This window comes from Eleginops maclovinus, chromosome 5 (genome assembly GCF_036324505.1).
Source record: "Eleginops maclovinus isolate JMC-PN-2008 ecotype Puerto Natales chromosome 5, JC_Emac_rtc_rv5, whole genome shotgun sequence".
NCBI lineage: Eukaryota > Metazoa > Chordata > Actinopteri > Perciformes > Eleginopidae > Eleginops > Eleginops maclovinus.
The window spans coordinates 16,709,826-16,953,618 of record NC_086353.1 but is presented as its reverse complement, the minus strand read 5'-3'; the positions used below and the strand labels follow the sequence as shown (position 1 = coordinate 16,953,618).

The 243,793-nt window shown below is 39.9% G+C and overlaps 9 protein-coding genes and 3 long non-coding RNA genes across 20 annotated transcripts; 6 read left to right on the top strand and 6 right to left on the bottom strand.

Moving 5' to 3' along the window:
- The first annotated feature begins 3,929 nt into the window (after nt 1-3,929).
- On the top strand, nt 3,930-8,933 carry dusp5 (dual specificity phosphatase 5). The gene is made up of 4 exons (XM_063884059.1): nt 3,930-4,397; nt 5,067-5,206; nt 5,848-6,067; nt 8,149-8,933. The coding sequence occupies exons 1-4, from the start codon at nt 4,034-4,036 to the stop codon at nt 8,553-8,555; spliced, it is 1,131 nt and encodes a 376-aa protein (XP_063740129.1). The 5' UTR covers nt 3,930-4,033; the 3' UTR covers nt 8,556-8,933.
- A 1,407-nt stretch (nt 8,934-10,340) lies between these two features.
- Nucleotides 10,341-38,153, top strand: smc3 (structural maintenance of chromosomes 3). The gene is made up of 29 exons (XM_063884019.1): nt 10,341-10,518; nt 11,157-11,232; nt 11,408-11,446; nt 11,555-11,622; nt 11,871-11,942; nt 12,524-12,603; nt 12,700-12,778; nt 13,047-13,164; nt 13,643-13,818; nt 14,121-14,201; nt 14,725-14,889; nt 17,169-17,290; nt 18,039-18,252; nt 19,373-19,476; nt 20,462-20,561; nt 21,576-21,736; nt 21,946-22,087; nt 22,358-22,508; nt 23,029-23,181; nt 24,970-25,121; nt 25,300-25,458; nt 26,273-26,380; nt 28,804-28,912; nt 29,769-30,016; nt 31,710-31,922; nt 32,735-32,926; nt 33,213-33,390; nt 36,328-36,434; nt 36,786-38,153. The coding sequence occupies exons 1-29, from the start codon at nt 10,504-10,506 to the stop codon at nt 36,855-36,857; spliced, it is 3,654 nt and encodes a 1,217-aa protein (XP_063740089.1). The 5' UTR covers nt 10,341-10,503; the 3' UTR covers nt 36,858-38,153.
- Nucleotides 38,154-39,969: 1,816 nt separating this feature from the next.
- On the bottom strand, nt 39,970-43,358 carry LOC134864307 (uncharacterized). Its single transcript, XR_010165818.1, has 2 exons — nt 43,150-43,358; nt 39,970-42,394 (listed from the first exon to the last, which is right to left on the bottom strand). It is a non-coding gene; the product is annotated as an uncharacterized LOC134864307 (long non-coding RNA).
- A 7,237-nt stretch (nt 43,359-50,595) lies between these two features.
- rbm20 (RNA binding motif protein 20) lies at nt 50,596-90,931 on the top strand. 3 transcript variants are annotated; one of them, XM_063883975.1, is made up of 14 exons: nt 50,596-50,780; nt 73,992-75,021; nt 75,518-75,582; nt 75,903-76,012; nt 76,937-77,037; nt 83,164-83,292; nt 84,415-84,546; nt 84,637-84,716; nt 84,878-85,595; nt 85,687-85,773; nt 85,905-86,466; nt 87,076-87,141; nt 88,477-88,598; nt 89,978-90,931. In XM_063883975.1, the coding sequence occupies exons 1-14, from the start codon at nt 50,659-50,661 to the stop codon at nt 90,044-90,046; spliced, it is 3,393 nt and encodes a 1,130-aa protein (XP_063740045.1). In that variant the 5' UTR covers nt 50,596-50,658; the 3' UTR covers nt 90,047-90,931. The 3 variants fall into 3 exon arrangements, with proteins under 3 accessions (XP_063740045.1, XP_063740044.1, XP_063740046.1); XM_063883974.1 differs by having other exon boundaries at nt 84,875-85,595; XM_063883976.1 differs by lacking the exon at nt 50,596-50,780 and adding an exon at nt 68,340-68,512 and having other exon boundaries at nt 84,875-85,595.
- A 537-nt stretch (nt 90,932-91,468) lies between these two features.
- Nucleotides 91,469-98,801, top strand: pdcd4b (programmed cell death 4b). 2 transcript variants are annotated; one of them, XM_063883980.1, is made up of 11 exons: nt 91,469-91,562; nt 92,052-92,144; nt 92,486-92,800; nt 94,051-94,259; nt 94,400-94,621; nt 96,046-96,143; nt 96,569-96,683; nt 97,352-97,459; nt 97,597-97,707; nt 97,818-97,957; nt 98,071-98,801. In XM_063883980.1, the coding sequence occupies exons 2-11, from the start codon at nt 92,102-92,104 to the stop codon at nt 98,129-98,131; spliced, it is 1,422 nt and encodes a 473-aa protein (XP_063740050.1). In that variant the 5' UTR covers nt 91,469-91,562; nt 92,052-92,101; the 3' UTR covers nt 98,132-98,801. The 2 variants fall into 2 exon arrangements, with proteins under 2 accessions (XP_063740050.1, XP_063740051.1); XM_063883981.1 differs by having other exon boundaries at nt 91,545-91,713.
- Nucleotides 98,704-102,957, bottom strand: LOC134864755 (uncharacterized). The gene is made up of 4 exons (XR_010165869.1): nt 102,659-102,957; nt 100,818-100,923; nt 100,074-100,138; nt 98,704-99,442 (listed from the first exon to the last, which is right to left on the bottom strand). It is a non-coding gene; the product is annotated as an uncharacterized LOC134864755 (long non-coding RNA).
- On the top strand, nt 102,309-116,961 carry shoc2 (SHOC2 leucine rich repeat scaffold protein). Of its 2 annotated transcripts, none has more exons than XM_063883977.1 (9): nt 102,309-102,402; nt 106,219-107,288; nt 107,759-107,896; nt 108,000-108,130; nt 108,469-108,657; nt 110,181-110,303; nt 110,711-110,848; nt 111,316-111,433; nt 112,381-116,961. In XM_063883977.1, exons 2-9 carry the CDS (start codon nt 106,586-106,588, stop codon nt 112,587-112,589), a joined length of 1,749 nt encoding a protein of 582 aa, XP_063740047.1. In that variant the 5' UTR covers nt 102,309-102,402; nt 106,219-106,585; the 3' UTR covers nt 112,590-116,961. The 2 variants fall into 2 exon arrangements, with proteins under 2 accessions (XP_063740047.1, XP_063740049.1); XM_063883979.1 differs by having other exon boundaries at nt 102,363-102,535.
- An 8,161-nt stretch (nt 116,962-125,122) lies between these two features.
- Nucleotides 125,123-127,534, top strand: adra2a (adrenoceptor alpha 2A). Of its 2 annotated transcripts, none has more exons than XM_063882749.1 (2): nt 125,123-125,443; nt 125,608-127,534. In XM_063882749.1, the coding sequence occupies exon 2, from the start codon at nt 125,808-125,810 to the stop codon at nt 127,065-127,067; it is 1,260 nt and encodes a 419-aa protein (XP_063738819.1). In that variant the 5' UTR covers nt 125,123-125,443; nt 125,608-125,807; the 3' UTR covers nt 127,068-127,534. The 2 variants fall into 2 exon arrangements, with proteins under 2 accessions (XP_063738819.1, XP_063738818.1); XM_063882748.1 differs by having other exon boundaries at nt 125,605-127,534.
- Nucleotides 127,535-184,193: 56,659 nt separating this feature from the next.
- LOC134865156 (uncharacterized) lies at nt 184,194-185,727 on the bottom strand. Its single transcript, XR_010165904.1, has 2 exons — nt 185,287-185,727; nt 184,194-184,755 (listed from the first exon to the last, which is right to left on the bottom strand). It is a non-coding gene; the product is annotated as an uncharacterized LOC134865156 (long non-coding RNA).
- A 5,147-nt stretch (nt 185,728-190,874) lies between these two features.
- Nucleotides 190,875-220,053, bottom strand: pnpla6 (patatin-like phospholipase domain containing 6). Of its 3 annotated transcripts, XM_063884601.1 has the most exons (38): nt 219,580-220,053; nt 215,055-215,143; nt 213,255-213,332; nt 212,752-212,805; nt 212,475-212,562; nt 212,284-212,366; nt 212,031-212,122; nt 211,775-211,915; nt 211,004-211,163; nt 210,803-210,883; nt 210,206-210,334; nt 209,944-210,024; nt 209,545-209,674; nt 209,332-209,412; nt 208,515-208,615; nt 207,939-208,118; nt 207,146-207,223; nt 206,431-206,636; nt 205,902-206,033; nt 205,673-205,796; nt 205,009-205,122; nt 204,856-204,931; nt 204,608-204,757; nt 204,400-204,463; nt 204,101-204,269; nt 203,785-203,967; nt 203,575-203,693; nt 203,221-203,377; nt 202,880-202,996; nt 202,649-202,718; nt 199,211-199,327; nt 196,851-196,967; nt 194,871-195,019; nt 194,022-194,174; nt 193,732-193,848; nt 193,563-193,650; nt 193,103-193,248; nt 190,875-192,639 (listed from the first exon to the last, which is right to left on the bottom strand). In XM_063884601.1, exons 2-38 carry the CDS (start codon nt 215,100-215,102, stop codon nt 192,565-192,567), a joined length of 4,248 nt encoding a protein of 1,415 aa, XP_063740671.1. In that variant the 5' UTR covers nt 215,103-215,143; nt 219,580-220,053; the 3' UTR covers nt 190,875-192,564. The 3 variants fall into 3 exon arrangements, with proteins under 3 accessions (XP_063740671.1, XP_063740673.1, XP_063740672.1); XM_063884603.1 differs by lacking the exon at nt 196,851-196,967; XM_063884602.1 differs by lacking the exon at nt 199,211-199,327.
- Nucleotides 220,054-220,297: 244 nt separating this feature from the next.
- Nucleotides 220,298-223,819, bottom strand: atp5pd (ATP synthase peripheral stalk subunit d). Its single transcript, XM_063884605.1, has 6 exons — nt 223,719-223,819; nt 222,474-222,604; nt 221,362-221,458; nt 220,978-221,049; nt 220,594-220,656; nt 220,298-220,481 (listed from the first exon to the last, which is right to left on the bottom strand). Exons 2-6 carry the CDS (start codon nt 222,593-222,595, stop codon nt 220,350-220,352), a joined length of 486 nt encoding a protein of 161 aa, XP_063740675.1. The 5' UTR covers nt 222,596-222,604; nt 223,719-223,819; the 3' UTR covers nt 220,298-220,349.
- A 1,739-nt stretch (nt 223,820-225,558) lies between these two features.
- Nucleotides 225,559-227,700, bottom strand: LOC134864996 (homeobox protein MSH-C-like). 2 transcript variants are annotated; one of them, XM_063884375.1, is made up of 2 exons: nt 227,220-227,700; nt 225,559-226,685 (listed from the first exon to the last, which is right to left on the bottom strand). In XM_063884375.1, exons 1-2 carry the CDS (start codon nt 227,648-227,650, stop codon nt 226,277-226,279), a joined length of 840 nt encoding a protein of 279 aa, XP_063740445.1. In that variant the 5' UTR covers nt 227,651-227,700; the 3' UTR covers nt 225,559-226,276. The 2 variants fall into 2 exon arrangements, with proteins under 2 accessions (XP_063740445.1, XP_063740444.1); XM_063884374.1 differs by having other exon boundaries at nt 225,559-226,689; nt 227,224-227,700.
- Between the last annotated feature and the right edge of the window lie 16,093 nt (nt 227,701-243,793).

The following is a 243,793-nucleotide window of genomic DNA, read 5'->3' as shown; positions in this document are numbered from 1 at the left end:
AACCTATTATGTGGACAAGTAATGCAAACGAGAAATCACTTTGCTGTTTTGAATCAGCCATGGCTCCTTCTTTAATATCAAGGTAAAATAATCCACATACAGTTTAATACTTTCAACAGAAACGAGACCAAATGTCACTAGGAAAATTTTCCTTGAAATCAAACAACTGCATATTACAGGGAAGTTTGAAAGCAGGGAATAGAACATTTAAAAGTATAAAATAAAAGTTATCCCTCAGAATAAAATACAGTAGTTATTTCTATAGCCACCATTTTGGGTCAGTGAATGAGACGGCGAGACATAAGTTAAACAGTATATGAGGCATTAAAGCTGACTTTTCCACTTGCAGGAGCCACAATAGACCCTGGAAAAAGTGCAAGCAAAGCACATGAGGTTGTGTTTATGTGAATATTTGACACAGTTCATGGGCAGGTTATTGGAAAACAAGCACTGACGAAACAAAAACTGAACTGCATAACTTCACCGTAATTAAAACACATTTACATCTCAAAGTGTATTTTTTTCTTGTGTTCTTCCTCCTCTGTGTGTTTTCTCACAGCCTCCGTCCAGCCGGCAGTTGTTGTTTTTCCCTCGAGGTGTAAGAACATCGCCTTATTTCACGTTAATGAGAACAGTAGTGCGGTGGAAACAACTGGCCGAGATATTTCTATTAAATCAGTATGTGAGATAACTTTTATAATGTGGAATTATTATACATTACATACATCCCCACTGAATGTGGTTACAAATAAATTGTATTCTACAAACAGAGAAGTTGGCTAGTTAATAAATGGTTATCATCAAATCAGAGATATTGTTACATGATTTAATAAGGTTAGACAAGTGTTGTCTTCTGTACACCGGTGAACCCTAAAAATAAAGACTCCTCCCAGATCAAATGTTTGTTGAAGGGGTGTGAATTTTATTCTGTTAGTAATTGTTATGTAATGTTAAAAATGTATGTATCCTTAATCCTTGTCTCAAATGTTTGTCTTTTTTGATGATGCAAATGCCAAATTCAGACCATTATTGAAAGAGATCGCTATTGATCATTTTTGCTATTGTTTGGAATAAAAGCAGCTGGAAATTTTTTTACTTGATTTGACAAATGTCTTTTTTTTCTTCGAAACCCAAAAGATACTCTATTTATAAGTATGCAAATATTCACATAGATATTTGTTTAATTTTGGTCCAAACGTGTTTTTCTGTCAATCTTCTCAAAAACAATCGATTTTTTTGTATTTATTCTATATTCTTGTTTGTTTTTAATATTTTATCTTGTAACTATACATATTTAATGTAATTTATTCAGCATTGGTTGACAAGAATTGGACAGGTACATGACATTGCAATTCCCATACTTTTAAATATTAATCAATTTTACCTTGAACCAGGGATAAAAGAAATCAACTACCCTGTTTTACTTGTAAACCTATGACATCACCACATAGATGACACACCTAATATACTGCGTTAGACACACACACGGCTGACACAACAGTCCTTATAGCCGACCAGCTGACTGCAGGGCTTTGCGAAAGCAAGATTAGAAATTGCCTGCCTGCTTCCTAAATATAATAGCAATACTACAGAGCCACTGATGTACTGAGGCAATCCTGTTAGCGATGTGGTTGGGCTCCAAACATGTCATTGATGAGTGAGTGAAGGAATAAAGGAAAGAGACCAGAGGAGGGACGAAGAGGGAGGGTACACAACTTGTTTATATTGCTTATTTGGGCCTATACTGTTGTTATTTACAGCTGACACTAACACACCGCATAATGAAATGAAGGCTTGGAAACGGATGGTGGGCCTCCCCGCTCATCAGCCATGATGTCACAGGCCCAGATTAGACCGGACCATATGGCACACTGCCTGCTGTCCCTCTAATCCTCAGCCGCCATCCAGCCATCCAGGCATCCCGCCACCCAACATGCCCATTCATCCAACAGTGCATCCATCTCTCTGTCTGTCAGTCCGTCTGTCTTCCTATCTGTCTATTTATCTGTCTATCGATCTATTTACAATGAGAAAGATTGAATTTAATTAGATGTATTACGGCAACAAATTATACATCATTGTATTAGGTTAGTTGAAAGCAACAATATTAAGTTGAATCTAATTACTTGCTATTAACTAATCTAATACAATGATGTGGTATTTGCTCACATAATACATTTAAGTACAGTCAATGTTTCAGTTTTTTCAGTGTATCTATCTAATTATTCATCTATCTACATAAATACATACAACAGAACAGAAACAGTCCTCTTGCCAGTATTGAATGATACTCTGTCATGTTATTTGTTAGGTTTGTTTGTGTTTTTCTTTCTGTCTATTTGTCTCATTCCTGCATTGTCCCATGCCTCTCTCTCCCTTTCTCTTTGTTTTGCTCATAGTCCCACGCATTCATGTAGCAGCAGACACAACATGATGTAACACATATTTGTTGGATTGCTTTCACCAAAGAGGCTTTCAGTACCTCTTTTTTACACTATGTATGTGGTACATTTTAAGCATGGCTTGGCCTATAAACCTTGAGCTTTTGTAACACTCAGGAAAGATTTCAACACATACAGGATGCAATGAAAAATGTAGAAATGAACATTCAAAGTAACAAGTTAGAGGCTACTTTAGTAACTAGCCATTGTCATTTGAAAACATTAAAGCAATAGTTCAGCATTATGGAAAATGTGCTTAAAAGTTTCCTCTTTTGGGTTGCAATCTCCTCCGAGTATGACATACAGTGAGATCATAAATGTTTTCTGTTTTAAAAAGTGCTGAAGTTACATATTCAAATACAGCACAAACAGAACCCAAACACAGTACCATGCTTCGTGTTAAGTTTGAGTGTACGCCATGAGAGTGCATGCAGTGTGACCTTTAAACCTGTTAATTCAATTGGAGAATTAGGCTTACATGCTGGGGGATATAAGGCAGGTTCCCTGGGCTATACATGGGACTAAGCGGATGTTAGATGTTTGTTTTTGTCAGCTACTGAGCTCTGCTTAAAAGCCCCCACATGACTGAGTACTGCATAGAAGACTATTCACAAGAAGCTGTAACAAAATAAATCACTGTTAGGGTTTTACTGTACATTGATTGTGCTACTCACTAATGAGTTTATATGTGAGTATAAGTCATGCAATTAAATCACTGTACATGCTATCTTTGACAGACCAATTGAGAGTCATGGGTCCTATCTGTAATTTCCTGCATTATCACTTTAATATTATGTATGTAATATGTCATATGAAAAACATTCAAAATGTGTTACCTTTGAGTTATGGGATGTTGGTTGGACTAAACAAGAGACTAAATATATACCGGGGACTTTGTTATAATCTTTTGGCATTGAAAACAAAAAATAATTCAAACAATGGTTTGTGTTGTCAGAATCAGTATACCTTTATTAATCCCACAGAGTTTATTTTTCAATGTCTTGATTAATCTAAATAGCTCTATTATTTGCAGAATTGAAAAGAGGCAGAAATTCCACTGAATCCCACCTAGATCATTTCACTTTATAGAGAATTTATATAAACAGAATTATTAAACTAAAAAAATGTGATTTTTTTTCCTATTGATATCTAAGGCTGTGGTGTTTGATAGCATCCCATGCAGACATTATATCCTTTCTACAGTCAGGGTGAAGTCATAGAGTAAAGTCTGGTATTGTTTGTTATTCTCATGCTTGTAGTGGACGGACCAGTTTGACGGGTTCTGGTAGGGCCCACACAGTGAGTATTGAATCAAACACACTGCGGTAGTAGGGTTTTGTTTACCAGGACCGGGGGTGGAGCCACAGTCGAGTCATAGATGTGGGCGTTTTCTCTTTCAGTGCGAGAACGACTCACCGGTGTCCATATATGGTTCGTGACGTCACTAGCCGGAGGTCCCGTTCACATAAAACCGATCGGCAGGAATCCCTTTGGAGGACATATAAGCAAGGACGCGCACGGGAACCATCGCTCAACCGTCTCATCCAGTTTAATTCTTTAGGCAATAATAATAACAAATCATCTGTGTCAAAATGAAAGTCACCAGCATAGACTGCCGGCGTCTGAGGAAAATAATCAGGAAGGAGTGCGCGAGCTGCCTTATTGTGGATTGTCGACCCTATCTTTCCTTCGCGAGCTCCAACATCGAGGGCTCCGTCAATGTCAATCTCAACTCAGTGGTGGTCCGGAGGTCCCGAGGAGGGCCGGTGCCTCTGCAGTTTGTCATCCCGGATGAGAGGTCCCTTCTCCGGCTCCGGGAGGGGAACATATCGGCCATCATAGCTCTGGATGACCGGACGTCCCACTGGCAGAAACTGAAGAAGGACAGTGTAGCACAAATAGTAATAAACACTCTGTCGCATCTGGCCAGCGGGGCAAACATCTGTTTCCTGAAAGGTGAGAGCTTTGTGATAATGAAACTTGTTTTAATCCAGAAAAGAGAGTTTAGTTTGGCTGTTTCAAGAATATATTTTAAATTGTAAGATAGCAGGCAAGGTGATTTACATCTGAAATGTTTGACAATTTCGCTATTTCAAATATGTCCTTGCTATGTCCAAGCTCATTGGTCCCCCTGATAACCATATGTCTTTTACATTTAATTCTACTTTACCTCATAATCCAGATATAAACCCAAATCATATTTTTTATCATTTTCCCTCTCGCCTGTGTTGAGAGCAGTCCACATTTATATTTCACTTCTTGGAGAGATACATGTCCTGTTTGCGTCAACAGAGCGGATGAGTCGTTTGATAATAAAAAAGAAATACAATGAAATCGCAGTTAAACAACACCACTGGGCTTTGGATAATGTGTTGAAAGAAATACATTTCCGTCTGTAACCTCTGCGTCCTCAGGATGTGGCCCCCTTACAGGATTACCGGTTTTACAACTGTAATTAATTGGGCGCTTTTAATCAGGTTATACGTTATAATCTGCTGCTTAGAAGTGTTTTGTAAGATCTGCCATTTCACAAGATGTGTATTTTTCTGTGTTGGGGAAGTGGAGGCAGATATATTCTTATCTTATCCATTATTAAATTATGTGTTCATGTTTTTTTTTTCTCAGGAGGTTATGAGAACTTCCACTCTCAATACCCTGAACTTTGCACTGAGGTGAAAACCATCGACCAGAGCGGAACTGAAACCGAGAAAAGAGTCAGCAACCACAGCGAAAAGCTTTCTCACCACAAACCAGATTACGATCAGGTATGGAAACACCCTACAATTCATTACCGCACTCTCTCACAAATGCCAGTTTGTATTTATAACCTTATCAAAAAAAAGCACACACATCCAAGCCCTGCTGACATCAGAGAGAATTATATGTGGCATCATTTTGATATTCTCTGACCTTCACTGCTCCCTGGCTATCTCATATTTGGCTAAACATGGCAGAGCCTATTCACTGATGCCCAGCTGACATCAAAATACCCCATACAGGAAAACACTCTTTTATCTCTGACCTTCCTTCTATCTCCTCCACTGCCCAAATAGAAAGCATGAGGCAGCTTCACATCTCATAGAACACTCTATTGAGTCTGGTTGACATATTGTGGGTTATTTAAACATAACAGGAGAAATCCATCATGCAGATGTACGCATCTGTGTGCATTTTGTCTGCAGTTGAACACAATGTTCTTCCCTGCAGATTAACAGGATGGCAGGTGTTTGTATGTTGTGGCTCGGAGTCTTTTTTCTCAGGGGTGGATTATGGGATAGCTTAAAGCATAGGCATCAGTATCTGGGGTCCAGTGTTGTGTCTTGTTTAGGTGGCCGTGAATCAGACTGTGTTGTGTATTCTAGTCCTTATCGACATGAATTAACATCTCTTTTTCTCTCCCTCTCAGGGTAAACCTGTAGAGATCCTGCCTTTCCTCTACCTCGGTAGTGCCTACCATGCCTCCAGACAGGACTATCTCAGCGACCTTCACATCACGGCCTTGCTCAATGTGTCACGCAGGGACATGCAGCCGGCCAAGGGCCACTACGACTACAAGTGGATCCCAGTGGAGGACAATCACATGGCCGACATCAGCTCCCACTTCCAGGAGGCCATAGAGTTTATTGGTGAGTTCAAGGGAATAAACATTTTGCCAGCATGGCTCTCCTTTTATCTATCCAAATGGTTTGGTTTAGTTAAAATAGAAAAGAAAACGCATGCACACAAAATACACAAACAAATAGGCTACATTTACAGAAGTACATCTTGGTTCTGTCCCTCAATCTAGTTTAGGGAAATGAATAAACTCCCCACAAACTTCTCTATTTCAAATGCAACATCACCTTAAGGAATCTCCTATACATAGGTGATTGAGATGTGTCTTCAAATAAACTATTTTGTCATTGCCTCTTGCCTGAGTTCATTCACAAATAGAGAGCTGATAAGAAATCCTGTAATCAGTTTAACTTTATCGCCTTCCTTCAATCCCCCACTAACACATCCAGCCTGCCTTCATTGAGGATTTGCTCAATTCCCCCGTCCCCCTCTGAACTCACTCCCTTGTCTTTACTTGAAAAAGACACTCCCATGCCGTCATCGCCTCCCAGGCCTTAATCTCTGTGGCTTTGCTCTGCCGGGTGTGGCCAGTCAGTGTGACAACTGTGTGAGCTGTCCGTGTTTAGTAATGCCCGGGTGGAGGAGGCTGACTGACATTCACACACAGTTGTTTGTGATGGTTATATGAAGCATAAAAGCCAGCTGACTGAGACATAATGAGATTGTGTAGTTGTGGGTTGCTTGCAGGTGTCAATATTATCGGACCCAATGACAGCAGGGAAGTGAATGTGTAACAGAGGAACATGAGATGCTAGATAATAGCAGCAGCAGCAAAAGATGCACATATTGTGCTTTTGGCTATTTATAGCGAGGCATAACCAAGGACAGCACCCACGAGCAGAATGGCTGACCGGTATTGGGTGTCTAATGTTGTTATTGTGCATTTGGGGATGCAGCCTTCACTTAGAATGTCTTTGTGTAAGCCTGTTTATTTTTACATAATGCTGAACATTTTTCAGGTTCAGCCTACTTTCAGAGAGGGCAACCAAACTTTATTAACCATGCCAAGTGATTATGGTGTACGAATAATCATCGGGCTGCTGCTGGGACTCGAGCGAAAATCAATCACCAATCACAATCTCTGCGGACATGCATGTTGACAGCTGTATAGTCAGGGAGGCTATGATAAATTGTATTGACCCACTGCTGCTGTCACGCTCTCCACCATCCTGCACTACAGATGGAAAGATCATGATTAATTTATGCGGTTTAGGTAGATCAGAGCTGTCAGAAATCATCCTTCTCCCTGCTGTGTCTATCAGAGCCAGACAGAAGTGGCCCTCAATGTTTCTATTTCTATGCAGAGGGAGATGTGTTGTGTCTGAAGTGCCTTTTTGTAACTATGTTATGGCACATCTTCCAGATAAATCAGGCAGAGTGAGAGACATGTAGGTGTTTGCAGCTGCTCTAGGAATTAACCAAATCTCGCAATGTGTCGTGAGTGGCACTCATGACAGAAAGTAGGTTTTTATGTGGGCATCAGAACATTCAGATAAGTGTGTAGGAGTGCTGAAACTCTAAACTAGAGCACACAGTGAGCTCTGCAGCAGCACCCAGCACCCCCACAGCAGTGTAGGAGAGAGAAAGTCTCATGTACTGCTGCTCCCTATGACTCAGAAAAGCCTCACAAGTGTCTCTGCATCCCCAATTGAAGCATTTCTGCGTCCCTAAATAGATTGATGTTGATGTTACTGTTTGCCCATTATATCTTGCTGTTTGTATGCGGCAAGAGAGAGAGAAACTAGATGAATTTACAGAAAATGGTTTATAAGTGGGAGTAAAAAGTAGGCACTAAATACCCTAACTGGGTTATTCTCATTTGTTATTATTAATTGTTTAACACGCCCTTTTGATTCATTTGAACCTCTCCACCACATTACTTGACTTTAAACATCCATTACAGACACAAACCAAACTGAATAATAAAACATGACACAAAACCATGGCCATTATTTTTTAAATGAACTTAATATAATGCAACTGTTGATTCTGTACAACAATTTTACCTATGATCACAGAAAGAAAGAACAATTGTCCATTCAACCAACCACAGGTTATTAACCTTGTCTTCCTCTCCTTCTTCTCCTTGCAGATCACGTGAAGCAATCAGGGGGAAAGGTTCTAGTCCATTGCGAAGCAGGCATCTCCCGCTCACCTACCATCTGCATGGCCTACATCATGAGGACGCAGCAGTTGCGGTTGGATGCTGCCTTCGATATTATCAAGCAGCGCCGGGCAGTCATCTCACCCAACTTCAGTTTCATGGGTCAGCTGCTGCAGTTTGAATCAGAGGTCCTCTCAACAGCCCCTGCTCATGCCACCACACCTGAACCTGCCACACCCTGCGCCCCGGAGTCCGCCTCCTTTTTTGCCAACGACTTCAACACCACCTTCAACACCAAAAACTTTGAGCCATCTGTGTTCACCCTCCCTACCTCTTGCCTGCAGTCCCCGGTCCACCACCAGTTCAATCTGAGCCCAATAACTGCACTGCCTTAAAATGAACCATGACTGCTTGTAGTCTTACTTGAAAAAATAACAATTGATTCTCTCTGTGTGCCTCGTGTTGAAGCCAGCAGAGCAGATAGACAAAAACAGAAGCGTCAAGGTAATAGTATTCGGTTCATGGATCTAATGGTAAAAAAACTATGGGCTACAGAACTTGTTTACCTGTCCTCTGTACTTCTATGATGAAAGAACACAGCACAGTGATGAACTGCAATATACATGCCTTAGGTTGATATTGTGATTTATGCCTATTCACAATTACAGTCAGGCATTGAAACCTAATTTATTTGAAAAAATTGTCTGTCGGATTTTTTTCAATAATGTGGCTGTTAATATGTGTTTAATAAATGTTTTCACCATGAAAAATAAGTTGTTGTCACGTTGTTATTCAAGTATTATGTTTGTAGTAGTAGATTCATATCAGAGAGGTCAAATAGGGTCACAGGTGAACTCTTTTCAAGTTATTTACTGGGTTTCTTTTCCCTCAAACAACATCACAGAGGGAAAAATCATTTGTTTGTATGAGCATTATTATCCTTATTCTGGTTATGATGTTGTTCAGGGTATAATGTTTACATGGAACATAATAAAAGTAGTTTATCATATCCCTGATTTAAGAAGTACGCATTTTTTCTGATCCCCTTTGTGTTGTGGTTTCTCACCATCTCAGTCACTTCACAAGTATAAATATTATGTATGCCACAAGTGGTGTAAGAAGTAATCAGAAACTTTATCTAAGTTTAGGTAGCAATATCACACTCCTGCATTCATCCGTTAATGTGAAAGCATGTGCTTAATTGAATTGCTTTATATAATTCAATATTTTCATCTGAGAAATAGTGGTGTAGAAGTAAGCTATAAAGTTGCATACAATTGAAAAGTAAAGGAAGTATCACATTTGTAGTGAGCTACAGTAGGCTAATTTAGTTCCATGCACATCCGAACATGCCACATTGTGCCGGTTTCTGTCTGAGCTAGCATATGCACGTTTCTGAAAGCTGGATAGGTTTACATTCACAAGATAACAGGGATATTACAACAATCATAAGCAGGATACTGGTGTGCTCACAACGCACTCAATAATCCTTTTGGTTAATTACATTTGGGGATTAGTGGTTTATACCGATAGGACAGGCCCACATTGGCAGCAGAAGAGGCAACAGTGACACCTGCAGTGACTGAGATGGCCTTATATATATATTTCAATTAGCAGTCATTGCTTAAATTCATAGTTCTTGTTAGACTACACGCATATGTTAGGCTATGTCAGGTTAGTGTGAAAGAGTGAACTTAGGCAACGAAAACTTCTGCAACAACGAAAAAAACAGCGACAAGTAGGGATTTGTTGTCGATGTTCCCATATGAAACAGATTGAGGTTATACTTTCTGAAGAAACAATAAAATATTAGGATTGGGGGAAATCGGTAAACAGTTTAAAATATATATATTATATCAATCGATAATACAGGTTTCAATGACTGCATCTTGTACTTTATCATCGACTCTTTTCTGTGTTTGGCGCCTAGAAAACAGACAGCTTGACTGTACCAAAGGAAAAAACAGGTAGTAAAGTTAACAGCAGGCGTTTTCATCTTGTTGTTCAAACACAAACACATAGGACCAAACATGGACAATACACATAATATACATAATTTAATTTTCAGTTGTCGAAGTATGTCTAACGTATGACACCGCCACTCGTTCTTATATATTACTTTTATTGCTACAACCCTGTTTTCACATAATGGTATGAACCATCCTATCCCGCCCCCGCCGCCATTTTCCATGTTATTCTCTTCGCCAGTGTTTAACCAATTTTGAATGCATCAATTTCTAATAATTTGTTAGATTTGGGTTATTAACTTCCCGGCTTCTCCAGCTACGTGCGGAGGGATCTTATCTCCGTAATAAGCCAAGGGGCCGCCTTGTTCAGACAGCCATGTACATCAAACAGGTAAGATAACGACACCAGACTTCTGCGTGTTGTCGACTTTCACCATCCATACGTAATTCCAACCAACGGTTGTTCTTGGGAAACCGAGGTTTTGCACACACTTTAACGTCAATATGATTGCATGGCTATGAAGCTATGCTTGCTTATGCTATCAACTGCAAAGTGGATTAATGTTTAGTTGAATTGCCCGTCCCACTTTCCGGGATGCTAAGCTAACGCTACATGCTAACCGGTGCGTTAGCGGATTTTTCGCTTCACTATAATCTTTGTACGACACAATAATGCTATCTTATTATTTATATGCAAATGTCTGCTTTGATTATATCGTGGCTGTCAAATGTATGGGTAATATTGTTAGCAAGCTAATCAACCCGTCAAAATCCTTGAATGAAAACTGACCCATACAGTAGCCGTCAGACTAGGCCCTGCAAATCATGTTGCCCCGCTTACTGTGATGCTCCGCTGAGCACTTCAGTTACACATGTGGAGTCTGACTAATTTCGGAACTACCAAGCCGTAATAGTGTTGCTTTTAGGAGTAGTTCATGCCTTACACCTAAAGTCATGTCACAATCTTTGTGTAGCTACAGTGTGGGTGGTTAACGTTCTGCTCACGGTGTTCTCTGGGTTCTTGTGCAGGTCATCATCCAGGGGTTCCGAAGTTACAGGGACCAGACTGTGGTGGATCCTTTCAGCCCAAAACACAATGTCATCGGTGAGTATTTGCACAACTTTACTTTTCAAGTAATGTTGTTGTACTATACCTTGTTTTCTCAAAAAATACGATTGTGGTGTACTCTGAATGAAGGCATATTTGGTGTGCCAAGTCTCATGTTGGTAGCTGTGTACATTATGTCACTACTCATCTTATGTTGTTTGTCCGTTTACAGTGGGAAGAAATGGATCAGGAAAAAGTAACTTTTTCTATGGTATGTATTTCTTCATTATTTTTTTGACTATTACAACAGTCAAACATTATTCTATTCTGTGTAGTTGTTTTTGTTGTCTAAATCTTTGGCTTTGGTCTGCTTTCTTAGCCATCCAGTTTGTGCTCAGTGATGAGTTCAGCCACCTGCGACCTGAACAGCGCCTGGCCCTGCTCCACGTAAGTTTGGAATCTGTCAGAAACTCCTGGGACCCTGTGGTTGTTTACAAAATGCTTGTTAGCCATACTTACGCTGACAAAAGCTTGTGGAACTTTCTAATGACTGGAGGATTACAAAACATTCTGATGGGATTAGTTGCATTTTTGTTGAAATAATAAGTTTTGTTGGAGAACATGGAAAACATTTGAACATACAAGGCTTATGATTAACATTGAATCATTATGTTTTTCCTCCTCTTTCACTGTAGGAGGGAACTGGTCCTCGTGTCATTTCGGCTTTTGTGGAGATTATATTTGACAACTCTGACAACCGGCTTCCGGTAGGAATTGCAAACATGTTATACTGATCCTATTACTGTAGTCCTAGACAAACCAATTTATTCTTTCCAAGCTGATAAACTTGAAGCCTTTCAGTAAGCCTCTCAACAAATACCCGTCCTCTCTGTGTATGTGATAAATAATTGGTTGTTTTTCAAAGTTGAAGCTAAAGCAACAGGTGTACTGGTTTGTTGGCATGGTGTCGGGATTGACCAAATGTGCATACCATAAGAGAGGGGAACTTAAACCTATTAAAACCTGCATTTGTACCAATAATACAATTTATTGACATCTCCTTTAAGCAACATCTTTAGTCCAGGCTCCTAGTGGAAGTAATTCATCATCACTATAATATGTTGTTGAGTTCATACTGAGCTGTTCCTCAATTGTTGATGATTGCTGTGTCCAGTGATTGTTGTCCCAGTGCCTCCAGTACACACAGTGCTTATTATTCTGACGATGAATGCCGGATGTTTGCACTTCTCTAGAAATCCAAAGCCTGGCAATACTGTTACATAAACGGCCAGATCTGCGGGTGTGTGTGATTGTCCTCTTCAACTGTGATAACTGTGTCTCCCTTCAGATCGACAAAGAGGAAGTCTCCCTCCGCCGTGTCATTGGCGCGAAGAAGGACCAGTACTTCTTAGACAAGAAGATGGTGACGTAAGTATTGCAGGGGATGGACGGTTAATTTTTTCACAGGAAATAACAACTTTACGAATACATGTATAATCACTTGTTTGATTGTTATTGTTGCAGTAAGAACGACGTCATGAACCTTCTGGAGAGTGCCGGCTTCTCTCGCAGCAACCCCTACTACATCGTCAAGCAGGGAAAGGTGAGGAGTGGGCAGACGAAAACTCGCACAAGACTAAAGTTTATTTTTCGCTGTTGTATAATGCAGAGCAGTATTTAAGCTGGGCCGTAAGGAAAGAGTGCTGTGATAAACTGAATAGCTCGGCCTGTTCAAAATCAGCCTATTTAAGGATTAGTTTACAAAAGGACAAATATATGAAGAATTAAAAGATTCCATGCAAGAAAGTCTTGGCCCTACATTTCACAGAAGTGTGTTTCATCTCACGCATCATTGCAATGTTTTAATACAGATCAACCAAATGGCCACAGCTCCGGACTCCCAGCGTCTGAAGCTGCTGAGAGAGGTGGCGGGAACACGCGTGTATGATGAGCGCAAAGAGGAGAGTATTTCTCTCATGAAGGAGACAGGTACATTTCTTTAACAGCATTGTCTCATAGATTGCCATTGTTACTGTTCCAGCTATTGGTAGTCAATACCTGTACCAGAGAAATGACACTATTTTAGATCCACATTTTTAAAAAAACATCACGATAGGGTTAAAATGTACCTTGGCACAGTGCCAATTTTGAGTAAATAGAGCTTGAACATGTCATATAATCGATCAATGATTGATCTTTACTGGATGCTAACAGCTAACTTTGACTAGCTCTTCTCCTACAAGCTTTTGTAGCATTGTTAAAAACAGAATACAGTAGATCATGTTTTTACTGCATCCTTGTGGATTTTAATTCTACAGGATGCTTTAGTCTAGAGCCCCACGGTATTGTAGAAAATCGTTTTAAGAATTTCTTGAATCATGGAACCTAAATAACCAAAATAAAACCCAGTCCCACTTACTAGTGATTTACCTGTTTTTTCAAAAGAACTATCTCATGTGTTCTTCAGAGGGGAAGCGAGAGAAGATCAATGAGCTATTGAAGTACATCGAGGAGCGTCTGCACACCCTGGAGGATGAGAAGGAGGAGCTGGCTCAGTATCAGAAGTGGGACAAGATGAGAAGAGCCCTGGAGTACACCATCTACAACCAGGAGCTCAACGAGACTCGCGCCAAGCTGGATGAGGTAACCAACTCAAGAGAACCAAATAACACTTTGTTGTATTTAACAGCTGTTTTGGTGCTATGGAGGGAAATGATCACTGCCCATTCTTCGGAATATGACATGTACACAAAATTATACAGAATATGAATCTTACCCTTGTTATAACCTTTTTGATGGCAGATATAAAGCTATTTGAAAGTTAACAAGTACATAAACATCCATGTTTAACCACAAATTAAATAAAGAATTGACTCTGTGCCCCAATTAAATTGAGTTGTGTCCACTGTTGTGTAAAGCTTCTATATGTCTTTTTTTCTCCCAAGCTTTCCAGCAAGAGAGAGACCTGTGGAGACAAATCCAGACAGCTGCGCGATGCTCAGCAAGATGCCCGGGACAAAGTAGAGGTAAGGAGTTTCACTGTGGAAGTATTAATATCTGGGCTTAACAGGGATTGAAATAGATTTGGTTACTCTCATCACAGCATTATCTCTGAAAGAGGATTCACAAAATCTAGTGACATCCCCAAAATCACATGGTGAAATTGAGGATATTAAACATCCATAAAATCATGATTTATTCAAAACTTTATTTGATATTCTAAGAAGATTAGGATTGTCCTGATTATCTACCAGCTCACTATGCAACGCATGTTTTGTAACTAATGGAAAAAATAAAACATTTATATCTGTAATCTAGTGTATGTGGTATGTCCTATTGTAAGCAGAATGCCTGCCACCAAATAACTGAATGTTAAATTGTGTATCATAAAACTTTTATAGGACTTATGTATCCAAATCTCCTTTAGTATGTGGTCTTACTAAAAAATTGTGTCGTAAATAAATCACTTAAGATAAAGTAAGTGTTTTTTAATTCTGCTTTTGAATTGAATCTCACAGCCTTTTTTTCCCTCTGGCTCCCTTTCTGTAGGAAACGGAGCGTGTCGTGCGAGAGCTGAAGTCCAAGATCTCTGCCATGAAGGAGGAGCGAGAGCAGCTCGGGGCCGAGCGCCAGGAGCAGATCAAGCAGAGGACCAAGCTCGAGCTGAAGACCAAGGACCTGCAGGACGAGCTGGCAGGCAACAGCGAACAGAGGGTACGGAAGCCTCCCATCTGCGTCACTCTGCCCACGTGACACTGCACCAGCAATACCAAACCCCACCCCTTCCCCTGCACCATCATCATTTTACAACCCCTTAATCATCGTAGTGGGTAGAAAAAAGTTGGAAAGAGCAGCGCTGCACTCACAAATATAATTATTTTATAATAGAACAGTTTGTTTTTAATGTTTAATTGAAAAAAAGTTAGCTGATCAGATCCCAAAAGACACCTAAAAAAGAAAGTCCCAATTGGAGAATGCCAAAAAAAGAGGCTTCACTTTATGAATGATTTATTACCAAACTGTTCCTGGTGAATTTCCTTTCGTCGCCAGTTCATCAGCTAATCATAAATCATGTATGTAGTTGACGGTTTTAGTGCTGAATCTTTGAAAAGAACGTTTGCCGGTCTAATAGAGGGGAAAATTGAGAACCGAAACAGAGGAAGCTCCAGCCTGTGCACGGACTGTTTGCCATCGGCTCCACTTTACATCATCCCTGGCAGGAGGCTGTGTGTACAGAGCTGGCATGAATCTCTCTCTCTCTCTCTCTGTGTGTGTGTGTGTGTGTGTGTGTGTGTGTGTGTGTGTGTGTGTGTGTGTGTGTGTGTGTGTGTGTGTGTGTGTGTGTGTGTGTGTGTGTGTGTGTGTGTGTGTGTGTGTGTGTGTGTGTGTGTGTGTGTGTGTCAGAGAGAGGATAATCATGCATAACGGCTTTATTGGCGCTCTGTGTGTGACCCATGATGAGTCCCGGGAAGCATGCGGGCTGCTGGCTGGACGAAGCCCACCTGGCTACGGCTGGCAGTGCAGCAGCCAAAACCTACTGGAGCCAAATGCAGAGCAGGGGAAGCAGAACTGCGTCACTACATGTGTCTGAGGCGCCGTTATGGGAAAGTAGAGGTTTCGTACCTGTGAGATGAAAACCCCCCCCCCCCGTCACTGCCCATTGTCAAATAATTATCAGGGAGATGCAGGTGAAGCTAAGAACCATAGTTGATCATTCGTTTAAAGATGGATTTTCTTTTAAAATCATTATTGCTACCCCTCTCTCATTTTACTCTACCTCTTATTATTTTTGGATGTTGCTTGTGTCCAAATTAGGTTGTAATTAAATGGGACTTTTGAAGCTATTTTCATTCCTCATTTTATCTCTGCTATAAATGTAATGCATGTCAATAACACCAAATCTACACACTGGATTAGGGCTGTAGCGATACACTAATCTCACGATACGATATATATGACGATATTCAGCCAACGATACGATTCGATACGATTCGATACACTTACATCATTTTCTGAAAGATTTTAAAGGGACAGTGTGATTTTGGTGACATCTTTGGTGAGTGTTCCATTGACTTGGATTGAATTAATTCAACTGAAAACTGAAAGCATCAATTACACAATATATGGCTCTGACTAGACAGAGAGTCTACAGCTTGCAAATGCTGGACAAAATGAATCAAAATATGTGGTGAGAAAATTTGTTTCATTTATTAAAACAGTGCAAACTGTAGCTTACAAGCCTTTGAAACATAAGTACATAAAGTGCAGTATCACAATGGACAATTAAAAGGTGCAGCAGGTGGCCGCAGCTTCTTGAGTTCCTCAGTTAGCATTACCTTGTCCGGGTGGTGACGTTGTAGGTGGGTTCGTAGGTTAGTGGTATTTCCAGAGTATTTCACGTTTGTGTGACACAGCTTGCAAACCGCAATAGTTTTATCTAATTTGTCACTTTCCTTCTTCTTTTTAAACCCGAAGTGCTCCCACACATCTGCTTTTAAGCGCGGAGGTGCTGGGTTAATGTCCGCCGCCATTCTCCTGAACGGCTTCGCACTCACCGCGAGAAGAAGACACACTAGATCTGTGTATCTAGAAATGCTCTACAGCGACACTAGCGGCTGGCTGACGTAATGGGCAGCGAGCAGAGTGCCAGGCGGAACACGGGGGATTTGAATGGGACTTAATGTATCGATACTCGCGGCTGAAATATCGATACTTTCTCGGGAAACAAAATATCGATATATATCGCAGGATCGATTAAATTGCACAGCCCTACACTGGATACACACCTTTGACCCAATATGAACATTACGTGAGCAGCATGTGATGTTCTTTCAAATGTTTTGTATTTATTTTTTAACGAAATATGTGCAGAACCTTTTTTTGTGCAGAAACGGATTGATACAGTGGCAGGAGAAAATGTAGTGTATAGATAAAATATGAAAATAAATACATCCGCTTTTTTTCTTTTTTAAATGACGTTCCTGCTCTTTTAGAAACGCCTGCTGAAGGAACGTCAGAAGCTGCTGGAGAAAATCGAGGAGAAGCAAAAAGAGCTGCAGGAGACTGAACCCAAATTCAACATGGTTAAGGAGAAAGAGGAGCGGGGCATATCCAGGTAGGGATGACTCACTCTCAGCCACGGCTCCTCCGGCGGCTACTGGTCAGGCATCACGCCATGAGTCAGTCACTCTCGAAAACATTTGAATATCAAGAGATCGAAAGGCACATGATATGTAAACTCTCCTGCAAAGTAGTTTGATGCAAATGTGCGACGAACATTTGTTATCCAGTGTGGGTGTGACGAGAAGAAAATCAATTAACATAATATTTTTGATCGAGTCCTTTCAATATCGCTATTGCAACAATATTGTAGGGTAGACTTAATTCTTTCACAAACTATTTTAACTATGATCATTTGGAATAATCATAAGCAATGGTGATTTTATTAATTTAGCAAGGTAAGGCAAATGATAGATAGAACTTCTAGAACAGTCCGGTAAATTCAGAAAATGACTCAACTTGACTCTTATGCAGCCTTTAAAACCTGAAAAAAAACGTTCCATATTACGAATCTAAAATCAGAGGCATTTTCTCGTGTATCACAATATTGATATAATCGATCCAACACACCTTTTTATATGTGGTCAATTATATTCAGCACATTTCATTCAGCAGTCCCTGTGTTACATGGCTGTGAATTAGTGAATGAGAAGGCACACGTGTGGATAAATGAGGAATTTTAAATCTATAACTGTTCGAAGAGGTTGTTGACTTTGATCTGCATGCACAGTTTGTTAGGACATGAATAGATGGCTCCTGTGTGAACTTTTGTGAACTGTTTTACTATCTTTGCCCCCCTGCAGACTGGCCCAGGCTACCCAGGAGAGGACAGACCTGTACGCCAAGCAGGGCCGAGGCAGCCAGTTCACCTCCAAGGAGGAGAGGGACAAGTGGATCAAGAAGGAGCTGAAGTCTCTGGACCAGGCCATAAACGACAAAAAGAGGCAGATCGCAGCCATCCACAAAGACCTGGAGGACACGGAGACCAACAAGGAGAAGAACCTCGAGCAGTACACTGTATGTTCATTCATTCTCAAGACAATTACAAAGACATACCCTGTTCATTTCTTCATACGCCTCCACGACAGCTGTGGCAGTACATTTTCATTCCCACGCACCGTTCTTTAAAGGCAATATCTCAAGAATCCTCTGAGAATTTCACACATCAAAAGTCACTGTCCCAACAAAACACATTTTTAACTACAGTATTCATTTGCCAATTAAGATCATTTTACACAATTGTAACACTAAAATAATGGAGAGAGAACATTTTAATCTACATGTAAACTGCATCTGGTAGGCTGCCCATCAGGTTGCTGTTATGGTTCTTAATTTGAAGTGAAAATGCAGGAACGAGTCCTAAAACCCGGGTCGGTCATTGGGATTTCTCTGTAGGATTTTGTAAAATAGCTCGAAATAAGGTCTGTGGCTGACACAAATTTAAGAGACGGATCACAATATCTTCTACAACATTAAATGCATCAGCAGTGACCCCCCCCCCCCCAGCTGGTGATTATTGAAGAGTTTACGTGTCTGAAAAGTGGCTGAATAGGACTACAGAAGTTGTCGAGGACGTTGTACGTCATAACGGCCAAACAGCGTAAACCCTAAACTCTTTTTGTCGTCTTTATAAAACGATATCAGACTGCTTATTGAAACAGCCATGACTTGTAGTTAAATTCAGTGTGGCTAAAAGGAAAAGCTCTGTTTAAAATATGCAAGCGCGCGAAAGTCAGTTGAAAGGATCTTAAGTTGGCGTTAAAGTTGTGCGACCCTGCTGTACTCGTCTGTAGTTCGTTTATAGCATAACGTTAGCATTTTGCTTCTGCCGATTAGATTTATGATTTGAAAATGATAACAGTAGGGTGGACGTGGGGATTATCCGGCTGAACAAAACGTGCATTTATCAAACCGGTTCGTTTCCACAGATCTTATTTTGTACAATATTCCAAAATCCTATGGAGAAATCCCATTGCTTTTTTTGTCGAGGGAACCCATGCGCAGCTTACTTCTGGGCCGGCCTCCAAAAACACGTCATCCCTGCGCCGCTCCATCACATTGTCTCCTGTAGAATCCTTTTTTAATGCTACTTATTGATTGTTAACTCTCTGAACAACTTTCATCTTTTTCTCTTTAGAAACTCGATCAAGATCTTAATGAGGTGAAGACCCGCGTTGAGGAACTGGACAAAAAATATTATGAGGTGAAGAACAGGAAGGATGAGCTGCAGAGCGAAAGAAAGTAAGAACTTTACCCCCGTCTCTCTGTTGGACCTCACATCTTGGAATGCATTTTAAAGCTCGAACTTGTCTTGTCCTCACGCTTTTTAAAATATATTTTGGGTGCTGTTACACAAGGTATAGCATCACTTGGTGTTAATGTGTCTTTGAATGAGTCATTCCTGCGTCTTAAGCTGAGAGTTTGAATTATTCAGCCTTCTTTTTGAGCCAATGTGCGGTTTCTGCCAACCTTTAGCTACACAGCAGAGTATTGTCTGCTGTGAATGTCATCAAGCTCTCTCTGTGAAGTTAAACAATGTGGTTTATTTATAAAACAGTGAGGATGATATGTCAGGCTGCGAGACACCTTTCTGCTTTAAAAAAGTCTTCAAGGCTGGATGAATTGTGTTGTTGGTTAGAAGTGAATATTTGCTCCAGACAGCTGCTTCCTGAAACACGACAAACTGAGTGTCTCCATTGAAGCCTCCGACTATTCATTTAGACGACACTCTCAAAACAAATTGTGTCTTTTAATTTAAGCTAAAAAACATATGTTAGGAGTTTTTTTTCTATTTAAAATCCAATAAACAAATAACAGGTGCTCAACAGCTGGACTAAATGAAACAGATTTCATGAATATGTTTGTGTCCCATTCTGAATTCGCCCTCCAGTTCGCTGTGATCCATTGTGTAGGTGTGCTGGTGAAAAGGCAGCATAATGACCGCTTTGATATCACAGCTGCAAGCATCATCTAAAAATATCAACAAATGACAAAAGCATTACTGCAATAAAAACAAGAGGGAAAGGTTTTGGCATTTTTATTGTTTTCAATCATTTGAAATGTGATTATTTAGCTAGAATGAGGCACCGTATATTTAACCTTATACTGCGTACATACATCTACATTTTAAAGTGACTGCCTTTCTGTCTGTTGGTACCATGGCTGCATTCAGTTTTTCGGTCTTGTGACATAAGCGTAACAGTGTGTGACTTCTGTGTCCGTCCAGCTACCTGTGGCGCGAGGAGAACGCAGAGCAGCAGGCCCTGGCCGCCAAACGAGAAGACCTGGAGAAGAAGCAGCAGCTCCTCCGAGCGGCCACCGGCAAGGTACCGTGTCTCTGTACAAGACTGCATGATTATTGATTTGCTTAAGCCGCCGACGGGGCTCCTAATGCTTCCTCCCTTCCAAAAGTGAAAGATTTCTCTGCTGTGTGAGACAGAGAAGTGGCGAATACTTATCAGAGGATTCACATTTAAGACAAATAGAGCCATATGACAGCGCACACACAGGCAATGTCTGTCAGATGCCTGCCGCTCACATTTTTAAACCTTCATACATTCACTAACTAGCCAGAGTACTGCAGCAGAGGAAACGGGGAAATACAAATAAATCAAACCCCAAGTGAGAAAGTGCCCCCCTTTCCATATGAGCCCACCTGAACACAGTGAAGGACTCACTTTGTGACTCAGCCAGTTGTCAGGACAGGTTTTATCAAGTGGAATCATTCATCGGCCCCGCCAATGGCCCCTTATCATAGCCTGCTAAATCTACACATGACTCACTCCTCGCTGCCGCATCCAGTAACCGCTGGTCGTTTCCTCTGGGCAGATGCATCAATCAAATATCACTTCAAATAATGTCTGCAGAGATGAAAGGAGGCTGTTTGTAGCTTCATGGACAAATGTCCTGCCTTCATTTTGCTTTCATCGGCCCGGCTGACTCATCCTCTCCGAGCAGAACGGACTCTCTCCATTGTTGTTTTTTTCACCTGTTATGTTTACGCTGTAGAGTTAATGATGAAGCACAATATCAGGAAAGTACAGAGATCTCTTTCTGTTTTCAGCATTGGCATATTTGAATCTTCCCAGCATGCAGCTCAGGTTTTATATGTTCCTCTGGGCACGGTGTGTATCTGTTTTAAAAAGTGACACATTTTATTCTTTAGAAAAAGCGATCATGGCTGCTTTGGAGAATCAACAGTTTTAATGAGAACATTGAAAATAGGAATTCATGTTTTATCTTGTGTTAATTGTAACATTAATATTTATTTAATATTTGTGTACGTTAGTCTTGAGGTTATTACAAAATTCATTTTCCCTCTTTCTCTTGCGGTCCTCCAGGCTATTCTGAACGGCAGCGACAGCATCAGCAAAGTCCTTGAGCATTTCCGTCGCAAGGGTATCAACCAGCATGTCATCAATGGTTACCATGGCATCGTCATGAATAACTTTGAGTGTGAGCCTGCCTTTTACACCTGTGTCGAGGTGACTGCTGGAACCAGGTGAGTCAGGTTATGTACATTTGAATGGCTTGCTTACTGTGTTATTATCAATAAAACACGTCCCCATCAACAAGGTGTCGCATAATACCCTCTGTTTGTGTATATTTTGTACATTGAATTCTTCTGCAGATATTTGTTGATTGTTTGCAATGACGCAGCCTTGATTTTTAATCTCCGATGGCCTGTCTACATGCTCTCTTGTTTTCCAGGCTGTTCTATCACATTGTGGAGACTGACGAGGTCAGCACCAAAATACTGATGGAGTTCAACAAAATGAACCTGCCTGGAGAAGTCACCTTCCTGCCCCTGACCAAGCTGGATGTCAGGGACACGGCCTACCCAGAGACCAACGTAAGAACACATTTAAGTGACATCTGGTCCTGTAGGCAGTAGATATGGACCCTGACAGCTTATAATTATAATTAAACAATCAAGGAAAGAGAAACAGCAGTCATTAAGCCAACTTAAGGTGAAACAAATATGGATTTATTCTTTGTCCACTTTGGGATAAAAGGCCATGATGAGCTAGCTTGTTTTCCAAAATTACCCCAAACAATATTCCACTTGTTACAATTGGAAACAGTTTTTATTTGATGACTTTGTGTGTTTCTGCCCCTTAAGGATGCTATTCCCATGATCAGCAAGCTGCGCTACAGCAACACCTTCGACAAGGCCTTCAAGCACGTGTTCGGGAAGACTCTGATCTGCCGCAGCATGGAAGTCTCAACCCAGCTGGCCCGAGCCTTCACCATGGACTGTATTACTCTGGAGGGTAAGCTGACATGCAGCACACAGTGATTCAAGTATATGAAGTAAGACGGTAGCAACACAAAAAAATGTCTGCAACAAACAGGAAAACTATTTATTTTGTGATATAGGTCAGTATTAGCATTATTTGGTAGGTTTTTCACTTTATCACTTTGGGATTTTGTAACTTAGAGCCCTGAATTATTATTTATATGGACAGCATCAGTAATATGTCAGAGAACATAGCTAATACTTGTGTTTGTACTCCGTAATGAGCCAATCCTATGGTGGTAAACCTCCTCTCCAAAAGCCCTGTGTGCAAATGTATCCTGTAGAACAAGTCTGAGCTGTTATTTGGACTATCAAACCTCCAGATTAAATTGATACTGTATATATTACACCTGCAGTTTAAAAATACCCATAATAGACATGTGCTTTGCCTCTGGTGCACTGAGTATTCAGTTTTCTAGGGACTATACGTCGTTGTATTTTCAGTTACTGTAGACCATCTCTTATTTGTTGTACATTGTGTTCCGACCTTCCAGGTGACCAGGTGAGCCACCGCGGAGCTCTGACAGGAGGTTACTACGACACCAGGAAGTCTCGCCTGGAGCTGCAGAAAGACATGAGGAAGGCGGAGGAGGAGCTGGGGGAGCTGGAGGCCAAGCTCAATGAGAACCTGCGCAGGAACATCGAACATATCCTTTGAATTATAGCTCATCGTTACATCATTAATGCCCACAGGAAGATCAGACCGTAATGTGTGTACGTTTATTTTAAGGACAGCTTTAGCTTGGTGCTGTGACAAACCGTAGGCACTGGTGGTATTGGCATTCTGCACTCGGCCTTGGAGCAATGGAGGAGGAAGCATCGTAGTCGTGAACAGTCAATATATAACAAGTGTGTTGGAAAAAGATATATCGGTCTTAAAAAAGCCAGCCTTCACACAGTCATCTTCTGATGATAAAGATCTGTTTTAATATATATATATATGCACCTCTTCATCCTAAAGGAGCCTTTTAAGAGCTATTTTGAAAGAAATACAACACCCCTGAATTAGTGCGCGGCTCTATTTTTAAATGTTGATTTAATCTATCCAGGTTGTGGAGCAACTTCTGCTAGCAGGAGCCTGGTGCCGTGCGAGGGTCTGAGCAGGTCAACAGGGATTAGTGCATGTTGGGACATATCGGCCAGAGCCATGACTCACTTCTGGGCGGCGGATAAAAAGCAAAAACGGGCGCATCGGGGGGTATTTAGGTCTGCATGTATGCTATGTTTATGGATATGGTCACTTCCCCCCGGTGTGATAATGTGTGTGTTTGCGCACCTGTGTAGATTCTCACCCGCAGACAGCCCTGCGTACGTGTTAAGGTGCGCACCTGCTGATTGCGTGTGTGTGAGTAGGCAGGGGATGACTGAGCCTATGGCATGGCGCTAAGCCTTCACTCCTGCAGCGGTGAGTCAGAGACAGATCCATTATTTAAAGGCCACCTGTTGTTCAAATCCCCACCTCTGCTCTGTCGATACGCATAAGAGTACGCTGATGCACATCACCAATCACTTTTAAAGTTGATCTTTCGTTGTTCCTTCAGCCCCACATTGCTGTGGAAGTACGCAGCCAGTGCTCTGGGCTCGTATCAAATTGATTATGTGAGCTGGACCTGATTTATATTTTATTCATGAGAGTTCATCCCAGTGATTCATGCCTTTTTTTTATAAATACGTAAATGACTTCAGGTCGATCAGTGACCTGATTTCAGCTGTTCCCATTCATAGACATGATCGGATGACCTTAAAGCATCCATTACCTTTCATCTTCTCCAGGCGACTCTTCTTAACTCGGAGGATTGATTGGCCTCAGTGTTTATTGAGTCCTGTTAAACCTAAAAGGCCCATAATGTAGTCCCAGTGATCAATAAGCCTGTCTGTTCATTAGAATAATTAAGTGACATCCTTAATCCTCTGCCTTGACATCACCGATCACAGTCTCCCCTCTGAAGGTACATTGAGTTATCGGAGCACTCTGAGTTGCACTGAAAGCCCTACAAGCCAGCTGCCCTGTTACCATATATTTTCTTTTCCAAAAGGCCCTTTGTTTTATTTTTTATTTTTGTTCATAATGCATTATTCCTGAGGGAAGGACAATATGATGTTAGAGCAGTGCAAGTGTTTGAAAAGATAATTGTAAAAACTCTGCTTTTAAGGGTTTTTCCCTATCATGTTGTCGGGAAGAGTGTAGAGTCTCTTCAGACTGATTTGTGATATTGGGCAGATATAATTGATTCTACTCACAAGTCTGGGCTTTGCAACACAAGCCATTAAAGCAGCTGTGGTGTGTAGACATCGGGTCACATAAGGTTGGAAAAACAACTATAAGAAGAATAAAGACGTTTGAGTCAACTTGAGTTTCCTCATTGAGTGACTACTGAGAGAAAATGCTAGTTTGGTTAAACATTGGCTTATACTTCCTTAATCGCTGCCTTCACGTATCAACAATGAGATCGACCAGCTGATGAACCAGATGCAGCAGATCGAGACCCAGCAGAGGAAGTTTAAGGCGTCCAGAGACAGTATCCTGTCCGAGATGAAGATGCTGAAGGAGAAGAGGCAGCAGTCAGAGAAGACCTTCATGCCCAAGGTGATCACATACTGAAGTTGTTACGATATTATAGTTTAAACTTGCATAAAAGCCCAGAGTTAAATCTGATTAAAAACTATTCATTCTATTGCATCAACTGTGAATACGGTTCAGCCTGCTCCCAGCCCACAGTCTTTCTGTGCCCTCCACTGATGTCCGACTCTTACTTCCTCTTCAGCAACGCAGCCTGCAGAGTCTGGAGGCCAGCCTCCACGCCATGGAGTCCACTAGGGAGTCACTGAAGGCCGAGCTGGGCACAGACCTGCTCTCTCAGCTCAGCCTGGAGGACCAGAGGCGCGTCGATGACCTCAACGACGAGATCCGCCAGCTTCAGCAGGTCAGCAGCAACACACGACAGACACGTGTGATCATGGGGCTGTTGTGCGCAGGACATTTGTGAATAGCTGCAAGTTACATGGATTTCTGTGTCTGGTTTCGTCTTTGTAATGTGGAAATTTAAGAAATATTGTGAAGCAGACTGGAGAAAAGAAAATAGGCTTCTCATTTATAAATTGATTTTATTAGTAATATTATTATAAGAGACTTGGCGATCATTTGGATCAGAAACCTTCAGAACAGCACAAAAGAAGATGCACACACATCTCCCCCTCTATGTGGTACAGAGAGACCGCCGACAGGTAGGTGTTCCTCAGTCCTCTCCCTCTCCGCCTCCTGCCAGCGTGTTCACATGACCTGAGTGAGGTGAAAGCAGCAATCTGTGTGTGGGAGGGTCCTGTGATCCAGCCCCCCCCCCTCACTATCTTACTGCCAGCTGCTCTCAGCTCTCACCTTTCGTTGCGCAAGAACCTCGCCCCCGCAGCACGGAGCCTTCCATGTTGGCTTCTACAGTAATCGCTGATTTACTCTGTCGGGCATATTGTTGGTGAAGCATTACCGGAGACCAGAGGGGTCCAAACTAAAGCCTGTTGTCTATTTTTAATGTGTGGGCCTATTTGGAATATGGCCCACACATTACACGTGTGCTTGTGTTATATTGTCCTTCTGAAATATATGTGTAATATATCACAGTAGTATTCATGTGTTAATAAGCCCAGTCAAATAAATTCAGTCAATTAAACATCTTGTTTGTCTGCACTTGGCGAAGAGTAACCCTTTTGTATTGTGTGTGTTGTCCCATCTCCCCCCCACAGGACAACAGACAGTTGTTGAACGAGAGGATTAAGCTGGAGGGCATAATGACCAGAGTGGAAACGTATCTCAACGAGAACTTACGGAAGCGCCTTGACCAAGTGGAGCAGGTACGCTGTCTCTTTAACTCTGCCCTAAACACGTCTCAGGCTGGCTCTGCATGCAGGGTCTTTATTCTACAGCGTATAGAAAGATTCATGTATAACCGCAGTTGTGTTACTTTGTTATTCCTTGAATAAAAATACATTATTTCTTGCATAACCAGCAAGATCGAGGTTTGTGTTTTCAGCTGTTAGCTGTTTATTTATTCCACACATGGCAGATATTTTAAAACGAAACATGTACACTTTACAAAATAAAACATGTACACTTAACACACATTTTATAGCACATGGTGGAAAGGAGCAGGGAGAAGAACATCTCTTTTTACTTGCTCCTGCTTAAAAACAAATGACTAAAAAATGAAATAACCATAAAAGCAATATTGTGTCAGTCACAGTTGCTTACAAATGCATACAGAAACACAAAACCAGAATACAATCAAAAATCTACTTCATATGGTCTGATTTACCATTTTCTTAAACTTAAAAATGTTAATACAGCCCTTTCTAAATCATTCGTCAAACAAAACCACCTTTTTACACCAACTACAGAGACACACATCTGCTTTAGAGTAGTACTGATGCTTAAAATGTTCTCCTGTGTTACTCATCCTCTGAGATTAAAACAAATTAGTTTTGTACAGTGGGGCAAAAAAGTATTTAGTCAGCCACCAATTGTGCAAGTTCTCCCATTTAAAAAGATGAGAGAGGCCTGTAATTTTTATCATAGGTATACCTCAACTATGAGAGACAGAATGAGAAAAAAAAATCCAGGAAATCACATTGTAGGATTTTTAATGAATTAATTATAAATTCCTCGGTAAAATAAGTATTTGGTCACCTACAAACAAGCAAGATTTCTGGCTCTCACAGACCTGTAACTTCTTCTTTAAGAGGCTCCTCTGCCCTCCACTCGTTACCTGTATTAATGGCACCTTTTTGAACTCGTTATCAGTATAAAAGACACCTGTCCACAACCTCAAACAGTCATACTCCAAACTCCACTATGGCCAAGACCAAAGAGCTGTCAAAGGAGACCAGAGACAAAATTGTAGACCTGCACCAGGCTGGGAAAACTGAATCTGCAATAGGTAAGCAGCTTGGTGTGAAGAAATCAACTGTGGGAGCAATTATTAGAAAATGGAAGACATACAAGACCACTGCTAATCTCCCTCGATCTGGGGCTCCACGCAAGATCTCACCCCGTGGGGTCAAAATGATCACAAGAACGGTGAGCAAAAATCCCAGAACCACACGGGGGGACCTAGTGAATGACCTGCAGAGAGCTGGGACCAAAGTAACAGAGGCTACCATCAGTAACACACTACGCCGCCAGGGACTTAAATCCTGCAGTTCCACACGTGTCCCCCTGCTTAAGCCAGTACATGTCCAGGCCCGTCTGAAGTTTGCTAGAGGGCATTTGGATGATCCAGAAGAGGATTGGGAGAATGTCATATGGTCAGATGAAACCAAAATAGAACTTTTTGGTAAAAACTCAACTCGTCGTGTTTGGAGGAGAAAGAATGCAGAGTTGCATCCAAAGAACACCATACCTACTGTGAAGCATGGGGGTGGAAAAATCATGCTTTGGGGCTGTTTTTCTGCAAAGGGACCAGGACGACTGATCCGTGGAAAGGAAAGAATGAATGGGGCCATGTATCGTGAGATTTTGAGTGAAAACCTCCTTCCATCAGCAAGGGCACTGAAGATGAAGCGTGGCTGGGTCTTTCAGCATGACAATGATCCCAAACACACCGCCAGGGCAACGAAGGAGTGGCTTCGTAAGAAGCATTTCAAGGTCCTGGAGTGGCCTAGCCAGTGTCCAGATCTCAACCCCATAGAAAATCTTTGGAGGGAGTTGAAAGTCCGTGTTGCACACCGACAGCCCCAAAACATCACTGCTTTAGAGGAGATCTGCATGGAGGAATGGGCCAAAATACCAGCAACAGTGTGTGGAAACCTTGTGAAGACTTACAGAAAACGTTTGACCTCTGTCATTGCCAACAAAGGGTATATAACAAAGTATTGAGATGAACTTTTGTTACTGACCAAATACTTATTTTCCACAATCATTTGAAATAAATTCATTAAAAATCCTACAATGTGATTTTCTGGATTTATTTTTCTCATTCTGTCTCTCATAGTTGAGGTATACCTATGATAAAAATTACAGGCCTCTCTCATCTTTTTAAATGGGAGTACTTGCACAATTGGTGACTGACTAAATACTTTTTTGCCCCACTGTATATTTTCTGGTAGTATTGTTGTTTTTGCTTTATGCATAACTAAAGCTGTCTGTAATTCTATAAGGTCTTTACATTGTATTCAGGTAATGTAAATGAAGAGTGCTGGATTTAAGGCTGTAGTTGTTACAGGTCACGAGAGAGGTGATTGAATTTGAATGACCCTCTTTTTGATGTGCATTGGCACAGGAGCTGAACGAGCTGCGAGAGACTGAGGGAGGCACCGTGCTCACAGCCACCACCTCTGAGCTGGACGGCATCAACAAACGTGTCAAAGAGACTCTGTCACGATCAGAAGGTGAGCACCAGAGATACAGCACGGGGAGCGCGAGCAGAGCCTTGCATTTCAAGCCAGCTTGTAACAAAAAGCTGAACCATCTAAAACCCTTTCCCCTCAGGATGACATTTACAATAATACCTGACTAAAGGCGAGTAAAAATATCTGGACAGAATAATTGATGTAAGCAGCGTTTTTAATGGAGTACTCGTCATTACTTGATAGCCATATGGAAGAGGGTATTTTTATAAGCTACCAAGGTGCTCTATTGAGCCCGAAATAGGCTGTCAATGGGGAGTTTAAATTGAGAAATTCAACGCTATCTTCAATAGGATGCCACCACCAGCAGATGGTGAGGTTTGCTGTGATGTGATGGACGCGTATTGTGGATAAAAAGCTGCTCCAGAGACAGCCTGGCTGATGAATAACTGCTGTGACTCAGATGAGGTTGATGGAAGGCAGTAATCCTGAAAAGAATTAATTTGCATGGATTCATATTTAAGCATTGTCAATAACCAATTAAATACATATTCACAGCACGACCTCTTCTTAAGTAGGCTTTATTTTTGAAGCCTTTGTTCCTAGCTGTCAGTTTTCCATTCATGATTCAGTTCTCTTTTGTCTCTTTTAAGAAAGTTAGCATCCACATTAGTAGGTTTTTGATAAACAATATAAAGTTGAATTGAGTTATTTTGGCTGCTGAATTAAACATGAAACTCTGACTTTATTGTTCCTTTACAGTCTGCTTTGTTAAAGTTCCTTTCAGATAACTTGATAAAACAAAACAAAGCCTGTGACTGAGCCAGGGACTTGGCTCCTGTTTCTGCTCTGATGCCTCACTTCTATTGCACCGCCTCATCCAACGTCTCTTCCCCAGATCTGGATACTTTGGTTGACAAGATCGAGATTGAGATCAAGGACCACATAAAGAGCATGGAGCGCTGGAAGAACATCGAGAAGGACCAGAACGACGCCATCAACCACGACACCAAGGAGCTGGAGAAGATGACCAACAGGCAGGGCATGCTGCTCAAGAAGAAAGAGGAGTGCATGAAGAAGATCCGAGAGCTCGGCTCGCTGCCTCAGGAGGCCTTCGAGAAGTACCAGACCCTCACACTCAAGCAGGTACACACGCACGCACGCGCGCACACGCACACACACTTTGTGTCTTTTAAGTTCTATTTATCAACAGCATTCAGATCTGTGCTGCTGGAGTGTTATTGTGTAATGTGGATCTATAAGCTGTGACATACGCAGTCTTGTTCTGTGCAAAAATACCTCCCACAGTTAATCTAGAGATGATGAGGCAGGCTAAGATGGACAAATCAGGTGGATATGTTAAGTTAAAGTAAAGAAATCTGACAAATGTATCTGTAAATCACCAGGAGTCGTTCAAATGGATTCACAGATGGCTGACAAGCCTAAATAAACCCAACAGGTGCAGACTATGAAAATCTTTAAAAAAACCTAAAAATAATTTGACACTAATGTAATAAAATGTATAAGCAAAGTATTTAAATTGTCTGCCTTCATGCTGTTTTACTACTGTAACAAAACCATTTGTTCTGTTTAAACATCAATAACGTTTACATCAGAAGGTTAACTTTTAAGAACGTCAACACTCCTGGCTCAATGTTACAGTCTGTTTGAAACACAGTTCAACACATCAAAGAAAGTGCTTTGTACACTTTATGCTGCTACGAAAGAAAACTATTAGAGAGCCAGACGTTTCGAAAGCCAGTCCCACGCTGTTAGACTGCTCATCCACACTGAAGACATAATAATGGCAACACTAACAATAAACATGAAGACCTACTGAAGGTCAGCTTTCTTAATACCTGCAACAAGCCTGAGTGTGCACAACACACACACACACACACACACACACACACACACACACACACACACACACACACACACACACACACACACACACACACACACACACACACACACACACACTCCCACTCCCACTCCCACTCAGCAGTGACTCAGATATTAGTTAGTGTTCTGTCTTTGATTTATTTTCAGCCAGCTGCCTCTGGGAGACAGAGCTGAGAGGAATTGGCTGCATCTTGTGTGTGTGTGTGTGTGAGACCTCCCCTCGTTGACAATGCTGAAAATAGCCTCACACTTTCTCATGAACACTCCGTATAATGAATCGCTCTTCACAGGACTCTGCTCCAAGGAAAGATGGTGCTTTTGATTGCACAAGTGGACGAGGGGGCCAAGTAATAATGGCACTCGCTCGCGTTCCTTCAGTCATTAGTGGTTCAGACGGATGAGTTTATAGTTGGAGAGTTTGTAAAGTGTGTGTCACTCTGGATCCAGGCTAAGCTGGCTCCTAATCAGGTCATGTCATCTAGAGATATGAAAAGAATCTGGCAGCATGCTTTGGAATGCTGGACTGAGAAATGGATTTGAATTTATATCCCTGTTAAAGTCAACTCATGGTTTTCAATGCAGGCTCCTGTGCATACGACACAGTCTTTAACTTTGCAAGAAGTTCCAGAGCTGATGATACACAGGTTGAGAGCAGACTTGTGTTTGCATGTTTTGGGCTGGAAAAATCTCCCATTTAATGAAATCATTTTGTACAAGACGTTCAGGCAGTGCAAAAACAAAAACAGTCAAAATGATCATTCATGAAAAGAATTATGATTCCAAGTATTTTTAAACATGCATTACATTTCTCAGAACATATGTCTGAACTGTGTAAAATGAAAACATTTCGAATCCTTCAAGGCTATGGAAACAAGTGCGGTTTTCACCTGTTGGGTATTGATGATTCATCTTTTCTTCCTTTCCTCCCCAACAGTTGTTCCGTAAACTGGAGCAGTGCAACACAGAGCTGAAGAAGTACAGCCACGTCAACAAGAAAGCTCTGGATCAGTTTGTGAACTTCTCTGAGCAGAAGGAAAAGCTCATCAAGCGCCAGGACGAGTTGGAGCGCGGCCACAAATCCATCATGGAGCTCATGAACGTCCTGGAGCTGCGCAAGTACGAGGCCATCCAGCTCACCTTCAAACAGGTACGGCGCTGTTCCCAGGTTGCATGTTTTCTAATCCGCTTGGTTGTAGCTGACATTGGCCCTATGACATAATATACCAAAGTCAAAGCAATCCAGTGTATTTATAATATATGGCCCTTGAAGTCACACTTTGTCAAAGGCTCTTACCAGACGATGATGAAGACTGTTCAAGCAACTTGAACTCACAATTTCTCTGCAGCACAGCGATCAAAAACACGTATGGCTTCACAACCAAAATGAACTCTTCTTTTATACCAGCTGAGGCAATCACTGGGACAATCAGCTGGCTCGTTTATCTGCATGTGTGGATCACAATTAATTAACATATATATTTAATATTTTACACACCGTTCAATGATTAAATTATAATTCAACATTTTGGTTTCTATAAGACCAATGTTTCATAATTTGTGGCTCTCAGTTTCGGTCTCCTATATAGATGCAGAGATTTAAAATGCAGTGTCGTATAACAGTGATACAGGCACAACTAAAACGGTTATTTTTAGACTTTTTAGATATGCATAGTATATAAAGACTATAAATACTGTATTGTGTTGACAGGCCATAAGCCTTTCGGAGATGGATTGAGATTTCAAATGGAAAAACTGAGAATTTGAGCTGTTACAGTACTGAATGAAAGCATGACAATAAAGCACAGTACAATTCCAACAGGAAAGCAGTTCAAATGAAATGTGTTGTTACTTCAGATCAGATATTCTATCTAATACATAAGTTCACAGTCCAACAGCTTACTCTCTGATGTGGCTAATACTCCCTTTGTTCCTCTTCTTGCCACGCTTTCTCTCCCTCAGGTGTCGAAGAACTTCAGTGAGGTTTTCCAGAAGCTGGTGCCCGGAGGCAAAGCTACACTGGTGATGAAGAAGGGTGATGCTGAAGGCAGCCAGTCTCAGGACGAGGGTGAGGGCGGGGGAGACAGTGAGAGGGGCTCCGGCTCCCAGAGCAGCGTTCCTTCAGTGGACCAGTTCACCGGAGTCGGCATCAGGGTAAAAGAGACGATTCTCTTATTCATGTTTTACACAAAATGTTTTTGCTTTTTTAAGAAAATTGATGAATATCAAAGACTTTTTATCACGATAACTCTTAAAATAGCCACATCTTTTCACTATAATTTCAACTGTATCATTTTCAAATCTCCCATAACCCCGCAGAAGTGTTCCGTTATCTGTCGGCTCATGTGTCTTATCAGAGAATTGTAATAATAAGGATTAAATGAAACGACCAAGTGTCTGCTTTTTCACGTCTGGGTCTAAAACCCCCTCTCTGTTGCAGGTGTCGTTCACAGGGAAGCAGGGGGAGATGAGAGAGATGCAGCAGCTGTCTGGAGGTCAGAAGTCTCTTGTGGCTCTGGCCCTGATCTTTGCCATCCAGAAGTGCGACCCCGCTCCATTCTACCTGTTCGATGAGATCGACCAGGCCCTCGACGCCCAGCACAGGAAGGCTGTCTCAGGTAACGCGGAAGTAAACATACAGCCGCGGTAAAAGTTAAGAGACCACTTCAGCATTATCATTTTCTTCTTACTTTTTTCTATAAACTACTGACAATGTTTCTATGTTGGAATTCAACATACACTGGAATAGCTGCCATACATGTAGAGAAAAAGATTAAAGAAAAATGTGCAGTGGTCTCTTAATTTTTTCTGGAGCTGTGAGGGAATTAAGTAAATCTCATACATATACAGTGGGGCAAAAAAGTATTGAGTCAGCCACCAATTGTGCAAGTTCTCCCATTTAAAAAGATGAGAGAGGCCTGTAATTTTTATCATAGGTACACTTCAACTATGAGAGACAGAATGAGAAAAGAAAATCCAGAAAATCACATTGTAGGATTTTTAAAGAATTTATTTTCAAATGATTGTGGAAAATAAGTATTTGGTCAATAACAAAAGTTCATCTCAATACTTTGTTATATACCCTTTGTTGGCGAATGACAGAGGTCAAACGTTTTCTGTAAGTCTTCACAAGGTTTTCACACACTGTTGCTGGTATTTTGGCCCATTCCTCCATGCAGATCTCCTCTAAAGCAGTGATGTTTTGGGGCTGTCGCTGGGCAACACAGGACTTTCAACTCCCTCCAAAGATTTTCTATGGGGTTGAGATCTGGAGACTGGCTAGGCCACTCCAGGACCTTGAAATGCTTCTTACGAAGCCACTCCTTCGTTGCCCTGGCGGTGTGTTTGGGATCATTGTCATGCTGAAAGACCAAGCCACGCTTCATCTTCAGTGCCCTTGCTGATGGAAGGAGGTTTTCACTCAAAATCTCACGATACATGGCCCCATTCATTCTTTCCTTTACACGGATCAGTCGTCCTGGTCCCTTTGCAGAAAAACAGCCCCAAAGCATGATGTTTCCACCCCCATGCTTCAGAGTAGGTATGGTGTTCTTTGGATGCAACTCTGCATTCTTTCTCCTCCAAACACGACGAGTTGAGTTTTTACCAAAAAGTTCTATTTTGGTTTCATCTGACCATATGACATTCTCCCAATCCTCTTCTGGATCATCCAAATGCCCTCTAGCAAACTTCAGACGGGCCTGGACATGTACTGGCTTAAGCAGGGGGACACGTCTGGAACTGCAGGATTTAAGTCCCTGGCGGCGTAGTGTGTTACTGATGGTAGCCTCTGTTACTTTGGTCCCAGCTCTCTGCAGGTCATTCACTAGGTCCCCCCGTGTGGTCTGGCATTTTTGCTCACCGTTCTTGTGATCATTTTGACCCCACGGGGTGAGATCTTGCGTGGAGCCCCAGATCGAGGGAGATTAGCAGTGGTCTTGTATGTCTTCCATTTTCTAATAATTGCTCCCACAGTTGATTTCTTCACACCAAGCTGCTTACCTATTGCAGATTCAGTTTTCCCAGCCTGGTGCAGGTCTACAATTTTGTCTCTGGTCTCCTTTGACAGCTCTTTGGTCTTGGCCATAGTGGAGTTTGGAGTATGACTGTTTGAGGTTGTGGACAGGTGTCTTTTATACTGATAACGAGTTCAAAAAGGTGCCATTAATACAGGTAACGAGTGGAGGACAGAGGAGCCTCTTAAAGTTACAGGTCTGTGAGAGCCAGAAATCTTGCTTGTTTGTAGGTGACCAAATACTTATTTTACAGAGGAATTTACCAATTAATTCATTAAAAATCAGACAATGTGATTTTCTGGATTGTTTCCCCCATTCTGTCTCTCATAGTTGAAGTGTACCTATGATGAAATTACAGGCCTCTCTCATCTTTTTAAATGGGAGAACTTGCACAATTGGTGGCTGACTAAATACTTTTTTGCCCCACTGTATTTAATCCCGTCAAACCTCTGGCCCGGTGTTGTAAACCGGTGCTGAAGCTGTCACGACCAGCTGAAACATTGGAGCTTAAAGACTGGTTGGCCTCTGAAGTATATCTTGCCGCGATGTTTGTGAAGATGATGAAGAAGTCTCCGGAGACACCAGCTTGTATATAACAAGGTTTATTACAACAGCATAGTATCATACACCAACACGGGCAATACGAGGTTCCCAGAGCCAATTGTGGAAGTCCCCCCGAACAGTCTTTGTGCATACAGTTTATAGGAGAAATGTATGTGCGCGTCCAAAGTGTGTGTGCTCACCTGGAGGTAATCAGTAACACTGTATGCCTCACTAAGTGACATGTGTCTGACTGTCCGTTCATCTTGGCCCCCTAACGTACTTCGGAGGTTATTATACAACATCCGACTGCCCACCATATGGCCCCTGAACGACGTCTTCGCTGCACTCTCCATGACCTCAGAGAGTAACTAGCTGTATTATGAACCGATTTAACTAACTGTATGTATGAACAGATTGAATACACCACACCTCCTCTATAAATATTTTGTTTTGAGAACAAATTGTTCCGCCTTAGCTGCACATGAAAAGAAATGTTCAAATGCATTGAACATGCTAACTCGTATTCGTAGGTATCAAACTGAAGAATCCATCAGCACTCCTGTACTGTACTGAAATGCTCCTTATTGTTATACCAGATTTTAGTTTACCAGTGGGAAAAATGCTACCATAGTCCCCAGCATAATTGACGTTTGCACTGGTTTTGACCCTGTAGGTTAAATAAATCCTTGTGCATTTCTGTCCACTGTTTCAAATTCACACCTAACAGTAACTTCTATTCATCCTGACACTCTCACACACAGGCCCACAGGAAAATCTGTCTTAATACATTCGTTGTCATAGTGTCAGACACATGATCGATTTGAAATGCATGGGTTCAGTTTATGTTGAATAGGTTACCTATTCTCGATTTTAAAAGAACGTTTTCACTGATGTTCATAACAGATTATCATTGTTTCCCATTCTTTGTGAGAGAGCCTGAGCAAATATAAGAGAGTCCTCATCCCTCTTTTCTCTTTGTTTGTCCCTCTGTTGCAGACATGATCGTGGAGCTGGCCGGCCACGCCCAGTTCATCACCACCACCTTCAGGCCCGAGTTGCTCGAGTCTGCTGACAAGTTCTACGGAGTCAAATTCAGAAACAAGGTGAGTCAAGAAAAAAAATGTAGGTTTTTTTAGTGTTATCTGAAGTGGTTATAACATATGTAAAGACTGCAGTGCTATATTATATGTTTTTATTTTTTAACCAAATAAAGTCAGTCACTGAACTTACACTTTATTTAGATACAGATTTTACAATGCATCCAAGGGATATTTCTTGTAAATTTAGGTGAGGTTAGATTTACAATTCCCCTGTAAGCAAGGGTGGTTAACTGCTCAGCTGCCTTGGTGAATAGAAAAATGTCCTCTTGAATTTCTGTTATAAAAACATGAAATATCACAGCTGAGGGGAGGCAAAGGTTGGTCATTAACTGTGTGTGCACGCATGTGTTTTAGGTGAGTCACATCGATGTGATCACAGCGGAGCAGGCCAAAGACTTTGTGGAGGATGACACCACCCATGGTTAAAAGCCCTCAACTCTTCATCCTCTTCCTCCTACTCCTCTTCCTCTACAGTGCACTGTGTAGCTTGAAGCCTTCCAGGACAGAAATATGTTGCTCGATACACCAGCCTGTTTTTGGCTTTCTGTTAAGGATAGACAATGAACATCCACCAAGACTGCAATATGATTGGACATGTTTTGATAACATTCAGAAAATCCCATTTTCTTTTCTTTCTAGGCTGATAAAACCAAACATTGGAAAAAAAATGTGATTTCATTGCAAACAAAAAATAGCATGCAGGGGCCATTTGTTTTGTCACATTCCCTACATTGCTATGCCTCTCGTAAAACAACCACCCTCTATCTGAAAACTGACACAACTTTAGGTGTTTAACACTGAAGAATTTTGGCTAAAGAGGTCTGGAAGAAAATGGTCTGGCAAAAAAGTCTTAGCCGAGTTTTGGTAATCTGTTATTTGAATTGCGAAGTGCAAGAGATGCTGTTAAATGTCTTCAGGACCTTTTTAGACCGCAAATCATCTTCTGTACAGTTCTTTTTTTATATGACTTGGATGACGATTGTTAAAAGCTCAGTGGAGATGGGAGGGTCTCAGGCTGATCTAGATTTCTGTTTTTGTTGTCACCCTTGTAAAACTTGTTTTTGTTCACGCAGAGGTTTCTGTAACTTTACTCTTTATACTCCTGAAACAATGCTAACCTTTATCTGTCATAACCAGCCACATGGCTTAAAATGTTTAAAGGTTGTGGTTCCTTTTTATGGTTGTTTCTGTAATGTGTTATTTCCTGTTTTTAGGTCATTTAAGTATATGAATGGTTTAAATCCAAACCACAGATATCCAATGTAGAATTTAACGCAGCTCCACATTCAACAATTCAGAAGCAGAAGATATTCAGAGGTGGTTCCATTTCTATTCACTTCAGTAGAGGTTGTGCTTTTCTGGAATACCAAGTTGTAATTTATCATTTCATTTACTGGATGAATTGTTCGGGATTAAACTCCTCATATGTTGCACCTAGTTTCAAATCTACTTTTTAAGTTGTTTATGTTCATTTACATGTAACGAGAAAACCTACAAAAATAATAAAATATTTCAAAAATAAAACAATGTCATGCTTAATAAGGCCACTAGATGGCGCTGCGCCACTGATAGCTGACCTGAAATGTATGATGCATTGTTCAAGAGGATTTCACAGAATCGGTTGTTTTAATATTAATGTAACATGGTGTTGCAGATAGTAAGTTTTATCAGCAGATTACCAAATTCCAAATACGAAACCTTTTTGTCGTACATTAAATCTTTCCTGGACACAATCAAACTAAAACCTTATTTTTTGTTGTGGTTGTTTTCTTTTTATCCTTCCTACCTACCTTCCCCCCTCCCTACCTAACTATCTTCTAAATAACTTACAGTTTGAACAATTATTGCTCGCTCAAATTCTACGGTCCTTTGACACACCCTAGTGGTGTAATTTAGAGAGGGACATGGGTTATTTTTTAAAACCTAATAACTTGGTAAACAAAGCAGAAAACTGCCAACAATGCTTAAGGAGAGCTTTAATTTCACGTTTGAAAGATACTTTATTGACATGCTCCATACAGCATGTGTATCGAGTTTTTTATTTGTTCTTTTGTTGAGATAAACTACTGACAAAATACTGGTTGCTAGTGGCCATCACCCATCCATCCATCATAATGTTCAATCTTCATCTCCACTATACTCATTACAATCTGCCGCCTTCATCTTTTCCGTTCTTTTGGGAACCAGTAGGCCTATGAGCAGTTCTCACTGGTAAGGGTTGTGGTAACAGATGCTTTCAAGAAACGAATGAGATTTAGTTGAACATTTTAGAACAAGTATAGACTAAATTCACATTCCCTTTCTTATCTGATCATGTTAGTGGGATTGTCAAATTTAAAAAAATACTTAAACGCTGACTGATGCTGACTCTTTTCGCCCATAAACGATTTCCTCCACCATCTAATCCACCCCTTCCTGCTTGGCATTCCATATCCCCAAAACCAATAAACAACATGTTTTATCAACCATCCACTTGCCCCTCTGGTATCAGGATGTCGGGTACAGTTATGAACAGGTGACGCTAGGTTCAATATTCAAGGTCCTTATCATAAAAACATGCATAAAGCTGTCGTGGTTTTTACAACCAACAAGTTAATTTGTTGTCTAACAGGTGTGTATTAACTGCTTTGGAAAGTGGGAGGAGGAGGAGGAGGGAGTCCATGAACAGCCTGTCTCTGTCCTTGCACTTCATGGTGGTCCATCTGCCTGCTGGCCTTACGAGCTGACTGACTATCTCTCTGCTGCTCCAAAGTCATCTCCATGTCCGTCTGTTTTATCTGCGTGTCAAACTATAAGTCTGTGTGTCATCTGTCAGCTTTTCTCACTGCCTATCGCAGACATGGAATTCTGGTCTGAGTAAAATTCGCAATATAAACACTTTACTGTCCCAAAGCCTGAGCTGGTTCCGGAAAGGTGATGACAGATGACTTGCAGGCTGCCAGGCAAAGGATCACTGATGGGTTGTAGTTTTATAGGCATCTCTGTGGAAAAATGATCTCCCTTAATTGAATCATGTCATTCACAAAGTTAACACTAACCATAAGGAATGAAGTTACCCCAACTGCAAGTTTCAAATAAAGGGATGCTATTGCTTAGCAATAGTTTTTACTGATATGTTTATGCTAACCCTGACAAATCTCTCTTCTATTCAGTCAACCTAACCAACCCAACCGAAGAAGCAAATCAAACGCATTCATAATTGTACTGGCCCCCACTTCTAAACCCCTAGTGTTGAAGCAGGTGTGATCCCATAGCATTTTTGATGATAGCATCATAGCTATGATCGTCTTATTTATTTAGGTTAAATTGGTATTCACTACACTTTAAACTATGTTTACATTAGCTAGTGCTATGTTGTAACCAGTGGTGTAGTCTACTATTTTGTAGAGGGCATACTGTAATAATTGTACTCATCCATCCTAGAGCGACGCATTGCGGAGCGACACCTGTCTCGAAGCAACACCTCATGAACACCCTCACACTCACTAATGCATAGAGTATGCATCTTGAGACTGGTTATGTGTTATCAACATGTCAATGTATTCTAAGCATTTTTATGTGTCTTTAACTGCCAGTGACATTAACAATAAAAAAATAAAAGAATGAACAATGATGGAAAAAGCCCACCTATCTTCTAGGGTTGAACAATTAATCAACATTTTTATCAAAATCTCAATATGGCCTACTGCAATTTTCAAGTAATATACAATCAATATGGTCAAGCTACAGATGTCCTGAACCACACATCATATTCTACACTTAAAAAAACATCTTGGTTTCGCATAGATCTGCATAAATATCACACAATAATCATTTTAAACATATTTTTCAATGCATTAGATATTTATTCAAACTTGTTCAGCCCTATCATCTTCCATAAATCATTGTCAAACTATGTACTGTATCAGCTTAAATGAACAAGCAAACATCCTTGAAGTGCTACAAGACAAATTAGCTTCAAACAAGAAACAAATTAACAAATAAGCTTCACCTCAATAAACGAGGGTTGAAAAAGCACTCAACATGTCCATACTGGGTTCACTGTGTTAGTCCACAAGCCCTGAGAAAAGGATGGAACACTTCTAGACATAGTCTGGTAGTCTACAGAGCTTTCCAGATATGTTTGTACTCTGGCATCTGAGGTGTGCATTGCCTCCTGGCTTGCGTGGCAGAGCGATGGCTTCTCAGCCATGTTCAGACGTACTTCCTTGGCTCAAAAAGTGTTACAGGGGGCCCATTGATGCTGATCATCATCAAATTACTTACATTTGACAACAACAGTGTCGATCTCTTGTCTGTGCATATATTGTTCATGAGACTGAAGCCCCTTTCACACTCAGCAGTGCTGCCAGGGATGGTCTTCATGAATTGTATGAGTGGCTTTAAGCTTTCAGACTCACTGTCTGGGTGCTCAAGGAAATCTCTCATACCATTAACTGCTTGCTCTTCACCAAGATTGTTTCTTCTTGTTTCACTTGTGCCTCACCATGCCGTATGCCAGGGGTTGATGGCCAGTTGCCTGTATCCAGAACACTGAGATCATGAAGCATTTCACCATCAAATGAGAGGCGCTTCTCCAAGTTGTTGATCAGACTTTGTAGGAATTGTTTTGCATTGATTGGTGTGAGCTTTGCATTTGACTCCAAGGGGACAGATCCTAAATGTCCCAAAGCTTGTGCAGTCAGTGCCTCCTCTAATTTCTCTCCTTGGGTATCTTTGAATGATGCCAGCACTCTGATGGTGCGCTTTATAAGATGGTCTGCTCTCAAGAGTGTGACAGAATGGGCCTGGAGTTGCTGAGACAGGTTTGCAAGTTCAGACAGTGCATCAAACATGAGTCCGAGGTCACACAGGAATTCCTTGCTTTGCCTTCGCCGTACCAGGCCTCTATAAGTTTGTCTCTCTTTGCTGCTTCTTGTTGGTCGCCTGCAGCATTTTCAAAGTGTCTCTTGTGTGCTTCATATGATATCCACACAGCCTTTACAGAACGGAAACTGCTGGCCACCCATCGCATACTTAAAACTCTGCCAATTTTCAGGACTTGCGAGCCCACTTCTTGTGCTGCTTCCAGAAGCTCTCGTGAATTTTTATTGGACTGACTGTAGAGATTGTGGATCTTCTCTAGGAACAATTTGAAGTAGTTGACTGCCTGAACCTCATCCACAGCATCAGATACAACCAGTTCCAAACGGTGGTTCATGCAGTGCCATGTGAAGAGGTTAGGGTACCTTGCTGTCAGCCTGGTTGCCACACCAGAGTTCTTGCCTAACATGACACTGAATCAGAAACAAATGAGACCCAGTTCTTTTGAAGCCACTCTTCAGTGAAGCCTGCAGTGTCCAAACAGTTCAGCAAAGCTTCTTCTATATCCTTTGCCCTTTGGCTCTGCAGCTCAACCAGCTCCAGGAACAAAACTCCAGGAGTAGCTCCATCCACTGAGGCTTTCAAGTTGACAATCATTGCAGATTTGTGGCTAATAGATGTAGCCTCGTCAATGAGAACAGACAACTTGCTTGAAGACGTCCCAATACTGTGAACAATTTTTTCTGCATCTCTTTTGCTATGTGTTCTACAATTTTTGTGGAACTGTACCTTGAGCGCCCATGTTGGCTCCATTTTTTTCCTGAAGCTCAATGAGACTATCATGGTCAGTAAAAGGTCGGTTCATCTTCGCAAGATAGTATGCTGTTCTGAATACAGAATCTGTCTCGGCAAACACAGTCTCTGACACAGCTCTCACCAAATTTCCAACTAAATCCTGTCCACCCTTCTCCGTGAGCTCCTGGGCTATGTTTGTGCTCTGGACGTCTCATGTCATCTAATCTTGTTTCTCAAAAAGGCCAGAGATGTTGATCTGCTTGAATCTGAGGACTGGATCTTAAAGTGCACCCACTCCTCAGACATAGACACTCGTTGTTCTGTGAGGACACTGGTTCATTTTGTAGTGCTGCAAAGAGCACAACCTGGAAATAAACAAAACCATGACTAATTAGCATAAGAAACGTTTTTACCAATAACATCTGCAGAAAAGAGCCAATATTTAGTCAAAAGTATTTACTAAACTGCTTACAATATTTACATAGTGGCTAACAAATGCATGAAAAGCAGATAAAAGGAGAAAAATGTTCTTAAATTCCCTAGCCTGACTTTTAATCCACAAGGCTGGCCAGGAGCTCTCATCTGTGTCATCATCTGAAACAAGGAGGTAATATAAACATTGTGTTCTGTTTATGACTGCACACACACACACACACACACACACACACACACACACACACACACACACACACACACACACACACACACACACACACACACACAGGGTAGGGTCGCCGGTTCAAGTCCCCGAACAGACTTGAAAAAAATATGGAAAGTGGACTGCTACTTGGAGAGGTCCCAGGTCACCTCCTAGGCCCTGCTGTGGTGCCCTTGAGCAAGGCACCGGACACCTCCAATCCCCCCTCCCCATTGCTCCCGGGCGCTGCACAATAGCTGCCCACTGCTCCTAGTACTAGGATGGGTTAAATGCAGAGGACCAATTTCACTGTGTGTATGTGACTAATAAAGAGGGTTTCATCCTCCGATTCTATCTATCTACACGCGCAGTATCTCCTTCCCTTTCTCTTCCATTGATCCACCACACTAACGTTGATCAACTTAGCTAGTTCTAATCAACTATTACAGTTACGTTAATGATAACCATGCTAATTTCCCTTACCGGGTAACTTTGCGGTAGCACCGGGCTCGTTCGCTGTCACCTTTAGGACAGCCGCTGCTGGCTCTTCTTCTGTAGTGGTAGTAGGGGAAAACTTCGGAAAACATTGAAATATTGTCGTCTGTTTTCGTTTCATGTTTGCTTCCTGTTTAGCGCTCCGCGAACTTGAATGGTGGACGGATCAAATCCTGAACACGTTAGAGAAACGTGGGGTTTGTCAGAACCGAGAAAAGTGTGTTGCTGTTGCTTAGCAACAGTCTACAGGCGACGGAAGCCCCAGACGTCCAAAAGTATTAACACAGAAGGGGCGAAAGCGTGCAGTCACAAAATGATGTTGTCATCATCGCTCATTTTTAAGAGGGTATACGGAAATCACTGGCATTTTCCAGTGGGTATACGGTTTATACCAGCGTATCACGTAGACTACACCACTGGTTGTAACTCACTTGTAGCTAACGTAAACCGTTTTACTGCAGCTAACTTGCTGAGGCTAATGTTAAACTAAGAGAAATTGGTCTGTTGACTGCAACTTAGCTAATAAACAAGTTTAATTGAAAAACTTAATGGTAAGTTTAAAAAAAATGATTTCCAAGTGTTTCAGTGACTTCAGCTCATGCCCAGCAAAGGAATCTGGAGACGAAATTAAATAAAAGGCCTGGGTAAGTTGTAGTTTGCTAAACTTCTTTTCACTCAGAAACTTAGTAGAGTTCGGTTTGTGTGTGTTGCATTTTTTCCTCATTGCTAAAAGCTAACCGGTAAGCTTGCAAAACGTGGTATTAAACTAGTGAAGGCCTACTGTAAGTCCTCAGTACTGCACCGTAGTTATATTCAGGAAAACCACATGTGTTAACAATTAAGCTGGCTCTCATCTAGTCAAGTGTCCCTAATAATTGATTTTATATTTAACCTGCACTTTTGATTATACAATAGCAAGTTCAATGTTGTTTAATCAAAATAACTTGTTACTGTTGCAACCTAACTAGTTTATTCTGACATGAGTGAATAGAAGAGGAAAGAAAACATGCTTTATTAATCCCCAACGGGTAAATTACTTTTATCACTCACTTACACACGCAGGTTGATATGAGCACATGCAGAAACAGAACCACAGGCAGGATAGGAGAGGTTGGGTGAAGAGACTGCCAGTTAGCCCTTGCCCAGATCAGTTGGGTTTCAAGGTTTCAAGGTTTCAAGGTTTCAATGTCTTGCTCAAGGGCACCTCGGCAGTGACCCAGGAGGTGAACTGGCACCTCTCAAGGTACCAGTCCACGTGCTGTATTTTTTTGGGTGTGATTGGGACATGAACCAGCAACCTTTCAGTTACCAGGCCAAGTCCCTACAGACTGAACCACTGCCGCCAAACAGTTAAGTAGTTAAAATGTAAAATGAGTTTATTGTATCAACCAAACTGTTGGCCATCATTTCCGTCGTGTTGCATTTAACCGATTGGAGGTGGCTTTTGTGGCATTAAGTTTGTTACACAACAAACTACTGGAGTCTTTTTTTATCAATTAATATTTACCTGTCCTTTTGTCTTATTGTTTGTAAGCTACCATGGTAAATATAATGAGGTTTGTTTGGTGAATTAGCTATAGCAGGTCTGGCAACACAAGCCTATATTCAGAGCTGCACTGGCTATCTGGCAGGCCAGACTTTTTCTGGTGGGCTGAGTGTTTCTTTTTTTTCCTTTTTGCAAAATAAATTGAATAAAATAAAACACAAGGGAGGTGCAGAGGTATTAAGGGGTAAAAAATAGACAGGCCCATACGCTTTTTAAAACGTACTATGTTCCTAAATCATCTGTGGCTGAAGATGGTGATAGCGGGCTAAGTGAGTAGGATGTGTAGAGGGAGGAATATGTTGGTGAGGGGGATTAAAACTTGCAGCAAAAGAACAGTGAAAGTTGGATCTGCAGGATAGAAAGGAGGACTCTACAATTGTTCTGAAAAAAAAAAACACCTGTTAAAATTGACCACAGTGCTGCTATTATCGGTTGGTTATGTGTGTATCTTCTCCTTGGGTTTGCGTACAACTTACTGCTGACCCTCCCCTGGCCTGTGAGAGAATGTTCTCAACGCTCAAATGTATCAAAAGGTGAGTTCACAGTTTATTTAACATGATGTTTTTCTAAAAGATGCTGATCATCTTATCAGATCGTTTGTCTCTCTCAATGTCCAGTATTGTCCTAGCTAGTAGTCTAAGTTAGCTAGGTAGCCTAACTAGCTATACCAGAGGGTTACGGTCTAGGAAAATATTGAGATATTCATTTGACCCATCCAAAATGATGTAGGTTAGCTAGTTAGCCACATTAGCCATATGGGCCTGTAACTCTCTACTAGAGACTTAAGCCAGACTTTTGACCCATCCAAGATTCATCTGGCCATTCTGTCTAAATACTCAAGGAGTTTAAAATTAGTTTTACACTTTTAAGATGTTATTCATATAGGTGGGGTTTAAATTAATGATGATTATAAGACTCCAGGGGTCCTTTCAAAGTATTGTTTATTTAGCTGACAGGCAGACAGACATTTACTCCTGTTGGTCTGCCGTTGAGCTGTTGGAGCCCTGCTGGAGGCCCTGCTGGAGGCCCTGGCTCAGACTCCCAGGAACCAAAGGTCATCAGCCAATCTGGCTCCTAAATTCACTACATGACCCAAGCTGGAGGCACACAGCCTTAAGTGTGAGATGATAGCTTAGTGTTGTTTTAATAGCTTCTTCTCTAACACAAGTTTTCAACTTTCTGTGATATAATCTGTATTTCAATAAAACAAGGGTCGTCTTTGAAAAAAAACTCAAATACTTAAGATTTAGTTTTACATTTTTATTATTTTCTTGTACTGAGCAGTACTTGTTGTCAGGTTTTTGGACTTCAATTCCCAGGTTGTCACAAGCAATATGTGCGGTATTTGTCATGAAAACGTTTTTAGATTTGTAATAAGAATTTATTTTATTCAGCTTGATTCATATGCAGTTCAAGTAGTGTCTTGACATTCTTTTCATTTTTGACAGGAACATCGTCTGAGTAAAAAGTCTTTACTATTGCCCATCAAAGAGCTGTTGTGGCAATCTTAGGGTAAGTGTGAAGTTGTAAATTCACAGTTTAGAAGAAACTATTTAATCTTTTTACAAGACTTGCCACTTAGTTATTTGCCAGTTATTGTAGGGGCTATTCAAGTCTATAAAATGTGAACGTGTTAACAAACTTTTTTGTTATCTCAGCTGTTTAAAGCTTCTCAGGTTTTGGACTCAATGCAATGCACACAGGATCTGATCAGGCTCCTATTGTGGTGTGTGTGTCATTCAGGTCCATAAAACAGTTTATAAACTTGCTTCTATTTCTGGCTTGCTTTTTTGACTGCTCCGTAAAACCAGTCACATTATTGGAAGATAGCGATTCTGCATGCGGTGCTGTGGCTGTGTGTCACTGTGTTATTTTAGTTCAACAATAAAAAATGCAACTGCTGTCAAAGGAATTTACTGGCTGTTGTTGTCTGTGATTTCTGTTGCATCTGTTTAAAGCTGGTTTTATGAGGTCATATGTTCTTTGGATCCTTGGCCGAATGCTGATAGCTTGTCATAACTTCTCTGCAATCTGGGTTAGCTACAAGGACACCAATGTCTGGACTGCAAATAAAAAAGTTATTCTTTGGTGTGATTCTAATATACTGCTTTGAATGTGGGTTGTGCCTTCGTCTCCCTGGCCATTCAGGTGTATGCTGATGTTTTGGATTGACAGATCTGTTAGTTGGTCAATTAGCCCTCTCATGATAGAATTGGAGCTATGTTTAAAGTCAAGGAGCTTTAGGATATAAACTCCTGCATAGAAATCTGGATGCCCTGTAATAAGAGTATGAAACTGAACAGTTTCTTTGCATGGGCTTAATAGTGACTTTTAGTTTTCTATGATTGTGTATACTTCCTGGGATAAAGTTTATATTCATTATTTTTAACCGCTTCAACATAAAAGTGGTTCGACTCTATTGTTTGTTTAAGTTCAAGGTGCTAGCTGCTGCGCCCATTAGTGTGCACATAATGAAAGAGGCCTGCTGATATAGATACCTTCTTCTCATGCAATGACCAAAACCACATTTGACCTTCAGCGTGTGTGTGTGTAAGTGTCACATTAGTTTGTAAATTAATTTGTGAGCTTTGGTTTGTCGCATACTACAGCCTGCTCACTGCTCAACATAAAGGTCTCTCTCTAATGAGGCTAAAGGTAGAATATTAGAATGGATTTAATTAACAGACTAAGCCTGCTTAATGGCTTCACACATGTCAGCTTAAAGCCACTGCAAAATAAACATTCCCCTCTTCATGGGAATGCTCAGCTCCAGAGTGGCATTCCCAGCTGCACCCAGAGCAATCTTTTAGAAAACTGATCGCCTGGAAAGGGAGTTGTTCTTACTTAGCACAGTCTTACTTTGGCATTTGGCAAATAGTATGAATTGCCATGGTTGTCTTTGTTTTACTGAAATATTGTGTCATAAAATATAATGGTGATACTGATACAGGAGAGGTAGTGGTGCCATTACGTTTTTCATCCAACAAGATTAGCACGAGGGACAAACCATTTCCCTGTTCCCATTATCCCCGTAAAACTTGAGACACTCTAAATAGTTCCTAATTGATTGCATGCATGGTAAGATATACTGTACTGCTTTCAACACATATCAATCTGGGCACACACTGTAAGCTTAAGCACACAAACACACACAAATATACAAAGTTCTGGCATCATACCAATACAGTTTAAAGTAAATGAGTTTTCAAAATATATACAAAAAATGTTTCTTTCATACAAATATTTATATTACTTTAGGCGGACAACGTAGCTCCTGATATAGAACTGTACAGTTTTAGAGCTTCTCAGTGCTACAGAGGATGTTTATAGTATAAGGCTTAAACATTTGCATATTTACAGACAAATATTGAGTAAAAAAGCACAATGGTAGTCAAGGAATAACCAGTTGTTTGAACGACTAGCTTCAGGTAAACCATTTTGCAACTGAAAGCTGTATCAGTGAGAGCCTGCTCCTCTGAGTGGTGATAAGTTGTTACTCGAACTTCCACACTTTGTCAGTGGTTAGTTCTTTGCAAGGCCTCTTGCTGACACTCTCAATCATTAAAAATGACTTTTCGTCACTTGACTTTTCAACCACAGCTGGCCACGCTGAATAAGACGGATCACTTCTCAGTTCACATGACTGGGCTAATGTTAGCCAGCATGGGTGAATTATGGGAAATGTGGTTTGATGGCAGACTTTTAGAGTGGTGAGAAGGCCTTTTCCATATGCTGATTGACTACAAATACCATAATGGTTAGAACTAGACAACATTTTTTCCATGGACTGCCAACAGTCACATCCATGCACAGACTCAGTCAAGTGCAATATTTAGGTTTGAACATACTGTGATATTGTTTGAAGGGGTGATAAGCGGAAGTAGTTTCTTCTGTCTGTATGTAGATATTTGTTTTCAAATAACCTTTTTTCATTCCATAAATTGCAGTGGCTACAGCAAGGTCTCTCATATGCTATGAAGAGGATGCTGATGTAAGAGTAGGGAACTGCGAAACATTTCTTTAAGAACATTTGTGGAAGTATTTGTTGTATTGTGGCTGTGTAGTTTGATGGTTTTCAAAGATTGCAGGAGATCCACTGGACAAACGGTGTCATTGTAATTTACTTCTGTTTCTGCCATGCTCAACACTGAGTCATTCAGACATGCACCATTATAGAAACCACTACCGCTACAGTGGTATCTGCTTTCTCACAGGGCCAAAAATAAGCTGGGGGATTGTTATCTAGAGTTGTCACATGAGTATATGCATGCGGTTGCAAACACGCAACGCGTAGCGATAGTTTCTTGTTGCTTTCAGCAAGGAATCTGTCTTATGTTTTAAATGTTGCCAATTTTAAAGGAGACAATAAGACGATGTAGATCATGCCTGATCTATTGGTTGGTTAGATAACGTTTTTTAAGCATGATTTTCAGTCGACTTTTCTTTATAGAGGTTAGTGATTAAATAAAGTACACAGTGACATAAAAAACTGAATTCACTTATGTTCAACCAGAATGTCTTGCCTCATTTAATCAAATTTGAATGCTCGACTGTTTGTAATATTGGTGTTTTTTAGCTGTGAGTTAGCTAGCGCCACTTTTTGTAGAGAAAGCGTTTTTGTGAAGGCTCAGAAAGGTCTCAGAATTACATTTTTTAAATGTTATTCCTTTATTGCCACACTGTATATCAATGAATTGTATTCATAGTCGTATGATAAGTCCAAATGCCTGATTAAACAGTTAGAATGCTTAAGTAAGGTCACTCTTTACATGGTCCACATTTTAGCCTTTTTTACAACTCATTCTTTGATTTGAAAACTGGATGTTTGTAATCTGCCTATCTTTGTTATTTTTATTTAGCATTTTATTTGGTAACCTTTAGAAGTTGTAACATTTTGTCCTAAATGAACAATCATGGAAACACAGTTATGGTTTGTCTAATTAAACATAACAAATGCGATTCTGGAATGGATCCTTTGGAAACAGTATATGTTTTGAATGTCAAAATCACTCACCTTGCAGAATGACAAATTATTAGAAATTTCTACCTGGCAACACCAAGCTAGACCCTAGTTCTTGCTTTTGAGGTGTGGAATATCCTTCAAGGATTACTAATATGCTCTAACTCAGTACTTTTCTTCCCTGATGGTGATTTATTACCACGCACGCCCCACCTTTTGGCTCACAGATGTGAAACCCCAGACTGCCAGGCCATTGCAAAATGTGAATAATCTGACGCTGTGTTCCAGGGGCTGGAGAACGGACTGCTCCGATGATTCAGCAGCTAAATTGATCACGACACCTACTGAGTGACTGATTGCATTCCCAGAACCCCAGTGAATCCCTTCATTGGCCAGAATATGTGAGGTAGTGTGTGTCTGTGGGTGTGTGTTTGGGTATGACTGTGGAGGTGATAATCAGTTGTGGCAGGGGGGGACTTTCTTTTCCCTGTTGTTGTGCCGCGTGAAGCTGTCCCGGGCAGGGACTCCCATTTGGTCCCTTTCTACTCACCCCCCTTCTGCCGTCCCCTGAGCCCACCTCTTCTCTTTTTCCCTCTTAAACTTCAATCAGTCAACCTCCTGTTTCCCTAGGAAGAGGCTTTGAACTGGTTTCCCCATCTTTTGACACTGGAGAGAAGAGGGGAAGTGCAGAAGCGTCCTGTAATTGTAGATTGGGTAGTTTTCTAGGGAAAGAGAGTTGGAGAGAAGACGCTAAAGGGCGCTTTGCTGCCTTTGCAGCTGTCGATCAGGAGTAGCTGAGTGGTGCTGAAGCTCGGCAGCCGCTCTTTCCCTTCCTGCTGGGCTTTCTGTCATCTGACCATGCAAGTAAGGGGAGAGAAAAACAGAGCTGGCACAGAAGGTTGACCCATTAGGATTTGCTGTCTTAACTGTGGGGGTTATTTTTGAGGGGGGCTGTTAAGGCTGCAGGTGGTGCTAGGGAGTTTGTTTTGCCATGCATCAAGCTTGGGATCGGACAAGTATCTCTGAGAGGGTCGAGAGAGACCATACAAAAATGCTGGGAAAAGGACAAAGTGGTGGATATCCCCCTGGGACAACCAGTGAACTCTTGCAGAGGTAAGAGAAAGTTAGATCCACCCTAAAAATCACAAGGTGTGTACAGTCAAAGCACATGTCTGGTGCTCAATGTATGACAGATGTACATGTATTTGTTCCACAGGGATTTGGGTGATGGCATTCATGAATACACATTAACTTCCAATGCTTTTGCAAGGGATGGGAATTATTGCTGAAAATATATTTGATATGTGCTTGAATGTCCACTTGCATGAAATCTCACGCGGTGTTAAACGGTGTTAATTTAAATATCAATTCAACTTTATTCTGCAGTATCCCTCAAAACTTTGTCCTTTTAAGTTAGTATTTAAGTGAATTTGAATTATCAATTGTCAATTGTAAAGACTGGCCCTTAGACCGCCACTCTAAAGGTGACACAAATATCATGGTAATTTGCAACTGACAAAAGTTGCACAACTGATCAGATAAGTTGTCCTTTTTTCTTAGTTCCTAAACATTTTGACCAGAAAATGTTAAAACGATGATATCTGCCATCAAATCAATCTTTGGTCATCTTTTTTTCCAAAGAGAGATACATTTGGGACGTGGTGCAAAGTTACATTTTATTTGACAATTCACAAAAATTACATGCATCATCTTAATCAAGGAGAATATAATACAATTACTTTGTGAATTAAACAAGCTACAATAATTCAAAAAATGGTTCAACAATCACATGAGAATATAAATGTGTTTGACGTATTCTAATATAATATACCTAACTACTACATGCTGCTATGTTATCTTTCTTAAACATCTGTATCTTTTTTCCACAGGGAAATAGTACTTATTCAAAATACAGAAATGAACATTCAATCTGTAAAACTATGTTAAACACAAGCAACTTTTAGGTGAATATTGTGATCAATTGAAATCAGTTTTTCTCAGTTAAATCAAAAGAATATGCTCTTTTTTTTACTGAAAGGCAAAACCTACAAAGAACCTCCAAACTCATTTATCATTTACTCAAAAATACCACATCTTCTCTAGAAGATCTGTAGATTTTGTCGTAATTATAAAAAAGATGTTAATTGCAAAATTATGATCTAACATCTGAAACACAAAGGCATCTGGTAAAGTCTTTTAAGTCCAGCCTCTAGCCGTGAAAACATGTCCAGGCCGTTCATTCAGTCTCGCAGCTTTTCTCTATAAAGCTGTATCTCAGCACTGCGTTAGTTCAAGTGGCTTACACATCTTGCAGCTAAATCGCAATCCAACAAAAAAGGTTCTGAGCAGTATTGTGTATTATAGGAAAGACTTGCCTCCTTGAGCAGACATTAATGGAGGCAAACAGGCTATTTGTCTCAAAGATTGAACACCAGATTTTCACCATCAAAGACTGTAGTCCTTTGCAGCCGTACTGTCGAGTGAAATGTATTCTGGATTCTTCTTTATGCTACTGTAAACTGGCTTTAGTGGTTATGGGAGGGAATAAGAGCCAAGTATAGTTGTGTATTTTGTGTGAAAGTGTTCTTGTGGCAACATTTAATTATATTACTTGCTAAGCGACCAAGTAAAAGGTGACAGTGGTCCGAACAAGGAGTTTTCATTCTGCAGCTTAATTTAGATAAACCAATTAAGGATATACAGCAACACATGATATTCAGCAAGGTTCTCTAAGGTTTTGTCTGAGAAATATTCACAATAACAGTTCCGTTAATACAAAGCTGCTCAAAGCCATATTCAGGTAACATGTTTATGCAATTATAATTTAAATCGGTCAGTTTCCATTTCATTTTAGTTGCTGTTATTGCAAATAATACAGTTACACTCAAACGTAATGATTGACTTGACATTGCAAATACACTGAACTTACAATCTAGGCAGTTAAGTGAAATAAAGTCATTCTGTTTTTAAGATTGCAATACTTGTTAGTGAGGAAAAAGGATTACAATATTATTAATTTCAAAATGAATAGATTACAATTGCAGCTAGGCTTCATAAAAGAAAGCACAACATTTAATAATCATCCTAAAATATTATAACAATTATAAAAGAGACAAACAATATAATACTAAGCCACATTTAGATATAACTAAATTCATATTATCAGTCAAATGGTATATGCCCATAGTAAATAGTTGCATGAAACATAAAAAAAGAGTCCAATAACATTTGTGTTGAGACAAGCTTTCTCTTTTATTTACACACTCCCCCTTTTTAATAATGTATTTCAGTTTTATTACATCCTCTCCTAGTATCCCCTTTTTACTGCAACAGGGACCTTGTTTGATTTTCTGTTTAAAATCAGAGTTGCATAGTTTCCATCTCAACACCTCGGGCTCTTTTTAGTGATCTTGTTCCAGGATAATGTGTGGTCTACATGTTTTTACAAGTAAATTATATAAAAACCTGTCACTCTCCGAACAGGCCAACAAATATTACAACCAATCTGACTTTTTGTAAGCGAATACAATTTGTATTCATTTAATAATAGGTGAACTAAAAGCTCCAAAAGGCTAGAATTGAAGTCTGGTTTTTCCTTTGGATTTGATGATTAATCTTTGATTGATAGTTGAACAGATTTGGGGTCAAAGAGATTGTCTGGTCATTTTCACATTAGCACTTATCCGTTCCCTGTTTTTCCTATTTCACTTTCCTCGTCTTACCGCTATTTCACACCTGCCAGCTCTATATCACTCTGGCAACATGTCACAGGAGGCAAAGGCGTCAACGCAACTTTTACCTTGTGTTGCAATCTGTAAAGCTCTTCATTTGAACACTGACGTGTGAAAATGCCACAGGAAAGGTAAATCTCTTGCATTCAGATTTTTGGTCATTCATTCTGTTTCATTGGGGGTCACACTTTGTGTTTATGGGGTAGAGTTTTTTCTCGAGCTGTTGAACAGCAAAAAGCCTCACCACGTTTCATGGCGCAACCTAAGGGCAACAAATGCTATTTTATTGCCCTTTTGAGACAAAGGAGCCTTTTGCTGTAAAGCACCATAAACCACATCTTTTTGATGTTTATTTGCTCTTTATTGTGTCAAAAAGTAGTTAATTCTCTTCAGTCCTTTGTCTTATGAATGAATAATAGTCTTACTATAAAATGAATAGGTGATTTTTCAAACATTGTTTCCATCACCTAGCATTACCTTTATCCTTTTTAAAATCTAAATTCTTTGACAATATTTGTTAGTTGAATTTGTTGCTATCATTTATGAAGATTTTTTGCTTTTGACAATAGGTGTGATAGAACGTGTTTTATTTATTTTATGTTCAGTAACTGATCTGTGATCTGTCCATCTGTCCATGTATCGCTGTGTGTTTTACTTGGTATGTGGTTAAGTATTTCAAAATATTAGATCAAATCTCCAAACGTAACCTAACGTGACTGAGGAAGTCACTCCCATCCCACAGCAGGTCATTAACAATAGGTTATGTGATGAGCTTTCCTCCACCTAATGCCGCTCTGCCCTAAAGCTTGCCTGGACTTAGATGTTGAGATTGATTTGTGAGCCGGCTTCACTGCTCTGTGACTTTGGCTCTCCTTTGAAATCCATTGAATTTGTTTAAGCAAAACAAATGCAGTGAGTCTTTTTATTTTTTTACTTAAAGTTGGATACAAGTTTTTTTCCTTTTAATTCTGAAAGTCATTACTGGTTTACAGTTTACCCATACGGGCTAGCCGGTTTTTACGAAAAGGAAAGGCAGTGTATAAACAATTTTGCATGTGTCTATTGCCTCCTAAATAAAAAGTATTTTAAGAGATGTAATCTTTAGCAGCAGCTCTTTTCATTAGTTAACTATAGTAGTAGCAGGTTAGTTATGGCCTGGTGTTACTTTTAGGTAAGAAGAGTTATCTCTCCTTTTGCTTGTATATTCATTGTGTCACCTCCTCTAGACTTACTACTCTCTCCTCCCACACAACCACCTTAACCATGTTTTCATTGCTGTGTTGACACGTAGTAGCAACTGTTGCTAATCTTGATGTTAAATGGCTGACAGTTGTTCGGCACCAGGGATGTGCCTCTGTGGCCTCATTGTAACCAGGGGCAGGTCTGTCCTTTTTTGTACTGACAGCAATCAAGTCTAGGTGCATCCCGTGGTAACATTTTAAAAGAAATATTCAGCCTAAATCACAACAATGTACCGTGGATAAACAATATCCCATTCCCTTCAATTTCTTATCTTATTTTTCCAGATTCAATTATAGTGGCAGGTGCATGAACCTCTCTGTATAAAGTTGGATGTTACATGTTGCAAACTCTTTTTGTAGTGAAAGTTGCCAGCACCATTTCTAAAATGTTCCAGGTGACGTCATGCTCGCATTTTAATATGGGTGACTCTGTACATTCATGGGTAGATCAACTTAAGTCACATACAAACGTAGAACAATACCCAACGAAACATGTCTATTAATGTATACATCAATTAAAAGTTTGACGCTTTTTGGCTACCATTTTACTGCTATATCAGACATATATTATATATACATATGTTAAACTTGTGATGATTTATTAACTTCAGCAAATATCCACCATTAATGTAGATTTTTTGTCTCCGGTTTCAACCTGCAGCATACAGTATTATTATGTACCAGTGGAAAGGGGTTTACAGGCGTTGAGTTGGTAGACTTAGCAGACTTAACTATCTGGAACAATGGGAGTTGACAGAGATAAAGCGGCTTAAATGTGTTTATACACCGTACAACATTAAAATAAAGCAATGAGATAAGAGTGTTGTCAAATATTTCCATCCGTATATATGTACCAATGAGATTTGCACATCATTTGGAAAGGCTTGAGTGGGATACACCACTTAATCCAAAATCATAATAGTTTCAGGGATTTGATCTGTGGCCACCATAAATGAAGCTGTAATGTAACTCAAGTGGCATAGTAGTCTTCTGATATTGTGCCGTAAACATGTAGCTTGTACAATATTAATACAATATGAAGCTTTGGTGTAATGTGTCTAATGTCTATCACAAAAACCAATTATGTGTTTTTAAGAGAGATTACTACAATATTCTTCATGTTGCAGTTTTTCACACGGCTCCAAACGCTTCTTTCTGTAGTTCTGTTTCAGAGTTTCCTCACATCGCAGTGAAATCATTTGTCAGTGCAGCTGTGACATTTTGGGGAATGTGAATATACTGTAAACATATTGTGTCTGTAATATCTCTACTTTTAGAATAAAAATGTATAGTTATAGCTAAAGGGGTCGTTGAGTTACTTTTATGACATTTCAACTCTGGAAAATCACGTAGGGGTTGACCTCAGCTCAAGCTACAGAAGACAATCAATCAGGTCCTTGGGGATCAGCGCTTCATCACTATCTTCCTAGTTCTTAAAGCTTTATGTGAGCTGGCAGTCTAAAGTTCTCTGCGCAACCACAATCTAAATTTAAAGGGTTGTTCATATGAAACTAATGAAGTGCACTGCCCCTTGGTAAATATTAGGAAGGCTGGTCATAAATTAGAAAAACAACATTTAAAAAAACAATCATTAGATGTTAAATTCATATGTTTTATATGTTTATCTCTGTGTATGGATAAGGACTTTGTTTTTGAAAGACTAAGGTCCGATAAGATAGGATCTTATAAATGGCGAACAATATTATTACACAATCCAGTTATATTATGTTTTATTTTTGTTTTATTTTGAACATTTCATACAAAGGCTTCTTCGTTTTGTGTCAGTGTTTTCCTCTCTCTGACTTATGGCAATTATTCCAATTGCTATTTGATTTTTTGAACTTCTTACTTTTAAAAAGCAGGACAAGACTGTTTAGCATGAAGGCTCTGTCAAATGAACAGCTTTTGCTCGGGTTTCTACTGAGATGTGTATATCTTTATTCATTAATGTTTTGATGTTATTTGAGTTTCTTTACAGATATTAATGAAATCCAGATATATATATATATATAGCCCAACTGTATATACTGTATAAACTGAACAGTTGGGCTTTATATATAGATTTCATAATTTTATGTTAACCTGTCAGAGATATATCTTTATATTAAATAAGTCCTGTATCCTAACCATCCAACTGGAAAGGGTAAATCTGTTAGTGAGACTTGAACAATTAAAACAAATGTAGGAGAATAAACAAGCTTTCTCTCAAATGTCGTCTTCAGTTTTTCACCATGTGCAGATTACAAAATGTCACATCACTTGGGCCCTCTCAAAAGCCTTTTGAGAGAGAATGTTTAGGAAGCATGTTGCCCTCCAGGTTTACCAACAGAAGAGTAAGGGCATCACAGTGACACATAAACCCACCCCCTGTTTAAAGTCTCTCGCAGCCGCTCTGCTCTGTTAGGCCGGCACCAACAGCTGAGGCCGGGGAGATTGTAGCAGGTGTGCTCACCCCAAAGGCATTTTGCTTTGGTCCACACGGTGACAGGACCAGAAAACAGGAAATCAAATGTACAGTACCTCCACCAGACAAAGGTGCAACACACTAACACACATACACCCAAGAGAAATGTGCGCTGATCTGGTCGGTCCCCCTTTCGTCTGTCCTTCACCCCAGGAATATTTTTTGTGTGTAATATATGAAGTTGTTAACACTAATGCCTAATACTTCATGCTGTATATTTGAAAACATTCCGTATAACCTCTGCATTGGCTCAGAGGGGACAAAGAGCCCAGTATTGTGGCATCTGTAAAGCATATAACCTTTAACTTGAACACAATAACCTGTGTGTTTGTGTTTGCTACATGTGTGTGTGTACTACTTCATGTCTGAGGGCAACACTCTGTAAACTTATCTGCCACAAACTATCAAAACTGTTCTATGACTATGTGGTGTAACTCTTTCTAAATACAACCCCTTCTCATCTTGGAAAACACAGGGCTCAGAAATGTATGACTGGAATGTATGCAGGCATAGGAATATACGGATATAAGACACAACAATATACAGTCCGTCATAAATTAAGTATTTTAAATGAAACAGGTACATAGATCAAAAGAGAGCTAGTGATATATTAAATTAGAGCTGAAATTGTATCACTGTCAAGTGGCCATCATCCCTTTAGCAGGGCTGGCTATGTTTAGGTCCATAATAGCATAGATGCCAGGCTCATCCTCTCGGCCATGAAAGGGAGGGAAAACCATGCAGGCAAGGAAGCAAGGCGGGCGTTATAATTGTGTCCTAAAGTTATTCATAATCACCACATAAATGATCACTTAGTGAAATATGATTCATGGGGTGTCAGTACTTTAAACCGGCTTTTAATCATCTTCCCATGGGCGGGGTGGGGGAGTCAACAGCTTGAGGTTTAAGCGCTATCAAATTTTTGATAATTTGTCAAGCCTACTTCAAACTTTGTCAATATGTTTTATTCCTTGATGGTGTGATGCACGGTGCCCTAAAAAACTTGGACACACTTCAGTGACAAGGCTATGTGCCTCGTTCTCACTCTGAATTTTTAAGCAGTTGATCGACAACTAGCAGTACCACGAGGGGGGCTGTTCTTTTGCCTTAAGAGACGTTGGTCTGTTTCTGGTAAGCTGGCATTTAGGGGTATATATGGTCCAAGGGTGAAGGTGATTAAACATTGGTATTTGACCCACGTAGTAAAATCTGGCCGCAAGGTCAACAGTTTTATCCCTTGCAATTTGGCAACTTCTTAAAAAGAAATTTTGGCAAATTCATGTTGGTCACCATGCCATATTCTCATCTGAGCACTGCCACACGTAAATCTATCTACTATTAAATCACTGTAATAGATAAACTGTGAAGTATATAAAAGGTTTTGTTGTGTAATATAAGATCTTTTTGACGTGGGTCAATGTCAGCCATCCAAATTTGTTATTTTCAACAACGTTATACAGCCTATGGACTTGATGAGTTCAGGGCCAGTAGACTTCAGCAGAACCAGAAGTTCAGGACGCTTCACTTGAGTTTGGTTGACAGCTGCTGGAGGTAGATTTTCCATCAGCACACACATTGGCTTGTAAAGTTTGCAGTACATAGATTATATTTTAAGGTAGTGTGCCGCTGAGCATTACATATAGGTGTGCAGGATCATTACAGTGGTATATCATGATAGTGGTGCTAGACCATGTGTGATTATTCCATCAGCATTGCTAAATGTACTTGTTTGTTATTTGGGTAGTAAAGTGACATGTGCAGGTTCTAAAACAAGCTTTCACGTGTTTCGTTGTGCATGTCTCACAGATCCAGATTTATGGGTCTGGGTTCAGCAGTTTCACACAAGGAAGTAACGATGCTTTTCCGTCAAAGGATTGCCATTACCATCTTCAGTCTTACTCAATGGAATTAACCGCCTTTCTGATTTCACCAAACTATTAAACTCTATCTAGAAGAGTTTCATATACATTGAGCAAATAATGTCTTATCATCAATGTTCACACTTCTCCACACTCATGTATATGTGTTGCAGTGAGTGGCAGTTTGAAGAGGTCTGGTGATTTGTGGTTGTATTAGGATTCAGTTGGGCATGTAATATGGTTGCTCATGTTGCTTTTCAAACTGTTCCTATTTGTTGTCCCCCTGCTGAGGTAAAATGGAAAGCTGGGATGGGGCAGTAGATTGTAAAGACTGCTTTCTGTCTGACACATGCAAAGGTAGGTTGTCATGGGGGCACCAGGTGGGGAGTGTGTAAATCATGGACATGCCATGTCCCCAACACACCCTACAACCCTCCCTACTTTCATTTATCAGCAGACTGGAATACTGTGAAGGAGGGTCTTGTAGTGAGTTAGAGGTTGATATATTACTATACAATTCCAACATTTGATATGGTATATGCCAGTGTTAATGGACAGAAATAGGCTGATATGGATAACAGGACAATGTGTAGAGTTATTGCCCGTTGAGACCAGCATCCCTTGTTCTGACACAATAAAGGTTGATAGTCGATAAATAACAAATGCCTGAATTATTGTTCTTTGGTTATTTACATTCAGTTCAGTCAGAAAAAAATACATTGATATTAATGTTGTCTTATATTGTTTTCATTTTATGGAATCGCTCAAGCCCTTTACATTAGGAATAACGTTATGATATTTCATGTTGAAATGCTGGCTTGCAGTTTTCATTCAGATTAGGTGAGAAGTGCAAGACTCGTAGCTATATTTTAGCCCCCAATTTTAAGATAATCAAGCAGGACAATGACCAGAAAAACGCAAATAAGACCACAAAATACATTCAAGATTGAGAACATCTGCATTTAATTTACTAACTTACTCATTTAGGGATGTGTCTTCACCAGTCACGTTATTATTTCACACAACTGCTGGCTCGAATGCTGACGGTCAGGAGTGTGCATAAGTGATTGAATTCAAATCATGCACGTTAAACAGCTGCAAGCAAGGCCCTTTTTCAGACCTCCCTCGGTAAATTGGTTTAATGTTGATTATTTTGTGTTCAGTGTTTTTCTGTTGATGAAGTGAGAGCAGAGTTCTATGTTAACATTTGTATGTCCGGCTTCCTGTACAGAATACAACTTCTGCGTTAAAGGGACACTGCCGCTACAGTAACACATTTACCCAACCACTCATTTCACTCTTTAGCTGCAGATTTGACACCAGTGGGATCCCAAAGAACTTTGGAACCGATTTATATTCATGGATTACATTTAAATGGACTGAGCACGACAGCAATAGGAAGAGGGACTCTCGTGAGACCACATTGCCACTAGTAAGAGCCACTCAATCTTTCACCAAGACCGCTTTGTATATTTCTTTCTGTAATCAAACACCATGGCACCATGGCAAGATGTATTTGCCATTACAGAAAATGAATTGATGGCACTTCTTAATGAATGCTTCCCAAACAAATATACATTCACAATGCATCTGTTTACCAGTAATTTCAACAAAAAAATCTTTGTATGAATGCAGATTACCTAGGCAACAGATTTTGTTTCAGTTTGTGGTCCACAAAGTACTGACCCATCATGTTCGAGCAGGTTTTGGTTTGAATTCATGTAAAATGTGTGTGCAGACAACAAAAGAGGCACAAAGCGTTTTTACTGTTTCTGGAATCACAGCGACAGACAGACTTAACATAACACAAAACCATTTACTTAGGACATCTATTATCATTTTATGAATGTAATAGAAAGGTTGAGACCAAAGTAAATCAGAATTTTTGGAGTTAAGATTATAATTATCAGCCACGACAGCAATGCTGGTATTGATTTCACATTCTGAGTCTGTGTTATAATGGCAAAATGTGCTCCTGGAGCGGGAGATACAACAGAAGCTGTTTTAAGTACTCCTTACCTGGTTGTAATCTGTCTGTGGACATTGTCATTGTAATGGAGTCACAACCATGCATGATTTCAGTTGTCAAAAAGAAGTCCAAAGTCAAGGATGGGAATAGGAATGGAAAAAGGGCCACTGGCCCCTTAATTTTACACTACTGGCCCAATTTAGAGCTGCAACTGGTTTGATCTCAATGGAAGATAGTCCCTAGTTAAATTGCTTAAGAGCTTTAATAGCTATGTTCTTAGAGTTCATTGATCATGTGGATTAATGGCACATGATAGTGATTCAAAGCAGAGTAATCCAATTTGTATCATTACAATTGACTCATCACTGTTTTGTAACTCTGTCTCCTTCATTTTTTTTATAACCATTTCTCTCTACTTTGACTTTTTGACCAAATGCATGCATATTTGTGTACTCATACTCACCCACACTGGGTTAGAAGAAAACATAGAGGTGTGAGCACACTTATTCTTGGATCCAAACAATGTCAGAAAAGATTGCAGTGTATTTGCATATTTCCACATAATTACTTTGCGGTTGGTTTGAGATTTTGGTGGAAGCTATAGTTTATAGCTTACTTGAGGCAGGCATATTGGACTGAGTACACCCTCTGAAATCTTTACCAAACAAGTATATAATAACAAACTATTATATATAACACATTAGTTGGTGTCACACTAGTTTATTAGCAGTTGCCCTGCCTACATAACAAGATCAACAGCTAACATGCTTTGTTTTAACATGATCACGTTTTGTGTATGCATATGGGTCTACAATGAATAGGAGTTCAATGACGTTCCTCCTATATATCCTAAAGACACTTTCGCATTCATAAACTCCCCATTTCCAAAATTAAAAGTGCTTAGTCCGTGATCAAGATCTATTTCTGGCCTCTATCATCTGCACTACTAATATGCTATAAGGAAGTGTCATATAGGGATGAACAGATGCACCTGTTGAAGAAAAAAATATTGCAAAGATTTTTTTAAACAAAAATCTTTAAAGGGTGATTGAACAGGCAACAACAGAAAATGATAGAGCAATGCTTTCATCCCTGGCAGTTTGACCAACAGATTAGAAATTAGTCATACTAATAGGCCTCCTAAAATACCCGGTGTGATGACGGAAGTGGCCTGGAAGGTCTCCGTTTGTCAGCACAAGGTCAAAAACAAGACCAAATAATTTCCCAAGTGATCAATTGCACCTCAGGGAGTCTGGCGAGCACATGTGATGGCTTCTGACTTCCCTCATAGCTGTTATTAAGTAATTGGCTATAATTATACCGCCCATATGGATATGATCTCTCCCTCACACCTTTCTCTGAGTAACATAAGCAGTTTTGTAAAACTGGTAAAGGCACAGTGTACACGGCACAGAACATTTACAAACTGTTTATGTGAAGGTCTAGAACAGCTCTGATACAGCAGAAAATGGCTCATCAATAAGAAAATTGAAGATCATAAACTTTCTTTCTTCCTGCAAGATGTGTGATATTTCCTCCTCGCAGATAGTAAACTTAAGATCAACTAAAAAGATCTGACACAGCTTTCTAAATAAATAGTGTAAAATGAATCAAATCCTACCATGTCATTTTTCTTCAGATCTGACACGCATACCCCTAACCCTGGCAGCTCTGGCAGTTTCCTCAGTCGAGTTTCTCCGGGGAAAATAATTGTTTTTGTTTTCAATTTGTAGTTTGGAATTATCAGTGTATGAAAGTTGAGCTAGTTTGTAAAACCTTAACCCTGTAATCATAAAATAAAACTAAATGAGCAGTGTCATTTTATTGTTACTTTCTTATGAATGTGTTTTATTTCAATGACCACACTACGCAGAGAAATCTCTTGTTCGTCATTTCTCAGGGTGTAGCTAAACCCATTCTGTCCACCAGCTTTCAAGCGGATTTCCCACTTACACTGAGGTTTGGCTGGATGACTTTCTCTTTTTCCACCTGCGTGATTTCGGAGGTTCTGCAGAGCATCTGTTGTAAATGTTCCTGAGTTTATTCCCTTCCATTGTTTGGGTAATTTACACTAATGGATATTTGAGCAGCCTGTGATGCCGGCAGCTTCCTGGGTTGAGACATGTTGAGCCATATGGCTGCAGTGCCCTCCCTGTCACTGTCAGACCTGCACTGTGTCCAACATGTGTGTTAGTGCGATTGGCTGTTTCCCCCCAAATCTTTCACCCATCTGTTGTCTTCACTATGCTAAGGGGATAGCATAAAACTGTATTTCAGGACTTCAATACACAGTAGACAACCATACTAATCCATTTTTATTGTTAATTTAAAAGGACTAAAATATACTCAACACATTTTGGGTGAAATCCATCCATAGTGACAGTCTTCACCATTTATGGAAACTTAACAACTAAAATGCAATTAAAATATAAAACCAATTCAACCTATTTTACAATAAAAGCATTAGAAATGTATTATTTACATTAATAGTCATTTCAATATTGAATAATAGTCACCTAAATGGCCATTCTTTCTTTTACTTTGTCTTCATCGAGACCGGTTTGCATTTGACTAATATTACCGAGGAACACGCATAACATTTTTAGAAATGTCATTTTCAACTTGTACTTTTCAACACAAAAGGGCTGACTCTATTCGTTGAACCTTAGTTCCCCAAATAATACCATGCAAGTAGAACACGATATTCTCAGATGTATAAAAAGGTAAACTATACGTTTAGTTTGATAACTGATTTAGGGCAGGAAACACAAAGGTTAGTCTAAATTGTGGTTAAGGGAAATTCATTGCGTTACCTTTTTAAATGATGGGAGGCAAGAAGGAAGTCATACTGCTATTGGCTGGAAAGTCAGTTAGAGGAATAACACAATTTAGTTTGATTGGTAAGAGAAGGCAGTGACAGATGGCAAAATGCACTGCTTGCTTTGGACGGAGATGTGTGAAAGTGAGGTAAGAACATGGAGATAGGGGGATATGAAAGGAAGGAAGGGAAGAAGAACTGTACGAGGGGTTTTGGAAATCATTGCAACGTCACCCTGTACCCCAATATAGCTCCGATGTTGCTGACCACTGCTGGGGAAGACTCCTGCTAGGGGCTCCTACTATACCCTGCAGCTGCTCGCAAATATAACAAATTAGCATAATTTAGACTGAGGATGGAATTGTTTTTATTAATATGCCTTTTACTACAGGATTTCCTAAACAAAATTATAGGCTTTTATTGTGTCACTTGAATGCACAACAGCCAGTGATGGAAAATAAATGTATGTAGGCAATGCTATAAATAACTATTTAAGAGCAGCAAGAAAAATGGCTGGTCCGGCTCAGTTGTCAAAGCTGACAAAATCCCTCCCCCATTCCCAATATTACTTCACCTCTGGGTGTGATGCTTCCTGTGCTTGAATCCTTACCTGGCAAATATTCCTCCAATCCAACTTGAATATTAACTTGCTTGAGAAATTTTCATTTTTAGATGATTTACAGGTAGGCGCACAATTTTTCCTGAAATTCTCCCCTTTATAACGTTACCTCCGTTTGTTTATGACTAGATGATAAAGGGACTGTTCTTTTCCCAGCTTCTGCCTACTGTGATGAGTTGTTAGAAGTCCTGAGTGCAGTCTTTCTCTTCCGGCCTGTGGGGACGCCATCCTTCATTGTGCTGGCAGCATTCTTGACAAGCCAGATGGTTCTCTGATGTCACCCTGTCCAAAGTAAAAAAAAAAGTTTGGCGACTTAGTCACCTGGCCCCCAGCTCTCAGCACCCAGTTTGACACTCAATGTCAGCAGATCCCAGGTAACTGGAGAGCTTTTCTTAGCTTTTATCAGCACACTCATCTTTAAATTGACCACAGAACACCTGATAGGCTGGAATAGACAAGCAAGTGTTGATCGTCTATCAGAAAAACGGGTGTTGGAATTTATGGGTGACATATGAAGGCTATGATGATTTGCCTTAGAAAGTCCATGCTGAGCACATTTTCGATCAGGCAAAAAACCAAACATGTTTTGTGTTGTTGTAAAAGACTCTTCTTCACTCCGGTTTGATTTAATCTTGTTTAAAATACAGCTTCCTGCCATATTCATAACAGGTGTCCCTCTAAAGTCCTCACGTGGGCACTGTGTCAGCAGAGCTTTAAAGACTAATTGCAGATTTCCTGCTAGGGTACGTATTTTTTTGGAATGCTTTTAAAGTTTCACAGTTGGGCGGCAGCTGTCAAGTCAGAAGGTTTCTTTGACCTGTATGTTTCTCTTTGACCCCAATATCCCGTGTTACGCTGTCCTAATGGTTGAAACAAGATCACCTACAGCTACCATATGTAAGCGAGAGACTAATGGAGTAATATATTTTTCTACAGCTTAGCGTCTTTGGGTTGAATTTCAAGTATCTTGGTCTGATCTGTGTTAGTGTGTGAGTCGATACATGACTTAATGTGAGGCATGTAAATGTATAGGTTTATTTGACAGTGATAGGCCAAGGCCGGCATTCTAGTTGCCTCACAAACTTGAAATATCATACAAAACCTGTGACTGATCCCTGTCATAAATCTGACCATTTTACAGGCCTCATCAGAGAAACATAAGATGAATCAAATTGATGCCTTAATGTTGATGCACCAGCGTAATGATGGTCATGAGGGGCCAGACCGTATCTCCCTAAGATACTTCACCCATTGCTAGAGTGCCATAAATCAGGATCCTCCCATTTGCAACTGTGCCAAATGTGGAGCAAGCTGACCCTGCTTCCTCACCCGTACCCGCCCCATGAAACCATCCCTCAGAGCATGATGTGTCGACTATGCAGGCACAGCTACGTGTCTGATTTGTTGAAAAGTTAAATTAAGGATCTGGAATGTCAGTAACTGTTTTGCCATAATTGGGAAGAGCTAGAGTTGCATGGTGTCTTCTTGATTTGTGTCTTGAGTCACATATTCTGAAGTTCATGTGAAATTGTATGCATGTTTCTGTCTTACATTTGTCTATCCATGTGTTGTATGCAACGAGCACTCTGTCCTTATATAAGGTTAAGCCAACTATTTATAAGGAAATGCCTAAAGTAACACAACATTATAAGTCACAATATGTAGATCCCAGTATAAAAAATGTAACCATAGTGACTCCCATTCTTACAGGCTGGATAGGAACTGTCCAATCAAAATAAGCAAAGTGCCCTCCTATGGCAGGCAGTACATTTCTGTCAGACCTGTCAGGGCCAGTAATGGCAATGTTGCACCACCTAGTGGGCCATGGAATAAGTGTTTTGTCAAACACCTTTGCAGCGTGGTTGTCTCCCTTGCCATGATTGTTACCCTACCACACAGTGGCAGGATACAGCATATTTGCTAAACAGCAGGTGAATCAACCCATAAATGTACTTAAATTAAGTTAAAGAATTCTACAGTTAATAGAGTGAAATCAAAAAGGAGTTTAGGTAAAAACATGATTTTTCTGTGTCTAAGATATCTTGCTTTTAAATGAATTATTCTTAATTCATTTAAAACATAAACTCTTACACCCAGCAGCTTACAAAAAAGAGGATGGTTTTGTAATGTCAAGACAATACATTTTAACTCCAAAACTTTAGAAACATGTAATAACATCAACTAAATACATACAATATAACAAAACAATGTGATTACTATTTCTTTGTATCGTGCCGTTACACTGCAATATGTATTGGATTATTGAATTAGTCCTTGTCAGTCCATCTGCTGATACATTTGAAACCACATGTACAAAATAACATTGGCCTCCTTCTCCGTGCTTGAATTAGTTCACTGCAATAAAAGGCAACATTTTTGGTGATGTTCCTGGTGATTATCGTTTAGCAAGTATGGTATTGGCACAGGATGAAAACCATATTGTCCTCTCTTTGCCGACTGGGTGTGATGTTAACAGATGGACTGTAAATCTGTCAGAGTGAGATAAATGCTTGTGTGCTTAGGTAAAGCGCTCAGTTACAGCTGCTAACATCTACAAATGGAGCTATTCGGAAGCAAGCAAAAATACAAATAATTTATTCTGTAGATAAAATGTTGGTTAATGCACATTTTCCCGTACTTTCTTCTTCTTGGGGATAATTTTCTGTTTCAGAATATGAACTACTTTTTATATGCAATAGAAACTGTGACCACTGTGTTATTGGGAATACGGTTGTTTCGCCACAGGGATTACATGCAATGAAAACCAACATAGTGAAAAGGATAATGAAAAGGAAAGTATATTTTTTTATTGCCATCTTTAAGTGAGGGATGATTCAACCTAGAAGCCAAATCCTACCATACAGAAGGCAGATAATTAAAATGTATTGGCATCATATCCTGTTGTCCATAAAAAAAGAGGACATTCTTTCAGTGAAATAAAAAATGTTTCCATTCAATGTGCTTTATTAATTTACACACGGCACTAAGGGACCTTCAGAACACAAAAATACACATTTCTTCCTCATTACATGTGTGTTCACAAAAAATATTATTATTTCAAAATACCCTTTTTGTAACTAAATAATGTCTGGTATTTGGTATTTATGTGAATAACATTTGTTAAATGTTTAAAAGGACAGTTGTATACAGTTAACATTTCTTGATATTATGAATTACATTTGAAATGTTGGTGAAACACATTGTACAATCCCCACTTCATAATAGAAGTTAAAATTCACTCATTCATAATCCTCTACATTATGTGTTTTTATTTGCTGTTATAAAGCAGTGTGCATATTTGTGTTTGATAATAACAATATTTATACAGTGCTATATGAAGAGTACAATAAATAATACATATGTTCATAATGCATCGTAGGGCGTCATAGAACGTGTAGCCGAAGCACAGAAACATCACATGTTAACTGGAAACTTGAAAAGTTGACTTAAGATATTTTAACTAAAACCTCAGTAAGTAAAATAGATTCAAACTCAACTATTTTTTGACCAGGAACAAGCCCCTAAAAATAATTTTACCTCACAAACTTATTGTGCTATTGGAAGGATATTTCTGAGTGATTTTTAAATAATGTTGAATTTTCTGGCTTTCAGAAGAACAATGAGATTTTTTAAACATGTGTTAAGATGGATGTGGTAATGTTGGTCAGTGGTAATTTTGCTACATATTTGCTGGTTTTTATACTGCCTTGAACCTGACCGGTGACTCTACATTAAACTTTATGTGGGGCCAAACCGCTTCAGGATTGCACAGCATTACCCTAAGGCCTCGTCTGTAAATACCTTCCTGTGTTGTTCTACCCCCGTCCTCACACACACATGCTGACCACTTGTGACTTTTCATCACATGAGTCTCCTCTGTCTGTCCAGTGGTCAGAAATACAGGGGAACAAAGTCCCACACGTAGGGGGAACAAAGTCCCACATGTAGGGGGAACAAAGTCCCACACGTAGGGTGAACATCGCTAGCAGTGATCTTATACTGATGTACATGTGCTAGCATTAGTTGTCCTGTTAGAGGGTAGACACATACGTCATACTCAGCTCCTGGGCAGAGGTCAGGCAAAAGCAGTGCAGAGTTTAGAGTCAGATGTGTAGGGGGGACCTCGGCTGCCTGTCTTTTCAAGGTTGGTGTGTTTCTGCAATACCTCTAGGTGTGCTTTTCAGCATACGCCTGTTGTAACTCAGTGTATGCCTTTGTAAGTCTCGTCAGCTGTGCTGTGTTGGAGGGTCTGCATAGAGGCAGGCTTTATATCCGACTGTGGAGCTGCAGTGTGTTTGGACGTGGTGGAATATTTGTTTGGATGTTTTGATAGAGGGCTATTCTGTAGCAGGACTCGAATCCTACTTCTAATTTGTTACTTCCTACAATGAGGCTCTGAGGACTGATTGGGCCCATGTGGCATTTTGTTATGACTGTGGAGCTTTGTGAAAGTGCGTGTTCATGCGGGGCAGATGGTTATTTTACTTTGTCAAAACAATGTGGCTTGGAATAAGACTTATTTAAAAAAAACATTATCAATCAGTGTGTTTTGGTGTTGATTTCAGCAGTTTATTATTTGGACTAAGTCTTTATTAAATCCCACATTTTTATTCTCTTCTCCCAACCGAATGATGCAGCAGTAAGCCATGTCTGTATGAATTGCCAATTGTTTCCAGTAGATGTTCACTTAATATTGTAACCTTCAGTTGTGTGGAGTCTTTAGTCTTGATATAACATGTTGCATAATAAGAAGGAAATGTTTTCACTAGTAGTATTGTTTGTTTTAATTAGGACATTAATTAAGAAGTAAAACAAATATTCTAAGGCAATTCTTTTGTCAGGCTTTTACCTCGGATTTGGTGTTGTAGAAAAACTGCTTCCAGGGCGCAGAATGGAGTTAAAAGTAATTAGAAATATTGTTTCTCTATGATATTTTAATTATTTGGAGGAATTGAAGGTTAAGCTGTAATTGCCTTTGTGTAAATTAATCAGTAGGCCTACACTGAACAGTTGAGTTCCAATGCAGATGCTGACACATTGTCATAGTAATGTAAAAATGTACAATTCCCAATTTTCTTATAGTAAATACTTGGTCAAAGAAAGAAGTTTGGGCATGCAGATTTAGAAACAACAGAAGTCGCATTGCTGATCTTTAATGGGTAAAATAAAATTGGACTGATCATAAAGAACATAAAATGTCACTACGCTCAAATGGGCAAAGTGCATTCTTGTTTGGAACTAAGATAGATTTATCTATAAAAAATATAACTTGACCTATAGAATTGTTATTTCAAAACCTCAGAAGCTGCTGGTTTATACATTGTTAGCTGTAATCTGAACCCTACAAATGACTCAAATTCTACCACTCCCTATTTTAAAGTGAATAGTGCACATTTTACTATCAATTGGTAATGCAACTTTAATTCTTTTTTACTCTCTGTAGAAGAAAACTAAAATACCCTGAGGTATGTACATCTAAGTGCAGGACACTTTTAATGACCACATGAAGCTATTCTTAAAATAAGCTAATAAACTCTGCTGTGACATGACTTTGACTGTTTGACTGTTTTAGCTTAAGAAATCCACAGTAAAAGTAAAACATGAAAAACACACTGGTATGAAACATCTCAGCTAAAACTACGATCTGAATTTTCTTATCTCACACATCATATAACATAATTACCAATTTTTCTTTGTGGAAAACCTACACACTCATATATAATACAATGTTAACTCTCTGGCACAACTTACAGTTTTGTTGAATTTGATATATTCCGCAACATTAAAAATAAAATAAAACGTGTTCAATATTATTGAAAGTAAACTGTCTGGGTTGCTCTTTAAATCACACTTCTGTTATTACGTTTTTCAAAAGCCACTTTTTATTTTAAATATATGGTAAAAAAAAGTAGATGATGCCTAAATGACATGTGATTTCTTTGCTCTCTGTTCAAATGTAGACACCAAATGACACTCCTTGTTTTTGGTTTTACCAATTACATAATCGCTTGAGTTTATCAATTTGCCATTATTTGTAATTATGTTCTTTCAAAGAGTTCAATTCCACTGCAGTTATAGAACGTATGTGTCCAGGTTTTGTGGACATTTGCTAAATAAGATTTAAGACAGTTTCACTAATTCACTCCAGAATTTCATTAGCAGGCTTCTGTCGCCATCCACCTTGACACATCTAGTGTCTATCTTCATCACAAGATTGGTCTGAAGTGTTTAGTACACTGTGCCAGTAGCCCAAGAGTCCTTATTAGTCTATTAAGGACACTGTGTGTCAGGAAGGCAAAGGACATTTCCTGTATTTATAGCTCTGAGTCATAAGCTAGAATGGTGTAAGTGTATCTGTCCATCAGCGTGCTTACTCACTTAAGAGTGTGTACATTCAGCCGTGAAACTTGGAATTGTCAATTGTCCAAAGTGAGTCAATAATCTTCATTACACTTGTAACTTGTTAGAATGTGGGATGCAATTTTAATGTGTTTTATTGTATGTTAACCTAAACCTTGCAAAAGCACCTACATTATGCAATCCCTTTATCTTATTGAACATTACTTTGACTAAAGTTGTTCAAAAATGTTTACTAATACAACTTTTATTGTAATATTGCCCAAAAAGTTCAGCAAAGGCTCAAGAGGAAGAAGTGCAAACCTAGCAACACTGATGGTAAAGAACTCCAACATCAGTACTTTAAAGTGCTTTTTAAAGTATGTTCAGCTTTCAGCTTTTAGATCTGTTTTTAGTGTCAATTTAAGTGAATAAAGTTGTGTGGAATTTGTTGGACAATAGTACATGACATTTATAAAATGGTTTTAAAACGTTTTTTTAGATAAATAATAAGAGTGTAAGATTTGATATGAATACAGCATCTTCATTAACTTTATTTAAAATTGAAGGGCTGTCCGTCTTTTCAAAGTAAAATAACTTGTATGTAAGCTTTAAGTGTTGAGCAGCCTGACTTCGAGTCTCTTTTATACAGAAGTTGATAGAATAAATAAAACAGTAGTAAGCCATAAAAGAAAGTATGCATTTAAGTGGTTCAAGTATGCTAAAGGAAAATGTGTATTATTGTAAAGAAACCATTTTGATGTCGAGCTGCTGATATTGTATCCTTTATCAGTTGATTTTGGTTCATTTGCTTTTATTGAGGTTTTAGAATTGCTTTGATATCCCTTAATTGCCAGCCCTTATATCACATTGTAAAGTTGAGTTATATGGATCAACTGCAATCGCACAACCTGGAAAACATATGAATAAATATAACATGTTAATATTATGTCTGTTATTATGTCTGCAAGGCAATTTAGGCGTTACAATTTTTCAGCTGTCTAAACATTCCTTCGTCAAGTTTTTATATTCAATCTCAAGGGTGGGATTTTGGGGCCATATTTCTACAGCATCAGAGTTTATGGATCTGTATAGCTTAGAGTATAAGTCATGGTTGTAATAGGATGAGTTTATGATGTGGCAATGTAATCGCATGACCGCATCCCAACTACATAAGCCAGGAGGAACACAGACCTGGAGGTGATAATCCTCAACAAGATTCAGTTGCATAATTTCATGTTAAAATGTCCCTTGAACTTTTTTATACTTATAAGCCATTTTGCTGCATGTGCAGTACAACCTTTAAATAAAAATCTGTGTAAACATTATAACAAACACCATAATTCAGTCCATCGAGCTCCCTGCATGCACAACTTCACGGCTGACGTTTGGTAGAAGGAGTTTCTAGATAGAGCCGTGTCAAGTGCTTTACATAGATAATGTGATGAATAGATAAGTAGACTAAGTTTAGACAGCATTCACTAGAAAGGGACAGGCCAGTCAAACAGGGTCACAGCACCAGTGGGTGATGTGGTTTCAGTGGATTTATTAGCACTTTGTGTTGTAGTACGGCGCCTGGGCAGCTATCCTTCTGATATTTTTTAATGAATTGAACTTATATTTGATCTACAAGAATTGGTTTGGTTTCATCATTTTGCAATGTTGTTACATACCTGGATGAATAAATGAAGATGTCTTTGACTTTATGGGTAGACTTCCAGAGTGAAAGCAGCAATAACTGTTGCAGAATAAAAGCCCACTAGCTTATGTTTGTATTGCAATTGACAGAAAGTTAACTTTTGTTTAAGCTTTATTTAACATTATGAAACAATTGAGATCAAATCTCTTTTTAAATGGTCATGCAGACATTACTCACATACATACAATATTCCTTCCTACAAAACCAGACAAAAAGACAAGAGAAAATACAATAACCTCTGCCACCCGTTGTTTAAAACCTGCCCGAGAGATAGGGGAGCGTATTTTCAGACTATCCTGCAGGTAGTTGATCTAAGATGTCTAATGTCAACTTATCTCTATTGTCTGAGGGAGCAGCTTTAAAATTAGTTGTGTTTTTTGGAGTTCACTAAACTAGATTTTTAACCTAGACAGTCATATCTGTGAAACCATGAGACAGACTGGGTTTGGAAGTCAGTTTTGTAAACTTAAACACCGTCCCAGGTTCTCATGCCTGCATATATTACCAAGTTGCCATTAATGGCCTTCTTACTGTCAGCATGTAACCCTCACAACGTCAACAGAGGTTAACATACTGTTGCTTGTTGCGTACATACATAGGAATTATTACACTTTTAAATCTTCTCGGCACATTGCAAGTATTATTAATGAACATTTGCTCTCCTAACCAGCTGAAATAACCATCTTTCATAGGTACTGTTTTCAGCCGTACAACCAAAGAAAAATACATTTGCTAGTTATGAACCAACACATTGTAAGGTTAGAAAACAGCAACCAGCTGTGTAATACCTCTTGGCACTGTTCATTTCCTTTGGTTTGTCCTAAACCCAGGAACACTGACAGCCATCTGATGGTTGTTCCCAACTGCCGGTCCATCTGCTGGTTGATCTCCTGTAAGAGTTGCCTTGTTAGCAGATGGTGGCTGTGAGGAACATAATTGTGAATTTGGGGAACAGGAACTTTCTGACAGCTAATGTGAGCAAGAATAGGGAAGCAGTTTACTGAGAAAATGTCTTCAGTGATATATTTTATTCTGTAGTTTAGTGATAAATTACAAATTACGAGTCAATGATGGTGTTAAAATTGTGTAATGATTTCAAACGGCGTGGACTTAGCTGAAAGCTGAAAGCGAAACAATCATTTTATTATTATCTTTTGCAGTTTGATGTTGCCTTTACATGATAAGCAACATCAAGTATGGGGGATAGCTTTGTGGGGAAGGCAGCTATAGGGTTTTCTTCGATGGTTACCTGCTGCCTCGTGTTTCTGGCGGCCTTTCAAAGAACAGTTATAAAATGACTTGTATTTCATTGTTGGCCCCAAATACCTCAGTCCCACCCTGCTGACATTGTATTTCAATTCTCCAGTTTACATTCTTTGGATTCATGAAACTAGCTTGGTATATCAAACTTGTTTTCCACACTTCTTAATTAAAATTAAGAATGAACAGAAGCCAAATGGTTTGATTGACAATTCAAGAGCATGTTTGTGCTCAAAGACATGAACTAAGTGGGCAGAATTTTCAACTGTTTTCTGACGTTGTAACAAATTGAGTGAATTGTGATGTTTTTTTGTTTTTTTTCTCAAAGCGTCAACGCACTGCCCGTGGACAGCGGCGAAAAGAAGAGTTTCCATGTAGGGGCCGGTGGTGTGCATTCGGGACCTCACCAGCAAAACCAGCAGCTTCTCCTGACACCAGCTAGCCTCCAGCTTGCTCAGCTCCAGGCTCAGCTTACCCTCCATCGCCTGAAACTGGCTCAGGGAGGAAATTCAGCCGCTGCAGCTACTGTTCTCAATCAGGTCCTTTCCAATGTCGCCATGTCCCAACCCCTGTTCAATCAGCTACGGACATCAAGTATGGTTGGAAACCCTCAGGGTGGCTTTCCCACAGGGGTGCTAGGTTTCTCCTCTTCAAATTCAGGCTTGGGAGCCTTGGTGGGCGGGGGATTCAACCAAAATCCAGGTAATGTGAGACTGAACCATCCCGGTGGAGGGGGAACAGTGGGCCAACAAGGTGCGGAGTATGGTAAAACGTCAGGTTCAACCTACCCTTCTGATACTGACCGACGTTGTCAGTATAACTTAGGTGGGGTGACATCCACAGCATCAGCCACTGCTGGTGATGGACAATACTCAGTGATCAACTCCCAGGCAAAAAACATGAACAATGTTGGATTTCAGAGAGATTTCTATGGGCATGATATGCTGGGGCAACAAACTGGGTTTGGTGTTAATGAGCAGAAGGTGAATGTTTATAACTCTAAGGATCAATGGAAGGGTCCGGCTAACTTGAGTCACACTGGAAAGGTGGATATGGTATCTAACACTGCCAACATGTGGACAGCAGCTGGGCAGCCAATTCGGTCCAGAACGGAACTGTATAACCCAGAGGAACCCACCCCTGACCCCAAGTTCAATCACATTAGTGGGGTTTCCTCCTTTTCTGCAAGTGGCACACAGGGATTTGGGGGGTACCAACCCATGCATGGAAGTGATGAAACCCTATCGTCAGGTACCAGGACACTTCAGCCTTACCAAGTCAATGATTACCATGCCGTCACACCCACTCAACTGCCACACCAGTGTAGCATCTGCGACAAGAAGGTCTACAACCTCAAGGTGAGTAGACCAATCAATAGACATGTTAATGCTTGGGTGAAAAAGTATGAGGAGTTGGTTGTTTTATAAACATAACTGTAGCTGCAAGTATGTTTTCGAGCTCACACTTTCCTTTAAAATAGACAATGGTAAATGTCCTTTGGAGGAAACTGGCATTTCAGCCTTAATCTAATACCACAGCTAAATGTTTGATTAGAAGGGCAGCTAGTAAATAAGTAAATCCAAGATGTTGTCTCTATAATTACAATACAACACAGCTTTATTTGTAAAGCACTTTAAAAACTCCAGACCAAAGTGCTGTGCAGAGAAATAAATTAACAAATAAATTCCAAAAAACGTAATTGCTTAGCCATGAGCTTATACAACAGGTACGTAAGAGACACCATTATAGGGCAAGCAGCGGGCTTCCAGTGTGTCCAAGTGGTCTGAGACTGTGTGTGTGTGTGTGTGTGTGTGTGTGTGTGTGTGTGTGTGTGTGTATTGGTGTGTTTTTTAGGACTGGGACCAGCACGTGAAGGGAAAACTACACCTACAGAACCAAACCTTGTACGCAAGTGAAAGGTGCGTTTTTGGTTGTTGGTGCAAAATGTTGCTTTTAGTCCTGACTGGGAACATAATAATGTTGACAAAGCAAGTGTCTTCACATAGCTTCCCGTTTTTTTTTAATGATTTTGAAACAGTAATAAGTGTTTTTCTTTTCCCCCCTTGCTTTTATTTAAATGTGTTTGTTTTAGCAAGTGTTAGGAAATGATTCTATCTTGCTTTTCCTTGATCTATATGTAGCAGTCTTAATCTTTCTATGAATATGAGCTCTGTCACAAGATATGAGTGCGCAAGGCAGGGGAGAGGCAGCTAAAATCAGCCTTCTCTGATTGTTGCAGCTCCGCAGTGGTATCAGCTGGAGCTGTTCACTACTCTGTTGGTAGGCCTTCTGATGGCGGTCTGAACAACGGAGGGACGAACTCCATGGTTTACTCCTCTGCAAGTCAAGGTAGGATATAATATTCGTCACCACATGTTTCTCTTTTTGCTAACAGTGTTTCTCATCGCGAAAACACGTGAATGATGGTGGTCAGGGAGTATTTCTAGAGTTACGTGAGGCGGCATGTTTTTATTACTTGACACGGTGTATTTTGGTACAATGATGTATGCTCTGAAGTATCCAAAATATTGTACACCACAACACTAAACCAAATCGTTATGCACTTGAGGGTTACTGCCTTTTGGTTAACATATTACAGTAAAAGCTGATGACTCATGTGTAGAGCATATTGAACACCTGTTCTCTTCCATATTGATAAAATCTGTCAACCCTATAGCCCCCTCGATTCCCTTATGTATAATTACTTTAACAAACTACCTATAGTTGGCTGCAAACAGCTTGAAGGAACACCTAATGTTTTGGGAAGCCTTTAGTAGGAGTTTGTCTCTTCACTCAGAACCTATAGTTACTGGTACACATGTAACCTAATGTTGATTCTGATTTCTGTTAAGAATTTAGTGTTTGGAAATATTGCTGAACAAAAGCTGTAAACATGAAGAACAATTTGTTTCTTCTTTTAAACTACCCATCATACTTCTTTACATATCCAGCAGCATGGGCCATATCATTAAAATGACAGTAAATTCAATTAGGTTTAGGGTTAAATGCAAGTCTTACATACAGTAAAGAAATATTCAAAGACAGTTGTTAGCTACGAGGCACGTTTTGAGTCCTGTTATTCCAACCTAGTGCTTGGTAGTTCCTTAATAGTACAAATAGAACAAATTCAAAGCAACCGTGTCTAATAAGGATTTCAAATGATACACTTTGTGGGTAATATTTATTAAATAGAGCTTTGAAGTCAACAAATGTAACTTCATCCAGCACTTGGTCGACTGATGCAGACCATTTTGAATTTAATGGTTTCAACAGATGTATCCGGTGGAGCTAATGCATCATACTTGCCCGCTGCAGCCATGAAGACTTATCCCACGTCAGACACAGGATTTTCCTCGCATCAGCCAGAGTCAAAGGTCAGACAAATGTATGTTTTTTTGCAGAATTGTTAGAGTTTGCCCTAGACATATAAATCACATTTTTTGACAGTGAAGAAAGTGCTAGTGATAAGAAACAGCTGTAATCCTTGAACATGAATCCAGCCATACCCAATTATATCATGTTTCAACATGAATCCAGCCATACCCAATTATATCATGTTTCATGGAAATGTTCAAAATGATTAATGATTAATATTTCATTTAAAATGAATGACGAAGTTTATAACACATCGGGGGATGGAGGGTTGGTGTAGTGCAGAGTAAGACGATATGTTACTATGTCTTCATATCAGAGTGCATCAAATTCTGCACTTGTTTCTCCATTTCCTCCATATATTTTGAAATACTTGAAATGGTGTATAAGGTGTGATGATAGGAACCTCAAGGTTTTGGCTTAATGAATGGACCCAGATCCGCTTGTTGACAGCTGCTGGGGCCCAACAGAAGGCTTTGTCTGGGCTTGACAACTCTATATTAAAATGGTGGCTGGAAACTACGCTTGGAAATTGAATGTGAACTTAATGATTATCAAGCCCATGATACATATGTGAAATAAAAGCTTACTATAGAGGAAGATGTGGTATCGCCTCAACTTTACTTTGGATTAAATTAAATATCAGTATTTCTTAGAGTTTATATGCCAGCACTCCCCTCAGTTTTCCTGCCCAAAAGTCTTGGATCTCGACTTCAGTTGAAAACCAGCAGCTGTTCATAAGCAACCAACACAAAGGCAGGTCTCTTGGAAAGCACAGTGCAGATAATGAGCGAGGTAATGAGCTCCGGCAGCGGGGATTTGTTTTATATTTAACATAGATACATAGTTTATACAATGAATGTTTTTTTATGAACTTCTTGAAAATATATAGCAATCCCTTACAGTCATTCGAGTTTTTATAAACTCACAGTATGAACAATGTTTACAATTTCAATGTTGTAAACTACATAGAATATTGTACATACATATTACATGCATTTATATATATGACATAAGAAACTAAAATAAAAAGATAGTAGTTTATAGTACCAACATATAATTATAGTAAAGAGAATTATTAAAATGCACAGGGCTAGTTAAGAAAGAGAAAGAGTTTAAGATCTGAGAATAAAGAGTTGCATGTTATTAAACAACCTCGCTTCCACTGTAAAACCAGATCTTCCGTTCCCACAAACATGCATGAGTTTTTTTTTTCTTCCAATCAGCCATTTGTTCTTCTCCTCATCGTCAGGGGAGCCAATTTAGAAGGAGCCTAAAATCAGTAATGTGAAAGTCATATGACTCAAAGGTTGGTTAATGACAAAGGGTTTTTATTGTATGGGGGAAATATTTGAAGGCTGTGCTACATGAGCTAATGTTGGTTGCTATAAACACACACCTGTCGAAGCAGAACAGGTGGGGATTTACTGGCTTTAAAGCCCTGTGGTGAACACAAAGCACAAATGCACACACACAACCACATGCAGTTTTAATATGTCAAGTTTTTTCCAAGGCTTAATGCGTGTATTTTGGGATATTTAATTGAAAACTTAAAACATACTTTTCATTGAAAATGATAAATCGGTTGTCTGTAATGAAAATATAGATACTTCCAGAATCCACATCTGTATGGAGAAGCTCGCCCATACAAACATACCACATGCACAACGGCCGACGACCGGAGTTTCCAGCAGCCCACCTTGAAATAACACAGTAGCTTCACGTGATAAGGGAACTCAAGCTGAGATAAACAAGGGATTAAGCTAACTGCTGTGAGGAGCACAGACCTTAAGACCCATGGGTCACACCCCAAGGCAGCGGTGTAACATTTCAGACTGGTGAGAGACCAGTAAAGCGATCCGAGGCATTGGCGTGTGAGCAGCCTGCACAGGAACGTGGGGCGAAACTGTGAAACCAGACTGACTATCTCCCTGGATCCTCCAACATGGATCTTACTTTGTACAAATAAACACACGTCTTTAGTAGAGATTCCAGCTAATGTCAGTCAACACGCTGTCAGTGTTCGAGTAAAGCACTGCATTGAGATATGGTTGTTATCCTTTACACCATTTGGCTGTAGTTCCGTATGACATGGTGTTGAGAGCTTTACCTTTATTGACTGTAGTGTGTAGTAGATTTCTGCAGAAATACAAAAAAGTAACATTTCATGGATTTTTACAAGGAGAACTAAAATGTAAAATTTAAGTATGTGAGGAAGCCAACATGTTAAATGTTAAATGAACAACATATATTTCACTCAATGTTAAAGTACAAACAGACAACTTTCAGACTCAGTCCACAGTTATCACAATTGCACTTAAAAGGAATAATGTTGATGAATTAAGAGTAAGGTCCCGACAGTGGATGTGACTACTGTGTAAAGCAAGAAACACCTTAACAATCCATCTTCATTGATAAAGATAGTTAAACACTCGTGGTATTATTTAGAAGTATGCAGGGAACCAAACTAAGTGCTTATTGTGTCATTATTTACCAACTTTTTCATTGTGCAATCAACATTCACTTTATTTTCACTTTTAAGAAAAAGTAAATGTTGGGCCACTTTAACTTAAAATTCAAGCTCGATTAAAATGTCTTTACATTGGCCTCAGTGTGACAGACTGTGTTTTTCTTATTTATTTATTTCTGTAGCTGTTTTTAGATGTTTTAAATTATAACCAGTTTTATATGTGTGATTTTTTTGATAAGGCGTTTCAACCAAAAATGTTTATTGAAAAAAGTCTGCACTGCAATATAAATCATTTATAGTGACCCCTGCAGAGTGTGTAGGGCCTCCTTGCGGGTAGGCAGTTTGGCCTCTGTTAACAGAAACCGCTTCCGTTTAACACCTCAGCCGACCTTGACTATGTTCAAACAGTCTGAGCTTTCAGACACAGACGACATTTTACAGGTCCAACATAAGTGAGTGCCGTCAGGAGCCTCTTATTGTCTCTAATATTCAGAAGTCATAAACAGCCTATTTCTGGATGTGTTTATTGAGCCCAACCTGCACTGACCTTTGTGTGTTCTTGGTCGTGGCACAGAGCACTAATGGAATTATCACTCTCCTCATCTGAAGCTTGCTTGCCAGAAGCTATTAATTTATGGCTCAGTAATTCAATTATCTGGCTCATGCAGATCACGTTTTGATCGGGTTGTAATGTGGTTGAATAGCAATATGGCTTTCCACGATTTATGTAAAAAAAAAAAAAAATGAACCTCCCAAAACCCTGACTATCATATGTGTAAGTCTTGTGAAATTGGCCAAAAGTATTTTTTATTTATTAGCTTTTTTTATTTTAAAACATGTTAAAGTTTTATATATATATATAAGAATATATTCAATCTGTTGTCACCATTTTTTTTACATTTCCATTTTGCTGTATCTACAAAGCCGATATAAAGAGAGATAACATTAAAGGAAAGAATAGAAATGTAAATAAATTACAACATACATTTGAGTTTTTTAAGTGTATTAAAAAAAGTTGTTTATATTGACAAAGAAATGGGGGAAATGGAGGGTGTTTCCCATACGTAAGCGTGTGAATGTGCAGGCCACTGCCGCTAGATACACCTCAATTATGAAGTTGAGACACTGGAATAGTTCATAAAGTGTGGGGAAATCAACTTCTTGGATCAGCACAGTAATTACTGCACTCCATATTTAAAGAAATAATTATGTCTGGATTCAAGGAGAACCTGGAAACGTGTTAAATAAATTGTATGTTGAAGGGGTCTGGTTTAAGCCACTTAGCAATAGCAATATTTGCAAAAGATATTTCCTTATATTACACCCAGGAGTGCCACCTTAGTGTCCTTTGTGAAATTTTGGCAAACCACTTCATTAAGGCCCTCAAACTCTTCATCCCAAAACGTTCTTAGTTAATGTAAGTTCACATCCAAAACAAATGGGCATTTTTGCGTACTTGTGCCCAAAGTAACCTTTTAAATACAAGTCTGAGTCGTCAGTTATCAGGTTTCTCTGACATGAAATATAGACTATTTATAGACTATATGTGATCAGCGCTTCATGTATGTTTTGAATACTGACACACTGATTATGTTTCAACATGCGTAGTAAAGTGACTTTGAGGTTGTAGAGGTTTCTCCTCCCCTTTTTACATTCAACACTTTACAGCTATTGGATCCAGTGTGAAGTTTATGTTGGTGTTGAGTTTTCCCTGAACAAATTCCCTGTAAAAACAGACACTCTGGTTGCTGGTCCAGGGTGGAATTAGGACCCCACTCTGTCCCACACATGGAACTGTCCATCAGGTCTGTGAGCTGGAGAAGCAGGAAGCAGAGGAGGAGGAGGGGCACTGCAAAACTTGCAGTTGCAGCACAATGGTTGCAGAAATAAGACTCCAAGACATGACAGGCTGAATTTACATCCTCTTATAGCTATGATGTTAGAGGAACACAAAGTGTCAAGCGGTATGCACAACGGCTAGTTAGATGATAATTAAAAATAGATATTTTATATCAGCAGGTGGTACTTGTCTTTGCATTTCTAATGTTAACAACGTTGTAGGTAAATTATTTTAGCGAAACTAATAGGGGAGTTAAAACAAATACTAGTAGGTTGCCTACAATGCATGATGGAGCTCAGTCTTCTCTACAACATCCACAGTCCCTACCATTTAGGTCTCTACATTATATATTACCTTTATAACTTTTAACGTACATAAATTGAAAAACGATTCAGTTTTGCCCTGCAACGTGAGCAGGGTAAAGGGATTGTTAAATAATAAACAATCTAAATGTGAAGGAAAGTAAGATTATAAAATGTTAACATTTTCGGCCTTAAAATATAGTTTAAGAGTAACTAAAGTAAGGCATAAATAGTGATATAACGTAAATATATCCAATTGGGTCTTTATCCGTTTCACCATAAATTGTTTGTCTCTCTGCAGCGTGTGTTTCCACGAAGAAAAATGTAATTTAGTGCTCATTTAGTCACTCTCCTTTTAGTTAAAACAGCTATGAGGGTCGCTATAGTTGGCAGCTATGAGGGATTTGTATCAAATGTGTGAAATGTCTGGGGCCTGTCAGCTGACAAGTCTCTAAATCCAAACAAGTAGACTTCCATTATCGCCACTGCACTACTGCCAAGGAACTATTAATAGATGGAATGAGATGGGTTGCATCAAGGAGGGAAAATGACATGACATACTGTGTGATAGTATTACATTGATGTTAGACAGATTGGTTTCTCACCGTCTGATAATTCTGATGTGCTACAAATTTTTAAAAAACCACATATACAATTTTACGTGTGTGTTTTTCTTATCCGTAAAGTATTAGCCTTAATAAGAAGTGGATGTAGTCACTGGGAAGTCACCCATTGGTTTGTGGGCCTCTGTTTTGAAGCCTCCAGTTTGAGATGGCTGTTGTCATATTGTTTTGTTTTTTCTGAGCCAGAAGTCACCATATTTGGAGGAAAGGGTGAGGGCCGGAAGGGGCAGGTAATGGACATTAGCATCCACCTTTCACTCATTACATTACACTGTATTTAGCTCATACTTTCAAATACATGCCCAAAAAATGCAATAGTGTTTGACCATATTGAGGCCAGTATAGCAAACAGACATGTTTTCTTGAGGGGTACCTGCGTCCCACTCGGTAAAAGAGCAGGGACTGGCCAGTATGTATGAGAGAATTTAGGTAGGTTAAGGACCTGTCTGGCTGCTGTATGCTGGATTAGCTGCGGGGGTCAAATGGCACTTGCCTGTAGACCAGCCAGGAGGGAGTTGCAGTAATCAAAGCGTGACGTGACAAGAGCCTGGACCAGGACCTGTGTTGCCTTCTGGGTTAGTAGGAGATGTATCCTCCTGATGTTGTAGAGAGAGTATCTGCAGGAGCGGGTTGTAGCAGCGATGTTAGCGTGTGTCACACCCAGATTCTTTGCAGTGTGAGCCGGGGAAACAACAGAAATGCTGATGTTGGTAGTCTGGTTGTGGAAGGTAAAATCCTTCCCTGGAATGAAAAGCAGTTCTGTCTTGTTCAGCTTTAAATGGTGTGCAGTTATTTTCAGATGTTCAATAATTTGTTTTTTCAAAGATCAGTGTGATATTTATTGTACCTGGTTGTAAATGTTGAATTAATAGCAGCCATTTCTACCCATAAAGGCCACAGTAGGGCGGGTGGTTCACATCTGCAACCTCCCTGAAGGCAGCTGCACTGAGAATGATGTCATCCACCTGGGAATACCCTTTGGTAAAGTCACCAACTACATCCTCATGCGCTCCACCCACCAGGTACAAGAACATTAATATTCATTGGTCATTTGTTATTCTTATAAACCAATAAATAATTGTAGGTTTTCCAAATTATTTTTGTCCACATAATCCTGTCCTAAGAATTTTCTTTTTTTCATTTCCCTCTCACGGCCTCAACATAAAGCTCCGGAAAAAAATAAGAGACCACTCCACAGTTTTCTTAAATCTTTATGTCTACATGTATGGCAGCCATTCCAGTGTCTGTTGAACTCCAACACAGAGAAATGTTGTCAGTAGTTTATAGAATACATTACAAAATAATAATAATAATAACAATAATAATTTAACTCAAAGACATACCTATAAATAGTAAAACCGAAGAAACTGATAATGCTGAAGTGGTCTCTTATTTTTTTCCGGAGCTGTATTTCTCTTCTGACAAGTTAAAAACTTAGATTATGCTGCAAAAAAAAAATATTGGAAAGAAATGTGTCAATAAACAAATTATCAATGTGCATTTTTATGATTAGCAACAGTTTTTTCTGCTGCAGCTGTTTTGTGATATCATAGATTCTTACTGGATTTTTAACTACCAGTACATGACAGCTCACTCAGATTGCTGCCACGTCATTAATATCACCCCTATCATATTTAAACCTTTCACACTAAAATTGTGGTATTGGTTACAGGCACTTAAGCAACTGTTCTGGTGATTTATTATAGTGTGGAAATGTGATAACTTGTGACGATGGTTTTTAAACATTACCTTGAATCCAGTCTGACATCCAAGATATTAACTATGTTTGTACAAGGGGAAACTACACTGCCTGGCCAAAACAAAGGGTCACGCATTCTAATATTCGTTGGACCGCCTTTAGCTTTGATTACGGCACGCATTCGCTGTGGCATTTTCATCTTGGAACATGCCCATGCCATCAGGGAAGAATCCATTGATGGAATAACCTGATCATTATCAGTATATTCAGGTAGTCAGCTGACCTCATTCTTTGGGCACATAACGTTGCTGAACCTAGAACAGACCAACTGCACCAACCCCAGATCATAGCACTGCCCCCACAGGCTTGTGACCTTTTTTTTGACCTGTATATAACTGAAGGAAGGGGATTCTTTTTTGACAGCAATTTTCTGTTCTCCCCTCAGGCTTTTCTTGAGATGGCGTATGTTGAAGCCGCTCAGGCCATGGTTCAATACTACCAACTTACTCCAGCTACGATTAACAATCAAAAACTTCTCATACGAATGAGTAAGAGGTACAAGGAGCTGCAACTCAAGGTAAGACTAAATAACAAAGTAAACAGCAAGTGAAAGGCTGCGTAAGCCAAATAATAATTTGTAAACATTAGGCTTTTCTTTTCTGTTTAGAAACCAGGTAAAGATGTTCAATCAATCATCCACGACATCACCTCTCACCGGGGAAGGGATGACGTGAAGGAACATGAACAGTAAGGCCACTTCTTTCTACTCTTAATTTTGAATACTTTGAATACTATGATAATGTAAGATTAGTCAGTGTATGTATACATATATAAACAGCTATATAAAGCTATGCAAAATGCAGATTATGGGGATTTCTCCATGTAATCTTTCCATCATCTCCTAGCAGCTACATGCCAGAGAGAGCGCGTTCCCGCAGCCCCATCAGCCGCTCCCTCAGCCCTCATTCCCACAGCCCAAGTTTTACATCATGCAGCTCAGCCCACAGCCCCCAGGGCGCATCATGTAGGGGTCCGGAGAGAGGCAGTAATGACCTGGGCCCTCGTCAGGGTTCCTGGGATCGGTCATCACACTTGAGAAGGGGTGAGGACGACAGGGAGAGGGACGAGCCATGGAGAAATGGGGGCAGCGTGGATGACGATCGGGCTTGTGGACGAGCAGCCGATCGCCGGAAGGTTTACCAGAAACGCTCGGATCATATCAGCTCGAGATCTGCAGATGAGCGAGGAGGGGGAGGAGGAGGAGGAGGTGGAGGTGAAGGGATCAGGGGCAACAGAGACTGGCAACTGCGAGGCAGCCCTCAAGGCATGTCTTTCAACTCATACAGGAACATGGAGGATGACTTCTACATGAAGGAACAAATGTACAAGTCAGACAAGCCGCCTAGACCGCCATACCAGAGGCACGACACAAAGCCCAAGAGGAGGGATGGAGGCGACTACCATAATAGATTGAGGCATTCTGAGTTTGAGATAACTGAGGAGCCACTTCGCAGAACACTAGAGGACAAGAGGCAGGGTTCACCAGACAGGGGCAGGGGCAAAAAGACAAGCAGGAAGCACACTAATGCAGACAAACACGATAAAGAAAATGCTACTGAAAATACTGTGAGTAACTTTTAGAATTCATATCAGTGTTGTATGTAAAACTGCTTCCCATTGCAAATCCTTCTAACTTCTTAATCATTTCTTTTTCCAGGAACGCCAGTCAAAAGAGAAATCTGTTTCACCTCAGCCAATTGATATGCCAAAAGAGAAGATAGAATGTAAGAAAGAAAGAGACACTGTAAGTGAGCCTTAGGATTTATGATTTGATTTATTTCACATTCAAACTCATCCATGCCGCTATTTGAAGGTGAATACTACTTAAGTTGGAATAGAAGTATTAAAAACTCTTTTCTTGATCCATTTTCTAAGGTGAAGGAGTGGGAAAGTGGAGATGACACTGATGGAGATTGCTGGTATCCTAAGAACATGGAGGAACTGGTCACTGTAGATGAAGTGGGGGACGAAGAAGATTCCATAGTTGAGCCCGACCTTCCCGAGCTGGAAGAGTTTGTATCCCGCCCCCAAGAGCCTGTAGGTGAAGAAGCAGCCGAGGAGTGTGTATCACCCCCTATCTCCTCCTTGTTGGAGGTGCAGGAAAAATCTAGCAGGGATATTGGAGACCCAGAAGAAACATCTGTAAACGAATGTAAGCCAGGGAATGTTGTAACTGCAAGCGGTCCTGAGGAGCAGATGTTCATTGCAGCGACTCCTGAGCCACCAGCCACTGACCTCAGTGAGTTCCCCAGTGAGGAGTTCAAGGCTGCCCTGGAGGAGACGTGTTTAGAGGACAAAGTGACCCGCAGTGGGCCTTCAGAGCGGCTAATGGATAACCACATTTACGTATCAGACGATGGCAAAAACGTGGAAGTAGGACAGGTCCCAGAAACAATCAATAATGGAGTTCATCACAAGGATCGCATTCATAAAAAAGGTACTTTTCAGAAAGGAGAAGCCAAATGTTTACATCAGAACAGAGTGAGATGCAGTGATCAGTTTTAGGCATCCTACGGGATTAGAGTTCATCTAAATAGGAGAGAGTTAGTCAAATAATTAATCAATCTTCCACATAAACTGTTTTGCCCAACTATTAACCATTTAAGTATCATCTCTAGTTCACAAACTAGTCTGCGGTTATTATCACAGCTATAGAATATATACATTTCCAACAGGAGTTATGTGTTTTCTTTTATTTCCAAAGGAAATAGTTTAGGTCAACAGAGGCTCAACCAAACAATACTGTACAGAAGAACGGGTCATCATTAATAAAAAGCACTTGTCGCTATAAAAGCATAAGCTGTATGATAAGATAAAAATATAGCACTGTGATGGAAAAAAAGGATTATAACGTAAGGGATGTGAGAAAATAGATTTTTTTTTTTATCAGGAAAATTGGATTTGTGAGTCCCATACTGCGTTGCGTAACCTAGAGGTTAAACATGGTGCTGTATACTGTGATCTCTCTCTGATCAAGCCCCCAAAAAGCACAATTTGTGATGTTTTGTGCCTCCTGCCATTCTCATAATTAATATGCCTTTTCCAGAGATTGAGGCCCTCTCGCCGTCTCGTGAGCAAGACAAAGCTGTCAGTGAACAAAGCATCCCTTTGGGTAAGCACAAGTTTTAAAACCCCTTTGCTTTGAGCTTGAATGATTTAAAATACACTGAAAATGAGAACAATATGCACTTGATTGGAAATCCTTGGGGACTTTATTTAATCTGTCAGAAATATCAAGTTTAAGGTCTCAGATTTCTATCCCTAGGTCTATATTTACTCATTGTCACAGAGACAAGTACATTGAGTCTTTTGGTTTAAGTCCTAAAGATAAAGTCTTATCATGTCGGCCACTAATAAGTGCACTGACAACCTGTTGCATTAACACTATAATTGACTGGAATTGCTTGGACACTTGCTGACCTATTTCCGTGAGCAGTTTGTGAAATACACCCCTGAGAGATGAGTATTTATATTATCATTAGGGCTAGAATGACTCGGCCAGCGTTGGGCCTGCTGCATGGAGACTTACATAAACCGTGGAGCCAAGTATCAGCAGTAGACTGCAGTGCAAACTCACGAACACGGCTGTTTCTGTTTGTGTGTGAAGAGACTGTGTCTATGGACAGCACGCCTGAGACACATTTTACAAATATGATTCATCCGGTTGCCATTTTGTTTTAGTTTTTCTTACTGTCACAGTCAGATAGGTGTTGTTCAAATAGACCTTGGTGCTCGAACAGTGATTTTTTCGAAGCGTAAAAATTACATGCTTTATATAACATTATAGTTTGACCGAAATATTAAGTGTTAAGTAAGAGATTTATATCCTTTCTTTTTTTGACGATAAACAATCAAATTAGTCTTTTCTCTTTGTTCAAGGTTTCCATGATCCTTCAAAAGTTTTAAATTAAATTGTCTAAAAAAGTCATCGAAAGGTCTAATATTGTTTCTCGAGTACGATTTTATTCGTTTATAGTTTTGTTAACTAAAAATAATGAAGTTGGTCATCCCATTTTATTTTTCTTGCTATGATTATGATTATTATTAGTAGAGTATTTACTTAAACACATCCGTGAAGCGCATTTTTTATGCTAGGCAAGCTGTTCATAAGATTTATTAAACTAGATTTAGACTTAGATTGCGGTTGTATTTTACTTTTGTATTATTTAAACATGTTAATAAATTCAAGTACTTGAATAATTCTAGGATACATTTTCTGTCAAAGGTGACTATTTTCCATTTTACTTCTGCCAGTATACAACATACAAATTTGTATGAAATGTCAATCTCCATGATCTTAAAAAGGTTTTTAAAAGTTCAAAAATGTAACTTTACCCGCATAATCCCTGTATGTTGCCGTTGCAAAGCACTATTTTAATATATCATTTAAATTTCAAAACACTGATGCAGTCAGACGAAGCTTATAGTTGTGATTGCTGTCCAACAGGAGTGGAGTTCATCGTGCCGAGGACCGGCTTCTACTGTAAACTCTGTGAAATGTTCTATAACAGTGAGGAGACGGCCAAGAGTACACACTGCCGCAGCACCGTGCACTACAGGAACCTACAGGTACACACTGCACTCAGATGATGAATAAAATGTCCATGAATTATACGAGCAAGCATATTGTGTTTATGTAGATATGTTGTATATTTTCTGTGCATATGCTGTCACACCTTTTATACCAGCAAGAGTTAGTGTCAGCAGAAATGAAAGTATGTATGCCCACACTGTACTGGGGCACTGCTGGTGTGGTCCAGAGTCAGTGTGGTCTAGTAGCAAAATTCACAAGATTGCAAAAGATTACACCACCTGTTGTTGAGTTGCTGAGTTATTACTTCACATACATGCAGCATATGCACATGTTACATTATTTGCTTTTCTTTTCTTTCTTACAATCGTCCCATTTTGGGGATAAATCTTACTTAAATCAAATATGTTTTTTTTTTTTTAAAACTCCAGTGCAAAAGACAATGAATATACAAAGCAACTGATAATGTAAGTTTTGATAATTGATTGACTCTTTAAATCAACAAAAAAAATCAGTTACATTTTATAAACCAAAACATTAATTGATAATATAATTACCGGATTAATCCAAAAGAAAATGCTTAAATGCATTAGGATGGGCACACAAAATAGAACATACACATAACGAACATACACATTGCATGTAAACTTGAAACTGTATTAAGTTTCTGATTACTCAGCACTGAGCCTTCTTGCATTTCTCGTCCCAGCGGCACAGCTGAGGCAAGCCGGAGAAGCAGGGATTCAAACCTTTGATGGATTACATTCCTAGAGGAAAAAAATGTTTTAACCAGTTGTGCTGTCCGTCAAAACTCTCCATTTGTGTTCTGCTATTAAATAGTTTTACATGATTTTTTAGAGTATGATTATTGTTTTACTTTACTCATGTAAAGACTTCTTAAACTTCTTAATTAACTGTACATTCTTGTATACATTATTATTACTTAAGTTTAAACCCCAGCACATCATAAAGAACAACTTTTCACCAAAATATTTAACTGCTGTAAAAAATTTTAAAAAGAATGAGAACAAATAAAGACCGCCACCGATAAATCGAGGCTCCTGTTCTCAGATATTTGAGTCAAGTTTTATTAACTGGTAACTGCTGATTTTTTATTGGTAACTTAATTTTAAAGATTCAAATGTGTTACTACATTGTTGTGTTGTGTGTTGTTATTAAAATACAACATGCTGGTGTCCAATAAGATCGCCTGGTTTGTCAAACTACAAAGCTGATATTTAGCAAGACGCTGATTTTCATATTTCATCCCTGTGGAGCTGCAGCAATTCATCATTATAGGTGTCTTTGTCTTGGATGTACTTTGGGGAAAACATTAACATAGTGTTAGCAGAATGTTTTATGTACTGTATATTTATTTGGGATTGTAATCTTTTTCTTTTTCTCCTCTGTTTCACAGAAGTACCTGTCCCAGCTGGCAGAGGACGGTCTGTCGGGCTTACTTTCTGAACCCGCCGCTGCACAGTGACGTCTCACAGTGGAAGGATTTGTGTATGTGTGTTGCAGAGCAAATGGGACACATGGAAGTTAGAGGAAGTGGACAATTGCAATGGTTTTGATATTTTGGGAGAAGGAATGTCTAAATATGTTCGATGGCACTGACGAACCCAGCCCCAAATGGGCTCTCAAATTTGTACATACCTGATGTGTAAAGTAAAGTGAGGTTACAATATTTAATCTGATTTTATTTTGGTTATTCATTTTCTTACAACTTATTTTATTCGATTGTGTGTGATAAAATGTTTTTATTGTTATTGATGGACATTTTCAGTCCATTTTCTGAGTTTGAATTGTAGCTACAATTATACATTTACATCTGTAAAATGACTTGAAATATGTGGCAAGAAATGTTTCTCAGTTTACTCAGTTTAAAACTCTAAGACTGATTCTCAGGTTTGTTGTATTTGTTGAATAGATTTCAATGTATAGCTTAGAAAACAACATTACATTTTTATTTATATAAGAGTCTTTGTGCCAGTTTGTGCTCCACATAGTGTAAAGGTAAGAATAGGTAAACCATTTGGATTAATAATGTTGCAAAATATATATCATAGTATATTTATTTTCGTGACGTTTTATATTGAATTCAATTCAAGAGACAATCCCAGTCATATTTGCCAAAATATGTAAATGCCTTTATATCGTACACCTTAAGCTGGACCATGCGTTTAATTAGAGTCAATCATGCAATGTTTACCGTGACTTGTTCAGAGAGGGATATCATGCCAAACTGTTTTTTGTATACTGTGAATACTGATCCTATGACATCAGTGATAGAGTTGTTTTCGTTGACAAACTTTTCATATGATTTTTGATGCAAAAAACGTGAATAAATGGTGTGGAATATAACATATTGTGTGTGCGTTGTGGCATAATATTAAGGGAAAGTGTTGTAAAAGAGCGCCTCCAGGTGGTGAGGCAGAAAATAACCATCTGAGGGCTCAAACTAAGTGTGTACATCTAAAGAAATTTAGTTTAAATATATTCTTAATTGTCTGGAAATTAAACATCATCCCTGATTGTTTTTAAATTGTCATTCATTCAGTCTTATACTCAATTATAATATTGTTATTATTCCGTATGAAGTAGTTTGAATTAGTCAACCACACTAAATGTCTAGTTCTGCTTTGGTTCAACCTCTTCCAGTGTTAATTATTAATAGCGTCCTAAAAACTCATCCTTATCAATATCATACTCGCCATCATTATAAAACACTGTAAACTTTGCAGTTGATGTAATATCCCAAAATAGAAAGAGCTGTTCTGCAGCAACACATCTAGAGGGCAGCACATTTCAAACCACAGCCAAAATGCGAGAAGAAAATTCCGTGTTGCATTTTCATTGGTTGTTTGTTTAAAAGCCCACACATCTCCAGCCAATCAGAAGAGCAAAACACAGCCCTCCGTGCGTGCGTTGCTGGGTAGATAAAACAAAAACAACAGGAAAGACTCGTTTCAGAGTTTGAGGCTTGGAAGCAACAGACGGTCAGGGATTTTGATTTGTTGTGAAATATTTGATCGAAATATCAAAGGAGATTTAAATGCATACTTTATGTCAGTGTCTTGGAGGATATAGGTGTTTTTGTTTGTCGCTGTCGCAAAAAGATGTTCAGCAGCCAGCTAAAGGACAGTTGCCGTTAGTGAAATATTATCTTTTACTGTCGATGCAACAACAACGGATATATGTCGAGTCAGCGATATATACCAACATGAAATAGACTCTTAACTGCAGATTAGCATATAGTGTTTGAGTAGTTATAGTTGTATGTGTGCAGTTAGATACTCGTCAGTCTTTTGACGCAGCTCTTTATCATGACAGGGAACATTGAAGCTAGCGCAACGCTAGCCATTGTTTGTCAACAGTGACTTTGAATGAAAGGGGGAGGGGAGGCTGATGCTTTGCAACATGCCTTGGCATGTTATTGATATCTATTTTCTACATATAACAATTATGTGTATTGTTATACATTGCAGGTATAATTTGCACGTGATTCTTCTGCAAAATCCCGTTTCTATTGTAAAATATGGCAACTGACTGCGAGGCCTGGCTCAACGCAAACCCCATTGGTGAGTGTGACGACGATTTAAATGCCTCATCCGTTGTGTCTGAATTGGGGCAATGGGGCTTTTTCGTGCGGAAGTGGTTTTGGTGCATATTTTTTTTATTATTTTGGCGTATATTGCATTTTGCTCTTCATCCTAAATATCGTGGGTGACAGCAGAGAGAAGTTGACTACAGTAAATAAGTGTTACTTTAAGCGTCTTTGCATGAGTTTATTGTTTATGCACATGACTACTAGGAAAGGGTTATCAGCTTTAGTATCCTTGATTAGTTATGCATGTAAATTCCACTTTCTCATAGTTTATTAACATGAACTTTTCCCCTTGTGTTCTTTGAAATCCAACAGAGGCAGACGACCTGAGTGACTCTTTTATATCTGGAGAAGAAGACAATGCAGGATTGGTTGTCAACAAGAACATCAAAAATGAGATCAATGGCAACTGGCTGTCCTCGTCGAGCAACAGCATCCATGAAGCGCGTCTCAAGGCGAAGGCCAAGCGGAGACTGAGGAAGAACTCCTCCAGGGACTCAGGCCGGGGGGACTCTCTCAGTGATAATGGGGACGTTATCCGGGGAACCTCGGTTGCCCCCACCAGCCCCAAGAGCAAGCTGCTGGACAGGAAGTCCCGCCTGGGCAAGGGCAGAGGTCTGCCAAAGAAAGGTATGTATGAAATTGTGATATGATGCTAAATAGATCCAATGTCTCAATTTCTGTTTTTTCAAAGAATAACCTCTTGCGGGTCATTTACACAAGCTAGTAAAAGTTAACAAAAGACCCTTTGGTGTTTCAGTGCTACATCGGTGGGGGGGGGGGCTTCATCACCATCTCACCTACTTGTTATCACCTGTTGGCATGCATCTATGAGCGATAAAAACGTTAGGATGTACTCAAATGGCTTAGTGGGTTTTAAAAGGTCACACCTATTTAAAAGTTCCCCTTTTTTACCAGCTGCTCTGCATTACTTGTGTACATTTCTATTAAAGGGTAAATAGTAACCTTTGTTTTTAGTGTACCTGAAGCTTCCTTTATTATTATTATTAGTTATGTCATGTGTATAAAACCCTTTGGACTGCCATGATTGCATACAGAGACAGCTGGCTTGTATTTAAAGAGTGTATTATAAAGTGACATAGGCACGGTTTGTGGCCCACTGTGTTTCCTGTGTATGAGATGTGTTGACTGTCTTTGTGCACAGGCTTGTAATGGGGCACCCTACTGGTTAAAGTGTTTACCTACTTACCTTACTTACTTTGTTTATCCAATATATTAATCAAACCAAAGGTGGCTTCTCTAAACTGCCTTACCTTTGACTATACTTTAGAATAACGCTTACACATGACAATGTAAATGCACCATTTAGACTATCTTCTGATAGTCCAGCTGTCTCTCTCTGTGGATCACTTCTCTGTCATTAGGCTGCAGGACAGTTTAGTCTATTTGTTGTTTTTCTGATGTGCAGGGAAACTTGAGCAAATGTAGATTCTCTTGGCATGATGTGTGTTGGTTTTTCTGGTTACATAAGAAAACTGTAACGCCAGTGGAGTCCTGTTGTTGCAGTCCATGAGCAGATTTTTTTGGCGAGAGCAAAATGGTATCTGCCATGTCTTAGTGCAGAAGTAGAGCTGTTTCGCACAAGCAGTGTGGGCTGCACTAAATATAGTGGCATGTCATATGCCACATTTCGAACAAATAGAGTCATGCTTCTGGTATATCTTGAACTGTCTTCAATCTGTTTGTGCTGACCTAAGGCTCAGCACATTTGTTTGCATAACACATAAAAAAGACGTCTCCTCCCCAGATATAGGGATTATTTCACAACAGGGTTGGTCCTTGAGTGAAAAAAAAGTAGAATAGTTTTGAATTTTTGTACGCATACAGATATGTCATGTCTAACGTTTCTTTGTCCACAGGAGGGGCTGGAGGGAAAGGTGTTTGGGGCCGGTCTGGGGAAGTTTATGGACTGGAGGTGGTCGATCAGAGAGACCCCAACTATGACGAAGCTCAGGAAAACTGTGTTTATGAGACTGTGGTTCCCCCGCTGGAAGAGAAGGACTTCCAGAAGACGGTCACCCCTATAGTGCAAGAGTACTTCGAACATGGAGACACAAATGAAGTAGCGGTAAGTGTGCAGAAAACCACATGTGAGAGAAATCGTGCTGATTGAGTGTGCAAAAACAGTCCTCTAACAGAAACAACAATTGACAGACATTCACACCACCTTAAAGCCAATGCACAGCTAAGGTCTGTCTCCCCTTCCAGGAGCTGCTTGCCGGACTGAACCTGGGTACCACGCGGAGCGAGGTGCCTTCGCTGGCCGTGTCTCTGGCCCTGGAGGCCAAGGCCAGCCACCGGGAGCTCACCTCCACGCTGCTGGCTGACCTGTACGGTTCGGTGCTGTCTCACAGCGACATGGAAAACTCCTTCGACAAACTGCTCCAACAGCTGCCCGATCTGGTGCTGGATACTCCCGGAGCCCCACAGGTGAGCCTTCTGAGGGGTTAAGAGAAAAGTGTTTCTACACATGTAGCTCAATAAGCCATTTATTAAATGTGTGTTGCACTACCTTTTTTAAATTGTTGTGAATTCAGGATGTGTATTAACTTAAAAATCCAAACTATAAAAAAAGAGCTGTGAGAGGATTTAGATTTGATTCTCTAAATGACATGCAAATGACAACCAAAAACACAGGGGTATTGTGCAAAAGAGGCTCGAATAGGTCCGTCCCTTTTGCCGTAAACACACAAGACGCGTCAGACCTGTTATCTGAAAGTGTGTTTTCTGTTGGAGGTGGCATGGTTGTGTTTCAGCAGTCTGTGGTGGAGCGGAGGGGGAACAACGCTGTGGGTTTATGTGTCTCTGTGTTTGAAAACACTGTTGTGTGTGTGTGTGTGTGTGTGTGTGTGTGTGTATTTGAGCTCTTTCCTTTTCAGCCTGCACAGACATGAGATCTCTGTCCATTGTCTGTCTGCACTCGCAAAGTGCAAGCTCAGCATAGGACGGCAAAGGGTTATTGCCCCCCCCCCACACCTACCCCTCCTGTCACCGTCTCATTGGGGCTCACATGTCATATCTGTCCCACTCTCCCCCTCTTCTGTGGGTTTAAAGGGGCATTATGTATCTGCCCTGCCCCCAACCTCCTTCCCTTCACCCCTTTTACTCTCTCTTTCTCGGTTTCACACACTCACACTCCTCTCTCTCTCCTCATGTGCCTGCCAGTCTGGCCACAGCCACGGGTCAAAGGAGACTGAGCTGCCTCTTGTTTGAAGGGGAACAATGATCAGTGATGAGCGCAGCCTTAGTGCTGGCCAGAAGAGCAAAGCCAGCTCTTTCCTTTCCCCTAAATCATGCACCCGACTACTGTAAACAAATATCACGTGTGACTGCCAGTCATCGAGCATGGCATTGTTTTGGTTGGACCTGTAGTTCTTAAAAATGAAAGTATTTTGGGATTGTGGCCTAATAATGAGTAACAACATTGTTTTTTTTAAGGAAGTTTTTATGAATAAAATGTTATGTTTTCTAATGCAACAAACCTATTTACTGTGGCGGGATGACATATTTCCTTAAAGTAAGAAAATACAACTTAGAAGTTCCAAAATTCAATGGAAGTACAAATAAAATAGTGAACCTTTCAGACTGTGTCTTTCTGAACAAAATGTTCACACCTCAATTTATTTTTGAACACTTCCCGTACAAGAGTCAGTCATTCGTGAACACAATTTCCTCTACTTTTATCTACAGTCTTTATGTCGCCTTTTGCCTTACTTGCATTAAAGGGACATGCTTTAAGAGGAGTGGACAGAATAAGAGGTCTTTTATAAAATATAAAATAGCCTTTTTCAACATGTTGCCTTGAAATGTGTTTTGGTTTGTTAATATTCTTCCCTTGTGTGTTAATCACCCAGTTGGTGGGCCAATTCATTGCACGCGCTGTGAGCGACAACATACTGTCCAAGAGTTACATCGAGGGCTACAAAGGCAGAGTTGACTGTCAATACACGAGGTATGTGGTTATTAGTGCCGAAATTTACATTTTATCATGAAAATCCTGCAAGATTATATCAGGGTTTCAAATGTTAGGAAGTAATATTATAGTGGATTATTAAAGATAAAAGGGTATTTAGTCAAAAGTATCATAGAGATGAATGAAAAAGTCATATCATTAAATGTGTGGAAGAATCTGAACCTGAGGTAAATGTTAATCAACACAAGCATACATGTGTCAAAGGAAACAAATCATGTGAGATCTAGGTCACACCCAAAGTGTTTTTCAGAAATACAACAATGTGATCTGGTAAAGCTGTTTGTATATTAGTTGAGAACAGTGTGATCATGAGCAGATTGGAGATGTGGGACAGTAAAGAATGAAAGACAATGTTGCAGTGTGATAACTCTTACGAAACAACCCTTTTTTTTTCTTTCTTGCAGAGCGTCACTCGACCGGGCAGCAGTGCTGCTGAAAATGAGTAGGGGGGGCCTACGCATAGACAACCAGTGGGGGGCCGGCGGGGGCCAGAGACCTGTCATACAGCTTATGAAAGAGGTACATTAAAAAAGCAAAGACACAGATGATGGACCTTGACTGTATGACTAATAATAATAATAATAATTGTGTGTGTGAAAGTAAATATTTTCTGTTATAACGCTGTAAATGGTTCGGTAACTTCACCACAGTTAATATCTGGTTTGTGACCAGGTAGAAATGGCATACAGGGGAAAATGCTAACTCTTTATTTATTCCAAAGAACTCTTAATTGAACCATTTTTTTGCAAACATTTCAGCCCTCACTTGAGTACATGGTCTTTTTTTCCCACATGCTCATAAAAGACAGGATAATACATTGACATTTGAAACCCTCTTGATGCACCTGTCAGGATCCCTTTCTGTTGAGAAAGGTATACCGAAGAATATTAGGTGTGATATCCTCTTCATGAACATCTATTCTTCCAAGAAAGCCCTCACATCTTCAAGTCTAACAATTCCTTACAGTAACGGCTTCCTCTGCTCTGTCCCGTCTATATTTAACAATCCGGACTCCAAACGTAGGAATGTTCATTAAATTCATTTTTGAGTTTTAACAATTTGTTTTAACAGTGACTTGCATGCATATCATCTGTACTGTCCTGGTTTTCATTCTCACTCTGTTGCTACTTAAACTCCTCAATTTCCCCACAGGGATTAATAAAGGTTCATCTTATCTTATCTGTCAGGTGAACCTGCTGCTGAAGGAGTACATCCTGTCCGGGGACATTAAGGAGGCTGAGCGGTGCCTGAGGGATCTGGAGGTCCCACATTTCCACCATCAGTTTGTCTATGAGGTAAACACTGCATTACTTTGAGACAGAACAGTCCACACTCAGTCTTTCCTTATAGCATCACATATCAGGTTCAGTTTGGATATTAGCCAATGTTTTGAGTACTAATGCATGGCTGTGGACACTTTTATTTTTCCCAGGCGATAGTGTTGGTGTTGGAGTCCAAAGGAGAGAAAACTTTGAGAATGGTTCTGCAGCTTCTCAAGTCTCTCTCTGCTTCCTCCGTCATCACCGTGGACCAAATGAGAAGGGTAAGGTGCCTCCTGGTGTCGGAACGATGCACTGCACCATGTAGCAGCTCATGGTTTGATATCCTTGGAAGATACTTTTTTTTAATTTAGTTTCTTTTTTCCTGTCATAGGGCTTTGAAAGAGTTTATATGGACATTGCTGAAATCAACATTGATGTCCCTCGTGCCTACTACATCCTGGAGCAGTTTGTCGATAAGAGCTTCATTATGGGAATCATTGATGTCAAGTTAAGAGATCTTTGTCCCTGTCGGTAAGTGCAGCCTATTGGTTTTTCTCAGATACACCCTTAACACTTTTTTCCTCTTTAAAATAAAAAGTATTATTATGTATTAATAATTGTTGATTCTTTTTGTCTTTTTTCAGAGGTCGGAAGAGATTTGTCAGCGAGGGAGATGGTGGTGTTGTCAAACTCGAAAGTTACTGAGGAGCCATTTCTATGTGCCGGATGTCCTGAACCGAAGAGGATGAAGCTACTTTTTTTACTTGCATATTTTCCAAAATAGTTGGGTTTGAATTTTTCCCCTTCTAACAGTCAAAAGAATGTACATTTCTCAAATTGAGGCTGGGTGTTTAAAAAAAACTGCACTTTTGATGCACCCTGAAGTAGAGCACTTTCTTCAAGGTGTTTCAATATAAACATTTACATAAGCTAACCCTTAAAGTGCCACACCTCGCAGTGTCAGTCATTCCATGTTGTTTTGTACAGTATTTTCTTAAGTTCACTGCCACTCCTTTTGTGTTTTGTAGAAAGCAGTGTTTGTACGAAGATGACTGGTTTGTGTCAAAAGCTTTATAAAAAGGGGATGAAAAAAAGAAAGAAAGGGGAGCACGTTGGTTAGATTAAATACTGTCTCCCTAACTAGCTGCTGTTTCTATGCTGTGTTGGCTTTTCTTTTTTCTTTTACCCTTTCAATTACACAAAGATTATTTTAGTTGAAGGCATCAAGACACGAGTACATTTCAAAAACGAATACCAGTTGAATAAATTCACAAAAATGTGTTTTAGAGTGTTTATTTTTATACCTAGGGAATACTGGTGAGTGAAATGTACCACGTATTGTTCCATTTTTGTTCATTAAATCAATATTCAACAACCCAAGGCTGTATTTGTAATTGACACAATATTAACATGTATCACATCTTTATTCTTTGATCTGACAAATAAACTGCTCTGCTCTACATTCACTCAATAAGGAAGCTGTTAACTGATGTTCTCTGGTTATGCATTAATGCCAAATCACAGATGCAGTAATATACATGGAAAAATGGTATGAAGCGCACAGGTCTTAATTTTCAACCACGCTGGCTACGATAGATGTAATCTCAACAATGACATGCAGTAGATCAACAATAAAACATTTAGACTTCCCGAAGTGTGAAGGAGGTTTAAGCTCAGGTGGCTTCTCCCTTCTAAGCTTATGTACTCTGTGAAGCCAAACCACTAACTTCTTGACATTGACTGTTCTTACAAAAACATGTTCTACCCGTGTGTAAAAATCTGGGTTTGTGCCATCCATCTGAAGGACCATCCTGCCAGTTTGACCATTCATGTTGTTATGAAACCTCCAATCAGGCGTCTACTGAAACTGCTCCTTCATTGCCAGTTCCTGCAGCTTGACGGCCTTTTGAGCCTCCATCTGCATCTTCTCCAGTTTCTCCAGTGTGACTGATTTGAGTGGGAGCAGCTTTGGCTTACACAAAACCATGGTAGGCACATCTTCCATGGAAAGTTGCCCTGCGGATTTTGCCAAAACAGAAAACAACATAAATACTCAACAGCTACTTTGGCTTGAATGCAAAAACATTAAGACTTGGCTTGATTGTAGCTATTTTTCATAGAAGTCCCTCACAGAGAAGCAGTGAAAAAATGTATCTACAGACATTAAATAAAGTAATGCAACTGTGATAGCATCACTGGCAAACAGGAGCCCTTAGTATTTTAAAAGGAGGACCACGTGTTATATCTGTAGGTGCTCAGTTGTGAATCATTACATAATTGTTTGCTGATGTTTTAAACTATGTTTATACTGATGGACAGTTTTAAATCACTCCCATTAAATTATCTGGAAACTTAACAGTCTGCCCATAAATGACTTGTGTAAGAAAAGAATGCACTTTTATCGCCATAAACTATTTCATTATCCATCTACGATATTGCCCCTGATTATATACGTTTTTGTACAGCACCAAATGTCAATGGTGTTGAGCTGTAAGAGTGACTGTAAAGAGCGGTCACAGAGCACCCACTGACTCATTTTGCAAGCTTTTGCACATTTCTAAACAGTTCACATGTTGTATTGAGTTTCACAAACAGCCTTTTGTTTGGAAGTACTGCTGTCCAAATAGCTAACTGCTGTGGTACCCACCTTGTTTAGGCAGAACTTCTCTGAATATTGACTTGACTTCTGGCATTGTGTCTTCTTGGGGCTTGCTGAAAGGTAAACATTTTAGTTTGTTAAATGTAACCACTTTTATCTGACATACTGACACTGTCCATTATGAAACCAAGGTTTTCTGACAGTGAACTTAATATCTGCTAATGCAAGCAGCTCTGGTTAAAAAAGAGCTGAAAATAGTTTTAAATGTGACATGGGATCATCAGGATATCTGTTGATGTTGCTGCTGGTATTCTTTAGTTGTTTTTAGTGACAAGTTACCTAGTTTAATATCAGTATATGCCAAAAGAGTAACATCAGTAAGACAATGCAACAAAGGAAAACTCAGACCAAGATAACCCTAGAACATCCTGTAGGAAATAATAATCATTTAACATATAACAAATACAACAAAATATGTATTATCTGTGTAATATTTTACTTGCAATACTATTATCTGGCTGCAATCTCATTACAGTTTCCTTCGACTAATTTAGAGATTTCGAGTTAAAATCGGACAACGTAGTGCATAGCATAACAGCCGATAGTTAGCTCAAAACTATAGCTAGCTTTAGCACGTACTATCACAACATATGCCCAGCAATAGTAGCGGTATCTGTCTTTTATCAAACTAACAGTCAAATATAACTCTTACAGTTGACAATACACCTATTTATATTTATTGTGTCATTTGCGAACACGTTTAAATCATAACAAAATGGAAAAAAAACCCACCTTTAGCAACAGGAAGAGATTACGGTGGTTGTCAAGCCAACGCTTGCGTGAGAATCACGTGACGTTCTTCTCTTTTTGTTTATCAGGCACAGTACTGCACTGACACCTGCAGGCAGGACAGCGGAACTCTCAGTCAGGACGATCTCTGTTTCCCAATGTTTAATACACAGTTTTGCATAATTGTTGCAGTAATATGTACCATGACGTGAATGTAGTTAGACATTAACAGCTTTATTTCAGTTTATGCTACTTTATTATTCTATTCCACTGTTTTATAGACGAGAACATGTACTGTCTACTCATTTAGATTTAGTTCACCGTGGCGGAAAATTGAATTTATTTAATAAATGTGCTAAATGTTATTTTACTTGGATGTTTCTGTTTTATTGTACATATTGTGAACATTTTAACACTAGGATGTGGGTTTCATATTCTTGAAAGAGGAACGTCTCTGTGATTATCTTAAATATTAGCTTAAGGTTTGCATAAGTGCACATAGTTTGGAAGCCAACCGAGCTGCAGTATTAATTTATCCAAGTGATAAAGAATATTGAAACTTCCAGTTGACACTCACGGTGAATTTAATATTTTTGTGTGAAATATGAAATATTCTGGATGCGACAGTTCCACTTTCAAATGAGAAATATTATAAGAATATTTGCTGGATTTTTCGATTATTTGGGGAAATCATAGCAAACTCAAATTATGGTTCAAAAGCATTATTCTATATGTGTTGTCTTTCATATAGTGGTGGAAGAAGTATTTGAATCAGTTAAATGTATCACCACACTGCAGAAATACTCTGTTACAAATAAAAGTCCTGCATTTAAACTTTTACTTAAAGAAAAAGAGTAAAGGAATCAAAATATTCTTAAATATATAAATTGTATGCAGGTCAGGGCGGCCATATTTCTGGATAATATTTATGATATTCTTGGATGACAATAACTAATGGTTGATATCTTTAATGTTCTGTCTGATCAATGTGGAGAACATTCTAATTGTTTGGTATATATTTAATGTTTCGCACAATTTACACCAAAGCAAATTCCTTGTATGTGTAAACTTACTAGTTAATAAAAACAATTCTGATTCTGGTATTGCTTTACAAACTGCTGCTTAGGGGAACATTAAAGCCTCTTTGATACAATATTGTCATAATTCATTGAATAAATATTTTGTAGTGGAGTCAAATGAACATTGGCATCTGAGAATTAGTGGAGTAAAAGTATAAAGTAACAGAATACAGAAATACTCTAATAAATGTATGTACTCTTACATTCAACCACTGTCTGTAGGGAATGTTTAAACACCATTGATATTGTAGGGGTTTCGTAACGAAATATAAGTCTCCTTTTTATTATTTAATACAAAACAGAAAACAAGGTATTTGACTTGCGTAGCATTTTTATGTAAATTAAGCCAATGTTTATCTAGGAATATTTGATTGTATTTCAAAGTCTCGTGATAACATTGGTTAGGCGTGCGAATGACGCAGTTTGGTGGCAGGGGAGGGAGGGGAGCGGAGCAGCAGTGTAGGAAAAGAGGAGGAAGCAGCAAGGATGGCGGAGTCACACCTCTGAAGGTAAAACAGTTATATTATCACATTAACAGTGGTCGTTTTAGCCACACAGCATGGTTTCGCATCACCCCGGGGATAACACCCTCTCCGGTCTCTCGCTGCGGCGTGTTTATGGTTTAAGTGTCATTTTGAGCTGGTGAGTACGAACGCACTCTTTTGTTCAGCTACGGAATGGCCGCTGTTTTTCAGAGTGTTTTCTTTTTTTCCTCGGCTAATATTCAACAAAGGCTTTATATACTGTGTTACAGTTAGTTTTTACCTTGTGTTTCTTAAATGGCCGCTCTCAAGAAATATCCCCTGCCTCCACCGGCTGTTCTCTTTGGGTGTCTGCTGCCCGCTCAGTTGGCCGCAGTAGAGCTTTCCCTCTCGGTCAGACTCACGGCGGACGGGTCGGTCCGACAGCCGCTATGCTCGGGCCTACACACAGCTAGCTCTGCTTGTATAAAAGCTATCCGCCGGATGTTAATTAATTTGTCAGGCAAGTCCCTGACCCCTTTGTAACATGTAATTCGCATAGCAATAGGTCTTGGTATTATAATGTTACATTTGCCGTTACTTTTCCTCATTTGACTCTGAATATCGCTCGCTAAAACGCTGCTAGATGCTGGGCTAACTTGCTCGCTAGCTGACGTTAGCACGTTAGCGTTTGGGCATAACTGACGTTTGCTTTGCTGTTGACGTTTAGCTTAGCTCCTTTTATTTCCTGCCTTGTTGTCACTCGTTTTAGTCGGGTAAGCTACAATTTTTTCCTCTTTTTAACGATTGTTCGAGGAATAATTGTATTTTAGATTTTATCTCTCAGTTACTTTCAACATTAGTTTGGGTAACATTAGATATTTTAGCCTACGTGAACTGGCTAACTACTATCAACGTTAGTTAGCTAACATTCGTTTATGTTGGGTTAAGGTTTAGCATGACTACTGTTCACGTCACACCAATGATCAGTGCCAAAACACATAGAGGGCTTATCGTAAATATCCATATTATGAACATTAATTAATCTCGAAGGGTGATTTCCTGATCTGTACCGTTTTTGTCAGTAATCTGTTTGCCAGGATTTGTCATTGGCACACGTACGTTAGCCATCAGGCTAGCGTCCTGTGGAGTCCTGTGTATTAGCAGTAGCTGATATCTGCCACCTCACCTAGTTTGCTATTTCTTCCTCATATTGCACAAATAACCATGTCACTGACAGCCAAGGTTATTAATGGTTTTTTAAAATTATTATTTTGCTTCGGTAGTAGCACACTGTCAACATGAACAAAGGAGCTGAGTTTTGAATCCAAATCTGTGGTAAATGTTGTTGTATCACAGCACTTCATTCATTCTATCAGTTTGATTGCATTCGCTGCATTGGTGCTTTTGTTATTTAATCTTAAGGCATTAAAAGGAGCAAACAAAAGCATGAGAACAGCAAACTGTTATGCCAAGGCCTAAATGCACTAGCACTGTCAGATCCTAATGGAAACTTCATGAGTCTCTATGTGGTTTGCAAGTGCCATGAAATGTGTAGTGGCACTTTATGGTGGTGTTGTGTGTTTGCTGATGCACATGCATTAGCTTTTATCCAAAGCTGTGCATAAGTTGGACCTAATATTTATATCTACTGAATGAGTGATATTGAACAAATGGGAACCCTATAATGCTTGCAGGTTTGGTTCGTGAGAAATTGCTATGTTAAATTTACATTATCCAATGCTTTTGGCCAACATATGCCACAAGGGAATCTTTAATTAAGTCCCCCCATATCTGGACACTAGACAGTTGTGAAGGCTAGGAAAGATTGGACATTTTTATAAAGCATCCACTGATAGTTGCATTTAAAAAATAAATAAAAAAAACTTGACTTATTGCTCAGACTGTAAGCCAGTCATTACATGCATGTACATTTAGTGAACATTACCATAAACCGTCAAGCGGGAAACAGCCAAACACAACATCAGGAATCCCCCCTTCTTTTAAACAGCTATTGCTATCAGTATTAAACCACTGTGTTTTGCAGAAACTCATGCATGCACTTGAAAACGCTATCCATGAGTATGCCTGCATTGGTTTCTTTTATATATGTTTTGTTATGACCAACACCTGACCCGAGTCATAAATATCAATACAAATAGTAAGAGATAACTAGGACATGAATTTGCTCTATAGGATGTCCAACTTTTTCTCTGGGCTTGTTTGGTCTTATATTTGGTGCAAACAGAAAAACATAAAGTCTGTAGATACAGAGATAAATCTAAACACAATCACAAGTTTGCATGCGGTTTGTTATACACCGACCAGGGAGTACAACCATAAAAGGAAGTTGCTTGCACAGTTTGACTGAGCTGTCTCTTGCAGTTGTGCTGGCCTGGTTATTCTCATTTAATTGTAATACTTATTTCGTACACATCTATGCCTATAACAGTCAGTGTTTCATGCTTACCCTTCTGTTCACGAGGGTCTAAAAGAGCAGCAGATACTTTTCCTATGTACAGAACAGACTGTCAAACATTCTATCATGTTAGGGGGGCTGCTATTGACCCAGTATTTCTTTTACCCAAAAGGTCATATGACCTGTTGTTGTGGAGACTTTATGCTTTGAAGGCCACTTCTAAAGATTTCTCTGGCAGTCCTAACCTTTTCACTTAGCTATGATCCTGATCCAAAACTGCCTTTCTTTTTGACTGTGGCTTTGCTTTTGCTAGTGCAGGACACACAGTCACAGAGTAGCAACAGAAACGGAGACATCCCGCCAGAGACATAATGGCTCAGTTTGTCATGCAAAGATACAACAAGTAGAGAATTTGGTCTGGATGTCTTTTTAAATGTAAATATTCAGTGTGATTGTTATGTTTCATGCCATGTAGTGGATGGCCGAATGCATGTTTAGGTGGGGCTGTAGGCATACAGTAATGTCAACACCCTCTCGGCCATGTTTGTTTAGCAGGAGTAAGTTGGTGTGAGGTTATGCTCAGTACCTTCAACAGATTTGTTTGGAGTGGCACATCATGGTCCTGACAACCAACCAACCAAACCTGTTGAAGTCTTGCTGTTTTTTGTCTCATGAATAAGGAAGCATATTGTGAGGGTATTATAACCTCTTTTTATTGTACTTGCAGGTCTCTTTTCACATGAAGCAGCTTACATTGCACCATAAGTTCAAACAATGGTTTATTGACATTGTTATATCTTCTTTTTTTTTATAGCAGTTACATTTGTTGAGCAAAGAGTGTCAGTGTGGATTTGTTGTGGCAGGAAGGCGTGGACACGTTGAGTTCAGACTTTCTTTCCAGCATGAAAAAGTTCTAAACTTACAGCAGTTCTTCAGATGTGTGGTTAACCTGCAAAATGTTGCAGAAAAATGAGCGAATGAGGAAATTGCCAAGGGTTTTTGTCCACTGCATGCATTGCTTGCTTTCGTGCTTGTGTTCGAACGAGTGCCCATTTTTCTTAACTGAACAAAGTGTGGACTTTTTGACTATTCCACCAAATTTTGGGGGGATTTATTCAGATCCTGCAGACGAGGTTCTAAGACTCTGTGATGATGACTGTAAAGAAGTGACTTAATTCACCAAATATTTCAAGCAGTGTTGCATATATTCACTACAGATGCTGGATGAATGACAGAGATACAGGTGATATATTTCAGACAATATGCATAACATTTAGTAAAACAATCAATTATCTACAGCAAGTTATTATTATTATTTGAGAGAACCTTATACAGGCAGTTTATTGCATTTTTTCCCAATTCCCCCTCACTTTACAGCAGAAGCATACTCTGATCTGAAAGTGTGAAAATGATCTTACATTTTCTTTTTTCTTTTTCCCTAACAGCAAACCTTCGAAGGATTAAAAAAAACCTTGATGACCTTTGCAGCCCGAAATAACTTGTATCCAAGGTCCTGGGATTGTATGCAGTTCAAACACTTAAGCATGTGGCCCATGGGTGCCACAGTCCTGCTACTTCAAAGGATCTCTTCTCCCATGGAGTTTTAACAAAAGGAACAAAGTTTCAAAAGTATCCAAAAAACCCTTTGGATCACCAGGCACTTGTTTCAAGGATAATCATAAATGTGTGGACCTGTACAGGGATGTTTTCTTTAAAAGCCTACTTGACTGTATGTGTCCCTTTTTTCCCGAATAAGTAACTGACAAAAGAGACTCCCATGAGCAACTCTGCAGGAGGCCCGATAACGTCGACATGAGTAGTACTTTAGGCAAAGAAAAAGATTCGAAAGAAAAGGACCCCAAAGGTGGTCAAGCCGGAAAAGAAAGGGAAAAAGAGGCCAAGGCTCTAGCCGGCTTAGTCAAAGATGGTGGTAAAGAAACGAAGACCAAAGGGAAAGATGCCAAAGATGGAAAGAAGGACACCAGCAGCTCGACACCGGGTGTTGCCTTCTCGGTTGACAATACGATTAAGCGGCCAAACCCGGCACCAGGTACGCGCAAGAAGTCCAGCAATGCCGAGGTGATCAAAGAGCTCAACAAGTGCCGGGAGGAGACCGCAACGAGACTGGACCTATCCAAACGGTCCATTCACATGCTGCCCACCTCCATTAAGGAGTTGACGCAGCTGTCTGAACTCTACTTATACAGCAACAAGCTGCAGAGCCTGCCGGCTGAGGTGGGTTGCCTGTCAAGTCTGATCACTCTGGCCCTGAGCGAAAACTCCCTGACCAGTTTGCCTGACTCCCTGGACTCCCTTAAGAAGCTACGAATGCTCGACCTCCGGCACAACAAGCTGAGAGAGATACCGGCTGTTGTCTACCGACTAACATCCCTGACCACGCTGTACCTGCGCTTCAACCGCATCACAACCGTGGAGAAGGACATCCGAAACCTTTCCAAGCTCACTATGCTCAGCATTCGGGAGAACAAGATTAAACAGCTGCCGGCAGAGATAGGTGAGCAACCTCGCTCTGTAAAAACAGGGGTTAAAATCCCCAAATCAAGAAAACACCATTTTAGTCTAGTGGTCATGAGAAATCAAATAACGGTAATTGGAAGCCATTGGGTTTATCGCATTAAGCTAGTTAATCCCAACCAAATTATATGTGCTCATAGAATATTTGTCAAGTATTGTATTTTTGAATACAAGAATCTTATACTATGCTGGACTTTGGCTCCCTGCATAAAAACATATGTTACTATTAAAAATCACATGTATAACTGAATGTTGAAGCAGTGAATCCAGCGTCCCATTGTATTTCATGTGCTATATTAAACATGCTAGGTACTTGAGCTATGGACCATTGTCATCTCACCTTTTAAAGGAATGAGAAAGATAGATTTCCTCAGAGCAGCAGAGTGGGTAACAGTAAATGCTTTCATCTTGACTAAAGTTGATCCCAATTGTGTGTGCATCTTTCTGCAGGGGAGCTATGCAATCTCATAACTCTGGATGTGGCACATAACCAGTTAGAACACCTACCGAAGGAGATCGGGAATTGCACACAGATAACCAACCTCGACCTGCAGCACAATGAGCTCTTGGACCTACCAGAGACTATAGGTAGATGAAGTACAGTATATCTTATATATTAGAACTCAAGAGCAAAGGTATTGTCTGTGGCTCCAACTAGATACATGCTGTAATGTTTCTTTTGTCGTTGTAGGCAACCTGGCAAGCATAAATCGCTTAGGGCTGCGATACAATAGATTGTCAGCGATCCCCAGATCATTAGCCCAATGCCGAGAGCTGGAGGAGCTAAACCTGGAGAACAACAACATCTCTGTGTTGCCTGAGGTAGGTGGATCCAAATACACAATGCTGATTGAATAAAACTAACTTCGTAACAAATGATCATTTTAATTATCACTTGCAGTCTTCATTTATATTATACTAACATCAAATATTTCCTGCAATTCTTGCAAAAACAAAGGATCAAACAACAAATAAATGTGAATGCCTCGAGCCCTCTGTACCTGTGCTCTGAAATGAAGTCTAAAACTCCGGCTGTTTACATTCGTTAGCCTCTTTGTTTCCTGTGTGTGAGCGAGCTCCTCCAAAGCATGCCAGGGAAAGAGCGTAGCCTACATTGATAGAGTCTGTCCTGATGGTTTGTCATGTCTGTGTTTGGCTAGGGCCTTCTTTCAAGTTTGGTCAACCTGACCAGTCTAACACTGGCGAGGAACTGCTTCCAGTCCTACCCTGTGGGGGGGCCATCCCAGTTCTCCACCATCTACTCCCTCAACATGGAGCACAACCGCATCAACAAAATCCCCTTTGGCATCTTCTCCAGGGCCAAAGTGCTGAGCAAGCTTAACATGAAGGTATGTTTGTTTGTATACATGTTTGCCTGGGAAGTTATTGGGAAAAGGTCTGAAGTCATTTTTAAATGTGTCGAAAAAGGATTGAATGATCCACATAGTTTTGTCAGCTTTGAACCTTTGTTTTTTGCTTATGTCTGGTGTGACCGGGGCATCGCAGACGTTTTTGATTAAAGGTCTCGTAATATGCTAAATTTGAACAATATATTGTAGGGCAATATCTATACAAAACATGTCTGTGAAGTGTTTTGCTCAAAATACCAAACAGATCACCCATTGTAGCATGCCTCATCCCCCTCTTTCAGCCCTGTTCCTGAGGTGCTGATTCTGTTACTGTCACTTTAAATTTGAGCTGACCTGAAGCTGGCCACGCCCCTTTGGAGCGTCACGCATGAGAGGTTTCTAATGGAGAAACTCAGCTAAATGCTGCCGTGATTAAACACCATGTTATGTTCCAAACCACATCAAGCTTTATTTCTGAGACACTTCTCAGTGATTCCCACTAGAACAGGGACATATGTATTATATATACAACAACTCTAAGTCCCTCCTGCAGACATCCTGCTGAATACACAGACACACAGAGGTGCTGCAGAGGGCAAATGTATATGGGGGACGATAGGTTGGGACGTGTCAAGTGGGTGGGACGTTGCCAGGAGTTCAATGTAAAGCCAGCGCACATTTCAGTTATGACGTCATAACCGAAGCAAATCTGGATCAGCTCGTTTCTCCCCTCGATGTGGGTAAGGAGGAAAAGAGAGAGGGTTGTGTTTTCTGACACATTGTGAGTATCCTTACACACCGGGGACATCAAAGACATCAAAAAGTGCATTTTGCATAACGGGGGACCTTTAATAGACCTTTTTCACCTCAGGTATTTTACTTTTCTAAATGGGAAAGACAAGTGATTTTAATAACATTAAAGATGGCTGTGTTCTATTCAAGTTCCATCAAGCCTCGACAGTGAGGCAGTCTGCCAGAAACCCTGAAACCGTATTAGCTAATATCAGCTATGTGTTTTTTATGTTGATACCTCTGTATTTCCTGCAGTAACCTGTCAAAATAGTTTCTGTAAAAAACCAAGTTGTACTGTGAGAATGAACTGGATCTTCTACCTGGGTGATACTGTGTTAAAACTTTAAGTAACTCTATAATGTACAAGGTTTTAAATCTTAACAAATCATCTATAAACGTGTAGGTCTTCAGCACTATGAAGTGTTGACTTTGCTAAATTTATAATAAAGCTGAGCCCTCACTGTAAAAGTGGGTATGAATATTTTCTAAAACTGAACAAGGTTTAATGATTTAATTGTTTTAAAGGATTTTAGTTGTGTGTACATTTTTATAGCGCCTATTGTAGAAGGTTCAGCAATATATACATCAATATTATTACATATACATTGTTAAATCCCAGTTTTGCCACTATAATACAACACCTTTAGATAGAGCTGCATCAAAGACAATCCAGTTTGCTCATAGTGTTGTTCTGATCTAAGGCTAATAAAGGTATGCCATAATCTTTTCAGGACAACCAGTTGACATCGCTGCCGCTGGACTTTGGCACATGGACGAGCATGGTCGAGCTTAACCTGGCCACCAATCAGCTGACAAAGATCCCAGAGGACGTCTGTGGTTTAGTCTCTCTGGAGGTGAGTCTTGCATTTACAGTCACAATTTAGCTTGCGCAATACCAAGTGAGTTTATCGAAGACGTACAAAGAGTTTATTTTGTGATTAAAGTGTTGGAGCCAATATGTCCAGACATTACAGCCCTTATCTCATGAGTAAATCCTTGAGGCATTTAGCCTTGTTTGACAAATATGGATAATAAGAGGGCCAAAGGGCTTTACTAAGCAACCCTTACTCATGGCATTACATGTTGGGTTTGGTTAAAAGTTACAGCACAAACCTCCCGACCTAAGTACAGGCTGGAGATGGTTTAGTTATTAACAAGAATATTCTTCTTCATGTGTTGCTTGACATGTTCTGACTGAAACGGTAAAGCAATCTCTCCTGTTTCTTTTTGGATATAAACTTGTTGTTGTTTTTGGTCCCAGGTGTTAATATTGTCCAATAATCTTCTCAAGAAGTTACCACATGGTATTGGGAATTTGAGAAAGCTACGGGAGCTCGACTTGGAGGAAAACAAGTTGGAATGTCTACCTAATGAAATTGCTTATCTTAAAGATTTACAGGTAAGTTTTCCCAGAATGCAGTTCTCTCCACTGTAACTGAAGCTCTTTATTGGTGTTTGCAGATTGTTGTTGTATATGTTTGTTTCTGTTGCTATGGGAACATTTTGTAAGGCTCATTTTCAAGTTAATTAAAACAATTCTGAATTTGGCTGTGGTAATAAAACCCACTGCAGCAGATGGCGATGCATTCCTATAATGTGGTTCTTTATTTGCTTTAAAAAATATGGCTAATTAAAACCGGGAACTAATGAGAACCTGAATAAGTAGCAAAAACACTTTTGGTAATTACGCGGGTCAAACAATACTCAACCTTTGGTTATTGGGTTGAAATATCAAACTGAGGAAAACCCATAACAATAAATGTAAACACTTACAGTCATTGGCGATGAGTCAGACAGCCGACAATAACGTTGGATAGTCATCAAATGTGATGCACATTCTAAAGTCTGCTCTTTCCCCCTCATAAGAAATTGGTGTTGACAAATAATCAGCTGACCACGTTACCCAGAGGCATCGGCCACCTCACCAACCTAACTCACCTGGGTTTGGGGGAGAACCTGCTGCAACACCTCCCAGAGGAGATAGGTAAGTACATTAGAAAAAAACATTAGCTGAGTATTCTTCGCTGACGATGCCAAACTTGTATTTCTCTTGGTGAAGGATCATTTATTTTGCCAAGTTCTTAAAATGTAACTTCAGAAATGAGTTGTATCGTAATTTGTTTCCTTGATAAAAGCTAAACTTAACCAATCGGATTTGAGAGCTTAACAGTATGGCCCACCTTTGACCCTCCCTGTGTGTGATTGGGTGGTGACCGCTGGGGTTAACCGTTTAGCCAGAGATTAAAACGTGTGGAGAAAGCAGCAGAAGGGGGGGGGGTGTATTTTTAGAGGTTTCAGACCCGATGCCAAAGTAAAGAAGAAATACACCTGAATACATTTCTAGTGACAGTATAAAGTGTTTGAACATCATCTCTAATACTTTATCTTTCAAAAACAAACTCCACTGCACTAATGCACTGAAGAAACAGATGCTCTAATAGAATAAATGATGTGTTTATTTCAGAAGACACATTTGTGCATATTTTTGTTCCAATTCTACAGCCCTGTGAAGCATTAGGATGTATTCCTGTTTCATATGTGTTATATCCTACTCTAGAGGCCCTTAAAACTCTAAAGCTCATGTATACCATCACTGAACCACAGAATCATTTGGTCAACAGTCATTTTAGGACTCTTTTTGTCCCCAAAATTGCTACTTTATCGCATTGCTTCGAGGCTGTTGCTCTCAGACCCTCTTCCCTTGATGATAATAATAATAATAATAATAATAATAATAATAACAATACTACATGTTATTTATATATAGTGCTTTACAAACAAGTAAAGAAAAAAGGTGGAATGGGGTGAGGGGTTAGAGGAGTTTAGGAGTTGAAGGCAAGAGTGAAAAGGTGAGTTTTCAGGTCTTTTTGGAGTGATGTCACTGAGGCCGCTTCAGTTCGTGCCTCCTCTAACGGTAGCGTCTGTCCTCAGGTACACTGGAGAACCTGGAGGAGCTGTACCTCAACGACAACCCCAACCTGCGCAGCCTCCCCTTCGAGCTGGCCCTCTGCAGCAAGCTGTCCATCATGAGCATCGAGAACTGTCCCCTCAGCCACCTGCCGCCCCAGATTGTCGCGGGGGGCCCCTCCTTCATCATCCAGTTCCTCAAGATGCAGGGACCGTACCGTGCCATGGTCTGAGCCCAAAGCAGCTCACTCCCAGTCCTACTTAACTCCATCCCCTCCACTCGCTCTGCACCCTCTGCCCGCCCCCATTACGTGTATCATACACTGTAAAGAAAACAGACTTGCCACAATCAGTGTCGGGGGCAAACACACGGAGGAAGAGGGAGAACAAGATGATGCTTCTTTCACCATCCTCGGGCAGAAACGGGGCGACTCGTTGGAGACTTGACTTCTGTTCATCACGGTCATTTCCGGACCCCGGCCGCCCCTGCTCATGTTTCATTCCGTATCATACAAGAGGAAGATGTTCCATCTCTTTGCCAAAACTGAAGATATATAAAGTTATATATATTGAGTAACTGTGAGCTAAGTGGCAAGTCTTTTAACCATATAAACCGTGCTCCCATTGCCAATGTATTTACAGTAATTACAAGCATCTGTTATGTGAGCAAGGATACAATTGTATGCAAAAACAAACAAAAAAAGTCTTTGGAACTTCACATTTACTGCTGCTGCTGTAATTTTAACGTTGTCATCTTGTTATATTTTCTTTTGGTATCCACTTTTTTTTACATCACCTTCGCTCAAGATAACTTATGTTAACGGCTTCTTGACCACAGAGAACAAAGGTCTAACGATGGCATGTTTATAATATCTTTTTGTATTTTTTTTACCTGTTTTAGTTTATTTTCAAAAACTGTGCCTATGTTTAGAGTGATCCAGTGGTTCATTTCTAAACACCATTGTCCATGAGAATACAAAGATATAAATTATTTAAATAATTCATTTTTTATTACTGCTGTTTTTAAGTTAGTTTTACTTTTGCTGTTGCATCAATCTGTTCAAGCAAGTGGTATCATTTGTAAAATAGGGTAATTGGAGATCTTTTTAACAAATAACAGCAGCAGTTGTTAAAGCTAGAAACTTATACATATGAGAAATGCCAATCATGAATGCTTGAAAAAAAAAAAGAAGCAAGATGGACTTTCTCCCGTGCGGGTGGTGCTGCGACCCCCGTCAATATTGCTTTTATGTGACAAAAAGGTATTTGGAAAAAAGTCAAACCTACACAGGTGATGGGATAAACGATGAGATGTTTTTATACATGTATACAAATCCTGGTTGTTGCCTTGAGTGCAATTTTAGTTCTGTTTACTGGTTTGATATTATCTTCAGTGTTGGGCTGCATAGCTGTCATTCAATTGTTCATTGACCAACATATCAAGCATTTTTAAAAAGACGTTATCTTGGTCTCTTGCGCTGTGGTGAGTGTATCAGAGCTTCAAAAAAGGTTTGATAATAAATCATTGACAGGTAACACTTCCTTCTGTTAATATCCTTAATTTCTCAGTATTGTTTTGCTTTTGACAGGGGGGCATACAAATCTTAATTACATGATGGAAAATGTTCCCTTGATTTAGATTCCTTATGTAATTATATTTTCTTCTTAAATATCTTCTTTTGTCCCACACTGTCCCAGCAATGCTGCTGCTCTTATGCACTTTTTTAAAAAGACATTGGCATCCTCTATAAAAAAACAAACACAGTAGCCTCTCATTGGTTATTTTGAATGGGGGCATTTTGTTTCATAAAGTATTTTATCTGTTTGAATAACGGTTTATCATGTAAATTTGTATCAATTGAACATACATGTTGGGCTCAGAATATACTAGTCATTTTTTGGGGGGGGAAGTTTTATCCTGTCAATCTTAAAAGGGTCTGGATGAGATGTTTTAAGGTTCGTATATCCTGCTTTCTCCATTGCAAGTGAAATGGCTTACTGCAGTTCAGATCAGCGTTGTTTATTTGAAATCAATTTGCATTGAGTGTTTTCTTTTTTCTAAATGATGAAATGTGTATTTAGTTAGTATTATTTCAAGTGACTGTACATTAAAAATCCCAACAAAAGGTAATCAAACCAAACTTTTATTTCTTTATGAAGACGTGTTGCATCCCAGCTCTATATTCAATCATGATTCTGTTTTGTATTGAAACGTGTGGGTCTACTTTTTTGCAGCAGCTTGGTGTGTTTTATTGGGCTGTGGCTCGTCTCCTCTCGGGGTGTGGAGTGATGTGCCGCTGCTTCTGATTTACCAGCAGAACCTGTTGCTGCTTTTCGTGGACTGAAACATATGCTGTACAACAGAGGGAGGGGGGGGGGGGGGTCCACTCCCAATACTGATACAGACTTCACTCGAAAACCTGACGAGGGACAAATCCACTGACCGTTTTGATTTGGTGTCAGGACCGGTGGTTTTTCTCACAGATCAAATCGTTCGAAAACAATGATGATACGACACAACAAGGTGCATATATGAGCTATACGCAGTTACAGTACAAGACTGTCGGAAAAAGACAACAAAACAAATTGTAAAAAGGGCTTTCTGTGTTCACGCTCAACAACACACCGGAGGCATTGCATTCCTGGGTTTTCTATAAAAGCTTTGGAAGTTATTTTTTTGTGTATTTACTTTTAGCTGTAAACAATTGTGTGAAAAATGCCTTCAACGAGTACTCAAAAGTGAGACGTGCATTAGGTATGCAGCGAGAGTGCTGTGACCCATTTTTACATTCGGTCTCTGTGGTTTTTGCGTTTATCATGTGCCATTTTGCAAGCTTGAGGATGACTGTGTATGAAGATGCAGAGGATGATGGGAGGTGGGACACAAACTGAACTAGGCTAATGGACCGGAGAGAAATTTTCAGATCCTGGAATGTAGTTTAAATGTGCTGTGGAGGAGACGGAGATCACCGGCGAGCACGTTCAGTTTCAGTTGTGACTTCTTGGATCAAAAATGATGACAACGTATTGCATACTGGTGCATCCAAAATATTTGGAGTATAATTGGTGTTTATTTTTCTATTGTCTGTGATTTTTAGGCCGTGGAAAGCATCCCAGATCAAAGTCATTTCTCTCATTTTGCTTTTTATTCTGGATCATACAACATGTCCTTCTTTTGCCTGGTTATTTTGTACAGGAAACAAGCATGTTGAACACATATTTGACATGATTTGTCTTGGTCAGAATCTGGCGTTTTTTTGCGTAGAGGACTTGGATTTAGTGGCTATTTGGTGTATCTGCAAATGCTCCCTTTTTGTATATTGCAAAGGGTATCGAAGCATTGTGTGGCAATGCTTATCCTACTTAATCTACATTGACAAGCAGCCTTAATGGTCTTTTTTATGTGTTTGTTTGGCTATTCCTTGTGTCTATGGCCACTGACTGTACTTGATGACAAGCAACTGGTCGTTACGATGTAAATTTGGGTCTAGTTTCATTCTGTTTTATTTTTTTCCTTTTACTCTGTACAGTAATCTGACATTACGGTAGACTCAGTATTACGAAATCTGTAATGTGATGAGAGTTTTACAGAGAGATAGTGCAATGGAAGATAATGCCATTATGCTACCAGGTGGATGTGCATTAGCTTGCGTCTCACTTGTCTTTGGCATTAAAGGGGAATTCCACCAAAACTGGCTTGCATTGTTATTCTGCAAAGGTAGATCTCTTTCGCCAGAAATTACCAGGATATTTTTCTTAGCAAGTCATATCAGCATTGAGTAATAAAGATCAAGGGAAGTTAAAGTATGTGACATCAGCATCAGTAGTCTGCGATTGTTGTAACCTTAATAGACATTCTTTATCAAAACTCAGCAGTTTTCCAAAATAGATCAAATCCGTCTTGAGAGCACATTTAGACATAAACATCTGCTTTTTGTAGTTAAACCAAGTCTCTTTTGGTGGAAAGGCCCTTTTAATGGGAAGCCTCCAGCTCCCCCACTATTTTATCTTCAAACATTTTCTTGCCTTATGCGCACCAAACAAAACCTTTATAACCGTTCAATTTAATCAACAAAGACAGATAATCTCTTAACTTTTTTCTTTCTTTAATGTCAGTAAAGGGATCTGGGTCCAGAGATGAACAGATGTTTAAAGCAATGGTTTTGGGTCAGTTGTCTCTTGACTGGACGAGCAGATGCAGACATGACTACCTCTACGTGAGTTTTCATTGCTAACCCCAGCGACCAACATCCAGTCTGAGGTGTTTCTACCTGTGTACATACAAAGTTGCGTGTTGGCAGCAGGAACTTGGATTTGGACTAGCAATTCAACCACAAATTGTTTTACTTAGCATCCTTCTGTTGTTTTATTTTGGTTTTACACCTATACCAAGTATTATTTGGCAAATGAAAAAGAGGAAAATGGTGTGCTTGGTTGTAAATGACAAACTTTATCAATGCCGCCCCATTGTAAGACAATTATTCTGAAACCAACTAGTTGCAGAGTGCTACTTTGCAAATGAGTGAAAATTACCATGTTTGGTGATGTTCTGTATGTACATACATCTTTTTAACTGTAATAAACCGATAAATATTTACAAATTTATGATGTGCTTCTTGTCCTTTTATTAATTTCGATAAACAGAGGAGAGCAAGTAACATTTATATTTTGACCAAAATTAAGTCGATATTGTATTTAAAAGCATAGTGATTTTTATCCCTAATGGATTATAGTGCATTTGATTTTCTCCCTTTAGAAAGCATTTTGACACAACTAAAAAAAAAGCTTTTGGTCATAAATCTCAGAGGATATATTAACAGTTTCAATTCTTAGTTAGCTGTCCTCACACTTCCAGTGAAGAAACAATTATTGCAAAATATAAAAAGAAATGTAAAAATGATAAATGTTAGATTGAGTATGACAATAAATCTAAAACTCAATAAATAGAAGTGTCCTACTCAACCACTGTAGTAATACAATGCTGCATTTATTTGGAGACTCTGGTTCACATATGTGGGAGCTCTTGAAAAGAAATCCGACTTGTCATTAACTTTTGCATGTTCCCAACAATATTAGTTTAAAATAAAAAAGTGCAATAATCCAACAATAATAGGTGTGTCCTGCTTGTCCTGTTTAATGCGGCTCCTCTTTTCCAACCTGGTCATACATCATACAGCAGTGAACTCTTTCTGTCAATAATCCTGTTCCACACCATGTTTTAACTTTATATCGCACAAATATTTCAAGAGAAGTGGGACACAGAGTTTATTTATTCTGTTAGTTTTTATTTAAGTGGCTGGACTGAGCTGGTGTCTATGATCCAGTGCAACACTTCCCCCTGCTGGTGACTTAAAGACTAAATATTGAGCCGTGCCGTTCTCTAATACTGAGAACTTTCCCCACTACATCAGTCTGAATTAACATTATAATACTGCCATAGAACCGAATTTCTGTATTCTGAAATTGTGTCCCTTAACTGTGTACAGCTATGATTAATCTCCCCACCTGTTTTTCCACCTTTGTCACCTAAGTGAAATGTTCAGTAAAAACAAAGATGGGTGAGTTAAAATAGAAAAACCCTGAGAGCAGTAACCTCAAATTCTTCATCCTCTAAATGTTCATACACCTGTAAAGAGTATTTGTTTTTAACCTCCTAGTACTGGGAGGCTCTTGCAGGAGACGACAGGTGTCACTGTATCCTTGCGCTTCCTCTGCACCCTCATGCAGCGACCGCGCCACGACAAAGTGCTGTTTAGCCAAAAACACTCTTCACAGCCTGGAAAGGCGGGATTATCAAGACGATTCAATGAACACTGTCTCACAGGTGGGCGCTTTGCATATTCACTAAATCCCCGTTAAAAGCCTCACACATTTCACATAGTTTTTTCTCCATATAATCAATTAGTCTATTATTGCATGCCAAATGTAATAGGAGTCAATATATACAGATTTTAAAAGTCCATCAGTCGGGGAGAACGGGGTCAGTCACGCTCTCTCTCTCTTTCTCTCTCTCTCTCTCTCTCTCTCTCTCTCTCTCTTTCTCTCTCTCTCTCTCTCTCTCTCTCTCTCTCTCTCTTTCTCTCTCTCTCTCTCTCTCTCGCTCTCTCTCGCTCTCTCTCACACACACACACACACACACACACACACACACACACACACACACACACACACACACACACACACACACAAACACACACACGTATGCATTTTATTGAAAGAAAAACAATTTAATTGACCGTTATTGCATTTTTAACTGGTAAAGAAAACTAGTATTTATTGTCAGTTAATTGGAAAAGATAAATGTATTCATAAATGTGTGGGAAAGTCTCTGCTGAACATATCCTTATTGACTGTATAATCAACAATAAGATACTTACCAGTAGTTCTTTCCAGGGAATTATTTTGAAAGAAAGGACCTATTAAAGAAAGAGTTTCCAAAGAGGAAGCAGAAATTGCACTCAACATCTAAAAAGCAGACTCTATTCTTTGTGTTATTCATGAAATCAATTTAAAAGCAACTTTATAATTACAGCACGACAGGATATTGAATATTGAACAGAGATTGAACAAAAAACATCAGAGTAAATGTGACATCACAGACTCATACAAATATAAAAAAGTAGATGTGTTTATATAGTTTATTACATAAATGTACTATTTAATGATTCAAAGCTTTTACAAATAGAACAAAACAGAAGTAAGTGCATCTCTGAATCTCAGATTGTGAGAATTCTTCCACAAACAGAGCAAGCAGCAGTAACACCTGCAGCAGTCACGATTCAATCACCTTTTGAAATGTTGTAAATGTTGGACCGTGACTGCACAAAAATTTCGACAGCAACATATGATTCAACATCATTACAGAACTAGAGTGCACGACACTGAGTCGTGTACAGCACGTCCAGCACAGGATGATGACGAGCAGTGTACGCCGCGTCCTCCTCCCACAGTTCCTCTGGAATTTCCTCCTCCCAGAGTGATCTTAAATGCACCACAGAAGTAGAGCCCAAACAGCACATTGAATCGTATGACTGAGACTGAGAGCTTTTGTGGTAAGATGGGGCCTCAGTTCCAGGAAGACCCTGAGAGCTTGGATGATGATGATTCCCCTGATGCATGAAATCTGAAGAAGTGTGGTTTCTTTTTTGTTTATTTGTTGAAATGAAACATCAATAACCATCATTGTACTCTATCCACAAAAAACAGAGGAATACGTGTTCAATTTAGTATTTGCATGTTCTGTACTTTCTGCAGTTTTGTGTTTTTTACATTATCATTTCAAGGTTATTATTTGTGACATTGTTGCAGTCAACATTTTGTTATAAGGATGGCAAGTATTAGTTGTTGTTATCACCAGTAAAACTGTTTATGAGTTTAAATACTTGTTCGCAAGTTCATTCTCTGTAAACACATTATCTTGCTGCTTGTTTATTTAAGATTTATTTGATAGCTTAGTGTTAATCCAATGAAACCACCCACTGAAAAACACTTGTTTTGACGAGTGTACTGTTGCATGTCTGCCATCCCATGCCACACCTTATGAACATGGAGAAAGTAAATATGATGGATTTTGTTTTTCCCGGACATGATTGTCAGCTCAATGCCATCTAATTAAACAGCTAACTGACACAGGTTGTCTTCAGTCCTAACCGCAGTGGCCCGGGTTCAAGTCCCGCTTGCTACTTTGCTGCATTTCATTCCCTCTCTCTTCCTTTCTTGACTTTCTTTGGCTTTACTATCATATCCTAACACAATATTCTACATATGACTCCAATTGTTACTCTGAATTCAACAAACGTCATCTAATGCATCTTCAGCTGTTCCTAAGACATAAGACTTAAGACACAAGGTGCATAATAAAATGCATTTTTAATGATACAATCCATAAGGTAAACACACATTTTACAATTGTCCCTAGTTCCTGTTGGTATGTCCAACCTGCATATTTAGAGGTTGTTAAGACCACACATTAACAAAATACACACAGAGGGAAGCTCCAAATCTCCCTAAAAAGGGGTAACATATTTTTGTACTCATTCCTCAGTACAGTGAAGCTGACTAATAGCCTGCACCTACATGCATCACTGCTCCCAAATCACATCTGTAAACACTTGGCCAGATGTTTCTTTGAAAATCCCCATCGGCCAAACAGGTCTGTGAATCAGTCTGCTCCTCACTAAGCTTGGGGATTCCCTCATGTTGGACATGATGTGTGAAACTTGGCTAAATAGATTCAGTTTGGACAAAGTAATAAAACGATGTTGACATCCACGTAGTGTGGCTCTGGCTGCTGCTTAGCAACGGAGTCTGCAGCTGCACTGAAAGAAATGTCCATCCCTGCAGGTACTGCCCTTTACTCTGTAAATACAGTCTGTTCTCTATATGACTGTCAACGTGGGTTTACTGTTTCAGTAACTGTAAACTGTTTTAGATTAAAAAATATAGATGTTTAAGCATAACAAGAAAGTAAAGACTGGTTCATTTTATTTTAGCAGAGTTGTTTTCAACCACAATTTTTTTATGGAAAACTAAATTAAAAACAAGTAAAGATGCATTTTTTTTCAATAAACTTTGTTAACTTCACCATTATCCTAAATGCATCACAAATGTACCCTCTGTCAAATCTAAATAAATATATACATTTAAAAAATCCTTTCAGAGAACCAGCACCTTATCTTGGTGGAGAGGTTTGTGTGCCCCGATGAACCTGGGGGCTGTGTTGTCTGGAACCTTGTGTTCCCGGTAGGGTCTCCCATGGCAAATTGGTCTCAGGTAAGGGGCCAGACTAAGATTGTTTCAAAAGATCCCATGACAAACAAACTTGGAAGCGAGGATACCCGGCCCGGAGGAAGCCCGCGGTCCCCTTCTGGAGCCAGACCCAGAGGGAGAACTCGTCAGCGAGCGTCTGGTGGCCGGGCACAGCCCGAAAAAGCAACGTGGGCAACACCTCCGCTTCTCCGTCCCGCGGGCCCACCACCTACGAAAAACAACGATGGGGTCGGGTGCGCTGCCAGAAGAGTGGCAGTGAAAGCAGAGGGTCTCGACGGACCAGACTCAGGCGAAAGAAGCTGGCTTTGGGGACGTGGAATGTCACCTCTCTGGGGGGGAAGGAGCCGGAGCTTGTGCGGGAGGTGGAGCGTTACCAGTTGGATCTGGTGGGGCTCACCTCTACGCACAGCGTCGGCTCTGGAACCTTACTGGGGGGCTGGACTCTATTCTTCTCCGGAGTTGCCCAAGGTGTGAGGCGCCGAGCGGGTGTGGGGATACTCACAAGCCCCCGGTTGAGTGCCGCTTTGTTAGAGTTTACCCCAGTGGACGAGAGGGTCGCCTCCCTACGCCTGCGGGTCATGGGGGGGAAAACTCTGACTGTTGTGTGTGCTTATGCACCAAACAGCAGTTCAGAGTATTCGGCCTTCTTGGAGACCCTGAAAGAAGTCCTGTATGGGGCTCCCGAAGGGGACTCCTTAGTCTTGCTGGGAGACTTCAACGCACATGTGGGCAATGATGGAGACACTTGGAGGGGCATGATTGGGAGGAACGGCCCCCCTGATCTGAACCGGAGTGGTGGTTTGTTACTGGACTTCTGTGCTAGTCATGGATTGGCCATAACAAACACCATGTTCGAACATAAGGATGCTCATAAGTGTACGTGGTACCAGAGCACCCTAGGCAGAAGGTCCATGATCGATTTTGTAATCGTATCATCGGATCTGAGGCCGCATGTTTTGGACACTCAGGTGAAGAGAGAGGCGGAGTTGTCAACTGATCGCCATCTGGTGGTGAGTTGGGTCGAGTGGCGGGGGAAGCCTCTGGACAGACCTGGTAAACCCAAACGTGTAGTGCGGGTGAACTGGGAACGTCTGGAGGAGTCCCAAGTCCAGGAGGCCTTCAACTCACACCTCCGGCGGAGCTTTTCAGGCATCCCTGTGGAGGCTGGGGACATTGAACCAGATTGGGCGGTGTTCAAAGCCTCCATTGCCGAAGCTGCGACGGGGAGCTGTGGTCTCAAGCTCTTAGGTGCCTCAAGGGGCGGTAACCCTCGAACCTCCTGGTGGACACCGGTGGTCAGGGAAGCCGTCCGACTGAAGAAGGAGGCCTTCCGGGATATGTTATCCCTGGGTACTCCTGACGCAGTTGCAAGGTATCGACGGGCCCGAAGGGCAGCAGCCTCAGCAGTGGCCGAGGCAAAGCAGCAGGTGTGGGAGAAGTTCGGAGAAGCCATGGAGAAGGACTTTCGGTCGGCATCAAAGTTGTTCTGGAAAACCATCCAACACCTCAGGAGGGGGAAACAGGGAACCATCCAAGCTGTGTACAGTAAGGATGGGACGCTGTTGACCTCAACTGATAGTGTGTTAGGGCGGTGGAAGGAACACTTTGAGGAACTCCTGAATCCGACAACTCCGCCCCCTATGTTAGAGGCGGAGCTGGAGTATGAAGGGGGATCAACTCCAATCTCACGGGGGAAGTCACTGAGATAGTCAAACAGCTCCACAGTGGCAAAGCCCCGGGGGTGGATGAGATCCGCCCAGAAATGCTGAAGGCTCTGGGTGTTGAGGGTCATGGTTGACACGTCTCATCAACATTGCGTGGAAGTCGGAAACAGTAACGAAGGAGTGGCAGACCGGGGTGGTGGTTCCTCTTTTTAAAAAGGGGGACCAGAGGGTGTGTGCCAATTAGAGAGGCATCACATTACTCAGCCTCCCCGGGAAAGTTTACTCTAAGGTGCTGGAAAGGAGGGTCCGACTGATTGTCGAACCTCAGATTGAAAAGGAACAATGCGGTTTTCGTCCTGGTCATGGAACAACGGACCAGCTTTTCACTCTCGGAAAGATCCTGGAGGGGGCCTGGGAGTACGCTCATCTGGTCTACATGTGCTTTGTGGATTTGGAGAAGGCGTATGACCGGGTTCCCAGGGAGATACTGTAGGAGGTGCTGCGGGAGTATGGGGTGAGGGGGTCTCTACTCAGGCCATCCAATCTCTGTACTCTCAAAGCGAGAGCTGTGTCCGGGTCCTCGGTAGCACGTCGGACCGATTTCCGGTGAGGGTTGGCCTCCGCCAGGGCTGCGCTTTGTCACCAATCCTGTTCGTGATATTCATGGACAGGATTTCTAGGCGTAGTCGTGGGGGAGGGGGTCTGCAGTTCGGTGGGCTAAGGATTGCACCACTGCTTTTTGCAGATGATGTGGTCCTAATGGCTTCATCGGTCTGTGACCTTCAGCACTCACTGGATCGGTTCGCGGCCGAGTGTGAAGCGGCTGGGTTGACGATCAGCACCTCCAAATCTGAGGCCATGGTTCTCAGCAGGAAACCGATGGACTGTCCACTCCAGGTAGGGAATGAAGCCTTACCCCAAGTGAAGGAGTTCAAGTATCTCGGGGTCTTGTTCTCGAGTGAGGGAACAATGGAGCGTGAGATGGGCTGGAGAATCGGAGCAGCGGGAGCGGTACTGCAGTCGCTTTACCGCACCGTTGTGATGAAAAGGGAGCTGAGTCAGAAGGCAAAGCTCTCTGTCTACCGGGCCATCTTCGTTCCTACACTCACCTATGGTCATGAAGGATGGGTCATGACCGAAAGAACGAGATCGCGGATACAAGCGGCCGAAATTTCTCCGCAGGGTGGCTGGCATCTCCCTTAGGGATAAGGTGAGAAGTTCAGTCATCCGGGAGGGACTTGGAGTAGAACCGCTGCTCCTTCGCGTTGAAAGGAGCCAGTTGAGGTGGTTCGGGCACCTAGTGAGGATGCCACCTGGGCGCCTCCCTAGGGAGGTGTTCCAGGCACATCCAGCTGGGAAGAGACTGAGGGGTAGACCTAGGACCAGGTGGAGGGATTATATCTCTTCGCTGGCCTGGGAGCGCCTTGGAATCCCCCAGTCAGAGCTGGTTGATGTGGCCAGGGAAAGGAAAGTTTGGGGCTCTCTGCTGGAGCTGTTACCTCTAGGCGACCCTGACGGAAAAGCGGGAGAAGATTGATGGATGGATAAAAAAAATTGCTGTAGCCTATAAATGATTCATTTCTCTAAAGCACTGTCATACATAACTTAACTACTGCATCGTCAATGTGTTTTGCCTATGTATTTGTATTGCACTTTATTTAATTATTAATATTATCATAAATGAAAGCATGTTTATGTGCCTCTGTGACTAGATAATTGGCCATGATCACAATAAGACCACCTTTTATTATTTGATCACTTAAAGTCTGTGTGTTTAAATAATAATTGACAATGGCAGAAGAATAGAAACACAATAACAGAAAGACTTTCATGCAAACCATTATAACAAAAACCACTTCAGAAACTTCCACTTAACTGAACAATGGCGAAATAAGTAGAAATGATTACAAAGCAATTTTTTTTTTTATCATCCCAATTATGGCATTTGTTATTATATGTGCTGATGTATTATGTGTTAATGTATTATGTGTATAAGTATAGTTAAAAACGATATTAATAAAAAAGCTAATTTATTTCATATTTTTGGAACACATGAAGTTGTAGGCTATTTTGTCCTATTGTGTCTATGTCCATGTGTATGTATTAATTAAATGTATTTTTTTCTTATTCAGTTTCTTGTGCCGTTTTTTATCATATAATTCTTTACCTACTGAAGGCTTCCGGCATTATGATTATTAGTGTTGATATCAGACACACATGTCTGTTGTCACTCAGTGAACGCACCGTGACCCCCGCAGTGAGACACTTTTTGCAGCGTGCGTGCTATAAAGAGAGGGAGTGTCGCTCCGGCTCACACAGAGGAGAGAGACTCACACACACACACTGATGAGATAGACTCCACACACATCGATGAGAGAGAGATTCACACACACTGAGGAGAGCGACTCCCCACACGCAGACAGCAGCCCGGCCCGGGTAACATGATTAGCTCTCTATTAGGTCCGCCACTGAGCCCAGATCATTGTGTCGGGAGGGAGAGGAGCCGCGGAGAGGAGAAGACTTCTCGCTTCATTCGCCACATGGATCCTCTTTGCTTCCTGTTGATCTGCTTAAAGAAGTTACCCGCTGACAGTTTTTTAAATGTCCGTGCGTCTCTGGCGCTGGACAGCTTGTGTAACCGCTTTCTGCCTCAGGTAAGATCACTCCCCACTTTATATGGCTTGTTTTTCCTTCTCTGTTATTCAGGAAGAGGATATGATGCTTAAGTTAGTTATTGTAGTAATAATAATTAACACATGTCATAATTGATTGAAAAGTTAATCTGATTGTTCCTTTTGTTGCCTCAATATTTCAGAAGAACTGACAGCCTTATGAATACTGAGATTCCTCCTTCAGGAGCGTGCACATGATGAAAGAAAAACATCTGGGAGACCTCATAGGAGCGATTCAGTCTCTTACTTTCTCAGCCCTGTTGTGAGCTCTTAGCTCCGTGCTTCCTGGTGATGATATTTGTTAACCTCAGGTGAACTCACACAGGAAGTGGGCACATCTGCTCCAATGGGGTTTGACAACGACACCAACCAGACCCTCCCAGCCGTCGCCCCTTACAGTCTGCGGATCTCGCTGCCGCTTACTGTACTGGTGGCAATCATGATCATGCTGACAGTGTTTGGCAATGTGCTGGTGGTCATTGCTGTGTTTACAAGCCGGGCCCTGAAGGCTCCGCAGAACCTATTTTTGGTGTCTCTGGCATCAGCGGACATTTTGGTAGCTACCCTCGTTATGCCTTTCTCATTGGCCAATGAGCTAATGGGATACTGGTACTTTGGCGAGGTGTGGTGTGAGATATATCTGGCCCTTGATGTGCTTTTCTGCACTGCCTCCATCGCCCATCTCTGCGCCATCAGTTTAGACCGCTACTGGTCCATCACACAGGCCATCGAGTACAATCTGAAGAGAACGCCGCGGAGAATCAAATGCATCATCTTCATCGTGTGGGTCATCGCGGCGGTTATTTCCTTCCCTCCTCTTATCACCATGGAAAAGGAAAATAGCGTGGAGGACCCCGTGTGTAAGATCAATAACGACAAATGGTACGTCATCTCCTCCTGCATCGGCTCCTTCTTCCTCCCCTGCGTCATCATGGTCCTCGTCTACGTCAGGATCTACCAAATCGCCAAAAAGAGGACTCGGGCGCCACCGGGAGACAGGAAGCGGACAGAGATGCCAAAGACGGCCATTGTTGCTGCAGCCGACCAGAAGGCCAACGGTGTGGGCGCTGAGAAGCGCCTCTGCCACGAGAAGCTGAACGGCGAGCGGGACATAGAGCTGAAAGAGATTGTGGAAGGAGAGAGAGGAGCAGATGAGGAGAAAGGCCAGGTAAATGGGGTAGACCTTGAGGAGTCGTCCTCATCTGACCACAAAATGAAAAATCCCTGCTCCATCAAAAAGAAAGCACACAAGGGGAAAACCAAACTTAGCCAAATCAAGCCGGGGGACGATAGCGTCCAAAGGTGGGTGCCGAGCTCTAAGGGAAGCCGCTGGAAGGGCCGACAGAACCGTGAGAAACGCTTCACCTTTGTTCTGGCCGTGGTCATCGGAGGGTTTGTCATCTGCTGGTTTCCCTTTTTCTTTACCTACATGCTGATGACGCTGTGCGAGTCTTGCCTTGTCCCTGACACCCTGTTCAAGTTTTTCTTCTGGTTTGGCTATTGCAACAGTGCGCTGAACCCCATTATTTACACCATCTTCAACAACGACTTTAGGAGGTCGTTTAAAAAGATACTGTGCAGGAGGGACACTAGAAGATATGTATGAGGGACTCTAACTTTGTGTACATACTTACTTTTTTTACTATATTGTACATAACTTATATCATTCATAGACCATTGTGCTTGTACACTCCAGCTGTTTAACTGTTTGGAAAGGCTTTACAGTGTCTTTTCAAAGTGTCAATCATCCAACTGTGATCACACAGAGAGGTCTAGACCGAACACAGCTTTTATCGTAAATGTAATTTTATTTTTTATAAATGAATCCACCAAAGTGAAGTCATGATATGTATTGTTCTTTACAAAAGTATGTAGTGTCTGAATATTTATCTCTACTGTCCTTGTTATATCCAGATCCAGAATTGTCTCATTTTGTATGATGATAATGACAACGATGATGGTACAGATGATGATTACGATAGTGATGGTAACGGAAAAGTTTGGGATACATTCTGGCTATTTAAGAATAAAACCCTTTTCTTGAACTGCTCTTAATGAAAAGGTAAAGCATCAGGTTATCTGTTTTTTTCTTTTACGCTGCTTTGACACACACACACACACACACACACACACACACACACACACACACACACACACACACACACACACACACACACACACAGGCATGAATAGAATGAGTTATAGTAATAAGTCAAGGTATCAGGTGTTATGAGAGAGTTCTCAGAATGCAAAGCTGATCAGGTGTTCTCATTCAGAGAATTGTAGACCAGAGCCGTCCCTCCAGTTTCTTTCTGACAGAAAAGTGCAAATTCAACGGTCTGTTGAATCTGACCTTTGCAAGAGATTAACAAGGAACTCGATGTCCAAATGTTCTCTGGTCCTCAGATTAGTCGTGTAGGTGTTTATTCTGAGATGTCAGATTTCCAAAATAATATTAATAACATTTTGTCCGAAATATTTGTAATATTGTATATCCTAAGACCATGAGGGGCAGTTTATTAATCAATTGTAGATGATCGACGAATGCAGTTTCATTGTGAGGCACGGGAAGTGGAGAAGTAACTGTTCATTTGCTGCTTTGTGTTACAAAGTATGCGTCATTAAGTGAAGACATGGAGCCTGCTAAACCAGAACCTGATTGACTACTTTCTCTCTCTTTCTCTCTTTTGTGAGTGAATGTGTGTATTAAACAAAAGAGTGACCACCATCCGTGCAGTGAATACAGAGAATATAGCTCTTCCCAGCGGAGGGCGTTGTGGGAATGAACATTTCAGATTTCATATTAAATGTATTAATGTCGTTGATGCCTATGTGATTCACTGTGTCTAAGTAGTAAGGTAATTAGATGAGAGTCAGCTGACCGTCAACTGAGAGGTTTCATTAAAAGCCATTGTACTGAGGCGGATGCCCACCCTAGTAATGAGGTTATCATTGTTTAACAAATGAAATATAAGGTGATCTAAAAGTCATTCAGAGCACAACCATATGGGTCTTCTCTCTATGCTACACCAAGTAAAGAGATTTGATTAATCACACTGAGTCTGTGATTCTTAAGAGAACAAGTCATTTTAGAAAATGTTCTTCAACAACCTTTAAGAAAATGCATTTCTTTTGACATTCAGGAGGGCAGGTGAAAAGTGCTAATGTCTGAAAGCTGAATAGTCCTCCTGGGAGTTTCTCTGACAGTATATCCAGAATATTCAGCCAGTGGAGTGTTTCCCAGCACGACTATAGGAGTGTATGAGTCTGTGAGAAAGAGGTTGTGTATGTGGGAATGTGCGTTTGTGTTTGCAGTGCATATAAACACATGGGGTGAACTCCCACTGGACAGACAAGTCTGCAGCCGTGACTATGTTCCACGTTCATTTAGTGGGATGTTGACAAAAAAAAAGTCCAAGAACACTTAGTCCAAACATTAGGATCGGTATTGAATAGAGAAAAGAGGGATTGATGTTCAGCTTGGAAACATCCTCATTAAAAAAGAGGCTAATCATGAGTTTTCGACACTGACAAAGCTGCCATTTTTTTTGTATTTCATGACACAATACGCACATGCCCCTATTTACAGTACATTTTATGAGTCATTGGTTATTGTAATCATACTTTATTTTCATTCTTACAGTGAACAGATCTCTTCTGAATCAACATCCAATGTAAAAGATGGGTGAAATTGAAAGAAATGTCACTTTAAAAATAAATAACAAATTTACAAGCCAAAATTGGAATGAGTCACTATTAAAATCATCCTACCTTCATTTAATACTAGTTGAATACATTATCCGGTATGACCAAAAGCTAATGTTACTTTTCATACTTCTTATTTTCCATTTACCAACATCTAGTTAATGTGGCCCCTGTCTATCAAAATGTTCAAAAGGCGTGCTTTAATAGAAAAAGCTAATTTAAAGTGCTAATCTATCTTCCATGGAAATGGTTTCCAAGTTGAGCTGTGGCCAGGGAACACAAGGATTGGGGATTTTTATCCCTTTCATTGGAATTGAGCTAAGAAGGGATCTTACAAGGCCAGCAGAGACAGGAGTAATAGCAATACGTCTTTTTACGTACATAAAGGGCACGGATTTTGTCATTAGATTCTTAGTAATAAATATGTGATGTTTCCCGTCTTCCTTTTCCTCTCCCTTTACCCCTCTGTACATCACACATCAACAAGCAGCAGTGATATCATTAGGCAGATGTGCTTGCTGACAGTATATTAGAAAGAGCCAGCTGTTAAATTCAGCAGAAACCCCTTGTCCCCAACAAATACACACACTCACACACACACACACACACACACACACACACACACACACACACACACACACACACACACACACACACACACACACACACACACACACACACACACACACACACACACACACACAGGGGCATGTATCATCAGGATAGAGTGCACATCCATCTCCAAAATGCTAACCATTGCAAGTGAAACTACCATTCATAGAGACAGGGATAAAATGTCAGCAGCCGCGAAAAAATCATACATAACAAACAATAATTTGCAGTTGCAGGATGTGGGCATTGTGGAGGGATGAAGTTTCATCTTTGCATTTGAGATGACAGTATGCGTTTGTTTCTATGCATGAGTGTGTGTTGATGTGGGAGGATGGGCGTGTTTATGTTGTGCACATGTACTGTAGGTGGCCGGGTTGAAGAGGTCATGATGACGATGAGTGTTGATCGAGGCCCCCTCATGCTCCCACCTGTACGTCTTTCCTTTATTTTTTACTGTGACATCCGCCTATTCGAGGTGGCTGCAGCGATTATTCACCACGGCACTGATGACTCACTGTTTTTTTCCCCTACTTTTATTTGCTTGTCTTCAATGCGACAATTTAACAGGAGGTCTGTCATCTAAAGTACACTGTACACCTTTCAAGAACATATTATTTAAGTGGGATCACGTTTTCTAACATTCTGCTCTTTGCCTGTCAGCTCCTTACTCCTAAAAGTGCCCCAGTCTCATTAATGACGGCTGATTAGCTGTCAGGCCTCTGGGTCTGATTAGGGACACAAACAATGCTGGTCAGTGGATATTTCCCTGGGAAATCATTTGTCGAGACAAATCTATTTTGCAGGAGCTCATTATGATCGAGAGCAATCACAGCCTATCTTCCCAGAGACCACACGACATTATACGAGATGATTATTAGACCTGCGAGGCAATTTACTGTTTCTAAAGAAAGGAGGCGGTGCAGGGTTTGGCGTTGCGCTGCCTTGCATATAAAAAAAACGTTTGTGGATTTGGTGCAGTAAGGACTCAATTTCGTACCTGAATGAAGTGGAGAACTTTAGGAACACAGTAACAGTCTAGCATTTTGCTTGATAAACAATTCATCCCTTATTAAATTCACCAATTTATCAGAGTAATCTACACTGTATATGTATATATAAAGAGTAGGAGGCTGTTCAATAGATTTCAAAAAAGTTCTGCATACACAAATGTACACATATATCATTATATACACATATTGAAACAACTCACACATACTTACATCTACACGTTGATGAAAAGCAGTGCTGTCCATATTTCTCCGAAGACTAACATTTTCTTGAGCTGAAGGAAAAATATATTTTGTCAGCTTCATAACAATCTTTTTTCTAGATAGTAAAATTTGATTTAATTGGATGAATTAACTCAAGAAGTAGGTGAGGTTTTTTTTTGGTAAAGGAGCACTCATTCTTTCAATTTATCTACACACATCGATTTCATTGGAAAGCAACGATTATGCATACAGTATAACATAAATAAGCACAAATTAAACAATCAAGAATTAACAGCAACATTTAAAAAAATTAATTCTCTGTCAGTTGACTTAATGATAAATGGAGTCATCCATTCAACACTAAGCTGAAGTGTGTCCCAGGAGAACTTTCTGGCAAAAACCCAATCTCCGTGATGGACACACAGCTGTCACACATCAATCATGAGTCAACCTGCTGAAATGTCCCAGTGGTATTTTGGCAAAATGATGGTTAAAAGAGTCAAACAAGAGAGCGTTTAAGAGAGGTGAAAGATTAAAAAAACAACCGAGATATTTCCATCTCCTGGCGAACTCTGCAGTTTTGCAATTAGCGCAGATAAAAGCCATAAAGAGTAGAGCTCTCCATTATTCTGCCTCTAAGTGCTGGGACTCCCTTCTCTCCCCGAGTGACGGACAGCAGAGAAGAATATCTGTTTGGTGACACGGGAGCAGCAGAGTCAGTGCTCTGCAGGAAGGGCAGTGGAAGTGGGCAGCTGTAGTGTCTATAATGACTGTCTAGTGTGCGCTGATGGACTGGCCGGTGGGCGTTTGAAGGAGATTATGCCTGAGCACTCTGCTGTTTCATCACCGCGGCCCTTAATGATAGGGACTTGGCTGCTTGCTGTATAGCAGTCTGGTCTGTTTGTCGTGAAATTGTTTTGATGTTTATCTTTGAATATGTCTGTGTGACTGGCCAAGCCACACAATGTCTAGTATTCGACATACTTATCTCATCTTATTCTCCTCCTTCCGCCACATATTTTGATATGCTACTCGTGAAAAATGACCGTTCACAGCAAATACAAGGGTGTTAATCAGTGGCGGCTGGTGAAAAAAAATCTTGGTGGGGCTAGTGTGCCAACAGATTTCCCTGCCTAATTTAGCATAAGCATTCAAATGAACAGTCGGAAAATGACTACAGTTCCACAATAATAATTTAATTTCACAGTTTCCAGCTTCACAGAAAAAGTAACAATTTACAGCTATATTAGACTTTATGCTATCAAATACTATACAATACAATCAAGGGATAAATTAACAACAAGGGTATGATTTCAGCTGAATCTATACAAATCAACAGTGAGTGAGTGAATGAGTGAGTGTGGGTTGAGAAGAGAGAATGAAACAGAACTTTCCTATTCAAATGTAACATATACAAAGAATTTAGAACCAAGTTATTTTCAAAAAATTTTACATAAACAGATTATTTTAATACCCTCTCTCAAGGAAAAATGCATTTACTTGGAGAAAACAGCATCAGTGCCATACAGTTGTCATTGCATGTCACAGCCTGAGAGAAACAACAAAGCATTCTCCACAACTATATTATAATTACATACTATAATATTATTACATATTACATCGCCATCATCTCTCTTCGTCGTCGCACGTATTTTTTCCCCACGTAGCGTAGGACAGAGTCTGGGAGTCGCACTACGAAAAAAAACTATCGCTGGCTCCTTATGTAGCTACAGCAATCCTAAACCTTCACGCATTTTACGTAGCAGTTGGGGCTAAATTTCCAGCGCCCCACCGGCATTAAATTTGGCGACATTGATAGGCCAATTATTCATAATTTCTCCCTAGCAACCATAACCGGATTGGCTGTTTAGCTGCCGGTCAGGGGCACTTTGCCGATCGCCCCATGAGAGAATGATACACTGTCTGTCAGTGGAAATTCACTGTTTAATGAGTGTTAGTTGGTGGAAATGTTGTTTAAATGATTTAAATTGCATGTAGGCACACACACTATTAATTAAAACTGACATTGATTTAAAAAAAAATATGCAAAAAATATTTGTTCCCCTCAACAGCTGGTGGGGCAGAGCCCCAGCGCCCCCTATGGGCCAGCCGCCTCTGGTGTTAATTTTTCAGAGTAAAAATTCACGGAGTATATTTCTACACTGTGGTGTTTATTGTGGCCTGGCTACACTCACCAGTGTACCTGACCAGTGTACATTGTTTCAGCTTTGTCAGTGTAGAGTTCATTCCGAATGCTGGAACTCTGAATGGTGTATATAAGCGATTGAGACTTCTCGGCTCTCATCTCACGTACATGGCGTGCTCACGTCACGTCGTCACAACTGGACCAAACGTGAGAGACGTACTGAACCTCTCTCTTTACGACTTCGTCTTGAGGTGAGGTGCTGCTTATGGACCGAGGTAAGTCAAAGTCAAGTTTAAGGAAAATAATAAGTCAACATAAATATAGACTTATCGAGTGTGTGACTTCCATAGCGGTTGATGTGGAAAACACTTTCACGGTGGTTTCGCCAAGTTGTAACTAGATGTTTGTGGTAAATGTCTGTAATAGCCAGAAGCCGTTAATAGCCGTTATTTTTTTGAATTTCCCACTCATGCTTAGCACTACCACTAAGCGGTTATTCATACTATCAAATTTGGCTGCCATAGAGAAAAAACGAGGAAATGCAACCCCAACCCCTAAAAGTAACATGGATGTAAGATATGTTTAATAGCAAATATAGGTTTAGCCACACTTTCGTCAATGGTATTACCACGTAATTGGTAATACCACTAGCTAGTTCTATCCCCCTCGTGCGACTCGGTTTGCAATAGTGTTACATGGTGAGAACATCGGATGCTACGCTAACGAGTTCTGTCTTGCCATGATACACACGCCAAACTGCTTGTTTGTGAGTATCGTTGAAATTGTAGATATGTACCACATCGTCGTTCATGTAAACGTAATACGACGAAATAGGTTGTTCGGCTAGTTTACTCGGCCAACGTGGCTTCAGGCTTCAGTAGTTCATTTAGTGCTAGGGTGTGCATCAAAACTGAAGCACGCCACTTTACCTGACTATCTCTTCAAACAATGACGAAATCAGGCCTTTTTTTTTTAAATGAAATTGGTATCTGGCCCCACTGTACATAATTGGTATTGCTGGCTGCCGCCCAATTGGTAAAATAAAATAAAATTGTACACGCCATTGTAATCCTGTAACTTTGCAGTGATGGTGAAGCGTTTACTTGGTGCAACAATGAGAATTGCTTCATCGCGTTAAGTTGGTGTTTATCTATACTTTAACATGTAAGCGTGAGCCATTCTTTTTGTTAACCAGAAACGTGCTTCTCGTCAGTTGCATTCATGAATTGAAGTCTTCCGTCGTCGCTTTATGAAAAGAGTGCTTTTGTGTCAAGAACAGGCGTAACACCGTCGAACAACTTTTAACTGAACTGATGCCGTTTCCCCGCCACAATGATTGTGTGTTCGTTTATATTACTGTAGTTTCAGAATTATGTAAATGGGATTACTTGGTGGTCAACCTCATGGGCATCCGTGTGTCTTAAGATTAAAGGTGCCGTCGGCAGCATTTTTTTAGTCATATTAGCTAAATCTGTCATGGGATTCTGGAAGTAGAATACTAAATAGGCTGTTTAGGAAAAATCCCGAATTCTCTACCTCCCTCTAAAGCCTGTAATCGTGCTTGCAAAAATCGAGCGCTCCCGGCTGTTTTTAACCAATCACGTTAGGGGGAAGGAATCGCTACCTGTCAATCACAGCTTGTGCACACGCTGCTACGCTCGTCTCCAGAGGGGGAGGGGTTTGGGGGGCAGTTTGGAGCTTGGTAGAAGTTGGGGGAGGGACCTGAAAGTTGAATCAGTTCGAATTTTCTGACTTTAGCCTCGGAATTTTGAAGACCTGCCGACGGCAGCTTTAAGCATATGAGTGAATGTTAATTCTGTGTTGCTCTTTTAATTGTTTCTTAAAATGCACTTACACAGGAAAATAACTATCTTAATAAAAAAAAATCTTATTTGGTTGTGTAAGTGGCCCATATGTTCTCATTTCTCAAATTTTTCTCTCTTTCTTTCTTTTTAGGACACCATGTTGGTTAAAGTGGAATATCTGGGGAAGAGGAGGTACATAAAGATGCATGATGCATCCTACACCGCTTTTCTGGAACAAGGTAATGGAGCCTATGGCTTGAAACTCAGTCTGTTCACACCATTCCCACTACTTTCTGTCAATGTTAACCTACCAGGGACTACAGATGAAAACTAGTCAGTGACTAACTCTGGTGCAGTTACATGTTCTTGGTGGTCATTTACATTTGTCCCCCCATAAATAAATATGTTGAATGCTGCCAAATTAGAGCCATGTTTGAACTTTTATTGGGCACAAACTCTCATGCATGTCCAAGCTGGTGGGTACCGGTAACCTGTTCACAAGGCACTACTAGTGTTGTGTGATGTGTCAGCGGTATTCTCATTGCTTGATTTTAATGTGAAGGAGGCACTCTGGTAATGATTTAAGTGTCATGCTATGCTGATCCATTTACATACAGTATGTCACAGAAGTGAGTACACCCCTCACATTTTTGCAGATTTGTAAGTATATCTTTCCATAGGACACAATTTAAGAAATTTCACTTTGACACAATGAATAGTAACCTGTGTACAACATATAACCACTTCAATTTGTTGTTTACTCAAAAAAAATTCAAAATACGGCCATTAATGTTTGAACATGTACCCACAAAAGTGAGTACACCCCAGGTTGAAATCCCGTAGAGAGTGTCTGAGAACGGGTTGTGTTGGCCCGAAACATCAAAGGCATCAAAAGGGAGCTCATCGTTGTGCGTTTCATCCTTGCCTTACATTGCACTTTTACATTTTGAGTGTGCACCAGGCTAAAAGAGATGTGGGTGAGATTTGACTGAAATCCTATGGAGAGTATCATGATCTGCTTCATTAGTCTCAGTACATGTTGACATGCATGTTTCTTTAGGTGCAATTCAGCTTTCCAATGTTGATGGCATTCATGCAGCCCCAAACCATGTCAGTCCCACTACCATGCTTGATTGTCCAGATCGGAAACTTTTTTTGTAAAACTCACTTGGTTACCATGACACATTCTTGACACCATCTAAAGCAAATTTGTTTATCATGGTCTCATTGGAGACGAACAGACCAAGGATATGGATCACAGGAACCATGTCGTGTGGTCTGATGAGACCATGATAAACAAATTTGCTTTAGATGGTGTCAAGCATGTGTGGTGGTAACCAAGTGTGTTTTACAAAAAAAGTGTCCCATCTGTAAAGTCGAGCATGGTAGTGGGACTGACATGGTTTGGGGCTGCATGAATGCCGTCAACATTGGAAAGCTGAATTTCACCTAAAGAAACATGCATGTCAACATGCACTGTGACTGCTGAAGCAGATCATGATACTGTCCATAGGATTTCAGTCAAATCTCACCCACATCTCTTTTAGCCTGGTGCAGACTCAAAATGTTTCATTTCGTGATGTTTCGGGCCAACATGGCCTCTTCTCAGACACTCTATGGGATTTCAACCTGGGGTGTACTCACTTTTGTGGGTACATATTCAAACATTAATGGCTGTATTTTGAAATGTTTTGAATGAACAACACATTGAAACGGTTATATATGTTGTACACAGGTTACTATTCATTGTGTCAAAGTGAAATTTCTTAAATGTTGTCCTATGGAAAGATATACTTACAAATCTGCAAAAATGTGAGGGGTGTACTCACTTCTGTGACATACAGTATTTATAATACTTAAAGTATACTTTCAGTATTTAAAATATGAGTTGTATGTTTCAAGCCACTGAAACTGGTATGTTCATTTGACTTGTTCAAACATAACCTCTTAATGCATTTACAGCCAAAGAGAAATTCATGATCCCGAGGGACACAAGCATACTTTTGATGGATGACACCAACACAGAGGTGGACGAAGACGTTTTTGGAGAAGTTCTTGGTGAAAAGTCGGACATAACGTGGACTGTGTTGGAAGTGGGTACTTTAAATGGTAAGAGATACTGTGTCTTTTAATATATTTGTGGAGGCTGCCCTGTAGCCTCTGTTTGGACTGAAGTTGTTCTTGACATCTAGCAAAAAAGTGGAGTCCCAGCCAGAAAATCCCTTTTGGGCTTGTTCCCTGTTTATTTCAACAAAAATGAATTTAATATAAAGACTAGTTCACCTCAGTGCTGTGTGTGCGCGTTAAAAGGTGCTGGTTTGGCATTTGGCTGGTTACACACGGCTATGGTAAGAACCGTGTTTCCCCAGTCCAAGCCTTCATCACCACTAATCGCATGCACCTGCACTTACAGTATGTCACAGGAGTGAGTACACCCCCCACATGTTTGCAGATTTGTAAGTATATCTTTTCATAGGACAGCATCAAAGAAATTTCAATTTGACACAATTAGTAACCTGTTTATAACATATCTAACCGCTTCAACAAAAATACAGCCATTATATATGTCATAAACAGGTTAATATTCATTGTGTCAAAGTGAAATTTCTTTAATGCTGTCCTATGAAAAGATATACTTACAAATCTGCAAACATGTGAGGGGTGTACTCACTTCTGTGACATACTGTATACCTGTGACCTGCGTGACCTATGATAAAGTGAAGTGCTCCCACAAGTGGCTAAATATCAAACTACACTAAAACCTACATATCAGTGACAATAAAATGGCTCCTACAGTATTTACTCTGGTTTTGTTTATTTCAGTGTTTAGAAAGTCCATGTAGCCAAAGTTGATTGTTTGATTATGTAGAGTTTTAAAAATTCTATGTTTTGATGCTGCATGCATAAATCAATGTTTATTAATTTTGGTTGACTTTCACGTCATTGGGTTTTTTCTCAGACTCACTTGCACAGTCTTCGTTTGACACCATATCTACAAATGATGCCCCAACAGTCCCATGCACTGATGGTCTTCAGACTTCTGCTGTTCATTCTGATCTTTCTTTACATGCTAAAGAGGTAAGCTGCTCCATCTAGTTGTCTTAATTGTTCTCGCCATAGCTTTATGTAAATAAGACATGCCATCACTCAATAACTGCTAATGAATGTAAAGTATGCAAAGTTTACAAATAACACTAAGTATGTCAAGACTGGGGCTCACTCACAGATGATTGTCATCCTTTGACAATTAATGTTGGGTTAAAGTTGGTTAAAAATAAATATTTTACTTTGTCCTCATTCTATTTTTCTTAGCTTGTACAAAGTGTTCTAGAAGAAAAGCCAGGTGGTGACAAAATACTTGCTGAATATAAAAGAAAGCCAGAAATTACTGATCAGACTCGGAGAAAAATCGTAAACATGACTGTTGCGGCAATGATCGAAAAGCATGGGTAAGTGCAGTCTCTTTCCGTCAAACAAGTAGTAAAGGTTTGGGAACCATTGGGCTTAACTGTCAATCTTGTTTCTCGATCTCTGTACATAGGAGCACTTCTTTGATGCACAAAGCAATGAAGGCTACATCGCCTGGAAATTGAAAAATATCCAGCGTGAACTCAGTGGGGGTGGCAAAAGGAAGAGGAGCAGCTCTAGCAGGGATCCATCAAGGGGGCCAGAGTCCGAAAGGGAGTGACGGCAGTACACCAGCTGGATGGAGAACAGTGTTTGGAGGCCATGTCCCTGCTGAAACACAGCACTGATGAGCTCCAGGTTTTCATCAAGATGAGAGAAACTTTTCAACACCGTCAGAAATTAATCCACGATGCAGAGATGTCCTCCTCTGTCCTACAACATTTCCCTAGGTTCTTGGACACAAAGGGCCTGGTGAGTAGATATCAAAACATAAAAATACTGACATCACCACTGAATAGTACACCATATTTGTTAACTACATCTGTATGTTGTTCTGTGTCAAACAATAATTTATCACCGAATAATTTATCACCGTCTCTTACATTGTCCTACCTGCAAGTCTAACATTCTGCTTCCTTTTGTGTATTTGCACATTCGCAGCACATAAGCATTTTCCAATGTCCGTACATCTGTATCTGTACATACCCTGCACATGCATATACCTACCGTACTTGCACTAACTGTAACTATCTATTTTGTAAATACTACATTGATGCCTCTACATTCCACTTACATGTTTACACTTTGATTAGATACTGAAATGCAATGCATTAACTTTATATTGTGTAATAACAATGATGCATGTAATCTAATCTAAATATTGCCATTTCTAATTATTTCTGTCATTATGTAGCTGCTTCAGGACTTTGAACTGATGTTCGGTGAGGGGGACGGCAACCAAACTAATCGAGAAGTGGGGATCTTTCCTGAAACCCCAAGATCATCAAAGAAGGCCAGGAACCTCACCAAGACAGCGATGTTTGCAGTCACTCATCAATTCCGCAGAGGGGAGCTTGGATGGACAGGAGGACTTGATAGGTGAGCAAAGGCTTCTTGTAATATCAAACGTCTGTCACGTTTTATTACTGAGGTAAATCACTTAGGGATTATCTGGAGTTGGAGCAAGTTTGGCTCATTTTTGCATGTTTAAGGCTTTTAAATGTTGTGTTTTTGAAATGTGGTGTAACGGCAAACCCGCGATGCCCCCAATCTAGTATATAGCACAGCTGATGTGGCTAGCGGGCTAATGTGGTATTATCAAACTTTCTCAAAACATATCCTTTTGCCCCTGATTTGCTCATAGTGACTGTATTTCATCCCCAAACATGCAAAAATGAGCCAAACTTGCTCCAACTCCAGATAATCCCTTTAATGCTTAAGTTGAGGTGTTTCACTATGGCACTAAATGCTAATCTCATACAGGTAAGAATGTGAATGTAAAAACCGTATGTGTTCATTATGCCACAATGTATTATGGGAAATAGTGTTTGTGGCATAAGGTGGGTAGTCTGGCTTGCAAGGCTAGTTATTTTACATTTCTGTTCTTGTTTCAGATTGGGACGGTGAACATGTCGACGCTCCTCCTGTTGGTCCTGCCTTCTTCCTCCACAAGCCAGTGGGAAAGGACTGTGCAGAAGGTGTCCATTCGTGAAGCTGTCAACCATATTGTTAAGTTTCACAAGGTATGAACCCTCTAATTTAGCAAAGCAACAGTTATCAAATTTAAATTTTTCATACATAAATAGGAGGATCTTAATGTCTACCATTTTGAATTACCAGTCATAACCTCTTAAAACTGAAAATCCTGCTGTACTTTGCTCAGACCAGTAAATCCTAGTTTATTACTTAGTTAATATTCATAAAAATATCAAATTTGTGAATGTTAAGCTACATTTTGAAAATAAACGACTTAAGTTACATTCTGGACCTTGAAGAAATGATATTTGCTATACAAAATCTATTTTCAGCGGACCTAGTTGAGCTGGGAGGTGTTTTTAATGAGTCTCATAATTAATTAATTATCTTGCAAAACCTGTGTTTGTTTTATTTTAGTCATGCCGGAGCCTACAGGAGGTTCAGGGCAAACGGACCAGAGGCAGCCCTACATCCTGGCCGTGGGCACAGCAAGACATGCCATCAATGACTTCTAACCTGGTGGTGGACGGCAACCTGATCCCATGCAAAGCTAAGTCCTCACTTGCAGGCATTTGATGAGCTCTTCAAGGCACACTATGTCTTTGGGATTGCCTACGACCAAGCCTTGCACAACATGTTTTACTTTTATGCAGACGACAATTTACAACATTGACATCGGACTGTGTCATGAAAGCCCCAGGGTCAAAGAACTGAGAGCCAAAATCCTAAATTGACGTTGAAATGTTTCTGTGTTTTATTTGCAAGAACCATTATCACACAGTTCGGATCTTAGTTAGGCATTTGAAGTTCGCACATTGTTTTTATCCCAATGCAAGAGTTCAGTTGGTATGTTCTCAACATGGTTGTTGTCAAAGGTTCAGCACATTTCGGGCTTCAGAAAGCACCTGTTAAAAAACACAGTGAACGTGCTGAGGGGGAAAGTCACACACCCTCTCAATCTGTTTTTACTCTACCTCAGGCTGTACCTGATCAATATGAGTCTTCTCATTACACTGCAGGGCATTCTGAAGGGTCAAATGACAAAGAGATTGAACCAAGCACCACAGAAATGTGTGCATCAATTATTGGGGGGTTACTGAGTGCTGATGTTGCAACAACGAAAGTGAAGTCATTTGTTGATAAATTTGAAAAATTTGTAGACGCTTCTCACACAAATGTCAGAGATGATATCCTAAAACTACTTCCGCCTGACAATGATGTCTTAAAAGGCAGAGTGAACGATTATTTTGAGGGCCTCAAAAATCCTGTAGTGAATTTCAACACTGAGACCAAGTGGAAGAAATATTACACTGAAAAACTGGGTGTGGTGGAACCCGTTGAGGTTGCTTTGGGTGTACGGTTTGATACAAGAAGAAATAGATCGTCTGGAACCTATAATCAGGTTCCTGTAACTGACAAATTTGTGTATGTTCCTATACTGGAAACTTTAAAGTTCATATTTTCCAACAAGGACATCTGCAGGCATTTTGTCCAGCCTGCTGACAAAAATGGGCTCTACCGAGACTTTTGTGATGGCAGCTATTATAAAAATCATCCCCTCTTCTCCAAAAATAAAAAAGCTCTCCAAATTCAGCTGTTTTTCGATGAGTTCGAGACAGCTAACGCTCTGGGCTCGAAACATGGTATTCATAAAGTTGGTGGTATCTACTTTATTCTTAGAAACTTCACTCCAAAGGTTAATTCTGCGCTCTTAAATATTCACCTTGTGGCACTATTCCACAGTCAGGACATTAAAAAATACGGCATGAATGCTATCCTGGAGCCTATTGTACGTGACATTAAAGTCCTGGAGTCTACAGGAATCAATCTTCCTTTCTCTGATCAGCAGATATATGGGACAGTTGCACAATTCACTGGCGATAACTTGGGACTGCACACAGTCCTTGGTTTTGTTGAGTCCTTCAGCGCCAGATATTATTGCCGTTTTTGTATAGCTGATAAAAATGAGTGTCAAGGACTTTTTACTGATGATTACCCAAATAAATTGCGCAACCACGTCCTACATGCTAAACACTGTAGTGATATACAAGATCCCACAGTTGCATCTTCATTTGGGGTTAAGAGAACCTGTGTGCTAGATGAATTGCAGTACTTCAGTGTCGTTGATAATTATGTTGTCGACCTCATGCATGATATTTTGGAAGGAGTGGGACAGTTTGAATTGAAACTCTTGTTTGGATACCTTGCAGAAACAAAAATCCTATCAAATCAAAATATAGCTGAAAGAGTATATGCGTTTAACTATGGATATCTTGAAAGGAAGAATCGTCCCAGCAGACTAAATCTTGAACAGATTGGCAATGGAATTGGTCTTAATGCCATTCAAACATTTTGCTTGATTCGAAACGTGCCTTTGATATTTGGAGATGTTGTGCCTGAAGGTAATGACCACTGGAGACTTTTGCTACTGTTACTTCAAATTATCAATCTTGTGTTTTCACCAGTCATAACAGAGGGCATGACTGTTTGCCTCAAGCACTTGATTATTGACCACCATAAACTGTTTAAAGAGCTGTACCCTCATCGGAACCTTATACCGAAGCAGCACTTTTTAATTCATTATCCAAGCGCTATTCGGAAAATTGGCCCTCTTATTCACTTTTGGGGGATGAGATTTGAAGCCAAACATCGTTTTTTTAAGAACACTGTGAAAAATTTCAAAAACATAACCAAATGTTTAGCTCAGAAACATCAAATGACAATTGCATACCATTGGGCATCGGAGCCTTTGAAAGGTATTACGTGTGGCCCAACAAAAAGCGTTACTGTTGGTGACTTGAAAAATGGAGACCTGGTTGCAGACAGTCTGCATATTGACATAAACGGTCTAATAGATGTTGTGTCCTGGATTACATCTTTCGGAACAGAGTATCGCCCTGGCCTTCTTGTGTGTTCAAAAGTAGAGGAGGGTATACCCATTTTCAGTGAAATAAATGAAAGTGTCTCATTTTCAGGGGAATATTTTCTTACTTTATATGATTTTCAAACGGTGGGGTTCACTGAGCATCTTCATTCCTATGAAGTCATAAGAGGAAATGGTTATGATGCCTCTCTGTTAAGACTTGATGCGTTGAAAGTTTTCAAACCATTTGATTTACAGATGGCTTATGGTTTAAATGATGAATATTTTATTGTTCCTGAGCATGTACTTGTATAGATTTGTTTTGCTGTGTGTAAATGAATTTAATGAAATTGTTGCATTTTGTTACTTGAAATGATTTTGAAATGGTGGGGTTTACTGAGCATCTTCATTCCTGTAAAGTAATTCCTGTAAAGTAATAAGATGAAATGGGTATGATGTGTTTGTATAGATTGATATTGCTGTGTTGAAATGAATTTAATGTTTACTGTAACATTCCTGCATTGATTTAAAAAATTAAAAAAAACATTTGACCCAGCCAGCATTAAGGTTTTTTTTCTATATATATATATATATATCATTACACTGCACTGGAGGTGTGTATTTCAACATGGTGTTATGCTACGTTACATTACATTACACTTACCTGACACTTTTATCGAAAGCGACTAAGTTATTTACAGAGTTTTGGTAACAGCCCCTGTTTGAAATGAACTCTTCTGGAGTAATTTTAACTCTGTCAGTGTAAGTACATTATTTGTGTACAAATAAACACTGACTGTGTAATATGAACTCCCATGGAGTATAATACACTGCTGAATGTGTTATTCGTAAAGTGTACATTAAACTCTGAATCTGAGTTAAATTGTACTCTTTTGGTGTGAAACAATGCCTGTGCTAGAGTACATTTGAACACTATCAGGGTTAAAAATGAACTCTATTTAAGTGTAAAAAAATGTACTCTGGTGTCGGTGTATAATGTACTCTCTATACTTGGACACACATAAACACCGAACCCGGTGTTAAATGTACTCCTTCAGAGTAAAATGTACACTGCCTAATTTGCTGTGTTGTCACGCAAATCGCAGAAAACTGCGAGAATTTGCCCCATAGGAATGAATGGGAAATCCATTTGAACAGAGCTCAAAAACACCCCACTTTGACCCCATACAGATTCTGCATACTTAAAAGTAATAGGCCTACAACTAATGCTATTAACACTTACTCAGCGGGGGTTATGCTAGCATCGGGACGCGCACCCAAGTTTCAGTCACAGCCAAAATGTCTCGGAATTTTCTTGTTCATAATGCAGCTCTGGAGTTTATTTCTCCAGTGTCAATTCGACTGTTTCATTTTGTGTTTGCTTAAAGGTAAAATATGTTTTCAGCTGTACAAAAATGCTTGTGTATTGGTTTCTGCCGCACAAGCATAATGAGCATTCATGAATAGTTGTCAAGCACTAAATAGTTTTTTGTTGTTTTTTAGCACCTGATAAATACAACATTTACGTTACAATATATTTGACACTACAATGCTGCCCATACATTTTATTTAACACTATTGGCTGATGGAATAATAGATATACCAATTTTCATATTACGTAATCATCCCTAGGCCTACACTGATTTAATTTGGTTTTAAATCCTTATGTCCCCTATATAGCCTTATGTTTAGTCAGTCTTTTCCGTATAATGAGATACTTCAGTGTCCTCCCTGAAAAAGAAGAACCTCTTAGGTGGTTAGAACAATTTAGTAAAAACCAATATTTACGTAATATGTTAAGTGACGACTTGTAGTGGTCAAAGTAATGATGATAAGCGCAAAGGGTGATGTAGTATGAAGGGCAAAATAGCCCAGGGAGGAGGTCGGAGTGGATGGATTGGTCACTGGATGTAGACTTGGTGTATTAGCCTTCCTTCAGCCTCCTATTTTAAACTCCACCCCCCATCTACAAGGGCTGCATATTGTGCACAGCATCGCCAAGACAATTGTGATTGGTTTAAATAAAAACAAACAAGCCAGAGCTTTTTTAACCCTGTAGCATGATTGATAATTATAATATGTAAACAAACACAGGACTTTCCCTGAAGAGATCACTGCTTGTGTGCCATGTGAAAGCAAAAGTCAGTGTTGAGTAAATTAAACCTTATTTTAATTATATCATGTATTAAACGCAGGTTCACTTACGTATGAATGTATGTAACTTAAGTTATGCAACAACCCAAAACATGATCCATTATCCTAACTGAACTAAAACCATAATCACAGCAATAATCCCAGGTTTCAAACCTGCCACTGTGAGGGGTGTTCATTTAGGAAACGCTCCTGAGTCATGTTAAAAGGTAGAAATAAATGATCTATGCTTGGAAGGGTTCGAGGACTTGTTGTTGTTAAATATTCAATAATGAACATGAAGAAATACGTGCTTCAGAACATGTGTGTGGTTTGACAAGGTTTCATTGACTTATGCCTAGAAACACAGCAGTCATCAGATTTTGATTCAAATGCAGTTAAACTCTGACTGGTTCATGTTAAAGTGACATCATATACTCCCCCTGAGCCTCGCCCCCACCTCAAACCAACAGAGAAAAAACACGACCACATCTCTCATGTGAAATAACCGACTATGCTTTAATTGCCAGGAAACTGTGTGTTTATGTTGAGGCAACATCTCATAGCAAGAAGTCGTTGAGAACAATTGTTCATTGTGAGTCTCCTGTTCTCTGTGAGCTCAGTCTGTACATTTTAAAGATTTAAAGACCTAATTTCCACAGGGTTCAATAGATAACGATTTATTTCTAGAGTAAATAAGAGCACCTTTCTACAAAAGCAATACAATATTTTGGTTGAGTCAAATCACAACTTTGCGTTAGTTCTTACATAATAATAATAATAAAAATAAATGATCCATAAATGTCTCGCAGGTGCAAAAGACAATAGAGAACATTTAATGATTTATTCTGTCTGTGCTCAGGTATCATTACATGTGCAGCTGGTTTCTGTGGATTCTCCACATTCTTCTTCCCAGTTTCATCTGCCAAACAGCAGCCTCTCTGTTTCGTGTTCTTCCACTGTTGATTTAATTTGAGTAACACTCCCCTCTCCGTAAAACAGCCACTTATATGGATGTAATTATGCACATTACATACACACTTGTGGAAACAATTCAACTTGTAATTGTCATTTTACAAACATAATAGTATGTGTCATGTCAGCTGCTGGTACATATGAGTAATTCAGAAGGATGGTATTTTTATGTAAAAGCGGGACTGGGCGCCTGCAAATGACAGGAAAGAAATGCATTATAGTTAATTATCTGTATCATGGAAAATTGTGAAGTGTGTGCCAGTGAGCCTGTATCCAAGTGGTGAATGACTTAATATGTGGGTGTTATCATGAGATAGCATCCATTTGTTTTAAAGGAGATGGTGGATACAAAAATTGAAAGTAAAACATTGGAGATAGGAAAAGAAATAAGGAAGACAGAAGTGTGTGTGTGTGTGTGTGTGTGTGTGTGTGTGTGTGTGTGTGTGTGTGTGTGTGTGTGTGTGTGTGTGTGTGTGTGTGGGGTTGAGATGATTCCCAGGTTGAATTGATGTGAAAACAAACAGTTAATTGAAAGTAGAGTCAAAGGTTCATGAGCAGCAGGTGTATGTTGTGTGTCTGAGTAGGAGTGGGTTAACGAGACAGTGAAAGGAATTCAGACGGAGGGAAGTGAGTTCATAAGCCACTTGAAACATAAAGTCCAGCTCATCTATATGCTAAAGCCTCCGATCTATTTGCATGACAAGATGTTCAAAGCTCTACACGCTCTGCTCCGCTCACTGCTGTGTATACCTTACCAAAGCTGCTTTACGACTGTCATCTTCTCATGTAGCAGTCCCCATTTTGTCAAAGCTGATGTGTTCTGCCACTCCCATCAATGAGAATATAATCCTATTTCCCTGAGACAAAGGGCTCGTCTTTCATATCAATGCCAGTGGTAAATTAGTCTGAGGCCCAGGCATGGAAAATGGACTTGATAGCCCATATTTATGGGTGAATTGGGTTATGTGGCTGGCAAAAACAAATGGAGGAAAACCACCGGTATTCTCATTGGAACGTTCCCAAATGATCATGTGTACATTAAACAGTGCACTGCAGGCCGAATATGGGTTTGGAAGCCCTGGAACATTGTGAACAATTTAAAAAGCCATTACAAAAACAACTGCAAATGGAATTGTGTGAAAACAGAGTGCTAGCGAACCTGCGCTTCCCCTCTTCAATGGACTACCTTCAATTATTTCCCTTTAACACAGAACCATGTTGTTTTTTATATAAAGAAAAACTGAAAAAATATTTTCCAGAGAAAGCTTACCAAACAAATTGAGTCTAATCCTCACCTGAGAGTGTAAATATTTGATCTGTAACACAAGTGCTCAAGAGAAATCAGTTGGGAGCCAAATGTTCCTTGTTGGATCAAGGGCAAAGAGGCAGGTACGTCTGGACTTTGCTACCATGTCGGCATTGTTCCTTCCAATGAAGCGATAACACAGGCTTGTTGCAGCACATTAGACTGCATTGTACTGTGTAAACAATAGGCTAATATTTGAGAAAGAGAACCAGTCATTGTTCAAAAAACCTAATATCCACACTCGGTAGTGCTTGTTGACAAAGTGATGGCAGGCTATTACAGTCTTCTAAGCGCACACAAAACCGTTTCACACAGCCATATCTGACAGATTTTCCTCTATGAAGTCTCTGCTCAGGTTTAGCAGAACTATGCCAATGAATTCACAGTATCCCTTTTCCCCATCAAAGGTCAGCCTTAAAATGGCTCTCTGAGCAAGTCTGCAGGGAGCCACATCATTTGCTCTACGTTTCACAGAGCACTATTAATCAATACAGCTCGGAGTCTCTTGATGTCTTTGCTCATCCATCTATGCATGTGTGTGATTTCTGTGTGTGATTTCTGTGTTTGTGTGTGTGTGTGTGTGTGTGTGTGTGTGTGTGTGTGTGTGTGTGTGTGTGTGTGTGTGTGTGTGTGTGTGTGTGTGTGTGTGTGTGTGTGTGTGTGTGTGTGAACTTGTGTAGGAGTTATTTGGATCTTAATAATAGGTCAAAATGTATTTAGGATCTGCACACTGCATATCCCCTTTAACATCTCCACATCTGCCTCTTCCCTTCTAAGCACATACTCATTTACTTTAATTAATTGTAATGCTAAATATATATTTTTTTATCCAACTGTTTGAAATGGAAATTGAGTTAGGTTCAAAAAGTGGTGCAAAATGAGAAAAACGAAGAAGAAAGAAATGGCTATGCATGGGCAGTGGGGAAGGAGAATGCAGTGGGGAGAGGGCCTGGTGGTGAATACTGATGGGATAATCATTTGTGTTTCAGATGTGCATGAAAAAGATAGTCAGTGTCACGCAGCAGATGTAAAAAGAAAGAAAGTGGAAGTGAGCTTGGTGGGGGTAAGACATCTGGCATGGTCTCTCACTGTCTCCCTGTCACGTTCTCAGGCCATGAGGGAGTTATCTGATGGAAATACATACATCAATATCTCATAACACGCAGGAGGAGTAGAGGCACATCAAAGAATGACTCACAGCACTTGGTTGTGCATTAGTACAGAGTTCTGTGATATGACGCTATGCCTGCCAACTTATTACAGATGCATGGGAAAACAGTTCACAACCTTTGTTACTGCTTTATAAAACATGTCACTAACTCACATGCTTCCTCTTGAAAGGTCGATTGAGGCCCAGAGAGCGGATGTTTATATATTCTGGCTATCAGTCAACGTTATTCATCATTAACAACCTGACAGCTAGAAAAATCGGTTTCTTCTGGCTTAACGCCTTGATGAAACTGTCGCTGAGCATATTTCTATCAATATCTCAGCTGTCAAAATGGATTTTGACTGAGCAGGTGGCAAGTCGCTGTGTAATAGTCCTCAACACTTAGCGTCCTGCTGAGTTGTGGCTTGCTCCTTCAGACTGTGAGTATGTGTGTGTGTGTGTGTGTGTGTGTGTGTGTGTGTGTGTATGTGTGTGTGTGTGTGTGTGTGTGTGTGTGTGTGTGTGTGTGTGTGTGTGTGTGTGTGTGTGTGTGTGTGTGTGTGTGTGTGTGTGTGTGTATTTGGCCTCCTGCACTCTCCACATGCAGTCTGCCCATGGCCCCACAGTAGTCCGTTCTCACAGGATTTCAACCAACCCAGGGGAATTAAACAATAAACAGCAAAGCTTATTCTGGAACAGCCCAACCCCTTTCCTACATTTTCTCCTCTTCTCCTCCCACCCTCCCCTTTCCTCTCCACCTCGCTGTTCCTTTACTCTCTCTCCCTCTTCTTCTGTTCTGTAATTCTCCTTTCTCCCCAACTTCTATTCTTCTTTTTCTCTCATTTTCTCCTTCCACTTTTTATATATCCTTTTCTGTCATTACACATTCTCTTCATCCTCCGCAACCCCCCCCCCCCCCCCCCCCCTTCTGCATCTGGTGAACTCTCCCTCCCCAGTGGCCGCTTGACTAAGTGGGAACTTGTTGTAGAAATATGAAAACAACAAGCCAGACACAAGGCAGAGGCATATGACTGCTGCCTGGAGATAAGGCTTTTTGAGTCCCTTCACACATACACGTACATATGGCAGCAGGCACGTAAACCCTACTGCGCAGAGCAGAATTATATTATTAGCAGAAGGGGATTCAATTGCAGGGAGCTTGTGCGTAATTTCAGGGACCTCCCAGCGATGCTGCATACATACTCCCATCACACTGTGATTTTGCAGGGGGATGATGAAGTTATCGCTCTGATGTGACGCTGGAGAAACGCAGTACTAACAATACACTTGCTGGGATATTACCTAGCTTAAACTGCTGGGGTGTAAAAATAATTGCAGCTACGGTATGTGGACCCAGGCGTTGGATGGTTAAAAACAACAGGCGTCAAGAGAAGGAACAAGCAGAAACATATCTCTGTATTGTTGTTTTGGGTTGATGTGAATAGAAAAACTCTTCTAGAATATTAGTTAAAAACAAAAACTAAATAAATGTGGCTTTAGAGAGTGTGGAGGCATCTTCTCTCCACTACTCACGCTGGGATATTTGATTGGAGAGAGATTACAGTTTTTATGAACTCGGAAGGATGTCTGTCCACCGTAAAACAAATGTGATTTACTGAGAGAATGAAGAACGGGAGGGGAGCCCCAACACTGACATTAACTGCAAGAGAGAGTGTGGTTTTCATTGGTCCGCTCTTTCTCTTTTGTCTGTATTATATCTGTAATTGTCTTTTTTCGCTCACCATTTGTGGTTTTACTGCTTTTATCAGTCTGTATTATCCTGGCTTTAATCAGCTTTCTTCAAATTAAACTTTTTCATTTTCTGCTGTTTCTTTCTTGCGTTATTACAACCATGACCCTGGTTAGTTTCTTGAGAAAGGCACTGAGAATTGAACATTCATAAAATATGCACTTTCACTGAACAAGCTGATCTTTTTCAAAGATACTAATAAGCAGCAGCAGGATTTGAAGAGAGGTCAAGATAAACTGAAGCAGCTGCATTGAGGCCTTTTGGATAGGAAAAGGAACATTTTATTCACTTTCCACTTAGCTGGAAAAACTGAGAGGATATATATTTGTGCTGCTTGGCTGTACATAATGGCTACATCTGCTTATAACTAGTTTGAGGAACTTTGAATTCATTTCCATTTTGCAGTTTTTGTTACTCCACTTTACAGACGTTATTTTTGGTAACCCCAATGGAAGTAAAAACAAGTTGACAACATGCAATCACATGTATTCACCTTTAACTGTTAGTTGATATGTTGTTGTAATTAGCAAACTGATTTTTATACAAAACAAACAGGCACAAGGGAGCAAAAGTATCACTGTCATGACATCACCAAGTCGTGTTTATGGCCACCTGTAACTCAGATATTCACTTTTTTTTAGTTCTGTTTTTAGGCTCTACAAACTCCACTAAATGTTCCACTTTGGTCACCAGCAAGGTAAAGTATGTTTTGCCATTGTCTGCCATTTGGTGTTGGGCATGAGTAGAGTGTATTTCACACCAAGAATCAACAAACAGTGAAGTTGTAGCCAGAAAACTGTAACAATGAGTTAAAAATATGGCAGACAGTATTACCTCTACTTCCACTATTTGTATATGGCACCCTACTGTATTATTGCATAGTTTTATTGAGAGGTAGCTATAAGCCTTCTGTTTGTGTATAGACTGGTTTCCCACTGGATTTCACCAACTGTTGATGTATGGAAGCAACTCTAGCCTAACAGACTGTAAAATGCTCATTGTCATTCACAACAACTACTCCAAATTAAAATGAAAAAACAATGTTTGTAGATACACATAGAAGGGCACAGAGGCGTTTTCTTATTGGACAACGATCTTATTTCTCTATACCTTCCACGTCACTAGTATAAATCAGTTTTATGATGTAAAAATGCTACGATTGGTGTGAAAGGTGTGAGTTAAAATAAGGGTTACGGTTTATCGTCTTAGCTGGAGCAATAAACACATGGTTATGGATAGGAAGTGATTGGGGACATGAAACAAGCAAAAGAACACAGTTGTTCCAAACTGTTCAGAAATGTAAAACAACCTACAGTATTCTGTGTTTATGTGCATGTACCCTGAACTCCCTGCACTGACTTATTAATTCACATTTAAATTAAAGACAACACTATATATGTCTGTCATGTGATTAAACTTTGCCATGGTTTAGCAACCCAAACAAGGATTGCTAAACCGATGACAGGGTTTTCATGGCACAAACAAAGTGTTGTTTAGTGCAAAACAAATCCTGGGGTTTTTCATTGTGCTGTGAATTCACATCACTTCAGCCCCTACCTCTCTCAGCTCTCTTCTCTCCTGAAGGTGAGTAAATATCTCATTTGTGGGAACGGTTTAATCATATCACGTTTTGGTCAGCAATAACCGCAGGCCACTTGATGCATTGTGTTTCATTCATCCCTCCCAATGGGAGATGTTTCCATTTAGTGTTGCTCCTAGCATGAGACACATGCTAAGAGCAAGCTTCTAATATCTTGAGATATTGGATCAGACAGTTAACTGAGTTTCTTCAAGCTTTTTACTCTTTTCCCTCCTACATTTGCCTTCAAATTTCACTATTGCTCAATGAGTATTAAACTCACAATCTCAGACTCTCACAACCAGTCTTTTAACATATTGAGCTCCTGGATCACACAGCTCAACAGTGTTTTTGAGAGCTTTATACTAATCCCTTTGCAAAGTTTCCCCCAAAATGTACTTGCCTTCAATATTTAATGAAACAATTAAGCTCCTTATTTCAGAGTCTCCAATCTATCTTCTAATACATTGAGCTATAGTATTGTATAGCATGTTCGGGACATGTCATAGATAAGGTCATAGTCAAAATATTTATGTTGGTCAAAGTGCAGTATGATAAAGGAAGAAACAAAGTATGTCACAAAAAGTCATGGTAAAGTAGTGACAAAAAAAGTCATTCAAAAGTCATATTATTCTATTTCAGTAATAAAATGTGTAATTTTTCTAATGAAATATACATATATATATTTTTTAATGTAAATGTCATATTACTCAGAGATCCCACTACAACACAAAGCACTGGATCTCTTTTCTTTGGACACTCGCCCACAAAAATACCTGAGACACCCAAGCTGTACCCTGGGGGTGGCAGAGAGGTGATAGTAATAACACACCTTGTTATGTAAAAGAGAAACAGCCATATGAAACTCCGCCAGGCTTCACTACTGATGGAATTGTTGTCTACATTGTTGTTGTTTCTTCAGCCGGATTACATTCTTTGACAATGAAACAGAGAGCAGCATAGTGAAGCAGCATGACTTATCAAGTTGTAATTCACGAGGAAGAACAGGGCGTTCTTTACTTTGGACAGCTTGAACAAAGATCGCAGGCCTTTGTTTATCCTTAAAACTTTTGCTGAATTGCTTGAAAAATATTTGTAAAGAGGTGCGAAGAATGCACACGGTTTACCATGCTTTTAATGAATCATCAATCAATCAAGCAATCAATCAATCAATTTTCTACTTTGTGTTCTAGTCTTTTCTTCTCTGCATGCTCTCTAAAGCTCAAAGCAGCCAGCAAACAATACTTTCAGTGTTTGTTTGCAAAGCATTTTCCTGTGGCTACCCTGGAACCCATTTTCAGACAGCCTTGTTGTTTGTCGAACAATTAGATGAGGCCTGTGAGAGGAGATTAACACAATTAATTACCATGCTGATTGTGTAGGTATTGCATCGTAGCAATTTTAAACCTTTGTTTTAGCATGCACGTCGGCAAAGAGCACCTGTTATGTAGAGCAGCAGCCCCCAGGGGGGCCACAATCATCCCAAAGAGCAGTCCAGTATAACCGGTCTCTCTGATTTTAACTAGGCAGCTGTGCGTACCGATAGCATCAGTGTGTAATGTGAACGATACCAGGGATTAAATGGAAAATAACATTGCCGTGCAAATAAATAACTTTAAAAACAATTCTCAATAATTACCACCAGTTTATGAAGTTTCTAGGTACGTGTGGAAAAATGAAATAGGCGTTATTGTTTTATTACTCGCTTAGAGCCACAAATGCTGTTGCAAGTCATATCCATTCTGGCAGGAACATAAAGGTGAACTACTACTGGGGAAACACTTCTTAAAACCCGTCAAATCAGTCCTAAAAGGAATTCTTTGAAATGTTGGAAAAAAGATGTAAAGGCTACCGAGTTCCTCCAAAAAACAAGATATTATGACCTTGACAAACACAATCTTGCAGGGTTCGTTTTGTAACATAAATATGCCCAATGATGAAACAAATCAAACATCACAAAAACGGTCAAATGAGAGAGGGATTTGGCATGATAAAACCTCTTTGTTCTCCTATTTTATGAGTTATCATTTCTATAATCTATTTTTGAACATCAAACAAGGACAATGGAAATTAACAGAGGACTGTGTTTCTGTGCTGATGTTTATGACATAGTGATGGGATTGGCTGAACACTCCAGATTTGATGGCTTTTTTGGTGCACATCCATTAGACTTTGGTCCGAAGTGCATTATCTTTGATTGGCACATAAAGGTGAAACTATCCAGGCGGAGGTGGACAAATAAAGCATCAGTGACAATACAGAGCAGCAGGAGAGTGTGCTGAACATGAACAAGCTGGATGATGATTGTACGGTTGTTTTTATAAATACGCGGGAGAATGATGGAGTTTGAGAATGTAGAATGATGTATTAGGTTGATTAAAATGTTACATGATGAGTTCAAACCGTGTTTGCTGATCATTTCCAAGTTAGCCATTATTGCATTTTTTCTTAAATATACTGTATGTATCTCTAGCAGAAAAGACTGAAACCTTCAATTAAGTGTTTTTTTAGTCAACAAATATCACATAATTGTATTAGGTTAGTTGAAAGCAATAATATTTACTTTAAATAGGTTCAACTAAATATTATTGTTTTTTTTGTGAAATTTGTTGACATAATTCATTTAATTAAAGTCTATTCACTATTGTCCTTGTAATTTTCTCCCTCCGACATCTGCAATAATGATAACAGTTTTTTAAATTGGTGCCTAATTCACCAATTCATGTTTATTAATTGTTGCAATTGTAAAAATTATTAGATAAAACTATTCTTTGTTTTATTTTATTGAAGGTACAAATAATTTTCTTAAACAGCCCCAGAAAAATTAAGAGACCACTTCAGCATTATCAGTTTCTCTTGTTTTATTATTTATAGGTACGACTTTGAGTTAAATTATTATTATTATTATTTTTTATTGTAAAAACTTTTTTCTCTGTGTTGAAATTCAACAGACACTGGAATAGCTGTCATACATGCAGACATAACGATTTAAGAAACATTTGGAGTGGTATCTTAATCTTTTCCGGAGCTGTATAAATATAGTCAGTCAAACACTGACATCAGACTCCGTAACTCTGCTTCATATTTAAATAAAGACATCAACAGACAACCTTTCGTTTTCTCAACTATGACGGTGAGAAAACCGTTTTTGGCATTTCTACTAGACCAGACAAACAGATCTGGTCAGCGGAAAAGCAGCACTAAACCCATATGACTTTGTTTGTTTTTATATTTTATGACTAATAACAGAGTGGAGAGTTGACAGAGTTCATCGCTGAAGCTATGTGGCAGAGCTATATCTGTGGTTTTAATGAGGAAAGCTTAGTGTTAATCAAATCAATAAAACTGTATTTAAATAACTTAAAATCACAAATAATGCTAAGCATATAACTTCCTCTATCCCTAGACCTATGCAAGTAAAAACACCCCCAAAAACCTTTAAATAACTTGAGAAAAAATGAAGAGCGACTGAGGAGGGGTCACTCTCCCAGGACGGATGGATGTGCAATAGATGCCGTTTGTACAGGATCAACTTAATGCAAACCAAAGGGCAATGAAAAGTATTTTTCCCACAATGTGTTAATATCTGCTTAATAAAAACAATCCACAAACCCAAAGTTCAAAATGGCTATAAAAATGTGCTCCCTTGTGTAACACACTGTTCAGGACCTCAGGGGATTTGACAAACAGTAACTGACACATACATCTTTACATCATCTTTTTCCCGCTGTACATCACGGTACTGCCGTCTGATTTTCGTGTCACAAGCAGCATGTCGATACTACGGCCTCTGCGTAGGAGACTCTGAATCTCACAGTTAAATTTCAGCTATACATCATTACGAGGACCTGGCTGTTTTCCCTGCTTGTGAGAAAATAGCTACGAGAGATGAGAGCTTTTCACCTGATAGGCCCCCCGTCACCACCATAAGAATGAGTGAAGGTAAAGCTCCTTAACATTTTCTGCACTACTAGTTTTCTCAAATCCACCGTGGAGACATTAAAGAGGGCTAAACCTAATAAAGTCTGAGCTGTGAGGAGTGCCGTTTGTCAGCTGCAGTGTATTTCATTCCCAGTCAATGCTTTATCTGCCCTTGGCATCACTCATATGCGTGTGAACCAAATCTGCCAGTGGTACATAATAATCAGAGGAATGGAGATGAATATTCAAACGATGGGAGAGGGAAAGCCTTTTATTGACACACAAGTCTGTTCAGGAAACATTGTATTTATTTGAAGATAATCAAAAAATATTTGACATTCAGCCTTGCATGGTTTAACTGCCTTGAATGATGGCCTCCTAAAGTGTGAGATGATTTGAAACAAATGAAAGCCTATTTTTGGTTGGAGGTGTGTACAAACTGGGCTTTCATTAAATAAAAAAGTTGACTGAAGCTTCTCTCATCCAGGTTTAATTTAGCAAAGTTCACGAAGTTCCTGTTTTTTCCTCTGACTTTAATAATCCGTCAACAGTTTTATGACAACTACATTTGCTATTTTACATAACAAGCTTTCATTTATATTTCTGCCTTACTTTTAATAGCTTGCAATTAGAATCACCTGGTGAGGCTTGTTCTCTCCTCCTGTTCTCCTAACGCTGGCAAACTCTGTCCTGGGATTTTCTGGGAGGCAGCCTCCATCTTAGCCCATCGATTTTCTGCAGCAGCTTGTTGGCTAATTGCCCTTATCAAAACCATGACCTGCTAAATGATGGTTGCCTTTAATCACCTGCGCTCTGGCCAACAGCTACTGACATTTAGTACAATTAATTAATGCTAAGACCACAGGGGGTTAGAATCTGCTCCGCTAGGCTGAGATGGCAGCTTTCGTTATGTAAAACAACCAGGCAAAGCCTCGGGAAGAGGGAGAGTTGGCACTCAATGTCTTACTATCAGAAAGGCTTAACATTCAAGATGGTCTTTTACAACTGTTAAAAGGTTTTGGTTTGAGAGGCATAATGTGAGCAATTGTGTGGGTTCCTTGTGTGGTTCTCATTATTATCCACTTAAGTCACAAGTGCAACTTGTAGGAATTGACTATAAATCCAAAGAACAGCTAATTAAAACTCATAACAGAGGTTCTCAATTTTTTTTAGCCAAGGATAAAGATAAAGATAAAAAATACAACAGCTGCATGTGCAGGGTAACACATGATGGGTGAACAAAGGGTGGATTCCCCCATCAGCATCATGAAAAGTGACTGATATATTTAGACCTCATTTGGAGATATCCCTCTGGCCCAGGGAAAGTAATGAAAAAACTGTTGAAATGTGGAGGCATAAAAACTCACACTTTTATCAACAGAACAGGGACTTATATTGGTTACATGAGAAAACAAATATGAGCGAATAGAAATGGCTCACTGGGGAAATTAATTTGACTGTTCCACCTTAACTTTACAACCACAGCTCTAACACTGATGCAGCGCACAAATCTTCTCAGGAAAGGAAACGTTTACGTCAACAAAGCAACAGCTAAAAATGCTGCAAAACCCAATCTAATTGTAAAATGTAGCTAATGTTGAACAGGTACAATCAGTGATTAATGCTTCACTGCCTTAGTGTTTGTTTCACTGTGGTCTGGCTGTTTGCTCCTGCTGCTCTCCATATGTCATAAACAAACACTTTTCCCCTTCAGGTGAAGGTGGCTTTCCGGGATATGTGTATTTGTGTTTGCCGTCTTCCTTTTCCTTTAATTGTGTTTTGCTGGTATTTCTTCTGCTGATCTCTTTTTACTGTTTTCGCCAGTTGCTAGCCTCATTGCTTCATCTGCTCGTTTTTGCTTCACGGTCCCTTTCTCTCTCTGCTGAGTGTTTTATTGCTCTTTTATTTTAATACCCAACATGTTTCCCCACTAGGAACAGGCTATTTACCACCCCAGGCAATCCTTATCAAAAAACATTGTGCTTTTTAATCTATGCGCCTGTATGCTTGAAAGTTTCTAAATGTCTCTCAGTGAAAACAAAAGCTGAATTAACATCTGCCACTTTTCTCTAGACAGGTGTTATAACCCACACAGATGCACAGTCAGGTATTCTACTCTGTAGCACCAAGCTACATATTCAACACAAGTGCTGCTGTGGTTCGATTGCCAGCTGAAAGATGTAATCATATGCCACGTAGCATCTTGTATTTTCCTGAGCTCTTGTTGTCCTGCACTAATAACAAATGCAGAAGCAGCCCTTGACGCAGCTATTCCACCAGCAAGGGAAACAATCCCGGATTGAATGTTCCTGTTACACAAAAGTCATAAAATCACAGGTTGCCAAACTATTTCTTGTCATGGCTGAAAAGAAGACAAGACAGGAGCACGGTTTGAATTTTAGAAAAAGGAATTGCACAATAGAACAGCAGGTATGAGATGGAAACATCTGTAATATTGTAGGGCACAGCAAAAAGAAAGAAAGAAAGAAACAAACTACACAGCACACTGTGTAGGTAGTTTCAAAGTTGAACTGTTAAAACCCCCAGGACAGCATACAAACTAACCAAGAATAAAGGCTACACTATCAAAGTCATGTCAGATTACATGAGTAACAACGGGGTCAATAGACTTATAATAACAATGTAAAAGAAATCTTGAGTCGTGACAAACCTATGTGTAACAGCAAGGCTATGAAAGCAGTGTGGGCATAATTTATATATTAGTAATTTTATGCTGCAATATAATTGTAACCAAGATCAACTCACCAGCATTGTGTTTTACTCCCCGTCACTAGCTGAACAAGAACAGACCAACAAGAAAACACATGAATGTGAGACATACTGAATGATAGATTGGAAAAAGAGTGATCTTTTTTCAGTCAGCTTGGATCCTAAATTAATAAACATTACAATAAACGATAACGATAACATCAAAAAGTATCTACTGAATATCTTATACAATTTCATCCAAGGCCATCCATCCTATGTGTACGTCTCTAGGAGGCAGACAACAAAGATACTCTTGTAGTTGCACGTTTCATATTGTTGCTCCCCATCTACAACTTAACTCACTAAAGAGCTCTCGAATCCTGATGGGAAAAAATTCAAAATTCAAAAGCAAGGCTTTGAGCTTCTGATGTGGGCCAAAAAATATGAAGAAAGAAACCTCCCAATTGAACTGGAAGATAAAAGCAATTCTATTTCAACATAATTCTAGGAGAAACTTGACACCCGAACCTAATGTAGTTTTGAGTCTGGTCCAGGCAAAACAGGATATACAGGATCCTGATAAAACAGGAAGAACATATAAAAATAAGGAATTCCAACATTTACGAACGTATACTCGTATAAAAAGTTTATTTACAGGTTTCTGATTCAATAACCGGTGATAAAATAACTGGAACATTTTATACGGATCTCATTTATGATGTGAAAAAAACAGAAATAAAATAGTTTATTGAGTTTCAACTGTTTTTGAGTAAAGGGGTTTGAGGCAGTTTAATAAAGAGTTTTCTTTTGATACCATTAGCTTGTGGCCAAAAAAGTTAGTCAGATATTAAAATGAGTCAGATGTTATGTTTTATGAATTGCAGGAGAGGAGACACAAGAGAACAATCACACAAACGTTATCCGTAAAAACTCAATATGCTAAAGGCAAATTGCTGTGAGTTTTTATTAGAGACTCTCTATTCCTCATAGATGATGGGCGTGTATTAATGCAACTTCAACAACTAAAAGCAAATTGCATCTTTTCAGCATTTGGACCTTGCCTCCATCATTTTACCAATAAAGGGAAAGTATGCACTCAGAAACCTTCCCATCATAGCTTTGATTCCCTTTTCAGCATGCAGAACTTTGTGTTGCTTAGCTGCAGTACTTATTCAATTACCCAGGGATGCATTTTCAATACCAGTATATAGAAGTGTTCTGTGATTCTCATTTAGTTCATTCAATCCTCCCTTTGTTAACTGCTCCAGAGGACTGTGTAGTGAATCACTGAAAATGATTGGCGGCACAGTGAATTGCAGGCTTGATGTATTGTGTCAGAAATTCCACAATGTTTAGTCTTTATTGAATTGGATTGATGGCTCCTGTGGAGCTCGAGAAGTCAAGATTCAAGATTCAAGATTCAAGAAGCTTTATTTATCCCGAGGGAAATTGAGGTGCAACAGTTCAATACAAAGAAGGAAGGAGAAATATACACTCAATATAACTAAACTACTAAATATACACTAATACATAAATATTACTAAACATAAACTAAAATAACTAAGTATAAACTAAGTATAACTAAATATAAACTAAATGTATCAACAATAAGAGCAGCTTTGCAAATATGAAATAGTGAAATAGTTACAGTAACTACGTAGGTATATACAATATACAACAATACGTATAGTGCAAATGGCAGTACAGTAATAAGATAACTAATAAAACTAAGCTGAATACTAAATACTAAATACTAAATAAAGTGACATGTGAATAAAGTGACATGTGAAAGTGAAAGTAAAGTGAAATGACAGCATTGCAATGAAATAAAGTGTCACTGAGTCTCCTATGTTCCTCTAACGACCTGAGGTGGATGAGTTAAAGAGTCTGATGGCCACAGGAAGAAAGGACTTCCTGTGGCGTTCTGTGGTACACCGGGTGGAATGAGTCTATTGCTGAAGGTGCTTCTGTATGAGGTCAGCACCTGGTGGAGAGGGTGAGCGTTGTTGTCCATGATACTACGCAGCTTGCGCAGCATCCCCCTCTCAGACACCACCAGCAAAGCGTCCAGCTGGACCCCCAGGACGGAGCCAGCCTTCCTGACGATCCTGCTGATCTTTTTGGCGTCTGCTGACCTCAACCTGCTTCCCCAGCACGCAACACCAAAGAAGGTGGCACTGGCTACCACCGACTGGTAGAACATCTTCAGCATGGTGTTACAGACGTTGAAGGACCGGAGCCTCCGCAGGAAGTAGAGTCGGCTATGGCCCTTCTTATACACAGCGTCAGTGTTCTTGGCCCAGTCCAGTTTATTGTCCAGGTGAACACCCAGGTATTTGTAGTCCTGAACAATGTCGGCAGTCACCCCCTTGATGGAAATGGGTGTGGGGGTAGATTTCCTCCTGCGGAAATCCACCACCAACTCCTTTGTCTTGGCGGTGTTGAGCTGCAGGTGGTTGAGCTCACACCACTCAACGAAGGAGTCCACGACGCCCCTGTACTCCTCATCATTTCCCTCGCTGACACAACCAACAACTGCAGAATCGTCTGAAAACTTCTGCAGATGGCAGGACTCCGAGTGGAACTGAAAGTCTGAGGTGTACAGGGTGAACAGGAAGGGAGACAGAATGGTTCCCTGTGGAGCCCTTGTGCTGCTGACCACAGTGTCAGACACACAGTCCTGCAGTCTGACAAACTGTGGTCGACCCGTCAAATAGTCCGTGATCCAGGAAACCAGGGAGGAGTCCACCTGCATCGCCGTCAGCTTACTCCCCAGCAGGTCAGGCCGAATGGTGTTGAACGCACTGGAGAAGTCGAAAAGAACATGATTCTCACAGTGCTACCGGGTCTGTCCAAGTGGGTGTAGGCACGGTGAAGCAGGAAGATGATGGCGTCTTCCACCCCTAGCTTCGGCTGGTAGGCAAACTGCAGAGGGTCCAGCGATGAACTAACCAGGGGCCGAAGAAGTGACAGGACTAGCCTCTCCAGGGACTTCATCAGGTGGGACGTCAGCGCCACCGGTCTGTAGTCGTTGGAGGTGCTGGGACGCGCCTTCTTCGGTAAGTCCAAGATGGCCTTGCTTGAGGAGTGCTGGCAGCAACAGAGGATGCATCCAACGGCCTTTTAATGATGTCAATACCCCTGCCTTTGTACTTTGGCAGGCACTTCCTCTCTTTTTTTTCATTCTCTCTTTTCAAACTCTCAAATGCTTGTAAACATGAACATTTCTATTAGGTATTCATACTATCAGTCTGTTTGTGTTGGTCATGAAAATGTGACACTGATTCAATTAAATCTGACCTTTAAGATGCCACAGCACTCTGAAAAATCACCAAATTTGCCGTGTCAATGTAGACAAAGGCATGACATTGTGAACAAAGTTTATTAAAGAAAACCAATGTATGTCTACATTAAAAGAAAAGTAAGGACACATCAACATCTCTGCTGGACAAACAATGGGGAACTCAGATCAAGGAAAACGTTTTCATATTGAAGGAGAAGATTTATGACAAGGCAAAACCACAACCATGCTCATACACAGCAAAACAATGTTTTGCCATTACAATGACAACAACAATACAAATATGTTAAAAACCACATCACCTTGAAGACATAAAATAAGCCCCCAGCGTTCCGGTAAAACTAATTAAATATAATCAAGGTTAAACATTTACTTATCAATCATAATCAACCAAATGTTTCATTTCATTAAAATTTCACTTTTTTTCCTTTCAGAACACCTTAAAATGACTTTTGAGGGGCAGCGAAGAGGAGTAGAGGGATCAGAGAGGCAGCTACAACAGGTGGAGAAGGGGTAAAAAAACAGATTTTATCATGATTTCATAGAGCAAGAGAAGGTGAGCACGAATGCCTCTCACGTATATGACATGTGCTCTGTCCTCGCTCAGATGGCTCTGCAGAACATCCAATGCGCTGTTCACCACATAATGAGCTTGTTGTGGTCAGAAAAGTTTCTTGAATCTCTGAGGTGGGGATCAGAGGAGAGAGGGTTGTTGTGAGCTGTGGGTTGTGCATTCTTTATATAAAGAATGTGTCTGGAATAATGATTGTGCAGTTGAAATGCATCAAGTGACACTGTAAGAAAGACAACATTTCAGACAACAGGACTCAGGACTGCAGAAATGATTAAGTACATCAGATTTCATCAACAAAGTCAAGTGAGAAGGCACACATTATACTGTGTATAATGTAACTTTTTATTTTTAAAGGTTCTGGTAGGTGGAAATACTTTTGATCAGGATGGACATACCTATACGAGCATGTGTGCTTCTGCCTTCTCACATTCTGCTCACATATGTTTTCTGATCTGGCACCTCTTGAGGTCACCATTGCCCGCTGAGGGAAGTGAAAATTTCAGCACCACAATTCAGCGGTTGGTAAATCACATGAACCTGCTACAATCTTGCTACAAAATAGAGATGTTTCAATAAAGTCCCTGGGACTTTAGGACCATTAGCGCCCACTGCATCTTTCGACCACGCAGCCTGTGAGCCTGCTAATCTAGGACTTAAAGCTTTTCCACTACCAAGCCAGTTCCTGGCTTGGTAGGATCTCAGGAAAATCAGACTCAGCCAGTGAGCTGTTTGTTCACATGAATAATGCTTGGTGGATAACATGATGTCCCTCTTTTCAATGTTAAAGATATTGGCAATATTATCTGCCCAGAGAATTCACCATTGGTTTTGTTTGTTTACACTTTTCTTGTTGAACATTCTAGACATGCACTTCAGAAATGCACCACTACAATTGCAAATTTCCCCTCTGTGGGACTATTAAAGGTATTCTGATTCTACAGTACCATTGTTTGTTAAGTTCTCTACCATACCATAGGCTTGAAAAAGGCAGCTTACCGGCCAGCTGTCTCCATACATTGTTTTTTTTTAAATAACCAAGCAAAATGGATTAATCCACAAAAACTCAACAAGCAGCACCATTAGACCCGCAGGATCGAATAAACTGAGAGTACAGAGAGACTTTCAACTATTTTACATTCAATGCATTAGATCTCCTTAGGATACACCTGAACATCCAAAAATGACCCAAACCACTAAAATGTCATGCTCAAATGGCAACAAGTTCATTTTTTTTCTTCTCTGCACTCCACACAGTAGACCTTTCAGCTTCAGCACAGATATGATTATATAGTCCGCTACAACCACTCTGAGAAATGTGATGCTCTTCTACCAAGTTATTTAATGGATATGAAAGAATAATACCAGAATCTAAGAATAAAGATTATGTAATGATTCATTATGAGGAATCAAAAGAAAAGCTTATATTATCCTGGGTGTTATTTTTCATGGTGTTACAGAAATCGTATTTCTCGTATCTGTTTTTCAACGACTACTGCATAATGGTGTGTGATAAATCTCTCTCTATATGTAAAGCTCTAGAAAGAAATTAGAAACCACTGCAGCATTACCAGTTTCTCTGGTTTTACTATTTATTTGTAAATCCAAATAAATCGTTGAGTTAAATTATTATTCTGTATTATTATTGTATTCTATAAACAGACACTGAAATGGCTGCAGTACATAGAGATTGAGATTTAAGAAAGATTTGGAGCGGTCTCGTAAATTTTTCCAGAGTTGTAAATCACATTATGCTGCTGTGGAGCACAGAAAGCTTTATATGTTTTATGCATACTTTTCTGAAATACCACATAAAGAACAACATCTCAGATATTCCAGGAGGGAGCTTTGTGTGTAGGCCAACAGTGTTTCCATTGAGAAGGCGTTGAGTCATTTTCAAATAATAAAATACGGTTGAATGGAGAATTTTTCATCTGCACTTTATCCCCCTGAGGATGAGTGGTGGGCTTATCTGCCAGAGCCCTGTTCAGACAATATCTCTGACATCACATATGGATTTAAAAAAGATAGTCCACATGTGGGATGAGTATAGAGTGCATGTACACAATTTAAATGGAGATGTAAGGGGACGATCATTTATAATAAAGTGGTGTTTATACACTCTTAAATATCATAGGGCTTTTACAGATGATAATCCACTTGTTTCTCCTATTTGCATATTGATAAAAGATAATGATGCATCATTTCATAAATACCCCTCTAATGCTGCAATTATCTTGAACTTTAAACAACATCAAAATAAAGTGTGAAATGTTTTATTGCTTTGTTTAAAATGTGTTGGATGCTTTTGTTTTCCTCGGCCTCTGATATCGCTCTCACTTATCAGTGCTTTTGAGTACACTTCAACCCTCTTTGTTTTCAGCTCATGAAATTTTAATTCACCTGTGGCCAACCTGAGAGAACATTGACTGAACTACAACGAGTAAAAAAATCAGTAAAGCACGGAAACATTTGTTCTCACATGCACTGGATTAACACATCATTAGAAGTAATGAGTTGTGTGGTAGTACTGTGGGACGCGCGTTGTCTCAGGTATCGGCATCAACTTTCAGCAGCTGACACTTTGGTTCCCTCATCAGTATTCAAATTTGCTTTTCAATTCATATGACTCTTTTACATTTTTACTTTTTCAAATGATAAAAAAAAAAAAAAAAAAACTTTTGCAAATCAGAGCAAATGATTTTTTTGGTCAAATGACCGCTTTCCGATATCAGTAGTGCACGTGTCGTTGGTGTTTGGTAAGTGGATCGATAGAGCAAAACATGTAACAAAGCAGGATGACATAATGATTGACAATCATGGCTGATGATTGATGACTTTCTTCATTGCTACAGCTGTAAATCTCACATCTGTCTCCATATCACAGGGTCCTCTGCACTGACAGAAGTCTAAGATGTTCTTAAAACCACCTGGATGTTTATTGACTATCCTCTGAATAAACATAGACAGCTAGGAGTTTTTAATATACTTTCTGCATATAAAATGTTCTGTGATTTTATATATTAACCTCAAGACATTTATTCCCCATCTGCAGTTCTTGTCACATCTATAAAGCATGTAGCATGTTGCAGCCCATTGTTTTGCATCTATGGCCTTTGCAGTTTTGGTTCAGTCTAACTACTCTTGTTGCAGTCTCATTGTTTTCAGCAAACTCAACTCTAAACACACTCCTGCACCAGACCAAAAGTCACACTGTTGGAAAATACCTGGTGAATATACGCAGCTAGAGAGCCAGATATTTCCTTCAGGACTTGATAGAGGCCAAACTGAACAATAAGAAAGTGAATATGGATGCACATAAATGAATTCAAATAGATGACAATGTTGCTCTATATCTGCTGCATAACTTTTATTAAGTTTATATGCCATGTTTTTCTTTCCCTTTAACCATACTTTAAATGTATTTGTCATGTTCATTTTATAGATGAGCTTTAAATGTGCTATAAAACCATTTTGACACTTTTTGACCCTTACAAAAACCTTTTGCAACCTTAAACATCTAAATCTCACAACCAGCTCTCATGAGTTGAAACATATAATGAAATGGTTAAAGTTAGACGAAAACAACCATACAAAACCTGAACCATAAAACACCATGGTAGTGACCTTTCAATCACGAGGTAGCCCTGCTCTAAAGCATATCCTGCTATCCTCAGTTTCCCTCTAAATGAGAAAATGACTTACATAATGAAAACATACTGTACTATAGAAGACTAGAAACCAGCAAGACCATAAACTTGCCAGTAAAATGTGTACTGAGGTAATAAATCAAGTGAGAGTAAGGGTTATTTTGTCATTTGCTATTCTTAGCTGACACTCACATATAGTTGTACTGCATGTACCGAGTGTAATATCCTCTTCAGGATTCACGTTGTTGCTCACATGGGCCTTAACACCTTATAATCATGCAAGGTCATAATGCCAGCTCAGGAAGCCTCATGACTCCTATAGAGATGAAGTGATTCATGTGCATTCACAGAGGGTCCTTTAAAGAGGTCAGGGGTTAAGTGGCTGATGGGTGATATTAGTGAGATTTCATGACTCCCATAGTTACATGTAACAGACCCAATGATGCATATATGAGTTCATGCCAAACTCATCTCTAACGTAGTTAACCTTTGAAAGCAGAGGCTAAGCTGTGCTCCAAGATGAAAACTCATGGCCCTGAGCTGATGTGTCTCGCACACTTTATACTGAAACTGCCAGACACTGCAGACAAACCCATTCCCCAAATTGTCTCTTCTATCTGCTGTGCTGCTTTTTCTTTTAAATATGGCTCATGCCAGACAGCAGACTATCTCTCTCCATCTCTTACACAGTAGGAAAACTGAATTATCAGAATTAAAGAATCGAGTCAGCTCTCCGATGAATCAAAGTTAGACTCAAAGTGTATGCACAAAGAGGAAACCAGGGACTTTAACTGCACAATGCTGCCTGAAGGAGTATTTCCATACCTCGCTCGATACAGGTATGGGAGATGGTTTCCATGACAATGATGCACTTATGAGGTACAAATAAGAAGGAGCTCTTCTCAGATACTCATCCTAACTCGTTTTGTTGCTGTGTGAGGAGGGAGAGCAACTATTAATTTAAAATCATGATGACATACTGTAGCCTCAAAGGATTTTATGCTTTCCATTAGTTTGCCTTGCATGTTTGATGGTGTTTTCTTACTTTGCTCTGGTAGATCCTAACCACCTGATAATGTAATAAAGTCATCGACAATACCTTGCTTTATTTAACAATTGGAGTCAAATTGTTTAAAGCTGCACTAATCAATATTGGACACAATTGATCATGTGACTACAGGCCCAGCCCTGACCATTGTGCTGCCCTGGGCATGATTTTAGCTGGAGCTTTTTTCTTCTTTTTTCTTTTCCCAATTTAGGGCACCCCCCATGGATGGATGCGCCCTTAGCATTCCCCTATACTGCCTATGCCCATGGCCAGCCCTGTGTGACTATGTAAAGTGAAAGGAGAAGCTCCTTGGAATCTAAAGACTGATTTTGTCTGCAGTTCCTCTGAGCTCCCCAGTGTGCTTTATCATCTTTTAGATCAATCAAGTTTACCTGCCCTGAAATTCAAATCTTTGGCACATATTCCTGTTTGTTGTCGCTATTTAATGTATTTTAAAGCTGATAGTATATAAATGTTCTATTTACAGCATGACCTGCTACACCACAACCCCCCAATAACATGTCCTTAACAAAAGAGCAACTATGTCGTTTTTTTTCTTCGCAGGGATTGAAAACAATGATGCAATTTGTTATCCATTGCAAGCTAAGGTGATCTTTTGGGAGAGGAAATTCTGCTTGAGGACTAAGAAAAATGTGAAACAGAAAAACAGTTTTTTCAGGAAAACCATCTACCATGATTACGGAGAAAGCTAGAAAATAAAATATAATTTGTTAGAGAAATGGTGTGAAAGAAAGAAAGGCGATAAGGAGAAAAAGTGAGAGAAAAGCATCTCCACTTTCACATCAGGTGTAATTTCTGTAGGCTGTGCTGGCAAAAGTGTCAAAAGATTGAGAGTACAGCAGGGAAGATACATAGCTTGAACCTGTGTGTGTGTGTGTGTGTGTGTGTGTGTCTGTGCGTGCGTGTGTGTGTGTGCGTGCGTGCGTGCGTGTGTGTGTGTGTGTGTGTGTGTGTGTGTGTGTCTGTGCGTGCGTGCGTGTGCGTGTGTGTGTGTGTCTGTGCGTGCGTGCGTGCGTGCGTGCGTGGGTGTGTGTGTGGGTGTGTGTGTGATTGGATGATGGGAGACCAAGAAGAAAGAAAAATGCGCGGAGATGGGGAGATACTCTGGCATTGTGGGCTGCTTATACATTGGGGGAAAAAAAAGGAAAAAGACACAAAAAGTCAGACTGAGCAGGAAGAAAAATGGAAGCAAAGTCTGGAGGCTAATAGTCACCACATTAGCTGGTCATCATCCGACTCAGCTGACCACACAAGTCACTCCACGGGAGCAGTCATTAAACCCTCCCTACAGGTGTCTGGGTGAGTGATTTAAAACCAGGGTAAACAGAACAAGATTAATGGTGCGAAATAGCACACAAGGATCACAGAGCTGGTGGCGAAATAGTGACCGTGTCAATGCAAAGGTTATTAATGTTTGGGAAGCTGCAGACAATGTTTCTGTTGCTCTGCTTGCTGGGGTTTTTCCTGTCAAATGTGCACTGGATGAAGCATGTAGATGTGTTTGTTTGTGTAACCATGTGATTTATCAGGAACACAACCAACAGGATGAAGCTGGAAAACAGGTAAATGATTTACATGAAGCCTTGACTTTCTTTCATAAAAGCAGGAAACCCAAAGAAAGAAATCAGTTGATATGGAGAAATTAATCTAAACCCTTCATCATTGTTTCCTTCCACAAACCTCGAGTTTGACAGCAGTGGTCCAGCTCATGCCGATGTGTCCAAATCAATAGCAATTTTGGGATGTCGGTGCCTAGCCTGAAGCTTATTATATGGGCAAGCGTTATTTACTAGCTTTGGGCTGCCCCCTCCTCCTCCTTCTTCTCTCCTCCTCCACTTGTTCTAGGATAGTATTTCATACAAATACTCCACTACAACCTGCTCCCACTCGGTGTCACCAGGAGACGGTTTCTCCAGAAACCAAAGCAAACCAGCAAGCAATATCAAACCAAACGAAAAAATGATACTGTCCAAATCACACGGCCGGTTTTGTTTCCACTGACTAATATATCAGTTCCCAAAACATCAGGGCTAGGCAAATATTGGCATTGTTTTACCATTCATATAAAACATTAAAGTAGCGTAGTTGAGTCCAAGACAGAGCAGTGCAGTCAGCATGCAGTTTAGTGAGACCCCAGACAGCAGCAGGATCAGACTCCTGTCTCAAAAAGCTCTTCAATCAGTTAAAAAACATAATCTATCATCTAAATAAACATCATGAAAATCTGCTTGTTTGTAAAGGTACAGCATTCTGATACTTGCTCAATGATGATAATCTCCTTTTATGGGTCCAGTATTTTTTTCCACTGCAAAACATGTTGACAGGCACCATATTGTTCTATAAAATCTATTGATCATTTTTCAGTAACTCAAAATCTGTGTGAAGTACAGAAAGTACATACTTAATTACAATAAAGAACAGACCCATTTTCACGCTAGTTTATATCAAGTGTTCTTATAAAATACAATTAACTGCTATAGCTCAACAATAGAATAAAACAAGTTTAAACTAGCTCCACTTCAACCATCTACAAAATACATCAATAAACCAATAATGTAATTTACGTCTGAAAACACAGGGGTCACTCTGCTGTACTTTTACATAACTTTTGCAGTGTGCTGATAATAGTCTGTCGTATTACTTTGGCAATTGCATGCATTTACTGCTATTTTGCTTTTGGGTGCTTTCACTTTCATATAAATGAGTTCTGTTTTCACTCAGATCCCTATCATCAGCAACATTTCAAGAACCCTGGAAATCCATTTTGGCTCAGCAGCTCAATGCCTGAGCAGCTTGGCATGATGGGTACTGAACTTCCAAAAGTCCCTGAGGAGGAGTAGGCCTCCTTTGTGTTTACTTACAGCTGTTGAAATAGGGAACACCGGCGGCCCGGAAAAGAGTGGCTGGATTATTCTGCCTCTGCTAAATGAGGCAGAACGGGGCTAATTCTATTTGAGCTTCACCACTTGAGTCAACTTTACGGCTCAATTAGCTTCCTGAAATGAGTGAAGGGAAAAGGAGAGAAGGGGTGTGTCCCCAATGTCCCCTGTTGGTGACACACAGCCAGAGTGGTATACAAAACGAAAAATGTGTGAATGACCTTCAGTGCATTATTATGAAAGACTAGGCATGCTCAAAAAGATAAAAAAATAAACAAAATACCAATTTTAAAGGCATTTTCTAAAATAAAAACTACTTTGGTGGTTGTGCTCAAAGCATAAGAAAATACTTGGAATAATGATCCGGTTTACTTGGAATCAACCACAGAACATGATGTTCACAGTTTCATGCAGGACTACTTTTTCTTTCCACCATATCATTGCACAGAAGCCCGCACCTATACACTCATGCATTACACACACACACACACACACACAAACACACACACACACACACACACACACACACACACACACACACACACACACACACACACACACACACACACACACACACACACACACACACACACACACACACCAATGCAAATCTGCATGGGCTACACAGCAGCTTGACATAGCACCATGTTTACGTCATTGACTAAAGGTGAAGAAAAAGCGTATAGGACTATTGTGGTAATAAGTGCACCAGACCAAGCAATCAGGATTATGTTCAATAATCTTCCATAAAGAACAGAAGGTTTATGAACCATGAACCTTTGTTTCAGCTCTTCCCCTCACTTATTTCCTGTCCTCAACCTACTGTCTGTAACAAAAGAATAAACAAGCCCCCAAACACTTATGTTTGGACAGGATAGAAACAGCATCTGAAAAGTTTGTTTAGAATTACTGCACTGCCATCTCTGCTGCAATTGTGAGGAGAAATGTTTTCCAGAAACTACTTAAAGTGCATCAAGGAGTGTTTGACATCTGAAAAGGTTCACATGTCTGCAAACATTTTGTGTTGATTAGCTATGACGTAAATCGAAACTAGAAAACATCATAAAAGAAACTTTGTATATGTTGTCACATTGTGGGTTTGTGTTTCAATAGGATAGGAACATTTGCATACAGTATAGAAGCTAAAAAATAGAGCAATCAGCAGGAGCATTTGCATGACAATGTATTCTGACGTACAAAATATAAGACATTTTTACATAATTTGTTTTGAAGAGAAAACAATTTGTTCTCAATGAGGTTTTTCACATGAAGCCTCATCGTCGTTATTTGTGAACTAAAAGGCTCAATGTAATTGCAGATAGAAACACAATAGGCAATTACAAAAGGTCCGCAGGTCAAAGTCACAGATCCCATATAATGGACAACATTTTGTGTCGCTTAAATATAATGTTAATTGCGCTATTTTGCTGTTCACTGTAAGAACTGCAAAAAAATATTTTTGAGCATCAGAGGAAGAAAATTGCAATAAATTGTATTTACCGTTATTCTCCCACACAGTGTCCCAGCTTCTGTTGTTCCACCTCATGTTTGGGAATGGAGCTGGGCGGGTCAGCGAGGAAAAATAGTTTTCTGTAAAAGTAAGTGGTTTACCACATGAATGATAATCGAGTTGCCATCGTTGCTTGGTTACCCTCACTTGAAATCAGAGGTTTTGGAGGGACAGGGTAGGGAGTTTTGATTCTCTAGTTGTTTGTCTGCTCTGCTGCCAAATCTGGTGTTTTGCATAGGGACAGCCTCGCTTAGACTGAATTCCCCTTCAATTAAAAAAATATATCACAACAAATAACCCTGTTCCCTGCTGGGTATTTATCTGGCTGATATTTGAATGTTTAGAAAGCCCAACTTACATTTCCAGCAAGGAAAGCACTAGCTGCGAGGAACACACACATTAATGACAGATTTTGTGCTCCTTTGAAAAATCAAACACACCCAAGTGAAGTTTGAACCAGACGGGACGAATGTCATCATTTAACTATTCAGATGTATGTACATTCCTCAACCTTCAAAGAACCAATGAGTTTGTCCGCTTTTCTCAATAACAGCCACATAGAGAAAACAAGAAAATGCCAAGCACTGAAGGGAGAACAATGATTTCTGCTGGATATCTATCATGCTTTTGATTGTATTCATTAGTTGAAGAAAAGACATTGAAAATGACCGATTAGTGGCCAGGTTTTATTGTCTATTGACCAGAAAGTCCCCTGTCAAAATATGACAGTGGATTGTCAATCATCATCCCATGGAGAGGAATGGAGGTGGAAGAGTGCTGACTACAAACAAATGGCACAGATATAGAACACAGGCAAATATATTGGTGCTTCAGGTGTAGTGGGAGAACTCAGCATGAGCCTGAGCCAATGCAACTGTCTCATTGAAATGAATAAGGGCTTTTGCCTCTTTCAAAACCTCAAGGTGTTCTGAGCAGCCTGCAATCACAGGTTTTAGGTTTTAGCAGTCATTTTCAAATGGGGAAGAGGGCACACTTTTGTTACACTTCTACTTCTTAATATTGTCTTTTGAAATCAGAAACAAAACGTTTTGGAAAATGTGATTGTTGAAATTGTAGGTGATTACTGCGTTCTGCTTGCCTTTAGCGTCTACATTCTTGATATGCGGTTGGAACAGTTTTGTTTCTATTCTTCTTGTCTTTTAATAAGCATAATAAAATACTTTATGTGCTGAACTGATTTGATAGCAACACAGCAGAATCATCTGTAGAGCTAAAACTTTACAATACCTTTGCGAATTCGGCTGTATTTAAGAGCTTTATCTGCTTTTACTGCTCTTCTTATCCGAATAAATGCGATTCACTTTTGTGCCACATTGCTCCTTTCACAAATGTCAAATAAGTACTTTTAGGGTTTTTTTTGCCATGCCAACAATTACCCATGTTCTTAATTCATTTGATTTACATTTTAGGGCACTCGAGCAGTGCAGGAAACATTTGCATAATAGAAAAGATCAGATCTGATTGGAAAGGCAGAAACTCAAGGTTCAACCTCGGCTGACACATGACATTTGGACAGCAAAAAATGTATGAATTATTGTCGTCTTGTAACTCTACAAAAGATAATAATTTGCAACTTAAGGTTGTTGAGTTCTCATCTTAGAGTTTAACAAATGGAGACATTGGCATCATTCATCACACAAAATAAAATACTGCAAAAATACAGTGGAATTCTGTCAGCTGCTTTTACTTGCTTATTAGGAAGACAGCCAACCTATGGTAAACAAATATACTTTCAAACTTCTTTGGCAGTAAGGAATACAAATTGGCTGGTGAGTTTATATTAGTCACAATGTCTGTGCTTATTTTTCCATGACATGAAAGCTCAAAATATAGATTTTTTTTTCCTACTTTAATCAAATTGCAGCTTGGCATGCGAAAGTGTTTACTGCAAAAATTGTGTGGCAAAAAAGGGATGAGGCTTTTTCTTATTGTCCACAATTAACACTGAACTGGTCATATTACTTGAAATTACGTGAAATATAATGTTGTCTTTGAGTTACTATTAAAACACTGTTTCATTGCCTGATGGATATTCTTTTAATTGTAATGAACACAGGCCCTGTAATTTGAGTGGTCTTGCTGCTGTTAAAACTTACTAACACCCAATGTTTGTGTATCCACAGCTGAGAGTAGTCCTAACAAATGCACCACTTACTCCTGTTTGAGTAACAGCAGCTAAAAGTCCAGGTACAAAATCACTGTTACTATGTCCCATTTTAGCAATAATGTATGTAAACCTCTAGAGTGGCTGAGGTTGTTATCCATCAGTCATCTAAGATCCTGTGTTATAATACAAAACTATATTGGTAAACTCAGCACAAACTAGATCCTTTCACAGTGTGGCTAAAAGTCTGTCAGTTAAACTTAGCCGACAGTCTAAGATAGGTAATGTGTGTTCTACCTTGAAATCATTTTGGCACATGAGATACCATTGGCTCATGAACGTCAGTATCCATTAGTTTCTGATTGGTGAAAAGTTTTTTTTGTCATGAAAACATTTACATGGATTTAGCAGATGCTTTTGTTTTGAATTAACTTCAGTGAGTTCGCCTCTGCATCTTGCCCAAATCCTAAAAGTCGCAGTCGCTTTTCTGTATTTACTGGTTTAAGAAAGAAAAACATTTGAAACAAAAGCTACACAGACTATTCTGTATTTTAAATCCAACATTTTTCCAACGTATTTTTGCATTTTAATAGCAAGTTAAGTTTAAGGGGTGAAGAGGTTTTAAGAAATAGAGTAAATGTATTTTCTTTTTGTTCCCTATCCACTGTAAGGCCGCTCTGCAGGCATCCTATGACTTGAAAGACCCTGACAACTAACAACATCGAGACTGTGGTGGCCCTGAGAGGAAAACACTCCCACCTCAGACCATCTCTTCCTTATGTCTGTAAACAAACAAACGGCTGTTGAAGGAATCGGTGATCACATCCTTTCTGCCTTTCCTGAGCTGAAACTCTGCACCATCTGTGGCTGGATTGCAAGTGCAGGTGGGAGATTTCCCTGTAAATGCTAGTCAGTTGGCGGCAGACCTTTAGCGCGCTGCCAGGGCTCAGTGTAGAGAATTTGGCTGGTTTATAACCTGCAGTATGCTGTTCTGCTGCGAGACTGGACACCATCTGTGGAGTGCCGGCTATCCTTCTGTTTGCTGTGTGTGTGTGTGTGTGTGTGTGTGTGTGTGTGTGTGTGTGTGTGTGTGTGTGTGTGTGTGTGTGTGTGTGTGTGTGTGTGTGTGTGTGTGTGTGTGGGTGTGTGTGTGTGTGTGTGTGTGTGTGTGATAAGACTATGATTTAGTGTAGGAGTTAGGATTTGCATTGGCTGTATAATGGCTGTCAAATTTCCCTACGGATGGTGGTATGGCATTCGTGATCTCATTATAAGTGAGAGCAGAGTCCGTTTGTATCGTATTTTTATTGATTGTAAAGGGAAAATTCATTGATTTAATTATGCAATAAACTTTAGAAGCATATAAGTAACAGCAACAAAAACAACATGATGGAGCTACTGTTTAATGATTAAAAATAGTCATATTTATTAACCAGAGAGAGAATGGAGCAATAATAGAGCGTTAATTATTTTCTTACAAACCAGCAGGAAGAGGCGCATAGAAACAGCTGTAGTCCACAAAACCAAACTAAGAAACCATGTTCTGTCTGTCTGTCTATGGATCTCCTGCACTCTGCTTAAGTACCACGGACAGTGTAGCTCCAACACATGTACCGCCGACACAACGCAGATAAACAAAGCACCTCATAGGTAAATGTCAAAGTGATTCAGCAGCAGTCATCATTTGGATTGTTTGAAGTACAAGTTTTGGAAAGAAAACGCAGATCCAATTAAAGCTTTCATTTATGAAAAATTCAATTTTGTCAAAAAGTTTCCCCTGCCAAAGTAAGTTCATTTTAACGCATGTAACCAGATTCTGGTGTATTAGTTTGATCAAAGGCTGACGTAACGCGAGATACAGATATACAGTACTTCCACATGCGTGGCCAGATGGGCATTTCCAAATGTCAAGCAAACATACCATTCTTAGATTCTCAGATCCTATTCATATGTATAAATATACATATAAATGGATATAGAAAACACTGTGATCACTGCGACAGTCTGTCTCTTTTTTTTCACCATCTGCAATTTTTGATCACATACCAGCTAACTTCATATGGATGCCATGGCCCATGAAAAGACTTGATAGCTTTGCAGCATTCCATCAGGACAGTAGAGAGGAATCATGCATGAATCATTCATATTAATGCACATATGAAATGATTAAGCTCATTGTGGACGGACACTTAAACAAGACATGAGTCGACCTTAGAAACATTATTAGTGAAGGTGGAGAAACGCAGTGAGCACAGGTCATCCAGAAACCAGCTGATAGGCTCTGGATCAACCCTCACTACGCAAGCACATAATGGACATATATAAAAATATGTCACTGCAGTGGAGAATATCTGAACAAAACTGGTTGAGAGCAGAGGCATCGCAGGTAATGGAGGCCACCCATTCTTAACCTGGCTCCCCATTACACATCCACTCAGCTGGCTATTTCAGCAGCTGCATGTATGGGGACAAACATCTGCGCACAAAAACAGAACTTGAAATGGATACGTGAGGAATAAAGAGTGGATGATGGCTGTTTTTTTGATGTTCTGGGTCCATTATTTCTGCCATCATCTGTTGTTGTATGTCTGCATAACTGTCTCCGTAATGGTGGGTGTTTTTATTTTGGTACTGTAGGTCTGGTACAGTCTAGCCAGCCAAGATAAAACCCAGCTTTGTTTGTCTTTTGAATAACAAACAGCTGCTTTTATATCTGAAAAAGCTATTTGGTTTTTCAAAAAGGACAAATTCAGAGATTCAAGGATTCAAAGAATGGTTTATGTTTAAGCCCATGTCCTACGAATGACAGCTACTTCAAATCATATTACTACCAACTGTTTTACATGGCATGCCATAGTGTAGGGTTTTGGTGATAGTTGTGTGAACCACAATTGGTTTTCACTTATTTCTGTGTGCATGTGAATACATAGCAAATACTAACTTCAGTAGGGTAAAACAATTAACTAGTTTTATCATAAATGTATTTCAAATGACTGTGCACATTATTTACATTATAATGATTTGCTCATCCAACAACAATACTCTTGCATCCTTCTTTTTGGCCTTCATACTGCAGGTATTTATACAGCGAATATTAACCCTTTCATTGTCTTCTGTTTACTGAAGGTAGCGTCGGTCAGAATGGATATTAGATGTATAAGGAGGATATAGCTGTTGATACTTTAGTTGGATTCAATGCCTTGATGCTTAATTTGGTCATGACATTTAATTCAGCCCCAGCGAGAACAATCGCTTTGACAGTTTTAAAATCTAAAATGTTAAAACGCAATTTACAAGATAATTCATAACTAACTATTTACTGGCTGAGTGGCGTGCATAAATGCCTTGAAAAATGTAGACACAGCTATCATGAGTGTCTTAGTACTAAAACAGAATCCTGCCACATGAGCAAACAAGAAAAATCATGCTCAAATACAGTCTCTCTTTCAAATGCAAATATGAACAGAAACCAAGCACAGCAGTCACATGCACACATGCATGCAAACAATAGTACCACTGAAGGTTGTCATTTGTTATGCAGCATTGACAGCATGAGTGATGGGCCCTGGATGACAGATGCCAAGCCGGATCTGTAACCACCACCGTGTGATACCGCTGTCCGCTGAGTAAAGGAGCATAAATCAACAGAAACTCCACACCATGTGAACCAGAGCCCACACAGGTTAATGGTGAGTCGCAAAGCAAAGTATCTGGATCATGTCCGCACAGTGTGTTCATTTGTTTTAACTGGACAGTCAACATTGCCTGCCACATTAAACACTGAGTCTCTCCTGTCTCTGTTATTGTGTGAAAAGAATCTGAAGTGAATGAAACAGGTAGAGAAGCAATATGAGAGTGGATTATGTTTTTTTTTCAAGCAATCTCTCATAACTGATAGAAAAATGACTACCTGCTCTGATTGCTCTACATGCCTTACAATGTAGCTGTAAAAATGGTAAAGGCTTATCAATGACTTAAGGTGTATTGCTGCAGTGCCATTTAAAAGGGAGCAAAAAATTAAATATATATAACTTTGCAGTGATGTTTAATACCAGTAAAAACAAGTGTAATATCTGAACCCTTCTCTGAAGTCTCCGTCTTCGGAGATAAAAGGCTCTAGCGCATTATATATTATGTAGGCTTATGTATTAGTGTCAGCAGTGTAGTGGGTGTTTTTCATTTCCTTGGCTGCTATGCCCTGGCACTTGCACATGCACACACTTATGAACATACACAATCTATAACACATACCTTTCCAGACCTGCAGTGTGCCTCAGTAATTACACATCTGCCTCTTTTCGTGTAGCTACAGTTGATGATGACATTTTGCTTGGACTCATTTAGACTATTAATTTTCCTGGTTTGTATCTGCTGATGGTGCTGGCATGCCTATCTGTTAAAGAGGACATGTCAGGGCCCATACAGGCTTGAGCTGTAAATTAGGATTAGCCCTGCAACCTGGCCAGTTCCCTCACTGTGGAACTCAAACACTTGTGTGAATAATTTTATGTGGAGAAATAGTGAAGGGGTTTTAAACCAGAAATGCGACCTCGGAGAAGGCCCTTAAGTTAAAAATAATGCACGTAACCCACAATTTGATTCTGCTCTAAATTTGTATGGCTTAATACTTTGGCCGATTTTTACAGAATCTTGAAAACAAGGCCAGTAGTTTATTCTGTAATCCCTTCTATAAGAATCAATAAACTCTGATTAGAGTTTAAGGCTTTGTCAAGGTGAAGAAAAACCTGGCTCTGTACTTGCTACGTAATTTTGCCCCAAGGTGGATGAAAGATATCAGGAACAATTTCACTCATTTGACATATTGATCTATGATGGGAATAGATTAAAACCCATAATCAGGTCATATCTATATATTGGCCTGTTCATTCACTAGGCCACATTTAAAAGAAATACAAACAACATTTATTTGTGTTGTTGAGCCTTATAAATGAAAACCAATCAGTAAAGTTACAAAACTCAGTCAGCAGAATATTCCTTACAAATAACACTGAAAAAGCAAAGTTTATCAACCATAAAATAATGATGCAACAAAGGTGAAGCAAGCTCTTGGTAAGCATGTGGATTATTCAGGTGTGACTTCATCTAAATTACTGTGTCCTTATATTTATAGGTACTGCTGGGAGACAAACCTCAAAACAGTCATGTAATTAGACTAAAAGCCTCTGCGATTACTTGTTTGCCTATGCTGACCGTATACTTTAGGAAAATCTGTTTTTAATCTTATTGAACTTTTTGTTTAAAGTCACCCTCTGTGAGAGGATTTTCTGGGATAATTGTTGAAAAGGGAACAATATGTTTCCTCTAGGGGACTCTCTGGACATGTAGTACCCAGTCAGCCAGTATAAGTAACACTAATTACCTGTGACTGATATAAAAAAAAGACTAATGGCATGCTTCCTCTATTTGTGTCCTCTAATCCTCACCTATGGCTTTCACACCTCATTTCCACAGCCCTGTATGACCAATACATCATGTACCTGTTTCACTGGCTCCTTATATAAGTGTTCATGTGACGCAAAGTAAATAATGATGTCCTATGTTGTGTATATTTTGAATACGTTTCTGTCTTTACAGATGCACCCAACTCATATGTGATTTTGGTATGTGAGCCTGGGATTATGCCTGTGTATGTATTGTAATATATCCAGGGCCATTTGCTGTTCCAGTATGTTCAAATCTGTTTAAACAAGCGTGCAATACAGAACAAGCCACTCAGCCATGTCTTGTGCATTATTGCTGAATAACTTGTGCTTTTTCTCCCCTTAAATACAAATCTAAATTTCCAATCTCATCCTGCTTTTTGACTAAATTCTGTTTCACCTTATTCAACAAAAGGTGCATAAAATCATCCAAACATGAAAGGAAAAAAGATAATGATGAACATTTGCCCTTTACGTACACACTATCTAATCCTACCAATCCCACTATAGATCAGTTTAAAACTAAAATCTGTTTAGGGGCAAATAACAAAAAAAGAATAATCCCAGCTCAAGGCCAACTACTAGATAATTGTACTTATTCAAGTAATATTCAAGTTATAGAAGAGGGCAACCAATGATGCCATCAGTGGCAAGGAGACATTGTTTTAAAAATAAGGGGTCACATAAGGTTAGTAACAACTATTTTATTTTTACAGAGAAGCTTGTTTTCAGATGAACCGTTGAGCACTAATGTGTGCCTCTGGGATGTGTGAGGTTGGTTCAGGATCGGTAAGGCTAAAAGCCGTACTGGGTGTACTTGTCTGATCTTTTACACTCTTCCATCAAGTTAAGCTTCTAGGGACTTGATGTATGGGGGTCTATAAATAGTAGAATTTGCTCCACAAATAACAGCATTTTATGCTCCTTTTCTTTCCAACAGATAAACATGCCGTGAGAGACAGAGATAAATTGAGTGAGGGAGAAAGAGAAAGAAATACGGGAAAAGATCGAGGTGCATAGGCAAGCCTCTCCCATCAGTGTAAAGAGGATAATTGGTGGCCGACCCCTGAATGTCCATCATCCTCTGCTGAAAAGCAGAGTGACAATGACTAACTCTGTTCCGGTGCATCAGGAGCCGCTGCATCACATGCACATTCTAACTCTGTTGTATACACACCCACACACACATTCTCATACACGCACATTAAAACCTGTAACCTTGCAAACGGAATCTTATTTATATGTGTAGTACCTACTCAGTGGAGTAGTTACTCACTAATGCATGTAATTAGAGCTCTTTGATTAGGCTGGATGAGCACTCAATAAGTACACTGAGTAGTGATGAGAGAGGTGTACCAGGCATTTGTTGTGTGTGTAGTGGGTGAATGAGTGGGTCCATGCATGCATTTACTGATTTATTTTTTCTTTTATGTCACATTCTGCTCAGAGTAGAAAGTTCATCTGTCAGTAAAAGGGTTTTTCTACAATCAAGGAAAACACATTGGCTGGTTCATGGACACACATGGACAATGTTGTAATACTACAGAAAAATCTAGCTTAGTAATTTCCAATATGGCTACCAGCACAAGCTCATAAAGTGGCTGAATCTAGCAAGAAAGTCAATAATTCTGTCCAAGTCTCTCTTCAAGGCCAATATACCAAAATGAACATTATAAATGAAAGACTGGTATACTGAACACAAGCAACAAACTGTAGAACTGTTTTCATAGCCATCAAGCAGCCTGTGGAAGACTCCAATGAGCGTTTAATTAAGTTATGACAATCTGGATCACAGCAAATGTTTCTTAAACACATTACCCACCCTAGCTTAAAAGACAGTCAAAACAACCATCATAGTGCAACATGTATTTCTGGTCCTTTTCCTTCTTGTTAGCTTGTCAATCAGGGAATACTGTATTATATGTTATGTTCACTTCGGGTTGGAGAGATCTTCCCTGTACACTAACCATTTTGCACCAATGTTTGACAACCATCCATCATGCAGTGTAGCCACTAGATGATTTTGTTTACATTGCTCAAAGCACCACTGTGCAGCCTCACTGCACTGCTTGAATGGTTGTAAGCTTTGAAGTGTTGTTCACCAACAATTAAAAGTGAACCTATTATATTTCACTAGTTTATGTGGCATGTGAGCTTTCTTGTGCTACAGGGAAGGCATAGAGAATCATTTACAGGATAAGTCCTCTGGTACCATAATGTCTCATATGAACTTTAAAAGGATTTATTTATCTAAATGGGAAAAGTCCGTCGGGGTAAGAACTGTTAGGTTAAAATCCTAATCTCTGTGGTTGTCAGCACCTCCATGCAAAGCGTAGTTAATTACTGACCCACTGTCAATGAAATTAAGTCCGTACAGTAAACAATTACGTTCAATATTCCCTGTTCACCTTTGTGTTTAAGTTCTCTGCTTTTTCAGTTGTTGATTTAGCATTATTGTGAGTGTAACCATGTGAAACGGCTGAGGATTTAAGGTGACAGGGTTTGAAATTATTTTGATTTTCCAAATACTCTGTCATTGATTTAAAGTCAGGCACACAATTAACAAAACTATATAGAGTTTTTACTGAATTTCACTATTAGGTTCAGTTAAATCCAGTAAAATTGGAAGGTTGAACTGACTCTGACAATGTAATTTACTTGTCATAAAAGGTAAGGGTACTGAACACTCAGCCTTGTCGCTCCCTTCTTCCTTATGCCAAATTCCCAGCATGCTTAGATAATTATAAGACTGATAATTGGACAGACTAGCAAGTCTATTAAAGCTGCTTATACCTCCAAAGAACTCTCACGTTGTTAATCACAAAGGACAGGTTAGTTCAACTCCAAACACCTTGACATTTATTATTAGCAGATTAGTCACACTGCCTGAAGTAGAAACAAGTGTGAAAAATCTCTTATGGAAAAGGACATTATTGTAAGAAGACAAAGCATAGTGATTTAGACACAAATAGATTACAAGATGGAAGAAATCTTCTAAAAGGATGGCTTTTGCCTTAACATGTTTAAAGTGTCTTTTTGTATGATAGCGAATCACTTACTGTATGTTTCACTTGGCTCAGCATCCTGTTATCATCTTAAGATCAGTGTAATCACTTCACCTTGAGTAGAAGTCACACGTTGCCTTCTGGGTAACATTGTATTACACTTTATATCAAGCCCCAAATTAAGTATTCATAAGCAGTATATATTTGATAGTGAAGTGTTTATGTCTCAATGCAAATGAAAGTAGCGATAAGGCATACGGAAAACTTCTCCTATGAAGCATCTTGCCTGACTGTTTGTGTTTACACTTAGGAATGCTTAAATGATGGTTAAAATAAATAAATAAAATGAGTTATCTTTTATTAACTGATTTATATTCATTCTTTTCAGACATCACCCAAAGAAACTCAGCATTTGGCAAATTCATAAATAAAAGCAGGAAATGCTGAGATAAGAGCAATGCTGCCTCCATCTGCTGTAGGACAGGAAGTACAGCAGCTTTTCTATAACGGGAATCAAAATGATAGAAAGAGGACCATCTACACTTAACTGGAGGAACTCTGATGAACATGACAAATAAGATGTCCAGAGATATAATACAAATCAAGGATCCAGCTAATTGTTAACTCAAATTCTCATTTACTTTGTTCCCACTGCGTACCTCTAACCATCATTATCTAAATTCCATTTTATTAACCTGCCTGAGAGGGTTCATTCATTAGGTCATAGCACATAGGGGGTTAATCACATGAAACACAATCCTTTGAATAGTTGTACTGCCTCAAGCTTTTATTACAGGCTAGGATTTAATAACCTTGGAAATTATTTTTGTATTAAAAAAGGCACAGAAATCCACAATTGGTTTGGTCAAAATGAAGATCTTCTGCACTATAGAGAGCAGAATAAGTGACTGTTCTTTAAAGTTAGCCATATGTTTACTTTGGTCTTCTTTGTCAGAGACCCCAATCAGTTGAGCTATTATGCGGAGGGGAGGAGGAATAAAGTCTGTGACCAGTTCCCAGCTAAAAGTTCTTAAGATGAAACAAATATTTACTTCTTAGGACAGTCTCTGTTTTATTCAAACAACAAACAAAGGTCTTACGGTCGATCTTTCTCAGAGTGCATGCTCTGAACAAGAGCATTTCATTTAAATGTTAACTTGGACATTTAAGCCCCCTAAAAGAGAGAAACAGCGGCAAGTTCGCCAAGACAAAAACTGGAAACTGGGTAATACAACCTGGAACTGTCCAATGGTCACCACATCTGCATAAATCAATCAATATGTTGAATTTTTATATTTAATCTTTTCAAATGGCAAATCGTTTTTAAGAGGGGTTACTAGATGGACTATTTCTTGGCCCTGAGCCGTTCCCAGGCAACCAGCGGAGACTCCAGGGAGTTACTGGTCTAAGCCAAGAGAAAGTTCAGCACATAACCGCCCTGTAAAATGGGGTATTGTTTTACACATCCGTTTTACATGTTAATTATTGAGCTTAAGAATAACCGGCAGGATAGCCGGTTCTCCGTTCCATTCTTGTAATTAACTAAACTTACCAAATGAAACACTGAGATATTGAGAGTGGAATTCCTCTTATCATCTCACACTAAGCCACAGAGAGGATATAAACATATTCCCAATGTTGTCAAAACTCATCGCAGGGTTTTGGATCCTAGCCAACAGCAGCAGTCAGCAGCAGGCTGAAGCAGAACAGCAGAGCGAGAAAGTTCATGTTGAGAAGCTTTAGGAGCCAGATGAGAAATACAAACCTCAGTACATCTTGAGGTTTAAGCCTAAAAAAGGTCTTCCTCTAGGCACCAAAGAGGGCATATATAACCACATACCTAACTTTCCTCCTGTGTGTCAGAGATCAGAGAAGTTATGACAGGTCTGTACTTTATGTGACCTCAATTGCTATTTGCAGTCAAATGCGTGAGTCAGGCTGTGAAATATTACCCAAAATATGTTTGCATTGCTTAATATTTTTACAAAATATGAACAATACATTTGAATGATGTGGACACCAAAAAACAGGAGATTTCTTTAGAGCCAAAGGTATGCTTCATGTCTCTTTATGAAACACATGTTGGTATGGATTCAACACATTTAAATTTCACAGTTATCTTTTATTTGTATTGTTCTAAATGTGTTTCTTTCCCCATCATTTGTACTGTTTCATTCACACATCCATTCAAGGACCAAACACCAATAACAACTGCATTGTTGGATGCTTTCAAAATATTGTATTGAAGATCTTGACAGCTATATAAAAACATGTCAGGAATGTAGCTCAGCTGCTATTAAAAGGTTTCCTTAACTTAGTTCTTACTGTGTCACTTTTAACAGTCTTGATTTTCGCGTCTAACTTAAGCTTTCCATCCGACTTCATTGCCAAGTAATGCAGTGGGTTTCACCTCAATACTACTATAACAACAGAGTTAAATCATGTTTTAAGAGTGCATTGAATAATTTCACGCACATTCCTATGACTCCTGTTGTCTGGTGGCTTAGCAGGGTAAATAATAATTGAAAATCATTGTAAAACATGATGAATATTGAATAATAATAAAATGATAATAATTCAAATTAGCTCTGACAGGAGCAGTTTTCATTATCTTGCCGAGATGCCCCAGATGTTTACTCCACTTTCTTATTCTTCATGGCCACAGACTGCAAGGCGGTGAAGAAGGTATCTGGCGTCTCCTCCAGTTGAGACTTGGCACAGAAGAAAGGACGGCTGTAGTCCATGGGGTTTGTGTTGCCAATTACCCAGTTGAAGGTGCTGAAAAAAATTGTACTATGTAAGAATATTCCTTTACTGTTTGACATTTATGAAACTATAACCGTAAATCCTTACACAAGGAACAGCTGAGAATGAGCTACTACAGCACAGGGTGAATCATTGTGTCACATTGATTATTGACTGTAATTCAGGGCCAGAAATACAGTGTGATCGAAAAGGTCAGGTATGATTACATGTCATGGCCAATCATGCCCAGACTGAATTCTTTAGGATGTAAGTGATTCATTGGGGAACAGTTTGTCAGTTTTCCGAGCTAAATGTCTTTTTCAAGTATTTAAGCACACATGTTGATTGTAATTGTCATCTCTCTTTGAATCTTATTTTGTATTTTGACAAATCATGATACTGACAGGTTAATAAAACAGGAGACTTTCCAGACTTGAAGCTTCAAAAGGATATACGTTAAATTGAGTTTTGACAGTTAAAATGATCATTAAATTAGTATCATAGTTTTAGTTGGTTATTTTGTTGCTTCTATACTCAAGTGGTTGTGTACGCTCAGGTTCTCACCTGAGTGTGACCCATCCAGTTGCGGGAGTGTAGGAAGTCATGGTCAAAGGGATGCAGCCAATCTCAGTGAAGACGGATGAATATTGGCCTGATGACATTAAGCATAGGTCACATGTAAGGGTCAACAACAAACAGAGTGCTGCGCATTACACTCTTGAGGTTTTTTTACCTTCTGCACTTGCAAAACATGCTTTTCACAATGCAGATATTTCAGAGCATCATTTCAAAATGTTGGGTCACAGAGATTACAAAAGAAAAGATGTATTTAACTCATCTAGTGGTTTGCCATGTAGATATAGTTTTGGTTTTACATTCATAAATTGTGAGTTAAGCATATCTTAGATGTGTACAAGATAATCAACAATAGAGACGAGTCACACCATTTGTAACATCCTCAACCTAGACGCTTAAGGAGTCTTCCACATTTCCTTAGCCACTGGACACATACAGTGGTATGCAAAAGTTTGGGCACCCCTTAGGAAAACCACTGCATCAGTTTGTCACTTGCTGAGCTTTTGAAGCAGCAACTTCATTTTAACATATGTTATACCTTATGGTAACAGAAACATCTCAGTAGTGAAATAACTTTTATTGGTCAAACAGAAACATGTTTATGTGCATTCAAACAAAAATAGGCATGTGCATAAATTTGGGCACCCCTAAGAAATAATTCCATTAATATTTAGTATTGCCTCCTTTTGCTGCAATAACGGCCTGTAGACGCCTCCTGTAGCCACAGACAAGTCCCTTAAGCCTGGCAGGTGGTATTTTGGCCCATTCTTCCACACAAAACGTCTCCAGTTCAGTCAGGTTTCTTGGCCTCCGTGCATGGACAGCCTTCTTCAAATAAATCCATACATTTTCAATGATGTTAAGGTCTGGGGACTGGGATGGCCATTCCAGAACATTGTACCTGTGCTTCTGCATGAATTCCTTGGTGGATTTTGATCGGTGCTTAGGATCATTGTCCTGCTGAAAAATCCAACCCCGGCGTAGCTTCAACTTTGTGACTGACTCTAGAACATTCTTGTCAAGAATCTCCTGGTACTGTAAGGAATTCATGTGGCCCTCAACTTTAACAAGTTTTCCAGTACCTGTGCTAGCCACACAGCCCCATAACATGATAGATCCTCCACCAAATTTTACAGTGGGCAACAAGTTCTTTTCATTGAATGCCGTGTGTTTTTTTCGCCATGCATACCTGTTCATGTTATGACCAAATAACTCAATCTTGGTCTCATCTGACCACAGTATTTTGTTCCAAAATGCTTCTGGCTTGTCCAGATGTGCTTTTGCATACCTCATGCGACTCTTCTTGTGATTAACACTCAGGAAAGGCTTTTTGCACATCACCCTTCCAATGAGCTCTTCCTGGTGCAAAGTACGCTGGATTGTGGAACGGTGAACAACTACACCATCAGCAGCCAGATGTTGTTGTAGTTCTCTGGAGGTGGTCTGTGGCTTCTCTGTGACCATTTTCACCATCCTTCGCCTGTGCCTTTCCCCTATTTTTGTCGGCCTACCACATCTTTCCTTCACACGGACTGTTCCTGTGGCCTTCCATTTCACAACTACGTTTCTGACTGTGGAGACAGACAGTTTAAACCTGTCAGATAATTTTTTGTACCCTTCTCCTAATTTATAATGTTGGATTATCTTAGCTTTCAGGTCAGTGGAGAGTTGTTTTGAGGTCCCCATCTTGCCACTCCCTAAGAAAGAACCTAGGCTAGGCACAGCCAGCTATTACCTATGTTAAATAGCCTTTTTCATGATTGGTTCCACCTGTCTTTGTAATTGAAGGTCTAATGAGCTAATCAAAGCAATTTTGTGCAGCAACCTGTCAGCTATAAATCCGTACAGGTGTTGAAATGAATGCTATTTATAAGGGTGCCCAAACTTTTGCACATCCCATTTTTTGCATTTTATTTTATTATAATAAAACTATGTAATGCTACCCTAAGAATTTTGGTCTGGAAAACACTAAAACGTCTACATCTTTGTAGGAAAACAAATGTTGTTGCTGTGATCTTCTATTATAAAGGAAAAGCAAATTGTCATGAAATCTCAGAGGGGTGCCCAAACTTTTGCATACCACTGTATATCATTTTTTTAAATGTTGAGAAAAAAGCAAAGTGAAATTTTAATTAATGGGTAGCTATCAATATGATTACCCACCAGGAATCACTTCGGAGAAAAATGTGTAAAGCTGGTTCAGGTTAAGATGAGAGGGAAATGCTAATCAAGCAAGAGAACATGTGTAACACTGGTTTCTCCACTGACCACACAAATATGTAATGTTAGAAACTAATTAATGTTAAGGAAAGAGAGATATTTAGTCTAATTACGTAATTAAAAATAGTACATTCTTACACAACCCTTAATACAAAAATATAGTATAATATAATATTCTTTCCTGATTCAACTCTAAAAATCTTGGTTTAGTATTAGTTTGAATGAGTTACTTTTTTATGCGTTGTTTTCACTGTCGATTGGTAGTTACTGTACAATCCCTGCCACCATTCAGTATATCTGCATGTACATATGAAGGTGTTCTGCCCTTTATATATATTTCTAATATATGTCATATATGTGTCCACTTGACTGTGTTTGGCGGCATGTAGTGGTGGTAGTACTATCGCATCGTTTGTCAATCGCTGCTGCTGTCATGCTTGTTTAATCTTGAGTGTAGTTCACGTTTAAGCTAGGTTGTTTTATTAATGGACGTTCTCCTCTGTAGAAGTTGTGCTTTATATTTCCTACTGGCTCACGCATCCTCTGTGAGTATGATTGTCAGACAAACTGTGGTGTCACAAGGAACATATTGTTTGCTAGATGTTGATTGTATAAATACAGACAATTCCAAGTGGCTAAGTTAATTAGTGGCTAGGCTAATTAGCATATCGGTTTTACGTGCTGTAGCTCATTGTGTAGGGTATTTTGTTTATTCAGCTCGTCAGCCGGGCAGTTCATAACAGTTTTTATTTCTGTATTCTGTTTACAGTTTCACCAATTCATTAAACCTCAGTAAAGCTGACATTTGTGCCGGAGTTTCTTTGAAAGCGTTTAACTGGATGGATAGCTAGCTCGGTGCTAGCGAGACTTTCACAGAAGATAAATGTGTCACAATCAGATACAAATAAGTAGCCATTTTAAAATGTAAGTATATGTTCAATATGGAACATCTATTAGACACAATTTTTAAAGTTTTGCCTTTTTTGTGAATACTTTGAACATGTTGTCATGTTAAGCTGTTAGCCAGCTAGCTCAAGGCTCTCTTTCACTGAGACTAAAAAGGTAATTACAGTGCAAGCAAAGTATGACGACAAATTCACTGAAGCATATGTGTATTGAGGAGTAGAGAACATTTAGAGGGTTTGACCCTTATCTGAATATGGAATAGGATGTAATGTTTGTATACAGTAGGCCTATGTGATATTATGTTGAACATAATCAATAATTCAGGGAAGAAAATGAATCAAAACCTTTGGTAAGTCAATCGTGTTTAAAAAGCCAACAAATAATGTTTTGGGCCTAATTAATGTGAATTTCTTCTGCTTTCCCCTCATATCCATTAGAAGTGAAAACAGTGAGGTATTAGATTGTTAAATAAAACAAGCAATTCAATGAATAGTCACCATAAAGGCTGGGAAATTGTGTGGAGCTTTATTTTTTACTTGTTGGCAAATTTGAGGCTAAACAATAATTGCTGCATTAATTGGAGAAGTTAAAGTGAATACATTAAAATAAAAGTATTGCAGCAACACCTTGGTGTTTTCTTTTGTTTACCCAGAATACAATAATGGTATTATACACTTCAAATCTCCAATTCATCTGCTAAAGTACTGATGATGGTAACATACACTGACATCTGCAGGAGAGTCTCACTGCAAAGGTGGAAAACCCACTCAACTGTAAGTAGGAGATCAAATCCTGAGAAGTATTTGCAGGAACACTTGACCCAGGGTTACATACCTGGTTGAAAAGCATCAGCTGGTCCAGAAATGTGGTCTGATTGCCAGAAAGCTCAAAGTTTCTAACACGCATCCTCTGACCAAAAGCGTCATAGCTTAGTGCTCCTGTGGACATGTAGAGTCCACTTGCATCCATCTGAAAAAGAACCAGAGAGTAGAAATGAAGAAAAAGACGGGCATCCCTCAACATGGGACCATCCAGCAGAGATTACATGAGGGGAACGTTTTTGTGAAGCATATCAGCCCCACCAGACTGAAGCGTCCACTCATCAGGTCTGGGACAACTGCAAAAAAAAAAAAGTGTTAGAAAACAAGAAATATATCTATAGCATATCTAATTGATAACATGGACAAATCAATATTAATAAGCTTAATATGAAACGTATACAAAATATAACTTCCTACATACAGTAATCTCCCTAATTGATGTTTTGTTACATAGGGTAATTCTATCAACAGTTACAGGCAGCAGTATTACAATGTCTTGTCAAACTAATATAAATTACTGACTGACTGACTGACTGGAGTAATGCCTGGATAACATCGAAAAAGGAACTCAGCTATAGTACAAAAAATGTAAATACATTCATCCAAAACATAAAATAACAATAAAAAACATTAAGAGTCAGTGTCCAGCTGCTGCTCATGTATTTCAGTGTTCTAACAAATCCGATGTAACTGACACTACCCATGTACTAGTATTTTTTCTTTCAGTTTCCAAACAACACACTGACATGAAACATAAATCAAATAAATAAAAGTATTCTGTCTTCTGTGTCCATACTCAACACAGGGTTTTGGTGCCAGGGCGGCAGCGGCAGCCAGCAGCAGGCTGAAGCATGACGGTGATCATAAGTCACACAAAAACCTAGGGTGGACACATTTCTTGTGATGACTTTATTGATCTGCATTAAGAAGACTTTAATATGATAGGCAAGTCTCTATGGCATTGTCAGAGTGTATAAACTTAATACCAGAAGAAATGTTCTGCCATGATATTCTGTAGACATTGGTGCTTGTCAAAGGATGAATCCTACAGGCTTTGGAGACACCCTTACTTTCCCTCTCGCTCAACAATGAAGTCAACATTTGTGTTTTTTGGTTCAATGTATTTGATGTTCATCAAAGAGATGAAGATGTCAAGAAAACAATCTTGTCAGTAAAAATCAAGGATGTATTGCTCATATCAGTAGGTTTTTAGCTGTAGATGGGTAATTTCAACAGGGTAGCACACATGGAGGTCATACAATCTTGAGAAAGGACACCTTAATATGTCATTCTAGGAGGATAGAGCTGAACAACCTCTACAGCATACATTTCCTTCAGCTAAAGTGTGTGTACCCTCACCTCTGACTCACTGTTAATACATTTCCTTCAGCTAAAGTGTGTGTACCCTAATCTCTGACCCTAAAAACACTAACAGCATGTGGACTTTGAACTTGTGGTTTCACAGTATGAAAAATGCCTGCCATCCCTTCAGGTTTCAAAGGAATGAGCCGACAGAGTTTCTGTAAGTGGAAAGCTAAACAATGGATTGTGTGTATAGCTGTCTCAGCTTTGAGACAAAAGATGCATAGAAAGGTATAAGGAATGGGGGGAAAAAACACAAATGCCACAAACTGCATATTGTTTTTATTTGTCATTATGCATATTAAATTATTATCTGTTTTCATTCTTTAGATTCTCTTGGCATCTCAAGGTTGGCAATTATTAAACCAAACATCTTCTGAGCAAGGAATACTTACATGTTTCAGTGCAAAACAGCAAAAGCCAAGTTATTTAAAACAATACACCCCCCCTCCATCCCCACCAGAAAAAAAAAAGATTTTAAAAAGCCAGTAGTTAACAAGTATAAATAAAAACATAATGCATTTGAAGAGAAGAAACACTTGTTTAGTTCTAGGTTCTTGTCTTGCAGCAAAGCTCTAATTTACAAATGTCCACCTCATATACATATATGAATATCAACATTGTGTATATTATAATATAATCTTGTTACAATCTATAAAAGGTCCATGTTAATTGTGTTAATGGCCAAATGAGTTGAATTTTTGCTCATTTGAAGTTAAGATATTCTAAGGGTTCCTGTGTACGATCCGACATTGATTTATTGACTAGATTTAAAGATTTTCATTACTGTACAGTCTCAGATACGCTATTGTCGCTATACACAGGAACCTTGAGTGCTTTATGTGTGACCAGAAACAGAGGCGGGCACACTACTGGTTTGTTGTTTAGTGTCTGTGAAAAGATGGCGCTTTTCTCCACAGTCTCCGTTCACTGTGAGCAGATCTATCACTGGTTGAAAAGGCTTCTTTTTTTTAAACTGGCATTATCTCAAATATAGCAGTTGAAAAACGAAACGTCGAAGACGCAGACACAATGTCATCACTTAACTCATCTAATACATCCTTAATGTTCAACACACATTTTCTTCATCCTTAAATTAAATTAAATAACGATTTACTAACTGGTCCACACACTTTATAGCCCTAACTTTTTTTCAAAAACGTTCCACATTCATCAACATGCCTTTCTCTCTAAATGTCTCCATCCTAACCATCGTCGTTCTGTTCTGTTCATTCAACATCAACATAAAGTGGGCTTTGGTGTTTACATAATCTTCTGTTCCTCCTAAAGCTTGCCCTTCCTGACTCCCTACATTTAACATTAACCTGCATAACTCTTACCAACTACAGCTTTATTTTTTATTTTTCAGTGTCCTTCTTCTCCTTCAAGAAATCAAACAAAACAGTCATTCTAACATTCAGGTAACCAGTCATCCGAACAAGTGCACACAAGGAATCGTAGGACTTAATGTGTTAAATCCTCAATAATTGAGTGCAATTGAAAATGTACCAACAGTACAGACACACGTAAAGACTCAGGGACACAGACGGGGCCCTTCTGGCCATTTGAAACAAAAAAACACGAGTGTGATTTAGAGTTGAAGGTGTCCCTGTTGTGTTTTGTTTGTTACTGGTTGTGTTTCGGTTTTGGCAGGCAGGGATTCTGGCAATGGGCAAGTTTGATGTAAAGTGATGAGAGAAATTGCTGGGCAGGGAAGAGCATAAAAAGACTGTTCGTATTCGAGACCATACATTTCTTTTTGACGGTGGGGTTAAAATGTGAACAGAAAGCCACTCGATGCAAAGAATGTTCAAGAATTTAGAGCATGAACAGTGTTTTCCTGCAGAAGTTGTAGGAGCTGAGCGTGGAGTCCAGGTCTATATCTTTGACAGTTTATGAACCAGTAATTTGTCCCTTGGTTGTGTATAAACTCCCTCTTCTCCTCCATACCCCTTTGTCAGCAGTCAGAGACTTCCGAGGTGTTGGAATCACTGGCCAGTTTCCTGCGTTGTCTCACAGTTTTTTCCTCATCCTAGAGATCAGAAAATAGTGTTTTGTTTTTTTTACATACACACACACTTTTGGACTGACAACCCAGGATACATTCTTCTTGACACTTTATTGGCCAAACTACACACACCAATAACCACATTGTGAAATACTATGAACTACTGTGATTATATCTAATGGATGAAATGAACTGACAAAATAAAAATAAAAAGCTGAATTTTTCAAATGACTTCTTCTAATGACTTATTTTTGAAGGGCATTTTTTCACAAAAAATATTACGCGCACCCATTGTTTTCCCGGGTGGTGACACTAAAATAATATATCAATCCCACCTTACACCAAAACAACAACATCAAAATAAACAAAAGCCAGTGTCGGCCATGTTATTCTTTTACACATTATGAGGGGTCCGAATGCCTTTAAGTAAGAGACTTTAGTCATTTGGATCAGACACTTCATGTTTTGTGTTTATGTGTGCTCTTACAGTCTGAAAGACTCCATTCTGGCCCCACTCTCCAGGGGAATTATCATCAGGGTCCTCTGCTTCTTCCTCCTCCTCCTCCCCCTCTTCCTCTCTTACTGTGTCCATGCCGTCTTCCTCGTACTCTGTCAGACAGTCTGACTCCTCCGCTGAATGGGAAGATTTAGAGGAGATATAACAGAGAGAATTTATTGTGCGATTGACCCACCTGGTTTAGATAGTACCCGTAAAATATCAGGGACATCTCCTACTGTATTTCAATAAAACAGACCGGAGAAAGCGATGACCCCTGATTTATCACACATTAAATTCAACCTGATCTTGAAGGTGAATTGTTCATCTACATGAGACTGCAACATAGGCAATGTGTTATGTGTGCAGGCTGTGTTGAAATATTTTAAACCACTCTTAACAGGAAATATTATTAGATAATGGTAATGAATAAACTGGCAAGTTGTCGTACCTTCTGCAGCCACGTAGCTTTGAACCGGTTCTATCCTGGATACAATCTCTGCCAGGTCAGTGAAGTCAGCTGCTGGACACGTGCAGGACTAAAGAAGAAAAAAAAATCATCATTATATGTGTTTATAGTAATACATCAACCATAATACAAATTCAGTGTGTGCTCTTACATCAGTTCTCTTGCTGTCGTTGTAGTCAGCGGAGCGGTGGTCCTTCAGCATGTTCTCGATAATGTCGCCTCGGGCCCAGCCAGTAAACAGCAACTTGCCATGCTGGTAGCCCACATCCTGAAGTATTTCAAAAACAAAAATAAAAGGTACTTTTGATATAGCAACTTTTGTTCTTAATTAATGTCTAATGATTACAGTGACCATGAGCGTTGACCACCACGATTCCATCGGATCATCCTCCAGTCCTTAAGAGTATGGTAAAAACAGGCATTACCTATAAAGTTACTTACATAGATCTCGTCAAACTTGCCGAAGTCCATGGTCTTGAAGCGGTCGATGGGCGGTCTGATGTACTCGCAGTAGGCGCTCTTCTTTACCACCTCCAACTGCCGCACACAAGAGACGTAGGCCAACCGAGACTGGATCTCTGCCATGTCGGGGACCTGGGAAAGGAACAGCGTAAGAACCAGAACTCAACAGATGCAGATCGAGCAGATCCCCACTGCTATATAATTATTTTAGAAGAAGCTTGAATGCACTACTCAGTATTTACACTGCCTGGCCAAAAAAAAGGTCACACACTCTAATATTTGTTGGACCGCCTTTAGCTTTGATTACGGCACGTATTCGCTGTGGCATCGTTTCCACAAGCTTCTGCAATGTCACAACATTTATTTCTGTCTTGCATTCATTTTTCGCCAAGAACTTGTATTGATGACGGGAGATTTGGACCCCTGCGCAAAGTCTTCTCCAGCACATCCCAAAGATTCTCAATCGGGTTCAGGTCTGGACTCTGTGGGGGCCAATCCATGTGTGAAAATTATGTCTCATGCTCCCTGAACCACTCTTTCACAATTTGAGCCCGATGGATCCTGGCATTGTCCTCTTGGAACATGCCCTGTGCCACCAGGGAAGAAAAAATCCATTAATGGAATAACCTGTTCATTCAGTATATTCAGGTAGTCAGCTGACCTCGTTCTTTGGGCACATAACGTTGCTGAACCTAGACCAGACCAACTGCAGCAACCCCAGATCATAGCACTGCCACCAGAGGCTTGTGACCTTTTTCTTTTGGCCGGGCGGCTATATAAGACGCTGAGTCACCAATGGTAGCCAGAACTTTGGGCTGCCAACTTTACCTTCACTTTCTCTGCCCAGGGATTGATCCGCTTCCAAAGCAACCACCAGCCAGACAGGCTGTCTCCATAGTTACAGAGGTCGGTCTCATCTTGGCTACCAACGTCGATGGCAATAACTGTTCTGGCACCCATGTTCCTTGCAATGTCCGCTGTTGAACGTGTAGCGCAAACACCAGCATTCACACACACACACGCACAAACACAGCACGGCAAAATCCAGCAGCAGAGATGGTAAAACAATGGATCCTGTGTTATTATATATACATATGTTTCATTAAACATTCATTTTAGCAGCACAATGTTTGAACTGACTTACACCACAAAAATGTTTCAGTGGTCAGATACAATGCAACGGATTTATAGCCAATTACTGACAGGAAAAACTGCAAAAAAAAGAAAAATCAAGACTTCCCTGGCCAATGGGCACAGGGCTGGAGGTCATGACCTTTCTCATTGACTTTCTAGTGTTAAAACGAGCATTGGGACAGTGAACATTTTTGTGGTGTTGAGTCTATTCTAAGACAGAATAACAGGAAGACATCCCACAAACTCAACACACTGATCCATAGTGCCAAGAACAACCACAAAAAGCAGCTGATCGAGCACAAACTCCCTAGGGAGCAGGCAGAGAAACAAGAGTCAGAAATAAACAACGTTGATTTTACGAGCCTTTAGTTGGATCAATCTTTGGACCCAAAAAGGAAAGCCCCATTTTTCACAAACCTCAAGAACGAGTAGAGAGAGAATTACGACAGTCCAGAGCATTGGGAAACATGGCCCTGTTTTTTAGACAGAATACGTTCTTCATCGTAGCTACACAGAGACTGAGTTAAGGGGAGTTTTCATCTGCACACCATAATAAAACCTAAAACAGTATGTTTCTCATTTGGTTTGGTAGGAAAAAAGAAAATCTCTCAGGTAATGATTTTTATGGTGTGCAGGCCAAAAACTGTTCATCCCCTCTTTCCAGAAAGACAACTCAGTTTGGTTTAAATAGAAGCAAATACTGATTTTAAAATAAAGCTTCAGTATTAATGAACACACATTGCATGGCTGGGCAATATTGTTTTATTAACAGAATATTAGGGAGGATATTTTTCAGATATCAATAATTGTAAAACATGAAAATGTATGCTTAATCATAGGAAACTCATATTGGGTAAGTTCAAGCAGAACTCATGAATAATATGAAACCAAACTCCTCATAAGCGATATGCTAAAACTGAAATAACTCCCTTTTGTTGGTTTTAAATTACAACTTGCTTAAAATCATTAATTTGCACATCTTATTGATATCATGATATAATCATATCACCACAGTATGATTCTGCTCAAGGTGATATATTGCCCAGCTCTACAGCCAAGTGCTCATTTTGACATTAGGGGACCCTGACTTTGATATCAAAGCAGACCGGTGTCGTATGGCATAATTATAGCAAAATCACACTATGGTCTTAATGTAAAGGTTTTTTTCCCTTCCAATTTGATACTATTGGTAATCCCTCCAAGCACTTTTTATTTGACACCTTTCTGACGCCGGGCTGTTTGACAGGCTAATAACGCATTCCCCTTTTCAATGCGTTATCTTTTAAACAACAAAGTGCAAAGTGTTAAAGTGTGACCTTGTCCTCATTTACATTTGAATCCACAAGTCAAATGCTGACTTTTCCCCATCTTGTAATACAGAGAAAGTCTTAGGCTCTGATAGAAATTGTTTCCTTACTGAACACAAAAATGTGTTCAAAATGTGTCTCATTTGATGGTTTGAACTGGCCCCATATTCAGACAGGGAAAAATCAGCACATTCCTCCACTACAACATTTACATACTCACCTTAGCCTAAAAAAATCCTGATTAAAAAGCCTCATAATAATCATCCCCGTGCCTCACTCCATCTCCCCTCTCCTCTGGGGGACAGGAGTTTGGTGGACATTGAGGATTGTTTTTTCGAGGGTGAGAGGGCGTACCACCTCTACTTGCCTGGCAGGTTGTTGATGTAGCCACCGTCCATTAGCAAGTTGCCATCTTTGGGGTCGCAGAGAGGGGGCAGGTACCCCGAGAGGGTCATGCTCGCCCGCACATAGCGCCACAGAGAGCCTGACACACCAGGAAGGGGAGGAGGAAGGGGAGGTGGATAACATCTCAATAATGTTTGCTAAACGTTTCAGGTTAGTGTCGACACAGAACGCAATCCCAACATAAGAGGGAGGTCGGACAAAGAAGGTAGCCGATCCCTGCAAAGGCTAGGACTGTAGTTCTGCCCACCTTTACACTCTGTAGTAAACCACCTCAAACCTCATTACCTTGCACAGAGACCCTGTTTGTCTTGTGCGTAAAGGTAAAAAAGTAAATGGCAACCATCGCAGAGCACCAAGGCTAGTTGAATCTCCAAACAGTGTCCCAACATCTACAGTGCTTTAGGGCATGGGATCATATTATAAGCTTCTTTCTGAAACTAAATCCGTATAAAATGTACATTTAAGGGTAAACCAATCATGGTATTCTGAGGACAACAATAAGATAATATTGTTTTAATTGTCTAGATGTCAGAGAATGAGCAGTGGCAGATGTTGAGACAATATTTGGAAATCCTTCACCGTGAACATGGCAGGGAAGCACCCAGCCTGCCCAGTCCTGCAGTCCAGCTGAGTGCCAGCAGGGGGCAGGAGCAGGACGGGTGCTGCATGGGTTGGAAGGATAGGGAGCACCACAGACAAAAGCGTTGGGGCGCATCTGAGCGTGAAGTATATGTAAATGCTGAGGAAGAATCCTTTTACAGAAATAAGACTTTAGGGGAATGACTAAAACCTACAGCTTTCTGTTCGTTTGATTTAAGTGCTTTATTGTATTTGTACATGATGTACAAAGGGCAACAGCAGGATCCAGAACACATTATCCTCAATAATGATACAAAATAAATAGAAAAACTAAAAAGGTAATCCATGCCATCAATACATAAAGAAACAAATGGCTCACAGTGCGTTACACTGGCATGCACAAGAAGCAAGCAAAGCTAGGGGAGAGGACAGGTGCTGTACATGTAGGAGAGGCTGGGCATGTTCTTGTAGGTAGAGGTGACTGAAATGAAACAGTAGCAATTCAACCTTCTTTTAGAATACAAGGAAACAAGCTGCATTAAAGTCCAAAGGACAGACACATTTAAGATGTGAACTGAAATGCACAATGATCCAGAACGACAGACAGATGAGATGTTGACATGGTGCAGCCGATCACTATCTCCAGTGTCTCATGCAACGTTACTGGACTTCCTTTCATTGAAGTACACAATACTGCCAGGTCCCTCATCTCACGATTAAAATCCAGCTCAATCTAAAACACGTAAAGGTATGTCACCCACTAAATGACCATTTGATCATCAATTTCTTAGCCTGTGCAACGTTTAATTCTTGAAGTTTATTTGGCATACCTTAACAGTAAACGGAGAAAAGTATGATGAATTGAAGCAATTGAGGGCCGCATTTCAAAATATCAACCTCTCACACAACTTCTGCAGTATAATCTAAGTCTCATTTGTCCAGTCTATTCCAGTACACAAAACCAGTCACCAAAACCTTAGTACTTAAGTAGTTTGGACTCGCCAAGACAAGCAGTGCACCTGCGTGAAACTGTGCTAAGCGTACTAAAGAGGAAGGTTTTAGCGAAAATGTGTATAAATGAGCCTCTGATTATACGGCACAAGTTGTGGGAAAGTTTTCCTAACTGATTTATTGGCTAAAACTGTCTGCAAACCCCCCCATTTAATGAATTTCACGGTCGAGGCTAAAAGCTAAAATAGAAAGTTACATGCGTGACATTACAATGCTATATAAGGTCATTACACATAGTGATTACGAGCCTCATCCAGAACTTGATGGTCATTAAAGAGAAAGTTAAAAGGTTTAGCCAATCTTCTTAGGGGGTCAGAAGAAGCCGGAGCATCATGCATCTCCCTATGACCCATAGATGTCCAGACATGCATGGGCAGAACCTCAAACTTACTAAGGAAGTGTAAAAGTCTAAAACTCAGCGGTTATATTTAGAGGTTGTGTAAAGCCAACAGTAGAACGTGTGCTGTGTGTGTGAATCAAAAAGCCAATTGGAGTTAATGTAATATTGGCCAGTATAAGATGAGGCACTGGTTGGCTCAATCGTAAGAAGTGGATTTAGTCTTTCCTTCCAAACCATGGGCTCCCAGTGTCCACCTGGTCAGGGTGGGGTTAGTTACGAGTGAGAACGTGGGAGGGAGAGGACAAGAAAGAGGAAGAGGGACGCCGAGTGGTCGATTGTCGACTTAAGGATGAGAGGAGGATGTTTTGGTGAGCGGGTTTTTAAAATCTGACCTGGGACATTGTTAACATAGCAACCATCCACAAGCAAGTGGCCATCCTTGGGGTCGCACAGGGGAGGTAAATAGGGGGTGTAGGAGGCGCTGGCTCTAACATATCGCCAGACGCAACCTGTCGGGAAATGGAGATGGAGAAGGAGGAACACATCAAATATGGACCCGACTCAACGTCACAGATGGAAAAAGAGAGCGAGAAAGACAGAGTGTAGAGAGAGAGAGAGAGGAATGCTGACAAAGAGAGTACAGGTAGAGAGAGAACGATTTAGAGAGTAAGAAATGCCCGCAACAAAGAGAAGGAAAGTGAAAGAGGCTGCCAGGAGCAAGACAGAGAGGAGGGGGAATACAATGTCAACAAAAAATATTTACTTATGCTGGTGCTATTCAACAAAACGTTCTGGTAAGAGGCCAATTTAAAATAAAAGCATACTGTAGGTCAATGAATTATAACTATTCAAAGGCTGATAAGGAAGTATAATAGACTTTGTTCAGAATGATGACAAGATACCGAAATAATAAACACAATAACAACACAACTTAGACTAAGTATAAATAAACAGTCTGTGATATGAATGACATCAAATACTGTTCGTAGGATGAATGAAACCAGATCTATGTGAATCAGATTTACAACCCAAAAATGTTGTGTTCATTAGGCATATAAAAAGTAGTATTAGCGTTGTTAGATGACAAGTTCTTCAAGCAAGGTAGGAGGAAGACAAGGAGAGAGTGAGGGATAGACAGCGAGAGGCAATAGAGGGAGGAGACGGAAGAGCTGTTTGCGGTTTAACTGGATATTCCAAACTGTAGACTGAAGTAAAAACGTATGGTGAAACTGGAAAAGATTTTACCGGAAAGATTAAAGATTTGGGTTTAATTTTAAGCTTCTCAGGTATTAGTCTTAGTAGTTTTTCTCTCTGGATAAAACCTAAGGATGTAATTCAAACGGTAGCGAAAGTGACAGGTTGAGGTTAGCACCAAGCTAGCTATGTTTGCCAAAAGCACATCAGAAAAACTACAGAAAGCACAGAATGATGATGAGTGAGATAAGCAACATGGGAGTTCATAGGGAGTCAGGAGGGGAGAGCAGGGGGGAGTGTTCTGGATCCTACATGTTGATATGGACATGGGAGAGGAGTCAGCATTTTGGGGTCAGCAACTACACAAGTTATTTTATCTCTGAAGTTACCTATGGATGGACAGATCTGTGAGATCTCTATGTGCACAAAGACCTGATGTCAGGATTATATACAAAGGGCATAATCAGGGAGTTTTAGACACAAATGTGGTAGAGAAATAAACAATAACAAATCTACAGTTGTATGAATTTAGTGTATAAAAAGGCAGAAAGTTACGAAAGAAGAAGAGAAGTTTAATAGAGACAGAAAAGAACAATTCTAGATATAGACACAGTTGGAAATACAGCTCTGGAAAAAATTAAGAGACCACTCCAAATGTTTCTTAAATCTTTGCCTCTACATGTACGGCAGCCATTTCAGTGTCTTTTGAATTTCAACACAGAGAAAAATTGTCAGTTGTTTGTAGAAAACTATGAAAAATTAAAATAATCATTTAACTCAAAGACATGTCTTTAAATAATAAAACAAGAGAAAACGATAATGCTGAGGTGGTCTCTTCATTTTCTCTGCGGCTGTATGTTTAAAAATGAAAAGAAAAAAAGACAAAAAAGAAAGAAAGAGAGAGAGAGAAACAAAGAAAGAGAGAGAAAGTAAGAAAGAAAGAAAGAGAGAGAAACAAAGAAAGAGAGAGAAAGTAAGAAAGAAAGAAAGAGAGAGAAACAAAGAAAGAGAGAGAAAGTAAGAAAGAAAGAGAGAGAGAGAAAGAAAGAGAGAGAAAGTAAGAAAGAAAGAAAGAGAGAGAAAGAAAGAGAGAGAAAGTAAGAAAGAAAGAAAGAGAGAGAAACAAAGAAAGAAAGAGAAAGTAAGAAAGAGAGAGAAAGGAAGAAAGAGAGAAAGAAAGAAAGAAAGAAAGAAAGAAAGAAAGAGAGAAAGAGAGAGAGAAAGAGAGAGAAAGTAAGAAAGAGAGAAAGAAAGAAAGAGAAAGAGAGAAAGAAAGAGAGAGAGAGAAAGTAAGAAAGAAAGAAAGAGAGAGAAAGTAAGAAAGAGAGAAAGAGAGAGAGAGAGAGAAAGTAAGAAAGAAATAAAATAGTGCTGTAAAGGATTGGGAAAGTAATGATAGGAAAAATGATTTAGAAAGGAGAAGCTCCAGCAGTTATTTCAAACACAAGCCAAGATGCTAACATAAGAAAACCCCTCAAATCCAGTCACCAGCCGACATTAGAATAATTCAGAACATTGCCTTTACATTGAAACTTGCTATGTCTTAAATTTGATGCAACTTACTGTAAATGACAGTGGTAGCATTAAATGATTTTCCTGAAAAGTTAAATGGCATCGAAAAATGGCACACTGGATTTGCAGGGTTGTTGTTAGGGAGGTCTTTCAGGCTTCAGCTAATGTTAGTGATGGTGCATTTACTCAAAACAACACATTTGCTATTATATCATTAAATACAGTCAAAGGCATAGAAACATCTACAAAGGGTTTTCTTTTGCACCTTTTAAGTGAAATCTGTCTTAGCCCTTGGCCGTGGTGTACTTCAAACCAGATTGAAATTGGCAGGTTTATGGAGGCTAAAAAGGGGCTTTGTTACTTTGTTAAACCTATTTTGTTTATTTCACCACTCCCTTGCTTGTAACTCATCTATCATTTGATTTAAATGGCTGCTGCTTTGTAACATGTTCGCCTTGTTTTGTTGGTGATTTAAGTCATTGAATTTGACAAGATTTTTTTACACAGGAATCCTAGTAACTACATTGGCATTTAATCAAAATGTCGCATTTAGCAGCAGATTTATATCACAACAACTTCAATTTAGTTCGAAGTACACCCACCTCAAACCATAACTGCGAGACCATGCGATCACTTGGGATGAAGCATTAACTATTACACTAAGTTTTGCCTAAAATATTTAGAGACTTATTGTATAAATATAAAACATGCAAAAGGGCTAGTGTCACTGACATTTGAGTGCAATAGCATGGCATTAAATCTACTTAAGAATCTTTTTTAATTAGGTTGCCATTTTACTCTTGACTGACTGTTGCCAGCATTATTCAGTGCTTATTTATTTTGAAACAGGAATTGACGACAATGCCAATTTGACACATTAGTCTTCGGTCACAGAGAGCAGTATTATTGATTACGTTTTGTTAAATGAAATTAACACTCTTAATTTTGTATGTGTATGTGCTGGCATTTATGTACAGTATGCTCGTCTAAAGCTATCAAATAGTGTATCGAACTAACAAAAAGAAGTAATGTCCTGAACTTATCTAAAGCTTATAAAAACACTCAGCTAATGGCGATAGTGACCTGATAAAGTGGCCACTGTAGTCAGCTCAGCTGTCACTTACCATCCTGGTGAACACGCATGGCTGAGGCTGTGATGTCAGTAGTGACGTTGAAGTATGGCAGCCACAGGTCCTGGGGGCACAGAAAGTATTACAGTGTCCTAAATCTACCTTTTCTTTCAGAGACTGCTTCAAAAACATTAGCCTCTCAGGTTCTGGCAGACCTTACTGCAGCAAGAAAATTGAAAATTATTTCACTCCCAACTTGATAATGGCTTTGAGGAGATGCCTCACCTCCGCTTGTTTGTCCAGGAACACTTTATAGATGCTGGTGTTGAAGGCAGACCCAGAGAACATGGAGGTGATGGGATAGGTCAGGTCCAGCACCGTTTTAAATACAGAGTTCATTGCCTGTTGAAAAACCAAATTCAGTCAAATTGGACGCAAGTTTACTGTTAATCACATATGTTGGTGGAACATGCCAGGTTGTTGCTTTTCATCAGTTTTTAGGAATTTCCATTTCAGTATTTTGAAATACACCAAATTAAAGGCTACTGATTAAAACTAACCTTTTTCATTTCAAAGTAAAAGTTCCAAGGCTAAGACAGAAATTATTGTAAAATTGTCAGCTGTACCTTGGACCACTCTCTGGCTCTCTGCTTGGTTCTGACGGCACTCCTCTCCTCAGCGTACAGTGCACCAATGAATGAGCCGATTGAGGTGCCACCCACTATGTCAATAGGAATCCCTGCTTCCTCCATAGCTTTGATCACACCCACATGAGAGCAGCCTCTGCGTGAGGAAACACAAACTGTCAGGTACACTAGAGAACTATTTATGTTGTGAGCTGGTAAGAAATGACATCAGATGTTCCTTTGGTATAAAAAGTATAGTTTAACATCTTGACATTACATAACCCTTATCTGCATTAACCTACATTTTGAATACCACAGAACACCAACACTCAAAAGTCTGTAGACCTGACTCACCTCGCTCCGCCTCCTCCCAGCACCAAGGCGATGCTGTTCCCGGTCAGGACTCGGGCCAGCCTAGAGAAATCACTGTGCCTGTCCGCCGTTTTCTCAAACACCTTTTCATAAACGTCCCTCTGCACAAACATAGAATATACACATGAAATATATAGTGTATGTGGCAAATCAAATTTAAAGCTAGAAAAGACAGTCAAGTTTTCTGCGTACTATTTTGCTGGGGCTGCGTCTGGAGAAGACCCTTCGGGGACACTTGAGGTGCAGATGTCCGGAGCACCAGCTACGCATGTTGAGCCACTCTACTGTCCTGGAGGGGCCCGGCCCGTCCTCTCTGTGCAGAAGGACCAGCTGCTTCAGAGCACGAACCGCCGTGTTCTCCAGCATCTGCTCCAACTGGAGGGGGGAGATAAGAGGACAGAGAGAAAAATAGAAAACAGACAGAGACATTACATTTATTAATATTTGTATTTGAAAGAATAATTGGTTACTAGATTTTCCCCTTTTTATTTCTTAGGACCAAACATACCTGTCCCAGAGCAGGTTCCTGGTCCCCCAGGCCGACGATGAGGATGCAGTCAGCCTGGCGGATGCAGCGCTGAGTCCACGGGGTCATACTGCTGTCAGTCTGGTACAAGACAATCCGATTGATGTCCTCCTGCTGGGCCAGCCAGCCGGAGAGACGGTACTCATGGATACTGAAGGATACAGGACAAAAAGCAGGAATAAAGTGATGGAAAAGTGTCTCTGCTGGCAGAGTTTATAATCAACGTGTGCCATGTATTTCACCCCTTAGAACTGAGAGGGTTTAATAATAGTTAGACTGACCTGTCCAAAGCAGAGGCGCCCAGTCGCTCTCTTATAATTTCGCTGGTTAATAGCAGAGTTGGGCCTGCAACAGAGGTAGTGCAAAATATATTACTACAGAAACAGTCAAGAACATAAAACTAATATAAGTAAGTGCTTTTGTTATAACCAAACAGAAATCCAGCAATACCAGATTCAAGATAAAAAACACTGTTATAAAAAGGCCTACCAATGGCACTGAGAGCATGGCTGAGCTCCATGTTGAATGCATTGATGGGCACATCATCACATACAGGCAGGACAGCCACCGTGGAGAGGTTGCTGGCAGGGTTGGTGACATCAGCACTGGCTGTCATAGTGGGCAGACTCAGGGCTGAGCCTGGAATGAAGAAGGACATACAGAGTGTAAACGGCGTATAATGTACATTAAAAAATGTCTGTTTGTGTGCAAATAAGGGTTCTTTGTCATCATCTTACCTGAGAAGGGGCCGCGACCTTGCTGCAGGTTCCCCAGAATCTTCTGTCCTAACAAGTGGATCAACCTTGTGACCACCTGAAAACACAACAAGCATCAGAACCAGTTCAGCCGCACTCACACAACCAAAACCAGATCAAGACAAAGAAACTGACCTGCGGATATCGTCTTTTGATGTTGTTTAGCGTCCCCTCCGGCAGTTTGACAAGCTCTGTGTCTCTCACAGCGTGGACGGTGGTCGCTCTCGGCTGTCTGGTCAAGGCCTCCACCTAAAGCATGGCACACGATTGTGAGATTCAGCACCAATACACATAATTATCAGATATAAAAAACCTTGTCTTGTTAATGCCACTGGGGATGAAAATCCTACTTCCCATTGCTTATCATTTTTAAGGCTTGATTTAAGACATTAAAATACCAATTGAAGCCGTATTTTCAGATAACTTCATTCAAAGCCCTTTAAAAACGCGTTAAGATCCTCGGGAACAGGACAAATAATTTATCAACAACCCAAGCAACATGATTGGGATTGTTATTTCGGTCAGAATGGAATATTAAATTACAGTGCATGTCTCTTTTAACTACCAATCGAGTATCTAATCTACATTTCATTAAAATTATCTAGATGAGGTCGAATCTAATCTAAAAATGGCAAGCAACAGAAACACTGCACTTCACCCAATATCAGCTTATCAACACACTAAAAGGTAAAGCTCTTTTTGATTTAGTAATCCGCTTTTAGCTCCATATTTCATTTTCATAGCTGAGATTTATTTTACATGCAGGCAGTATTCTCTGACTGAGGAGAGAAAGACTCACCACTCCGATGAGGTCTCCTCTGCCGTATTCCCCTACAAGTTCCTTCTTGCCGTTTGACTTGCGGATAACTGAACGCAGACGGCCATTCAGAACAATGTAGGTGCAGTCTGACTGGTCATCCTGCCTGCAGATGTGAAGAGAAGAAACACAGACATTACAGTAGCCATACAAAGACATTAATACACTGACCAAGATCAATTTGCACAGGAAAGGTAAATATTTGTTTTACCTGTAGAGAGCTCTGCCAGCCTCCACAGCCATCCAGTCAATAGCAAAGTCCATCTGCCTGACGAACGGGGACATGCGGATAGCCACCGTGTGAGCCGCACTCAGCACCACACTGGGTTGCTCCCTCATGATCCTGCAGGGGGCAGCACATCACAGGTGTGAGCAATACTGGCTGTACAGTATCAATACTGTTTGGAAGCAGATGATTTATAGCACAATTATTTATAATGGTTCAAGGTATTATGAAGGAAGATAATGGAAAATAATACATACAAAAATAGGTCTCTAAGTAGACCTCCATGTACCGGGGTCACAGAGGAAGAGGATAAATTGTTTACAATTTTAGTTATGATGATTGATGTATTTTTTTGTTGGTGAGTTAGTTGTTATATTGTTCTACATGAAACACAATATACCTTAGGAGGCAAGACACATTTTGGAAAATTCACAAAATCATTTGGTACAGAAATCTTCAATTAAAAATGTAGGGTTTTTCCTTGTTTGTCAATATCAAAAGGAGGTCGACTCACTCATAGAAATCAGACTTTGAGATCTTGACATATGTACAGTCTCTGATGGCCTTGATGGTGAAGATGAGGGGCTCTCCAGTGAGCACAGCAAGCTGGCCCACCATCTCCCCCGGGTGGGTCACAAACAAGCACACGGCTTCCTGCTTGTCAATCATTCGCTGGTAGACATGCAGACAACCTGACAGGACAAAGTGGAGACTCACGTCCTAAAAGAGAGAAGAAGAAAACAGAAAGAGGGGAGGATAAAAATGGTTTGCCGTTAAACTGAAACACTTGACTGCATACATCTGACATTTTATTTGATTAGCGTTTGCTGCTACTTCTACTATACTTTACTGCCATACACAAAGGCAAAGTGCAGCAAATACATATTGAATCCTGAAACTGATGTTTGAAAATATAAAACAATTAAATAAAACAAAATATAGACACACGTAGAAAACCGAGCAATACATTTAATGCTTATAGGCTATTAACTTAAGATTATTAAAATAAAGCATATTCTTACTAAATAAATATAAAAAAGAAAGCTGAAAGAACTGCATTTTTTTTATAGGAACTGCATTTTCCACTCAGTTCGTAAAGACATTCCAAACACAGAGTTGATTATCTGACTTTTTAACATAATATGCAGGCTCTATAACAATCATTTTTAGGGGTTTAATAATCAGCATAACATTTTTTTTTTTTGTCCAGTATTTCTTGTGTTAAGTACCTGGTCTCCCTGTCTTGCCAAGACAGCTCCAGCTTTTGCTTGGTGCAGAGTTACTTTCCCATTTAACAAGGAGGGGTCCTAGATTTTAGGAGAAAGACAAAATGGCGATCAATGCAACAGCAAAAAAAGAGCGAGTCAAAGTGGCGCAACATTGTTGGTGAAATGTCTTCATTCTACTTGCATGGAGCTCAAGCTGCAGACAAATCTGCAACATGTACTTAAGGCATCATGAAGTTTTGAAGTATTATATGTAGAAACAACTACCCACACAAGAGGATTTACCACATATTTGCATCAAATGTGTGTAAACAATTTCTTACCAGACACCAACTAACACTTTCTGGATTTGAAGTTTTATAAAGCCTATTTAGCATGCATATTCTGTTACCTCAATGCTGTCCTTACATATATTACGAAACACATGTCTCAGCACTGTGGCTTGACACTGCAGTCTGCCCCCCCCCCCCATCTGTACTGTAGCTCCTGTAAAGTGGGCCTACGGTCTGACCCCCTTTCCACATAATAAGCTGTCAGCAGATGCTGCTGAGTGATTAGTGACAATGTGCTCATTCATGCAAAATATGACAATGTAATCAGCCTACTGTTATTTCTTAATCTAAAAGTGGGTCCTACAGTAAACTATATACGAGGTGGAGATTAATGTATATATACAAGTTGTGTAAAAAAGCATTAAACCCACATTTGACACATTTTTGCCTTACTGTTTATATATTTTCTGCAGTGGATTTGGCATTTTACTTAAGTAACATTTAATACCAATTAATTAACAAACCTCAATGTTCATGAGTTTGAGGATCTCTTTCTGAGCATCCTCGAACAAAGCAGCATTGGATCGACTGGATACAGGTGTAAAAATATTGTCCACTCCCGAGTCTTCCTCGGGATACAGATAGATCCCAGAGGGAACCTCGTCTACGGTCACCTTCCTCTCCCGCTGGTCCTGGGATGTAGACTGGAAAGGTACAAATACATTTAAAAAGAATCTCTGATCAGATCCGGAGATCTTCCCCTCAACAAAAAAAAGTATGAATTATCATGTTGGGATGATTAACTAAGACTTACAATCTATTATGTGCTGGATAATATATTATATATATGATATACATAATGAGTCTGTGTTTGTAAGGTACTGAACAATTCACATTTAACTTTAATTTGGAACAATACATAAAGATTACACTACGAGAACATTTCTAGTAAAAATGGTTAATATATCGATAAACTGGGTTAGACTTAGTCTTTGTTCTGCAACAGCACGGTAGCTTATGCTGTTGTTACCACATGTAATGTCACAAGATCAATTAACCTTATCTTCCTCATTTGTTTCAAGAGTCTGCAGTGTACTGACCCGAGTAAACATAGGAGGAGTGTTGCCATCCTCTGCAGAGACAGAGATCCTTCCCCTTTCGTACGCCATGTCAAAGTCCGATCTCAGGCCTTTCTGTAAAACTGCACAGACCAAGACGATGTGATATTCAGTCTTAAGCATTTTCTGAAGATCGTACTCAGATCATTTCAAATCTTTTTTGCTAATGTACAATGGCTGAGAATGTTTTTTTGTACTTCCAGATTCACTACCTGTTTTTAAGAAGTAAGCACACTCGTAAAAGCTTTCTTTCTTTTCCATTTTTTAAATCAAAAGTTTATAAGTAGTTTTAATTTGATAATGGACCTGTCTGCCTTTGTCTTCATCAATGCGTTAGGTATCTGTGTTTTCATGCCATACATGTCTCTGAGTTAACAAGCCGTTACCTGCAGAGGGTAAAGATAAGTCCTTCTTATTGCACTGTGCTTCATTTGAAAGAGAAAGGAAACCCTGTCTTTTCACGCAGCTACAAGCCAACTTAATGGGGGTAATATCTTGACAAATGTTTTTCCTCAATATGACAGGCGTGAACATTCCCAAAAACTAAGTATTCTACATGTTGTTTATTGTAGAATAGTATGACAGGAGAAGAGCTGAGGGGTTGGTATTAGGACACGGGAGTCGACCCTTTTGTGGTGCCGTGGTCAACAAATCTTCTCTCCACTCTGACCCCGTCCCCTCAGGCATCTCAGCAATGTTTCTACGCAAGTGGTTTCTCAAAATAGCACATCGTACAGTTGAAACTGGAGAACATTAAGAACAAATTATCTCTCTGTGAACAAGGGCAGAAGTCCCTCACCGGCAATGTCCACAGGCATGGAGATGGTCCTGCTGAGAGTTGGCACTGTTGCTCCGTCCTTCCCTTGTTCCCCTCCTGTAGGTACATATAGAAAATCACTGGGAAGGAATTTAAAAAGAAACTAAACCCCAAACGTGGCAGAAAACGAGAGCCAAAATGTATATTTCACACAGTTAATCCTTTCCTAACTCTTTTTTTTCTCCCTACCTGTAGCTTCACCCTTAATGGCAGCTTCTCGATGCTCCTCTGTCACAGTCAGGCTGCCGAAGCGCTTACCATGCCGGATGGGACTGGTGCGAGTTGGATGGGGAGATGGAGGTGGAAGACGTGAGGGCTGCATTTCCTACAGGACCAGTGCAAATGATATGTGTATGATGTGTGTGTGACATGGGGGGAGAGATTAAACAGAGACAAAGCATTAGCTTATTGCAACTCAATTTGTAATAAAAACAACATGTGAGCTTATAGTGCTGAATTCCTGAAAAATGCCAAACCACATCGCCAGCAGATGCTTCCATGGGAATGTCTGGTGTGCTGTGTGTGTGTGTGTGTGTGTGTGTGTGTGTGTATGTTTGTGTGCGTGTGTTTGTGTGTGTGTTTGTGTTAACTCACATGACTGAAGAGCTCATTGGTGAGACCCAGATAGTTGTGCAGGGCTAGGACTGTTACTCTTTGGAGACGAACCATGATGATCTAAACAAATAAAACAGGAAGTGGGAAGTTTTTTCACATACATACAAACTGACACAGCTTTATGTAAATCACTTCAGTTTTATGACAGCAGACATTTCTACTGAACTAGAGAGAGAGAGAGAGAGAGGAAGAAAGAGAGCAGAAATTAGGAACCAAGAGAATTACACACACAACAACCCACCTGTACTACCCGCACCAGGCTCTCAGGGTACTTCTCAAATATAGCAAGGAAGGCCTCTACAGGTAAACGGAGAACAGTGGAAACCTCTGCAGCCCGTGCCGACACAGTTCTGTAAGGCTTCTGGTGGCCCTGGACACAAAGACCCCACATAGTACATATTTTAGGAAACTCTTATGTGAGAGATTGCTTATTCTAGACCATTATTGAAGTAATGATGTTGTTGTTCATTTGTGACAATGTTGTAATAAGATATCAATCTTAAGATAACACATCAGTTTAAAAACACACAAAAACAATCTATTTCAAAACAATAAACTGTGTATGGTAATCATAGAGATTAAAGATTCATCTCTATATTTAAGATTTATACTATATAACAACTGCAAGTGTGTGGTGAATGTACAAGTCACATGTATGTTAGTGGAGGACTTGGGAGAGTCAGCAGGCGATTGGGAATCAATGAGAAGGAGGTGGGTGGGGTCCAACACTGAAAGCGACATGTATGTGTGAATATTGTGTAGAGGCCTGTGTGTACACGTGTGTAGCAACACACTTCTCTGTGCGGATTTGAGTGTATAGCAAGTGGGTGTGACATACTGTGATGACATCCAGGATGCTAAGGAGGCTGTGGACACTGTCTCCCGGATAGACTTCCTTCACCACACTTTCTTTGCCATCCTGAAGAACAAAAATCAAGCAACTTGTGTTCATAAGCTTTACTAAGAACTTGAGTAGGTACAGTTTAACAGATATACATAAAAGCTTGGACTGAGTCAAGAAACAAACAGCAAAGCATACCGCTCCAGTAAGGCACAATTCTAGTTTTCCATCCTGAACCACGTAGATGCTGCTGTCAGGCTGTCCCGGCCTGAAGACGTACTCCCCTTGTTGGAACTGCACGAACACCATGTGTTTACACAGCTCCAGGAAGAGGGGCTTCTCAAAGTGACCCAGCACACTGCAATGATGAACAACAGGGAGGTTAGATCACGTGTGAGCTTATCAGTAATGTTTGTATGTTAAAAGATGTTCTTCATTCTGTGTAGCTGGCAGGGATGTTTAATGAACACAGTTTGCTAGGTAACCGTTGCACAACAGAATTACTCATCTCAAAGGCATGCCTGTATACGCATGCCTTACAGGAGTTACTTATTAATCAAGCAAATTAATGTAGGGTACAGACATGTTTAGCCAGTGAAGGATTGTATGGTGCTAAGCATAACTGACAGAAGAAAACCTAGAAGAGTATTACACTTTCCAGGAACAGCTATACATTTTGTATAACTTGAAAAGGATATTTTGTAGACTGATAATTGATAATTATATATTTAAAATATGTAAGTAAAAAAGTGTATTTGTGTTTTTGTTTGGAGTTTTGGATGAATAAATGTGACCACTTGGCTTATATTTGCTTTTGTGTGTTTATGTGTGAAACATAGTTTTTCAAAGTATAGAAAAATCCATTATCTCTTGCACACTTAAGTGAAAGTTAAAGTAAAAAATTAACTCTCTTTCCATAAAAGTAAAACCAATCCAAAGGCATGAAAGAAAGAAAGGAAATAAACCTACCGGACATTTTTGAGCATGTACAGCACCTCGGAGGGGAGGTGTGAGTTGGCCACATCAAACTCAGTGAGGTCCGCCTCCAGCACTGAGGGAGGGGGCTCCTTAGCCTGCAGGATGGGCACCTCCTTCTTAAAGCGCAGGATCCTGCACAGCAGAAGGACAGTTGGTTGTGAAGAGCGGATGGGAAAGTGTGTGAACCTCTTACAGTGAACTTTTGGTAGAAGTTTTACTGTTGTTTAGAGCAAGATTTCCTATTTACTTTTTGGCAATGTTGAGCATCTTCTGCTTCTTCTTTAGGCGTGGCCGAGAGGAAGAGGATGTACCCACCAGGGAAGAGGTAGACTGGGAGACCTGTTGAGAGGCATGTTAGTTAGAAAATAGCACTATTATATTAGAAAAAACTGGAGAAATTACATGTGAAACACCGAAGGTCAAAGCCAGCCTGTGATAACTACAACACACACTTGCATACTGGCTAAGGTATGATCATTTTCTGTCATCCACACACTCACTTTACGCATGATCTTTCGGCCGTAGAACATGACTTTGTCCCTCTTGCGAAAGCGGTATTTGGGGGCCTCCTGAGCTTCTATGTCTGAAAATAAGAAAAGACATATAACCTTAAAAATACGTACTTATTTTAGCTGACTGTTTTTACATTTTCTCAATGCATGGTGGGATGGGATTCTCAGCAGATACTGACTTCGAAGCTGGATCCTTCGCAAGATGAAGAAGATGAGGATGGCGATGAGCACTATGGCGATGCCCGCACCAATCACCATCCCCACCATCTGCACAGAAAAGAAGAACAGAGGAGGAGAGCTGATGTGTGTGCAAGGTCAAAAGCGGACACAATGTAATGGCTGCAACAATAACATTAATTTAAACAATCCCTTTATTAAATCATCAAGAGCTGCATTATATTTTCTGACTATCTATGGAAAAACATCTATGACATTAATACAATTTGCTGAACTTACCATGCTCGTCTGTAGTTCCTCCTCAACAAAAGTCTTGATGTTATTAAACCCATCCTAGTGTAACAGACAAACACAGAGCATTACAAGCATGCCAGCTGCTTTAATAGCATACCCAATGGCTGCAGCTGCAACATCGAACTGCTATAAAAAAATGTAAGACGATGTAATATTTTATAAAATCAGTGATGTGGATATAAATCAAATAATTGGGTAAAGACAAATAACAGTATAGTTCAAATAGTCCAGTAAGCTAGAAAAGTGCATCAATTTATTGTAATTCAGGGTTTAAAAAACACTTTAGCAATACCTAGATATCTATTTCTAATCTCATATCCCAACATTGATATCATAACTTATATTGCCCAGCTCTGGGGGCGAAGTCCAGGAGATGAAAGAGCATACTACATATGAATCACCCAGATAAAACTATTTTTGATCCAGACCAACAGTAATGATTGAAAAAAAACCTGTATTGTCTAAAAAGCTAGGATCTAAAAACTCACGTTTGCTTCCTCAAATGTAATATGTGTAACATCTGCTTCGATTGGTCCATTGTCTATGTCAGTGGGGACGGATTGCACCTGATAATAAAGAAGAAAAAATTGCATCAAGCTCTTACTCATCATTCCTTCAGAAAGGTCACAGTCTGCTGAACATTACACATGATAACGTTTGCATATGACCCAAGGCTCCCTTTATTTGGGTTCATCCAGTGTAGCTTTGAATGAGAATAAAAATATCTATTTTTGTATATAGTTTGACCTAGACGTAGCTGAGGGATGTGTTTTAGTCAGTCGCATGTGGATGTAGGGAGTAATATGGTCTTCTGCTGCATTAGAGGGTGTAGCCTCACTACCTACAAACAAGGCCCCATGAGCTGAGGACAAGACATAATGAAAACTGATGGAGCTGGACTTTATGAGAGGCAGAGAGAGACAGAAAGCAACAAAGCATGAAAGAAAGAAAAAAAGAAAAGCATAAAATGTTTTTTTATTCATGCACATTGCCTCCCAGCAAATAAACAGAGGAAGAACACTCGTAAAAAGCTGAGTAGATTTTCATTTTAGCTTGATTAATGACTCTTATCACTAAAGTTCAGCAAACATTATACTCAGTAATTCTCTAAACAAGACTGTCAGGGAGTGGAGATCCTGTAGCCAAGATAAGCGTGTATGCTTTACTCTAGTGTGTGTGTGTGTGTGTGTGTGTGTGTGTGTGTGTGTGTGTGTGTGTGTGTGTGTGTGTGTGTGTGTGTGTGTGTAATATGTTTTTAGTGTTCTGGCTGACAGCCAAGAAGACAACCTGTCTGTTATCAGTGGTTATTGATAAGTGTGTGGGGCTAAGGCAGTAAAAGGCCTAAGCAGGGACACTGGGGAATACTGAATGAGTGCACTGACAGGACGTGCGAAATATACTTTAGCTGGAGGCTTTAAGTAGGAGCAATGGCGTTTAGGAATCAAAGTCTAAGTGTGGAAAGTGTTCACGTGGGCAATTTACAGTTTAAAAGTTGGTGTCTCCAATAAAGTGAGAGTGTTAGTAAAGCACTAGCAGAAATCTTTTAAATTAAGAGCTGTGCGTGTGCAGACATCACAAAACCTCACATAACAGGGAGTGATGGGGGGGAAATATCAGAACAAATTATTTTTCATGTTAAATTCAGACTGAGCAATACAGATCTCACACTTGATTTTGGGTCGATATAGAGGTTTTTGGTCCTGTACATCGTAAGGCTAACGTCTGGGTTTAGTTAAGTTGCAAAGTTACAGCAATAAAGAATAACTATGGTAAATCTTGATTTAAAAAGAAAGCTGGACATAAAGGGCTTCTTCCTTATAGGAATATAATATATATTGAGTTTACCAGCCACTTTCATCAGGCCAATGCTGGATACATGTCAGTGGAGTGTTGTTAAAGCTGCTTTGTGTGGTGTGCTGCTGCTTCATTTAGTGCCGAGTGACTGGAACATAACATGCTAACGTGCATTTAACATCCTAAATGCATGTTCTCGTTAACTTATATATAGGATGCTTGTGCAGTCTTTTGTGCTTGTGGGCTTTTATGCAGTATTTTGTGTAAGGTCTCTGTCTGTTCACATTTTTTATCTATAACTTGACAGATGTTCTGTGTCTAAAACAGGCATTTGACTTTACCTATAAAAAGAATGACACTTTTCAGATTTACAATTTCTGTTAGCCCACTTACTGACTTCTATTGGCCCATGGTACATTTATCTGTTTGTAGCTAAACGTGATTGCTCACTTGTTTTTTTATTATTATGCATATACATCCTTTGAGAAACCAACCTCTTGCGTGTCTCCTTGGACCTCTTGTTCTGAGGTACTCTGTCCCATTGTAACCCTGTTTCTTCATAGGGATGGTCCATCAACGGCCACTGGAAACAAAGTGGCATGTCACAGTAGGAAAACACAGGTGAATGGTTGAATGTTTGCTGTAAAAGGAGGGAAGGAGGAAACATGGCTGTGTTCACTCATGAACAAATACGTTAGGAAATGTAAATATTTTCCAGACTTTTCAGTTGCATCCATGGATAGATGTCACCTTGCTTCTAGGTACTCAACATAAACAAACATCCACTCTGACTATTTAGAGCTTTCTTATTTTCTGTGAACTACAGAAATTACCTCAGCACAGCTTAGGAAAATGTAACATACAGGACATAGGCCTACATGCACACAAACAAACAAATAAACACTTAACTGCTTTAAACTGCAAAAACATGTCTTTAACAAGTAGGAGAATATGAAGCTGTTAGCAGGGGATTAAAAACAACTGTTTATATTCTCAACTGTCTGGTTGAAACAGATTTAATCTCTACTTAAAATCCCTTTAACCGAGTACTAGAATCAGAGAGGGATCAAATGATTGCATCCTGTCGCAGCATACAAGGGAGGACACTGGTCAAAGCTAAGTCTCTGTCGCACACACAGCAGGCCATCAAGATAACAGATAAAAAACCTTCCAGATGGTAACCCCATCCCCTCTTTTTATTCATCTGTCCCAGAATGATCTCCTTCCTGTCCCAATTCATTGGTGACCCTTCTATTGGGGATTCAGAGAAAAGACTTAGGGCAGCATAATAAGTGTTTGTAGTCATAGTTTATACAATTTATCTTTTTTTTTTTTTTAAACCTGTACATTAAAATGTGCAAGGAGTGTAAGAAATGTCAGTATTATTGGAGAGGTTTTCCTACAGCAGACATCTTGAAGTCTCTGCCTCTGATAACTGAGGCAATATTTCCCTCATCCAGGATGGCTACAAACCACCTCTCTGCCCACTTCTGCCAGTACAGACTGATTCAGCTGACACAGGCTTATATGCTGGAGCTGGGACACAAGCTTCATTCACTGTCTACGGACAAATAAACAGCTATGCTAGCTTAGCTCGTTGAGGTCGACCAATTTCCCACTCCTACTCCAGCAGAAGTGAGGCTGGAGGGAAAACAATCGGGCTTACAAGACACTCCATGTGTGCTGAGGGCATACAAAGTAGGATACAGCAGCAGCAGCAGCATGAAGAAGCCTCTAAACAAGCAAGCGTCTCATGGCCAATAGCCAACACTTCAAGAACATCAGAGAAAAGACATTACCATAGCCATAGAAGACACTACGAACAAGCCTCTAAGTATTTAAGGATGTTTGAGTACCTGTGCATCTTTGTAGACAAGGATATTGTAGTGATTGCATCTCCTCTGGGAAGACATTCTAATGCATTGATTTATAAATACTCTACTTCAGTTGCTCTTGTTGAATACTGCAACTCAAATGATGTACTTCAGAACCAACATGGAGCAGATTCTGAGTATGGCCTACACCTAATGTTAAGTTGTTTATTGGATAATTATTTTGACAATCTATGTATGTTGCATAAGTTGCAGTGCTAAAACAAATTCATTCGTCTTTAAAAGTCATTGTATTGTAAAGAAATGCCCAGTACAACTTCATAACTTTCACTTTACAATGAGATAAAAGAAAGAAAAGATGCTTATCATATCATTTGGGAAGATAGTTATTGTTTTTCTTTTACTATTTGTGTTTACAACTGACTGAAATTCCAATTATGGTCAATTCGGTTTCTTAACAACTAAAAGCCATCAATTCATTTAAGGCTTCAGCTCTTATCTGACATTCGATGAAAACTAATTATGTTTTGTGCTCATGTTGACTGTTAATAGGTTTATTGCAGAACATGTTTGCCAATGATACCAGCAGTGACTGCATATGAGGTAACAGCACAGACTGGCATCAGCTGCATCCTTTGATGTATTTACTGCTTAACATCTGTGGCTGGGAGAGGGTGGCTGAACTGCTGCATGGATGAAATTCAATCAGTGAAAGGGTGAGGATGCAGTGTCATGTTACATGAAGTACCCCTGTGAGTCACACACAAACAGAACAGGATGGTGCTGCAAGAGAAACATAGGCCATAATCTCTTGAATAACAAACTTCAGCATTCATGGTGCCAATTCTGATTTCAGAATTGATTTATAAACAAAAACATTATATTAAAGTGCATTTGAAAATAAAAATATGTGACTTAATCTTCCAATATGTATGATCATAAAAAGGTTATAATATCATCTTCATTATTTTTACAGAAATGTTTAATTACATTCTTGTATATATTTAACCAGGTAAAAGTCTCATTGAGATTAAAATCTCTTTTTCAAGAGCGACTTGGCCAAGAAAGCAGCATGAACAATGTTACACAAACAAAAAATACAGGCAGACGAATACAACTGTTGTAAAACACAAATGAAATGGTAACATAGCCGGTCAGTATGCAAATTAAATAAATTGTTCAAAAGCATAAAAGCATAAAACTGGCACAATTTTAAGAAATTCAGTTAGGGGATATAAGATCAACCACAACGACCAAAATTATTTTGTTCTTTGTCCTTTAAACTGGACTTGAACTCCCCTATAGTGATTCAATCTGACAGTTTCAGTTCATTCTGTACATTATTCCAAATAAATTAGAAAGAGCAGACAAGAGAAGGGTGTTTGACGCTGAAACCTGTCACCATGCCTTTACATTTTTGGATGGAAAATAAACATCAGCAAATTCTTTGGTAGGCGGTCAGTCATATTATGCAAATGCAAATCTTTAACAATTTTTTTAATTGCCTTTCCAAAATGTGGGCTTAGCTTGTAGATTTTGGGATGTAACTTGTAGGGCTGTTTTAAAACATCTTACTCTGCCTCTTGTAGCAGAGGAGGCTATTGCAGCAAGCGATGTAACAAAACGTTCTTGCTATTACCCAAAACATGTTGAGTCACATTACACTTTGCCTCAGATTGTCTCTCTTTGTCTCTATATAGCAGCAAGTGTGGTGATACAACTGTAAGAAAAGTACAGGCCTGTTATCCCCTGAAATGAGACTATAAGCAACCCATTAGCCTCCTAGCAGTGCCTCTCTCCATGCAGGCCTATTCTCATTGTCCTCTGTACAATGAAACTAGTGTTGACTCCACTGTCCAGGGGCAGACCTGGGCCAACTACCAACACAGCCATGTCTGTATTCACCTAATACAATACACCCTCTTGGCCATGATATTCACAAAAATGTGCCTGAATGATGATGCATTTAACCCCCTTTTTGAAATATGTATGGCTGGAAAATGTCTGACAGTAGGTAAAACCATTACCGTGACTCTGCACTACATCCACATTGGAACGATTTACGGTGCCAGTGCAAGAAGACATCCACAGAGAAACATTTTATTCGGTTGAATGAAGACAAAACAAACTTACACTGTGCTGGACTATCACCTTTGACCCTGAAGGTTTAGCTAACTGTACACTTTACACTCTATGGAGATAGATTGTAAAACTATAAGAAAAAACAGCACAACACAACAACATACAGGCAGCAGCAAACTTCTGACCAAGGTCAACTCAAAGAAGTGGACATCATCTCATATTTCCCTCCGGCAAAAATAGTTTAGCATCATTTGCAGTCACAGAGTTGTTGGCAGACACAGAGGTGTTGACTTACTGACATTTCGTTTATGAGAAGTACAAAAGGATTGTTGAGTTGTAAACATATAAGAAAAGCGGGGAACCAATTGACAGAAAACTAAATAGTACAATTTTCTACCAATAAACCTCAAGCTACGATACAAAATACGACATGTTGCTAATACGCAGCAGTAGTAAGTGTTTTTACATGGGTGAATTGATGTTTGGTATTTGACGCAGTGGTGTACAGTTAGCCAAGCTAGCTAACAGGCAAGGAAGCACAGGGTATTGTGGCTAAATAGATATAGTTAGGCCTTATTGTTTATATTCGGACAAGTATTAAATGTGTGACTTCAGCCTTGGGAAACATTATGCAAATATGGGAGCATTATTGTTTAGTATTTTGTAAAATTTGTGGGGTTAAATATAGCAGTTACAATATCTTTCCACCACCCAGGGCAGAGGGCACCTGGCTGACTATCCCATCCATAGCGTAATCCCTGCGGCTAACGCTGTCACTGGGTAACAGTAACGTTAGCTAGCTTTCGACGCCACTGATATCTGTTCCATATGGTCATTATCGCGGATGTGGAAGTAAAACACGTCAATGCCATCATTTATGTTAAATAACATATGGGTTGTTAGGTCTTGTTTTGCCTTTTTGACCTCCGCAGCAGCAATCATAGCGTTATTGACACACTCTTGAATAGTGGCCCCTGTTTTCACTGCGCGGTAAACACCAACGCGAAAATTAAACGGTCAATAAATGACACGACCGAGAGCTTACATTTGTCATACTAACAACATGTCATTAAATTATACATATACGTTTCAAGAAAGCATTTACCTGAGCTGATAGACTCCCGTCAATCGGCACTGACTCAAATAACATACAACGGAAATCATCACTGATTAAGCCCCTCCTGTTTTCATTCCACCAGAATTGTGGCCAATCATCAACTGAGACGCTGTAAAGATGGCGCAATCAAAACGCCTATCTTGGGGTAATGATTTATATCCCACCCACATACATGTAAATAAATAGTGAGTATCCAATAATTATTGAGAAAGACAGCCAGTCCATCCCTGATTGGGGTAACATCAGGATGATTGACATATTGCATTTCTCTATAACTGCAGTTGAACTTTTGAGCTTTTTATTCAGACTTCGACATGGGACACATACCTGGCAGCCCATTTTTGAAATACAAAACACAGCACATGAATGAAATTTAAGCTTTGTATTACCAATTACACATAATTCATGTCAATTGTTTTATTTACCAGACCTCTGTGCTCGGATGTCCTTCAACACTGCTACTTATTAAACTAGCCAACAACACGTTATTCACCTAATCACTACAAAAGCCCACTTCCCTTCAAAACCTATAGTATACAGTGGCTAAAAACATCAATCCAAGAGGAGTAGATAACCATACCATTATTCTGCAAGTCAACATATTGCCCCCTTGTGGGCTCTACCTATAGGATCCCAGATTGATGTCAAAATAACAGCCAAAAAACTGAAAACAACATGTGTATTAAATAAAGAAATAAACAAATGGTTCTCTTCCAAATACATAAACTTTATTGATGGGCGAGTGGCCAGTAATACGATTACAAGCTAGCAATGGGCTGGTGGGGCCAGTAGGGATATTTTTCCTTGTCAAGTTTGGTCTCGGGGAAGTAATTGTTGAGGTCCTCGATGGTCATCTGTTCGACTGGAATCATGTTCTTAAATTTATCCAGCTGAGATCAAACACGGAAGAATAGAAAAAGAGAAGCAGAAAACAAACAGTAAGGTTATAAATGCAGGTTAACTGACAAAGTGCATGAGTTGTTTTAGCAACAAATGTCTCACCTCTTTCTCATATTCAGCAACACGTGCCTTAGAAGCTTCAATGTAGGATAACGCATCTTTATCCTGTAGGAGAAATATGAAATAATTACACCTGACACTTCTACAGATAATGCTGGTACTATCAAATAATTCCTTTCAGTGAATACCAGTTGTGGTTTCTGTTTTCTTTGCTTTAACTAACACTTTGTTGTTTCAGTATTAGTTGGATTTTATTAGTGTTAACTATTATGTATATTAACATCGTATAAGTGCTTACTAAAAAATACAGAGTTACCAATTTTGGTTTAACGATCTTTGTTTTTATAAAAATTCAACAAATTATACAACTTTATATCGTAAATCTGAATTTCAAGCAAAACCTGGTTTGTCGGTGTAATCACTTACAGTTTCAATCTCCTGTGCGTTGATGGCAGCGGTCTGTGTATCTACAGGCTGAGGAATCTGCAGGGCTTTGAACTGTGTTTAATAAAAACATTTTGCATTTAGAACTGTAACGTCAATACTACAATTATTAAAATGGCACAAAAATATTATTTCTAAACAACCCTTAAGTGAGATTTGTCAGATTCTACTGCCTTGAGAGAAACATTTAAATCCACCATCTATTTGGATCCTCGATTGTGTTTTACATTATGTGGAAAGGTTTCAGTAAAGCTCACTAGCAGAAATGTGAAAGATAAGCATGTAGTGTCAGACTGAACCCACATTTCATTGAAGGACTGCATAGTGCTCATGATCAGTTGAATACGCCAGTCAAGTAAAGCTCACCTTCGCCTCAAAATCATTGACCATCCCGGCTTTGGCCACCGTGCTCCGGTACAAATTCCAGTCAATGGCTGCAGGAGTCTCTGGCAGGGAGCGCAGTCTGATGAAAAGAACAAATTAAAACAATTAGATTTTCACAGATGTACGGTACGCAAACTCAGAGGACATCTAAGATTTAAATCAGTTTTAACAGAACAGAATAAGCAAATGTGTTCCTGAGTTGATAAAAAAGGTGAGTAAGACAATAACTGTGAGACAAATTAATAAAACATTGCATCAATTGCTTATAAGAACCCAATAAAATGCATACAGGAAGCAAAATAATAAAATGAAAAATACACAAAATCAATAGTTATTGTCCGCAGCTAGGATTTGTTCCCCCTCAAAACAGCTCATATAGGCTAAAGGCCTGCTTGATAACAGATAGAATACACATTTCCTCCAATCTAACCAAATTGCAAACCTACGGAGCTCCTCAGGAGACATGTACACCAAAATAAGAAATGTTTGTGTCCTCACAAGGAAGTAACTAGTGCGCACAGGAGGAGGTGCTGCAGCAGGTTATTGCAGACTGTTATGTTTATGTGTGGAAATGACATTACTGAAATGAATTGATTGTCATTCAAACTCTGACTTAATTTTAAGGACATTTTGGCCAGGAGTGTAGTGCTATTAGTTCAAGTGCCTTCTGATTCAGCCGCCATTTCATGAAGTAAAGGGTGAGCACCACTCATACTAATTCATAGATGAATGGTTTACATACTCTCCTGCGTTGCAGAGTAATATTTGAGTGGTAAATCCCTCTTAGGCAGGTGTAATTTAATAGCTTTATTAATGCAATATGATAAATTAATTGATTGATGCACGTACTCACACTCATGGCATAGGTGTGCTCCGGTACTTAAACAAATAGCACTACAGTCCTGGCCAAAATGTCCTTCAAATGAATTTCTTTACTGTCATTTCCACAAATAAACATAACAGTCTGCAATGCATTGGTGATCTCTCGGAGTGCCAACTCCGCCTGTTCGCACTGATAACTTTCTTGTTTCTCCTGCGTACAATTTTATTTTTTGCTCCGACAAACCACATTTTTTAGTTTGTGTTAAACTAACTTGGCAGCGATGGCATCACTGCGAGTCTTCAGAGCATTGAACATGCTCTTCTGGTTGGGTGGGACCCTCTCGGCAAACGCCAACCAGTCAACGGCCTTCACAGCTACGCGACGCCCTGCCATTCTGTCTGTCTGAAGGAAGAAGGAAATCTTGTCAAGTCCAATCAAACCCATCAAAACGTGAAAATGAACCAGGCTACTTGGCTGGAAAAAACGATTTTCTGGTTATATACACACTGAGTTGGCAGTTAAGGAAGTACATTTAGTTAATACTAGTGCTACAGTAGAGTCCTGCAATAAATCCCAATTTATATTCAATGCGTCTTGAAGCTATTTGATAGTTTGACAGAAGAAAATAACTTAACTCAAGGACCCCTTACTAGATGTTTGAATGAACTTCAGTTTTGTCTGCTAACAAGGTCAAAGTGAAATGTCACACTTGAAAAAGTGAATGATCATTTGAAAGCTGTAGTCACTGCTGAATACTTGACCCTGTTTATATCAGTGAAGGTAAAGTAACTAATATTCAAAAACAAAGCAGAAATATGGATTCCCTTCATGACAGAAGGATGTATTGCAGGACTGTGTGGCAGGTTTAAGAAAAGGCAGGTTGTTTCTGAATTTCAAACATGTTATGTACACTCTCTGGTGGGAACTTCCTCGTTATCTTTACTACGGATGACATACATGGGAAGACTTGTACCTGCTGCTGACACAAAAGTTATCTGTAGCCTACATTTAGAAGAACATACTTGATTAATTATTGCATCATGGTTGCAGCCTAGACAGACAATAATATGTGTATTTGGATTTTAAGGCGCATTGTGCTGTTATAAACACAGAAGTTTGTGTTAAGGACAAGTTGCATTAGCGTCAGGTAGAAATGCATTTTTTTCAAGTGACGCTTCAAAAAAAGACTGTGCTACATTGTTAAGAATATTTTTAATAACTATTGGAGACGATCAGATGGTGAGAAAATATGTTTGACCACAGTCATTCAATGACACCGGGCCCTTGACATTATGTTTAAGACTCCTGTGAGCTAACGACAGCTAGCTCCGTTAGCTCGCTAGTGAAGGTCAGTGAAGTCTCTCTATTACACAGGGTTTAACACAAAACACCTAGTGAAAGATACCTGTACTGTTGCAAGTCATGCACAAAGACACACGTAGGAGTTGCACAAACAATTACTTAAACAGATAATGATTAGATTTCATGTAGGAGATCGCTACTCGTATGTACTCACCTCGCTGCTAAAGAAAGTAGTGACGTAGTAGAGCAGAGGAAGTGGTTTTTCTTCGTCAGCACAGGATCAGCAGCACGGCCGTCACCGCCCTCTGCTGGACGGGCAGGGCACCCTACCGAGAGTTACACTGCCTTATGTCCGTTGGAAAAGCTCATCTGTACATTTGGCAGAGGTGAGAAATGTACTCAGATTTGGAACCTAAATTAAAGTAAAAGTACCACATTTGAAAATGCAATGTAACAAGTAAAAGCCCTGCAATCAAAACAAGTCAAAGTATAAAAAAATAGTAGCATCAAAATATACCCAAAGTACCAAAAATGACATTACTAATTATGCACGTTGGTCCTGTGGTATAGGCTATCTTGTATGAACAGATTTAATACACCACAGTCCATTTCAAAATATATCATATGTTTTGATTATAATTCTTGATGCATTCAAGTGTTATCAAAGCTGTTAAGGATGCAGCTAATTTAAGTTACATTGAATGTTGAAGGGTACTTATTAATTGTTCTCCAGGTGTAACTAAAGTCTTATTTAAGTGTGATGATATTTTACATCATTCATCAAAATTTGCAAAGTAATCATTAAGTGCATGTATTGGAGTGAAAGTACAAAGTAACAAACATTGAAATAATAAGTTCAAGTGCCTAAATAAATTGAAATTAAGTACAGTATAGTAAGTCTATTCAGTTACGTTACACCTTTGATATTTCGGATAAACTGTATTGCAGCTAGATGTTTTATGGAGTAAAAACTAAATATACCTATATTAAACTGCAAGACATATCGCTGGTATTACTGTTTAACCTGTATGCACGAGACATACGACAATTTGTTTAAGGTGACGAGAACCAAATCATACAAATAAGAATGAGAGTAGTAGTTTTTCTTTAATTAAAGGCAGATGTTCTTACAGTTAACATGGTAGGCTACATCAACAATGTAAATGATTACCTCTATGCCTGTGTGTGCAACAAGGGATCAAAACAACGGGCACAATGAAATCAATTATTGCACCACGTTTAACTTCAGCTGTGCCATTTGAAAATATGAATACAGATATATGTTTCTCCAAATGTCATCAAAACGATATGTACTAATTTTGCTGTATTTCTGGATTTATTATCGCTATAGTAACATCATTTGCAGCCAGAACATCGACCTGGTGATGTGCGCAACGGCACGTAACACATTTTAACAACTGTAGCTAATGTTGTTTTACTGGAAATACTTTTATAGGCAGAAGGTTTTTGTGGAAAGTCTTCCAAGTCCCTTGTTTGGGAAATTTATTAACAAATTACATTAAATTCAGGTGTATTTACGTTTACAAATGTTTTGATGAAACGTGGTGTTAACAGAGTTCTGTTAAAAGTTATACTTGATAAAGGCTCAAGTTAAAAATATCCACAAAAGCGGTTTTGAAAAGTGTTTGATGAATACATTATTGTCCGTAAGCTCTTTTGACGTAAAGTTGTGCAAAGTAAATAGCACACTATTGGAAAAATCATATAATTATTGGACCATTTAAGGTTATAATATAAAACAATTAAGCAAGTGGGCAGGCAATGCTTCATTTATTGGTTACAATGGTTGCAGTTTGGCATTGCTTTCACTAGAATTACATAAATAAACATTATGTTAATTAAGTCTGTTGACATTTGTTAAAGAAGCACAACTCCTGCTCCACAAATTCATCAAAATAGTGAACACAATTTTCAGCCACTTTCAGGTCTTGTATAATGTTTATTTACTAAAATCAGTTTTTACAAGTTACACTTAGTTAGAAGGGTGTATGTACACAGTACAGATACAAAGATAATCAATAAATACCACATTTCCTGCTGCTCTTCAAGCGAGGCAGCAAGGCTTTATGAACTCTACACATTGTATTTACATTTACAGCAAAATCCTTCGAAGAAAATCTATCATCACTCCCATAAAGGCCACGTTGTGATAATAAAAAAATATCTAATACAAGTTTTTTTTCTAAAATATAATTTTGCTCCATGTGTTGAAAAAGATGTAGAAAGTGTGACTGCTGTAAGGAAATACAAACATTCAAACAGCAACTCTGGGAACCTGCAGTTTTACCAGAAACGTCAATCCTGATTGATAAGTAATACTTCAAGTGATACACTTAAGGCACTGACTCCGTTTAAGTACTTTTCTTTTGCTTTTCAACCTCCGCCTCAGCAGCCTTGCCTCTGGGCACACTTTTTCAAACTACTGTGGACTGGAATGAGATATTTAAGGCATGTCGTTTAAAAACCTGACATTTAGTTTTGGAGTATTGCCTCAGTAATTTAGGCCTGAGAATCCACAATCCACAGAACTGGCCTTGAAATGCGCAGAACAACTAAACTCACTCAGTCCAATTACGCGCACAATTAAATATAAAAATGTGTCCCAAATGATTATTTTTAAATTCTGGAGGTTAGAACATTTCTCTTAGCCCCTATAAAAATAGTCCGAGGTGTAGAAAACGCATCATTCTTGTTCATAAGTGTATTGGTAGAAGACACTTTTACTCTTTAAAACATAAACAGACAGTACTTCTAAGACAAATAGTACATCCCATAAGTGACGGGTCCGCTGAACAGTCCTGGGACCGGCAGGCCGGGCCTCGGGAAGGCGTTTGAAGGACCCCAAGTTGGAGAGCCCATGTGCGCTCCGAGGGGGAGCGGCAGCGCGAAGGCAGGCATCATTGGCTTGGTGGCCAGTTTATACTTTTCCAGCTCGGCCTCCTGCAGTCTTTTGGCTTTGGCCCTCCTGTTTTGAAACCAAATTTTGACCTGAGTCTCCGTCAGGTTGAGGGAGTTGGAGAACTCGGCTCTCTCGGCGATGGAGAGGTACTGCTTCTGGCGAAACTTGCGCTCCAGCGCCAGCAGCTGGGAGGTAGTGAAGGGAGTGCGAGGTTTCCTGTTGTTTTTGTGTTTCCTTAAGGGACACTGAGGTGGGCTTGTGCTCCCTGATGGAAAAAGACAAAGAGAAATGCAGTGAGATTAAATTGAAGCGTAGATGTTGGTAAAGACAGCAGGTGAACAGGCAAACATTCAATATCAATGCAAACACATGATACAGCAATAAACACACTTCACAAGTAATATTACATATATTGTTGATGATGTTCAGTCGTGTTGACATGCTTTATAATGCTGAAGCATCCTCACATTATTATGTGCTTGTATATGTCACCTGCATGTGTGGGTATATATCGTATGTTAAGATGTTTGCAAAAAACAAATCAAATTGTTTCACATGCTCAGTGGCACAACACTACCATAATTGATCCGCAGTTTGCAAAACACAGAATGCAAGAAAAAAGAAAGACATATACGCACAGTCTTAAGAGCCATAGGGACAAGACTGGCACAAAAAAATCATTGTTTGTATCTGCTGTCTAATAAAGACGTTTTCTCTGCAGCCTTATTTATCGACAGTAGAAAATGTTTTGGGGGAAAGTATCCTTGCAAAAGTCAAAGCAGCAGAGGGACGGACTTACGAGGGGTAGGAGAAAAGGAGGACGTCTGGTACCAAGTGCTCTGCTCTTTCTCACAAAACTGCGGGCTGTCCTCACTGGAATTGCTGGAAACACCCGGCGAGTCCTTCGCGGAAACCTTGCTTTCCGCATAAAGAGTCCTTGGAGAGAACTGCGTGCCTTGCCCGACCACGGGCTTCGACAGGGCCTGAGCTAAGTCTGAGGGGGAATAAGAAGTCCGACAGGTGGTCTTCTTGGAAATCAGCGACTCTACGCTAAACGGGAGGCTGTTCCGCTGAGGTTTGTATCCTTTCTCAGTGGTCATGTCTTTGGGCTGGAGGTCTTCGCCCTCTGTATCCGTCTCCTCTTTCTGATGAAGCTGTTTGGCGTCCTGGGACGGCGACCCCTGCACAGGATTCATCGTGACACAAGGGGATGGGGCCATGCACATCCGTGTGGCCCGTTCAGAGAAATTGTAGTCGAAGAGTGTACAGTGTCCAATATGCGTCTCCGCGCTGACAGCGGTGCCCAGTAGCTTTTACGCGCTGTACGGAGTCGTCTATAAAAGGACAGGGGCTGTTCCCCTTTCCGCTTCCACCAATCAGCTAGTCCCTTTGGCCTTGTGACGTCTGGGAGTGTGGCTTTGATTGGCTTGCTGCCTTCCAAGGGAACATCAAGAGGCCTTTGAAAGGAAGGAGAAGTTAATCATACAGACCCCATGCGGCGCGCGGCTATTGATGGCCGTCACAAAGTAGCTTAGACCAATTTTAGCGCAATTAACCAGTGGGGAGGACTCTCTTGACCATTTACATCCATTAGCCCGGCACACCATCGCTGCTATTCTTTGAATTATTCCTCCACTGTAAAGCTGAGCAGGAACCAAAGAGTCACATGTCAATATCAAATTGATAGTTGTATCAAAGGAGAAAGAAAAAAGAAAAACATCAAGAGATAGCCTAATATAAAATCACACAGAATTACTCTTGAACATAATCAAACAAGTTGCGTAAAACATTCAAATGATTGAAAAAAAACAAACCCGATTACAAACGTATCTGAGAATCAAATCAAGAAAGAAAAGGTGCAAACCCAGGATCGAAATTGATTAGGTGACTGTTGGTCACACAGCATTACAGCAATTTAAGGCCTGTCATGAGCTCCTCTCGCTGCACAATGGCCTCAGTTGAGAAGCAACAGGCGTTTTCTTTCTGCAGGTCATACTATTTAATAAGCCAGACAAGTTGTGTTTTGCAAGGCGCCAGGCTCGGCAGGATCAAAAAGGAAGATACCTCGGGGAGAAAAGGCAACGGTTAACTCCACTTAACCAATTGTCCTCCAAATATTTCATAGTCCACTGCATGGAGCTGCTGGGAGGAAGCAGGCGCTGACAGTTAACTGTTTCACGTCTAGTCCGAAACTGTCGAAGGTGGGATTTAATTCAGTTTGACTTGTTTTGTGAACATTTTCACAGCAGTGTTGTAAAAATCATTAGCGTCGTTAAAATCATCACTTCAACTCTAGAGAGGTGGGAGGCTTCAGAACAGGTGACAAATACATGTTGTATTGCCTTGAAAGTAATTTAACCGAGTGAATTTTTAAAGAAAATGAATTTGAAAGAATCTTGGCATACTTTTTATCGACCAATATCGATCAGCTAAATTACATTTAAATAAAGTTAGTAAAATAAGTCATTATGCTGAATAGTCGTATAAAAATGTGTCATACGTTTTGCATGATTGAAATGATTTCATGTGACAAATACAATTGACTGATTAACACATTTCCAGTATTTACACTGTTGTGGTTATTTTATGTGAAGCTTATTCTAGACACTTTATAAACTATTAGATTAATTATGTATAGAATGATCATATGTCTTTTAATGAAAGTCTTAATCTGCAAAGCTAATCAGATTCAAATAAATGGACTAAAATAAGCCAGTGAGGTGTAGTAAAGTGGATGAATATCATTTTGATTGTTGTTCTCTCCTATGGCATAATGATTATTTCACCTCAATATGATCATTGTTTTACAACTTGGGATATAAAGCTCCTTTTGTGATGTCCATCATCTATAATAATCCCCTTTCAACATGTCTGATATCACATTAAATGTGTCAGCAGCACACCGTGGCCTCTTGGACTTCATCAGTCCCACCCAACATGAGACATCACCAAGAGCTCCACTCTCATCAACACTATCAAATATATGATTAGGAAGAGGCTAAATGAGATGATGGATTGATCTGCGCCAGTGGTTAATCCGAGAACTTTAATTCATTAGTCCTTATAATGCTTAATTGCTTAGTTGGACAAGACAAATATTCAATATCTTATTAGACTTTCTTTTAGTAGAACCCACAAGCAGTTGCATTTTCCAACTCTTTCATCTAAAATTACATTGCAATACAACTAAACTGCATCCTCAATTACAGTTGGAGGGATAGGTTTTCCCCCGGATGGCAGTTTAAAACATGAGGTTGGCATTGTAAATAAAACAAAACCAAACGGCTACGTGTATGATTCGTAAAAGTTATTTGTTATTGAACTTTTGTTAAGTTCACACAGACAAGGATACCATGTCTTCCCATGTTTGTTTTTGCCATCAACTACATCCTCATCCAGACTTTGACTTGAAAAGTGTTTGTGATATGTCCAAAACATACATAACTCAGAACAAATATGGCTCACGCAACTATTGAAATTAGCTGCTTTTTCCAAAATAAACATAAAACAAGATTATTTGATCGACAAAACGTTTTATTGAGAACAATAGTGGTCGATGTGTAGAAAGCCCTCAGGTGCAAAGAACAGTTGAGCCATCGTCAGGTAAGAGGCACGACTGGTTGATGATTCAACTTGAGTAAATCCTGATGTTGAGTGCGCTCCTTCGTTTTCTTTCTAACAAAGCTGGCCCTCTGTCTCCTTACTCACCGGGGCCTCTCGTAACCCAGCTGGTTTGGGTTTAAATCCCAGTGAACGTGTACCCTTCCCTCTATCTCATCTGCGTAGTGTTGTGCAAGAAGGGGATGAGAGGCGGCCCGTGGAGCACACAGACTCAAACAGAGATTCATCCGATACAGGTTCACCCAGAGATAAATCTACATGCAAAGTATAGTTACCTCTCCTCCCCTGGTGTTTGCTCCAGTGTATTTAGCCTCAGGCCCCCTCTCCCCTACCTCAAAAGACATTTCTGTAACAGCATGCAGGCGAGTGAACTGTGTCAAAAGGTGTTAGTGAGTTTGAAAGCAGATCTGTCCCTCAAGGTCGGTGCAAGCTCGATGAGAAGCACTTTCCCACTAAAATGAAAACTTTTTTACTCGTATGAAATGCTCAATGCTGGGATGGAACCACTTAGCCAGCTCGTAAAAGAGCAAGGGCCAAGTGGCTGCATGATAAGCTGTGCGTGGAAACAATTAAACAAGCTTATAACGTAATTCTCACGTTTGTTTTTATCAAAAAGATGATCCAGAAAAAATTTGAGGTGTAACAGCTGATGAAGTCACACTTTGTGGGAGTCCAGGTGAGCTGGTGTCTGTCCTCCATCAACAATGTGTGAATTCCCTGCTGTAGCTAGGGTCTCTGACAAACAAACAGATCATTTAGAGGAGCGAGCAAGCTGAGGAACCCAATCCCTGTGAGATGTGTCGACAGTGACACAAAGACCTGTAGCTAAAGGCCTCAACAAGATGGACATTTTGCTGACATGACAGCGCAGTGTAGCCGGGGACAACTGAGCATCACCCCAACACGTCACTCTCACGTTGCCCTCCCTTGACTGTAAGAACAGGAACACCTCTGTGGGGAAGTTTAGTCTTCATTTCTGCTTGAAGGCAAGAGGCAACTATTTATCTTTTCGTGTATTGTTTTAATTTCCTGCCTCTGCCGACACGTGTGCCTTCCTTACATACAGGTGACCAGCATGGTTCTCTCCATTTAGCAGCAGCTTAAATAGCTGTTCTGAGTGTTGCTCAGCATTGTGGAAAAATATCTTGACCTTTCATTTGACTTAACAAGTTGATCCAATCCACATCAGAGCAGCTTCATTCCTGCACTTAAACGCTGGTTTGACATTTTCTGCCAAAGCCACTTCCTCTTGCGGCATCAGAGTGCCCTGTGTTTGAATGCAGGGTAATGAGGGAAATAGTCTTGCTGAGCTGTAGCGAAGGAAGCAATCTGCCTTCATCATAGCTTCGTTTTTTGGACTGTAAAAAAGCAATCAGGGGATAGAGTGTCCTGTGTTGTTATAGCTGCTGTTTTTAACTCAAACCTAAACACAACAGATTTGATTTCTTTCCACGGTGGTGGTGGTGGAAAATGCATTTTCAACTCAGGCTGAAATTAATGTTTGCTCATTAACTGACTACTTTTTTAAATAACATCTTGAACACTGTTTCCCACTCGAGCATCTTTAAAAGCAGATGTTTGGGGTTTTTTTTGTTGAGAGGGTTCCTCCTGAACTCTGCTGCCAATAGAGATTGTTGGGGAGAAAAACCACAAGAGGTGACAATGCAATGGGCAATTTTGTCTGGCTTGCCGATGGCCATAGAAATCCACATTCTTGAGGAAAGTCTAGAGACAATGCGAGTGGGCGAGTTAGGTTGAGCACTTGGGACAAGGAACTTTGTGTGGCTGCTCTGTGGTCTCATTCACAACCCAAGAATTTAACCACAATCTCATAGGCTCTTAGCAGCCAAAGTTGTGATGCAGTACATTTGAAAAAAAAAAGTCAAGGCAGTAGCATCATTTTTCTCTTTCACTGCTGGCTTCAGATCCACGGGAGGTCAAAACCAGTAACTATTGTATAAATTGTAAAACAACAGCAATGGTATATATTATCAGAATCAGAATCAGAAATACTTTATTCATCCCAAACTGAGAAATGTTTTTGTTGCAGCAGCAAAATACAAAATGAAGCATAACAAATAATTAGAAATAAAAACAAGAAATATACAGATGTACAAATAGTGCAATGAAATGGAATATTAAATAAAATATAATATATATGTAAATGTACAATGTGAAGTGTAAAGTGTGCATGTTATGTCCAGTTCACAAGAGAGGCTATGGAGCAGTGAGTTATAACATATTATAACATATTTGTATTTGCACTTCATATATAAGGCAATAGCTGGTATTTAGATATGGTTGAGGCGAGATGTAATGTTTGTTGATACCAATCAATTTTTATTATTCATTTACAGATGTCTTTTTATATTTTTCTTTAAAAAAATGAAAATAAAATCATCACAACAATAAAGGCAGAAACTACACTTTTCACAAGGCGATTTTATATATATATATTTATACATATATAAAAAAGACAATGTTTCAGTCAAAGAGGTAAAATGTTAAAACTAACAGTTAAATGAAGAGCGTGTGATGGTTTACTGAAAACACTGAAACGTTTACTTTATTTAAATGTATTATGTCAACAATATTCACATTATTGTATAAGGTTGGTTTAAAGCAATATTATAAAGTTGAACCTAGTATTTTTTATTTAAACTTAATTGTATTGCTTTCATCTAACCTAATACAGTTATGTGGAATCTGTTTACATGATACATTTAATTAAAGGCAACATTTTAGTTTTTTTTAGTGTTGAAGGGTTTCTTTTCGCAATTACTTCCAGCAGCCTTTTATATCATTGTTTCATGGAATGTAATGGTGAAAAACTATCTTATTTAATTGGATAAACTAAAGGATTACCTAGCCGTGTCTGATATTTTTTGGTCTAAATTTATGTTTCTTCATATTTTAGAAGACTTCAGGTCTCCTGCATTTTTTTAACACAACGGTACATTTCAATCAGCTCAAGCCATCAATTCATTTAATAAAGTTTTAATGACAAAACAAAAATCACTCCTAATTATTTAATCTAACTTGCCATAGACATATTTTGTAAAATATGTACATGTCTACAAAGCGTTGAAGTCAAAAGGGTTGAATGCAGCGTAGATCCAAATTGGCATTGCCTGTCTTATAGTAATAATGTTATTGCAGTCACCAAAGGTCAGAACAAATGTGTGTCTTTGAATATCCTGAGATTACAATTTCAAAGTCCTCCCCATGAGAAGTTGAACAATGGAGAGGGTGGGAAGTTTAAAAAGCGGGGTCTCTTTCAAATAAACAAGCATGGGTTGATCCTGAATAGGGCTGCTACCGAGCAGCCGGATTGGTTCTCAGAAGATTGAGAGTAGCAACTGTGCCGGCTCTCTTCTTCCTCCTCCTCCACCTCCTCCACCTCCTCCTCCTCCTCCTCCTCCTCCTCCTCCTCCTCAACCCAGCTCTCAAACCAAGTGATGCTGTAAACACAAACAACCTGATAAGACCTCACAACTATAATTTAGCCACATTTCTTTATCCCACCTTTTATCTCTTCTGTACTCCACCTTTCTCTCCCGCTAAACAGAGCGTGAACGGGAAAGTAGATGGGGGGTAAGAGCTCCCCCTTTTTTGTGCTATTGCTTAATGAGCCTGAAAATACAATTGCACTGTTCCCACTGTGAAGGTAGCCTGCAGGCTAGTGTAAGTTAGCTGTGCGAGGAAGCCCAAAGGGCTGATTCTTGCTGAGCGGTCAGAATAGAGAGGTGTGGTGAGAGGGGTAAATCCTGTTAGGGCAGTGTGTGAGGAATCACGGTGCGTTTGAGACCCGACTGGAGGCGATAGGGCCACTTGTTGCAGCGGCAAACCCCAGATCTAAGGCAATCTCACTGCTGATGTGTGAGATTTATTGAGGCTGCACCACAGCTATGTGTATTGGCTTCCATTATGTGCAATGTCCATTGTTTGTTCATTTCAAACCCATAATTCCAGTTTGTTCTGCACAATGGGCTCTTTTGAACTGCTACTACAATCATCATTCAATTTAATTTTCTATTCTTCTTTGGATTCTAAGGCGAGAGGCGAAAGTCTCCCACATTGCATATGTCCTCTCATGAGCTCGGGGTGCTCTTTTGACCGCTCCGCTAGGCATCTGCTGCCCATGGCCTGCCCATATCTGCATTCTAATGCTCATATCCTGCTGGGATGTTAACTTTAGGCCCTCAGTAATTGATGGCTTCCACACTTCAGCTGACCCCCCCACTTTTTCCTTCTCCCTGTCGATTGTTGGTATATCTCTGTGGTTTGGGGGTCTTTCAGTCAACCATTGTTCTTTTATGGAGGAATTATAATAGACTAAAGGAGAGGGAGAAAAGAGAAAGACAGGAGGGGGAAAGGAGGGGTGGGGATAAAAAGAGAGTCGCTGCTGATATTTAGTGAACTCCAAAGGGGGAGTTTTTTATTCTCATTCTGCAAGTTTGGCACATGCCTTCTGTTACTAAGTGGCAGTGCATTGAAAGAGTGCCTTGCATTTCCCATTCTGCAGCTCTGCTAGGTGCCTAGACTTACAACCCTGGCAGCTGTTGGGCCTTCTATGCAGCTATAGACTCCTCTCCACAGGTGAGCTCCCATGCCAAACTCACAGTCTCCACTTCACTCAATAGGGCCTTTTTCAAGTCTTTTATAAGTGGGGAGAGGTTGACTTTATGTATGCCACTCCAGAAACGCAACTCATGGCTCTTGAGATCACAATTAATGTTATTCATTGTGTCACGCATGCTTGTTTTAGCATTGTCCTCTCAAGCTCGATGGGATGCAAGATGTTCACGTCTTTTGTTAGTTTGCTTACACAGACATATTTATATCAACAAGTAAAGAAACAAACATAGCATTGAACGAATGGACTGTGTTACGGTCTGTGGCACAGAGATTGAACCTTTTCTGAGACTTATCTCAAGCAATCTACCATAATCACATAGCAGTGACAATAATACGGAACACGAATTAAAAACAAAACAGATTTCATATCTAATTTCTCTCAAATTTGCCATGATGTAATGTTGCATGCACTGTGTGTTTATGTGATAAGCTATGCCAAAGTGGCCAGCGGTCGGGTTTGTGTTTCTATATGGCCACAATTACTTTAAGAGATCGGCTGGATTGGTAAACCACTCTAAATGATGTTGTTGTTTAGGTCTGGGCAGGTTTCAGCACCGTTTTTCTTTTCATTTCAGTGGCAGAATATTCAGTTGTTTATTTTCTTCCTCTTCTTTTTTCTCTCTCTGTGATGCGAGCTGTTACATATTACTCCTGAGGTGTGGTGCCTCTTCCCTCAAAGGCCTCCACTGTTTCCCCCAAACTGCTGCCAAGCTGGGCTATCTTTTCATTTGGTTACTTAAGTGTAATTGCTCCCCTTTGAAGCCTCAGAGAGGCAAATCATTTGCTTTGGCCCCGGGGCAGTAATGGTCACTGAGCCAGCGACCCCCTCCTGGTCCGAGAGCGTCGGAGAGACCGCGAGAGGCCAGCTCCCATACGGAGAAGAAATAATACGGCCAGGGCCGCTCAATTTCACCTCCCTTTTCATCCCATTCTTTGAAAACTTTTTATTAACAACAGCTTTCTCTCTCATACCGGGGCGCCAGGAGAGGGGAGGAGAGGAGGCAGAGAGGTGGGAAGGGAGGGAGGGGGAGTGGTGGTGGCATGAGAGGATATCGGCAGCAGGGGAGGAGGGTGAGGGGGTCGCTGTCCCCCTGTAGATGTCTGCCGGATTCTCACACACTCACGTGCACATACATACAAACACACAGAGCCACGCACATACACACATCATCAATAGTGACAGGTCAAGGAGGCATTGAGAAAACAGCCTCCCGCCCTTCTCTCCCCCACGGTTCACACTGCTAAACAGGGACTCATGTTTCATATGCCACAGGCCTCAGTGCTCTCACACACACACACACACACACACACACACACACACACACACACACACACACACACACACACACACACACACACACACACACACACACACACACACACACACAGAGTCACACACACACACACACACACACACACACACACACACACACACACACACACACACACACACACACACACACACACACACACACACAGGCAGCTTGTCAGTGTGACTCTAAATGTGTTTGCAAATTTGAGTATGAACTCCTCATTTATATGACCATAATGCTCCTATATACACATGTATCTGTATCCCTGCCCACCGTATCGAAAATATGAGAAATGATTTGACTACACGCCTGAATGCCTTCTTTCAACCTATGGCAGGCCACGGAAATATACAGCAACATAGCACACAAAGACCCCATTTAATGCTGAAAATTACTCCACCACTTACTGTAATTGTCACAATTCTGAGCACATTGACATTGTAATCTCATAATAAGGTAATGGGGGCTGAAACTGCGTACAGGAGTGCGATTAGAAGGGTGTAGCTGAGAAAAAAGGGGTTAAAATGTCGGGGGATAACATGTTTTTGTCCACACAGAGGTTGCATATACTAGTTATGTTTTTAGGTTGTATCGATGAAACTAACTGGGCAAACCTAAAAAGGTTTTTTCGTCCTTGTCGTTACGGTATGCTGTATAAACATTGCTATTTTTGTCAAAGGCAGAAAACATCCGGCTTTAAATATAATACTGCATTCAGATGCCGTAGCGTCAGAGAGAAGTAGTGAAATAAACTTTTTGGAAGGAAGAAAATGATTGCTTCTAAATAGCGCAAGTTATCTTCAAGACTCTGGTGAGCCAAATTGATGTGGACAGGCGTCCATAAAAAGCCAACCTGGTTATGAATACTGCTTTTTACTTGTATCATTTTGACTTTGAGGTTTTTAGGAGAGAAGCATTCCCTGCAGTTAAGCCATATGGTAACAATTCTTAGACATATTACGAGCTGCTCTGTGCCAAATAGCATACCTTAGGGCTATGTTTTCAGTGGGCTATAAAAGCCAATAATGTAATTTTGATCTATTTTATCAGATATCACCACAGCCCTGGCTACGTTTATATAAGACAAAGTTTAAAACAGGACAAGAATTCACTCTGTTTTGCTTTTCACTCTATAAGTGCAAGAATTTCAATGTCTGACCCGCTGCGAGGCTTTGCTTGCTTGACTTCTGCATTGGACTGAAAGACGGCTTGACCCAAAATGCTGAGGTTAGCCTCTGTGTTGTCAGGCATATGGCCCTGGGTTTATTTGAAAATACACTTTGCTATAGGTGCGTGGTTGTCCACAATATGACTTGTGCAGTCCAGCGCAGGGAGAAGTGTGGATCCTTTGTGGGAACACTTTAAAGGCCTGACCTTGACATCCCTTAATGTAACGATGACACAGTAACAAAGTATCCCACCGCTGCACCACACTCCCCAGTGGTCTGCCATGAGAACCATGACTCACCACTGACCTTGCAACAACTTTCCAGCACTCATCCAGACCCACTTAGGGAAATCTTGTGGGACAGTCGCACATTTCAGCATTGTATATGACATTGTATATCTTTAATCACACCTGAAAACCAGGTTGAGCTTAATGACAAACAAACACAACAACCGAGGCGAGGGATCCCAGCTGCAGGTATTTCTCCCCCATAATGTCTACAGAATGTAAATGCCCCAGAGAAAAACCACAACAAGGTGGGACGGTCGAGGACATTAGCTCACGTTTTCCATTGTGAAGCTTGTTGTTTTCTTCTTGTCGGATCACATGCACAACTGGAGGCCTGCTGTGTGGAATTACTCACGCTAATGGTGCTACACACTTTTGTTGCAGGAAATCGGACAGCCGCACTGTAACTGCTAAAACGGTGATTAAAAAACCTAAATTGCATCATGATGTTGGACAATTTAGCAGAAAGAAGGGGGTAAAAGTGCTCAGAATGAAATGAATGGGATTATTGACCAGTTATGGGATGTCTTAACTTGTCTCGCATGCAGGCATGGCTTCATCTTTTGGATTTCTACAGAAAAACAGACTTTAAAATAACTTTTCCAAATCTAACGCGGCTAGTAAAGTCTAATTAAAGATTGCAATATAAACTCTGTAATTTGCTCGTCTGTGGGGGCATTAAGTGTCCCTCTGGCTTGGTTTAATGGGATACAAACTGCAGTTAATGAGACAAATAGTTAGCTGTATGCCTGGCTGACTGTTGGCTATGGACGCTGTGAAGACTAAACTACTCAATTGGAGATTTCTTTGTACTCAGTAGGTGAGAACCTCTGGCCGAATGAGTGTGTTTTAGATTATTTGTTTAACGATGATTAAAGGTGGAGTATGAATGCCTAAGTCGTGAGAAAGAAGGGATGATTTGAGAAAAGAGCCAATGTTGCATCACTTAGGTGCCACTGAAAACAGGGAAAAACAGTTTGTGATCAAATAGCTGCACACAGCAGCTTTTAATCATATCTGACCTTTTAAAAAAACATGGTTTTGATTTAACATCAGAGGGAGAAAAGTACAGTGTACGTTACTCTGAGGTTTTATCTCCTTACGGTCATATCCCCTTCTTGCTTGTGGTGCTTGTTAAAAGCCATTGTCGATAATAAACACAAGTTTCCCGAGTTAAAATGAGTACGACAGGGGAGCCATATTTAGCAGTTTGCACAAAACTGTCTTTGTCTCTCATCTCCAGCGAGCAGCTACGAAGCCGCGCTTCCCTGACGACTGAAGTCTGAGTTAACTAAACATTTTTTCTCTTTATCCCCTTTTCTCTCTGTGAATTTGTGGTCGTGTGCAATCCTTTAACGAGCTCCATCTTTGACCTGGGTTGTATGTTTCCAGAGATGTCATGTCTTGTAAGTCAAGGAAAGACTTTAATGTCCACATGATTTAACATTAAAGGGAGGGATTCCGAAAATGGGGCTCGGTGCCAGAGAGGTAATAATATCCCCGTAAATGAGAAATTGTAAATGCTAAATACATCCTACAGATCCTGGGAATAGACTTGGGCAAAGCTGTGAATTGGGATGAGAAAAGCCTTTGAGATAACTGAGATGAACCGCATCAACCAGCCTTATTTTCCTGAGTTTCTTTCTTTTAAATTGAAACTTTTATACATGCATGCAAACACAAATGCTGATGTTATTGCAGGGATTTAACCAACATTTTTTTTACATGACACACAAATCAAAATGTATCCTGTTCTTTTTGCAGCTCAGCTATTTTTTCTAATCTAAATTTGTTCTGCGTGTTTTCTGTTAAAACACAAGACTTATGTCTTCATTCTTAATGTCAGATCATAAGCATGAAAAGAAGGAGAAGAGAATGAAAAAACAGAAGGACTTTGGCTTGTGACTCTAAGACACATGCTTTCCACGGCATTGTTTGAGGTTTTTGCAGACCTGTAATCAAATTTGGGAAGGTTTGGAAACCTATCGTCATGGTGCGCTCTCCAAGACAGAATGATGTTCATAAAAATAAAAAAAAGAAAGAAAAATACATTCATCATGCTGAGCTGAACTATGACTTTTTCAAACAGAAATATGCCCCACAAAAAGCAATTTCCATGCACCATGAGAAACTATTCTATTACAAATACAGTTGTTATGTCCTTAAATCTGTTTGTTTTGTCATATTGCTCCAGGGTTGTTTCTTTTTAAGGAAACGTTGCTTCAATTAAGAGTGATGGAACCCATGTGTCCCTTATCAGGGGCCAACATCTTCTACTGTTGGCCTTTTTGAAACGACACTGGCTCCACGAGATAATTGAGCTTTAAAGGGTGATTCTCCCGGGGTGCCGCTGCTTGGTTCTGTCGGCGTGGATCAGCTGACGCCCGGCGTGTCTATAGACTTGTTAGAAGTGATCATAAGTGGTTGTGCATGTAGTCGTAGCCGCGAGGATGATAGAGATCCCAGGAACCAACTCTGTTTTATTTGAGGCCCCTGGCATACAGACATACTATGTGCTATGCTATCCTGTGTGTGACTGAATCTGAACATATTATATGGTTCATCTTTGAAGATTTGTGCTTTTTGCTAAATGGATGATTGGGAAAAGGATTCTTTTATTTCAATCAAAATGTGGCCACAGAATATACAATGTTTGACCTATTTGCAGGGTTTTATTAGGATGTAGATGAGATAACCAGGGCTCAGTGGTTGGTTTTATACTCAATGAATGCATATGCACGCACCAGCTTATGACTCAGCTGCTGCTCTTCAAAAGTATCCTCTCCGCTGACATCTCCCAATGGATCAGTGTTTACTGTTATGCTCTGTTTGCGTCACGTCAGAAAAACAACAATTTGCAGCCCGTTCATGAACAAAAGACTTCATAATAAAAGCTAGTGACAGTGAGCACTTTTGATTTAAAAGATAAAAGTTTATCTTCCTCGAGGTTAGGTTTGCTCTTTGAGGCAGAATGGAAAATTGATTCCCTGCAATCATCTCCCCTCGTCTTTTGTCTACTCTCCGCACCACATTGGCCCACACTCCAATCATCCCTGAGCTCTGGCTGCTCCTTTGAACAGATGCACTGGTTTTTACCCATTTTCATTTTGTTGATTTCTTTTTACGTTGTGTTTATGCTTTTGCATACGCATTCCTGTGACTTGAAAGCAAGAAAATTAGGAACTCAATCACTGCATTGCACCGAATGACTGGCACATGCTTTGGCTTTTTTTCAAAGTAAATTCAGCTAACTATGGAGATCTCCTAAAGCCCTCTCTTAACAACACTAGACTTAGAATAAGTATGTACACCGGCAGGAGTGAGGAGCTGCCGGGGGCTCAGAATAACTGCGTGAGCCGTCAACAGGAAGGGCATGCTTCATGACTACAGGCCAAGAGCTTTAATAGGCTGTCTGCAGGAATTTCTGCTGTGGCAAACTAATTGACCCACAAGTCCCTGGTGCTTTATCAACACGGGGAAATGCCACTGGGCCAATAACCAGCCAGTCTTGTAAACCAATCTATAACCAATGGCCAATTTGAAACACGTGTTATTGCCTATTTTACAACAGGTCCCCTCTTCTACCTGACCGAGATGTTTTGAGTGTAGGACAGCAACTTGTGTGATTTACAATTTGAAAAATAAAGCAACAGTTTTGTTTTTTAGTGTGTCTGAACAATATGCCTTGAAAATAATAAGTGGCATTAACTTTTTACATGCAAACAATTGAATTACATTAAAACCAACTTGGAAAAAAGCAAGTAATGTGGACTATAGATACAAAACTAATACAATAAGGTAACATAAACTGTAAATAACCTCTGCGTCCACCGATCCATGTTGCCTCTGCGTCAGTAGCCACACATTAGCCCTGCACATGCTGTTAACATGACGTGATGAAAAGCCACAACTGAAAGGACCGGTGCGCTCTCACAGACCTGGTATTCACTTACCCAATTGACTACAAAAATTATGCCATAAAATCTCTGAGTGACTGTGACAGGTCTTGATCAAAACCAGCTGCCAATTAACTTAATGACTGAATCTATCACATTCAATTAGAGCAAAACTCTGAGCTGTCAATCCAGCCCTCGGCCCGCTCGTTAAACAAAAACACAGACAGAGAATGATCACTTTAGGAGGCATGTCTCTGTCTCTGTGATCCTTATCTGACGGGCCCTGCGTCGTATTTGAAGCAGTCGGCCCTGACAGGTCCCACGGATAAACTGCTGTATGAAAGGGGTCACCCCAACCTCTGGAATCCATCGTCAGCTTTCTGTCTTGCACAACTGACAAATGGTTTCAAACAGTGCTCGGGAATCTCAAAGAGGCATTCCCTGACGTCTGTAGAACGAACAAGGGAAAAGTAGAGAGAAACTGAGAAAGGGAGAAAAAAACAAGATAGAAGAAAGAGATTTAAGTGAGATAAATGAACCAAAACAAAACAAAGAATGAGCACCACTTTCCCTCAATTGCCTCCTTACTTTGGCAAAGGGCCTACTGTAATCCCCCAGAGGAGCGGCTATCTGGAAAGGGTTTGCTCCATGGTCAGTGTCTTTAACCCCAGATGATAACACTTAGCCCGGCCATAAAGCATAGGCCCCTTTAACTGATCCATTAGCGTCCGATCCCTGAGAGTGGACCCACTGGTGTCCACTGAAACTTACCAGGAAGCCTTGAAGGGAAACAGCATGGCAGACACTGAGATCAAAGGCAGCCCCCCCCCCCCCCCCCCATCCAGCTTTCTGTCTCTCTATCTCTTTCAGTTCCTCTGTCTATATCTAAGAGTACGCATACACTTTAAGTTTGCAATTTTATCTTTTTCTGTCTGCTTTCTCCCTCCATACAAAGTTCATGTTTTCAATCAATATTTGGATTGGCAAATAATGTTATAATACATACCTACAGGGGATAGATAGAAAACACAAGAAGGGTTGGCGGTTGAATGTCAAAACGATATTGTACTTCCATTTAATTCCTGGACTTCCCTGTTGGTCCACTTCTTAGCTTTCTCTTCCATTGTTTTTGCATTAAGCGTTTTGGCTGTTGTTCATACTAAATAAAAATGTACCTTTTTGTGTCAGTGAGTACGTAAAATTAATCTGAGGTTGCACATCTGGGCTCTGTGCTGATATGCGTGTGATTCCAGTTTGTAGTGTAACTGTACTCGCTGGTAGTGCAGATGTATACTGCGCATCTGTAGAATATGTCCTCTAAACGAAAATTACAAATGAAACTACTAGCCTGTGGTGTCATCTGTCTAGCTTTAAAGTCCCTTAAAGTGGCGTTCTGGGAAGGTCAATTGTTCCTCAGTGCTGCGATATGGACACAATGGAAATATGTCCCTGGTCGGAAATGCCTGATGAAAAGAAGAATATCCACCATGTTTTTCCAAAATTTTGAGTGGTCATGGCGGCCATGACTCCAGAACATATTTGTCCTGAAAAGAACAATTATAAACAACAGAGTATGTTAAGTTTCCTCTGGTTAACAGATCATTTACTGCTTTTTCAATTGTCTAAAATATACAAATTAGGTCAACTAATGTTGAATTTGACTGAAACTAGACTGTGAGGTAAAGATGTGTGATTTAATGACTTAAAGACAATACAAAAGTCTGTGGTTCTGTGGTCTGTCGTGCGAAGTACTTATACTATACTAATACGACTTATAATACTATTTCCTGTTCTATCTTGCTGATACTGCGCCTCCTCTTCTCCTAACCCTCTCTTTAACTATATCTCTGTGTTTCTCCTTGAACTTCCCCCTCAGCAGCCTTCCCTCCCTATCTCCTATCAGCATCCCATTTACCTCCTCTTCTCTCTCTCGTCCTCCTCTTTCTTTATCATCAAAACCTCTTCCTCTCCCTCTGTATCCTCCCGACATCCCCATGTGCTCCTTCTCTCTCCTCCCAGTCTTTACTACCATCATCCCAGGCCTTCCTCCCCTGATGTTTTCAATTTGGCAGCACTATGAACCAGTTCAGATTGTAACGCTATCAATTAGTCAGCGACTCGAGCACATTTATTCAATGGAGCCGGTAGTGAGCTTTGGTGATTTACAGGCTGCGAGGGAGATGTAAGGGAGGGATGTGCAGACATGGGGCTGATATGGGTTTTTGAGGTCTGTGGGAACGGAGGCTGTGTACCGTGTACCTCAAGGATTTGGTCCTGCGGTTTAAGGTCCCTGTAGTAATGTGGTGAAACCTCCATAAGATGAAAAGGTTTGCAGGGGAAGAGAATAAATGCAAAGGAAAGAAAATGTCAGACATTTTCTGAAAGGCTAAAAGCCTCTTTTCATGTGTATTACATTTCAACCACATATTTTTTTGTGCAAGAGAC

Bases quoted from the DNA above. Each gene is read 5' to 3' on its own strand.
- dusp5 (XM_063884059.1), top strand. From the start codon at position 4,034: ATGAAAGTCACCAGCATAGACTGCCGGCGTCTGAGGAAAATAATCAGG. The intron at 4,398-5,066 runs GTGAGAGCTTTG...TTTTTTTCTCAG, and splicing joins AAACATCTGTTTCCTGAAAG to GAGGTTATGAGAACTTCCAC. The intron at 5,207-5,847 runs GTATGGAAACAC...TCTCCCTCTCAG, and splicing joins ACAAACCAGATTACGATCAG to GGTAAACCTGTAGAGATCCT.
- atp5pd (XM_063884605.1), bottom strand. From the start codon at position 222,595: ATGGCAGGGCGTCGCGTAGCTGTGAAGGCCGTTGACTGGTTGGCGTTT. The intron at 220,657-220,977 runs GTAAGTGATTAC...TTTCTCCTACAG, and splicing joins ACGCACAGGAGATTGAAACT to GATAAAGATGCGTTATCCTA. The intron at 220,482-220,593 runs GTGAGACATTTG...GTTTGATCTCAG, and splicing joins TTGCTGAATATGAGAAAGAG to CTGGATAAATTTAAGAACAT.
- LOC134864996 (XM_063884375.1), bottom strand. From the start codon at position 227,650: ATGTGCATGGCCCCATCCCCTTGTGTCACGATGAATCCTGTGCAGGGG. The intron at 226,686-227,219 runs GTCCGTCCCTCT...TCCATCAGGGAG, and splicing joins TTTTCTCCTACCCCTCGTAA to CACAAGCCCACCTCAGTGTC.
- adra2a (XM_063882749.1), top strand. From the start codon at position 125,808: ATGGGGTTTGACAACGACACCAACCAGACCCTCCCAGCCGTCGCCCCT.
- rbm20 (XM_063883974.1), top strand. From the start codon at position 50,659: ATGCATCAAGCTTGGGATCGGACAAGTATCTCTGAGAGGGTCGAGAGA. The intron at 85,596-85,686 runs GTGAGTAACTTT...TTCTTTTTCCAG, and splicing joins AAAATGCTACTGAAAATACT to GAACGCCAGTCAAAAGAGAA. The intron at 86,467-87,075 runs GTACTTTTCAGA...TGCCTTTTCCAG, and splicing joins GGATCGCATTCATAAAAAAG to AGATTGAGGCCCTCTCGCCG.
- shoc2 (XM_063883977.1), top strand. From the start codon at position 106,586: ATGAGTAGTACTTTAGGCAAAGAAAAAGATTCGAAAGAAAAGGACCCC. The intron at 107,897-107,999 runs GTAGATGAAGTA...TTGTCGTTGTAG, and splicing joins GGACCTACCAGAGACTATAG to GCAACCTGGCAAGCATAAAT. The intron at 110,849-111,315 runs GTAAGTTTTCCC...CCCCCTCATAAG, and splicing joins CTTATCTTAAAGATTTACAG to AAATTGGTGTTGACAAATAA.
- smc3 (XM_063884019.1), top strand. The intron at 14,202-14,724 runs GTAAGGAGTTTC...CCCTTTCTGTAG, and splicing joins ATGCCCGGGACAAAGTAGAG to GAAACGGAGCGTGTCGTGCG. The intron at 36,435-36,785 runs GTGAGTCAAGAA...CATGTGTTTTAG, and splicing joins GAGTCAAATTCAGAAACAAG to GTGAGTCACATCGATGTGAT.
- pnpla6 (XM_063884601.1), bottom strand. From the start codon at position 215,102: ATGGGACAGAGTACCTCAGAACAAGAGGTCCAAGGAGACACGCAAGAG. The intron at 206,637-207,145 runs GTACTTAACACA...TCTCTCTTTTAG, and splicing joins TGGCAAGACAGGGAGACCAG to GACGTGAGTCTCCACTTTGT. The intron at 196,968-199,210 runs GTCAGATTTTAA...CTGGTGTGTCAG, and splicing joins CTATGTTAACAATGTCCCAG to GCTCTCTGTGGCGCTATGTG.
- pdcd4b (XM_063883980.1), top strand. From the start codon at position 92,102: ATGGCAACTGACTGCGAGGCCTGGCTCAACGCAAACCCCATTG. The intron at 96,144-96,568 runs GTATGTGGTTAT...TCTTTCTTGCAG, and splicing joins GTTGACTGTCAATACACGAG to AGCGTCACTCGACCGGGCAG. The intron at 97,958-98,070 runs GTAAGTGCAGCC...GTCTTTTTTCAG, and splicing joins AGAGATCTTTGTCCCTGTCG to AGGTCGGAAGAGATTTGTCA.